We start from the raw sequence: 288358 nt of genomic DNA, 5'->3' as shown, positions 1-288358 counted from the left end.
TTTTACGTTCTTACTTGCGCGGGCTCATTTAGCGCGTTTCTACGCCACGCACAGTTAGCGCATTACGGTTCCCCAACTCTAGCACTGGAACTAGGCCGCACTGTAGAGGTTCAGATGTTCGTTTTTGCATTCTCTTGCTGCCCAAGCACATAGACAACGCTCAAAGATGGGTGAGCTCGATGCAGCACCACACTGTTGAAGTTAATTATTTTTATGGGGAGGGCCACGCAGGGTGCGTGTGAACGCAGAGACAATGTTTTGGTGGACACAGGGTCTGCATAGATCTTCTATAGGACACGATTTTTCCAGATAGTTGCGAAGTGTATTTACCGACTAGTTCTATCGCAGAGTGCTCCAATTTGTCTTATACTGGTGTCACACGGTCACTTTTGATAGCAATCGAAACCGATCTGGATCGGAATGTTCGACCACGGTTGGCTCCCTTCCGCAGATTGAGCAAAGAAGCCATCGCGACCAAGAAATTCGACCCAGATCGGGCTCGATCACGATCAGAAGTGCGCCGTGTGACCCCCGTATTAGGCACTCAAATGAAGTCGTGTTTGAAAGAATAACAAATGTAGCCTCTGCCACTACATACGAGAAAATATTGCATCGAAGAGCTGACAATTCTCGCAACCTATTGGGAATGTGCCGAAAAGAGTTTACCAAAATACGTTATTTTACTGATGTGTGCATTGGTTCACATTAGACTGAAATGCCAAGTCCTCAGGTGATGCAGGAAACCGGCGAAGCGTCAACATACCACATCGCGGCAGTGGTCTCGCGGAGTGCTGTGTTGTGGACACACTTAGTCCCCAAAATCGGTATTTTCCGCTGGTTGTTTGTGCACCCATAAACTGCACAGTGCTGGCCTGTAGCCTTTTGATGAGTATATATGCCGCTATTTACGAGCATAAGTCATTCGTGACAAAAATGAACGGAAACATCGAAGGAAAGCTACCACTCCGCAATGCAAGCGCAAGGCAAGCTCACGGTCCAGACCGAACAGGCAACACTGACACATACCTCCACGCCAGACCGTCGGAAGCGCCCTCGTGAAAATGTCTATACTGCGTATACGCGGTGAACGAGTTAACGTGCACCATATTTAATATAAGCAGCAGTGTCTGGGCCAAGCTTGCATACAGAACAGCGTAAAATGGGCGCCTGAAACCCTGACGAAGCATTGGCTGCTCTTTAAATGATCTGCATCATGTTAACATACATTTGAAAAGGCCATCAATATATAGTCCTTCTCTAAGTAATTAAGAAAAGCCGCAGTTTCGCCCGAAAAGCGTAAGGACAGTAGTTTTATTGGACGTATAAACTTGTAAACATTTCCTTACTAAATTAACAAGCCTGTTGTCACGCGCGCACAGGCAAACACAAACACATCTCACTCGACGAGCGCGCACACTCGCTGTAATAACAACACCGTGGTAATAACGCTGGCGTCAGGAAGATCGGCAGCAGCAGCCAGCGAATCGACCTTCTCCTCTCGCGGCCGCAACATATATATACATAGCGCACACGACGCTATCGGCACTCTGCCCCCATCGCAGATCGCTTTCAAGATAGGACCCAGGCGGCTGCGCCGTACGCAGCCACCCCCAGAGTAGAAGCCCCTCCACGGTGCCTTGAGCTCGATGGAAGACAGCGCGCTACCTCGTCGCTTCGTTGCCCTTGCGCGAGCCATCATTGTCGGCACACCCTCGCAAGCCTTCACTCGCAACTACAGCACACGGCGTGCGGGCCTGAAGTCTACACGGAACATCGCGGCGACGCCGATGGTGGAAATGCGCCTGGAGTGTCTATATAACTGCTATGGGAATAAAATGAGCTCTATCTAGCCTTGTAGTCATGAACTCTATGGCCAATGCGTGAGTACTAAGCTTTAATACCATGTACACCCTTACAAAAATGGGTTTGACCTTTCAGTCACCCGCGAGTCACCAACCAGTCACCCCAGTCACCTCCCTGTGGACTCGTCCTTCCTGTATACCTAGTCTGCAGATTTTCTGCAGACTCCGTGTAGACAGCCTGCGGACTTGTCTGTGTAATGTGCGTGCACGCCCAGTGCGCGCGCGTGTGTGTATACGTATACGAATATATATATTCTGAACCATGAAAGGTTTTATCATTAAAAAAACGGTTAGTTTTGCCATTCTTACATTACGAAAACTTTGCCACTGATTGCTATAAGCACAGTCTGACAATGGCAGTAACCAAAGGCAATTAATTAATATTAATTGAAATGAGGTAATGGCTACATAACCTGCATTAAATACAGCAGTGGAACTATGGGTCGATTCACAGCATGGATGTGCGCATACATATATACAGGGTGCCACACAACGCCATGCGATCACCGTAAACATGGTCGCTTCTGTTGCCGGCCAACAGATGGCGCCACCGGGAGCGCGGGAGTGCCGGCAAAATATACAGGTGCTACTATTTTCCCGTCTTCAGCTGTCGGCATGTCGGTACATGTGCGTGCGCGCTGCATTCACGCCGGCCGATGTGTAGTTTATTGGTGTGTACGCCGTGCCGACAGAAAGTGTGGTGCTTTTTCTGTGTATTAATGATCCAAAACGCCTGGGACCGCGTAATGTAGCGTGCAGTATCTTTCGTGTGCTACGCCGATGATTATCGTAGTTAGGCCCGTTCGCACTTTCTTTGTTCCTGGCTCGTAAAAAGCCTCAGGTACTCTCGCCGCGCTCGCACCGGATCACAGCGCACGGAAGAACTTGTTGAAAGTGGTGCTATCACGTGCTATTAGTTCATCTACAATTGTACAGTGCTTACGCTGGATGGGCCGTGCACCGACGGTTCTTGCCGCGGTACCTGTACGATGCCGCGGAACCTGTGACACGAAGGAGTGGTTGCCGAGTACGCCTAACAGGTAAGTCCGGCGCTTGCGCGAATTCTTGTAGTCTGTGAAGTGTACATTGTTGTATAGATCGCAAGATGACTAGTAAAGCGACAGAGATGATAGATGTGCTTTCCGAATCTTCGTTGTTTTGTGGCAGTGCAGATATTGCATACAGTTTCATGAAAATTGCCCTGAAACGTGTTGATGTTGGCTGAAGCTTTATCGATTAATTGATTTCTTCCATGAGGTGTCCTAGCACCGGGGATTATTTGATCTGAATGGGCACAAAAATTCAAGCAGGAAAAGTTACCGTTTGGGTCCCTAATTTCTCAGCGAGAAATATCGTACATATTTCTAGAAGTACGTCGATGTGTGTCTTCACGGCTAACGACTGCGTGAGATGGCACCAGATTGCTGTGTCTGACGCATTGCCAAATTTTAGCTTATATACAAATTGTTCTATTTATAGAATGTCGTCAGACAGCCTGCATTTCTTGTGTTGGATGTCCTGTGTGTTCTCGTGTATTTGTAAAGGTTTCTGATTTTACTAAGATGCCGAGATTTCGACAGCAATGTTTCTTTTTAAACGAAATATCTTTTTTGTTCTCTCTCCTGAAAAGGGGGGGAGGGGGTCTGTTCTTTTTCCGCGCATCGTCCTTTGGGACAGTGCTTTGTTGCGCCGCATAAATTAGGTTTTCGAACGCTTTTCATGTGCTAAAGGATTTTCTTCATAGTACAATTCACATTTCACTTACTACAGATCTGCGTTTGAGTGAAGCTTTTGATAGTATATTCATGTTTGCTGCAGTGCCATTTACATGTTAAATAACCGCCTGTGATGTAATAATCGGACATTTGTACAGCCAGATGCAGCTTCCTGGAGCTGGTTGTACGAGACTTTTCATAATATAACATGATCTTGTTAAATCGCAAGTTTGAAGTTAAAACAGCGATTACAGTAAACTGAATTTTTTTATTGTTTAGGAAAGTCACGATTTTGGTGAGCCAGAGGCATCTCTACACCCCATACGAACCTCCGGCACTTCTGCAACCTGACAACACGGCAAAGCGTCTGATCTGCATGCTGCGACAAGGTGTGTACAAAACGGTCACTGTTGGTATAATTCATACCGACAAAAGCAGGAGGGCTTTAGTTACCTCTATTGTTACAATTTTTTGTAGAATTCTAACATCCGTGCCTACACAGATTCTGTGTTCTTAATCATATTTCCCTAAGTAGTCAAAATTGTGTAATACATTTTTTTTGGTGGTGCGGTGGGTATTGATTCCTATAATACTACAGAGAAAGGGACCTCAGAACAAAAAGCCACAAAAGGTGGTTTAAAAGTGTTCGAAGCCCGGAATTCAACATTCCGTAATACAGCACTCTGGATTCCAATTCATCTCTATTCCGCGTCGTCATTGTTGACTTACCAAAATTCAGGAAATTGCTCAAGCTGCGTAACCATTGTATTTTGCCAATATACGGCAAGATATTGTTTCTGATATTGTTTCAGGGTTGTACTTCCCAAGATATGTCCCTAAATTATGTCTCTAAAATTCACTCTCCTTCTTTTACAGAATATACATGCAGCAAGTTCAAGTGCGCAGACCTCAAATTGAAGAGGGCATAGGCTCCATGCTGCAGAAAATGGGGTCCAAGAGCGACTCCTCTTCCAAGGAATCAAGTGGCGAGTAGATATTCTGACTCACTACTTCATCGTTCGTTGTGCTGGGGCATGCACTGTGACACACAAAGGTAGTGGAGACAAAAACACATGACAAGTGAAGCGCAAACTGTCAACTGAGTTTGGTGAACAAGAAGGAAGAACCTATACCCGAAGCCACTATAATCAGCTGGCTGCGGGTTATATGTGCTAAAAAGGTGGAGATAAGATAATCATAATGAATCAGAACTTACAAGGCGACCCACTTGAATCATATCGAGCCGATAATATGTTGGAAATTGAGTGACTATAAGTCAGAGCCACAGACGGCTCGCTCACGCAGGCTTCAGCACCAGCCACAACTGTGCAAAATGATTCCCATATCTCTCGTCACTTTCGCTTGCTTCTGACGAGGATTTCCGCACTGTGAAAAAATGGTGTGCAACCGCATCTCGTGCAGTACACAGCCAAGTTGCCTGTGCATTTACTAGGCTGGGAGCATATCTGTGATCCCAGTGCTTCAGATTACAGCACCAGTGCACAACGTAAGCGCAGTTGCATGTGAGCGGTACTTTGTAAATGACTCCCGCTTCGCACGCAACATGTCCCCAATTTTTCATGTGCGAAGAGGCAGTTGTTTATAAGATACCGCTCACATGCAACCATGCTTACGTAGGATAAAAGTGCTGGTGCTTAAATCAGTCTCTAGGGGAGCACAGATATACTTTCAGCCTAGTAAATGCCCCAGTCAACTTAGCTGCGCACTGCACGAGATGCGGTTACACACCGTTTTTTGAAAGTACGAAAATCCTCCTCAGAAGCAAGCGCGCAAAGTGATGAGTGAGGTGGGAGAAGCATTTTGCATGGTTGCGGCTGCTGCTACAGCCTGCGTGAGTGAGCCATCTGTGTCTCTATCTCATCACCTAACTCAATTTCTAACTTATCACCTCTACATAATTCGAGTGGATCACCTGGTCGGTTCTGATTCGTTGTTAATATCTTTTTTCTGCCAGTGTGCATGTAACATCCAGCTGAAACTAGCGGCTATGAGTATAAATCCTTATTCACTAAACTAGGCTGACATTTTGCGCTTTAGTTGTGTGTTTAGCTTCCACTAACTTTGTGTGTCACAGCACACAAACGATGAAGCTAAACTAGAGCCTTTTTAAGCATTGCTTACCTCACTCACTACTTCATTCCTTGGATGACATATTTTGGTTCGAACCTGGCCGCCATGAAAAAATTACAGACGAATAAAGAGTGCAAAAAATACTATTGCGTCTGTTATTTCATTGCATGTGTGCATGCATGCCAGTTCCCGATAGGTGGGCTACAGAGGTTCTGACAAGTGTCTGCTCATTTTCTGCATCCTGTGACCACAGTCTCGACAGACTTTCTGCAGACATTCTGCATTCTGCGGCTACACAGGCTCTGCAGACTTTCTGCAGAAAGGGTGTACCAATTGCCCGCTGGGAGGTGACAGGAAGTGACAGAAAGTCTGTCACCTGTCTGCACGTATTCTGCATCCCGGGTGACTCAGAGTCTGTAAGATTTCTCCAGCAATACTGCAACTTTTTTGTAAGGGTGCACCCCTGAGAAAAAGTATATGGACCACAGGGTCGCCGACAAAACAGAATTATTCGTAATTTACACGCGTAAAGTGAAACTGACAAGTGCACTAGAAAATTGGCAGTGCCAAGTTTGGACTGCCGTGTTTGATTTCAAGTTGAATTCACAGGCACATGAGAAAATGAGTTTTTCGGGCACTCCCTAGTCCGTATACTTTTGCTCCCGGTGTACATTTAACTCCACAGCGTTAAGGGCCCCGTGTCGCAGGTTTCCGGCGTCGGTATGAATGTCGGCGTCCGTGGGGGGAAAATCAACCCGAACCACGCCGACAGCGCAGGCCCTCCGCATGGCGCAAGGTGTTAATGAACAAAAATTGATTTTTCACAGGGAATCCGTCAGAAAAATGGTAAAGTATGACTTAATCACAACCTACAGACATAGTGGCGTCGGACTGTTATTTTAATGTACGAAAAACATATTTCTGTTCCGAGGAAACTCAAACACAAACCCTTTTTACCAGCATTTCTACCATACCAACAGCGGCGGGTTCAGGTCGGCTACTTGAGAAAATATTATCCAGATGGCGCTCGCGTCCTCGGCAGGTGGAATAAGTGACCCGTAAAACAGCAAGGGATTCTGGGATGCGCCGTCTGCTCGCAGTTTCCGGTTCGAGGAACTGCAGCCACCGCCACCTCAACGCCGTTGAAGCCTATTGATGCGCTTGCAGTCCAGCTTTGTTACACACGAAGATTACCCGGTTGCAGGCGCCTAGCAAAACCATGGTGGGCTCTTTAGCCGTTGGCTGCTCAAATCCAAGCGTTAAAGGTAAACTCATATAACAACTGCCTTGCAGTGTCCCTTGCTGAGTCAGCTGTGCACAAGCATCTGAGGCATGGCTGCCACTTCCAAAACTGAACCATCAGTGAACAAAAAGCAAATGAACGTACAGTGGCACCTATGAGGCGGCAGTGAGCGGTGTAAGGACCGATACGGAATGATTCCCCAAGAGATTTCTTTCTCTGACATTGACTCAAGCAACAACAGCTATTTCAGTACTCGCTTGCACATATAGAGAGAGGTATTATGAAACATGGTTTTACGGCGCCAATTTAAACGGGACACAGCGAGATACATAATACTCGTAACCAATTAGCCAACCTGAGTTCCTTGAACAGAGATAGAGATAATGCGCAGCCGTAATATGTCGGCGACACGACCATCTTGTTGACAAAAAAGCAAAAACTTCTAACGTACGTACCATTTCAAATGAACCTTGAGTTTCGACCAAGAAATGCCGTTGACATCGCGCAGTAATTTTCCTAATTACGTAGTTGCACCATCACTACGATATCGGCGGCAGCGACGATCACAAGGCAGGATTTACCAGGCTGCTATAGCAATCGCCCTCATCCCCAGATATTCAAGTTGCTTCTAAAACAAAAAGGCTGCCGAAACAAAAACCAGAGTTCGCTAATGAATAAAAGCGTATCCTTGCCTTTCTTGGCTCATCATCGTCGCGCCCAGATGAACAGAAACCTAGAAATCAGCTGCATGAATGGTACGACATTGCTGGTCGACAAAGCGGACGGAAAGCTTCCCACGACTGACAGTTGAAACCGCGTAGAAACGTGCGCCGGCGTGCCGCCGATGCCACCGCGTCGTCCGTCGAATCGGAAGCTGCGAGCAGATGGCGCGCCCCACAATTCCATGCGCTTGCTCGTTTTACAGGTCACCTATTGGGACTTGGCCGGCCTAATGCAATATTTTGGACACGCGCGCGCGTCGGGGCAATAGCAAACAATTAATAAAATCATGAAAAAAGGGTCCTAGGGCCTTCACATTTTAATGTAAAACGACTTATATTGTCCCTGGAAAAACGTCTTTTCAGCAATGCATTTCTGTTTAAAGGTGAAGCCGACTTTAAGGGGATCGGTGTAAGCTTGGTCTCTGTAAGCTGGCTTTCCCACGTTCAATGTTGCAGTGAAACCTACTCAAAGAAAAATGTGATGCGAGCGGGTCCCGATACGTTATCGTGTTCCACTCTTAAAGGCGATGCTTAAGCATCATCGAATTTTTGTGACGCTTTGTTTTTACTTGTAGATATTCTACTTTAAACTTTTAAAGCAAGGCCCATTAACTTCGAAGTAAACAAGAAATAAGAAATAGCTGGGGTGACCTTCGTATGCGCGTATACAACTCTTGCTTTGTGTGGATTAACTTTTAGAGTGTGGGGTTTTACGTGCCAAAACCCGGTCTGATTATGAGGCAGGCCGTAGTGGAAGGCTCCGGATTAATTTTGTCCACCTGGGGTTCTTTAACGTGCACTACAACGCAAGCAAACGGCCGTTTTTGCATTTCGCCTCCATCGAAATGCGGCCGCCGCGGCCGGATCCGATACCACGACCTCGTGCTCAGCTGTGGATAAACTATTCGTACCTGGCAATGGCCAGGCACGATATCCTGTCAATGTTCACCTAGTGGACTGTGCAGTGTGCCGCTGCTGATAGTAGAGCACTGCAGGGGCCGATTTTTGCAGCCCGGGTGCGGCCCGCAGTAGCGCACCCAGGATCTCTGCCAGGGGGGGGGGGGGGTTTACAGTTTGCCAATACCATCTAACAACACTAATTTCGATTTCTTCACGGGAAATTGTCAAGAAAATGCGCTTCTTGCGAGTGTGCAGACGATTGCGCGTCTTGCATCTTAGTGCAGCACTAAAATGCGTAAGGAAAGAAAAGGGGTTAAACAAAAGGGGGGGTTAAGTCGGCCTCAGGGGGGGTTACAACCCCCGAATCCCCCCCCGTCGGTGCGCCACTGGCGGCCCGGGTCCGTTTTTACATTGGGCGGCCCGCCCGAGCCGATCAAAACTTTTATGGTGAGACCCATGTGTCCTGCCGGGCCCGGAAATAATCTACATTACCGCCCGGCCAGGCCCTCCACCCTTTACCTTAGGCCTGAGCCCGGCCCGAGCCCGGCTCGAAATCGGCCTGAACCTGGCCCGAGACCGAAAAATACAGTTTTTCAGAGTTGAGAGCCCGAGAATAACTCGCTGCACGTACATGCGCACCACCAGAAAGCCCTAGCTCGGCCCGGGCCCGCGTCAAAAAACCCGAGCCGGCCCAGGCCCGGGTCAAAAAGCACACGCCGTGCCCGAGCCCGGGCCCGAGCCCGTGAAAAACTGCTCTATCCGGCCCCTACCCGGGCCCGGGCTTTCGGGTAAGCCCGAGCCCGTGAAGTGCTCTAGCTGATAGACTGGAGCTGCAGCAGAAAGAAGCAGACAGGATAGGGTACCTGTGCATCATAGGCGGACGTTTTCATTTTTCCGGGTGGGGGGAGGGGGGGGCAGGGCCCGACCAGCTTTCCGAAACGTACCCATAAATATGTATATATATATAAACCAGTGAAGTAAAGAGTACCGGAGCCGGCACAGAAGTAGTTCAAATATAGAAGCTCTTAGAAAAACATAACAAGACTTTACTGACGTTTACGGCCGTGGTCTGGCCTTCACAAGAGGCCGGCCCGGGTCCGTTTTTACATTGGGCGGCCGCCCGAGCCCGATCAAAACATTTAGGCGAGATGGTCACGGAATGGCATTCTAATTTTGAAGAATTATGCCATGAACGTTGTTTTTTCAATATTCTAAGTTAACAGTTCCGTGTGGATTTAGGGTTTCATGTACTGTCAGAGAGACCGATCTCATATATGCGAGCTGGACTCTGATGAGGCCGGAACCGGCCGAAAACGTCAGTAAAGTCTTATGTTTTGCCTACGTGCCTCTATTTTTGAACTATATTATATAATATATACATTACCTATATATATATATACATCCATATATATATATATAATATATATATATATATATTATATATATATATTCCCTCTGCTAACATATGTCTATTTCTACACTGTAAACGAAAATACCCCCACATGGGAATTATAACAAGGTGATGTGCCCTATATACTCCTATCCTTGAATATTTATTCCGATGTATGGGAGCAATACGGCGGCATCCCTCGTTTCACTCCGCTCGCTACCTGCCGGAGGATAAGGGTGGACATGACGTATTTTATTCCGCCTTCAAAATTTTGTTCTCCCCGAGAACTCCGCACAGGCAGTTTTAAAAAAACACCTCCGCCGGAACAGGTTGGTCACGTGGTGCTTCCCATAAGGCTGTGCGCCGCGCCAGCGACCGCCGCGTTCGGCGGAGTGTCAGCGGTGCTCATGGCTGACGGTTTGTTTACATCTATGAAGTGTCGTTCCGTGCCAGCGTTTCGCCGATTTTCTTTCCTATACTACTCCCAGAAGTGTTATAGGCGTTGCCTGAAGCTCACTGTATCTCATCTTCATGTGCGTTAGCTGTGATTACTCTGCTGACACGACAAATGCAAGAGCAACGATTTCATGTGCGGAAAAAGGCTTAGTTGTGACCACGAAGCTGCCGGTTGACTCGTGTGTCGGCTCGGGTTTCTGGCTGTGCTTACGTGTTACGTGACCTTGACTTGTGTTCCTCAGTGTTCAATACCACTTTTATGTCCTTTTGAGTATATTCTGACAACGTCCGGTGTAAAGTGCCGCGTAGCAATGGCAACAGCAGCCACTGTCGAGCGACAACGTCCGTGATAGCCACATGAATGCCATATTCCGACTTCGTCACGGTGCTGTGTTGCCAGTAAGTTAGACCGTGGTGCAAGCAACTCTCTTATGAATCTGTGTACGGATATCCTCGGCCAAGAAATACGGTAGGACGTAAGTACGTACTGTGAATAAAGCTTCTTACTGAGCGATGTGAATTGAATTGTTATCGCGTAGTTCTGTTTTGATCACGTCGTTGCTTCAGATATTGCATTAACATCATGCTCCATCCAACATACTGATTTAGGAGCATACCTCCTGGCTCCGAGCGTGAGGATTCGCTTGCCAGATCAGCGATATAGCTCCGTTTCACAGCCGAGACACATTGCTTGGACGCGCAGCAAGTAGTGCGGTCAAAAAATTTATGACTACGCAATTTTCGGTGTTACGTAGGCTGCTACGGGGTCATCCTCACATGTAATAAATTGTTGTCCCGCCACAATGCTTTCGCACGAAGCTAATTTTGTCATTAAGCACGCGCACGTACATTTTTCTTGCGTACTGTAACTAACGCACTACTTTTTGGCCGCGGACGCCGGCAGTGTGCGAAGTCGCTTCAGCGCTCACGTAATGGCATTCTAATTTTGAAGAATTATGCCATGAACGTTGTTTTTTTCAATATTCTAAGTTAACAGTTCCGTGTCGATTTAGGTTTCATGTTCCTTTCAGAGAGACAGATCTCATATGCGAGCCTGTGAGTCGTAATTCTGAAAACAGTACAGCAGCTCGCTAGGCCGTTTCGAGGCCCACATTATGGTGGCTATATATACTGGCAGGGTTGCTTCTTGTTGTGTGTAGAGTGTCCGTTGGATGTCTTTCACAGCTCTTCATCGGGTGTTTCTCAAATGTTTATGTGTTTATGTATTGCTTGGTCTGTCTGGTCTCGTTCACTAGTTTCGCAGAATATGGCTTATTGTTGTGCGTGTATTTCGGAATTTGACCCGAAGCCTCTATACATAAAAATTGTCCACGCAAATTGACGTCTTTTTTTTTTTAAACTCCCGGTGCACCTCGAAAAAACTCCGTCCAGCTCGATGTAAAAATTGCAGTGGCTTAGCTCGGCTTTGCCAGGATATACGTAGCGTTAGCAAAGGTTCAGCTGATTATTCTTAGCTTTCCTGGTTGTCTAGATTGTCAAGGATTAGCTTGATTGTCATGCTTACTGCTGCTCCAATGACACACACGCGGTATACGTATTATGTGGCACATGTATTCATTCCTCCTACGCTCAACCGCTAATTGCCAGGCAACTACTTCGGGATCCGATGAGTCAAGCTTCTCCGTTCTTCTGCGCTATTGAGCAGCATTTGCGCTCTCCTTCTCCATGGCTATACCACACTGGCAAACGCCAGTCAGAAGCGCAGCGGCTCCAGCGCAGTGTCAGACGGCGACTGCACAGCGAGCGCGCGCCGGCGCCAGTGCGTCTACCACGGCTACGACGTCACTCCTCTGGAATGCGCAGAACGGCGGCGGTGAGTCGCGCGCGGCGGCGGCGGACTGCGCGAGAGGTGCCGGCTCCGGTGGCTCCGGTGCGCAAGCTGTGTGACATCACTGATCCTTGCGCATGCGCAGCACGGCTCTTGATGTGCCGCGCGAAACGGGCTTGGCTAGGCCAGTGTAGCTAACGCTACAAAATAAAATGACAGCGCAAAAAAACTCCAAAGGCACCACGCAAAAATTCCGCCCGCACGGAGTAAAAATTATACTCCGATGATTCGGAGCATAATAAACTCCCAACCGGGGGGTCGCTAGAGGACAAGATTATACTCCCATCTAAGAGTTATTTCCGTTTACAGTGTAGCTTTATGGCGAAAGCAATTATATCGACACTTCAGGCAAATTGTCGCGGTTGTCGTCGCCGTGGTGTTCCGCATTAAATCCAAAAGTCATATACATGAGTGACCCATACCCTGTGGGTGCAGGAAAAAGCACGTCAGCGTGAGCCGAAAAGGATGGCAGCATGATATTATTTCCCACGCTCTCAATAGTCGGGTAGTTGTAGGTCAAGTAATGAAACGCGAATGGGAAGGAGCAAGCGTCTTCTCCTCTAGCCCTACCGTAGCTGTGAATGACTTTGCGCGGCTGACGCTTATGGGGTCCGCGTGCCATATAGAATTGTTGGTAATCATTGATGGGTGCAATGATAAAGGGCGACCAGGGATGCGCGCTGTCTTCCTTGCCGCGCTGTCTTTCTGCGCCCCTGGTGTTGCAGAGTTAAGAGACAGAGGTCATCGCAGATCACTCACAGAGGCCGTCAGTAGTGAACATAAACATAGGCAGATAATGATGATGAATCTAATTTTCACAGTTGCGGTGAATCGCGCGGCTTTACGAACCGTTCGCCTCCGCTGCCGGCGTTCCTCACAATGCTTCCATTGTGAAAGCGAGTGCTCGAGGTCATCCAGTGAGTTATTTACAGGTTTACGTGGTCCGTGCTTACTACGTCCCTATGTCCACTATGCTTACTATTTTAATTTTTATTTGAATTTTACTATAATTTATCTGGCCACTATAACTAACGTATAGACGCGTGTAAGGGCCACACTTTTCTGTCGTGATTTTGACGAGCCTTCCATGGGACCGGGCCATTTGACCTCATTTTTCCAACTACGAGTTGAACTCCGCCGTAAACCTCCGCGATCGCCTCCTCTCGACATCCAGTAGCGACGTGCGAAAGTACGCTGCGCGCGACAATTCGCTGTTGAGCCCAATCAGAATCAGCGCACCGAACGCAATTGCTTCTCGGTTGATTGTCTTTTTTTATTAATACTGGCTGTAAAGTTGGGGTGTGGCCCTTACACGGGTGCGATCCTCACACGAATTTACACGGTAAGAATCTTCCTTCGTGTAATACTTCGCTATCACTAATACTGCTTCGCCTTCCCGGCCAAACTGCACTCTTTTTTTATTTTTTAGTACTTGAGTCCGAGTATAAGCCCTACTGCGCATGACTCCTAGACTTCTATTTATTCTCATTTGAGTGAATCCGGCTTGGCATCATTTCGGTTGCTGAGTGAATTCTATATACAAGGTGTTTCAGCGAACAGTTTCCAAAATTTTTAGAGTGGCCTGTGGCAGATAGTACAATTCTAGTTCATGAGCTCGTCTACTCGAAGAGGCGGGCATTACTTGCAAAAAATGTCAATGCATAATCGCTAATTAACAAAATTAAACAATTAAGTTTTTAGCTAATTACCTTATGGCCCATGTTGCAATTTACAAATTCTAGCCATGGAGTGCGGGTCCACTTCGAACTAAACCTCAGGCTGACACCAGTGTCGAGATATTAATTCTCTAACCGACCAACATTGGCGTGCCAGTCACTTTCTCAACAAAACGTCCTTTTATGCATCAAAGCATAAAAGAATGAAAAAGAAAAAATATGGGATTTTACGTGTCAAAACCACGATCTATTATGAGGCACGCCATAGTGGAGGACTCTGGAATATTACCACTTGGGTTCTTTAACGTGCACCTAAATCTAAGTATACTGGTGTTCTAGCATTTTGCCCCATCGAAATGCAGCGCCGTGGCCTCAATTTGATCCCGCGACCTCATGCTTAGCAGTCCAACACTCATAGCCACTAAACAACCACGGCGGGTAAGCGCAAAAGTAACTGGAACGCCATGCATTTCTCGCAATGTTCAGGAATTAATATCTGGAAACTGGTGTCATCCTGAGAATTAGTTCCTAGTGCATCCGCCTTGCGAATTCCACGGCTAGAATTTGTAAATTTCAAAACGGGCCATAAGTTATTATGTTAAAAACCTAATTGATTTTTTATTGGTTGATTAGCATTTCGATTTTTTGTGCAGTAATGTCCACCTCTTCGAGTAGACCAGCTCATGAACTAGGATTGTGCTATCTGCCACAGGCAACCTTAAAATTTTTGGAAGTGTTTGCTGAAACACCCCGTATTCATGGCCTCTGCATGCAAGAGGCGATGTTTCCATCCCTAATACGTAAATGTTGTAAATATTAGAAGAGATTTTTTTCTTTTATTTTGTCGCTAGTCGTTAGCATTAATTACACGAAAGAGAATCAATATTGAGACACATACCACTCACGTGCTTTCACACGCCGTTGATAGAAGACTCTGCCAAACGGGTCACTGAAGTCTACATGTTTTTTTTTTTTTCAGGGTCAAAAAAGCACGCAAAGTAATTGAAGTGAAGAGAACATACATCATATATTCATTCTCTAGGTATAGGCTATCCACTTTGGTTGGCTAACCTCCTTCTCTTTAAAAAATATCATAACTTGGCCCTTTTATATATTTAAATGTATTGTTATGTGCGTGGTGTTTTGCGCGGAAATGAAAAAAAATGTTAAAGTGAGGAAACACGGATGAGGTTGCCACCGCTGCTGCTTCTTATGCGCTTGTCCTCCTACTGTCAAGATTTGCCGAAATAAAGCGAAAGATAAATTAAAGCCGTGCACGTCCGCGCCAACAATGATTCCGTAAGCTTTTAGCCACAACAAAAGTGAGAATGTGGAGCCAACGCAAGAGAATCCTCAAATTATGTGGGTAGCAGAACTCCGGTAATGAAATTTTAGAAGGGGGGAGTCTCAGCCCCCCCCCCCCCGGGAAAATTCCGGAGGTACTCGAGCCCCGGAGCCCCCCCCCCCCCCCCCCTTAATCGGCGCCTATGCCGTGCCTCCTCCTCACTGGCACCGTAGCCAGCCAATGAGCACCTGAGCAGCAGCCGTAATTCACTAGGTGGACAGTTACAAAATACGCTTTCAACTCATTGTCACTGCCGAGAATTATAGACCACACCACACTGCGTCTACGCGACAACAATTTAATGTAGCATCGAAAGTATTATTAATCAAATGCGATGTACGGTTATCATTAGCATACTCGAAAAAAATTTTCTTTCACCAACGATGTTACGCAGTAAAGATTTGCTTGCCAACTTTTATAGTGTTTCTTCGTAAGGCGAAACTAACTTTCTAACCAGTGCATGCATATATCACAAAACTGAACACCTACAGCAGACCCCATGCAGGCTTTAGTGAGTGGGCAAGATGAAACAGCCTTTCATGATCAAATTTGCGCACTTGATTTTGACGACGAACGCGTCCCGAAACTATCCCCAGATATTGTGGGCAAAACGCTACACAGTGCCTCCACCGACGAAGGCAACTAAACTAGGGCTGTGCGGCTATTCAAATATTTTGATTAACGAATCGAGTACTGTCCTAGTCATTCCGTCCTAGAATCAAATAGTCACCATTCCAAAGCCCGAATGCGTTTCGAGTAGCTTCAGAACACTTTTCGTGGTCGATTGTGCAATATAGAATATTAAATAAAGATAAATGGGCTGAGGTTTAACTCTTGTAAACCTACTTATCACGAGTGAGAGGTGTGCTTGGCTTGGTTTTGCAAAGACTATGCACACAATGTTTCATTATTGCACGCTTCCGTGCGTGGTAAGCTTCTTGATACGTGCTAATCTGGCTTCCCTTTGCTCCGGCGTTTCAGTAGCCAGCTTTGCCATTGCTTGAGATTTCGCAGCCTGCCGTCTAGCTTATATCCGGCGGCTCAAGGTCATCGCGAGACGTGGCGTAGTAGAGCTTTCGCTTTAAAAGGCGGTAACTAGCATCCCGTCCATCGTTCACATCACGTGCTAGAGCCCATTAAATCGGTCACGGAGCCAGACTTTTCCGACTAAATCGCGGTGACTCGCAAAACAAGTTTGTTTTAAATACGGAATTCGGCAGTGGGTCTGAGGTCTGATTTTAATTACAGATGCAGCACCGAAGTGCTCCCATCAGATTATATTTCAGAATGTTTATTGCAACGTAATTGATGCCATAGTAGCCAAAGAAAATTCTACTTTAATTGTCATGGTCAACTTTCGTGAATCGAAAATATTTTCGCAGCTCTCAGTAAACAGAACCGCAGAAGCAGCTCTAATGTATTTGTAGAACAAGCATAAAATTGTGTGCCTGTGTGTGTGTGTGTGTGTGTGTGTGTGTGTGGTGTGTGTGTGTGTGTGTGTGTGTGTGTGTGTGTGGTGTGTGTGTGTGTGCGTGCGTGTGCGTGTGCGCGCGCGTGCGCGTGCGTGTGTGAGAGAGAGAGAGGACACCTACCTTCGAAGCAGAAAGCTACCCTTAGACGGTGGTGGCAAATACTCACACTATGAAGAAGACGCGCCTCCGTCCAGCGGCATCGCCAACGCTCGGCCCACTCTGCTCGTGCTGCTTGTCGCTGATGTCTTTGGAGACGGTGCTCCACGCTGCCTCGCCGTTCCTTGAACTCGTAGCGTCCTTGACGGACACCGCCAATAAACCTCTTCTCAATTGGTGGAGGTGCTGGAAATCCCCCGTGGCTTGCGCCCTGGAGCTTCGAACCCGAATGCTTCCGCCCATCATGACCGACATCACAGACCCACCGGCGCCTGCGCCCCAGTCCGCCATCTGCACCGGTGTTCCTCGGCAACTTTATCCGAAAGTCTTCAGCGGTACAGATAACACCGACGTGGAGGACTGGTTTACGTCGTATGAACGGGTCAGCGCGCATAATAAGTGGGATGACGGTGCGAAATTGACCAACGTCATATTTTATCTTACTGGCGTTTGCCCAACTGTGGTTCCATAACCACGAAGTCGACATCCCGACATGGTCAACTTTCAAGACGTCTTTCACTCAAGTGTTTGGTCGACCTGCTGTCCGCAAACTACGCGCTGAACAGCGCTTACGACCCCGTGCAAAGCAGACTGGTGAAACTTTCACGAGTTACATTGAAGAAGTCGCCGACCTTTGTAAACGTGTCAACGCCGCTATGCCCGAAGCTGATAAACTTCAGCACATCCTCAAAGGCATCGACAGTGGTGCATTCCAACTGCTTTGGCCAGGAATCCGCGCACCGTTTCTGAAGTGGCCATGCTATGTCAGAGCTACGATGAGTTGAAGAAGCAACGCACCCTGACTCGGCAGTGTTGCGTCCCGAATCGGCCGGGCGCATTCTTTGATTATTTCCCATCGAGGCAGGCCCTTTCATCAGCGTCGCCCAGACGGCGACAGTGCCCGACACCGACGAGACGCGCAAACAAGCGCCCCAACTTGGCAGTGCCCATTCTTTGGGTGCTTACCCCGATGCCACCCCCTTCATCAGCGGCCGCCTACCTGGCGACGCGGCCCGACAGCGGCAGTGGCACGATGACAAAGAAGCTCATTTAGAAGCGACCGACCACAACCGCCACGCTTCGTTAGAAGCGGGGATTAGCGCGAAGGCCATTCTCCCGACCCTGGTAAGATGATCGTCGGAGGGCAAAAAACTAAGCCTCCGACTTTCGTGGAAGGAGTGTGAACCCCCTGTTTCCGGATTGCCTCGCCCTTGCTTAGAAGATGCAACATTAGAGGCGGAGTTCAGTGAACAATACGACCTCTCTGATTGGCCGCATCAAGGTCATCTGATTCTCTAGTCGGGTCAACTAGGGAAGACGAATGCTTTATAAGGAGACACCTTGCGTGCAGTGGGGTGTCTTGACGTGTTCTGATGTGTGCTCAGACATGTAGTGAGCTCAGACTTTTAAAGTGTCCCCTTGGAGTGGGCTTCCATATTAGTAGCCATTGTAAATATGTAAAATAAATCCTTTTTTCTATCGCTCTTGCTCCCGGACGTACTCATCCCTCTGGCTAAATGATCACCGGCTTCAACGCTACCTGAGTCGCAACAAACTGGATGGCAGCGGTGGTATGAATTCTAAGCCCGAGCGGCGAGCAACTGGATGGCCGAGGTGAGATCGACCCTTCAGCCAACGCCAGTCGCCGGCATCGCGTTCACCACCAACTGGATGGACGCGGTGAGATCGACCCTGCAGCCAACGCCAGTCCCCAACAACTGATTCACGAGCGAGTGGATGATAGCAGCAAGATGGAACCTGCAGCCAACGCCAACTGGTTCGCGAGCGGCTGGATGAGTGCAGTGCATCATGACTGCACGGTACATGGTGAGTGCCTGGCTTTTCGCTTGAGTCATAGGATCTTATAGCCTATACTTTCTAAAACCAATGGAGCGTGTTCAACTGCCCATTTTGATACTGTGGTTGTTGCGCATCTCAACAGAAAGCATGCAGCTTTCAGCATAGATCTGAACCAGCTACTAAAGCCAGACCTCATACTTGTGTGGGAGTAATTGGGACGTAGAGACCTACCGGAATTGTAATCAGTTAAAAGGCGACCCAGGATTTACGTCTTCTTGCAATTGATTCGATGCGGTGGAGCAGTACTTGGGGACTTGGTACTACTTCTGTGTGTAGGCACTTGGTTTTGATATATTTTCCAGGCTTCAAGTTCTCTTGGGAAAACGGAATTGAACCACTGATAGTTTTCTGACTTGCATTGCAATTTTTGCGGGTTTTGCAACAAGTATTGTGGAATAGCTGAGCCAAAGCCTAAAGTAGTGATCACGGACCTCATGGGTTTAACGAGAGCTAGCTTGTTGCGGTCGTGTGAAGAGCTCGACGTAAAAATAGACGATGATAAATCAGAAGCCGAAATTTGAGCAAGTTTAGAAAGCAACAGGGATCAGGAATACTTTGAATATTTCGGCAACTTAATTCTAAAAGAACAGGAACAGGAAGCATTGAGCATGAGCAGGAATTGAAAAGACAGGAATGGATTAAGTAACAAAACGAAAGGATGGAAGCCCTAAGACAAGAGATTTAAATAATGGAACAGGATTTGAAGTGGAGCAACAGAAATGTCAGGCACCCGTAGAAGTAGCGGACGGAAAGTGCGAACAAGTAGCACGCACGGTTCTACCGATGGTAGAAAGCAAGGCTGATCCCCAAGAGCCTAATGGTACGTTCACAGGTGAGGCCAGATCCGTAGACCGGGACGTATTTCTTGAGGAGCCCGTTAATGGGGACCGTATTGAGCGCGACGAGATACTGTGCCAATGGAATACTAGAGAAGCAGCTAGGCCAGCTGTGGACGATTTGGCACTGTTATACAGGGAGTACGTCGCGAAGATAGCTTTTGCAGAAGTCCAAAGCGGCCCCGATTCGTCCGACAAGAGTACCAGTGCAGATTCCAATCGGTCAGGAAAGTGCGCTAAAGCAAAATTTAGGCACGGCAGTGCAGTTGTGGACAGCTCCCACCAATACGAGCTACTTTTCGCAAATGAAAATAGCTGCATTGTCCCTGAGTGTTTGAAGCTCTCCGCCAGTCGAGATAGCATTGAGAGGAATGATTTACCCACAAATCATTCATACTTTGCGGTTGAGATGGAAATAGTGACCGATGAAATTCGCAATGCACACGGACTATAGGGGGCGCGCGAGGCGATCCATGATGGCGGACCGAGAGAGTATCAGAATTGTCGACAGTGCGTACCTGCCGTAGCACGCCGACTGTATTCTTATATTTCGCAGTTTGTCTCATCGGCTGCGGAATGCCGCTGCCTTTTACCAAGCAGCTATCTCTAGGAGAGATTATGAGACACCTTGAAACCTACGAAAGAGGATCCGGTGTCTAATCGAAGGCGAAGAAGCTTTGAAGGCTGGTCATTTAATTTGCTGCGGCGTCAAGACATGCAGTGCAAACTCTGTTACGATTCAAGGACTGTGTGTGTGCAGACGTCCCACGTTCGAGGGAAGCCTCATGAACTGGAGTTTATTTTTGACGGAAGCAGTCGTATCAAGGTACGTACTACGTCAGCCTTTGAACTGTTCTATGTTGCAGCCGCAGTGACCGCACATGTGCGCTGCGGCGTGCGCGGCTACATTACTACGGCGTGCGCATAAATGATTCTTGAATGTAATAATTCCGGCCCCGCGAGGTGACTAGCATGCGTACCAGAAGTGCGTGCGTGCTTGTTACGAATGCCGTGCTTAACTTTACTAATGGATGTACGCGACGCGAAGCGTATGTAAATGTCTGGAGTGTAGCGCCTTCGGTTTAAGCCAGAACAAGTACGCCGATCTTGCTTTCAAATTTGGTTTTAATCGAAATGGGTCAGTGGAAGAAAATATGCCACATAGCTGGCGATCGGCGCGCAACTGCGAACCTAGTTACGCTCCGATGCAACCAGCCTGGCGAGGTCAAGGATGCGCTTCAGCGTGCAACCCAAATTGTTTGTTTGCGTCTGTTTTGCCTGCCATTGAGACAAAATCGAAGATTAGTGTTGGTGGGGGGGGCTTACATCAAGTACTTGCAGTCATCGCAGTGCGCTGAACTGGGCAACATGGCTGATTTGAACGATCTACCTTAGTTAGAAAACAGCGTTGCAGACTAGCCAAACAGCGCTGCATCTACCTTCATTTTTTTCTGCATTAAAAAAAAAAAGCCTCAAGGCAAGCCTCATTCAGTTTATCTACCTTGATTTTCATCTGCATTGTGTGTTGAAGCTCTGTACGCACCAATTTTATTTATGCCAGGGTATTCAAAACACTTTCAATTACTGCATAGTCCTGCTGTAGTATGCATGACGCAAGTGCAGTGTTGAAGAGCAGGTCATGCAGCGTGTATCTGTAGGCTCACAAAAAAACTATTCACCAAAAATGAAAAGGTGATCTTTCGTCTAAAAAAGTCTACCATGAGCAACCGAATTTTTGGTTGGAAACGAAACCACACTAGTTTGGAATATGTTAATGCAGTTGTTTGCAAATTTTCTAATTGCAGACCTATGTTGCAGCGTCTTTAGCGAAACATCGGGCAGTCAAAGTGCATGCATGCATGCATGCATGGTAACACTGTGGGCCCATTTTCAGCAAATAACAGCCGATGTAAAGTGGCATATTCAACAGTGCAAGATCTTTTCGAGTTGAGTGTTACCGTTTCTCGAGAGGTAGTGCTCGGTGTATAACCCATTTTCGTTTGCAGGGCCACTGCTCCTGCAAGGCTGGAAACTCTCAGCGCTGTAAGCATATGATTGCAATGCTGCTATTTGTGAACAGGCAAGGAAACAGTTTTTGTCTATTTATTTAGTCAGATAAAACACCAACGAAGCAAACAGATTGCAAAACAAGCTCATATGTATTTCCTTCAGCATTTTCCTACAGCAGCCAGCCCTGTTGCACACTTAGACATAGCATACACACAATTCGAAGCTGTGATGCGCTGAACACTGCAACAATCAAGCATCAGAGGCAGTTGTGATTTTGCCTTTGCAGCTTATATCACATGGCTTCCAATGCTACAGAAGCCAACGATACACTAATACAATATATCTACTGATGCCCATGATATAGTTTGACGTGGCTTCTGTCTCAAGAAACGTTGCCAGCTGACACCTGTTTATGCCACAAGCTACACTGTGAAAAAAAAAAACATTTCTTATGAAACACCCAACTTCTTGCAGCTTTTTTTGCAATTTGCCTCACTTCAACAAGGCAGCTGAAGTCGCAGGTCATTGCACATGAATGTTCTGTGTGAAAGATAAAATAAGAGAAAGTGAAGTTGTTTTATTTTTCACAATGGTTTCTCGATGCTGTATGGCTCACGGCAGAGGCACTGCCTAATTTTTAAGAGTTCCATGAGAATATGGCAGCGCAATTAGAATTGACGACATAACACAGAATGAAAAAACACGAGCGCTGTGTGACACGCAAACAGTGCTTGTGTTTGTTCATTCTGTGTTACAAGTGCGCAACACATACAGCACTCGTATTTGTTCATTGTTTGTTGCGTTGTCGTTTCGAAGTGTTCTGCCATATGTATGCATGATAGTTACCTTATGGAGAGGTGCTTATCAGATGTTTTCAAGAGCAACATGATTGCACAAAAACAAATATTAATTCGTAAATAAGCCCAATAATCCATCCATGCCAAAGTATGCTTTCAAAGTAACAGAAATAGTAACATTAGTGTTTGAATTGAACGTATGTAACTCGATGCGACAACCTAAAACCACACCACTAAATCGTGCGATTAATTCGGGGGCACATACGAGAGCCAGACATTTGCTGAACAGACATAACGTGAGCATTTGCAGGTGCACTCAGCGTGCGGACACTAAAGAGAGAGCTGCAGAACATGTACAAAATTATTTTTTTTGGTTCGGTAGAACATAGGAAAATACATTTACGCATTGGAACAGTATACTAGATGGTGCTTTGCTGTCGGCATTTCTTGGTGCAGTGCTAAAAAGACTTTATTATCACAACCAGTAACACTGATGTGTGTTATCTCTGGAAATATCTCTGGAACAGAATAGGCATCTAGCATGTCTAAGCAATGAGCCACAAGCAGCATCAAAGGTTACTTAGCAGTAAACCTTTTTCATGTGACTTTGCAGAATGTGAACTTGCAGAATGTGTATATGCAACACTGCAAAGGGTATCATGAGTGATTGTGTGGTTTGTTTCATTCTATTAATAGGACTGGCATCCAGAATTTGGATCTACTGACCTCAACAGATATGGCACAGGCCTGGGGCAAACTGAAGATGACACCCATGTATGAAGCATGCAAATTGCAGGAATTGTGCCATGTACAGTCACAACCACGGCCAATTCTAGACGAGAAAACCAAAGAAGAAGTACGTCAACGGCTGATTGCAGCCTCACAGCAGAGTGCATTGGCGCTACACTATCGCGGCAGACTGCACCGAAATGAGAACGGTTCACTCGACGTCATTGCAACCATGGAGGAGCGCATCTTAATGAGCCATGTCATGAAGCACCAAATGGAGCCATATAGGGAGATAATGTTCCATGATGTGGCATTCCACGATGCAACAGCAATGCGAATTTACAGGTTTTCGAAGAATGACCTCACAAAAGAGGAGCTGCAGTTTTACGAGTCGCATGTTCAACACACTGAAAAGGAGGCTCTTCAAATCTGTGCAGATACAAGAGGTCAAAACAACACAAAATGGAGAAGAGAAAGAAAACTTAGAATAACAGGGAGCAGATGCCACACATATTTTACTTATGTGCCAAAAGACGCCATCTCGTGGGAGAACAAAGTGTCGAAAATGCTTGCAGATAACTTTACTGGAAATCACGCCACGCGATATGGTAAAGAGTGCGAACAATCAGCCATTAATAAGTACAGTAGTATTACAAGAAATGTTGTCACAAAGATTGGCTTCATTATACATCCAAAAGTCCCTTGGCTTGGGTATAGTCCAGACGGCATTGTGTTCAAGAATTCGAGCCCGGCAATTTTGTTGGAAGTGAAAAGCCCACTTCTAGGAAAAACAATAACTGCTGCCCAACTTGCCAAAGAAAAGAAGCTAGCCTACATAAAGAATGATGGCGAAAATTTCATTTTAAACCCGACGCATGCGTACTTTTCACAAGTCCAACTTGGCATGTTCCTGCTAAACTTAACCATCACCCACTTTGTAGTCTATTCACAAGTGGAGCCACTGATATTAACTGTTCACAAAAATGACAAGCACATAGACAAACTTGTCCGAAAGTTGCAGTTTGTCTATTTTAAACACCTGTTGCCCAAACTTGCAGGGCTTGCTTGAGGGGAGTTCATGTACAGCGGGATCCATTGTTAAATTGAACACCGGAGCACGTGGCGTCTGCTCGGCGGCCGCAACGAGTGTCGTGCAGGTGCAGTGAGCGCTGTGGGCGGTGCTTTTTCGTCGTCAGCTATGGTCAGCTGCCGTGCTTCGGATCGTCGCGAAGTAAGCTCGCATAATGCGTGTTTGAACGCAGCCACTTCCCTTGTGACTGAATTGGTGTATAATCAGATAAATGCCCTTAACATCAGCAGCAATGACCGTGCAGTCTTTTGTTCGCCTTCTCGTTTCATAAAGATTTGCCCGCCTCAAAAAATGTTTACTGTGCACGTCGATTCCCATGATTCAACGATAACTCGTGTGATAGCTCTTTATAAATTAATATGCTCGTTAAAGGCGTGTGTGGATTCTTTGTGCAGCCTACGCACTGCAGCGACTCGAATATGCAGTAGTACAAATGAGATGGGCAATACACACGGAGAAGTATTCTCTAATACAGCTGTGCCACAAAGAGACATCCGTAAAAAAATTATCATGTTTGTCTTGTAAGCTGAAACGGCAAAAATACCTGCTTGTTGATATTTTGCCTCGTCTAATTTTCCTTCAGCTTTGCAATGGTTGGCTTTCAGTGTGTGACCATGCACTCACTGGCCAACATTAAAAAGGCGTGATCGGCTTGCTTCTCTACTATCCGAAGCACGGGAGCGGACGACAGAAGAGCCTCGACCACAGCGCTCACTGCACCTGCGCGAAACTTGTTGCAACCAGCGGCTGGTGGTGGCGCCGAGCAGACGCCATGCGCTCCAGTGTTCCCTTTAATAGTGGACCCCTCTGTATATTTCGATCCAAAAGCATTTTTATATTTAGGAGGTATGAGCCATTCATTGTCTTATGTGAGGGACGCATATTTAATAACAGGCAATACGAGAATGTGTGTGTATCATCACGATGACCATCGATCAGGACAAAAAGTTGTCACAGTTTCACCTGAAAGGCGAAGCATCAATTGCGATAGCAAAATTGTAGAGAGCCATACGGAGTAATGATATTAGCTTTATCAGCTGTATAAACTTGGACATGCAGCAGCACCGGCAACACGCAGAACTGTTGTCGACGCCGTCGGCGTTTTGCCCGCGTTCGCTCAAAATGCGTGCGGCGTTGGCGACTGTTGCCGGAGCCTCTGATATAAATAGGCACTTGGTGCCGCAGCTAAACGTCGCCTCCCTTCCCTCCCCCCCCATGACTTTTTGTGCGTCAGAAGAAGGCGCGTTTGCTCTACATATATGGTGATTGTAAAGGAGGAAAGAGACGCCTACTTCTGCAGCCCTTAAGGGAGCACGGCGCAGAACGCGCGTTTGTTCTTCGCCGTGCGTTCACTCCCCGTGAAAGCACGCGCCCCTTCACTCGCACACACAGCGTTCGGCGCGCGGCGACGATTTCATCTCCATTGACATCATACGGAACCTCACGGCGACGGCAGTTATCTGCTTTTGAGTGTCCATATAATTGCTATCGCAATAATAAACATGTTCGTACTTTTGTTCAGAATTCTGTGTCGTCTGCTAAACAGCTTTGCTGGTTATCCACCTTCACAGAGTGGAATGGCTGATGATTTTTGAGTATTTGGGAGCTCATCTTTTTGCATGAGCACTGCCTTGCAAGCCAAAATCACCTGCAAAAACATCACCAGCAGCCCATGCTATGTCCACTGTAGGACAAAGGCCTACAGAGATCTTGGATTACCAGTCTTGTGTAAGCTGGCCCCTTCCAATTACCACAAATATCTCTATACACTCCACTTGATCCTCTTCTATCCCTTAGCACCAAGTCTGTTACCCTAATAGGCCACCGGTTATGGCCCGCCCAATTTCATTCCTTCCTTTTAATATTCACAAGAACATGTTTGCTTTCTAATCAATACCGCAATTGTTTTACCTCAAAAGCATGCAAGTTTCGGCATTCGGTTTAGCCTTCTAGCACTCTTCGTGTGTTAAACGCCGAAACTTTGTCTCTTGATCAATGTTACGCCTGTCATTTTGCATTTCATCACTCGTTATGTGGCCTTCAGCTTCTTTGTCCCCCAAGTTCTGACTCGCAGATCAAATAGAATACAGTGGTTCCGACTACCTGCGTACTGACAATGTATTTCATTTTGTTGCATGCACAAGTTCTCTGCTTTCACTCAAACCTTTTCTCGGAGAGGATAGGAGTGGAAAGATTCACAACGCCGGCAATCACAATAAATATTTGGTCGAGAGCACCAACCATTTCCCAGGGCACAGGTTCCTTCAAAACTTTAAATACTTTCATTCTTTGAATTGCACGCTCAACATGCACACGTGCCCTGGCTATTTTCAAAGTCTTTTCTGAGTCTTCTGTCGTGAACTGCAGCTGACCACGAAGAAATGGTGGCTGCACAACCCCCAGTCCACGGTTTTCACATAACGTGTCTAAGTTGAAACCTTTATCAACCATTACGTCGTCTTGAAAACTGTTGAGCTTTTCCAAAACTTCAGATTTTTCGACGCATGCTCTATCTGATGCGCGGCCTCCAAAGCCACAGCTCACAAAAGTGATTAAACCTGCAGGTGAGACACCAACAAGAAGCTTTGCTGTGTGCGTTCCCTTATAATGCGAGTAAGTTAGAATTCGACAGGATGCACAGTGCGACTTTTCTACTGTAACCTCAGTGCAGTCTAGCACAACACGAACCTCTTTGTAATCTTCAAAGCACTGTGGCAAATTACTTGCAATCTGCTGTTTGTCTGGCCATGGAATAGCGGCTTCCAGAACTGCTGCAAGATAACGAAGTGTGCCATAAAAGTGGCGAGCGACAGTTGTTCTGCTCACACAAAATAGGGGGGCCAGACACACAAACGGTAAACAAGTTTTTAGGCGGACAAGAACGAGAATAACACGTTCAAGTGTAGACATTTCAGTGGCTACATGTTCAATTTTGCCCACTTCATTACTAATTGTTATTAGCAGATTCATTGATGTCACACCAGTAAAGGCAAGGACAATGCTGTCCGATGTGAGTAGGTCAATAAGCCTAAGCCTTTTCCCCACAAGAGATTCCGCATCGACCTGGATGCCCTTGTCTTCTGTACACAAGTCTGGTACGTCTTGCGAAAGCTGAACAAGGGCTTCTGCCACCTCCTGGTCTAATGTGCAAACGGCTGTACCAGTTGCACCACTAGGGCAAGGCTGCGATGCAGTTTCCTGGCCATGCTCTTGCACCTACATGCAAGGAGAAAGTTTGCACATTAGGATATATTTAAGTCAATGCAATGGAACAGGAAAACTTCTAATATACAGGTCTATTTGGAGCTATTTGTGCACTCTGAAAGAAATTATAATACACTGATGTAACTTATTTTGGATTCATTGCAATAAAAAATCCAAAAACGGTTAGGCATTTCAGTTAGTGTTCAGCCCATTTGTCATTGTAATTCTGTTTTTCAATAATTGATATGGTCATATGCCCCACAGCCACATATTGGGCTATGAGGCGTGCCATAGTGGGAGGCTAATATTTTGACCAGATAAGATTTCTTAATGTTTATGTGAATCAATGTACACCAGCGTTCTGGCTTTTCACTGTTTACTTTTCATATCAGCTGCTCCACTCATCGTCTTCGAAATAGCACAATATGTTGGGATTTCTCCTACACATCAAAACATTATGAAAAAATTGCAGGCCCATGCTGTGGCAGCGCAGCTATTTTAAAACACGAGTTTGACGGCTTGCATGAAATGAAATGCGACACTTATTTTCCTGCAGCTTCTTTTGTCAGCAAGCAAGCAAAATGTAATGGAGACCTTTGCTTAAGGTTAGACGGTATTCCACAAGTGCATACCATGTGTTGATTTCTATAGTTCTTCTGCCTATATACCTTGCAATATAAGAACTGTCCTTTCAGAGTAAGGCAATTGACGGTCAAACTGATGCCATAGGGCCTAACAAAACCTTGAGCAATATGTGCTATAAGCTATTAATATGAAATCGTCCTCACTGGCTAGTAGAAATAAATACCTAGGTTAGCAAGCTTTCTCCCTGGGTGCATCTAACTATAATGGTAATACACATTAGACCATGGGATTGAGCCTTTACATCACATAGGGCACTGTTGGGGCTTTCTTCACGAGGCAGTGCATGCACAGCTCGGGCAGGTTCCCCGCATGTTCCTTGAGAGGCTGATCCTGCACAAATGGAAAATGAAAGAACTAAATGTACATAAAAATTCTACATAGCGATAAAGTACACAAGAACAATTGCTGCTCAGAGTGCATTAACTTGATAGTAAACATAAGTGCTTGTGCCAGTTTAACAAATTGATCTTGTACACCTTCTGCACATTTGCCCACTTTCTGTAAGTTTCCTTGGTGTCTTATTACTTGTAATTCTTGTGAGATACCCGAATGCCATCGAAAACCCTGCGCGATGGTTCTCTACTTTTCCTCTTCGTCAACTACAGAGTTTTGCAAAAGCAGTTGCGTACAGCCCTTAAGAGAACATCTTCAGCGACTAAACTTTCATCCAGGTTGAGGGGCTGGAGGCATGAAAGAGTTAAACGGTGCATTTCTGAAAACTTAGAAATTTTTTAACATGCACTAGCTAGGCGAAGCGTATTACACATTGTTGTGCCTGGTGGACAACATGCAAGGGAGTACATTGTTGCTCTCAAAAAGCACTGCACATTAATATTTGAGCTTGACATTCCGAAGTACGATGCCTGGTGTTATTGTGTACATATTTCAGCAGTGCCTCAACCACGGAAGTAACCTGTGTGCCTACTGCAATACATGCGCTGAAATTTTCTTGGTGTTTATTTGCCTGGAGCAACATATTTATAAAATGGCTATTGGTCCTTTCCAAGCACTCTGATATTTGTGTGAAACAACAAAGCTACGTTACAGCGTTTTCGTTATGACATGCTTGTTGACTCAATAAAGCTTAGTCAATTCGTTAAACAACCACAAATGTGTGCAAGAAGGCTATGAAATGACCAGTCAACTGTCAAATTTAGTGGAATGTCAGATTTGCATGCATGCTCCAACCATGCAAGGCATTTGTTATGCTTTTCTTCCTTACTTTATTTTTGCCTGCCCAAAGGGTGGAAATGCTGAAGTGAACTAATTGTTTTGTTGCTCATTAATATACTTGTGTGAAGTTGTTCATTATTGGGTATGTCAGGGCACTTGCAATTTGTTTATGCCACACGACGTGCTTGCTAACACGCACCCACGGCGCACAAACCAATTACAGAATTCTAAGAGAACGGCCTTATCTCGGCCATAAGACCACATGAGTATATTTTATATGGTTGGAGATATGGCTTGCAGTATCGAGCACCAGATTAGTGCAGGCAGCTGCACTGAGCAACACGAGTTCATTTCAATATTAATGCTCGTGTAGCTTGAATGTCTGAATATTATGAAGTATTGCTTCATTGTGTGACCACCTGACTTCAATACACACAAGTCAATTCATTCAGAGCAGTAGGTGCTTATCTTGAAGCTCTCCTTTCTGTCGTGTCCTTTCTTAATTTCTTTTCGCGATTGAAGCAGAACATTCACTGCAGCACAAATGCCACATTCTACGCCTTTTACTTTTGCAAAATTTTTTACAATATGCACTCGGAGGTGCACAGCAGCTCTTTCAAGTCAAATAAAGCTACAAAGCAATAATTTCTTGCTGGCCTTTCACTCCGGCTCATTTACGATTCTTTAACCATTCATTCCTCCAGCCAGCTGTTGTCTTCTTGAAAGGCAAACACTGAAAACTTCACATTTTTTTGCAGCACACAGGCACACAAGTTTATTCCGTCATTATGCAACAATGAAAAAAAAAAGCACATAATCAGAACGGCTTGATGCATTCTTTAAGCTGTTTGGCTGTGCACACTAATGCAGCTGGGCATAACTCACAGTGAGATCGGTCTATTGCTGTAAGAAATTGAAATGCATTCCAAAGACGTAGTGAACACTAGTGGTGTCATGCACATAAGACACTCTCCATGAGGCTGGTAGTCTGCAGTCCTGACAGTTTGCTAATGAAAACCACAATGTCGTTACAGTCATTACAGCTGGTAGCACTGTTTTGTACAGCACCAGCAAGCACAATGGTGACTGTAGAAGAAATCAAAACTCCAGGAAACCTAGAAGATGAATTGTGAGCCAGTTGATACAGTAGAGATGACCGACAGCCAAAAGTGCTTGAATGGCACAGCTTCCTGAATACAACTTACTTGGGTTGATATTGCACCTCTGACTTTCTACGGGCTTATCCACAAAGCTCCTAATGTAGTGAACCTAATGCCAACTTTTGGCGCGTTTATATGAACCTGTCTACTACTGTACCATCTGGCTGTGACTGTTTCCATAGCCTTCCAGGGTTTCATGTCTGTGTCTGCTAAGTAGCATATCACAACATATATTAACAATAACACCGCATGAATATAATAAATTCTGACGACACTTGAGAAGCATGTGTGCTGTAAGCTATCGAATAACATACCATGACTATGTCTAGCAGAAGCACGGGCACTTCGCTCTGCTGCTTCCTGTATCCTTGACAAGTCCTTTTTGTCATGACTTCTTGTGGGCAAGCTCTGTGAAGGCACAGCATTCTTCTTCAGCCGTCTTCGAGTAGGCGTCCACACGTTGGGGTCTATGCAAATTGATAATTAAAATTAAATCCTGGAATTTTAGGTGCCACAACAACAATCTTATAAACAATCAGAGTAATAGATGGCTCCACATTTCGACCACCTGGGTGTCTTTAACGAGCCCCCAATGCGCGGCACACAAGCGTTTTTGAATTCCACCCTCACAAACACGCAGCCGCCATGGACGGGGTCGAAAAAAAAAAAAGATTAATTGCTTCACATGTTCTAACAAGGAGTGGTAATGCATAGTTATTCAAGCACAACAGATTATATATATAATGTTTAAATCCTGTCATAAAACTACCGCACTAGAAATTAAGACAGGAAAAATACTTCAAAGCACAGGCGTGCGAACGTACTGTACACAGCATCGCGCATTATGGCCTGTCAAAACAATCGACCGCCTCGTAATTAAAGCGCCGTTCATTTTCTGCTGGCGCTCGAAAACCAGACACCAGCTGCTTAACGGCTCTAAAAATAATCAACTGCTGAGGGAGCGTTCGGACGTCCTATCGCATAAGCGCGAACTTGTTAGCTTTTCGTTCCGCAGTGAACGGCACGTTCGCGTAAGCTACAACCACACAACATCGTAGAAGCGTAATGTTTGCTTTCGTAAACGATGTCAACAATTTGCATTTTACTTACCGATGCTGCTCCAGAAGAAGTCTGCGGTGACGAAGTGTGCGCTGCAAACCTTCATTGGCGGCGTCACAGGCTTGCCGATCCGGAGCTTCACCACCCAGGTCTTTTTAAGGCGCGCGTCCAGCGGAAACGAATGAAGGCTTATCGCATCCTTCGCCGCTCGGTTGGTGCACTGAGGCACGCAACACATTCTGTTGCTTTTAATTTGTTTACCCATGGCGTGCGTAGATAGCAGCTGTTAACAAATCAGAAACGCGTCTGCACAAGCATAGCCACACGGTAACACTGCGCCGATACTCTTTGAGATATTGCTCTCGCTGGCCGCTACGCGGCGCGACCGTCTGTGTGCATTGCGAATAAGTGCCGGTCAGCACGATATTCAAGCGGAAGGCTTGAAAATGACCACTAGTAAACGTGCTAGGATGAAACGGCGTCGCAAAGTCGGGAATGCGGCAGACAGGGCAACGCGGGCGAACAAAGGCGCTAAACCCAGTGGGGAGCGCAGTCAAAGAGCTCGAACGGCGCGTTCGTTCCTTGGAATGTTTCCAGACAGGGCGCGTCCGAACTGCAGGACGAGAATGAAAACAAAGGCCCGATCGGCGCGCAAGTGGACAAAAGCGAAGGTGGCGCGGAGTGGGCAATTATGTTCCCCTTCTTTGGGTTCTTTTCGAGGCATGCTAGGCGTGACACAGGACAGCGAGTCGGTAAGCCGACGCGAATTGGCCATACGCTGCAGTAAAATCGCAGTCCGATGTCCAGAAGGCATGGTGTCTGCTTGTACAGTGTCGGGGGTGGGCAGCGAGGAGAATAACCTACGTGCCCTTTGTATTCCCTCGTTGACAAGACAAGTTTCAGACCGCGCCCACCCTGAGTACGGATTAAAATTAGGTCGCCGCCGTAGGCTATTCGGAACAAAAAGCGGCGATACAGGGTTTGTGAAAACATCACTTTGTTTGTTTCTTTCTTTATTTTTTGTGTTTGGTTAATTGTTTTAAGATCTCCGAGACTAGAGATCTTATCGATATGCCCGTTTCGAGCTGTGTTTAAATTTGTTTGCTTGAGAAGCTCATCGATATTTTGAAAGAGATGGTTCGCGCGCGTTTAAATTTTCGAAACTTTTTTTCGACGTGTTGTTCCTTTTTAGACAAATAGGCTTCTTTTTTGTAAGTTTTCCGCAAAGCTAAAGCGACTCTGACAGTACATCGATGATGCAAATGTAGCTCTCAATGACACTATAACACGTTCGATACTAGCGGATGTAAAACTGTTCATCGCGTTTGTGCTGTGTATGATATTTCATTTATAATTGATATAGAGCATTTTAGAGTATCTTATTTTAGTATCTATTTTAGAGTATAGCGTACCTTTGCTCCCTGCACCACGACGATCTGGTTTTGGTGAACTCAGAGGTTCATGAGAGCTCGCTTTGGCGGCACAAAATTTTGGGGTCCGAATTATTGGGACAAGCGAGGCCTGGTGGATTTATATGGATTTCGGGCGCTTGCACACCGTGCGGCACTTGGTCACTGGGAATGACTCTTCCATGTCGGATATTGCGAGAACGTTGCACCATCCTGATCTAATTTCAAAATTGTGGGCTTCAGCGAAGGTTTCGTGATTTGATGGCTGCTTTGGCGGTATTATTAGATAAGGGCAGGTGCGTTGATTTGTTCGCTAGACCAGATGACTCTCGGTGCGAGCCAGGCTCTTTCCTGTGCCCCGTGGTTCTTGTGTGTGCTTGTGTATTACCAGGGAGAAGGCTACAACGAGGTTAATGGTGGGACCTCATGCTCGATTGTGTCATCGGCCATCATTTCAAGAAGGAACCCTGAGTTCACGACTGACCACTGACGCTTTGGGCAGCCTGACAGCTGGTCACCCTCAGGTCGGATCTTCCGGCAGGGGAGGAGTCTGTAGCGTCCCGAATCGGCCGGGCGCATTCTTTGATTGTTTCCCATCGAGGCAGGCCCTTTCATCAGCGTCGCCCAGACGGCGACAGTGCCCGACACCGACGAGACGCGCAAACAAGCGCCCCAACTCGGCAGTGCCCATTCTTTGGGTGCTTCCCCCAATGGCACCCCCTTCATCAGCGGCCGCCTACCTGGCGACGCGGCCCGACACCGGCAGTGGCACGATAAACAAATAAGCTATATTAAAAGCGACCGACCACAACCGCCACGCTTCGTTAGAAGCAGGGATTAGCGCGAAGGCCATTCTCCCGTCCCTGGCAAGATGATCGTCGGAGGGCAAAAAACTAAGCCTCCGACTTTCGTGGAAGGAGTGTGAACCCCCTGTTTCCGGATTGCCTCGCCCATGCTTAGAAAATGCATCATTAGAGGCGGAGTTCAGTGAACAATACGACCCCTCTGATTTGCCGCATCAAGGTCATCTGATGGTCATCTGGTCAACTAGGGAAGACGAATGTTTTATAAGCAGACACCTTGCGTGCAGGGGGTTGTCTTGACGTGTTCTGATGTGTGCTCAGACATGTAGTGAGCTCAGACTCTTAAAGTGCTCCCCCTTGGAGTGGGCTTCCATATTAGGAGCCACTGTCAATATGTAAAATAAACCTTTTTTTCTGTCGCTCTTACTCCCGGACGTACTCATCCCTTTGGCTGAAGGATCACCGGCCTAAACGCTATCCGAGTCTCAACAGTAGCCTCTGTCGACCGCCGACTCGCTATCGAGTCTCGTTGCTGTTTCCGACCACTCTCCACTGCTTCAACAGATTCAAGACTTCTTGCGCGAGGAGGTTGCCATCAACTTTCCTTGGTCCCCTTCACTCAGAAGCCGTCCTGTCGTCTGCCTCCAACGCTCCGCACTGTCATTGCCGAAGAGGTCGCTCAAGCTGCTCCCATCGCTCACCACGAGCCACCTGTGGCCACGCTTTTTCCCTATGCGCAGGCAGTGCAGCCTGTTGCCGCGCCTCATACCTATGCACAGGTAGTGCGTCGACGTCCCCAGCCGCCTTTTTCGATCCTGCCACAGTCTGCATCACCCGCCGCTCCTACTGCTTCTTGGGCCGGGCCGAGAGTCAGCAACCCATGGCGGACGCCTGACAATCGTCCCGTTTATTACGCCTGCTGCAAGCCAGGACATATGACTCGTTATTGCCGCCATCGCGTTCAAACTTCCGACGACGCTGCCCGGCCGTTCCAGTATGGCAGTCCGCCTATGCGCCAATTAGCGCCGGGTCCCTCCAAGCGGTATGTTTCTTCTGACTTCCCTGAATTTCCATCGCGCCGCTCCCCATCTCCTCGTCGACGCTCACTCTACCCTATGCGGCGCCGAGCCGCACCCTCCGACCAGGAAAACTAAGCGCCGCAGTTCACGGGGCAAGAACTGCGACATCTTCGAACTGCCCAAGGCCTCGCTCTTCTCCTGCTAAGAAGGTCGCAATATCTGTCGACGGTAATAATACTTTTGCGCTTGTGGACACTGGCCCGCCGTTCCTGTTATAGCTGCCAAACTCTACTGTTCGCTGCGCAAGTTGACCACGCCACTCTCTGGACTGTCGCTTCACACGGCAATCGCGCAGCACGTTATACCTGTCGCAGCCTGTACGGGCCGTGTGCTTTTACAAGGCGTTTTTTACATCGTTGAGTTTCTTGTTCTTCCTGCCTACTCCCGTGACGTCATCCTTGGCTGGGAGTTTTTGTCCCGTCATCATGCCGTCATCGACTGTGCACGAGCTGAAGTTGAATTTTCGCCGCTGTGTGACGCACCATCCCACGACGCTCTTTGTCAGTCGCCTAAACTGGTCGTGTGTGAGGACACCGACATTCCGCCTGGCTCTTTGGCCTTCCCCTAGTCGGCTGCAATGCCGTCATCGATGCTAATGTCTTCTTTAGACCATCTGACATCTTTATGAGTCGCAAAGGCGTTCCACTGCCTTTTGCAACGCTTGACATCGCCGCCGGCATCAGCAATATTTTTGTGTACAGTCCTCTTTCTGCGTCGGTTACGTTGCTTTTCGGCGAATGTCTCGGCCGCGTGTAACAGCTTGACTCTTCGTTCTTTGTTACTGTGCCAGACAAATCTTTCCATCTTGACTGGAATGAACTCCTCGCCCTTTCAACGCTTGAAGAGTCGTCCAGTGACATGTTTTCCAGTTCCATCGCCACTACAGTAACCCCTGCTGTTGTGCCATAGCACCTGCCTTCATCGCCACCCGTCCCTCTCGGTCCTGCCGACTAGTCGCCAACGGGACGCGGCGACACAATGCGACGCGGGTGCCTCAGCAACCGCCCCGTCTGGATCCTGTCAACGAGTCGCCAAGGGGATGCGACGACAGAATACGGCGCGGGGGGACCTCGGCAACTGCCCCGTCTGTGTCCTGCCGACGTGCAAGCAGCCCCGGCCATCATCGCCACCCGTCCCTCGGGGTCCTGTCGACGAGTCGCCAGGGGGACGCGACGACACAATGCGACGCGAGTGACGTCAGCAACCGTCCCCTCTTCCTCCTGTCAACGAGGAGCCGCCGCCAAGGTGATTTAAGGAGGAACCGGCCCATTGTTAAGCCAGAGAGTCGCCACCGGCCGCCCCGTCGGTCTGGTGCGCTCTTACTGCTTTGACCAGCTATCACCAGCTAAGGGCAGCTATTACCAGCTATTACCTGCTATTCCTGCTCTATCTGTACATATTTGTACATATTGTATAAAGCTTTCGTCTCATCTTCGCCTGCTTCAAGACTCAGTCTCTCGTCCCGGACCCCGATTCACAATAGTGGATGGCAGCTATGGGATTGGCGAACCAGTATCTGAACAGCGGATGGCAAGCTGCGAGATACGAGGACCGAAGACGCCTGCTACACCGCTCGATGGCAGCTACCAGATCGACCGGCGTCAACCACTTTGGCTGGGTGAGTGCCCGATGTTTGCTTTTCATGTCGCCAGACCTCTCTAGCACAGGCAGATGTTAGTAGAGTGCTTTGTTTGTTGGTAGGCTATGTATTACGAATTTACCTTCCTTAAACAGTCGATTCTAGTTTAAGGTAAGGGTAAATTTTGTGGGCAAGCAACACGAGATCGCGATGGAGGAATTCCAAGTTCAGGACGTCATTCAAATTTGCGAGGAGTTGGGCATTTCCGCCGGCTCCGAAAAAGCAAGGAAAGCGATTCTCGACGTGATGCGAGCGGAGGACGTGACGACCGAGGAAGCCGAAGAGGCTTGGGAGATGATTGTTGAGCGAAAGCTGGAGGCAAAGGAAGGCGAGCGACGTGAGAGGCGCGAGCTTGAAGCGAAAGAGCACGTAAGTCCCGAGGAAAGGGCAAGACGAGAGAGCCGTCGACAGAATCAAACATGGATATGGCGCACAGCGCGATGCCATCTTTGTAGTTTCAAGGCGGGCGATAGCATTGTTACTTTTCTTGCGGACTTTGAAAAGGTTTGCGAGAAAGAAGGTGTCAACCGGCACCTCTGGTCCGAGCGGTTGATCCTGTTGCTTCCTCGTAGACTCTCGTGTGTTCTGGAACGCCTGCTTGATGAGGAGAGGCGGGACTACGATGAGGCAAAGATGGCTCTGTTGAGGCATTTTGAAGCTATAAGTCAGGCCGACTGCGAAGGCCAAGGCTATAGCGACAAGGCCGAGCTTGTCGAGGACAGGCCGCCTATTATGATGGCTACAAGCTCAGGAGGCGCAGCAAATGATGTGATGCCATTGGTGCACACGCTATGCGACGAGCGCCAACACGATGTTATTTCGCCGTCTAGAGAGGCCGCTTTGGGAAAAGTGGCCGACAGTGGCTCTTTTGATTTAGATAGTAGCGACAAGGTGAAGCCTGTCGATGAGAGACCGCAGGGCGAACCGGCTAGCTCAGATGGCGTCGGATGCAGTTATGTTGTGTTAAAGGTACAGACATCTAACGACGACCACGAGGCTAGCTTGGTTTTGCCGCCCGGAGCTATGTCGTTGCGACGAGAAGGCAGGGCACCTGCGAGTACGAGTGCCGAGACCGCAAGCTTTGCGAGCCGCGCCGAGGGCAAACGACGAAGGCGCAAGCCGAGAAAGTCGAACTCGGGCGGCGATACGAGCCAGGTCAAGCGCGCCAACCGGCAACACGTTGAGAAAAAGCGGAATAGGCTAAATCCGAAAGTTAGGCGGCTGCTCAGATCTGTAATAGGCGTGACGCGCGTTTGTAAAGAAAGGATTTCGCGGAAATTCAGACGCCGCAAATGCCGCCGGTTCTCAGTGATATGCTCGAAAGTCTGCTTCAATGGCCTCTCCCTTCCTGGGGGAAGGAAAGGCGACGGCTTAGCGGACAAAGGGACCGCGCGCACGTGGGTCCGTGGATGCGCCGCTCCCCGAGTGTTTAGAGGCAGCAGTTTGAAAGTCACGGCTACGGGCAAATCAGCCTTGTTCTGGTGTCGCGAGGGGACAACGCGTGCACCCGAGAATGGGCGACCCGCTCGAGAGCGTCTGAAAGGGTGTGGTTGTGAGCACCAAGTGATTGTAAACGTGCCATTGTAGTTTGAAAGCCCATTCTATTAATTGTCCTTTTAGTAATCATTTTATTTTCTGTGTTTTCTTGGGATAAAGTTGAGCCGCGTGTTGAGCGTAGGAAAGGGTGGATATGCCAAGAGCACATTTTATGCTCTGGTCCCTTTTGTTCGCGACACACCGACATTTTTTTAGTTTGTTAATCATTAATTTACTGAGGCCTGATTCCTGAATTCTCGAGTAGAGAAAGCGTCAGTGTTTTCATTTGTTTGGTATTTTTACGTATTTCTAGGCTAGGCAAAGCCTAAATGCTTAATTTAGATTATGACTTGTTTTTGTATTGTACGCGTTAGTTCTAAGTGTCAGTTCAGAATTTTGACTCACCTTTGCTTTCATGTCGTTCGTGCGAGTTTTAGTATTTTTTTTTTGTTTTTTTTTTTGTTAGGACCGCTTCTGTGCTTTAAAAATGTGGTGCTCGTTTTGCCGAGCGCATTTATACAGCACTAAGGGGGGGGGGGGGCTATTTCTTTATGCGGTGACAGTTGTCGGGTTTAATTCCGTACTTTTGCAAGGTGGCGCCCAGGCGCAAAGATTAGCGGCGCTCAGCCTTTGCGTCACGGCTTTCGGGGGCAAAATTAAGTCATCTTCGGCAACCTTGTTATTTGCCAACCTGCTTGCATTACGGTTAAGAATCGCTTACAAAGCAATTCTGATTTGATCATAACCCTCACGCATTGACAATTAAAGATAAAAAAAAGAAAAGGTCCGTATTTCGAATTCACTCTCCGATACGTGTCTCGTGTTGTTCGGGAATTTTTTTGTTGTTGTTTTGTTTTGTTTTTGTTTAGCGTAGCCAGATCTCGGAAAATGCTTTGTTCGATGATTTTGGTCTGGCGGTTTGAAGAGCATTCGGAGGGTGCTTGCTTTGGCCGGAGTGGTTTGGCGTTGTTAATTCTCGGTCGTTCCAGTGGACATTATCAGGACCGAGCAGCATAAAAGACCACCGGCGGGAAAAGCGGCAGAGCCGATACCTCCAAACCATCCTAGACGTCGCTCAACCGGCGCATCCAATCTTCCGAGCTGCGTCGGACAGCTCGACCTCTGGATGCATTGTCTGGCGGCGGGGGTGCTGTTGTGCCATAGCACCTGCCTTCATCGCCACCCGTCCCTCTCGGTCCTGCCGACTAGTCGCCAACGGGACGCGGCGACACAATGCGACGCGGGTGCCTCAGCAACCGCCCCGTCTGGATCCTGTCAACGAGTCGCCAAGGGGATGCGACGACAGAATACGGCGCGGGGGGACCTCGGCAACTGCCCCGTCTGTGTCCTGCCGACGTGCAAGCAGCCCCGGCCATCATCGCCACCCGTCCCTCGGGGTCCTGTCGACGAGTCGCCAGGGGGACGCGACGACACAATGCGACGCGAGTGACGTCAGCAACCGTCCCCTCTTCCTCCTGTCGACGAGGAGCCGCCGCCAAGGGGATTTAAGTTGGAACCGGCCCATTGTTAAGCCAGAGAGTCACCACCGGCCGCCCCGTCGGTCTGGTGCGCTCTTACTGCTTTGACCAGCTATCACCAGCTAAGGGCAGCTATTACCAGCTATTACCTGCCATTCCTGCTCTATCTGTACATATTTGTACATATTGTATAAAGCTTTCGTCTCATCTTCGCCTGCTTCAAGACTCAGTCTCTCGTCCCGGACCCCGAGTCACAATACTGCCGAACGCTCCGAGCTTCTTCAGCTTCTACGCAAATTCAGAGATTCCTTCGATGTGTCTCAGCCGCAATTGGGCCGAACGTCGGAAGTGCAGCAATACATTTACACCGGCTTGCACCAGCCGTTGCGTCAACGACCGTACCGCGTCTCCGCCGACGAGCGTCGCGTCATCAACGACCAAGTCGATGATATGCTACGCCGTGGCGTTATCCAACCATCTCAGAGTCCCTGGGCATCTCCTGTCGTTCTCGTTCGCAAGAAGGACGGGTCTATTTGCTTTTTAGCTGAATACCGTCGATTAAATAAGGTCACGCGCAAGGACGTCTACCATTTGCCGCGCATCGACGTCACCTTTGGCAGCCTTCAGGGCACAGAATTCTTTTCGTCCCTAGATTTGCGTCGTGGCTACTGGCAGGTTCCCATGGCTGAAGCCGATCGCCAGAAAAGGGTATTTATTACACCTGACGGCCTATACGAATTTAATGTGATGCCTTTTGGACCTGCAACGTTTGAACGACTCATGGACAATACGCTGCTGTGGCCTCAAGTGGTGTATCTGTCGTTGATACCTCGACAATGTCGTGGTTTTCTCGCCCGAATTTCCGACCCACCTACTTCACCTTAGCCATGTCTTAACGTGTCTCACCAACGCTGGCCTGGAACTCAACCTTAAAAAGTGCCGCTTCGCCGCGCGGGAGCTGACCATTTTAGGCCACACCATGTCCAAGCACGGCATTCTACCGGCCCCTGCGAAACTTCGTGCAGTCGCTGAGTTCCAGAAGGCTGCTAACGTCAAAGAACTTCGCAGTTTTAGGGGCCTGTGCTCATATTTTCTGCGCTTTGTACGGAATTTCGCATCGATCATGTTGCCCTTGACCCAGCTCCTACGCGGTGGCGCGGACCTCTCCTCCTGGTCCCCTGCATTCGACGTCGCGTTTGCCACACTGCGTCGTCTTCTTACCTCTCCACTTATTCTTTGCCATTTCGACCCGACAGCTTCAACTGAAGTACATACAGACGCCAGCGGGGTTGGTCTTGGCGCCGTCCTCGCACAACGAAAGCCCGGCTACTCCGAATACGTGGTCGCCTATGCGAGTCGTACGCTGACAGAAGCAGAGGCCAATCACAGCTTCACTAAAAAGGAGTGTTTGGATCTAGTATGGGCGCTTGGCAAGTTCCGCCCATACTTATACGGCCACCCATTTGACCTAGTCATGGATCACCATGCGCTTTGTTGGCTTGCCTCGTTGAAAGATCCATCTGGCCGCTTAGCACGCTGGGCACTCCGAATCCAGGAGTACGATATTCGCGTCGTCTACCACTGCGGACGCAAGCTCACTGCCGTAGAGGCCCTGTCCCGTTCACCTCTACCTCCAGACTCGGCCTGCGGAACCACTTGCGCACATCCCCTGTCATCTCTTAACTTTGACTCGATTGGCTCCGAACAACGCCGTGACCCGTGGATCGTTTCTCTTTTCCCCTATTTCTCTGGATCATCGACCACCTCTGTATCCTGATCCTTCCGACGCCAAGCTGTTCATTTTGCCATTCGTGATCAGCTGCTTCACCGACGTAACTACGCTCCTGAAGGCCGTAGATGGCTACTGGTAATTCCCCGCAGCTTAAGATGCCAAATCTGCGCCTCTTTTCACGACGATCTGCAATGTGGCCACGCCGGGTTATTTAAGACTTACGAACATTTTCGCCATCGCCACTACTGGCTGGGAATGTCCACTTTCTTACGAAAATTTGTTAAGTGCTGCCCTGACTGTCACCGTCGCTAATTAGCACCTGTACGCGCGTCTGGCGCCTTGCAGCCGCTTCCGTGCCCTGCCAAACCGCATTGACCGCGTCGGCATTGACCTCTTCAGCCCACTTCTCATGACACAGGATGGCAATCGGTGGATCATAGTTGCTGTGGACCATTTGACACGCTACGCCGAAACTGCTGCTCTACCGACTGCTACTGCGCGGGATATAGACTCTTTCGTCCTACATCACTTCATCCTTCCACATGGTGCACCTCGAGAACTCCTCAGTGACAGAGGTCGCGCCTTCCTCTCCGAAGTCGTTAAAGCTCTGCTTTCGGAATGTCACATTACTCATCGAACGAGCATGGCATACCATCCGCAAACTAAAGGGCACAGAACGGTTTAACCGCACTCCAGTGTTGCCAGGTTTGGCTAATATAGCCAAATTGGGCGACAGAAAAAAAATTTTGGCGTCGACTTCGACAAATTGGTTTTGTGGCTATATTTGGGCTACTGAAAATCTGCGACTTGGCTTTGTTTGGGCTATAAGGGACGCCCTAATTAACGCTCCAGAGGGGCTCTGATCGAGTAGAAACATATCTCGAAGGCTATGTCTTAGCTCATTGAGCAGGCGGCGCGCCTGTGCGTGTGTGCGTGCGCAAAATGCCCTCCGCCCCCTCTCTCCCTCCATTCTCTGCGCCGTTGCCCGAGCCGGTGGCTTTGATCTGTGATGTACTAAAGCTTACATCGCGCTGCACCGTGAGACACCCGATCCCCGGGCATCGGGATGAGCCTGGGAGCAGAGGGTTTTTCACAGTACACTGTACCAACATCGCTATGCTCGGAGAGCGAAAAAAAATCGGTCGGGCGATCGTGGCGCCGACATGAAAGAAGCACGGGTAGGTGACACGCTCCAGTGTGTTCACGGCCATGGCTTCTTGGTGAACTATCGCTCCGGACACAGCTTTCGACCTGCTTCATGTTTCTCACGGTAAGCTTTACTGCCTGCGAGATGAGTTTTTGTTTGCGCTTACATTGGAGGTTCATTTCCATAGGTGAGACTTAAGACCGAATCCTCATCGGAGAGGAGAATCGAACCATGCGAAAGTGGGCCAAGTATGCAATAAAGTATAAAAAGCAATGGGAGCAAGACCCGAGCCCAAAGTAGGTCCTGGTGCGTTTACTTATACATGGTTTGTCTGTAACGTGACAGATGCAGGTACTTATTGTGCTAATATCGAAACAAGTTTGCCGCGATGCCATCAGTGCGCCACGTCACATGAACATCACCCAGCGTGTTAGCTTAGCAGGTGAGGTGTCGCGCTGCTGGCTCGAGGATGGGGGTTGAAGCCCCGGCCACGGCGGCTGCATTTCGATCGAGGCTAAAGGATGAAACACCCGTGGACTTAGATTTACGTGCACAACAAAGAACACCAGGTGGTCAAAATTAATCCGGACTCGCCCACTGCTTCATGCCTCCCAATTATATCGTGGTTTTGGCACGTAAAACTCCAGTAATTATTATTAATAGTATATATCAACATGGTTTGCTTTTTGACAGTAACCGGTTTTCACAGGATTACCACTGTTATCAATTTGTCGTTTGCCTTTGCTTTTTGCCATTTCGAGCGAGTTACGTTCAGAACGTGGTCGTCGCCGCAAACGACTGCGCGCTTCTTATACTTGTGTGCCGTTTTGCGCAGCAACCGTTTAAAGTTTCGCTTACACCGATTGAGTCAGCGAGTGGCATCTGTTGTCTCTCACTTCTTTTTAACGCTTGTTCTTGGTGTGCTGGAGACCTAAGACGGCGGGCAGGTTGATGTAAATCGAAACTGCATAGAGTGTGTCCCAGGTAACCCGGGCCAATCTAATTAACGAGAAAACAAGATAGGACGATGAGACGAATAACGCGAGATATCACAGCGCATACACTGGTTTTAGCTCATAAAAAAGAAGCCGTGGGCGCGTCACCGTCGCAGATCTCTGGACAGCTGAAGTTTTTCTACGCCGTAGGCGGATGTCGTATGTGAGAGCTCAATAATGCTGAACATTATTTTGCGTTCACGTCAGCTAAAAGGCAGAGTTCCTAGTTAGTAATACTGTATATAACTAGGAATAATAACTTAGTACTATCATAAAAGCACTATGATTTCGCCTTCTGCAGCGATTCGCTGCAAGCGTGATGTAGACCGTCACAGCGGCAAGGACATTTGATTACCACGGGTTGTACAAAAAAGGATTGCGTTGTTGAATGTGAAAATTTATGTAAAAATAAAACTGCAAAAAATGGCTATATTTGGCTACGAAACGTTTCGCTCTCTTTTTCTGTTTGGCTACATTTGGGCGACAATTTCTCCAACTTTGGGCTACGCCCCCTCGTCCAACCTGGCAACACTGCCGCACTCTCGCTGATATGCTCGCGATGTACGTGGCATCTGATCATAGTAACTGGGACCGCGTACTTCCTTTTGTAACGTTCGCATACAACACCGCGATACAAGATACTACGGAATTTCACCTTTCTTCCTCCTATATGGACGGGATTCTTTGCATACCATCGACACTCTCCTTCCATACCATCCTGACGCTTCCGAGTGCCCACCTGTGTACGAAGCTGCCCGACAGGCCGAAGAGTGCCGCCAGCTCGCGCGCACCTTTACATCACAAGAACAACAGCGCCAGAAGGAAGACCGCGCCGACTCACTTCCAAATCCCACGTGTGCCCCAGGGTCTCTTGTATGGCTGGCTGTTCCTTGCCAAACTACTCGGCTTTCCTCGAAAGCAGTGGTCGTGGGCCACGACTCGATGATTGTGAAAAATTACTTGGGACTCCCAATGCCTCACGACGCGGAATTACTGGCAGTAATGCTTGCCATAACGGAAATGACACATACATCTAACACGATCACAATCCGAACAGTCAGTCAAGGCGCTTGCAGAGACATTCAAAATGATGACCTCCCTTACCACATACGCACAAAGCTCCACGTGTACATGCATGCTCACCCCCATCTACGCGTACGTATACAATGGGTTCCAGACCATCAAGGATTGCGAGGAAATGTAAGAGCACACCAGCTCGCCCGCGCAGAAAATCGGGAACCTCCTATCCTTTGGCCTGTTGAAGATACTTACAACCCCGGAAAAGAGCAGAAGATGCAGGGGAAAGAAATGGCACATATTTTGAAGTCTCGCAGGAAAGCATCGACAATTATCAACACACCATCCTACACGCATTCGAGAGAGGACGCCTCAATCATACGAAAAGCACAAATACACACATTGCTCACACCACACTATACGCATTATATTAACAGGGACCCAGGCTTCTCCACTTGTAAACAGTGCGGAGCCTATCCATCAAATAAACACATCTTGTGGGAGTGCCCTGCAATCGCCATGTGCAAAAACACCATACTTTCCAAATTACCACACAACCAGCGTCCTGGCAGCTGGGAGGAGTGGGCCACTACCCCACGAAGATTTCAAAAACTTTGGTGGCCGCTTCTGGTGCAGCGCGTCAAGAACGTGCCTGCCCAGGAGGCATGAGCCTACCAGGAGGCCCGGACATGGGTTCCTGCTAATAATAGTTCGGTGCTAATAAATGTTATTGCTGTCTGGAAACTCATCCCGAAGTACGAAGGGCCTTACCGTGTTTTGGAGCGAACGTCCCCGGTGAATTTTCTCATCAAGCCACTTTCTCTATCTGACGACATGCGCCGGCGTGGATGTGACCTCGTCCACGTGGCGCGTCTCAAGTTCTACCTTGACCCTCTGCCTCCAACCTCCTAGGTCGCCAGGATGGCTCTTTTTCTGCGGGGGCGCGCTTCCGTCCAGCGGCATCGCCAACGCTCGGCCCACTCTGCTCGCGCTGCTTGTCGCTGGTGTCTTTGGAGACGGTGCCCACGCTGCCTCGCCGTTCCTTGTACTCGTAGCGTCCTTGACGGACACCACCATAAACCTCTTCTCAACACAAATTAAATGTGGTAGAATTTTAATACATAGTATATGCAGACCGGACGGCTTGGTGCCACCGCCACTCGCCCCGAGACGGCCGACATAACAACAACTGAAATTTCGGACCCCTTACATCCCGCTGTTTGATTATATGGACCTCACCAGCAAGACGCCGTGCTAAATCATTGCCGCGTCGAGCAGACAGAACTATGTTTGTGCTATGATACTTCGCCGGCTCTTCCTCGAAAGCAAAACTAGTGAAGCCAAGTCAATGGAGAAGTCGGCGATCGCGCCTAAAATGCGGTACAATCTAGATGCTACATTCCGTTCTTAGTGCTTAGCATAAATAACAGTGTTAAGAAGGCGTGTAACATACAGGGCATTTTTTTAGCTGCGTTATTGTTTGTAAAAATGCATATGACAAATAACACAATTCTAACCCTTGAGTTAAAAATCTCGATGAGGCGGTCATTACTCGTACAAGAAATCTTTAATTACCGCGGTTAGACTCATAATATTTTAACCAAGTACTTAACGGCGCATATTTCAATCTACGAATTGTGGCTAGTGAGTTTGTTGCAAGAGATATCGACTTAGAACAAATTCTGAGGTTGGTACCAGTTTCAAGATATGAGCCGTCAAGCAATTCGTAGCTCGAAATATGTGCCGTAAAATAATTAATTAAAAAAATGTTGTCGCAGTTTCCCTAAAAGGCAAAGCATCAATTGCGATAGCAAATTTGTAGAGAGCTATACAGAGTAATGATATTATCTTTATCAGCTGTATAAACTTGGACATGCAGCAGCACCGGCAACACGCAGAACTGTTGTCGACGCCGTCGGCGTTTTGCACGCGTTCGCTCAAAATGCGTGCGGCGTTGGTGACTGTTGCCGGAGCCTCTGATATAAATAGGCACTTGGTGCCGCAGCTAAACGTCGCCTCCCTTCCCTACCCCTCCCCCACGGCCTCTCGCGCGTCGGAAGAAGGTGCGTTTGCTCTACATATATGGTGATTGTAAAGGAGGAAAGAGACGCCTACTTCTGCAGCCCTTAAGAGAGCACGGCGCAGAACGCACGTTTGTTCTCCGCCGTGCGTTCACTCCCCGTGAAAGCGCGCGCCCCTCGCGCCCTTTCACTCGCACATGCAGCGTTCGGCGGCGCGCGGCGACGATTTCATCTACATTGACGTCATACGGAACCTCACGGCGACGGCGACGGCGACGCCGAAGGCAGAAATCTGCTTTAGAGTGTCCATATAATTGCTATCGCAATAAAATAGAATTAGTGTAAATATTACCGGGAAAAGAAGTAGCAAATATATTTACACTGTCCTTACAAGAATAGCACTGGCTGACAAGATCATAGTTAGCTCGCGAAGTGCAGAACGTCGTCTTCTTCAGGTGATCTCAAAACATCTTCTTCGTCGGTCTGTCACATGACCACCAGCGGCTGAAGCACCGACCCGGTGTTGGCTAGGAGGCGGTCGAATGATACGGCTTAAGACGCGCGACGCGGACTACGTCGGCACGAGATTGAGCCACGGTGGAGTCAAGAGGGGCGATTTCGTAATTAACGTCGGTTACTTGACACAAGACGCGGTAAGGGCCAGAGTAGCGTGAAAGCAACTTCTCCGAGAGGCCGACGCGTCGCAACGGTGACCAAAGGAGAACCAGGGCGCCCGGTGTGTAGTGGGCGTCACGATGGCGGGTGTCATATAAGCGCCGCTGATTTTCCTGCGAGTCCACCAGTCGACGTCGGGCAATCTGGCGTGCCTTTTGTGCCTTGAGTATGGCTTCGAGGGCGTATACTGATGCGAAATTCAGGCTATTAGGTAGAAGGTTGTCGAAAGGTAGCGTTAGAGTCGCGGCCAAACAAGAGGTAGAATGGAGAGAAGCCTGCGTTATCGTGGCGAGACGAATTATGGGCAGAAGTTACGAACGCTAATGCAACGTCCCAGTCGCGATGGTCAGCGACATACATGGGCAGAATGTCAGTGTAGGTTTGGTTGAGACGCTCGGTTAGACCATTTGTGTCTGGATGGTAAGCAGTAGTAAGTTTGCGTTTAGTCGCGCACGAGTGTAGAATGTCATTAACAACTTTAGAAAGAAAGTAGCGGCCTCGGTCGGTGAGGAGCTGTCGAGGGGCACCGTGGTGAAGGATAACGTTTTCTAGTAGGAAATCGGCGACATCGGTTGCACAGCATGTCGGAAGAGGCCGTGTGATTGCGCATCGGGTGGCGTAGTATGTTACTATAGCAGTCCAATTATTTCCCTAAACAGCCGTAGGAAAAGGGTCTAAAAGATCAATGCCTACACGGAAGAATGGTTCGGATCGTACGTCAAGTGACTGAAGGCGGCCAACAGGGAGTTTGGTCGGCTTTTTTCGTCGTTGACTTAGGTCACACGCAGTGATATAACGGCAGACGTCACGGTGAAGACCAGGCCAAAAGAAGCGCCGACGAACGCGGTCACAAGTCCGTGAAACGCCAAGGTGACCGGCAGTCGGCACATTATGAAGCTGCACGAGAACAGTCCGGCGCAGATGCGTAGGGACAACTAAGAGTCGATCAGGGCCGTCAGGGTGTATGTTGGAGCGGTACAATATGCCATCGTGAAGTTCAAACATACGAAGGATAGGGTCGGGCGTCGTTGAAGTCAGTCGGTGAATAAGGTCATTTAAGAAGTCGTCCAGGTGTTGTTGAGCTCCGATATCGTGAAAAGCACTCAACGAGAACGGTGACAGTAATGCCGGCCATAGAAACGTCAGGTGGGTAGACAGGTTGGCGCAACAAGCAGTCCGCACCTTGATGTAACCGGCCGGTCTTGTATACAAATGGTAGTTGTATTCTTTAAGGCGCAGAGCCCAGCGGCCAAGGCGCCCAGAAGGATCTTTCAAGGAAGAAAGCCAACACAGAGCGTGGTGGTCAGTGATGACTGTGAATTGCCGGCCGTACAAACAGGGGCGGAATTTTCCCACTGCCCAAACGAGAGCCAGACACTCGCGCTCAGTGATAGAATATTTGCGCTCAGCAGAGGAAAGAAGGCGGCTGGCGTAACCAATAACACGTTCTTGTCCTTGTTCTTTCTCGGCCAGGATAGCTCCAATACCGTGGCCGCTGGCATCGGTACGGACTTCTGTTGGAGCTGATGCATCAAAGTGAGCGAGAATTGGAGGGGAAGTAAGCAGCCGGATCAGCTCAGTCAAAGCACCAGCTTGCTCACGGCCCCAAATGAAGGCAGCGTCTTTCTTGAAGAGCTGAGTAAGAGGGCGTGCAACGACCGTAAAACTGCGAACAAACCGGCGAAAGTAGGAGCAGAGGCCCAAGAAGCTGCGAACGACCTGGCCGCACGTTGGCACGAGAAAGTCCTTTACTGCCCAGATTTTATCTTGATCAGGGCACAGACCAGAAGAATCGAGATGTCCGAGCACGGAAATTTCATGACGACCGAAGTGGCATTTGGATGAATTGAGTTGTAACCCCGCCCGACGAAAAACAGATAGGACCGTCGATAGGCGTTCGAGGTGCGTCGCAAAAGTCGGAGAAAAAACGATCACATCGTCCAAGTAACAGAGGCAGATGGACCACTTTAAACCATGTACGAGGGCGTCCATCATTCGTTCAAATGTGGTCGGGGCTTTACATAACCCGAAAGGCATCATTTTGAACTGATAAAGGCCATAGGAATAATAAAAGCCGTTTTCTCATGGTCCATGTCATCGACGGCAATTTGCCAGAACCCAGAGCGTAGGTCTATGGACGAAAAATACTGTGCTCCATGGAGGCAATGAGTGGTAGCGGATAGACGTCCTTCTAGGTTACCTTGTTTAGGTGCCGATAATCTACGCAAAATTGTCAACTATTGTCCTTTTTCTTAACTAGTACAACAGGGGGTGCCCATGGACTGCAAGAAGGTTCAATGATGTTACGAGAAATCACCTTATCAACTTCGTGTTGGATGACGTCTCGCTCAGTATGAGAGACGCGGTAGGGTCGCCGATGGATTGGGCTCACATCCATGGTGTTAATGCGATGTTTGGCAACAGATGTTTGTCCTAGAAGACGGTCTCCAACATCCAACATCCCAGTACGAGGCCAGGAGGCAACGTAGTTCATGGGTACACTGGGGCGGAAGGTCGGGCGCAATCATTTTCGTTAAAGCATTCAAGTCTGAAGGGGCACGAGGCACAACTCAAGAGTTGCACAAGAGGAGTTGTCAGCACTTAAAGCCGAAATGTGGTAGTCTCGGGCAGGCGTGATTTGCGCAAGTGATATGCCGCGCGGGAGAACTTGTGCACAAGGTCCAAAGTTCACTAGCGGAAGACAGGACGTGTTGTCCGTAATGGTAATGAGGGTGTGAGGAAACTCGACGTTATGCGAGAGAAAAACATCCGGATTAGGGGATACGATGTAGTCACCGTCTAGAATGGGCGGAACGGGTGAAATACCCATGTAGGTAACGGCAAGGTGAGTGAGGCGAATATGCTCTGTGGAACATAGCCGGATCGGAGCACTATCGTGGTATCGGGGGGAGGGGGGGGGTCATTAGCAACAATATGCTACTTGTTCAGTTTCATTTCATTTTATTTATTTACTCTGAGGGCCGTTTGGCGTTACAGAGAGGAGTAGATAATATGCATATTAATGAAGCTGATCGTATACAGCAGACTTGAAGGCTTCGGGTACTGCGATGAACACGACGGAGGCAGGAAGGTGGTTCCTGTATCGTATCTTGCGCAGCGTGCGCCTCGTGTCAAACCCGACCCCTCAAGATATGGTTGTGCGGCGAGGGTACGCACCCTTTCTCGTTCTGCTCGGCATATAAAGGCCGCACAATAAAGATACGAGTTTCTTCACATCACACTCCCGTGTCATGCATGAAGCGTTCGCCAAACCGATACATGGTGTCAGAAGTGGCTAGCCAAACCCACGACCTCACCGGAGGAACGCGACGACAGAACAGCCATGGACTTCCTCAAGCCACCAGACCCGCTGCGTCTGTCGGGAGACACCAACAAGAACTGGAAGCTGTTCATTCAGAGGCTTGAGATTTTCTTGACCGTATCCGACCCCCCTGCAAAACCCCGATCGAGCAAAACGAAGGCAGCTTTACTCCTGAGTGTTGCCGGCGAAGAAGCACTCGAAGTCTTCAACACCTTCACGTTTGCAGAGGACGAGAGCAAGGAAGACTATGCTACGATTGTGAAGAAGTTCGAGGAATACTGCGCTACACAGTACAGTGAAGTACATGAGCGCTACGTCTTTCGGAACATGAGTCAAGCCCCCGGTGAGCCATTTGAACACTTCCTACGGGATTTGAAACCGCAGGCACGTGAGTGCAACTTTGGCGCACCAACAGATTCCATGATCCGGGATCAACTCGTTTTTGGGCTAAGCGATGATAAAACCCGCGAAAAGCTGCTCATTGACAACAAATTAACCTTAGATAAGGCAGAGCAAGCTTGCAAGGCAGCGGAGGCAACGGCGGCTCACCGAGGAATATGGCAAAACCAGAAAAATCAAGTAAACACTGTGCGCAAGACTAGGCAGGGTCAAGGCAACTGTACATGCCTCAAGTGCGGACGCACGCACGCTAAAAGAAATTGCCCTGCATACGGCCAGACATGCCGACGGTGCCAACGAAAAAATCACTTTGTCGTATGTTGCAGAAGCGCAGCGCAAGTTGACGAGGTAGAAGACCATGGAGACGACTTTGAAGTGCTGAATGTGTCCGTAAGAAGGTGGACTAGTCAACGTGACTGGGTGGTTCAGGTGCAAGTCGAAAACGTCGCAGTTACACTGAAGATTGACACGGGATCGCAAGCAAATTTGTTGCCTTTTGGAGTGTTCAGCAGGATGCATCCGAAGCCAGCACTGAAGCCCAGCCGCGCAGTACTTCGCTCGTATGGAGGTGGAGTAATCAAACACGCAGGGCTGACTCGCCTAGAAGTGACAGTGGACGACCACACCACTGCACTCGACTTCTTCGTGGTGCACAAAGGACAGGCCATCCTGGGCTTAAACGCAAGTGAGCAACTCGGGCTGATGCCTCGCATACACGCAGTGTCTCGTTCAAGCTAGGAAGAAATTGTCAACGAATTCCGTCACCTCTTCACCGGTACGGGTTGCGTCAAACGCGCCTACAAGATGGTCCTCAACAAGGGAACCGTACCAGTGGTCAAACCAACTCGACGTGTACCCCTGACTCTCCAGAAACCACTTAAGGAAGAACTAGAGCGCATGGAACGGGCCCACATCATCACAAAAGTCAATGAACCGACAGACTGGGTGAGTCCACTTGTAATTGCTCGTAAAAAAGACTGGAAGCTACGCATTTTCATAGACCCAAGAAAACTAAATCAATGCCTGAAACGAGAGCACTACGAGATGCCTAGGAGTGAGGACATAGAAGCTGAGTTGTCTGGCGCGATGCTGTTCTCCCGCTTAGATGTCAACTAGGGATTCCATCAAATACCGCTCGATGAGGAGACTTCTAAAACTTGCACGTTCTCAACGCCGTTCGGCCGGTACCGCTTCCTGAGATTACCATTCGGTATAGCATCCGCATCAGAGGTGTTTCAGAAAACTTTAACAGAGATTTTTGATGGTCTTCTGGGCGTTCGAGTCTACGTCGACGACGTTCTTATCTGGGGCCCAACTCGGCAAGAACATGACGCGCGCCTAAGATCTGCGCTACAAGCAGCCGAACAAGCGGGCTTAACTTTTAACCAGGCCAAATGCACCATCAGCGTAGAAGAGATAGAGTATCTTGGCGATGTGATCAGCAAGGACGGCATCAGACCAAGCCCCTCGCTGATAAAATGCATGCTGGAGACACCCGCGCCGGAGGAGAAATCGGCAGTACAGAGAATGCTAGGAGTCGCCAATTATTTCGGCAAGTACCTCCCGTCACTAGCAGAACGTACAACGCTCTTGCGAAGCCTCCTGAAGCGAGACACAATGTTTGAATGGACTGTAAACCACGCGACTGAGTGGCAGCAACTATGCACCGACCTCAGCAGGCAGCCCGTACTTTCCGTTTTTGACGCCACTAAGGTGACAAAAGTATCGTGCGATGCATCGCAGAATGGAATCGGAGCGGCGCTGCTCCAGTGCAACAATGAGATATGGAAGCCGGTTGCGTATGCCTCACGAGTGCTAACTGAAGCCGAGCAGCGCTATTCGCAAATTGAGAAAGAAGCGTTGGCTATCGTTTATGGCTGCGAACGCTCTCACCACTTTGTGTATGGCCGAAAAGTCATTGTAGAGACTGATCATCACCCTTTGCTGGCTATCGCTCAGAAACCAATTGGTGAAATGCCGCCCCGGCTGCAAAGATTCTTTTTGAGAATGATGCGCTATGACACGGAAATGCGGTTCGTTCCAGGAAAACAGCTGCTACTGGCCGACATGCTGTCACGGGCTCCCACCTCAAGTCGTGCCGGTGACGTCAGCAGCGATGACGTGGAAGTGCACGCGGTGAGTGTCGTTTCATCCCTCGTCAGCAATGAAACATGGGAACAGCTGGCCTCAGAAACGAGTCGAGATGCATACCTGAAAGGGGTGCTGAACAATTTAGAACACGGGCTACCCATTGAGGGTCCGCTGAGGCCGTTCTCTTCGGAGCTGGCGCAGGTACGAGGTGTGCTGTTGAAAGGCTGCAAAGCAATCATTCCCAGTAGTTTGAGAAGGGACACCTTCGACAAACTTCACCAAGGGCACATGGGCATCAACAAATGCAAAGAAAGGGCAAGACGGATTGTCTTCTGGCCTGGCATTAACGCTGACATTGCAGCATTCGTGCAGAAATGTGTTACTTGCAGGAAGTATGCATACATGCAACCACAAGAATCTTTGCTGATGCGCCCTGTGCCTAAACAGCCGTGGCATAAAGTTGGCATCGATAACTTTGAGTACGGCGGACGGTCGTACCTCAGCGTATACGATGCCCTGTCAAATTTTCCAGAGGTGCAAGAGCTACGAGACACATCGGCGAGCACGGTTATTCAGGCAACCAGCGCCATATTTTCTAGGTATGGCATACCATTGGAAGTCCAGACAGATAATGGCCCTCAATTCTCATGTCTTGACTTCAGGTCCGTTGCAAAGGCATAAGACTTTCGGCACGTCACATCTAATGCAGGATTTCCGCAATCGAATCGTTTGGCCGAAAAAGGCGTTCAGGTTATCAAGAGAATTCTAAAAAAACGCATGATGCAAAGCAAGACTTCTGGCTTGGTCTCCTTGCTTACAGGACAACACCACTAGAGTGCGGACAGGGCCCAGCGGAGATATTACAAGGCAGAAGATTACGCAACACCTTGCCGGACGTGGGGACTGGACCGGACCACGCCATCATGAAGCGCTCCCAGACCAATCGCCCCGGAGGACTGCTGCCGCCGCTCGAAACAGGGGCCACGGTTCGTCTGCGTTCAAAAGGGGCCTGGACAAGCAAAGCTAAAGTTCTCAGATCGTCCGGACACCCCAGGTCCTACGACGTCACGACAGAGCAGGGGCGGCTCCTGCGACGGAATCGTAGACACCTGCTGCTAACCAGCGAGACCTTCAGCCCTGACCTTCCTGAAGGCAACGAGGATGAAGCGCAGTCTACAACGGCAAAAGAGGGGCCAATGACCTTGCCCTTGCCGGGGTCCAGTGATGCGGCGCCTAGCACGGGCATAGACGCATCACCAATTCTATGAAGATCACAGCGACAGCGCAAGGCACCTAAACGCCTAGCTTATAACGAAAACTTTGTTCAGTGCCGTGAATGAAACCTTAACACCTTTTGAATGTATGCTCTTGGATTTTTTATTATTTATTTATTTATTCCATAGTGCTAGCCTGAGTACCAGGCCTTAAGCAGAAGTGGGCATACATAATTTTTGATGACAAAAAGTTGCAACATAAAACATCACAAAGACATAGCGAAGTAAAAAAAATGAAAAGTAACTGCACACAGAGAAAAACCTTGCATTTTCTACAATGAAATGCATCACTATACAATTTTTACTACAGGAACAAACGATCAAGATCGGTTCCTCAGTGCATCTATAAATAAATCAACTGTTTAACATTCTACAACATCAGCTGGTAAACAATTCCATTCACGGGTTGTTCTTGGAAAAAAAGAATTTTTGAACGTATCAGTGCGATTGATAAAATCTATGGCTTTCTTAGAGTGACAAAAGCGCACTGCACATTCAGATGCGGGTTTTATATATAATATCTTGTCAAGTCCAATCGTTCCATGAAAAACCAAATAAAAGAATTTCAACCTTTCCGTATTTCTTCTTTGTAGTTGTTCAAGTTCCGCCCTTTGCAAGAGGAGTGAGGGTGACGTCTGCCAGCTATAACTATTAAATACATATCGGATAGATTTTCTTTGAACCCTTTCTAGTTTTTCTATGTTGAACGCAGTAAAGGGATCCCATACTACTGCTGCGTATTCTACGATGGTCTAATAAACGTCTTGTATGCTAGAAGTTTTATGTCCGGCGTGGCATTTCCAAGCCTCCTCCTTAGATAACCAAGCTTTTTCATGGCCCTTTTTTCGATGTACTCGACATGGTCATTCCATTTTAAGTCAGATGTGAGTATTATTCCCAAGTATTTATGTGCAGAGACCTCCGATAGAGCATGACCGTCAATGTGGTAAGTAAACAAAAACAGTTGTTTTTTTTCGCGTCACTCTCATTGCGACTGTTCTTTTGTAATTAATTGTCATTTGCCAATTTATACACCATGTGTTCAGTGTGGCTAATGCTGTGTTTAAAGATTCATGATCACTCGGACTGCGAATTTCTTGATATAGTATGCAGTCGTCTGCAAAAAGTTTTATTTTTACAGATTGTCATTAATGAATAACAGGAAAAACAGTGGCCCTAAAATAGAACCCTGTGGAACACCTGATTTCACGCGCGCTGAGTTTGAGTTAACACCATCCACTGTTACACATTGACTTCTCATGGAAAGGTATGCTGCTATCCACGCAAGTGAAGAATCGTTTTTCAAGATTGGTTTGAGTTTAAGCAGTAATTTCCATTGTTTTATGCAACAAGGATGATGTATCGTATCTTGCGCAGCGTGCGTCAAACCCGCCCCCTGAAGATATGGTTGTGCGGCGAGGGTTCTCGTTCTGCTCGGCATATAAAGGCCGCCCAATACGCGCTTGTTCACATCACACTCCCGTGTCATGCATCGCGCGTTCGCCAAACCGATACAGTTCCAGTCCGCGCTAGTCTTGGGAACAAACGAATCACAATAAAGATTAGTCCTGCAGCTTGGCACGCCTACTTTGAATCGGTGGTTCATGCGGGATGAAAAGTATAGTGGGAGTAATGAAAAGTGATTGCTTTAGAGTTTCGTTGGTGACATATATTTTGGGAAAGAGGCATAAACGAGAAATACGACGGCGTAAGGAAAGGTCAGGGAGATCTAATGTTTTCTTCATAAGCGTTACACTGGCAGGACGAGAATAAGTAGAAAGTATAAAACGAACACAGCGATTTTGAATCGATTCGAGGGCTTGTATGAATGATTTGGTGTGTGGATCCCAAACGGAAGAGGCATACTCTAGTTTCGGGCGTACAAGAGTATTACATAGAAGTAGTTTTAGGGACACTGGAGCCAGGAAGAAATTACGGTGAAGGAAAGCAAATGTTCGGTTAGCACTATTAGTGATATGTTCAACGTGCGTTTTCCGTGATAGGTTGTCAGTAATGTATACGCCAAGTTTATTTATAATCAGAGAAGGAAGTTAAAGGTGAGTTATTAAGGAAGTATGTGCATGAAGACTGGTTAGGCGTCCGCGGTATTCTCATTGGTTTGCACTCACCAATATTTAGTTTGATAGACCAGGTGTGACACCAAGTGGAGATGTTATTCAGATCATATTCAAGAGTGGCTGCATCAGAAGGCTTAGATATTTGTCTATATAATACACAATCATCTGCGCAGAGTCTAATTTGTGAATCAATGGAATCAGGAAGGTCGTTAATATAAATTAGGTAAAAGCAAATGTCCTAGTTTGGAGCCTTGGGGAACTCCGGGTGTTACGGGGCATACAGGTGAGTCACAGTCAATAATTGTAACCTACTGGGCACCGCCTTGCAAAAAGCACTGAATCCACTTTATGAGATTAGTATAAAGATTTAGTTTATTAAGCTGAAAAAGTAGTAGTTGATGTGACACAGTATCAAATGCCTTCGCAAAATTCAAGAAAAAAAACAATCCACAAATGTTGAACAATCCAAAATGGAAAACAAATCGTTGGTAAAAACGAGCAGTTGAGCTTCGCAGGCGTGGTGTTTGCGAAAACCATGCTGATTGGTGTGAACAAACACTTCGATTCGTGATGCGACATTCGGCTAGAATATATTATGTGTTCAAGCAGCTTGCATAGAACTGACGTTAATGAAACAGGTCTGTAGATGTGCCGGCTATGCACGTCACCAGATTTATGGACCGGAATCCCCTTTCCCACCTTCCAGTCGTCTGGCAACGTGGTACTCTGTAATGACTACGAAAAGATGTACGACAGTATAATGGATGAATACGCCTGTGTGCTTTTAAAGAACTTGCAGTCATTACCATCGGTACCAGCTGACGATGAAATTTTTGCAACTTGACTAAGTTTAGAAATTCCTACCCAGTCGATAGCAATAGGGTCCATTTGTAAGAGGTAAGGTGCAGAAATAGGAAAGGTTATTGGTGCAACTTGTGAAAAAGATGATGAAAATGTGTTATTGAGTAGGATACAGCACTGTTTATTTGGGACAAATAATCTTCGATCGTTCTTCAAGCGAACTTCATCGGATTCGCGCATGGCGATAACATTACAAAACTTGCGTGCATTTGAAGTAATTAAAGAAGGAAGGGTGGAATGAAAATAATGGTGTTTGGCACCGATGAGGGCACGCTTATACACCGCAGCGGTATGTTGATAATCCAACCTTGCATTGTCAGTGAAAAGCTTCTTGCAGCGGCAGAACATGCGATTTTTCTTGTTTAATAGGCGTTTTAAGGATAGGTTGAACCAGGGCGAACGTCCCTTGTTAGATATTTGTCTCAGCGGAATATATTTATCGATGAGCGCTTTCACTTGCGTCTGAAATAACCGGCAGTTCTCATGCACTGTGCGTTCCCAGAACTGCGGAAAGAACTCAACAAACTTTTCCAAAGCAGTAATAATGGCTTGAAATGGCTTGCGGATTATTTTAGACTGTTTCGAAGTGCGGCGTGAGCGTGATGGCGTAGTAAAGTGCATTGTAAGGTGATCACATAGACCTGGCAGTGGGGTTAGGGAAGAGAGGGAATCGGGATAGTTCGTGAGCACGAGGTCGAGCACATTTGCTCATGAGGGGGTGACGCGAGTTGGTTCTTTTATGAGCTGAGAAAGGTTAAATGTAGAACAGAGATCAGTGAAAGCTAAACACTCGGATGAATTAGTAGTTACAACGGAGTTGGAATCATTCCGCTGAATACAAGTAAAATTGAAATCACCCATAAGAAAAGTTGGCGCTTTAGTGTGTCTAGACAGAACTTTGTTCAGACAATAGTAGAGTTCATGACAGAATGTGGTGGCAGAAAGTGGAAAACAATGACATCGTAATGGTTTAAGGTGATGCATGTACAAAGAAATTCAAGGTCTCATTGGATCGGGACAACGTAAGAATTTATGCCTTGAGAAACGAGAATCTAAATAACGCCCCCTGGTCGGTCACTTCGGTCATGTCTGTACACTGTATAGTTCTTTTCACAAGAAAATAGTTCACATCTCTTGGTTTTACTTGACAACCAAGTCTCGGTTGAAACATTGATATTGTCACCTGTAGTAGTGGGAATAGGGCAAGCGCAGAGGCGCACGAAGAAAGAAGTGCGCGTGCTAACCGCCCCGCTCGATGGTTAGCTCTCGCCGCCATTTTCTCCAGAGCCCAGCTGCTCATAAATAAACGTCGTTAGCCCCCTTTGAAGGCGCGTGGCAAAGTGTTGATGTGCTGGGTACTTCTCACTCATGCCGCAGACTCCTCCTGGGAGCGGAAGCACCAGCCCTGTGTTAGTCGATACTCCCGTCCATCGGACCAGCCGCAGGATCCGGGGACTGCCTCCTGAAGATACTGAAGACACCGCAGTGCTTCAGACTACCCCAACCGGTATGGAACGTTCAGTGACGAATCGGTATACGCTTCAAAATCCACTGGTGCCGAAGTCGTTCCATGGCGACGTCTTCGAAGACGTTGAAGACTGGATGGCCGACTTCGAGCGCGTGGCCGAATGCAACGAATGGGATGACGCGACTAAACGTAAGAATGTCTACTTTTGCCTGGAGGACGGCGCGCGTACATGGTTTCAAAACCGTGAGGAGCAACTGACGTCGTGGCGCGACTTCCGTCGTCAGCTACTAGACACCTACGCCAGTCCCGATCGCCGCGAACGAGCCGAACGAGCAATCCAGGCCCGAGTCCAGCTTCCCAACGAAAGCGTTACTGCGTTCGTCGAAGATATGACGCGCCTCTTCAGACGAGCAGACCCTGGAATGACCGAGGACAAGAAGCTGCGTCACCTGATGCGAGGGGTGAAGGAGCAACTCTTCGCTGGTCTGGTGCGCAATCCTCCCAAGACTGTCGCCGAATTTTTAGCCGAGGCTGTAAGTATGGAAAAGATGCTTCAGCATCGCTCGAACTTTTATGATCGGCAAGTGAATGCGAGTACTGACATTTTGACGGCCATTGGAAACAATAATGACAACCTTCGCGAACTCATCCGCACCGTTGTGCGCGAAGAACTAATGAAGGTTTATGGCACGCCACAAGCCACGGTGAGCTCCATTGCGAGTGTTGTAAAAGATGAAGTGAACCAAGCGCTCCGGTCCAACTTTCCTTTTGCTAACACCGCGCCTGTACCTTCTGTACACCACCGTGCGACCTACGCAGAAGTGTTGAGACAGCCTGCTTCGTCCCCGCCGCTGTTTGTCCAGGCCGCTCATCCGGTTGCACTTCCACCAGCCCCACCGGTGCCGTACATCGAGGAACGACGCACGCCTCCACCGTTTCACCATGCCGCTCCTCCGATTGTGCTTCCGCAGGAGCAACCAGTACATTACGCCGACGATCGACGCATGTCCCCTCGGAAGTCAGATGTTTGGCGCACTCCGGATCGCCGTCCTCTGTGCTTCCACTGTGGTGAGGCAGATCATTTGTACCGCCAGTGCCCATACCGACGCCTTGGGTTGCGGGGCTTTTCCGCCTACTCGCCACCACCCCGACTGGGCCAACGACCTCGGGACATTGAAGATTATCTCGCTCAGCAACGCATGCCACCGCCTACCGGGCGGCAGTCGCGCTCGCCGTCGCCAAGGCGATTTTCTCCATCGCCTCAGCGGTATTCGAGCAGACGGTCGCCAAGTCCCCGCCGGGAAAACTAACTCCAGCGACCTTTGGGGGCGAGGCCGCTGGCAGTCGACGCGCTGAAGACCTCCGATCGACGCGAGTAACGAAGGGTACCGGACCGACATCAACTGCAGCTGAACGGAATGACCGGCTTTCGCTCGACATACCTGTGGTGATTGACGGTTATGCGGTTAGCGCTTTAGTGGATACCGGAGCGGACTATTCTATATTAAGCGGGAAGATGGCGACGTTTCTGAAAAAAGTAATTACACCTTGGCATGGTTCGCAGATTCGTACGGCTGGTGGTCACGTCGTTACTCCACTGGGAACCTGCACGACAAGAGTTCGGATTCGAGGATCGACATTCGTGGCGAGTTGCCTTGTCTTACGAGAATGCTCCCGCGACGTCATTCTCGGAGTTGACTTCCTGCAGGAATACGGCGCTGTTATTGACTTACGGGGAGGTGTAGTCACGTTCTCAGCCGACCAAGCAATCGACACAAACGCCGACAAACGACGTGACGACGCGCTACGTGTTTCCGCCGAAAGTGTTACGCTTCCTCCACGAGCCAGTGTTCTAGTCGAAGTGATGTGCGGTGGATTGCGCGAAGGTGGAGTGGTCGCAGAAAGTAACTTAGCGTATCTACTGACGCAAGGTGTTTGTGCGGCCAGAAGTGTGCTACAGCTTCGTGATGGCCGATCTAAGTTGCTAGTCACCAACTTTAGTAACGAGCATCGACACCTTTTCCGCGGTACTTCCATAGCGTTTGCCGAAGAAATAGAACACGTTGCTGAATGTTTTGCCCCTGAACCAGTGAGGATGGCTGACAAGGCACTGGGCAACGTCGACATTAATTCAGAGTTGTCTCAAGACAAACAGGCAGCACTGCACGCGCTCTTGCTTGAATTCAGGGCATGCTTCGCAAGCTCGTCTAAGGTGCGCCAGACTTCAGTTACAAGGCACAGGATCATCACATGCGACGACGCACGCCCGATACGCCAGCAGCCCTACCGCGTGTCGGCAAAGGAACGCGAAGCGATTCGTACGCAAGTGCAAGAGATGCTTGAAGACGGCGTGATCGAACCTTCCAACAGCTCATGGTCGTCTCCGGTCGTTCTTGTCAAAAAGAAAGACGGAACGCTACGCTTTTGCGTCGACTACCGGAAGCTCAACAACGTAACTAAAAAGGACGTGTACCCACTGCCACGTATCGACGACTCGTTAGATCGACTGCGGCGTGCCCAGTACTCTTCGTCACTCGACTTGAAAAGTGGATACTGGCAGATCGAGGTAGACGAACGAGACCGCGAGAAAACTGCCTTTGTGACTCCCGACGGCCTTTACGAATTTCGAGTGCTCCCTTTCGGTTTGTGTTCAGCCCCAGCTACTTTCCAGCGAATGATGGATACTGTCCTCACTGGATTGAAGTGGCAGACTTGCCTTGTGTATCTTGACGACGTAGTTGTCTTTTCTGAAACATTTGAGCAACATCTTCATCGCCTGCGGCATGTGCTAGAAGCGCTCCGATCGGCTGATCTCACGCTTAAACCAGAAAAGTGCCACTTCGGTTATGAAGAGCTCAAGTTTCTTGGACACGTCGTCAGCGCCAAAGGAGTTCAACCCGATCCCGAAAAACTTGCCGCTGTAGCAGCTTTTCCTCCTCCTGCCGACAAGAAGGCCGTCCGACGCTTCCTGGGCTTGTGTGCGTATTATCGCCGCTTCATTGACAACTTCTCAAAGATTGCGGAACCCCTGACTCGCCTTACCAGGGATGACACGCCATTTACCTGGACGCATGAGCAACAGACGGCCTTCGCTGACCTACGACAACGCATGCAGTCAGCACCCGTCCTGGCACATTTCGACGAAGAGGCTGACACCGAGGTGCATACTGACGCCAGTAACATCGGCCTTGGCGCAGTACTCGTCCAACGTCAAGACGGCATTGAAAGAGTAATTGCTTATGCTAGCCGCTCGCTGTCCCGTGCCGAGGCGAACTACTCTACTACAGAAAAAGAGTGTCTCGCGGTCGTCTGGGCGATCACGAAGTTTCGCCCTTATCTCTACGGCCGCCCCTTCAAAGTGGTGACAGACCACCATGCTCTATGTTGGTTGGCGAACATACGCGATCCTTCAGGACGACTGGCACGGTGGAGCTTGCGGCTACAGGAATTTGACGTCACTATAGTTTATAAGTCTGGCCGCAAGCACGAAGACGCTGACACGTTGTCGCGTGCTCCCGCCGAATCTGTCAGTCGACAGTCAGCGGACGACGACGGCTTCCTGGGCGCCCTCACTACGTCGGACTTGGTCAGATGGCAGCGTGACGACGCTGAAATTCGACCTTTAATCGACCACTTAGAGGGCCGCCAAACAACCATACCACGCCATCTACGTCGCGTCTTGACGTCCTTCTGTCTACGAGACCATGTGCTGTACAAGAAGAACGCCCGCCCGAATGACCGAGCCTACCTCCTAGTAGTCCCCAAAGACTTGCGGGACGATATTCTTTTCGGTTGCCACGACGAGCCTACATCTGGCCACCTCGGCTCCTCACGAACGCTTGCTAGAGTGCGCGAGATGTATTACTGGCCCGGGCTGTCGGCAAGCGTCAAACAGTATGTTAAAGGCTGTCGTGAATGTCAGCGGCGAAAGTCACCACCCCTGAAGCCCGCCGGGTTACTGCAACCCATCGAACCACCTCATAAGCCATTCAACCAAGTCGGCTTGGACATTCTCGGGCCGTTTCCTCTATCAACCGACGGCAACAAGTGGGTGATTGTCGCCACTGACTATTTAACCCGCTATGCTGAGACAGAGGCGCTCCCACGAGCCACGGCTTCTGAGGTAGCGCAGTTCTTCATGTGTCACATTGTCTTGCGCCATGGTGCCCCATCCATTGTTATCACAGACAGAGGAACGGCGTTCACGGCACAGCTCATGGACGAAATTTTTCAACTAAGCAACACCAGGCATCGAAAGACGACCGCTTACCATCCGCAGTCCAACGGCCTTACGGAGCGACTAAACAGGACCATCACAGACATGATCTCTATGTACATCGACGTCCAGCACAAAACATGGGATCGTATCCTGCCTTATGTGACCTTCGCGTATAATACCGCCGTACAAGAAACAACGCGCTTCACACCATTTCGCCTCGTCTACGGCCGCGAAGTACAGACGATGCTGGACGCTATGCTTCCGTGCCACGACTCCGAGCACCTAACTACTGACGCCGAAGAGTTTGCTCAGCGCGCTGAGGAGGCTCGCCAGCTCGCGCGGCTGCACATCGGTGAGCAGCAAGTCTCAGATGCACGGCGCTATAACATCCGTCACCGGCAAGTGCGCTACAGTCCCGGAGACCAAGTGTTGGTGTGGACCCCTGTTCGCCGCCGTGGCCTTTGTGAAAAGTTGCTCAGCCGGTATTTTGGCCCATACAAAGTGCTGCGCCGCATTAGTGACGTGAACTATGAAGTCGTTCCAGACAGTGCGGCGCAAACACGGCGTAGACAACCACCTAGCCCTGACGTCGTTCACGTCGTACGCATGAAGCCCTACGTTGCGCGTTCGTGATTTTTTTACGCTCCCATTTGCACCTCATGCGCTTACCTCTCTCTTTCTAGAGACGTAGAGAACTGTTTCTAGCTACGCTGCTGTAGCTATCACTGTGTTCTGTGCTCGAGCATTTTCATTGAGCGTGTTTTCTTTTTCTGTTTTTTTTTGTTGTTTTTTTCCCTTTCCCACACCACTTCTTGAGCATCGAGGCGATGCTCTTTCCGAGGAAGGGGGGAAATGTCACCTGTAGTAGTGGGAATAGGGCAAGCGCAGAGGCGCACGAAGAAAGAAGTGCGCGTGCTAACCGCCCCGCTCGATGGTTAGCTCTCGCCGCCATTTTCTCCAGAGCCCAGCTGCTCATAAATAAACGTCGTTAGCCCCCTTTGAAGGCGCGTGGCAATATCAGCTACGCGCGTGTCCATTAAACATGATAAAGTATCACGCTTCTTTAATATGCTTCTGATGTTCGCAAGAAGGAATGAATAGTCGCCGATGGGCTTCGCCTGAACGGCCGCTGATTTCTATGTCAGAGTGCTATGAAGGTGTGACACAGAGGTAGTTGTAGCATTATCGCAGGCATGTGCCTGAGGAAAACCAGCAACGCTTTCCGGATATGAAGAAGATACGTGGTTACCGGATGCAAATGTGCTAGGGGAATCTATATCACAGACGTTATCAGTTTCTTTGCAGCAGACGTATTTATATATAATCAATTATATCTTAGGTTGTAGGTTTGAGCCTTGGCGAAATCTATAAGCTTTTTACGTATCTGCCTCTGTGCTTTACAAAAGTCATCCTGTAGAGTGACTCCCGTATTTTTAAATGCGAAGCATTTCTTGGCGAACATTCCCTACTTTGACCGTATCTATCTATCTACTGCTTACGACTTTGTTCTATCATGGTCGTTTCGTTAACTTGGTATGTACCAAAGTTGGCATACTATGACAATATATGCCGAACATAAATGATATGTCATGACATGAATATCATGACATGCGTGTAATGTAGGTCATGAAACAGCCGACTACGTCTGCTCTCATGGTCGTTTCGTTAACTTGGTAGGTACCAAAATTGATATATTATGGCAGGAGTGTATGACGAACATAAGTCATAGGTCATGAAAAACATGTCATGACATGCGTGTCACGTAGGTCATGACAATGACCCAGCGAAAAAGTTTAACATTTAAAAACCACTCAAATGGGTTTGGACGTGGTACTAAGTGAAGGAAGCACTACAGGATGCTGGTAGAAGTAATAGTCATGAGCATGACTCAGCAAAAATGAGTGACTCAGCGAAAAAAGTATAGCACTCAGAAACCACTGAAATAGGTTCGGACGTGGGTACTAAGTGAAGGAACCACTGCAGCATGCTGGTAGAGGTAATAGTCATGAGCATGGCTCAGCAAAAATGACAATGACTCAGCGAAGAAATATTAACACTCAAAAATCAATGAAATGGGTTCGGACGTGGGCACTAAGCGAAGGGAACACTAAAGGACGATGGTAGAACTCATAGTCATGAGCATTACTCAGCAAAAATAACAATGACTCAGCGAAAAAAATATTAACACTCAAAAGCCACTGAAATGGGTTCGGACGTGGGCACTAAGTGAAGGGAACACTAAAGGACGATGGTAGAAGTAATAGTCAATGGCATGACTCAGAAAAATGACAATGACTTAGCGAAAAAATATTAACACTCAAAAAACCACTGGAATGGGTTCAGACATGGGCACTAAGTGAAGGAAACACTAAAGGATGGTGGTAGAATTCGTAGTCATGAGCATGACTCAGCGGAAAGAGATTAACAGCTAAAAACGACTGGAATGGGTTCGGACGTCGGTACAAGTGAAGGAAACACTAAAGGATGATGGTAGAAGTCATAGTCATGAGCATGACTAAAAAAACGTCAATGACTCAGCGAAAAATCATTAACACTGAAAAACACTGAAATAGGTTCGGACGTGGGTACTAAGTGAAGTAAACACTACAGGATGTTGGTAGAAGTCATAGTCACGAGTATGACTAAGACTTTCACCTTAAGGTCTCTTAGGTGTAGCTAAAGGGACTCCTGAGGACTCATGACATGAATGTCGTGACATGCGTGTCATGTAGGTCATGAAAGAGCCGCCTCTGTCTTGCTGCTCTCATGGTCGTTTCGTTAAATTGGTAGACTTCCCGCACACTGTTTCGCATAACATCGATTCCCACAGGGCGTGGGATCTGCCGGCATTTTTTTAGTTTAGACCAGTGTTCTAAAACACTCTTGTGTTAAACGAAGCAAACTTCACAACTATAGGACGATTTCTGCCGGTGACAACAGAGACAAGTCTTGTGCTCGTAAAATTACGTCCACAGGAAGTTCTAAAGATAGATAATCTGCAAGAACGGTGCCCACGGCTTCTTCAGTCTGAGCCCATGATTCTGAAGAATTGTTTTTCCGTCCATACATAAATAAGTTTTCACGGCGCGAACAATCCTCAAAGTCGTCAAGCCGTGCTTGCAGTGCAGCGTTTTCACTTCGCACTATATTAGCAGCAACGCGGTGAACTGAGGTCCCATCCACATTCCGAGTGCTTTTTAAAGCGCTTACTTTCCCTTAGACAGTTGTTATCTCGTAGTCATGTCAGACACTTGTTCTTCCAACAGTTTCTGACTAGCAATTTACATCGTGAAGTAAAAACATCACTTCAGCGTGTCGCGCTTCCATCGTACTCGTGAGAGCATTTATGGCAGCCAGTACTTCAGCGTTGCCTTTGTTTACTCCATCTGGACCAGGGTCTTGCTCCACGCCACCGGGCAATAGCAACATCTTCAATACATGAAAGCAATCAGCAACCCAATGTTGCAAAACATGTGGGCGTGGGACGAGCAGCAAGCAGCTAATATTGGAGCGTTTAGAATGCAAGGAATATCAAGTACCAACCTGGGTAAAGAAGGCAGTATTTCAGCGCTTAGAAAGCATGAAATTGGTTCGATGTGTGTGTGTTAGTACCTCTCCTTTGTACCTTTCCTTCGTACCTGTGTGTTCGTACCTCTCCTTCATTGTCCTCGTCCTTACTAAGCGCTGAAATACTGCCGTCATGATGAACCAACAAGCCCATTTTGCCACTGGGTAAAGAAGCAAGATGTCTTATTTTTGGTATAAGCGCGAAGGAGACACGGACGGTAGCAGAAGAAGACAGGCCAAGCGCTAACTCACAAATAAATATTTATTGGCGAGAACAAACCTTTATAAGTGCTTGTTTGCTACGGTTATTGCGATCACTTATATATGTTTGTTCTCTCCAACACCACTCCTTCTGCTCTCGCCCTAACGAGTGCACCACGGTACGCCGCGTACGCATGCACACACAGATAGAATAGCACCAACCACACTTCGTACAATAAAGTTTATTCTCTCTCTCTCTCTCTCCAACAAAGATTTAGTTGTGATTTAACGCTTGTCCGGTCTTCTTCTGCTACCGTGCGTGTCTTCTTCGTGCTTATACCAAGAATATGTTACCGTGCCATCTCGCCCAACTATCCATCCTTTTGAAGCAACATGTCTTTAGCATCGTCTGCATTCTTGCTAGTCGCCAACGCCCACTGAAAGGCGCGTACGATGACCGGTCGCATAAATACAGCACGTCCGGTGATGTCCTCGGTGATGTGGTTGACCAGGGCAGACTTTCACTGGTGCTGTTTCCAGGCGGAACATAGTAAGAAGAACTGGATACCTTCTTGAAATCGCGCGCAGCGGGACCGCACAACAGAAAGGAAGACGAACACAGGCGCAATGTTTGTCTTCCTTTCGTGTTCGTTCTGTTGTGCCGTCCCGTTGCGTGCTATTTTAAGATGGTTCTCATGCCAAAATATCAACTGGCCCAACATTCAACTCTTTTAAATAACTGCTGAGTCATCTGCTGCCGTCAGCAGAACGATGCGGGCGATAGCATTCATCTGATGTGCCACGATAGCAGGTTTATCACTCAAGGCAGCGGGCCAGGTCCAGGTGAAAGCCAGAAACTGGGTAAAGAAGAAACATGTCTTTAGCAGCCTCTGCATTCTTGCTGCCCGCCAACGCCCACTTCGCATTTTGATTTCACCTAGAAGTAATCGCCGCCTCACCGAGAAAGTTAGCTCAAGGTTTAGAACTGTGATATCTGCCCCAGGCTATGTTTAATCATTTTGTGCAGCTAGTAAACAACTAGCATCACGAGGCATATATGCACATGTCTCTTGGTAAACGGAGCTCTTGGTAATCGGAACAGATTTCTTCGTTTTCTTGAGGTTCGGTTTCACGAGATTATACTGTAAATCGTTGCTGGGCGGCAAGACTCACTCGCCAAGCATCTCAAAGCACTAACTTGCACGAGGGAAGCTGGTGCTATTCTATCTGTGTGTGCATGCGTACGCGGCGTACCGTGGTGCACTCGTTAGGGCGAGAGCAGAAGGAGTGGCCCCAGGAGAACGGCTAATTTGCAGAGTATTTCAGCTAACTTGTACCAAGTTTAAACAATCCATGCATACGCTATACGAGAATGTAACCGAGCTAATATTGTGTGCGGTCTTTTTGAGCAACTCGAAGTAGTTTTTGATTATTATGAGCTCAGATAATTATTGACAATAATTACTGAACCAACATTTAAAGTGCTGATTTAAACGCGAGATTATCAATACAGAAGTTGTAGAGCTTATTGATAAATATACAGGTAATTTCTTTCATAGCTGCTGTAGCCTCAGTCTTTCTGTGCTGCAATGAAACCGCGAGAGATAAGAAAATGTACCACGTGACCAGGCGCTTGCACTCAGCGACATTAGTACCCACAAACATTTTACCAACGAATGATCGCTGCTGCATGCAGACGGAATGCGCGAATATACCGCAAGAAAACGCGAGACGCGATGACCACAAATAATGAAATTCTGGCGTTTTGCCTGCCAAAATCTCGATTTGGTTGAGGCAAGTCGTAGCGACCGACTCCGGAATTACTTTTCATCACCTCGGCCTTCGTAACGCACCCTATGCCTATGTGCTTCTCTGAAGCCCCCCCCCCCCCCCCCCCCATCTCCATACGCCATCAAAATTTCCTCGCCCTTTACGCGATCGGTCAACCGCGAAAAGGCTGACAGATTCACGCATTTGCATGTTCTATATGCCGCATATGTCAAGGCTTCATTTGCTTCACGGCTTCAAGAGACAAGATCTCTGCGCATAAGCGGAAGCCTAGACCATTATGTTGAAGCTATCTTCGTTGCTTAAACGGACCGACAACCGATTTGCAAGCACCGCACTTTTCTTGACGTTGTGAAATGCCTACTGTCAGAATTGGCTAAAACTTAGATGAGCCCATGGCAATGTTTTAATCCGATTTTTGATCTTCGAAATCTCTGCTTCATGCTATGTATGGACGGCGACAACAGTGATTACTGATATCGATGGCGACAGCCCTAAACAAAACTGAGCAAATCAAAGCAAGTGCACATCACGCTGCAGAATGCCCATTTTACAGTCGAAGTCACTGCGACAAAAGGACGACAACGGAATGACCACGACGCCCGAGGACGATAGATGAAGACGATGCAATCATGCCAATGATATGACGACGGAATGACATTGGATTGGATTGGAGCAAACTTTATTTGCGCCTGCAGTTGGGCGCACGTGCGCCCCGACGAGGGGCCTACGTCGTCTACGAGGTTGCCGTTACTCGGCGCGGGTCTCCGCTCGCCATTGCCGGCTTGCTGGGTCCCTGCCTTTCGATCACCCCGTGGACCTGCAGGACAGCCCAGAGCTGTTGGTCTTGGTCGAAGCTCTTCGCGGCTGTCTCGAGCCGCGGCGGGATCATTCTTGATCTTGGTTCCTCTGGATTTTTGATGCAGTCATACAAGATGTGCGTGTCATCTGCCGTCTCCCTCCGGCAGACACTACACATATTGGTCGGGTATGTCTCGGGTGGGGTACATGTGATGCATCAGTCTCGGGCTCGGTAGCGATCCGGTCTGGAGCTGTCTCAGTAGTACCGGTTCCGCTCGACTCAGCCTCGGGTGCGGGGGTGCTATAGTCCTGCGAGCCAGGCGGTAGGCCTTCCTGATGGCGTTGTAGTTCGTCATGCGGTCCTTGGCTCCGAAATGCGTCGGACGGTCTGTCGCCGGGGCGCGGTTGGTTAGCGCTCGCGCCGCGGCGTGTGCCGTCTCGTAGTGGTTCTCATTGCGCTCCGACGCGTCGCTCGCGTGCGCCGAGAACTACTTGATTCTTACTTTTCTGTCTTGCAGTATGGCCGCTCGCAGTACGCGCTCGCCCTCCCTACAGATTTGGCCTTTGGCGAAGTTTCGCACCGCCTGTCTCGAATCACTCAGCACCGTGTGGCAGTCGCCGATGGCCAAGGCGATGGCCACATCCTCCGCTTGTTCCGCTACGGTGCTTCTCACCCTCGCTGCCGTCCTCGTGGCGCCGGTCGACGCCTCCATGTCGACCGCTGTGAAGGCGTTCTGTTGGTATTCTGCCGCGTCCACGTACCGCACGTACTATTCGTTGGCGTGCAGGTCGATGAGAGCCTTGGCCCTCGCCGCTCGTCTTCCCTTGTTGATCTCAGGATTCATGTTCTTGGGTATGGGGTCGATTCTGGTTCAGAATGTTCCTCCTGGCTTTGGTCGGGGATGGAATGGCAGCGATAGTATAACAGGCAAGGCCGTGCAAAGGCCGTGCGCTAAAAAGCGTTGATAAATATGATGGCTCTAACCTGTGCTTGAATTCAATATTCTGGTGGCTGCGCTTTCGCTATCGATATTTAATAGCAAATTCAGCTTCCGCTTCCTCCTAGCTTGCTTGATTCTAAATTGTTATTATTGATCGTCCACCCAATGTCGGAGCTTGTTCGGCAATTCTGGCGTTCGCAGGCTTGAAAAGAAGCATCTGCCTAAAAACGACACTATTGTCCTGTCTGATGCAGATAAGACGTCAGGCGCCAGATAGCACAACTCCGGCTTGTTCGTAATCATTCGAAACCATTAAATGTCCCATTACGCGAGAATCTGTCGGCGTCCGCGTGACCAAAAAAAGTCGCAGTTTAGGCCGAAAAGCGAAGAATCGATTGCTATAGGAAACTAGTGCACATCTATACAAAGTAAGGATAGTAGTTTTTTCAGCCGTATAAACTTGTAAACATAGGCACACTGACTAAATTCATAAGCATGGTGCCACGCACAAACGCACAAGCGCGGAAAATCGATAAGCGCGGAAACTCGATGTCAAAAAAAATGTCACAGTTTCGCCCTAAGGGCGAAGCAATGAATGCGATAGCAACACAGCAATGTCATACGAAGTAAGGTGAGCGGCTTTGGTAACAATATGAATTGTAGTAAACATGAGCTGATTAAGTAAGCAGGTGTGCTGCGGCGTAAGTAGACCGACATGAAGAGAGACTCGATGACCACGAGAAGGCGCGTGTGAAACGGTGGTGTTGATGAGAAGCGCTTCCCGTGGGCAGCGCGCGTGCGAAGGGACACACCTGTAGCGCTGCACTGCCGATCCGGGCAGCATTACATGTGTAGCGTGCGTTGGAAAATGTGACCCGACTATTACTAACTGAAGCAACAAGCGTGGTGTGAGCGCGCACAAACAAACATGAAGAGATCACACTGAATGACTGCAGACAACGACTGTCAAAACGCTGGCAGGAAGCATACGCCGGTGCGGGCGAAGGTACGTGCGGTCTATCGCTTCAACAGGAACTGAGCCGCGAATGCACGGCTCATAAAGGTCAGAGCCGTGTGGAGATAAGAGACGGTGCGGCGAGCGACGAGCGCGGTTGTTGGCAGAAGAAAAGTGCGCCCCCCCCCCCCCCCCCCCCGCTTCCTCCGGCGCTGGCTTCCCGCTTCCTTGCTTGCGCGCGGGAGAGATAAGAGACCGTGCGGCCGAGCGACGAGCGCGGTTGTTGGCACAGTAGAAGTGCCCCCCCCTCCCTCCGGCGCTGGCTTCCCGCTTCGTTGCTTGCGCGTGGGGGATTAAGTGCGTTCGCTCTCCGTGATAGCGTGCGTCCCAGCACGCTTGCGCTCGGGCATACGGCGCGCGGTGAAGATTTTATCTATACGGAACCTCACGGCGACGGCGACGGCGACGGCGACGGCTACGGCGACGGCGACGGCGACGGCGACGCCGACGGCAGAAATCCGGTTGAAGTGTCCATATAATTGCTATCGCAATAAAATTGTAGGACGCTTAAGCTTTGCCATTAAAAGTAGAACACGACAGCGTTATCGGGACCCGTTCGAATCGCATCGTTCGCATCCGGCAAGTAGGCTTCATTCACTGCAACACAGAGTATGGGAAAGCCAGCTTACAAAGACCAAGCTTACACCGATGCTTTTAAAGTCGGCTTCACTTTTAAACAGAAATGCATTGTTGGGAAGGCGTTTTCCAGGGGCAATATAAGTTGTCTTATATTAAAATGTGAAGGCCCTAGGACCTTTTTTATTATTTTATTAATTGTTTGCTATTGCCCCGACGCGCGCGCGTGTCCAAAACGTATTTGCAGGTCAAGTCCCAATTTGACTTGCCGAGGATGCCAGCAACATCTGGATAAGTTTTTCGCAAGTAGGCTCTCCGAGTGAGCCGGTGTTGTTATGGTAGAAACGCTGGCAAAACAGGTTTGTATTTGAGTTCCTCGTAACAGAATTGTTTTTTCGCACATTCAAATAGCAGTCCGACGCCACCATGTCTGTAGGTTGTGCTTAAGTTATACTTTACCATTTTTCTGACGAATTTCACGATGAGAAATTCAATTTTTTTCACTAACACCTTTCACCACCACGAAGGGCCTGCGCGGTCATGGTGGTTCGGAATGATTTTCTCCGACACTAAAACCTTGCGTCACGCGGAGGGCCTGCGCCGTCGGGGTGGTTGCGGATGATTTTCTCCGCCACAGACGCTGACATACATGCCGACGCCGGATTTTAAGCGACACGGGGCCCTTAGCGCTATCGCGTTAAAACGCTGGAGTTAGTCAGTGCGGCGGCACCAGAGAGCGAGATGAGCCTCCTGCTGGGGCTCGCATCAACCCGATCTTAGCCGCCGCGAAAACGCAGGGAGGGCCGACTTTGCCCTCGCCGCAGGTGGCTTTCAAGATACTGACGCCCGGGCGGGCGCTCGCGGCGCAGAACGCCCCCCTCCTCTCTTCCCCTCTATTGCACTGTTGTCGCTATATATGCACCAGCTCTCGCATTTTTCTTTGCCTCGTGGAGACACAAATCTCTTGCTGTTTCTGATAAGCAGAATCGATTGAAAAACACATTAGTTCATCATCATCAGCCTATTTTATGTCCCCTGCAGGACGAAGGTCTCTCCCTGCGATCTCCAATTACCCCTGTCTTGCGCAAGCGTATTCCAATTTGCGCCTGCAAATGTCCTTACGTCATCATCCCATCTGGTTTTCTGCCGACCTCGACTGCGCTTTCCTTGGTATCCATTCTGTAACCCTAATGGTCCACCGGTTATCCATCCTACGCATTACATGGCCTGCCCAGCTCCATTTCTTCCGCTAAATGTCAACTAGAATATCGGCTATCCCCGTTTGTTCCCTGATCCACACCGCTCTCTTCCTGTCTCTTAACGTTAGTCCTAAGATTTTTCGTTCCATCGCTCTTTGTGCGGTCCTTAACTTGTTCTCGAGCTTCTTTGTTAACCTCCAAGTTTCTGCCCCATATGTTAGCACCGGTAGAATGCAATGATTGTACACTTTTCTTTTCAACGACAGTGGTAAGCTCCCAGTCAGGATTTGGCAATGCCTGCCGTATGCAATCCAACTGAATTTTATTCTTCTGTAAATTTATTTCTCGTGATCAGGGTCCCCTGTGAGTAATCGACCTAGATAAACATACTCCTTTACAGACTCTAGACTGGCGATCCTGAATTCTTGTTCCCTTGCCAGGCTATTGAACATTATCTTTGTGTTCTGCATATTAATCTTCAACCCCACTCCTACACTTTCTCGGTTAAGGTCCTCAGTCATTTGCGGTAATTCTTCTTCAATGTTGCTGAATAGGACAATGTCATCTGCAAATCGGCGGTTGCTGAGATATTCGCCGTTGATCCTCACTCCTAAGCTTTGCCAGTCTACAGACTTGAATACTTCTAGGCATGCAGTGAATATCATTGTAGAGATTCTGTCTCCTTGCCTGACCCCTATCTTGATAGGTAACTTTCTACTTTTCTTGTGGTGAACCAAGGTAGCTGTCGAATCCATGTTTGATAAGATATTCACGTATGTCTCCTGTACTCCTTGATTACGCAATGCCTCTATGACTGCTGGTATCTCTCCCGAATCAAATGCCTTTTCATAATCTATGAAAGCCATATAGAGAGGTTGATTGTACTCTTCATATTTCTCGATTACCTGATTGATGACCTGATTGATTACCTGATTGAGGAAACAGGCCAACCTAGAGGCAGTAGGGGTAAAAGCAGTCCAATTAGGGCTGGTGCTCGCAAACAAATATGCAGCTTTAGAACAGGAAGATAAAGATAACATAGTGGTAATGAATGAAACCGTAACTAGGTTGATCTCAGGAGCAGCAATTGAAGTGGGAGGTAAGGCACCAAGGCAACCAGTAGGTAAGCTCTCCCAAGAAACAAAGGACCAAATAAAGAAACGACAAAACATGACAATGTCCGACTCAAGAGATCAGATAGAATTCGCAGAACTGTCAAAACTGATCAACAAGAAGAAAGTAAGAGATATTCGAAATTATAGCGTGGGGAAGATTGAGGAAGCCGTAAAATATGGACGCAGCAATAAATGAGAAGAAAGCTTGGCATAGGACAAGGCAAGATGCATGCACTGAAAGATAAGCATGGTAATATCACCAGCAATTTCGATGACATAGTAAAAGCAGCGGAAGAATTCTATACTGACCGGTACAGTGCCCAAAACAGCCAAGCTACTTTCATTCGAAATAGTGATGAACCGGATAGAGACGCTCCTTCTATAACTAGCGATGAAGTTAGAAGGGCCTTGAAAGACATGACCAGGGGAAAAACACATTAGTTACTTGGCAGTAAAATTCTAACAACGTAACGTACCCATCGTTATTGATTTGTCAAGCAGTGCAGTACTCATTGCCTTAAATTAACACTTCATTCTCTTGCCGTTCTTTCGCAGGACCACGAGCAGTTCTCTCGTAAGATGCTCGCTCGTACTGATGTCCTCGTTTGCATTGGAATCGGTTGCCTGCTGCTGTTGCTGCTCTGCTTCGGAGCCGTCGCTTTCACCTGGATCAGGCGCGGCTCACCTTTCGGTTACAACGTAGTCGAGCTTCCTACCGTCTGCGCGTCAGACGGCTGCAGCCGCCACGCCCGCCTCATCGCGGCCAAGGTGAACGCGAGCATGGATCCGTGCGAAGATTTCGAAGCTTTCGCCTGCTCACGGTGGACTGCGGCAACGGAACACTACGACTACGCCTCGGCCGTCACTTCGGCGCTCGCAGGAGACTGGTTTGATGACTTCCGTGCGTCCATGATGGCTGGTGCACTGCAGATTCCCACAGGTCGGAGGGTTATTGCAGCCTTGGACTCGTGCACCACTGAAAGCACTTCCAAAGGCTTCGCCGAAGGCCTTACGGTTCTCAAGGGCTTCATGAGCAGGCTAAGAATATCCTGGCCGGAAGAATCGTTTTCGGAGGCGAATCCTTTGGGCGTGCTTCTCGACATGGCATACAACTGGCGTTTGGGGCTCTGGTTCGATGCTGCATCCCTCCACAAGAGCATGAACAATGGAGAATGCCGACACGTTATACTGCTTTCACCGGGAACTTTCGTGATATTCTGGTACCCATACCAGAGAAGTGTCAGTGCCCTAGACTACGAGGACTACTGGAACCATTTCTACAGAACAATGGAGCCTGATAGACCTCAACTGACTGCCGAGGAAATAGCCCGAATCGCGTCCGTGGAGACTGGCGTCTTTACTGAACTGACTGCGGTTACGAATTCAACCCTGCAGGAACCGGCAGAAGTTTCCCTCGCTGACATGGAACGATTTACAAACACCGTGTCATCGAATCAGTGGATCGTGGAATTGAACAAGGCAATAAGGCCGGACGATCCATTCACAGCAGCAAGCACGCTAGTTGTCTCCGACGTGGGGCTGCTGCGTACAATTGGTAACCTCTTTTCGCGGTACACCAGGAGAGAAATTCTGCGGCACATCTCATGGTTTTTTATTCAAGTGTTCGCCGGCCTCGCCGACCGACGCCTGCTAGTTTCTAAGGTTGGGCACGAAGGAAGGGCCTGGCTGTACAGGCACATATTCTGCGCCACGGAAGTGGAGGCGGCTTTCAAAGCACTGGTCGTAGCGCTTTACGTCGTGCCTCGTTTTTCCAAACCCCTTCGGCAAGAAATCAGTGACCAGCTCTCCGAAGTCGTCACCAGCGCTATTCGCCTACTTTCCAATGTGTCCTGGGCTGACGAATTGTCGAAGCGGGCAGCCGTCCGTAAATTGCAGTCTGTCAAGACGCTTTTGTGGCTGCCGGACAGCTTGCTGACAGAGGCCGCTCTCTCTAAGATGTACAGCAACTTTTCCCTGAACGAGAGCTCCTTCATTTCGTACTTTTTAAACGCGTACGAGAACTCGCGCATACTGATAAAGCGGGACACGTACGCCGAGGCACTCTCGCTGCCACTGAACTTCGTGCTGCCTTTCGTGAACTACGACTACATAGCAAACACTGTGTCAATCGCCATGGCTGCGCTGTCCGCGCCTCTATACTCGGCGAACGCTACTGCCGCCATGTTTTACGGGGGCCTGGGCTTCTCCTACGCCATGGCCGTTGTGCGTGCCCTCGACGACACCGGCATCAGGGTAGATCCGGAGGGCCGTGTCCTCAACTCCGAAGTTCCGTGGGTCTCCGTCCAGTGGAAAGATGCCGTGGCTAACAAGACTTCTTGCCTGGGAGAGCAATCACCGACTCTCTTTCCGGAAATTCCCGCCGTAGAAGTAGCGTACGCGGCGTTCCAATCCGCCCTGGCCCAAATGGATCGTCCTCTGCGCCTCGCAACCGAGTTCACGGAAGAGCAGGTACGGTGCGATGTAAAACCCTTCATTTCGGGCTTGACTTCATAGTGTTACATGCAAAAGCTTTTCGAGGTGACCTGACGGCAACTTAGATTACCAAATTTATTACCAATATATTTGTAAAAGCATCAACGCTATAGCAGTAGGTAATATAACGGTATCTTAGTGGTGTGTGTACGGTTACAATTTGAAAGGAAGAGTCTTGACGTCTCAGCCACGGTACAAAGAAATAACAATGCAGTAGTTTGGTGCAACAAGGGTGGCGTCTTTAGCAGCGAAACGACACTTTAATTCCCATTGGCTACGACGCAAAGTCACGTGTGCGCCTCGACTGAGCAGAGCTGGCCAAAGGAACACCGGCAGGTTTAGCATGACGGGTGAGGGCATCACCGCGACTCCAGGTCACCCTCGTTCCCTTTCGCCTGTGTTATCCGCGCAAGTTCTCTTGCATTGTACATTCGCCTCGGTAATCGGTATATATACGTATTGTATTAAAAACAAAGCAAATTTGGAAAAGAAGCTACGACCCCACGATCCGAAGCCTAATGTCTTACCCACAGCAATAAACCAGCGCCACAAGATCTTAGGCCATTACACACTGCTTTATGACACCATGTTACTTGACACGAAATTTCCATTGCCAAGCCCGGTGTGACGAAATCGGTAATGCCAAAATTTACTGCGGCTTATTCGGGAGCGTATCCATTAGATTATTTATCAGTCGGGCAAGGTAGCATGACGCCACGGATCGAAGTGCAGAGACCTTGTGCTATCTAGGAGGCGTTGGCCAAGCGTCTCAGCACACGCGCTTGCCCGCGAGGAGTTCATTACCCAAAGGAACACTCAGCGGCGTTCAAATTTACATTTATGCTTTTGCATTCAAAACTCATAATAACAGCTTAGGTGTCCTCGAATTGTTTGGCACCACTTGCAGTAAGCCAGCAGCCTTGCCTTTTGCACTGCACGTCCAGCGTTGTCGAACAGTATGCAAGCTTTATTTCTTTTTTTTGTTTCTCTAGCGGTAATTATATTATATAGCCAACGACAAGCAGGGCAGCAATGTCTTCTTACGATCTTTTTTGTACCATTGCCCTGTAAACTCACTTACGTTCGTGTACGCCATGCGTGTTTGATCTGCTGATCAATAACGATAACCGACCGTTCAGCTACTTACTTTTTTATTACAGCCTTGGAAATAGTAAAATATCCTAAATGGCCCTATCCAGGCTTCAGCATTCAAAGAAACCTGAGTGCGTTTATCAAGTAAAGACAATCGCGTCTACAACCTGTTGCATTTCATTATTGCGACAACAGATAGTCTCCTCGATCGCAATACCTGTATACGTGTATCAGGCATAAGACGCCACACGTCCTGCCTGCACCTCGCTAATTCTCAGCAGTAGCTCGAACGGCACGAGGGTTTAGGGGAAGCACACAGCACCAGAAACCGCGGCAGTCTGTATTTCGAGCACCCCCAACGAAAAATCAAGAGCAAGAATGAGAAGGCAGGGCTCGTGAAATGTTACATGGGCTGTTGTCTCTGCTGTGGGGAGGAATGACACTAACGCCAATGGTCGAGACAGTGTGAGAGAGTCCGTGATGCGGGGAAAGTATGTCGAGCTTTCGCACCTTCTGCTCGCTATAAGTTTTATCCTTCTACATATAAAATATTACTGAACAAGAACGTGGCAGAGCAGTAGTTCTTCGGAAGCCCGCAAGCTGGAGCAAGGTTCATGAAAGAGTAAATTTACGACCACCTGACTAGATTCGTGCTGCAAGTAGGGTGGAGGTTAATTGCCCTTTCATGAACCTTGCTCAAACTTGTCGGCTTGCAAGTAGACCTGTGTGTTGCCGCGCGCTTCAACGCGAACTAAGCGGCGAGAACATGGCGCACACGAATCTAGACTCTGTGCCCATCGCATATCGAGTTCTAGATAGCAGCCGGAATGGAGGCCTCCACCGTCCCCTCCCCGGTGCCTTGAGCGCGATAAAAGACGGTGCGCTTCCTCCTCGCCTTCCGCCCTTGTAGGCGCGTGATCTAGCCACCACGCTCCGCTAACCATGGCAAGCTTTCACTCGCATCCACAGCATACGGCGCGCGACCCCGATGTTATCGCACTTGGAACTTATATGTAACATTACGGTGACGCCGATGGCGGAAATGCATCTGGAGTGCACCTGTAATTGCCATCGCAATAAAAATGGCGTCGTGTGCCACTGCGGTGGTATCGTGCCAAAGGGCATCGAGCTGGCTGACTCTCATCCACAGAGATCGGCGGAGAGCTATTTGACGGGCGCGTTGAGTGCGAGAAACGTTCACGCGGCGTGCGCATATCGCGTCCCGCACATGACAACCCAACTATAGGGTTGTTTCACCCCTCTACAGCTGTCGGTATCATCCCTATCACTTGTAACGGCGGTTAACAGTAAAAAACCACTCGCAAATCGTCGGTTCATTGTAGAAATGGAACAGACAGAATTTCACAAAAAATTATTAAGGCACATGTCCATGTTGTCGGTGTCCTTGGCGGCGACCTTGGCGAAACTGCGCCGTGATGAAAAATGGTCCAGCCGCAAAGAGTATAAAACACGTAAATAAATGTTCGGATTGACATCACATTTCTCAGGGAGGTTTCTGTAAATAATTTAGCTTAATTTTGGTCTGGATGGGAATTGAAGCCGGGCATCCGGGGTGCTAGACGAGCATGCTTCCCTGAAGCCATGGCTGCTCTAAGGTTCTGGCTTAATTAAGGTGTGCCTATGCGTGCCTGATTGCACACGTCGCGTCGCAGCCATCTCGCTGACTATTGCGTGCGTCATTAGGCGGCGCACGTGACGGATGCCCTAAAAAAACGCGTAGATGCTTCTGTTCGTAAAAAAAAATCACGTGGCCACAGAGACGCGCTCGTGCCACTGCTCGCGCGTTCGTCGTCGTCTTCCACAGCTGGCTACGGTGCCGCTCATCATGCCAGCGTTCAGATAATGCACCTCCCTCTGCGAAGGCGCCGACGGCACTGGCCCACTACCAGTAGGCACGACGTAGTAGTAGTAGTAGTAGTAGTAGTAGTAGTAGTAGTAGTAGTAGTAGTAGTAGAAGTAGTAGTAGAAGTAGTAGTAGTGATAGTGGTAAGGGTGTTGGTGGTGGCGGCGGCAGCGGCAGCGGCAACAGGAGGAGGAGGATGGCCGCCCAGATTCGCCACTGCGGTTGAAGCGCGTACCTCTGGGTCTGCGCGAGGAGGATGTCGAAGGCAGGGGGATCCCGAATTGCGGAAAGGAGAAGCGGAAAAACGACGGGTACGACGAGCGGAAGAAGCCGAGCGACGACGCATGCAACGAGCAGGAGAGGCCGAGACAAGAAAGCAAGAAAACAGGGCTGGGGAAGCATGCAGGCCGAGCTATGTGTCTTGATATGTTCGCGTCCTTTACGAACCGATACCGCAAGGCCTTCGTGGAGAGTGCGTTCGGTAGTGCGTGTAGTGTGTCTGGCCGATTGTGGTTGCCGAACGATTTGACTCTAGTGCAAGTACGGTGCTGTATGCTGCTCAGTGAACATTTGCCGTTGGCAAACGTGGCAGCGTTTTGCGTTTGACGTGCGTGTGCAGCCCCGCTCAGACAGCAAGTTCCCCAATTACTCGAAGACCAACGGATATGTGTACCCACCCATGCCGGCTGACTTGCCGCCGCTTAATGTGGTCAGCGAGCTCTTGATTTCACCGCATGTTCCGTTTATGCATATTCGGCGCTGGCTTCACACGTCCGGCCAATTCTCCATCACCGGACCTATAATAAACGTGCCAATCGAAGTGCCATAAACCGTCGCGAAGCTGCCGAATACGCTCGCAAGCGACAAAGCGATCCACGTGCATTTCAAGTGTACAATGTTATATAAGACGAGCTACCTGCAAGGTATCATTAAAAAATTGCCCGCCAATCCACCCGTGAAGGTGGTTGGAAAGCGAAGCTTTTTACGCCACCCTCACGGTGACTGCGGCGCAGTTGATATTTCACACACTACAACGTAACTTTAACCATGGCCTTTATTATTATTTACTTCACAACAATGTTCACTACTGCTTTATGATCGGTGTGATATACACTACTAGACTACCCCATAGTGGGGTAGTCTAGAAAATGAACCGAAGCAGTTACTAGGCTGGAAGGGTTTCGAATGACGTCAACCCTCTTTCAAGCAGCTGCATAAGCTTTGCAACAGTTGCAATCTAATCTTACGGACCGCGCCGAGCCTGTTTCCGTTGTTTGCCCGCAGCCCTTATCATCCATCATGTTGGCTCATCACTTTGAAGCTTGTTTTTGTGGTTTTTCTTGAGAAAACGAGTGCTTAGTTGTACGCTGAATGCCTGAATTCAAGTAAGCTATACTGCTATACCTGCAATTGTTAGCGGTTCGTCGGGATCGTTTTTTGATTACAATGACGGACACGACAGAACCCTTGGCTGGTAGAGGTACAAAGCTTCGCTTTAAAAAGAGCGCCTTATCTCCTCCTGCAGTACTTGCAAGACACGCCGTTGTATCGGTACTATGGAATTAACGTGGACTTTGGTGCATTTGATACAATTTGTGACGGTTCAATGCCTCCGACTGAAGACAACGTCGAGGTTACCACGGATCTTCTCGATGACATCGACGATCCGATGAAGGAGACGATGGCTATGTATTGAGGTCAGCAGACGTTCATTGTAGACGAGGACCAAAGTTTACTTATAGCGCCGGGGGAAATGGAACGCCCCTAAAAATTTTTTGCGATGAACACGCCGAAGAGCTGTCGTTCCCTAAAATATACGTGTATCTCGGTCATCCGCGACACATCGATCCGGAGGCAAAGCCCACACCCCTGACGCTTGCTTCGAGTGAATGCCGAAGAAGCTACAGACGTGGAGTTACGCCTCGACATGTGCTGTGAAGATTATGCGGAATGGAGTCGCATCTTCCATGGTTATGATGTTTGGATGCATTGGAACTACCAAGACCATCACGAGAGCTCAACTCGAACACAAAGCCTTCACCGAACATACCGTGTATAACTATATGACATACTTTGATGGTATTTTCAATACTGCTACCTACTGGCACGCCCGAAAACAAGAGGCGTTCGCTATGGTTCGGCAACTGGGTAAGCCGTCGGGCTTCCTGGCACATTCTGCTTCAGAAATTCACTGGGAAGATTTGCTCCAATTGCTGCAGCAATTGATGCTACGTCCACAAGAATGAAGATGTCATCCGGTCGATAGACGAACTGACCGTTACAGCCATATATGAACTGGTCAGTGACGACCCCGTGACATGCGCTCTTTACTTCGACCATAAACTTAGAGTGATCATGTCCATTCTGTGCAATAAGCAGATATTGCCGGTTGGGAACTACTACGTCAAATACTACGTCTAGAGGATCGAGTTTCGACACCGTAGCAGCACGCACGCATTCTCCTGTGGTTGAACGATTCCCCCGACGAACCATTGGGGGATCGTATGCCAGAAACCATCAAGATCCAGAGGGCGACGAGTTCGGGCGCGTTGCTTGCGCAATTCGTCGAAACTCTGGCGCAAGCTGACCATATCGGCGACGTTTTTTGTGTCTTTTGCCAATAGCATTTGAAATGCGTCATCAGCTATTCCTTTTAGGATTTGATTGATCTTGTCCGACTCGTGCATCGACGGGTTTATGCACGGACACAAATTGACGATGTCTTCAATATAGCTGATGAAGTTCTCACCGGGTTGTTGAGCGCGTTCGCGAAGTCGCTGTTCTTCGCGGAGTTTGCGTACCGCGGGGTGGCCGAAGATTTCCGAAAACGTTGTCTTTAACGACGGCCAGTTATTAATCTCCGCTTCATGGTTCCGGAACCGGAGACTGGCGACGCCGGTCAAGTAAAAGATTACATTGGTCAGCTTAGTCGCATTGTCCCATTTGTTGACTGTGCTTACCCTAGTATGCGATAAGTTGTCAACCAGTCCTCGCCGTCTTGATCATTAGTCCCGCTGAATATCGGTGGGTGACGCTGATGCAGCACGCCGGGACAGACGGTCGCTTGAGTCGGGGAGGAGCCTTGCGTGGGGGTTATCTTCTGGCATCGCTGACGCTGGAGGTAAGATACGGCTTCGTAGTTCCAGGTTGGGAGACTGGGAGAATACCCGGCACCTATCCACTAATCTGTGAGGGGATTTATTTATAAAGCAGTTAGGGCTACGCAATAGCCTTGGCCCAAGAGCGTCGGTCGCTGTCTCGCGCTCTCCGGGCTGCTGGACTTCGTCATCCTCTCTCAACGGCTGCGGATCTCTTCCCCACTACAGAGCGAATAATATCGTGCGACTATAGCCTTGTACGACGGCCACGCTGCCAGAGGCGTCACCATGCGTTTACTTGATACACAAACGGCAGAATCAATTGCTTGTTCAACGCACCGTTCTGGCCCATGGTTTAAACTACTGTGTAACTGTCCTTTCCTCCCGCACAAACACAAGCGGAAACTGCTGCGCGTGTCCTGCTCAAGCAAAAGTACGCAACGATACAAGACACCTTCGAATACACGACGTACGCCACCATCGATGGCATGTGGAATCGCCATGGCATAAAGGACATCGAATCCTAACCTCACGCTCACGAGAAAGCCAAGCGAGACAAAAGTAACCTGCTTTAATCCATGGATAGCGTCGGTCCTAGATTCTACAATGGATATAAAGGGCATTCTTGACGCATATGCGTGCGCCACGTACATTGTTAATTATGTAAACAAGGCCAATAGAGTCATCTCGAAATTACACCGAAGCGCATATCACGTACGAGAAGGCTTTCAAGCAACTAAACCTGAAAATGCTGAAGGGAGTTGAAACGTCGTCGCAAGACGCAGCTTGGTTACTGCTGAAGCTCAATGTACCAACCAAGTCAAGAGATGTACTGTCAGTGAACACGGAGTGGCCGGAAAATCACTTGAGTGTCAAAAGACCAAGGAAACCATGGATGAAGAGGGATTGGATGGTTCAAGATAGGATGTGTGGAAAAAGACGTTGATAGAGCGATATGAAGATCGAAGAGAAGATTTCAAAGACTTGAGCTCGGCGGAATATGCTACTTTGTATCGTTATGATACCCGTAGACAACAGCATGCAGTGTTGCGATACCATAAATACCCAGAGACCGACGTCCTCAACTTTAAAAGAGTGCATGTGCTGGTGTTCTGCCCATTCTCAAGAGAGGTTGACATCTTAGACTGTAACCGCTTTGTCGGTATATTAAATAACAGCATACAAGACATCATGAGCCGCAAAAGAATGTTCTCGTTTGGCGCCCAGTCCCACAATTTGAATGCCATATGCGAGCTGCTATTGAACAAGCAAAAATGCAACGTCAAGTGCAAGATAAATACGATGCCCTACAACCCGTACCGAGAATGATAGGCACTGCGGATGACTCCGATATCTTCAATGTGGGTGTTGAACATAAAGTTGTTAGAGGCTCCATGCGTTTCCCTGTAGTTCAAGCACGCACTGACGTACTACCGAATGATGTGTTCTTCGAGAAGATGCGCATGACAAACCGTACCCAATTTGACATTCTGCGTGAAATGATACACCGTCTCACCGCTCGCAACGTCTACAAATCTTCTTCACAGAAGCTGCCGGCTGCGGCAAGATGTTTGTCTTATGCCTCTTGATGGACATATACAATCGCTACTGTAACGTGGGAGACGCAGGCAGGACTATGAATGCACATATGTAAGGGTCTTCAGGGACTCAGTCAAGCTGCCTAGAGCAGCTTTTAGCCCTGAAGACCGTCCAGAATTTTCTGCTAAAATAAACTTTGATTGATTGATTGATTGATGTATATATAGCATGTGCAAACACCGGTAAAGCTGCCGTCGCATTGGGTGGCGTTACCGTGCATTCTGCGTTCAGACTGAAGGTGTCCAATTAGTATCCTACTCGCGATTTCAGCAGCAGTGAATTGAACGCGTTTTTGAACGCGTTTTGGAACGCGCGGTGTCATCATCGATGAAGTGAGCATGATGTCGGCTGACTCGCTCGTGTTGGTATAACGTCTACAGAGCATTTAAAGACGCTTGAATGAGCCGTTTGGAGGATATGACATGATACTGTGCAGAGACTTACGACAGTTACACCCCGTAAGACCCATGGAGGTGTGTAAGCGTTCGAGACTCGTCATGTCGGCGGTCGACACGCAACGGGTACCGTGGCATAGCTTGTCCTACTACATCCTACAGCTAGTCGTGAGACAAAATGGTGGCCGGTTCTCGGCTCTGCTCACAAAAATTAGTAATGGGACATTACCAATGGGACTCTAGTAGGATGAAACTGACCTCATCGAAAGCCGCTTCGTCACAACCGAACAAGCTGAAGCAATGTGTCCGCATGGAGTTCGACTCTACTACTCGAATCAAGATGCAGACGCATACAACCAAAACATTGCAGACCGATACATAGGTACTGCCGTTATTCGGAGAGCGCAGGACGACATTCTTGGGCATCGAAACGACGCGGAATACCAAACTGCCAAAAAGAAGATACAGCCGCTCTCGAAAGCAGAGACTGGGTCCTTGCCCTCTAATGTTGCGTTCTGCATTGCGACGCCTTATATGCTTGTCAAGAACATTGATGCTGCCGATGGCCTCGTAAATGGAGCAGTTGTAACGTTGAAGTACTTGCAATATAATGTTGAATGGGAGCTCGTGGGGCTTTGGTTAGGATTTCCATCCGGCGTTGGTATAATGGATCGCTCAAAGGGAAAAGCATATAGAGTGAATGAACGTGACATTTCATCCAAGTGGGTACCTATTGAATATGCAAGCTTTCGTGCCAACTAAAAGCGAAAGATCTCATGCACGTTCACTTGCGACGTCGGCAGTTTCCAGTCGTGCAGGCTAGTGCAATTACCGTTCAGAAACCGCAATGTGGTAAATCCAATTCAGCTGTGATCGAGCACTCTAGGACGCATCCGCGGAAGCTCGTCTACGTTGCACTCAGTCGTGTTACTGACATCTACACATTGTTCATCACCAGCAATAGTGCTCACTTCCATTTCTACCACGACAAACAGAATGTTGACAAGGCACTGTAGGATGAGTTCAGGCGTCCGAATGACCATCGCCTTGACACTATCACCAATACTTGTGACCACTTAGTTGGAAATGCGCATTTCGTTTGGGCGTTCGTGAACGTGCAGTCCATGCCTAAACATCGTATGGATATTGTTCATGACAACGTCCTAATGCAAAAACATGTCATTTGTCTTACAGAAATATGGGCGAATCCTGTTGACGTGAGGCAAATACCCGGATACATTATACGTTTCTGGAGCGCAACGACGTGACAACGTTGCTGGGGTTTGCCTCTACGTCAAGGAGAACGTGCAATCTGTCCCTGTGCAGCTAATTAAAGAAACACAGGACGACATTGCAGAAATCTGTGCTTTGAAATTGCACACGGGGTTTTATAAAATCTGTGCATAAATCGCGCCTAACATTCCACAAAATACTGCAAGCCGCTTCACAACAACAAGCATTCCACCTGCAGTGAAACATAAGCCTATTATCTTGGTTGGTGATTTTCGTCCACGATGTTATCCCTAAGCTGGGGTTCCATCTAGTCACGAGCAGAACTGTCGCTACTTCAAATAGAGGCACTGACATCGATTTGGCATTCTCCATTGAAGATGTAATTACGGACATGCAGTATATAGCAATATTTTACAGTGACCACAAGGCAATGGTCATGTCTGTTAATGTTACACCACCATCCAGGTGCCCAAGCAATGGCATCTGGTCGGATAATCTTGCTTCCGTCCGACGATGAACCAATGAATGATAATGGGAATGGATGAAAAAGAGTCGGTACATAAAGCGATCAAATGTCTTTAATTGTGCTTTACTTGGGTTGGCGACTCACATGGTGCGCCTTAAGTACTCCTCATGTGTCGTACAAAAGGGACGACCTAATGCCATGGCTCGTTAGTCTCGCAAGTCTGACCCCGATTCCATATCTTAATGCCTTAAAAATACTCGTCTGGCGTTAGACATTTGTAACAGTTTTGGCGACTAAAATGCTGCACTTTAGGTACTACATCAAGTGTCACGTAGTAGCGACGGTGAAGAAAAGTCGCAAAATTGCGATTCACGAAACGGACTTTTTATTGAGCGAATCTGTGCCCACAAAAGCAAGTTGCACTCGAAGCACAACGATAGCGCTGTACAACGTCGGCGATCGTCGAAATCCGATCTGCGGCGAAACGCGTCGGCTTTTATACACGAGTTCCAGAAAATACGAGACAATTCGCGTCGCTAATACAATCAGATTACATTAGCGTCGGGGACGACAGACAACGGATAGAAACATCGCTAACGTTCGAGAAACTTCCGATACATGCAGGCGCGTCCTGCGCCGAGCGATAACGTTTAACATTTGTTAGCCGGTGGAAAGCGGCCACCGGTGAAAGATAACATGTATACGTGTCAATACCCTCCCCTTAAAGAGCATCGTCCCAATGCTACAAAGAAACGCGAAAGCGAAAACAAAACGACGCGTAATAAAGAAAAAAATAACAAAGTAACAAAGTAGCTAAGCTCGTCAGCGGGCGTAGAAAGGCTTAAGACTCACCACGTGGATGACTTTTGCTCTGGCCCGGCGTCACTGTGATTGCGAAATGCCGTCTGGCACCACCTCATAGTCCAGTGCACCAATACGTCGGATGATCTTGTAGGGTCCGAAATAGCGACGTAAGAGTTTCTCGCTAAGTCCTCGTCGGCGTATCGGAGTCCAGACCCAAACACAGTCGGCGGGCTGGTACTCAACCTACCGTCGTCGAAGATTGTAGTGTCGGCTATCGGTCCTTTGCTGGTTCTTGATACACAAGCGGGCGAGCTGTCGGCCTTTTTCGGCACGCTGCAAATAGGTGGCAACGCCGAGATTGTCTTCGTCGGTGACGTCCGGTAGCGGTGACGTCCGATGCCGCCGGTGACTTCCGGCGGCATAGGTCATCGCTTCCGGTTGTGGTTGAGGCAATGCCGGAACTTCTGGCACCTCTTCTTTAACTATGTCAGCGATTGAGGCCACCTGAGATGGCCCCTTGGACATAAATTCGGTGACTATTCCCGTACGACCGCTCTGATCGTCTCTGGCAGGTCGTCGTCGCCTAGCGCTTGAGCTTCGGCGTAGTTGGTCAGGGCACGGCGGTTGTATTGCCTGGCGCGCATTTCAAGCGTCTACTCGATCGTCGTGGCCTCCGAAGCAAATTCTGCGACAGTCTTGGGCGGGTGGGGTATCACTCCAGCGAATTGTTGCTCCTTGACACCCCGCATCAAGAACCGAACTTTCTTTTCTTCAGACATGTCGGGGTCGGCATGGCGGAAGAGGCGAGTCATCTCCTCCGTGAAGATCGCGATGTTCTCGTTCGGCAATTTAACTCTGGTTTCTAAGAGAACTTCAGCCCTTTCCTTTCGTACCACACTCGTGAAGGTTCTCACGAAGTTCTCACGAAATAGGTCCCATGTCACCAGGGGACATGGGATCTCTGTTCTCAAACCAGGTCCGAGCAGCGTCACCCAACGAAAAATAGACATGGCGCAGCTTGTCGTCGTCGCTCCATTTGTTGAACGTCGCGGTCCTCTCGTATGTCTCCAGCCAGGTTTCTGGGTCTTCAGCCGATGATCCACGGAAGGTAGTTGGCTCCCGAGGTTGTTGCAGCAGGATTTGGGACGCTGGGGCTGCCATTGGGGTCGTTGACTTGAACTTGATTGCTGTTGTCTTCTCGGGAAGAAGTCCGTACTCCGGTAGAAGTCCTTGCTGCCTACGGCTAGCTCGCTGGTCCTTGGCGACGTTGGCGTTGTCCTCTGGTTTCGGACTTCGATCGCGGCTTTGCGGGGGCGTTCGGTGCATGAACGAACTAGCATCTCCACCAGATGTCACGTAGTAGTGACAGTGAAGAAAACAGCCGTAACACTGTGTATGACGAAAGTGGTTGTTTATTGGGCGAACCTGTGCCCACAAAAGCAAGTTGCACTCGAAGCAGAAGGGTAGCGGTGAACATTGTCGGCGATCATTGAAATCCGATCTGCGGCGAAACGCGTCGGCATTTATACACGAGTCATCGAAGGTTCCGGAGTAATCACTGGGGCCCACGTGCCTTCCAGAAAGCACTAAACAATTCGAGTCGCTCCTACAATCAGAATACATATCATGCATATTCTAATAACAATCTTATTGATGATGCAGCATCAAAAATGTCACCACAAATGCTTGAAAGCTATCTTTAATTCCCTAACATCGTTTGTACTACATTATATATTTGTGTTGCATTTGTGTCTTATATTTTTGCATTTCTTTTCCTTGATCTTGACTTATGATTTATTAATGAATTTATTTATGATTTTTTGGAATTATGTTTGCTGTTTCTATTGCTCTTTACTTTTATACTGTATGCCCACCCTGCCAAGGCATTGTATAGGATCACAGTATCAATAAATAAAAAACATAAGCGTCGGTGACAACAGACAATGGATATAAGCATTGATAACGTTCGAGAAACTTCCGATACATACAGGCGCGCCCTGCGCCGAGCGATAACGTTTAACATTTGTTAGCCTGTGAAAAGCGGTCATCGGTGAAAGATAAACAAGTACACGTGTCAATATGCGGCGTTCAGGAGGTCGCTTTAGTGCCACACGTGTACTTCCCATTGCGGCTCGTTATGTTTTGCAAGAAGTCTAGCCCCGATTGTATAACATCATGTATTACCAAATGTACAGCAGGCTTTCGCCTTCTGTTACGAGAGTGTAACACCTGCACAACTATTTTTTTTCTTCGGAATAAAATACGAGATTCCATGGCTCATTGACACAAACCAGTAAATACAATGGCCAATTATAAACGTGGCAGAAAGCAAAAATAACGACCTTCATTACACTCATCACCAACGAAGGTTATCAGAACAAACAGAACAAGAACGGAAGAAATCACACATACAAAAGAACCATCTTTATGCAAGTTTACCAGCTCTGGGTAATTATGAATCTTTATTGCTGGTGAACTAACTAGGATATTCCAAGAATGCTTTGCACTAGTAACCGTTCAGCTTAAATGTGATGCTAGGAAAGATTATCAACTCAATCATGCATTCTTCACCCACCTACAGTACTATATTTTCGGTACCACACGACGTTGTCATACCCATGAGGTAATTACTGTGACAAGTTGTAGCAGAGATACATTGCGAGTAGCCTTAGCGTTATAGACAGCTCATTGCGGTTACGAAAGACATTGAAGACCTGCCTCCTACTCACTCTCGTCTGATTTATCTATTTTACTTTATTTTATACGTACTGCGTGCAGGTGGAGCCTTCAATCGTGCAAAAGATACAACACGAACAAAAGGGCAACCACACTTTCAAACGATATGCAGGAAGAGAAATAAAATGTGCAGGAGGGTACAGGCAGCCCCAAAAGTGACACTCAACTTCGTCCGCAAATTAATTAACAATAAACATACTTGCAAGAAATTAGTGCAATTCAGGGGAAATTTTAGGGAGAAAACTGTACCTAGATGCGTTATTCTTGGCGAAATTCGACTCAGTATAGTGAAATAAATTGAAAATAAAAATATGAAGGAAAATAAAATCGAATGGAAAATGGCATGGAAAGTGAAAGTAGGTATGTCATGACTATACCTACTTTCACTTGTTTCGTATTTGCTGGAATGTTAGGTTTAAGATTTCCAATCAGACAGTTGTACAAAAAAGGCAACTAATTTTTATGAGCTATTCCAGAGATGGAATGCAATGCTGCAGCATTAATTAAATTGACGAATCATCGCTTTCGTACTTGTAGAATTTGCACCGCACTGCCCTTCTCGGAAGATGGTCGTGCCTTCATTGTGGGGTATCCGTGTAATGGTGGTGTATCAAGCTTTGCTCTAATACAAGCGTTGTACGCGATAAGTTTAGCACTAGGTGGCGCATTTGTGAGTGTTCTCCTTAGGACAAAAAAACACCGCATATCCACGGGGTGAATGATGATGAGTGGGCGAAGCTCTGGAGGGAATCATCGGTAAACCTTGAATCTTCCGTGTAATTCGCCCAGTCTCGCCGCACTAAATCGAAGGATTGACTTCCACCAATGACACGCGCCATATGTGACGTCATTCCTATTTTATAACAGCGCCCTTCATTATAATTGCACCATCTCCCGCTTAAGGGGACGCTAGCACAAACGCGTTAGAAACGTGCAGTACTCTAAGGGGAAGAGGCCACAGCGTCTTACGCAGCCGTTTACACATGCCGGAACGTGCACCGCGTTTGCCGACGCCATCAGCGTTTATGAATACGGGGGTAAGGCGGAGAGGCCACAGTGTCTTACACCAGCTTCTTACACGGGGCGTAACGCGCTAGCACAAACATATAGTATGCCATTTACACATGCCGGAGCGTGCACCGCGTTTGCCGACGTCATCACATGACTGCTGAGAGAGTATACCCCCCGTATTCATAAACGCTCCTCGACTTGAACTTGACTTGCCACCGCTTTGGGCAGCGCGTTCGAAACGCGTTGAAGGTAAGGCGGAGAGGCCACAGCGTCTTACACCAGCTTCTTACACGGGCCGTAACGCGCTAGCAGAAATGCGTTAGAAACGCGCTAGAAACGCGGCCTTTCGTTAATGTTGGGTATTTATTGCCATCGTGGTGCGTGTGTCCGTGTCCGCTTCGTGGCTTAGTGGGCTAACGCCGCGCGTTCGGAAGCGAGGGGTCCCTGGTTCGATTCCGCGCTACGGACACAACTTCGGAATTTTTTTTCTCATTTTTCTCAGACTGGTTACACACTACTACTACTACGACGACGACGGGGACGAACGGGTGCCGCTATAAGGAGCTTCGCCCCTAAAAAGTAGACGTGGCTACCTACTACGACGACGACGACTACTACTACTACATACTACAGAGGAGGGACAGACCCACACCCTAAGGAGCTTCGCCCCTAAAACATGCCGGCAGAATTACTCGCAAATAGATGAGGCATGTGTAGGGTGCAACGAAAATCCACAGACGACTCAGCACATCCTAATGGAATGCGAAGGGATTCACCCAGAGAGACCCGTAAGTAATATACACCTTCCAAAACCGCTTAGATTTAGGGGACGGAAGCATCAACCAGTCATAGGTCGAGATAAGCGGGAGACCTTTAGGGTATTGTTGGGGAAAAAAGCAGGGAAGAAATGATACGACCGGATCCGGTGCAGAATTAGGTAGTGGTGCAAGATGGACAAGTTTTAAGGGAGAGAAAAAATTAAGGAGAGGCAAATGCAACAACAAAAATACATGTACAGCATACCTGATTAATTCAAGAAGGATAGGTGACTATGACAGCACCCCGTTTCAAAGGGGATGCCAATAAATGGTCATCTCCATCCTAACTCTATTGACCCTTTTCGCGGCGATCCCGTGGGCGCTGCCATATTTGATCACGTGGTGACGCGTCCATTGCTTGCCTCAACTGCCTCCGTTGCCTCCTTGTTTACAATGGAAGTGTATGACGCCGGCGCAGCTTAGAAAACCTCTGTTTTCGGAGATATCGTAGACGGTGACTAGGTGGACGACACGAAGCTTTGATCACAGCTTCAGAGAACATGCAAAAGTGCCTTCGGAGCTGATTAAGCTATAGGTACAAACGGCGCAAGCAGTGTATATGGTGCTTGTTCTAAAAGCGGGGCTAAATATGTATGCCAAGCGATCCAAACATTCCGCTCATGAATTCTGTCAGGATTAGTGTGTTTTGCTCTTTGGTTTTTATTTGGCAAGTATTTTGAAGCTGTGGCTCGTCAGTTTCTGACTCAGTGAAGTTCCTTTGTGCGGCCACTATCTGATTTTTTTCTGCGTAATCGCTCGCGGGTGTGCTCAGTTCCGATAGATTTGTTCTTGCTGCGCACAAGGCTTGAAACGTAGCTGTTTGTAGCAAATCTTGTAGCAAATATATATTACAGCTAGTAACTCGCTTACTCTTGTGGATCGTTACGAAACATTCAGCTTCAACCATTCGTGCGCCATCGGTGTAGTCCGTCATTTATTGTGCGGATACAGTGCGCATATATTCAAGTGTGCGCCCATTATTCTTGATACGTTGGCGATAGAGTGGGCGTAAGTTTTCCTGCCATTTGGGATCTCTATGTGTATAGATAACGTGCGCGTCATGACAGGAAGCGGGGATACTCCCTTTGTCATTGTTTAACAAGTGGTACTCACTCTTGCCGACGTTCTGGGGATGAAGCCCTTTCTTTGAAGGTTAGCGATACGAGGCTGGCGGATGAGAAAATTTCTGTATCCTCGAGGAAAGCCGTACATCTCAAAGTGCCGGTAACACGTTCGGACAGTTGCATCAGCGGTCCGCGAACTTGGCCACACAGATTGTCATGCCAGTCACGATTTTGGCAGCCAACTACTGCACACGTCTTCAATCCACTTGATTCAATATAGCATGATTGGAGCACAGTATTAGCGAAAACTCAGTGGCATTTCCGACAGCTGATCGCACAGAAGCAAGGTAGAAGTGGTAGCGGTCGCTGAGGAGACGTATGGCACACCGCCGTGAGCGCTATCTCGTTTCTCTAAAACAAACTGCTCCGCGAAAAGGGTCAATAGTAAGAGAATTCGCGTAGGTAGATAATATTTCAGTGTTTCCGCCGCGAACTAAAAACGGCCTCTTATCCCTCCAAATTATTTGTTACATCAATTATTCTTCAAGGTAAACACTTTCTTATTCTGGTTCAATAGATCACAAGAATTTGTCATTGTATATTTTATGCATATGACCACTTCTATACATTGTACCTCGTGTCACTAATTTCGATCGTACATCAGCAGGCGAAGGCGAAGACAAATTCTTAGGCATCCCATATAGAAAACCGGCACTTCTGTATTTATTTAGAAACGTTTACCGCTATTTGAAGAAAGTTTATCGATTCTTTTAGTTTTTTTCTCTTTTTAACTTCTAAGTTGCGCAAAATACAACTTTTATATATAGGGACACAACCTTTTACAACCTTTTTTTGTCTGCGCCTAAATCATTAGCACGCTCCATAAACTTAGATTTGATTGGGTTTCTTATTTTAATAAAAAGGAATGCAGCAGATTAAGTTAAGTAATAAAAAGAAACAACATTAACAGTATAATAAACAAATAATAAAGGAAAAACTAGATAATAATGGAAGCACATTAGAGGTTCGAGAATTGGGGTACTATTAACAGAAAATAAAATACTTTTCAGTAGGTAATAATATTGGCAGTACTGAAATATACTGCAGCAGAACTGATAGTTGGGCCAGTTGGTACATATTCATAGTGAAATATTTAGCGCGCACAATAGACAAGGAGACAGTGAAGGTGGGCACACGAGCACTAACTCACAGCAGTTTATTTTTTCGAAAGAGACAGAACATAAATGCACCAGCTATCTGCAGTGAGTAGGTGCAAAAAGAGTCCTCAGTATATACAGAAACAGATTACAAAGGTTCAACCAGTATTCAAGAATGCAAATGATTTGTCAGTGATTGCAACCGATCGTTGATTGTTTCGTTTTTCAGCACACCTTTGATATGGAACGCTTGTGTTATTTCACGTGTTCGTGTTTATATGAAAAGAAAATATCACAGTCAAAAATATCGGATCACAAAGACATAGATTGCAGTGGTTAGATAAATGCGAATTATTTTCTTTACCGAGAGAAAGTTTATGTTCTTTTAGACGGCTGTTTATGCACCAACCGGTTTGTCCTACGTACATGTCTGTTGCCACAGGTTAACGGAAGCCGGTACACAACGTCTATTCTGCATTTTGTGAATTTTTGATCTTCTTTAAGACAGTAGCTACATTTTCTTCCCCTATTCTCAAACTTTTTTAATAGCTTGGCACAATGTTTGCACCTTGTTAGTAGTGCTGAAAACCACTTCAACGCCATACTGGCTGGCAACATGCTTAAGCCCATGCGAGAAATAATGGACGTAAGACACAACCGCAAGGCGCTTCCTCTTCGTGCTAAGCCTCTTTCTTGAAACGTAAAATCAAAAAAGGTGGCTGACTAATAGAGTAGCACACGAGGAATAAGGATTATAAACAGGGATAAGGTGCCTCAGAAAGGCTGGAAACGGTGAGTTGTACAGTCTTTACTATCTTATTTACTTTTTCTACCGCTCTGCCAATAATGTGTTCAGGGAATCTCACTGAAGCTAGCCTTAGTACCTGATTGGCAAAGCGTTCTTTTATTCGGTGGCAACAAGAATTAACCAAAGCCCCCCTATGGCAAGACACTGCAATTCCGCCTTTTACAATCTTTGAATGTCCTGATTTTTATTGCATTATGGGCTTTTCTGATCTAGGGCTGTACATCCAACATGTGTGGTCGGTAGCAATCGCAAAGACAAATCTAGAAACTGTAGTTAGTTTTCTTTGGCAATATCATGGGTAAACTTAAGGCCTAGGCCACATTCACGCAGCACCTTTAGTACATTAACCACATTGCAGCCATGTTCATCCCAGCTTGGGCCAAAGTTCGCACTGGAACCGGTGCTTTGTCCACGTGCGAAGCTGGCAGCATAGAGAGCCGTCTTCCAACTGGTTCCTGAAGAACGTGCAAGGTGTGTTTTTGAATGTGCAGAAGCTATCGGAAAGGCAAAAACTGCATGTGCGAGTCCCAACCGGCTCAAGCTAGTGGCAGGAGACTTGGTTCTAGAGGGTTACGTGTTCTTCCCGCCGATAAAGAAGAATTTTTTGTTGTCCTACCTGATGGTATATTTGGTCAAAAAGCTTGTGAAGCTATCAATAATAATTTCTAGAAAAGAGATGTTATGCCTGCCAAATAAAAACAACGTGTTATTCTGTTACTTAGTTCCCTCAATTTAGAAAGCCTATGCACCTCAGTCAATAAAGCAAAGGGCCTGCATCTTGAAGTGTTTTTTTTCATGAAAGACGCACAAACCTGGAGAGCCGTTCAGAGCCATTGTTACTGAAAGAAGCAAGTGGTAGCAGCAGGTAGCATCAATTTTCGAAAAAGAACTTTCCTGGTTAACAATCCCCGATCCGTTAGCAATCTAATTCTGAGGCGGTTGTACAGTATATAAGGGAAGATAAAACAAAGGAATATAGCGCCTTTAGCGTTGACGTACAAGATTTGTTTTACTCGATTCCCCACACATAGTTGTTAAAAATATAAAACTGTGTATTTGCGAAGATAATGATGAACTTAAATTTAGGAATGACAGCGGAGTACCTGTGGAAAGTTATGTGGAAGTACACTTGTTTTATCTTAGCTCTACTTTTGTCGGTTGAAATGAAGCAATTTATCTGCAAAAATCTGGTATATGTATAGGTTTCAAGGTACCCTCTATACTAAGCGACATTTTCTTAGCTTGTGTGGACCAAAGTATTCACAGTGCTTTAGGGAGCTTGAAGCTAAACATTTGGACAGAATTACCTGTCTGGTTGGAAAAATTGATTAAGACTTCGAGAGTGACTTCAACCAAATAAGGGAATTTATTAGCCCGACGTTTCGAAGCCAATTCGGCTCCTTCTTCAGGGGGTATTGTTCGAAGGTGGCGCTGTGCCGCTTTTAAAAGCTACATCGTAAGAAAGGACGAAGGGGGAGGGAGCGGAAGGTGGGTCACCTTCGGAGGCAGCTACTACAAGGAGGTGAAAGAAACTCCCATGGGCGCCTCAATTTCTGTCACCATGGCTAACCTAACTATGGAGACTATCGAAGATATAGCTCTGAGTACTTTTTCCCCGAAGCCAAAAGTTTTCCTCAGGTACATGGATGATTGCTTCTGCATCCTGAAGGACTCGCAAGTCGAAGACCTGCAGAGCCATTTAAATTCCATAGACCCTGATATACAATTCACGTCTGAGCGCGAACAAAACGGATTGCTATCATTCCTAGATGTACAAGTTACACGAGCCGACGGCAGTCTAAAAAAATTTTCAGTATACCGAAAACCAACCCACACGGGCCGCTACCTTCACCTCGCATCGAACCATCCGGCAAACCACAAGGCATCTGTTGTAAATTCTTTATTGAAAAGAGCCGAAACTCATTGCACATTGGAATCAAATCAAAACAAGAAAGGAGAAAGGTTCTCAGTGAACTTAAAAGGAATGTCTGTACAACAGAATTCATTTAAAAAACCACCCAACACCAAAAAAAAAAAAGAAGAAACTACGACACCTCCAACCGTTGACTTGCCCTGGACCAGAGAAACGAATGTCCATCCCATACGTCAAAGGTACCAGCGAAGCTCTCAGCCGAATATTAAAAAACAAGGCCTCAAAGTCGCGCACAAACCGATGAACACTTTGAATATCCTCATTTCTAAACGAAAAGAGCTTCCACCGAAAGAAAAGGCTGAAGGCGTCGTCTATAAAATCAGTTGTACCGACTCTCCGGCGTCGTACATCGGGGAATCCAAAAATCTAAAAGAAAGAATCAGACAACATGAAACTGTCGTCAGAAGATTCAACCGAATACGCAGCGCCGTAGCCGAACAGTCCGAAGACGCCGACCACAAAATTTCTTTCCAAGACGCCCAAGTCCTTCAAACAGAGACAAACTGGGGGAAAAGGCTGCAACTGGAGTCATGGCACATTCAGAATACGGCGGGTAATATAAACCGCGTGAAGGGTATCCTTCTTTGTGTGTCCATGGCCTTACAGACACGACGAAAGGAAGAAAGGACCCCCCGCTCTACATCACAAACACCAAAACATCTCGTCCCTCTACTCCCCTCCACGCCCCTCGTCAAGGGCATTCCCGCTAGTAAAGCGCCCCCAGCATCGGTAAAACCAGCCGACCAGCAGCGCCGAAGCCCCCCCACCTACCACCTCTTTCGTCTGTCAAGAACAGGTGCCCTGTCAAGTGTTTCCCCACCTTACTCTCTCTCCCGCTTCCTCTCCTATCTTACGATGAACCTTTTAAAAGCGGCACACCGCCACCTCCGAAGAATACCCACTGAAGAAGGAGCCGAATTGGCTCCGAAAGGTCGGGCTAATACATTCCCTTATTTGGTTGGAGTCACTCTCTAAGCCTTCGGAGTCTGGCAAAAATTTTCCGATTTGTTGATGATTTTTTGGTTATTTTAGATAGGGATGAACATGGCTGCAATGTGGTGAATGCACTAAAAGTGTTTTGTGTATGTGGCCGAGGCCTTGTGTTTACGCATAAGATTCCCAAAGAAAACTAACTACAGTTTCTAGATTTGTGTTTGAGATTGCTACCCGGCCACACACGCTGTGTGTACAACCCTAGATCAGAAAAGCCCATAATACAGTACGAATCCGGACTTTAAAACATTGTAAAAAGCGGAATTGCAGGGTCTTGCCTTCTGGCGGCTTTGGTTAAACCTTGTTGCCACCAAATAGAAGAAAGTTGTGCCAATCAGGTAACAAGGCAAGCTTCAGTGAGATTCCCGGAACACATTATTGGCAGAGCAGTAGAAAAAACAATCAAGATAGTAAAGGGTGTACAACTCACAGATTCAAAGAACAGGCTTGGCACGAAGAGGGAGCGCCCTGCGATTGTGGCTTACGTCCATTATTTTTACCATGGGCTAAAGAATGTTGCCAGCCGGTGTGGCATTGAAGTAGTTTTCAGCGCTGCTAAGAAGGTAGAAAAACTGTGCCAAGATAGTTTTTAAAAATTTGACAATAGGGTAAGAAAATGAAGCTGCGGTTTTAAAAGAGATAAAAAATTCACAAAATGCTGAATAGGTGTTGTGCACCGGCTTCCGTTAACCTGTGGCAACATGTAGATAGGATAAACCGGTCGGTGCATAAACAGCCGTCTAAAAGAACATCAACTTTCTCTCGGTAAAGAAAATGATTCCCATTTGTCTAACCACTGCAATCTGTGTCTTTGTGATCCGATATTTTTGACCCTTATATTTTCTTTTCAGATATAAACAAACACGTGAAATAACAGGAATGTTCCACATCAAAGGTGTGCTGAAAAACGAATCAATCAACCGCCGGTTGCAATCACTGACAAAGAATTTGCATTCTTGAATACTGGTTGAACCTTTGTAATCTGTTTCTGTAATACTGATGACTCTTTTTGCACCTACTCAGTGCAGATAGCTGGTGCATTGATGTTCTGTCTCTTTCGAAAAAATAAACAACTGTGAGTAAGTGCTCGTGTGCCCACCTTCACTGTCTCCTTGTATATTGTGCGCGCTAAATATTTCACTATGACTTCTGAAATAAATACAAATGCTGCCAAAAATGTCGACTCCAAGTAGGACTACAGAGGATCGTGCTGAGGTATCAAAGGGATGACAAATTATGTATGCTTACTATCGCTTTGAGTAAAGGATCAATAACAGAGAATCATAAACTTCGCGTAGAACGCATCTACGATGAATATCGAAGTAAGCACATAGCAGTGTTCTGAATGAAAAATAATTCAGATAAATTTTAATTAAACAATTTTGTTTCATTGAAGAGCGCCGTGAACGAGGTTAGGTGAGATGTTTTAGACCACACCACCTTTATAATCGGCCCACGTAAGCCGTTAAATAAATATCCGGATAGAAAACTCATCTGGCGGTGTTGTCATCTGGCAATGTCAAGAATGGCGTTAAAAGAAAACCAGATTTAATAGTAATACCCTTTCAGGCTTTGGAAAAGTTTTGACAGCAGATTATTCCAGCCAATATTAGTGTTAGGAGAATTGGGAAACCTGTAGGTACGGTTGTTGGGCTGCTTTTGGGGGGAGGGAGGTGAAACGAACGCGTCTAGCGGCGGGTGATAGGTTGAGCGCCACTATATACTTTTTTAAAAACACGAAACTGTTTCATGCCGTGATCCACCATCAACTTTGGGTAGCGGATGTGCCGGTGGTGAGAAAGCGTAAAATATGCTTTGGATGGATGGATGGATGGATGGATGGATGGATGGATGGATGGATGGATGGATGATATGAGCGTCCCCTTTGGAACGGGGTGGTGGGTTTCGCAACCAAGCTCTTGTTATTATTTTGCGTAATGTCACCATACCTTTATTTTTCAGAAACAAACAAATACAAAGAATTCCAGGCATCAACCTTTTTGAACCATTACTGGGAACATTGTTTATGTACGTCTCCGTTTGTTGTCTCCTTACTTTTCTGCCACCAAACATCTAAACGCCCCTTACTAATTTCTACAGCGGACATGTTTACTTTGCCCGTGCTATCCCTGAACCCAAGGACTTCAAGGAGGTCAGAGGAGCCTACACTTGCAGCTGAGTAGATTTCTTCACATTCCAATAAAACATTCTAGATAGACAGGGATGGCACCGCCCTCTAGAGCTGTGAAGCGAAGTACTACATCACGGAACTGACGAGCGCCGACAGTGAGGGCTTCGGTAATGTCAGGGCAGCGGGGGCTCCAACGCGGTGTAGCTTGGTGTAGGCGGTGTAGGCTTGCAGTGCACTGCTATGAGGTGACGACGTAGTTTCCGCACATGATTTGTCCTACGTGTGCAATTAGCCTGTGACGCCTCGTCGCCTATGGACTGCAGCTTCAACATGCATCAGGAGTGCTTAGACGCCGCCTAGTGTTTCGCTTGCGATGGCGCCAACTAAGAAACCTGCTGTGCTAAGCGGCGCAGAAAGACGATGACGTCGAAGAGCGAATCTCGCTTCCATCCAGCGGGAGGCATGCCAGTGTGAACCAGAACGCATTGGCGCGTTCACGGCGCACGCTGCGATCTCTGCCACTCGCAATCCTGAAGCTGAGCGCGGTTCAACACGACCGACTGCGCAAGACACTGTGGAGCCGGACCAAAATGCTCGTAACTTCGCCAAAGCCACTCGCCAACAGGCCTCCGCGCGCCAAGCAAACCTGTAATGCGGTCACCGACCCGCAAATCGTGTGTCTTTCGCTTCAGCGGACCGTGAGTTCACGAAGCAAGCACGCAGCAGTTTCTGTGAAGACACGTTTCACTTTCGTGTTCTACCGATTTCTATGAAAGCAGGGGTCAACTGCATCTTTTTGTATTTCCAACTTATGCTTTTATATCAGATTGGCAATACCGCCTAGTTTATTACATCGAAGCTGTTAAGGGCTCACTTTTCGATGGTCGTGCTCGCGTGTAGAAAAAAAACTCTCATTGGCAGTATGCTGCATGCGCGAGTGAAAGCGCGCGTGCGCGAGGGACGCGCGCTTTCACGGAGAGCGAAGGCACGGCGCAGAGCAAACGCGACTTCTTCCGTCGCGCGAAAGGCTGTGGGGGAACGGGAGAGAGGGAGGGGAGGCGACGTTTAGCTGCGGTACCAAATGCGTATCTGACGAATGGGCGCAAGGGGAACTGGCGATTCAATCAGTCTGAGAAGATTTAACATAAATGGCATGTGCTGCCGGTGTTTTGTTTCATGACATTTGTTTATGGGCTGTCATTCTCTAAATTCCGAGGAGCTGTATGAACTTGGACATCTAGGAGCACCAGCAACGCGCAGAACTGTTGTCGACGGCGGCGGCGTTTTGCCCGCGTTCGCACCGAACGCGCACGTTGTTCGTGACGTGTTTATGAAGAACGTGCCCATCTTTGCCGTACACCCTATGGCAGTGTACCCTAATGACCATAAGGCCATGCTCCCTGTGGTCACTAAATAAATGAGAACCACCGGATCATATATATTTCTCATTCTTTATTAGTTCAAATGACCAATTACACTATCACATCTTAATAGTCATAATCAGATATACAGAATTTCCACCATATATCTACAGCTCCGCTGGTCTTCCAGCTCCACCCCAGTGGAAAAGCTGACAGTTCTTTTTCTGCCTCTTTTCTCGCTGTGCAAAGTGCGCCTCTCATCTCCACCTTATTTACAATTACCCCTGCGGCCCTGACTCAGCTACTTAACCTCATAAAGCCTACAGGTAAACGCCACAAAATCAACTTGATGTCCAAGCTTGCTGGACAGTTTTTACATTTTCGGTTTACTTCTTTTGAAAGTGCGTCTCAAAAGGATGCAGAATTCAGTTCAATTTTATTATGCAGACATATAATATACGGAGTTTCCAAGACTGGTTGGACCCATAGCGAAAGGCTAAGTGAAAAGTTCACCGAATTTTAGTTGATATACGTAATCTCCCTTAGCAAAGGCTAAGTGAAAAGTTCACCGAAGTTTGGCCGCTATACGTTATCTATCATAGAATAATTACCACAATACACAATCACGTATGGAATCGATAATGACAAAGCGCAACGAGCAAATTGGTTCATTGCAATTTATTAGTAAATCGGTAATAAGCACAGAAGTTTAGGAGGAAGCTACAAGTGAAACCCGTACGGTTTCGTCAGATTTAAAGCTTTGTGTTTGAAAAATATTTATGCTTGAGCTGGGTTGCAAATTTTCTTTAACTGTGGGGGTTTCCTTCGAGGAGCCCGTTTGCGTCTCTTTTTTATGTTCACGCCGCATTCTGATGGATAACATGTGTGGCTTTTCACGAAACTTCAGCACAACGTAATTGCCTCTTATTTATTGGCTAGAATTATCACACGTTTTAGCATATAATTCTTCATAAAGTACTTTTATAACCATAGGACTCACTTTTCATTGACATTATTTTAATAGATACATGTCTTACACCATGTACAGCTAATATTTTAGGCCAATATACAGCCACTCGATTTCCACCATATTCAACTTTTATCATTGCCATTATTCACCAAGTGTCATGGTGTCCTTTGGTCGTGTCTGGCCCTTGCGCCAAAAACAATATCTATCAATCAATTCGAATTACCGGAATATATAGGTAGTATATATAAATGCATGATAGTTTTGTATGGGCACATTGAGCAGGGAAAAGACGCCAACCCAAAACTGCCAGCGCTATAACGGTCATAAGGTAGCAGATAATAGTACCTTTAGACATCACCGACAGCTATGGCTGTCGATGTTACTCGTGTACGTATATATGGCCACATAAATGAACAGAGTGAGTCTTTGAGGTTTTAATTTTCAAACTATTTCGCCTCATTGCAGGTGTTTTTTATCACCGCCTGCTTCAGCCTTTGTCGTCTGCCCCAAACAGTTTTTGGATCGCTGGCTGGGAACTGCAACAAGGCCGTAATGCACTCCGACGCGTTCTCCGAAGCATTCGGATGCAAGAATGAAAGAAAGAGCTATGCAGCGCAGAAGTGCTTGTATTTTGACTGACATTTGGAAAGTGTGTTCGTGTTTAAGAACTTTTTTCGGAGATATTGTTTAGCATGCATGCTTGATTTGCGATTTTCCTCCTATAGGATAACATTCCTTTCGACGAATTTTATTTTTCTTATGAAACTCATCACATAACATTTCTTCTCATAAAGTGGTAAACAGACTGTCATTTAATGAAGTAGTAAACAAACAGCCCGCCTGTGAAAAAAAATGTGGCAGCTTGTTTCTCTTTGCCTACTCAGCCTACATTTACACATGAGGGACATCCAAGTTACTGCGTAATCAGAATCACTCCACGCGAGGAGCATAAAATATTCATGTTTGTATTTCCATAGAGATTTCTTATGCATTTTCGTTTAAGCGATTTCATGGATTGTAGCGAGAGTCAAAACATTAGCTGGATGTTATGACTACCTGTTCACATGGGTAATTCGAGAATGTGCAGTACGCATATCTCTCCGAAGCATAAGATAAGTACGCAAAAATGCCACTGAATCGACTGTGTTCCCGTGTTCTTCGTGCAGGGCAAAACATTATTGCACATTCAGCGACTTCCTCTGTAGGTTTTGTGAGTCGCAGCCTGCTGAAGAACGTTCTCAGAGATAAATGATTTAGCAGCAGAAAAGATGTTAATGACACTGCAGGAACGAACGAACCAGTTACTTCAAACTCTTATGGCACACTATGTTCTATTTTCGTCAAACTACCTGACCATGCTCAGCATAAATTGTGACCACAGAAAGCGCGCACAAACACTTGCTTCAGCAACGCATCTCTGGGCACACGGGTGATGTAAAATGTCGGCCGCCTCAATGGCACTGAAGCTACTGCTGCCAAAAATAGATTTAGAAAGCACAATAGCAGGAAATCTGCGAGTTTGTGTACGTACAAAGTTTACAAAAATAAGCTAAAAACCCCCCCTACTGGGAACAGGGGTGCACGCGAAGCCAATCCAACCCTAGGGGCGGTTGGTAGGTTGTTTTAGCGTTTGAGACGTTCGCGGGCCCGCTATCGCTGCCGTTCCTTCAACGCAGCCTGCTCTTCGGCAGAAGGAACCAAACGCGGCCTCCCCATCTTACTGCCGTGCCTGAACTAGCGGGAAACGGCGGGCGTGAGGCCAGGGAACACGCGGTCACACCTTTTTCCTCCTCCGGATGGAGGGGACGCAAGTGTTAAGCGGGGGGATCGCGTGATCGCGCGCGCCAGCTGCGTGCGCCCCGTCTACTGCTTCATGCACATAAAACCCCGTATTAAAGGGCGCGTATGATGAACAGAGAGAGGTTCAATAAATAAAAAAACGACAGAAGTTGAATCGGTGAGCGTGGCGGTCTCGCAACCAGTGGTTCGGTGGTTCGATTCCCCGGCCCGACGAGCAACTTTTGTTGGCGCGCGGCTTGGGTTGTTTCGTAGACCAAAACCAACAGCGAAGCCGACACGAGTAAGGCAATATAAGCTTCGTTTGGGGGGAAACGCTGCGCTAACAATGACAAGGGCGAAAAATTAGGGCAGGCTGACTAACACACAGCACTTGCGTACCTACCTTATTTCTTCGGCTTTATCTTTGATAGCGCTGTTATTTTATCAAATGCATTCTTCAGCCTCGGGACAAGTGCTCGGTCATATGAAAAGATTTCCTATTGTCTCATGAAATGGGAACACATGTCATTGTATTGCAGAATTTGTATGCACTTCTATACCAGTGAAAAGCAATGGATCAATCTACATCTGCAAAGCGTTCACACGTTAGCACACTGTCGAGCATGACTTCATGAATTCTGGTCCTTGATTTGCGCGGTTTCTGTAATGTCGCGGTTCTCGTGGCTGAGTCGCGAGAGGATGTGTTGAGGTCCATGCGCGCTAAGTAGCACATATATTGCTGGTTGTCATTGCAATACATATTTGTATTTCAAGTACTTATCTCTTAGTAGGGCTCGTCATTGTCTCGTGTACATTTTTCTTCTAAGTTCCCCTTGTTAGAATGCTGATCATATGTGACTGCTACCGTTTTCTCTAAACCTCTGGAAAGCTCACATATCAAGAAAGTAAAGAAATTGAAAATGGTGTTTTTACTAGAGAAAATGTTGCAAATAAGATGCATAGCAGCTTCTGATCGCGGGAAGTTTTTAGACACAACAAATGCAGTTTGATGTGACAGAGCAGAATGTGTCAACGGGAAAGTTAGGAAATGATGGTGTAATGACTGTTACATACTTACTGAAAATTACTTGCGTGATCCCAAGCAGTTCCCTGAAATACAGAGAAATCGTCCTAACTTGCGTATTATTAGACGTGGAGTTCCCGAGGGCTAAATGAACCCATGAGCTACGAAACCCTAAATGCTGCTTGCTACGTGTTGTGCTTTTATGTGCACACACCTGTAATCAAGAAATTGTACGCATGGGCTTTAGCCATAAAGAATTTATTTACCGCTTTACTTAAAGTTTGCTTCGCATAGATTCTAACGTTCATGTGCCTCAGATCTACATGCCATCTTTATAGGGCCAACTTATTTGCACTGTACATCACCGAGTTCACTAACATCACTCTTACGCACAATGCAGTCTTCTGCATGCAGACAACACAAGCATCTCCGCGTTTTTCTTTTTTCAGGCCGCTAGAGGTCACAGGCTACAGAACCTAAGTCACAGGATTCATGCCAATCAACGTTAGCCTAGGCAAATTATGTCATATTTACGACACGTTATTTAAAACTGAGATATCACTGAGGTTTAGGTATGAAACAGGCGAATTAAAACACGTGAAATTACAATAATATACTGGCGCAATTTAAGGTGAACATATATGCGTGAGCTCACAAATGGTTTCTGAGATATCCTATTATTGCGTAAGCACTGTAGGGTACTTTGCCGGGGCTATGTGTGTATGTATCTACGTTTGTATTTAATCGTTTTACCAACTATCTCGGTCGCTCGGTAGTCCGTGGTTGACTAGTTAGCACATCGGGTAGTTGTGCTTAGGTAACAGTTCAAAACCAACCATCGGATCAACTTGGGTCACTCAGTATGCGGCAATGCGTACATACTTGCCGCTCTTCGATTAACCTCTTTCACGCCGACATGGGTCACTGTAGATGGAGGACTGGGCAGGGGCCGCTGTTCTAAGAAACTTTTCGACCCCGATTAGGAGCACTGGGTATGTGCCACTCGCTCTGTGCTAGTCTTGAATGAACCTCTTGCATGTCGATTTGGGTCACTGCGTGTGTGTTAGTAGGTGTATGCCGCTCTTCAATGAACGTCGTTGACGCTAATTTCGGTAACTTGGTATGTGGTAACCGAGAATGTGCCGCTCTAGAATGACAAAAAAATCCCTTTAATTTCTCCGATGCTGAGTGCAGTCCAACCAATGTCAAAAGGTCTCCTCCACGACAGCAGCCCGACGCTTTAACAGGATGCGCCACCGATACCCTAGGTATGTATCGCTTTTCAATGAACGTCTTTCACTCCAACGCTTTAGCGAGCTGCGCCGTGAATCACTGGGCATGTGCCGCTCCTCAATGAACTTCTCGCCAACTTTGGTCGCTGTGTATGTGCCACTGAGTGTGCGGCAAGCGAGGGAACAATTCGCAGCGTTCGCAGGTACCGACGCACCACGTTTCTCGTTTCGGAGGCCACGCGCGGACCTCTCGACAGTGCCACTAGATGGCGCATCGTGTCCAGAAAGAAGCGCGAGCGAAGGATCCCGGTTGCCGCATGACGCGTTTATCGGGGTTCGGATGCACAGGCGCACCACGCATTTCAGAGTCCCCGCGTAGACTTCGCGGTGGCGGCGCTGGATGGTGCCGAGTGTTCTTAGGGAATTGCGAAAGAGGAGTCCTGCTGCCGTACACGCCTCATACATAAATCGTTTCGACGGTGCCAATCCTTTCTGTGGCTATATTGATTCAATGCTAGCGCATTAGGCGAAATTCATCATGAGATGGGTTCTGCAGCAATTTTTATTCGCATGAGTGGAAATCAACAGCAAACACAACCATTTACTTTGTGTGTGGCCTAAAATATTGCGCTACCACAGTCTTATATAGCCGGGACTTCAATATTGTCTTCTAGAGAGGTCATGTTCGCAACACGGCGTTTATGCATGCAGATTGAGCTATTGGAGCACTATTGGGCGAACGTCTGAAAGGAGAGGAAGCTCGAGGCACAGCGTACCGGTGGAACAGTCGATGAGGGCAGAATGCGTCGTCAGAAAGTCGAGCCCGAAGATTAGGTCATTAGGGCAACTGGTCAGCACGGTGAACAGGACTGGAACTTGACGGCGAGCAATTCCTATGCGAGCAGTGCACATACCCCTGACGGCAACAGTGGCGCTGTAAAGGATGTTGGCAAACGCGGGAGGCCCTCAAAAGTAATTTCGCCCCAAAAGCGTGGAAGATCGCCATTTCGATCCTCACAGAATGCAAAACCAACGGGGGGCTTTGTTAGTGGGTCAGGAGGCACTCTTCGGCCGCAGAGAACCCGCGTCCCCAGCCCAGTGCATCGCAAAAGGGTGCACGCGCGGTCTGAAGACGCGGGGGAGGGGGTGGCGTTGGGAGCCGTTTGGCCCTCGAAGCGCGAATGGGTGCTCTCGCGCGCTGCATAAGCCGGACCACCTGCAAGACGTCATTAGGGTGTCAATGGGCATGCCTCGGTTGCAAGGAAGCCACTTCCGGTGGGGTCCTGTCACCGGACGCGCGGGCTTGGGAGCGACGGGCCGGCATCAGAGGCGTAGTCCGTCTTTGAGATGACAGTTCTATGGGCCCGCCGGAGACGGACCGCGCGCGGGACGGCATTGTGCATCGATGGGAGCGCTTCGGCGCGGTGCCCTTTACGGCATGCCGTGTGTAACTTCCAATTAAGGAACGAGAACGGAGCGACTCGGGTGCTTCTTTCACCGACAGTGTTCTGTGGGAAACGCCGGGATATTTTAACATGTCCCAGAGTGGAAGTGTTTATGCGTTATTTGTTTATTTCTTGTTTCTTGTTTTCTTTCTCTTCCTCTCTCTCTGAATGTTTCGAGAAACACAGGGAGAGAGAGAAAAGTGGTGACGAGTGAGTGACAGCCAAGTTGACCCAATCAGGTCACTGTGGGGTCGTGATTTGCCGTGAGGGGATTTGGGAGGAGCAACCGAAAGGTTGAAACCCGGCTCCCGAACCCTCACGAGGGTTCCGGACGCAGGAAGGGTGCTCTGCACTGTCGGCTCTGCCGAGTTAAGGCGCCGGTTCCAGTGTAAACTAAAGGTCTGGACGTACGAGCGGTGTTATGCACTATCGGCTATGCCGAGTGTTACGTCAGACTGCCTGTAAATAGCTGCCGATGTATATATTTTGTACATAAAGTCTTATCTCCATGTGCAAACGTCTATGGCGTCCCATCTCTGATGGAAGAGGAGAAACGACGACGGCGGCAGCAGAAGTGTCCGATTCAAGTAAGCTGGTCACGCCAGCTTGGAGCACTCTGTGCAAAAACGAACAAACGAGGGGGGAAGGAATCTTTAGTGGCGCCATTGGCGACGCGTACGGCTGGAGTGATGGCGGGCGTAAGAACTTTTTATTGCGATAGCAATTATATGGACACTTCAACCGGATTTCTGCCGTCGCCGTCGCCGTGAGGTTCCGTATAGATAAAATCTTCACCGCGCGCCGTATGCCCGAGCGCAAGCGTGCTGGGACGCGCGCTATCACGGAGAGCGAACGCACTCAATCCCCCACGCGCAAGCAACGAAGCGGGAAGCCAGCGCCGGAGGAAGCGGGGGGGGGGGGGGGGGGGGCACTTCTACTGTGCCAACAACCGCGCTCGTCGCTCGACCGCACGGTCTCTTATCTCTCCCACGCGCAAGCAAGGAAGCGGGAAGCCAGCGCCGGAGGAAGCGCGGGGGGGGGGGGGGGGGCGCACTTTTCTTCTGCCAACAACCGCGCTCGTCGCTCGCCGCACCGTCTCTTATCTCCACACGGCTCTGACCTCTATGCGCCGCGTGCATTCGCGGCTCAGTTTCTGTTGAAGCGATAGACCACACGTACCTTCGCCCGCAGCGGCGTATGCTTGCTGCCAGCGTTTTGACAGTCGTTGTCTGCAGTCATTCAGTGTGATCTCTTCATGTTTGTTTGTGCGCGCTCACACCACGCTTGTTCATTCAGTTAGTAATAGTCGGGTCACATTTTCCAACGCACGCTACACATGTAATGCTGCCCGGATCGGCAGTGCAGCGCTACAGGTGTGTCCCTTCGCACGCGCGCTGCCCACGGGAAGCGCTTCTCATCAACACCACCGTTTCACACGCGCCTTCTCGTGGTCATCGAGTCTCTCTTCATGTCGGTCTACTTACGCCGCAGCACACCTGCTTACTTAATCAGCTCATGTTTACTACAATTCATATTGCTACCAAAGCCGCTCACCTTACTTCGTATGACATTGCTGTGTTGCTATCGCATTCATTGCTTCGCCCTTAGGGCGAAACTGTGACATTTTTTGAGGTGACGACATAGGTTAGCGCTCATTATGGACACACTTGGGCTCCAGTATCAATCAATGCCGTCAACGGAACACCATCTCCGTCTACTTGAATTAGCTTCCTGTTCGTTAAGAAAGTCAACGGAGGATTTGGACAGGACGAACGTGATCCAGCACTACTTCAAAGAGCTGCATGACTTAGTTTTCCGTCCGGCGGGTTGGCGACGAAAAGCGGCGAGGTTGGGGTGGCGGAGAGCGACGGCGTTGAGGCGACGGCGATCGCACGGAGGAGCGGCTGTCAGGGCCATCAGAAGTAGGGTACAGACGGCGAGGTGAATAACGGCGTCCGTCGGAGTATGGGCGAGGAACAGGGAATGAGCTCCAGTATGGCGGCATCCAGGGGGTGCGGCAGTGGCGGGATACATGACCAACTCAGTGGCCGCGGAAGCAGACCGGTTTGACGTCTGGGGTTCTCCATTTTGCAGGAGTGCGTGGTCTGGTAGCGAAATACTCGTCATGCATTGCAGCTTGTCGAAATGAGAATGGGTGCCCAATCAGGTCGAGAGACAGAGAAGGCGATAGGGATGCCAAGGTTGGCAATTTCTTGCCGCACAACTGCTTGAATAACGGAAATAGTGGGGCCGCTTGGTCAAAGGTACCATCAAGGGGTCGTGGATAAAGGGGTGCTGGACTCGCCGCTTCAATCTCTCGGCGAACGATACGCATGACGTTCTCTTGAAATGGTCGCGTGACATTAAGATGGGAGCAAGAGTACGTGGCAGGTGTGATTCGGAGCCGGAAAAACTGTGGGACGACGCGGCCGCTTTTGGCTACCTCGAAGCGGTGGCATTCTTTGACGATTGCGTCGACAGCAGGAACGTCGTTATAAACGAGCAAACTGAAGGCGTCGTCCGCGATGCCTTTAAGGATATTACCCACCTTGTCAACCTCGGTCATGTGCTCATCGACTTTCCGGCAGCGCGCGAGCACTTCCTGTATGTAGGAGACATACGATTCGGTCGATTACTGGACGCGGGTGGCAAACTGTTTTCGCGCAGCCTGTTGGCGACCGGACGGGTTGCCAAATAGGTCGCGAAGCCTTTCTTTGAAAATGTCCCAGCTGGAGAGCTCGGCCTCATGGGTGTGAAACCAGACACGCGGTGTCCCGTCCAGATAAAAGATCACATTGGGAAGCATGATGGTAGGGTCCCAGCGCTGGCTTTGGCTAACACGCTCATACATGGTGAGCCAGCCGTCGACGTCAACGCTATCTTGGGTGGAGAATGTTCCAGGATCACCGAGACTAGTAACCGTAACGTACGCTGTGCTTAGCGCCGCAGGTGTAGGTGGCGATGGGGTGGTTCCATCGGAAGCCATGGCCGATAAGACGATGGTGCTGCCGCTTCGGAGCTCTGTTGCGAGGACGGGGAACGTTCCACCTCCACCACAATGTTACGCGAAGGGCGAGTCAATTAGACGAGCAACTACTTACGGATTATATTTACAACAGCGGTTGCAGCGCTGCCCTGTTAGATTCACAACGCGAGCCCAGTTCGTTGTTCCTCCTCTTTTCTCGAGTGATGGCGCCCGCGCGCCTTGCGTTTGCCGCGCCGCGAGAGTAATGGCGGTTTCAACCTACAAGACGCGCGCCAGCAATTGCCCACTTGGCTCACATTTTCGCCTTGCTGTACATCGTTACGCTATGAGAATCTCCGCATGCACTGGCACAGAAATCTTGACGTCGTAATTAGCGAAGGATTCATTCGCAGCTTGTTGCTCTGATCTCTCCGAGGGTTTGCGGTCATGATCAAGTTGTGTGATCACAGTTCCAAATGATGTTCACTCTTATTTTATTGGGCATAATACTATAGATTATAGCGGAAGCAGCATATTATTGCGTCTTTGGTAAACTTTACTTCGTCGACAACGTGGATCAAATCGCGCCTGACGAACTGTTCCTAAAAGCGTCCTTCCCCTACCAGCGGTGTGTCGGTACGTGGGTCGGCAAACCTACTCCTCTAGCCATCATAATCCTGTTGTTGCTATGCGGACGCTTCTTGTTAGGCCTACGGGCGCCGGAATCGCAGAGCGATCTCAGAAAGCGGACGGGCTATAAGCTCATAACTAATGTTTCAGGTGAGCTTAGAGAAAGTGAAAGCTAATTGCAATAGTTACTTGCGATTAACGCGAGTGAGGACGTAGCCATCACGAAAATTCACGCTGAAGCAGGAGTCATGGGTCAATGCCGCCATGTTGGACAATGCTATTTCTTAGCGTGCGTAAACATTAGATATCTCTGCTTGCGCCGCGCTTGGATGCGTGGTATCTGTCCTGCACTATCTGTACATGTGTGAGGCGCGTGGGCGCGAGCTTTGGCGCGCCGGAACGCGTACGTGTCATCATCATCATCGTCATCAGCCTATATTTATGTCCACTGCAGGACGAATGCCTCTCCGTGCGACCTCCAATTCGCTAGCTGTTTCCAAATTGCGCCTGCAAATTTCCTAACTTCATCGCCCCGCCTAGTTTTCTGCCGTCCTCGACTGCGCTTCCCTTCTCGTGTATCCATTCTGTAACTCTAATAGTCTACCGGTTATCCATCCTACGCATCACATGGTCTGCTCAGCTCCATTGTTTCCTCTTAATGTCAACTTGAATATCGCCTAGACCCGTTTGCTCTCTGATCCACACCGCTCTCTTCCTGTCTCCTAACGTTAGGCCTAACATTTTTCGTTCCATCGCTCTTTGTGCGGTCCTTAACTTGTTCTCGAGCTTCTTTGTTAACCTCCAAGTTTCCGCCCCATATGTTAGCACCAGTAGAATGCAATGATTGTACACTTTGCTTTTCAACGAGAGTGGTAAGCTGCCAGTCAGGATTTGGTAATGCCCACCATATGCACTCCAACTGAATTTTATTCTTCTGTAAATTTCTTTCTCATGATCAGGGTCCCCTGGGGAGTGATTGACCTAGATAAACGTACTCCTTTACAGACTATAAAAGGTGACTGGCCATCCTGAATTCTTGCTCCCTTGCCAGGCTATTGAACATTGCCTTTGTCTGTTGCGTATTCCTCTAAGCATGTAGTGAATAGAATTGGAGAGATTGTGCCTCCTTGCCTAGCTGACCCCTTTCTTGATAGGGAACTTTCTGCTATTCTTGTGAAGAACCAAGATAGCTGTGGAATCCTTGTATATAGTGGCCAAGATATTCACGTATGAATACGTGGATTTTACACTTCTTGAACCACATATATAGCTTTTCCACTACAAAACATGAATGTCCCATTGAAAGCCGCTCAGCGGTCCTTCGAGTTGTGATTTCCTTGCTGGCGAGCGAGCGCATTGGGACGCTTGGCACGTTTTCATTTGGTCTTACCGAGGCGCATTAAGTAAGCAGTGGAGGGCTTGTGTGGACAAGATACGCACGGAAAAAGACATTTCCCCAAAAGGACTGTAATGCTTTCGCATTCCCACACGTAAGCGGTCTTAAGTGTCTCTGCCGAATTTTATATGCGTAAGCATTTTTATGCTTACCGAAGGAGAAAACTAGTCTGTCGGTCCATCCGTCCGTCCTTCACGTAAGACGATCGCTTTCAAGATAGGGTTAGTAGCAGTGAGCGAATTCGCCGCTTCGACACGAACTAAGCTGCGAGAACATAGCAAACACAAAGCGATCAGTATTCGGCGCACTACGTCCACATCGCTGATCACTTTCAAGATAGGGGTGGCGCGGCCGCGACATAGGCAGCCGTCGCCAGAGTACGGCTGATCACGGTTGATAACGGTTCGACGGGGATGGGCAAGGCAATAAAGAGCACTAACGGCTTACACTAATCGGAACGTCATAAGAGCACCTGGTGCCGCCACCTGGAGTAGTTTGCTCAGGGGGGTGAATCTTCCTATACCTCCCATTGGTTCATTTATAGCAGACGCTCAGTTGACGCTAGCGCCAAGGCACACTTCAGTTAGGCCCTAGCGGATGGATGACGGTACTACGGTGGCGAAAAAAATAAAAAAATAAAGAAAAGCGGCCCGATTTTTTTTACCCCCCCCCCTTTCGCTATAGCACTTTTTTTTCTTCCTTTTTTATGATAACGTTGTTCCGCTCTTTTCTCCTTTCCCTCTTGACTTTCCTATTCCTCCTCGCAAGCCTCGCCTCACCCTCCCCTCATGCAACGCGGAATGCTCTTTTAACACGAAAGTGTTTTATGCCGGGGTCCACCAAGACTTCACTGACGTATTTCCGTCACGGAAATACGTCATAGAACGTAATACAAAGAAAGAAACCAGAAGAAAAAGTTCCACAAACATGCAAAATTTGGAAATCGAACCCACGACCTCTCGGTCCACGACGATAGATCGCCGAGCGTTTAACCCATTGCGCCACAAACGCATTTGCAGAGAGCTACACAGACGCGCCTTATCTATCTAAGGGCTCTGTTATACTCCGACGTTCACAACGCGCGCGCGCGCCGGCGTTCGTTTCGTCGCGTCACGTCGGCGAGGCCACGCCAGGCGCAAATCCGCCTGCCCTATAGTCCAACGCGACGCGGCCCGACGCAGCGGCCGGAGCCAAAGCAGCGCATGCTCAGTAGAGCAGAGCAGAGCGCGGAAAGCGATCGCCGCGCGGAAAGAAACGCGGACGCGGTGCAGTCTGGGTAACGTCGTCGGCGCGAAATGCAGCATGTTGCATTTCGCGCCGGCTGCCGCCGGGCCGCGCCGATGGACGCTGGCCGCGTCAGTCGCGCCGCGCGTCAGAGTATAGAGTGCTCGCGTTTTGCTGGCGTAGCGTCGCTGTGCCCAGCGTGCGCGCGCGTCGACGTTACGTCGGAGTATAACAGAGCCTTAACACTCCTCCGTGTACCCGCGCTCTTGCTCGGGGCGGTGCCGCCGCCTACGAGCAGAAAAGAGAAGTACTGCATTATGACACTAACGCGCACCGACAGTGAACGCTTCGGTGGTCTCAGCACTACGACGCCTCGATGCCAGCATTCGAAGGGACGCTGGCATCAAGAAGCACTACCAACGCCACCTAGGTGGCGTTGGTAGTGCTCAGCACTCAGCACAGCGGAGCGTGGCCTCCGCAATTAGCTCTGAAAATGTTTCTGAAGTTGATCGCGGAGGCTGCAATTACGACGCGCTGTACGCGCTGATTTGACTCGGTGACGATTCAGTTACGTGCTTTGTCTTGCGCGTTGTATTAGTGTGTCAGTTACGTGCTTCGTCTTTCGCGTTGTGCTAGCGTGTGCAGCGTAGTGCAGCTTCCATATGCACGACGGTTGCTCATGCATGGTCATCGACGTTGGTAGTCGTGATGGAGGAGACGTGCCACCAGGCGTCAGCGTGGGTGCATCAACGCCTAAGGGCGCTTTAGCCACAAAACACCAATAGACATTATATATCAATGTGCAATAAACATTACACTACTTCTGTGAAGACACGTTTCACTTTCGTGTTCTATACCGATTCCTATATAAGAGGGATCAACCACATTTTTTTTTTATTTCTTTAGCTGTCCACGGCGCGCTTTTTTTTTTTTTTTTGTCGCGGGCGTTATCAGACGCACTGCCGGACCAAAGCGCGCGCTCCGCGCTCCTCTCCTGACCGGCCGTGCCATTCGTGCATTCGTGCTGCGTGCATGTGAGCAGTGGATTCTTTTTACGTTTTCATGCACGCAGTGCCGTTCATTATTAGTATCAAGCAAGCATGCGCCCAAATTATATTTAAAAAATAATTGCACTTACAACACAACAGTTCTTTGGACTCACTTTATTGAGTTCGTTTGCGAAAACCAGAATTGGAAAGGACAGTGCAACACACTATAGAATGCAACAAAACGCGGATGGTGTTCCATGTACGCACATGTAAAAAACATTTATTGTAATTGATCTAATGGCCAATGCGCAGAATAGCTTCTCACGGGCTGCTTTTCGCTCGGTCCATAAAGTCCACCTTCGTGAAGTGCCCCGAGCATATTCTGCGGTTGTTGACCTTGTCTCTGGGCAAACCCATTAGGTCCATCCTTCCTGCGTAGGTTAAAAACGCTTCCATCATGAAGAACAGTGAAGATCATAAATTATAACATCGCAGTTGGAACATACAAAACAGAACTCGTTTCCCATCACGGCAGAGTACTAGTTGTGATATGTCAACCTTAATTCCCAGAAGCGCATTTTTAAACGATCGCGAGCAATTAGATAGAAATAAGTGCAAAGCGCACACCTACACACGTGTTCCTTGCGATACGCACAGGTGGTACTATATTTATCAGGAGCTTTATGTTCGCTGCTTGTTGGCATAAAGATTTACTGCATCGTTGTGGTGTTTTCAAATCAGCCAACTTATGGTGTTGGGCTGCTTAGCACGACGTCGCGGGCTCGAATCCCGGCCACGGCGGCCGCATTTCGATGGGGGCAAAATGCGAAAACACCAGTGTACTTAGATTTAGGTGCACGTTAAAGAACCCCAGGTGGTCCAAATTTCCAGAGTCCCCCACTACGGCGTGCCTCATAATCAGATCGTGGTTTTGGCACGTAAAACCCCATAATTTAATTTAAATCAGCCAACTGCTGCCTCACCATCGGACAGTCATGTACGACTGCGCACAATTACTATCACAAATAAAAACCGGGAAGTAAACAGCACGGTGCTCACCTGTTTTTTTTTTAGGAATACGGTAGAATTTCACGTCGCATGGCTCACTTCGTCTTGATGTGTTCGTACACCACGGAACCACACACGAACAGCGACAGCTGCGAGGCATGGCGGAAAAAAAGCAGACAAACGTGCAACGGTAGGTTACCACACGGACCACACTGCTAGCACGGAAGGCGAAAAACTGACCGTATAATGCATGAAAAAAATTTCTGCCGTTTTGGCCGTTTCAGCACGGCCGACGACGAGCGCGGGCCGCGCCGCCGATAGTTGAAGGCGAGAGAGAAACGACAAAGTTGAGAGAGGGTTCACAAGAAAAAAAAGGAAAAGCGATTTTGGTTCCGCATCCATCTCATGGATGGCGCTGCAATTCGCGTGGACAAAAAACCAGCGGAGTTTCCGGGGCCTGGTTTGCTCGCGTCATCAATGCGCTCTGCGCCGCCGCCCACAGCACTTCGCGTCGCCGCCGCGCTGTCGTTTATACTGGTCGGATGAAGTTTTAAATGGCCTGCTTTAGCACATACTTCATCACTAAATATCATGTTAACTACATGTTTCGAAACGTTGATCAAGCAGCACTTCATAGTATTTAAATATTGTTGAGTGAATAATTATGTATGTGCCAAAACCGCAATCTGATACGAGGCACGCCATAGTGAGAGACTCCTGATAATTTTGACCATCTGGCCATAGCCACCTATACTTTGTAATGCCCGCGCAGTGGAGCAGCGGAGGCCGTCCGCTGCCCTCCCCCTTCCTCCTCGATTTACGCCTGCCTTCTCCTCAAGAGGCGCTCGCACCCCACACCCCATACGTACCCCATACGACAGGAACGCGAGCGCCGCCTCGCGTTCCTGCCGACGCGAGCGGCGTCGCTTGGCGCGTTTCGATCTTGGACGCAAGAGGGTATAAATACGGGTCCACCGCTCGTGCTGCCAGAGTCCGACGAACGCCGTAGGCGCGCTTGCTGTTTTCGCTGTTGCCGAGTTCGCTTGCTTTAGGCGCACAAGTTCGCCCAATAAATTCAATTTTAAGTTCATAGTCGACGCAGTGTTACTTCCTGTCTACCTGCGTGCCAGGCAGCTCACCGTCACCTACTTGAGAATATTTTATGCTGCATTACTTTCGACATACCGATTTGGTTTTCTATCCGCAGTGTGGAGTCAGTTGGGGTGCCCTGCGCCCGACAAGATGCCGTACTGCTGCGTACCACGCTGCAAGTCTTCGAGCAAACAACGGACGCCGGGCATATCGTTCCACGAGATACCAAGCGATCCGGAACTGCGAGCGAAATGGCTAAAGGTCATTTCTCAAGACTACTGGACACCGAATACGACGTCGTGTTACTCGACTGTATGCAGCCGACACTTCGGTTCCTCCGACTTCAAGGGGGGCTGCAAAATTCGCACTCAAGAAAGACGCTGTTCCCAGCATTTCCGAAGGGTATCCTGCGTACCTGCAGCCTCCGAAAAATAGAGAGAGAAGCGACGCGTCTTTGAGAAAACGTGAGGCAGCTGCGCCAGTGGACACACCACCGCCGAAACGAAGAGCAGTTGAGAGCCAACTGGAGTCTCCTTCGCTTCCTCTCAATGACTTGCCGTCCGTGGACGTCGCCTCTCAAGAGAGATCACTGATGGATTGCTCCGCAACCGAACTGCCGCTACCTCTGGAAAGCGGCGCAAGCGAGCGCTGCATCACTACGACCGTGCAGGTGGACAGAGCTGTGCAGGTGTCGTTATTATTCTCGGTTTCGGCAATGGACAAACGAAAGTGGAGACGTAAGGAGCGAGACTCGAACGCGCGAATTGAGCGACTCAAGAACACCGTCGACAAGTACAAACAGGAACTGCAAAAGCTCAAGGAAGAATGCTACGTGTCTGCATTCCTGCAAGTTGTGGAGAAAGCGAAAGAGAAAGACCTGGCTGCTTCAATATTAGTGGAACAAGTTCAGAATTTCGCGAAGAAGAAACCAACGTGGTCTGAGGTGACAGTGCGCCATGCTGTGGTTTTGCGTAACCTCTCGACTCGTGAATACGGATACGTAAGGAGCACAGGTATTCTTCGGCTTCCCTGTCGAAGTGCCCTCGAGCGCTTTATGGGCTCATCACGTGGAGAATTGGCATGACCGAACTCGGGAAGCAAAGGCTGTCTGCAGAACTCGCTTCTCATCCCTCGTTGCAAGCGAGGAAATGCTCTTTAATTGTAGACGAAATGCGCGTCAAAGAACGGCTACTGTATTACAAGCAAACAGATGCCTTCTTCGGCGAAGTGGACTATGGTGTGAACTTCCCCAAAGAAACAACAAATGAGCCTGTGCTGGTGAACTCGCTCTTGTGTTTCGTCCTTAACGGCCTTTCAGTTTCGTTCAAAATACCCGTGGCGTACTTTTTCGAGAGAAACTGCACTGGCCGGGAGCTGCACATGCTCATGAGACACGCTCTGAAGGAAGTTGAAGAAATAGGATTTTTCGTCGTGCGCATTGTCACAGACAACCACAAGATGCAACTTCTGTGCAACGGAAGCCTCAAGCATTGCATTGACCACCCTGGAAAACCGAATCGAAAGCTCTTTCTTGCATTCGATCAGTGCCACCTGATAAAAAAAGTGCGATCACAGTTTTTGTCCCGTGACATCGGAAAAGGCGGCGAAATGTCAGCGAACCACTTGAAGAGCCTCTACAGAATGCAGCAAGGCAGCCTTGTAAAGCCAGTACGATTTTTGACGAGAAAGCACGTATTCCCTACGAATATGGAAAAAATGAACGTGCAGAGAGCAGTGCAAGTTCTTTCTCCTCCCGTGACAGTTGCAATGAAGCTCTTGCAAGAGCAGGCGGGCCACACGTGCGACGCAAGCTTCGCGGGTGTTGGACCGACGGTGCAATTTATGGACACCGTGCACCACTGGTTCGTGCTCATGGACGTGAGTAATTGTACCCAGCACATACATCAGAAGAATGCAGACTGCAAGCAGTTTGAATCTGCAGGCGATGAACGGCTAATCTGGCTGGAGACAAGCTTCCTCGACTACCTGGACGATCTCAAAAGTCAGTGCTTGGCAAATAACTTCCTAACCAAAGAGACTTATGAGTGTGTTGTGCTCACAACTCGTTCGAACGTTGAGTGCATTAGATATCTTCTTGAAGAGATGTCTTTTGACTTCGTTTTGACGAGGAAAATGTCATCGGACCCAATCGAGTCGTTCTTTGGCTGGCTGAGGAAATCAGCAGGATCAAATGATCAAACGGACGTCCACGCCGTGCTCACAGGCATTGAGAAAACCCTCAAGACCGGTATCGCATCGGCGTAGAGTACAAGCAACATAATGGCAGCAGAAGAGATTGATTGCTTGTCAACGCTGCCGCAACAGAAAAACACAAGCGAGCAAACTAGCGAGGAATTCCCTGCAGATCCACGTAGAGAGCTCATAGAGCGACTAAACCGAGATAAGCCTCTACTTCCCACTCCAGATGTGGCCGCAGTGGCTATGGTTGGTGGCTACGTCGCAAGAGCCGTACGAGAAAACTTCGAATGTGAGGAGTGCTTCGCGCTCTTACCGAAGCCAAACGCCTCGACACCATCGGACTCGCTCATTAAACACCAAGACCGCGGTGTACTTCTTTACCCGTCCGCACAACTTCTAGATGTTTTCTACGCATTACAGAAGTTCGTCGAAGTTCTTCTAGCAAGAAGAAGGCGTATGCATCACCCTTTAAAGGAGGCTGTGAACAATACTACCGAAATCGTCCGCGAGCACAAAGCTTTGTTTGATGTGTTCGAAGCCAGGGCACCAAGAGAATTTGCTCAAATTGTTGCTTACGAAGTTCTTTCGCCCAATATTCACCAATTTCGCTCTGAAAGCGACAGACAAACAAGATGTCGCCAAAGTCTTCGCAATAAAGCCACTGTCACGAAAGACCCTGAAACTGTGAGCTTGATTTCACAGCTGGGAGCCTAAATGAAAGGTCCAGTTTTCACAATATGGGTCGTGTTGCTTCCTTTCAATGTACTGTGGGGATGGAAAGAAACGCGAACAGTGCGGCACCTACATTCTCTGATATTTCGCATTTCTTTTCGAGTGGTTGTAGCCTGCATGATAACTAGAAGGCACTAGAATAAAACTATTCTAGCATCTTTTTATTCCCACCAGGGTCACAGCAGGATGAAAACATCGCGCCGCACTGTTTGCCTTTCATCCCATCACCCCTGTACATCATGAACAAACACCAGTGCAACCTGCTCATTTATTTCACAGCTCCATCTCTAATACGAGCGCAAGTTTCTCTCCACAAGCACGCGCGCAACAGCGTAGTCGCGTCGTCTGCTCTGGGACTGGGTATGGGGTGGTAGCGCGGCGTGGTGGCGAGCGCATGAACTATAAGGAACGGGTGGAGCGCCTTGCTCCACTCGCCACTCGGCGGGCATGCAAAAATATAGGAGGCTATGATCTGGCGTTCTTTAACGACACGCGAAGCGTAAAACTCGAGCCTTTTCTCATTCCGCCCCCATTTAAATGTGGCCCCCACTGCCGCCGTCAAACCTACTTCTTTGTGCTCAGCAGCGCAGCGGCATAGCCACTGAGCAACTGCAGCGTGTGTTAGTAGCATGACTGCAAGCATTCACATCTACTTGCTCTTGTAAGTGTACCAAAACAACGCTCGATCAAAATTTTTGCCTAGGCTATGGTTGTTTCAATGCTTCAAGGGATTGAATGACGCCAGAATTTCCATCCAGAAGAAACGAAAGAAACAAATAAGCAGTAGGCCGTGGGAGCTTCCCCAGTTTCTTCCGCTCTGTTCACTTATCCGTTAACGCTCATTCACACTAGACCATCACGATGACGACCATCGGCAGACTATAGTCGACACTGTGTCACTGAGACGCACTCTTTCACACTAGGCCGACAACGCCGCCTCCGCGAATGAGGACAGCGAGTTGTCGTAGCGTGACAGCCTTTCGTGATGCCGATGACGACAAAACCAGCTGCCGACCGTCGTCTGCGGCAAGTCGCCGCGAAATCGGTTGTAGAGCGAAAACATCGCACTGACATAGTGCATAGTGCAGAGATAGTGCACTACCGCGCCAAAGAAATTACATAATTTTCAGGTTTCGGTATTTGTTTCGCACTTTTATTATTTCATTATGAGGAGATTTAACATAAAAGGCATGCTTTGTGGGTATTTTGTTTCATGTCATTTTTTTTGTGGATTGTCATTCTCAAAATTCCGAGGAATAGCTTTGCCAAGAATGCAAGACAAGGTATGAGCAACGTTAATGATAGAATGGTGTGGCTTACCTAAACGTGGTTGGGGATGATTTTCTCGGCTGCGGGCGCCAATGCCGACGCCGGTGCCGGATTTTCGGCGACATGGGGCCCTATACGGTATCGCGTTAAAATGAACTAAAACGAACGGAAACATGCTTTAGCTGAAATGCACTATCGCCAGTAGTGTCAGCTGGCTGTGGCAAGGACACTGCGCGCTTTCAGGCTGAACGCGGGGAAACGCGTCCGCACTAGCTCTGTCTCTTCTTTCAGTGCGTTGCCTCGATGGTGCTGCTACAATTTCTTGCAGTGAATGTGCAAAATGATCCGAACATGTAGACACAAAGCGTATTCGTATCCACCTTCTGTAGGCTTAAGCGTCTTCGAGAGCTAACTCCTACATGAGGTTTTCGTACGCTCCTTGCGTCTTCTTTTATTGCAGCCACGGAGACACCCAGCAGCACATTGGCTTCTTTCTTGGCGGTTCTTCAAGGGCCTTTAAACACACTAACTCTGCCGTCGTGACGGCTGCAATTTGAACTTAGTCCACTTTCGTTGCCAACAAGGTACAACGTTGCGAAAAAGGTACAACTAAGGCACCGCACGTAACCAACAGTCTGCATAGGTGAACGTCGCGCAAGTGAGACAAGATAAGTCGCAGACTTCGTCCCGACTCGACCTCTCCGCCGACGCGCCGCCAGCACGGCTGTCGGTGGACCATCGGCAGACTGTCGGCATCGGTACAGTGTGACAGAGGCGCCGACACGAAGGAAAAACGCCGTCGCCGAAAGTGGGCAGACCGAAAGCTGCGGCGTCGTGTCGGCCTAGTGTGAATTAGTCTTTAGAGGCCTACGGAGTATGTTTCGCGGGTGTTCGGAGTATGTTACGCAGGCAGACCCTCTTAGTGCCTGGCCTGCCTCTTGCTGTGCTTCAATTTCAGTAACCTGTTTTGTTTTGTACCAAGCCATGCTGAGTTCACCACAGGGGCCTAGGACCAAGTTATTCTTGTTCTTGACGAAGACATTCTTGTTTGCCTTTAAATCAAGACTCCATGGACATCCCCCCAAAGTACTAATAAAATCCAAAGTGAACTTAGACAAAACTTGTTAGACTTTCATTTTCTAATTACTAGCTATTCATATCTTGCTAGTGTGCACATACTTTGATGAGCACCAGAAAACGCATTATTAGTCTCACACAAGGCACACTGACATGGTTATGTTTAAGAAAATAAGTTAGTATCGAAATGAATACGAAGGACCTCATATTCTATGAATCATAATGCCCAGGAATCAATCGTACAAATTAAGCATATAATACTCATGTAGCGCAGTGATAAAATGCATAGCTTAATATACGTCGTGCAAAACTAAGATTTAACTGCAAAGAGACAGAAGAAAAATAATGGAAGTAACACCTTTAGCTTGCTGAGCAGTTGATGAACAAAGTTTTTCGAGACAGTTGGAGGCATGGTCCTCAAGATCGCACCCAAAAAGAAATATTATTCGCCTTGAGCGCAGTATAGAAAATGCCGCAGAACCAACCAGTTCTAATCTATATACAGCGATGCTTTGTGTGAGTGCATGAAGAGCCGAAATACGAGCACATGCACGCACGCATGCACGCACGCACGGAAAGGTGGAGGCGAACGCGAAAGCTATGCGTTCGCATCGCTCCCAACGCTTCACGCTCGCCTGCGAGGGTGCCTATGCTTCCCTTGCAAACTCCCTCCATCCTGTCCCGACGGCGCGCAGAGAGAGATTGTGGTTGTGAAGAGGCGCTATTTCCTCTTCACAACCACAATCTCTCTCTCTCTCTCTCTCTCCACGAAGCGAAAAAAAAAATGTCACAGTTTCGCCCTAAGGGCGAAGCAATGAATGCGATAGCAACACAGCAATGTCATACGAAGTAAGGTGAGCGGCTTTGGTAGCAATATGAATTGTAGTAAACATGAGCTGATTAAGTAAGCAGGTGTGCTGCGGCGTAAGTAGACCGACATGAAGAGAGACTCGATGACCACGAGAAGGCGCGTGTGAAACGGTTGTGTTGATGAGAAGCGCTTCCCGTGGGCAGCGCGCGTGCGAAGGGACACACCTGTAGCGCTGCACTGCCGATCCGGGCAGCATTACATGTGTAGCGTGCGTTGGAAAATGTGACCCGACTATTACTAACTGAATGAACAAGCGTGGTGTGAGCGCGCACAAACAAACATGAAGAGATCACACTGAATGACTGCAGACAACGACTGTCAAAACGCTGGCAGCAAGCATACGCCGCTGCGGGCGAAGGTACGTGTGGTCTATCGCTTCAACAGAAACTGAGCCGCGAATGCACGCGGCGCATAGAGGTCAGAGCCGTGTGGAGATAAGAGACGGTGCGGCGAGCGACGAGCGCGGTTGTTGGCAGAAGAAAAGTGCGCCCCCCCCCCCCCCCCCCCGCGCTTCCTCCGGCGCTGGCTTCCCGCTTCCTTGCTTGCGCGTGGGAGAGATAAGAGACCGTGCGGTCGAGCGACGAGCGCGGTTGTTGGCACAGTAGAAGTACAGTGGCTAGAATGGGGAAGTGTGACGAGCGCGCCCGCTCGGTCGTGCCGCTTTGCAGGGAACAAGGTAGATGGCGCTGCGGCCCGTATTCACGTCACGCGCTTGAAGCAGAAGCGTTGCCAAGGCGTCGGATCGCCGCGTTTCATTATTCTAATTCGCGTTTTTTTAGCTAGTGTGGTTACACATTTTGCATTTTGTAGCTCAATGATATGATATGCTAATATGGCGTGAACAGATGGCAGAAGCTTGCACGGATGCGGAATGCCCTCAACTAAACGCGATCAACACGCTGTTGGATTCTTGCGATTGCACTATTTTAGTTCACCCTTGGATTTATGAAACAACTCCTAATGAAAGGAAAGTCTGGACCACAACAATACATTTTATTGTATACTTGCCGAAACACAACTTAGAAACACACAAATACGTCGCACGGGTTGGAAAGCAGTCAAGCGTTGGACCTAATGTTTACGTCAGACGGCTAAGTTTCAGATGTTTCTTTCTCTCGCGGGAAGATGCATGCTCCTTGTTCAGGGACTTCGTGTAAAAGTGGAGGCGCGTTATGAAAAAAAACTTTATGATCTGGTTGGTTAGGCTGTCACCGTGCTGTGCACATCCAAGCACGACAGAATTCCTCTTCAGGCACGAGGTCAACTCAGCCAAGCTGTCATGATGTAGCTCATTATAGCTGAACCATGTCGTGAAAGTCATCTCAAGGGCTTCGACGAACGCGAAGAGCTGCTCCGACGGATAGAGTAGCCCACCATTGTCGCAAAAATGTGTCAGCGTAGCGAGGTCTTTGCTTGCATCCTGCGGAGCTACCAGAAGCTCATCGAAGCAGTCGCGGCAGCCGCTTTTCAGAACATTTTTCCTAGCGACATACCCGGCTATGTAATAAACAAGTCTGGCATCGCTATTCTTCGCAGCATACACATGATCAGGATCAAGCGCCGACTTTTCCAATACTCCAGAAGCTTCTTCGAGCTTGCCATTGTTAATCAGCGAGTCCACTGGCTTGGCACTACTGCCATCTCCAAGGAGAGAGGTCAGTGAACCTCCTGAACAGTTTCCACTGTTTGGGGCCTTCACCAAATCATAAAAGCTTAGGCAGTTGACCGTTATCAAAAACTGCGTTGCCGTAGGGTGATCGTTGCACCCTGAAAACTGGCGAATGACACCAAATAACTTTTCAATGCAGTCTTGGCTTAGACGGCTTGTGAGGATGAACTTGAAGTTCAGCTTTTCACTCGCATACCTCAGTAGGCCAAGGGTAGCATGCAGAGTAACTCTCAGTCCCTCGGCGGTGCTTCCTGAAATGAATCCAATTTTGGATGGCTCTAGGGAAGTTTCCCACTTGTTGAGGTATTCTAGGAACTCTTTTATGTTCGTTTCTTGAGGAGAATCTATCTTCAGTCCTTGCGATGGAATACGTGCCGTCATTGCTTCGATTAGCTTTACCATCCTGTGCACAAACGCCTGTGTTGGAGCTGGGTTGCCCCAACGCCTAGACACTTCATTCTTATAAAAAAATAGGCCACGTAGTACTTCAGCACTGAACAAATGGAAGGCTAAGTTTACCTTCATCTTCTCGAAGTTGTTTGGGTTCACATGGGAAGCGGTGATTTTAGGCATCACTTTTAGTGTCACGGCGCATTTATCTTCATCATACGCCCCTTTGATATGCTCCATGTACACAGCACCATCTGGGGTTTTGTAAGGGGCTTTTATAAAGCCATTCCTAACACACTTCATTAAATGTGGGAAGTCTGATATAAAGAAAAGGCGCCGGCCTTCCTCGACAGGATGCGGCACAGAAGACTTTATGGCTGTTGAAGACCCCGATATACCAAACCTACGCCACATGGACCGATTCCATGATGCTCCATCCGACGTTATAAAATCCACTTTGAGGCCTGCTTTCTCTGTAAGCAGCACGGCTTCCACAACAATCCTTGAAAGCAGTGCAGCTTTTACATTTCCTCTGGAAGCAAAAACTCCCAGTATTTGATGCCAGGAGCCTGTCAACGGTTGAAACAAAATGACCATGCCATGATCACATGGAATGTGCTTTTCGCTGTCAGGTGTGAACGCTCCCAAATCTACAAATCCTTCTACCTTTCCTGCGGTACCAACACTCAAGCACTCTGACAACTTCATTTCGTCTATTATGAGCCCACCGTGTCGTTTGAATTCATCCATTGATTTCGTTTTCTCGGCAATCCCTGCTAACACCATGGAATTAAAGCCAAAGCCGCTCTTATACTTGCGCATGTATACTTTCAGGCACGAGCGACTCGGCAGCAGCAGTATGCCCTCCCGTCTCACGTGTTCATACAGCCTAGGGCTCTTCATTCGCATTATCATGCATTCCAATAGCCACTCTGGGTTGTACTTCATTCCCTTTGCCGACTTACGTCGTGCACCCTGAAAACATTGCATGATAGCAAGCCTTTGCTTGGGCCTGAGATCTTTTAGTCGGTTTTCAAGGACGTTTTCTTCGAGCTCCTCACTTTGCTGCTTCAGTTTCTGCATATTATCTTCATACCGCGAAAGCTTAGCCCTTAATCGTTTAAGAGCTTGTGTTTGTGTCCTCCTCCTTAATGATAGACGAACAGCTTGAGTCCGACTGCGTTGTTTCCGCGAAGATCTTTGATTGAGGAGGCCTTTCCTGAGAAGTTTACAAGAAACGCATTGTTTTTTCTCTTGTGCGGTTCCATGACATTTTGAACTGGATATTTCGGTACCAGTGACAAGGTACCTCTTGTTTCCGATAGCAAACGGAAATTCTTCAACAGTTCCAGCCCCTGAGCACACGCTTAGAGCGTCTACCTGCCCTAACAGTGAGGCAGGGTCGTCACACACATCGTGCAGTATCTGTATTCCTTTCACAAACACTTCTTGCTTCACTCCGTTTTCTTCTTGTGTGAAAACAACCAACTTCCTGGCGAACAAGATGCTCTTGTCTTTTCCCGGTTCACACACGCTGTAACCAACAATCAGAGGAGATACACTGAACGTATGTTTCCCCCACGAGGGCGACGGTAAGGCGAAGTTCTCAAACGGCATGCATGAATCGCTGTTGATGTCAACACTGTCGATCGCGTTCTCAGCACTTACTGATGTGGTTGTCTCTTGTGCACGCTTCTTCCTCGGTGGGGCATGCTGTTCAGTCCTTGTGGGGCGCTTTCTCTCCGGTGGCAGCCTCTTTGAGCAATAGGCAGGTAGGTTCGGGAACCGAGTAGGAACCGCTCCCGGAAGCAGCACAGGCCTGGTTCTGTCAATGCGGATGAGCTCACCATTCACTGTGTGCTCAAAATATCTAGAAATGAACCTATCGTCGAAGTGGAGTTCGCACACTGCACAATTTTCTTCCAGTTTCTTGTCGGCGCGAGGAACAGCGCGTTGCCACTGTGCGAGCAAGGTTTGGTCCTTCGGTACACCAAACAAGGCCAGTTTATTCTTGTTAGACTTATAGCCTGTCGTACACCCAGGCACAAAACAATCACTCTGCCTCCTTGGCATGACTACAGCATGACTACACACGACGGGGGTCAAACTTGCGCGCAGAACCGTAAAAAGAACTGTACGCACGTGGCATTCACCAAAAAGAAACGGCGAGCTTTTCGGCGCGGCGGAGCTTCAGCGACGTGAATGCGGGAGCGAGCGCCCCCACGCGGTTCCCTCTTCTCCGGCTTCAGCGCCTCCCATATGAGCCGCTCGCCGGTCGTCACACTTCCCCATTCTAGTCACTGTAGTAGAAGTGCCCCCCCCCCCCCCCGCTTCCTCCGGCGCTGGCTTCCCGCTTCGTTGCTTGCGCGTGGGGGATTGAGTGCGTTCGCTCTCCGTGATAGCGCGCGTCCCAGCACGCTTGCGCTCGGGCATACGGCGCGCGGTGAAGATTTTATCTATACGGAACCTCACGGCGACGGCGACGGCTACGGCGACGGCGACGGCGACGGCAGAAATCCGGTTGAAGTGTCCATATAATTGCTATCGCAATAAAATGCGCCTTCCGGCGTTATCATTCCATGTTACCAAAACCCACGTGACCAGGTGATGACGTCACGTTGCCGGTGCTGGACCTACTGCGGCTTCGTGGAGCAAATACCCAAAATCACCTGGCAGAAAGGGAGTGTGGAAGCAGGCGCCGTGCGTCTTGACTGAGCGTCAACGGCGCTGCGATGGCTTCAGACTGATGCTACAGGCGCGTACGTAAAGCTTGTGTGAGGGGGTGCGTGCGTGTGTGTGTCGAGGGAATGAGGTAGGGCAGCGAGGAGCGAGTGTTGTGCTGCCGATAATGCGTCGGTCGCCCGGTTCGCGCTGGGTCGCTTTATTGCGATATCAATTATATGGAAACTCCAAGCACATTCCTGCCGTCGCCGTCACTGTGAGGTTCCGTATAAAGTTCAACGGCGATAAACTCGTCGTCGCGCGCCGTATGCTGTGTGTGCGAGTGAAAGCGCGCGAGGAACGCGCGCTTTCATGGAGAGCAAATACGACGTCTCCGTTCGCGCAAAAGGCCATGGGGGATGGGAGAGAGGGAGGGAGGGAGGGAAGGCGATCTTTAGCTGCGGCACTAAATGCGTATCTTGCGACCAGGCGCAAGGGGAACTGGCGGCTCAATCTCCCTCAAGAAAGGAGGAAAGCGGGAAGGCAGCCCGGGAGGGAGGGTCCGCGGCTTCTACTCTGCCTGGAATTGCGTACTTGTACTATGCGCGGCTGAGGACTGTCGTGCGCACCGTATCTTGAAAGCGATCTCCACATGGCTCTGACCTTTGTATGCGCTGTGCTTTTGCCGCTCAGTTTCCGTTGAAGCGATAGACCACACGAACCTTCAGTCACTGCTCTTCCCGTGCTTGCTCACGCCAGCGTTTTCACAGTGCTTGTCTGCGGTCATCGAGTGTGATCTATTCGCGTTTACTTGAGTGCGCTGACACCATGCTAGTTAATTCACTTAGTAAGTGAATGTGTACAAGCTTATGCAGCCCAAAAAACTACTATCCTTACTCCGTATAGCTCTCTACTAATTTGCTATCGCAATTGATGCTTCGCCTTTCGGGCGAAACTGCGACTTTTTTAACAGCGGAACTGTTCTTAGTCGAGCGTGCACCGTCGATGACGATGCCGTCACGCAGGAGTAGAGCCGGAGGGGTCACGTGACCCGCTCGCAAGGAAGAGAGGAGCCGACCAATCGGAGCGCGCGCCGGAGAGGAGGAGCGGAGGCGCCGGGGTATTAAAAATGGCTGCGGCTTAGTTCAGCTAATCCTGGATATGCAAAGCGAAAGCTTGGTTTAGCTTGGTTTAGTCTCGTATTCACTTGGTTAACCTTTGTTTAGCTTAACCAACGTTTGGTCCCCTCTCCGACGTTTTATTTGCCGAACAGCTCGCTCTTCCTCAGTCTCCGAGGCCAGCTTCACGCGCTTGGCATTCCGGACCCTCTCCAATGAAGCAGTTCTCCCGGCGATATCCGCGTGTTGGTCAGACGCCACTTGCAGATGATGGCTAAAAAACTCCCGCTCCCGCGCAACGCTCAGAGAAGGCCCGCCCTCGCTCTCATCCATGACAACGATCGCACTGACAAGGCGAGCCCGGCGCTCCTCTTAGCCAGGCGCGCGGCGAGTCACGTGGTTTCATTCATTGGTCAGCCCAACGCTTTTGAGCATTACAATTTCTCCCAGTATTTCTGAACGTGTTCCTTACTTTTTTTAATTGAACTAAGTGGACTTTGTAGTTATTCGGCATGCTTTTTTTGTGTCATTTAACAAGAAAAGGGTGTGAAAAAAGCGAAGATATATTTACGTATGCTGAACACTTAGGTCCGAGAGCCCAACAGGGTTGCGATGCGGATACCAATCACTCAGTGGCTAAAATCGTTTAACAGCACATTGACTGAACTGAAGGCCTGAACAAGACAGTGAGAATAAGCTACTCCAGCAACGCAGTAAGATATAAACTACAATCTTGCATATTTACCCAGCCATGCTTCTGATAAGAAAATGTAAATTTATATAGTACATGGAACAGCACATACATATAAAACGGTATTAAATAAAGAAAAAAATACAGGTACCCAGCAGCAATAAAACAACATCAGGTAACTAGATCACAATATAGCTTCAAAAGGGTAATTTCACAGCAGGAGAAGGAACTAACACAACTAAGCAATGTGCATATCAATTCCAACTTTGATAAAGGTGCACTAGATTACAAAAAATAATAACAAAACACCCTTGAGGCGCGGGTTGGTCATTCAAACGTTGGAAATGGGAAAAGAACAACAAACCATTTGTCGCAGTTTCACCCGAAAGGCGAAGCACCAATTACGATAGCAAATTAGTAGAGTGCTATACGGAGTAAGGACAGTATACAGTTTTATCAGCTGTATGGACTTGTACATGCAGCAGAACCAGCAACGCGCAGAACTGTTGTCGACGCCGTCGGCGTTTTCACGCGTTCGCACCGAACGCGCGCGGAGTTTTTATAAACGTATTTGGTGCCGCAGCTAAACGTCGCCTCTCCTCCCTCCCTCCCTCCCGTCCCCCCACACTCTTTCGCGCGACGGAAAAAGTTGCGTTTGCTCTCTATATATGGAAAGGAGGAAAGAGACGCTTAATTCTGCAGCCCTTCAGGGTGGTGGTAGAAACTTTTATTGCCATTGATGGTGGGGGCGAAGACCCCTACATGGCACTTGGGTGCTCCCTTACTGTGAGGACGCACCCTTACAAAGCGAAGGAGAGCCCTTGGAGCGCAATCCTTCTCATAGCACTGGGGATGATCCAGCACTGGTCTTGAGGGGAAGTGCATGTCAAAAGAGTCTCCCAGTAAGACTCCGCCACGGTCTGTGATGGGGGATGAGGGAAGGTGGGGCATGTGAGGAGGGTGTGTAGGAAGTCTCCTGGTTTACCGCAAAGTTTGCATGAGGAGGGGAATTGGTCTGGGTATCGTGCATGTAGCAGTAAGGGGTATGTGGCCGTCCGAGTTTGTAGTAGTCGCCAGTGTGCGGCCTGCGCTATGGTGAGGGATGGGGCTGGGGGTGTGTACTCCCTTCGTTCCTCCCGGTAGTACGAAAGGATATCACTGAAAGAAAGCAGGCGCTCTCCGGCCCGTAGAGGGGGCTCGACTCCTCCTGCCCGGAATGTGAGACCTCGGGCTAGGGAATGAGCTTCTTCATTGCCAGGGAGGCCGGCATGTGCTGGCGTCCAGATGAGGGCTATGGGGCGCCGGGGCTGCCAGAAGCGTAGTAAGCGAGCAGCGGTGCGGGATATGTAGCCGCTGGCATATTTGAGAATGGCAGATTTGGAGTCAGCGATAATCTTGGTGGCAGATGTAGAGATGAGACCAAGCGCGATGGCTGCCTCTGTGGTGGAATTGGTGATGATTGAGCTGGAGGTTAGAAGCTTTGCCTTATTGTCGGCTGCCGCCAGGGCCATACGGGAGCCTGACGTATATTCTGCTGCATCCACGTAGACCACATCATGGTCCTCGCTGTACTGTTTGTGGAGGGCCTGAGCCCTTGCTATTCTGCGGTTCCCATCTCGCTTAGGGTGCATGTTCTTGGAGATCGGAGGTATGTTGAGGTTAGAGCGGAGGATAGAAGAAAGGGGGACCCCCTCGGTAGTGTGTGTAATTGCGGTTGGGCCTCATTGGGATAATAGAGCGCGGCCAGCGGCTGTGTTAGATAGACGGGATGTTTGTACCGTAAATGTGGCTTCTGTGAGTTCCCCAAAGGTGCTGTGGACCCCGAGTTTGAGGAGTCGGTCGTTGGATGTGCTGGGGGGAAGGCGTAGAGCCATTTTCGTGCAACTCCGTAGGAGGACGTTTACCTGGTCTCTCTCCATCTGTCGGAGGGGTAGGTATGGAAGGGAATATGTGGTGCGGCTTATGATGTAAGCCTGGGTAAGGCGAAGTGCGTTTCGCTCATGTAGGCGATCCCGGCGGTTCGCTATGCGGCGAATAAGTCGGGTGGTCTGTTGAGCGTGTGTTTGGAGAGTCTTTATGGCTTCTCCGTGCGCACCGTGGGAGTGTAGAACTAGTCCTAGCACGCGGATTTTGGATACTAGTGGGATAGGATGGGTACCTAGCGTAAGGGAGATGGAAGGAATGACTGAATCGTGTGGCTTGGGGCGGTAGAGAAAGAGCTCCGATTTGGAAGGGGAGCAGGTCAGGCCGCGCTCCTGTACATATGTGTCGATGGTGTTTAGTGCCAATTGTAGATGTTGTTCCATTTCGGCGTCACTGCCGCGGTTTGCCCAGAGAGTGATGTCGTTGGCGTAAAGGCTGAAATGGATGTCGGGGATTTGAGCTAGTTGTTGGGGTAAGTGAAGAAGTGCTATATTGAATAAAATAGGGGAGAGGACGGCTCCCTGGGGGCGTACCTCGTGCTTCCAGTGTTATGCCTGGAAGGCGGTGGTCGCCGAAGGTAAGTGTAGCTGTGCGGTCGCTGAGGAAGTCTCGGATGTAGTTGTACATCCTGGCGCCTACTGCCAGGGTTGTAAGGTTCTGTAGGGTAGCTGAGTGTGTAACGTTATCGAATGCCTTCGTGAGATCCACACCTAGGATAGCTTTGGTGTCGTGGGTTTGGGTATCTAGAATTTGTTGTTTTAGCTGTAGGAAGACGTCCTGTGTGGAAAGCCCAGGACGAAATTCAAACATATAGGTGGGCATGAGATTGTTGCCTTCTAGGTACTTGCAGAGCCTGGTTGGAGTAGATGCTCCATGAGTTTGCCGACAGAAGAAGTGAGGGAGATTGGTCAGAGGTTAGAGGTGAGCAGAGGTTTCCCAGGTTTGGGTAAGAACACGACTTTGGCCTGTTTCCATTGCGGTGGAAGGGTGCCCTTTTGCCAGCACCCGTTAAAGTATTCGGTAAGGGCGGCATTGGATTGAGCGTCGAGATTCCGGAGGGCCTTGTTATGTACGCCGTCTGGGCCGGGGGCTGAGGACGTGTTAAGTCTCTGAAGTTCAGCCTGAACTTCTGCTTCTGTAATGGGTTCGTCAAGGAGGTGGTTAGCGGGGCCTGCGTAGTCGGGGTGTGTTACAGGAGGGTATGTGGGGAAGTACTGATTTCGAAGTTCTTGGAGGAATTCCACTTGAGGTGTATCGGAAGTATGTATGAGTTTGCCGAGGTTGTGTCTTTGGGTTGTCTTAGATGGAGTGGATTCTATCAAGTGCCTAAAGAGGTTCCAGGTCTGAGGTAGACTCATATTGCCATCTAGCTTGTTGCATAGTGATTCCCAGTTTTGTCGTGAAAGAGTCACCGCGTGCGTCTCTATCTCTATGTTGAGACGGGCGAGGCGGCGTCTAAGTGTTCGGTTCCAGCGCTGCCTTTGCCAACGTCGTTCTAGGCCTGCTTTAGCTTCCCATAAATGCAGGAGGCGGGAGTCAACTGCGTCGCTTGGGCAGTCCTCTCGTAGGGGACGAGTTACGGATCGGACATCACTTTCTAATTGTTTGGACCAGTCGGTGATGTCCGTAATGGGGACGACGGTGCGGGTTGCTCTACATGATCGGAAAGAGTCCCACTTCGTGAAAGTGGAGCCTCTGGGAGGTCTGCGGGGTAGTTGAGCATTTAAGAGAATTTCGATGATGCTATGATCACTACCTAGATTCTCTTGTGTGTTGCACCATGTGGCTTGAGGGAGGCGATGTGCGAATGTAAGGTCTGGTGTAGTGTCTTTAGAGGCACTGTTTCCCGTGCGTGTAGGAGAGGTAGCGTCGGTAAGAAGGGAGAGACCGGTCTGTTGCGCTGCTAACCACACCCGACGTCCTTTCGGTGTGCCGTGCTGGCAACCCCAGGCCGTACGCGGGGCGTTAAAGTCTCCTACGACGAGTAAGGAGCACTTGTTTGCTATGCGCTTCGCAAGAGTAAAAATGCGTTGGAAGTTGCTTTGTAGGCATTTAGGGTGCCTATATACATTTAGGACGAAGAGGCTATTCGCTCGAGCGTGTTGTGGCACAAGCTTAATTAGAAGGTGTTCAATGTCTCTAATCGCTAGGGAATGGGAGATGGTGGTGATTGAGCGGCTAACTAGAAATGCTACCCGAGTGGGCGGGGGGGATGTGGGCTGAATAGGAGTATAGCAGGGGAGGGTGAGTGGGTTGGAGGGCTCATGCAGGGCAATGATGTCGGGTCCCGTAGCACAGGATAGCAGTTGGTGGACCACATGACGCTTCTGGCCAAAGCCCCGGCAGTTCCCCTGCCAGAGTGTAAGATTACGGTTTGGAGCTGCCATCATGACAGTCGATTGGGGGGTTGGGAGTCGTGATAACGGGGAGGGGTGGAAGTCATGATAACGGGGGGGGGGGGTTGTGAACTGTTGTAGGGATAGAGTTGTCCTGTCCTTCAGCTGCTTTAGGCTTCTTACGTCTACTTGGGGGGAGTCCAGCTTTGTGAGGCGGGTTGCGTAAGAATTAAGCCGGCACTCAAGATCGCTATAGCGGTCAGAAAACCCTTGGGGTAGCACGTCGAATCGGTGATTAAGAGCAGCATTGTCTTGTGTTATGTGAATAACCGCGTCTTTGAGTGTTATGTGAATAACCGCGTCTTTGAGTGTTGCAAATTCCTGGTTGATGCGAGTGATGGCGTCCTGCAATTTTGCCTCAAAGCGAACAGCAAATGACTCAAACAGGGTTGGAATGTCGTCTAGGGAGATGGGGGTGGAGGGAGGTGGCGTTGTGCATGGAGTTGAATTTGTAGAGGGTTCCGTGTCAGCCTCCATTCCTAGCGAACCAGGAGACGAAGTAGTGTTGGAGTGGCTGGGCAAGGTATGGTCGTTGGGTGGGTTAAGGGGAGGAGGTTGAGGTGCGGTTGGAGCGGGGATGGGTGAAATGGGAGATCCAGTGGCAAGAGCACTTATCTGGGCTTCCAGTTTGGCGATGCATTGCCGAAGAGCGGCGGCTTCTGCTCGGGCTGCTGTAGCTTCTGCTTTGGCCGCCGCTGCCTCCTCCTGGGATTTCGTTAGGGCGTGTTGTAAACTGGGATTCACTGTCATGGATGTGTGCTTGTGAGAAGAAAGGGGCGCGCTCCAGGCTTGTTTCAATTTCTCTGTTCAGGCTTGCTTGTGTTGGTTGGGCTGGGTGGGTCCGCATGACAATTGGGGAAAACTGTCTCTGGGTGGGACCGATTCCTGCTGCTGCGTTTCTGGGTGGCTTGGCTGTTTCCGTGGCTGGTGAAGGTTTCGTCCCTTGCACGATCCCGTGCCGGTAAGGTGAGGGCCCTCACACAGAATGCCCTTGGGCGTACAAGGGGGGTCTTGTTGCGAATGCTGTGTTCCACAGCGGGGGCAAAGATTGGTCTTGGGGCTTGGGCATACGTCGTGACGGTGACCCGGCTGTCTGCAATTGGTACAGGCATCCGGACTGTCGCGGATAGGGTGCAGCGGTGGATGGCTCCCATGTACTTGATGGAGTGCGGGACTGCGTTTGCGTCGAAGGTGATTTGGATGGAGTGCGTCTTTCCCATGCGTCGGGCTGCTAGTATGGTGTACTCCGGATTTCTTCTGACCAAGTCTTGGTAGAGTTGCGTTGGGGTCTCGTCATCATAGGCGTTTGTGATGACTCCACCGGTAGCCCCCGGTGGGGGTGCCACGTAAGCCGTGCAAGGGTAGGTTTGGTCTCCAATTTCGAGGGAGGTTAGCGTCTTGAGAGTCTCGGCTGTTGGGAAGTGTGTTGTTGTCATGGTGAAAGTATTGTTGGCTGGGTGGGTGCGCAGGCAGAAGTCGTCCGGTAGAGTGATTCGGAGCTGGGTCTGCACTGCCTTCGTAAGTCGAGGTGTTGGGACGTCTAGAAGTCGTAGTTCACCTCGCGGGCGAACGACCACTCGAATAGCCTTGGGTGGGAGTGGTGGCAGCTGCTTGCTACGCTGCACTGTGAGGCGCGTCTCCTTGGTCGCAGGTGGTAGGCGGGCCGGCGTCTTGCCGCTGCGGGTGGCGGCTGCTGCGTCGTGCGCCGTGTTCCTGGCGCTCGGGTTAGCTGCCTCGGAGGTAGCATTGCCGCAATGGTGAGGTGGTTTCGGCGAACTGGCTGGTCGGGAGGCGTAGGCTTTATACAGCACTGGTGTCCAATAGTCTCACTGGAGCTCTTGTGCAGTTATGGTGTGGCCTTCAACCGTTACTTCCATCATAATGGCTGGCATCACCGGCGGTGTCAGCGGAGAGGTAGAGTCCGGGTGAGGCTTAACTGGGCAGCTGAGCGTCTCGGTCCGATAATCGTTCTCAGCACAAAAAAGGTCGGATTTCGCCCGGAATGGGCGGTTTCCCTGTCTTCCTTAGGCACTTATGTCGCTTCTCGAGCAGATTAGTGGCCGTAGGAGAGGAGGAGGAGGAATAAACATTTTATTAAAATAGCAGACTGAGGTTCTTGCGGGTGAAGCCCCTACTCCAGGGCCCCACTGGCTCTAGCGGCTCGTTCGGCTTGGTCCAAGGTTGTCTGCTGGCTTCCCAGGTCCTGCCGCGCGAGTCGCGCCTCCCACGACCTTTCAAGTTCGTTGCGTGTAACGAGCGGTGAGTTTCCCTCCGCTGGTCTTTGTTTGCAATGCCAAGTGATATGTATGAGGGTTGGTGTATCGCTGCACCAAGGACAGCAGTCATCGTATTGGGACGGGTGTATTTTGCTGAGTGTGTGTATATTGGGATATATATTCGTTTGTAGGCGTCTCCAGTCCTGGGATTGCCAGCGTGTGAGCTTAGGGTGGGGTGGCGCCATTGTCTGCCTTGCGCGTCTTTGGCTGTCGAGGATATGTCGCGGCAGCGTAGGTGTGAGGTATTCCTCCCGGGTCGATGTGTCCGCGGCTCGGAAAATTAGTCCTCGAGCCAGGCGGTCCGCCCGTTCGTTTCCCTGTATACCTTCGTGAGCGGGGCACCATGTGATGATGTGATCTTCTCGAAGGTTGTTTCCTAGAATGCCTAGGACGCTCCGAGGGAGGACGCCCCTGAGAAACAGTCGGCAAGCTTCTTGCGAATCCGTGAGAACGTGTGCAGATTGCCTCTTGCCCTCTGCCGCTCGTATGGCTAGTGCTATGGCCGCCGCTTCGGCCACGGCCGTGCTCTTGGTACGGATCGTAGCCGACGTGATTGCTTCGTTACCTCTAGTGACGACCGCAGCAAATGCTCTCAGCCTCGAGGGGTAGGGAGTTGCGTCTGTGTAGTGAGTGTTTGGGTCGTTGCGTAACCGTTCGAGTGCCACCGCTCTCGCTCGTCTGCGGCCGGCGTTAAACATGGGGTGCATGTTCTTGGGTATTGGGTGCACGTGTATGCGTTCCCTGTCTTGTCTGGGTATTTCGTGCATCTCCTCCCCGCAGAATTGGGGTGCCAAGGGGTAGTGAAGTCTCTTTAGTAAAGATCTACCTTGGGTTGTCGAGTTGAGTCTCTCTCTCTGCGCGATCAAGACTCCCGCGGCGTCTTCATCGTACGTATTGCAAATGCCCAGACTCCCCAGACGCTCTGTGTCAGTGCAGTCAGGGAGGCCCAGTGCAGCTTTGTAGGCAGTGCGTATGAGTACGTTGGCCTGCTCTGCTTCACATCTGCGTGAAAGCTGGTATGGCAGAGCGTACGTAATGCGGCCGATGACGAAGGCTTCTACCAGTCTCCTGGTGTCGTCCTCCCTCATGCTGTCCTTACTGCGGGCGATTCTTCTTATGAGTCTCGATACGCTCCTGGATGTGTGTTTGAGTTTGTTTAGCGTCGACGATACACTGCCCGTCTCCTGAATTAGCATGCCTAGCACCCGGAGCTCCTGCAATTGTTTGACCTGGCTTCCGTTGATCTCCAGATTCAGGATGGGGGAGCGTGTCTGCTGGGTGTTTTTAGGTCTTATTTGTATAAATTCTGATTTTTCTGGTGCACATCTCATGCTTGCCCTTCTCGTGTGGTCGTCAATTGTGTTGATCGCTCTTTGTAGAGTGTCTTGTCTGTGCCCGTAGGACCCCTTAGTTGCCCAAAGGCTGACGTCGTCCGCGTAGATAGCTACTCCAAGTTCCCGGTCTTCCTCCAACGCTAGAGCCAATTTCCTCATCCCTATGTTGAAAAGTAGTGGGGAGAGTATAGAGCCTTGTGGAGTGCCCTTGTTGGCCATGTTAATCGTGTCGGATCGTAGGTGGCCCAGCCCTATGGTCGCCGTTCTGTCTTTGAGAAAACTGTGCACGTAACTGTAGTTCCTCTCCCAACAGCCTACTTCTTGTAGGCCGGTGAGTATCGCGTCATGTGATATGTTGTCAAAGGACTTCTGCAGGTCCAAGGCAAGCAGGATTCTGTTCATGCTTCTGGGTGGTGGGTTGAGAACCTCGTCCCGAAGTAGGAGGAAGACGTCCTGCGTGGAAACCCCATGTCGGAAACCGTACATCGAATTTGGTAGGAGTTCGTTGCCCTCCAAGTATCTCCCGAGCCGTGTTTGGATGACCTTTTCGAAAAGTTTGCCAAGGCAAGAGGTTAACGAGATTGGTCGGAGGTTCTGTAGCGATTTTGGTTTCCCCGGATTAGGTATTAAAATGATTTCAGCTTCTTTCCATTCAGGTGGTATGGACCCTCCTATCTTCCAAACCGTGTCGTTGAAGAGCTGCGTTAGTTTCTCTAAAGCTTCGGTGCCCAGGTTTCTGATTATGGCGGTTGTGATACGATCCGGTCCGGGCGCCGTGTTCCTCTTAAAGGACAGCGCTGCAGCGTATACTTCTGCAGACGATATCGGTTCGTCAAGGGTGGGGTTAGCCGGTCCCGTATAACTTGGTGTGGTGGTTGGGGTCACCCTTTCTCCCACGTACGTGTTTTGGAGCTCTTTCAGTAGCTCCTTGTCTGAGCCTGCGTAGTTGTTAGCTATGCGCCTGAGGGCGAGCGTCGTTTCTCTCCGCGTGGTTGCAGGGGTGAGCATACTGCGAAGGATTGCCCACGTTTTCTTCGTGCTTAGAGTGCCGCGGAGAGAGTCACAGAAATTCCTCCAGTTAGTAGTGCACAGCTCTTGCGAGTACGCATTGGCTGCCTCCGTGAATTGTGCTACGCGCTCTCTAAGCTTTCGGTTGTGCCGCTGTTTCTTCCATCTTTTGGGGAGGCTTCTTCTTGCTTCCCAAAGATGGCTTAAGTGGTTGTCGACCACTGGGTTTTTCTGTGTGGTTGGAAATTGTCTGGTGGTTTTTTCCGCCGCGTCCCGTAAGTACCCCGTCAAATCTCGTATCCTGTTGAAGTTCGGGGCTTCAGTTTGGCATTCCCTAAATTTCTTCCAGTCTGTCAGACGTGCCGTGCCGATCGGATGTCTTATTTTTGCCGTTTGAATGGAGACATTGAGAATGTAATGGTCACTCCCGAATGTCTCGTCTAGGTTAGTCCAAGTGACTCCTCGTTCATCGCTTACGAAAGTGAGGTCAGGGGCCGTATCTCTTGACACGCTATTTCCCAGTCTGGTAGGCGAGTCAGGCTCCGTGACGAGGATCAGATCGTGAGTCTGAGTTGCCTTCAGTAGGCTGGTACCTTTGGGCGTGTCCCTTCTGTAACCCCACTCCGTGTGCCAGGCGTTGAAATCTCCTAGCAATACTACTCTATCGCCTCGTTTCGCGGTGTTCATGATGTGTAAGATAATTGGTGTGAAGTCCGACTTGTGATCTCGTGGCGAGCTGTATACATTTGCTACGATGTTCTTCGGGCGACCTCGCTTTACCGGCCATACCGTGGCTATTTGATGTGGTATTTCAATGCCCGGTATAGTTTCGACGCTCACCTCGAGATCCTTCCTAACCAATATTGCCGTCTCCGTGTGATCGGTGTTCTTGTGGAGTGTGTATCCTCATATTGAGCGTTTCGGTTTGCCTGCTTCTTGCAAGCATATAAGATCTGGTGCAATTGCCGCTGCTTCCACGAATTGTGTCAGTGCTGCTTCTTTGTTGTGCAGGGAACGGCAGTTTCACTGCCACAACTCGAGATTCTCTTGACTGCGTGTGTTTTGTTTATCCATCATAGGAGCTCTCAAAATTTGTCTCCGTGTCAGTCGTTATCAAGACCTTGGGATCGCGGCCTCCGGGGCTTGGGTTTCCCCGTTTCCGTGTTTTTTTGACCCCTTTGATGGAGTCGTCGACATATTGCTTGAGATTTACTATCTCCACAAAGAGAAGTTTGAGCTGGGTTTCTATGTTGCGTAGCTGTCCCTACCCGTGTTGGGCCGCGGGGGTAGCGTATTGTGTCGTGTCCGTGTGCATTTGTGCTGCTTGGTTTTGTGTGTTCAGGCTTTGGGTCGTAGTTGCTAGATGTTGTTTGAGTGCTGCGAGTTCGGCCTGTAGTTCAGCAAGACTGGATTTAAGTTGCTTATTTTCTGTGATTATTCTCTGATATTCCTCACTTTGTATTATTGGGGTGGTCTTGGGAGCCGCGACCCTTGCCCAGCTTACCTGCGTGTTCGTAGGTGGCGTCGACTTCTGTCCCACCGGTACCGTGGTGGGTCGAGTGGGTAGCTGCGATCCGCCTGCTTGATGTTTCGGGCTGTTGTTTGTCGGTGAAGGCCTGGACGTTGAGCTCGATCCGCGTCGGGGTGGAGGCGGTGTCTTGTAGCGTGCTCGGACTCTACTTCGATCGTTGGGTGACGGAGTCCTGTGTCGGCTTGGCGATCGCGACTTCACTTGGTTGCAAAGTTCCGATTCCTCTTCCTCAGATGTAAACCATCGGATCGCCCTACCCTTTGGGCTGGGCGAGCGCTTTCTTGGTTGCCTGGCGGGTGTTCTCGGCTGTCTGAGTCGCTGTGTACAGCTGCGGTCACCTGTGACGTGTTCCCCCCCGCACGAGGCACACTTTGGCGCGCACATATGTCCGTCAAACAGGTCCTTCGTACCACATATGCGGCAGACGTGAGTGTCCGGTTGGGGGCACACATCTCTACGGTGCCCCTTGCTGTAGCAGGTCTTGCACACCTGCACCGTTGCTCTATACGGGTGGCAGGCTAGTTTTCCTCCGCAGTGATACACAAAGCGCGGGAGAGTCGGGCCACAGAAGGTGATCGCTGCACTCTTCGTTTCCCCCATCATGCGTGCATGTATTATTTCCACCCCTTTTGTTCTCACCCGCAAGTTGGCCATGAGCGTTTCAGTAGGTGTGCTGGCTGGTATCCCGTGCACCACTCCCCTGAGGGCTTCTTCGCCAGTCGCCGCGTACACGTTTACGGCATGTTTCCGACCATTTAGTGTGAGCGTGGTTATGCGACGAATTCACTCTGCCACTTCTTGTTCCGAGGTTGATATGAAAACTATGTTCGATCCCGGCTTTATCTGTAACAGAAAGTGCTCACCTGTTACGGTGTGTTGGCAGGCGGATGAGACTGCCGCAGCCATCTTCGGGGTGGTGATTGTTCGTAGTGGTAAGCCCTGGTGGGGTCGAATCACTATCTTGAAGTCGTCTTTCGGAAACAGCGGGTATTTGATCCCCTTCCTTTTCCTTTGGGTTCGCAGTGGGTTTTCCTCTGGTTTTCGTTCTTCGGGTCTTCTTAGTCCCTGTTTCTTCTCTCTCGCTTGTTGTTTTCTTTGCCGCAAAGTGAGGACGGTGTGCGAGTCGTCCTCGGTGGTGGTTCTTTGAATAGTTTCACAGTGAGTTGTCGTTGGCTTGATGCCGTCGGTCTTGCTCGTCGAAGGTCCGGTAAGGTCCATGTCCTCTTCCGTCGTAGCAGAGGAACGCCCGTCGGCGTTCTTTGTGTCGAGCGCAGACGCCTCGGCCATCGTCAGCGTCTGCGTTGCCGGCACGACCGGCGCAGCTGCCAGCGTCTCCTACCTATCGGTAGGCTTGGCGCGGCTGCCACGTAGTGGAGGGCTTCTTCTGACGTGGCGGTGTAAATAACGGCTCCCGGGTCACAAAACTGGTGTCCACGGATTCCGGGTGACTTCACAAGTCAAATGGAGTCGAACTTTCCTGGGTGTTTAGGGCCGAACACACCAAAAAAATGTCACAGTTTCGCCCTAAAGGCGAAGCAATGAATGCGATAGCAACACAGCAATGTCATACGAAGTAAGCTGAGCGGCTTTGGTAGCCATATGAATTGTACTAAACATGAGCTGATTAAGTAAGCAGGTGTGCTGCGGCGTAAGTAGACCGACAAGAAGAGAGACTCGATGACCACGAGAAGGCGCGTGTGAAACGGTGGTGTTGATGAGAAGCGCTTCCCGTGGGCAGCGCGTGCTAAGAGACACACCTGTAGCGCTGCACTGCCGATCCGGGCAGCATTGCATGTGTTGCGTGCGTTGGAAAATGTCGCCCGACTATTACTAACTGTGGTGTGAGCGTGCACAAACAAACATGAATAGAACACACTGAATGACTGCAGACAACGACTGTCAAAACGCTGGCAGCAAGCGCATATATACGCCGCAGCGGGCGAAGGTACGTGCGGTCTATCGCTTCAACGGAAACTGAGCGGCGAATGCACAGCGCATATAGGTCAGAGCCGTGTGGAGATAAGAGACGGTGGGAGCGAGCGACGAGCGCGGTTGTTGGCAGCGTAGAAATGCCCCCCCCCCCCCCCCGCTCCCTCCGGCGCTCGCTTCCCGCTGCCCTACTTGGGCATGGAAGATTGAGTGCGTTCGCTCGCCGTGACAGCGTGCGTCCGCGCACGCTTCCGCTCGGGCATACGGCGCGCGGCGAAGATTTATCTATACGGAACCTCACGGCCACGGCGACGCCGACGGCAGAAATCCGGTGGAAGAGTCCATATAATTGCTATCGCAATAAAAACATGGAACTGCGAAGCGCGATGTGAGTGCTTCCGCACTCCTCTACGCCACCTAGCGTCCTCCTGGCCGTAGGAGAGATTGGGTAGGAGCTGCACGTACCGTTTGGCGGAGCCGACGTTGCAGGCATCCGCTCGCGCTGGCGCCTACGCGGCGTCCCCCGCCCTTCAGGGAGCACGGCGCTGAACGCGCGTTTGCTCTCCGACGTGCGTTCGCTCCCCGTGAAAGTGCGCGTCCCTCGCGCCCTTTCACTCGCACATACAGCGTCCGGAGCGCGGCGACGATTTCATCGTCGTTGACGTCATACGGAACGTCACGGCGACGGCGACGGCAGAAATCTGCCTTGGAGTGCCCATATAATTGCTATCGCAATAAAAGATATATGCAGGAAAATAATAACAAAAACAAATAGAAGAGAGGAAAGAACTCGAAAAGTAGAGCATGCAAAAGGCATGCCAGTCAGCGTCACATTTGGCCATACATTAAGTACACCAGGTTTCACAAACGCACAATAACAGCTCTACGACTATACACTCTTCACTTCACAAGCTAGGCCACCGACGTGCCCTCGGACAGCACCCTATGGAGTGTCTCTCAAAGCCGTGGCAGGTAGAGGGGAAGTGCTTAAAGGTTTCGGCGCAACCACAGACGCCTATCCCTGCGCTGTGACAGTACAAGACAAAACAAAGCCAGGACTTATTCGACGGGGAAGTGGGCGTTCTGATACCGGTTTAGATATCGGTCCTACGCCCGTGCCCGCAGAATTTTTTTCCCGCTAAAGCACCGCACAGATGAGATAAGGTATCACTATACCGGCATACCAGTGCAGATGTATACGTCGATTACTGTGCACAGCATCAAACATTTATTTATTTATTTATTTATTTATTTATTTAGTACTGCCAGCGGCCTTTTGACTGCCAAGGTACGAGTGGTACCCGATGAAATACGATAACAAATACAAGAATAACGAAAAATCGTCGGAACATAAGAGCAACACAGGCGCCGAGGGTAATATCAATACAAAAGCAAACAAAAAGGACACTAAGTCACAGCACGTAGCGGGAACAAACAGAAGTGGGTGAAAAAAAAATCCCCGGCTCCCAATTATTTACATACAAAGATAGCAAGAAAGCTCTTCATTGCCGCTGTGCAAGCCGCTATCTTGCAGGCCCATCGTGTATCCCTGAGACGCTGTAGCTCAATCACTGATAAAGACAACCTTTTCTGCACATCTACGTACAGAGAGTGAATTGCAGAGCCACTCAGCAAGACATAGAGGTATTCTAAAAGAGAGCATAAAATCACTCACCGGTTTTATCACCTTCCAGACATCCACAATTGAGGCGGCGGTTCATGTAGTGCACGTACACTGCCTGAACGGCGCCTGGACGCCCCCTGAGGTCATCACATTCGCACCACCGTATGTTTGAGCAATGCACGACTGAGCATCAATGCCGCAGCGATTCAACGTTTCCCTTCCATAGCCCAGTAGCGACCTTGCATCCAAGTGCTCAGCGTTGCGGAATCCAAGAAACCGCTCAGACACTGATGTAGTACTTTACTACGTCCGATAATTTTTCCGCCTTGCTTAGGTCCTTGGTTTCATCGAAAATTAGTCTAACGCACTTGGAGATTTCCATCTCTTCCTTTATACTTGTTAATGTGATGTGGCTGAGAATTTCGAGGATCTGGTCTTGTATCAAATGATGAACGCATTTCGCGTTCGCTGCTATCGTCATATCATCACATTTGCCAAACAAGTTCAAGAGCTCAACGAAGTTCCCACGGTTTTCACTTGTGGAACTTTTGCCGTGGTCCCTCTGGGCGATTCCCTGAACGGCAGTGAATCGCAAAATATCTGCCACTCTTGCTATATCGAGACGATTTTACTGCACCTCCCTGAAGTACGCGTAGCAGATATGTGTTGCAACTGACTTGCTCTGTCCTCCCGACTTCATCTGCCTGTAGGAAACTCACGATGTCTGGCAAGACCTATGCGCAAGTGAGTTTTCGTGCTTTCTGAAACCAGCATCTTTTTCTATGGCTTTTTTCCAGTTACTGTATCTACCATTGACAAATGCAGATTTCTCATTGCCACCAGCAGAAAACATTCTGCAAGGGTAACAGAAAGCTGCATCAGCCTGCGCACTGTATTCCAACCAAGCAAATAGGCGGTACCAGTCCGAGTGGAAGCTTCTGCTCAATTTACCATAGTTCTTAGATGGAAATGGGTTCAGTATTGGCTGTGAGGGTGATTCTGTCTTACATTTCGAAATGTCCAGCTGGCCTGCATGGTCGACATCCACATCCGAAGAAGTGAATTCGGTCACAGAAACAGGTTCATCCGTTGCTGCACACGATGTGGAAAGCTCGTCATGCTCACGGTCCATTTGCATTGACGACGACGGACAAGTGTCGTCAGAAGTGACGCTGTACGCAGTCTCTTCAAGCGGAATCAAAACGGAGCGCCGAGAGGGATTTTCTTCTTCCTGGCACGCCTCCGAATCTCACATTGTTGAAGCAGAAAGCTGGGTAGGAACGCATTGTTGCTTGGCCCGCTTGCTTGGAGTCGAAAAAAAGTCGACAATGAACCTTTTCTGAGACATCCTGAGGCAACCCAAACGTCTTGTGGCGGCGACCACACGTTGGATCCTCTTCCAGAAGCCAGATGGGCTGGTGTTTCCTCCCGCGACACGAGCACTGCTTGCGAGCGAGCAAACGAAACGGCTGAAGTGGTTGGCGCCACCGCTACAGTGAAATAGAAGATAAACGCGGTCAGTGCAATGAGCGAAACAGCTGTGCCGCATCGCGCATGGTGCGCCCTATAGGCGATCGTAGCTGCGGCGCTGTCGTCGTGAGCGACGGTCGTTCACCACTGAGGAGCTCCCAAGTGCATCGGCAGTCGGAGGGGGCTGGCGAAATTTTTTGTTGTTTTAGAGGGGGGGGGGGGTGGCGCCCCCCGCCCTTGCCTCCTCCCCTGGCGTGACAGCGTGTAAGGTAATTTAATTGGTAATCAAATGTTTAGAGCAGTTCATGCAACTGATAAAACTAATAACCTTACTTCTTATAGCTGTCAACCAATGCTTCGCAATCAACGCTTCGCCTTTCCGGCGAAACTGACATTTTCAAGCGGGGCTTCTATACGCTAGCCTGCGAAGGCGATGTAACCCTGAAAAAGAATCAAATTTATCGCAGTTTCACCCGAAAGGCGAAGAACCAATTGCGATAGCAAATTAGTAGAGAGCTATACGGAGTAAGGATAGTAGTTTTATCAGCTGTATAAACTTGGACATGCAGCACCACCAGCAACGCGCAGAACTGTTGTCGACGCCGTCGGCGTTTTCCCGCGTTCGCACCGAACGCGCGCGGCGTTTTTATATAAAGACACATTTGGTGCCGCAGCTAAACGTCGCCTCCCCTCCCTCCCGTCCCCGCACAGCCGTTCGCGCGACGGAAAAAGTTGCGTTTGCTCTCTATATACGGAAAGGAGGAAAGAGACGCTTAATTCTGCAGCCCTTCAGGGAACACGGCGCTGAACGCGCGTTTGCTCTCCGACGTGCGCTCGCTCCCCGTGAAAGCGCGCGTCCCTCGCTCCCTTTCACTCGCACATACAGCGTCCGGAGCGCAGCGACCATTTCATCGCCGTTGACGTCATACGGAACCTCACGGCGACGGCGACGGCAGAAATCTGCTTTGGACTGTCCGTATATAATTGCTATCGCAATAAAAATCCAGCTGCTCTCAGTTCTGCACAGGTGGTCAGCACGCGCTCGTGCTCGTGCCACTCACTGCTCCAGGGTCCGTCGTCGTCGTCTTCTTCCACAGCTGGCTGCGTTGCCGCTAATCATTCCAACGTAGAACTTCACTTCTGTTTTGTTATCGTAATGGGAAGGCTGCGTTTAAGGGGATATGAGCCATTCATTGTCTTACGTAAGGGACAGATCTAATTTTGAAGAAATTTGATGGAAATTCATCCAGAATGAACGCGCTCGGGAAAGGGCTCGTCGTCCACGCGCCGATTATAGCTTCCAAGCGTGAGGGCTTCCGAAGCCCAGGGGAAACGTCTTCTTCTTTTGGGGGTTTTACGTTTTACGTGCCAAAACCAGTTATGATTATGAGGCACGCCGCTGCGGAGGGCTCCGGATTAATTTTGACCACCTGAGGCTCTTTACCGTGCACTACAACGCAAGCAGACGGGCGTTTTCTTTTTTTTTTCATTTCGCCTCCATCGACATGCGGCCGCCGCGGCCGGGATTCGATCTCGCGACCTCTGTGCTCAGCAGCGCAACGCTTTAGTCACTGAGCCTCCGCGGCGACACGTCAGCGAAGAGACGCGGACCCCGAGTTGCGGGAGCGCAACGTTGAGGCCAAACGTCAGCGTCGTCTTGCGCTCCAGGAGCCCGAAAACGGTGGTGTGCACCTCGGTAACGCTAGCGGCAACTTTCTCGCTGCGACGGCCAGGTTTCAACGCGAGTTTCTCAACCGGAACTTCGGATCCAGCTGCAGTGCGTATGACCTGTTGTGCTTCGAGCACAACGAGATACTCGTCAGTGTAATTCGTTCGGAAGAACACCGAATAAATACACGACAAGCTTCGCGTACCCCCATTTCCTCGACAGGGGAAAGAATACCAATTTGTTTTTTCGCTTAGTACAGGCGTTCGACGTATGGTGCGCGCCGCTTCGATGAGCTTTTCACGTTGCCGCCATCGGCACGATTTTATGGATGGCTTTCTTTTAAATTGATCGTAGGCTGGCAGACTAATCAGAACTCACCGGGACTTGCTCACAAAATAATTGGTTTAAGGCTCACTCCGACTGAGACTCACCAAATTTCTCCTCAATGGACTCACGCGGCCTCAGAGTCATGGAAATTCTACAAAGCAGGGCTTGCTCCGACTGAATCTCACCAAAATTCTGCTTAGCTGGGCTTGCTCGACCGCACCATTCTACTTAGAACGCAACTTAGGTTTCGCAAAAGGCAACTTTTAAACATACGAAAGAAGCAGAAGCTTGAAGAAAGTTCGAGTTAAGCGACCGAAACTCCACTTAAGGTCTACTAATGAAAGCATGACTTCCTCATGTTAAGCAAGTGCCATGGGAACAAGGCTAGAATAAGAAAGGTTAGAAATGTTTTAATATTTCTGTCACAAATTAAGGCACAAATAAATGATCGCAGCCTCGGCGCAGCATTGAAACTACACCTTGCCGCATTTAGAAAGAAATAACTGCATAACATAGTGCAGTCATGTTGGCTAATTTTGTCTATTCATGGTTTTTCGTCGTTGTCTGTGTCGTGTGTGCCTCCCTAAGCTCGTGTGCTTCGCGCGTGTGTTTGGCTGCGTCTCGTTATTTGTCTATCTGAGGTAGTCTCGTGTGCATCGAGTGCGCTTTGTTTCATTTTATTTTCTTTTTTTCGAGTGCCTATTGCTCATGAATGCGTTTTGCAACTTGTTCTTTTTATTTTTATTTTTTACTGCCGTGTGTGTGGCGTTTCCTGGCACACGTGAGTCGCTTGTTTAAACAGCGGAGCGGTTTAAGGTTAATGCCTACGGAGCGATCGTGTTCGCAGTTTCAAGCGAAGTGGAGAGAGTGTGAAATGAGAGGAGGCGCAGACAGAGAAAGAAAGAGAGACAGACAGAGAGCGATAGAAATATGCGAATAGATCAAACAAACTTTCATGGCGAGACGGGATTCGAGCCCGGTTACCCACGGTCTGAAAGCGAGCGTCATAACGACTAGGCTATGCACCCACGCTTGCAGAACACGCATTTATGCGACCCCATATGATTGCATTGTATCGACAATTGTAACACAACTTGCTATGGGCGAGAGAAAGACAAAATGAGAGCGAGCGAGAGAGAGACTCAGAGAAAGAAAGAGAAACAGAGATATAAAGAGAGAGAGGCGAGATTTAAACCCGCGCACTCACGGTCCGAAGGCGAGCGTGATACCTATGCACTAGGCACCCACGCTTGCAGAGCTCCGCTATGTCATCAGATTTCACAAGCGTGAAACTGGCTTAAATTTTCTGCATGCCATGCGTGCGCGGTTCGTCTCGTCGACGATACAAATAAGTAAACTTTTCCGAAGAGGATCGTGTTCAGCGCATGGAACTGGTGTAGAAATACCAGGACGTTCTGGTATAAACAGAAACTGGCGCGGTGTCAGTTGCCAGAAGAAAAAGTAAGAAAAAATGGTGACCGAGTTGAACAGCTAAGACAACATGCGATGGAAGGCGTGGCAGCTAATAAAAATTGCTGTAAGAATTTGAAGGGACGTGAGGGAAACGCAATGCTGAAGACATGCGGGAAATCGTCTTGACAGGTGAGTGACGAGTAGCTGCAGCAACAGCGGTACGGACAGGCCACGTTCGTCGTTGTTGGGACGCAGGGTGAGCGTTTGGAGCCATAGTCTCCGAGCGTGTAACTTGGCCACTGTGTGTGGCTTCTTGCCAGGAGACGTCTTTAGGTGTTTTTCCCATAGAATATCCGAGCCCGAACGGTGTTTCCGAATACTTTCCCACTGAGTGCCCGAAATACGTGGGCGCTCGGTTGACGTGATAGACCTATTTTCTTCTTTGCCAAACAACGTCGTTTTTGATGAAGTTAGTGAATGTATTGATATACATGGGGGACCACAATATTTCTGAGTGCGTATAAAATAATACATGTAGACAAGTTTTCAGCAATTCTCAGATTTTACCTTCAATCGACTTTCGTAAGTTACAATGATGTCATCTTCATCCCGTGGAATGGCGTCTGCATAGATAGGTTACAGTATCGCTCCAGTTCTTAGCAAACTCTTATTAGCAATATTTGACAGAAACCTAATGGTTAGCCTCCTATACCAACCACTGTTGTCAAAGTTTTCCGCTTTGTTGACGAATTTGTTCTGTTTCACAGAAGCGACGAATTCGTTCCATTTTTACGTGCAGAAGAAATTTTGGGCATCTCTCAGGCTGAAATGAAACCTTTAGCACTGACAGTCTAGCACAGCTCCGACAGCAATGTAATATTTTTCTACCTTGAGTTACAGTTTTTACCGGACCACGTGTGTCGGCGAAACATTATGCACTCGAAGAAATGTATCCTCCGCTTCAGGTCTGCACACTCTAAACTGTTAAATAGGAACACAGCAGTCTGAAAGGCGCTGTGACTCGCTCGAGCCACGACCAGGTGGCTAGTAGTTTCAAGCACCACGTGCACCGGCTCATGCAAGCTGGGTTTCGCACGCCCTTGCTGACGTCTGTTTCAGAAAGGCTTTTGGGCAGGGGAAGGGAGGGACACGACAAAGATAAAAAAGGGCCTCATTCTAACACAGCCGTTATATCCCGTGTCCATGAGGTCTCGCATAGATTAAAGAAGCCTGCAGGTTAGATGTGAGCTATCTGTACAAATTTGTACCTGGGAGGCTTGAGAAGTGCACTTCCAGTTTTATACATTCTATTCCTCACGAAAGTTCCGTAAAATACGTTTTCCTTCTCGCGGAATATGTTTGTGCTCGAGGTGTTTTGCAGGTTTAGATATCAATTAAGATGTGTTTACAGGCTCTTGAGGTGATAACGCCGTCGCCTTTGCCGTCGGCGTTATCGCTGTCCTGCTATCGACAGCACTTGCGCAGCCCCCTGGAGGAGGAGGCCTCCAGAGACTGCGAATTCCTTCAGGCTTCAAACCCAATGAAGCCAAGTGGACGCACCGCCACGCTACGCTAAATAAGCTCTGCCGTGGCCAGAGAAGCGTCGTGGCTTCCACTTCAGTGAACTCTACTTCCACTGCTGGCATACGTGTTGCGCGCAGACACATTAGCCTTCCCGCTGAGCAGCTGCGCGCATAGCACACCGCGGCGAATGTCAAGTGAAAGTTACGTGTTCCTTTTTCTTGGATGCTGACCAACGCCGTCGGTCTGCCATGGGTGTCATCTCGGGCACCCACCGAGCTGCGATGCCTGCAATGCCGCCTGCACGATCCTCATCACCTCGGTGTTCTGAGAAGCCTGCAGTGGAAATCTAGACCGTTCTTGTGCGTTCAGTGCTTCACCTTCACGCGGAAGTGAAAATTTCAATGCGTGAGCATGAATAGTGTCAAAATGAAAAACAGTGTGGGATGAATGGGAAGCCGGTCTCGTTCTAGAGATAGAGATGGAACGAAAGAGCTTATAATAGCTGGAATATATATATATATATATATATATATATATATATAATATTGGGCGGCGTCTGCTCCACGTCTCCTCCACAACGGGCGATGTCTGCTCCATGACTATGTAGGGCCCGATGAATCACGGCTGGAACTTGTCCCACAAGCCAGGCATGCGAAGCGGCGTCAATAAAAGTATTTCGTCACCAGGTCGGAAGGACACAACGTGATGGAAGGTGTAAATGATCTTCCGGTCTTGTTGTCTGGCCGCTGTATTTACGCGTTGTTGTCTGGCCGCTGTGTCACTGGGCGAGTCATGAAGCGAATTCTTCGCTAGACGATGCAGATGGGCTGACAGGAGAATCGAAGAAAGAAACGTCGAGAAGGGAAGTAGGCGACCGTTCATAAACTAGGTAAAATGGCGAGTAGGCGGTGGTACACTGAACGGTCGTGTTGTAGGCGAAAGTGACGACTGGTAGAAGCTTGTCCCAATTCTTGTGATCAGGCTGAATATATACGGCGATCATGTGGGCAAGCGTGCGATGAAATCGCTCTGTCTGTTAGTCTGTGGATGGTAACTCGAAGCTGTTTTGTGGGTGGTACCAGAGGCGCGCAGGACTTCGTTTAAAAGTTGCGAGAGAAAGGCCTTTCCACGGTTGCTTAGCAGCACCCGAGGAGCACCATGGCGCAGAATTATAGCTTGAAGGACGAAGTCGGCAACCTCCGACGCTGAGCCAGTGATCACTGACGTTGCCTCAGCATAGCGCGTCAGGTGGTCGATGGCGGTCACTATCCACCGATTGTCAGCTGCAATAATAGGAAGGGGCCCGTATAGGTCAATACCAACAACCTCAAATGGTGCGGTGGGACACGGAATAAGCAATAATTCGCCGGCAGGACGTGATGGACGCCATGGCGGGTGGTACAGGGGGCTAGGTCCTCCGGGAGTCAGTGCAGTGAAATTGGCCGATGAAAGCTCGGGCGGCATTGACGAGATGCTGACCGTTCAAGCTGCTTTGCATATTTCAAGCTCTTCCACGCACAAACTGCTGGCATTGCAGAAGCATTCAGGGCACCAGTTATTGAACATTGCCAACTAACAGAAGTGTCCTCTCAACAGGACCGCACATGGATGGCAGCCTTAGAAGTGGCTTCTAAAGAACGTCAAAGATTGACCTCGCCATCAGAAAAGTCACACGAAAGCAAGCAGTTTATCAGTTGCACGCCGCTAGCAACACAAATTTGCCAAATAGACACCAGGCTTATTCCTGAATAAGGGCTACATCATGTGCTATCGCAGTCACGTCAGAAATATATAACTCAGTCACTCCAAGATCAACTTCAACTACCTCGACGATGACTTCGACACAGACGACAACGGAGAGCGTAGCCGAAAGCAGAGTTGCAACAAGGAAAACGTCAGTGCGCAGGCCTACTACACCCAAGGTGAACTCAACGAAGACGACGTTTTGCAAGAAAGAAACGGCACCGAGTACACCTTCAGCACAGCCTATTAGGACTGCTCCCACCCCAAGGACTCCAGCGACAACGCTGTGTACAACGACGAAAATGACAGGGGCAGTTTCCTGGCATATACCAATAGAGATGTCTAACCAATAGAGATGTCAATTCAACGACTCAGTCCACCGAACGTTCGAACAGGAGACAACGCGTGTATACAATTCGCGACGAGTAAGCTGGCACCCACTACATCCGAGTTCCCACTGCTGCAACGTGTCGGAACATTCCTGCATTGGGGCATGCATATGTCGCCCGGAGTGCAACAGCCAGCCTGGGCAACCTGAGCTCTGCTGGACGTCAATGAACTGCTGCACATTTCTCGGAAGTTGTAATGAGTTTAAAGCCAGAAAGTTGTGGTACCGGCACCTTCTCGTATTTTAGGGGCGAAGCTCCTTATAGCGGCACTCGTTGCGTCCCCGTCGTAGTAGTAGTAGTGTGTAACCAGTCTGAGAAAAATGAGAAAAAAAATTCCCAAGTTGTGTCCGTAGCGCGGAATCGAACCAGGGACCCCTCGCTCCCGAGCGCGCGGCGTTAGCCCACTACGCCACGAAGCGCTCATAGACACACGCACCACGATGGCAATAAATACCCAACATTAAAGAAAGGCCGCGTTTCTAGCGCGTTTCTAACGCGTTTGTGCTAGCGCGTTACGGCCCGTGTAAGAAGCTGGTGTAAGACGCTGTGGCCTCTCCGCCTTACCTTCAACGCGTTTCGAACGCGCTGCCCAAGGCGGTGGCAAGTCAAGTTCAAGTTGAGGAGCGTTTATGAATACGGGGGATATACTCTCTCAGCAGTCATGTGATGGCGTCGGCAAACGCGGTGCACGTTCCGGCATGTGTAAACGGCTGCGTAAGACGCTGTGGCCGCTCCCCCTTACTAGAGAGTACTGCACGTTTCTAACGCGTTTGTGCTAGCGTCCCCTTAAGCGGGAGATCCGATGATTCCCTCCGGAGCTTCGCCCACTCATCATGATTCACCCCCTGGATATGCTGTGATTTTTTTTTCTCATCTCCTTGCTCCCTCTCATGTTGCTTGTTGCGGGCGCTCTCCTTGGGGAAGGGGGAATGTGTAAGGGTGGACATTCACCGTTACACATTCCTTCATTTTTCTGACACACTTGATTTTTTTGACGGATGTCACTGTGAGAAATTCAATTTTTGTTCATTAACACCTTGCACCACGCGGAGGGCCAGCGCGGTCGGGGTGGTTCGGGATGATTTCTCTCCTGCACTAACACCTTGCGCCACGCTTAGGGCCGGCGCGGTCAGGGCAAGGTAAGTATACCTGGTAGCGAAGTTTCCATAGGGGCCATTGAAAACATGGCGGTTCATCATTGGTTCATGCGGATTAGTGCCATCTGTGTGAGGAGAGAACACTTCCGGTGGAAGAAAAAATAATTTGACGTCATATCCGTTAAAAACACGTGACATCATTTTGCTCTCAAAGACGCTAAATTTGTTTTCGGAGGCCTGTCATTAGAGCTGTATAATAAAATTCCCCGCCATTCGCCTTCATTGGCGTTTCGAGCTTTCAGCGCGGAAAGCAATGCAAGAAAAGTTCAGCCGTACGGGTGTCAAAATCGCATCGCTGCACAGAACATACTTTCTTTGGAGGTCGACGAACGCTTCGGGCGCAGAGCGCTCGTCCTTTCGTCGGACGCCAAGCATGTCGGCCAGCGCTGTACCACGAAAACAAGTAACGTAAACAATTATCTGGTGGCCGCGACTCACTACTTTTGACTGAACAGGTTAAGAAACAATGAAACTACCCGCGTCACCAAATTCAGACGAACGTTGACAAGCAAACAACACAACATGTGAGGCGGGCGTATTGTAACAGGTGAACTTTACGAGCGCGCCTATCTGCCCACTTCAAGAGCTGCACTGCATTGCAAGTGATAGTGGCGTCAACGCCCGCCGCTACCAGTGGGCGCTCTTATGGTGGGCGCTACAGTAAGGTATTTATTGATAATGATCAAGTAAAATAGAGTTGTTCTTAACTCGTCATGAATTTTATTTTCGTTGAATGAATCTAACTGTTTCACATAAATGAAAAAAAAAAACGCTTTTTCCCTTCACAATGTTTGTTCCCTCCAAACATAGTCGCGCTTCAATCGCGGTCCCCATAGCCACCGTTGCTGATGTCGGTGACAATTTGTTTTGAACCACTTTTCGCCAGAAGCTTCGCGACCTATTTGGATCAACCTTGGTCGGGGTGGTTCGGGATGATTTTCTTCGTCATGGACGCCGACATCAACGCCGACATCGACGACAACACCAACGCCGACACCGACACCAACGGTAGATTTTCTGCGACATGGGGCCCTTAACACTATCGCGTTAAAAGGCTATGTTTGGTCGACCATGTTTGTCTCCGTGCTCAACCTCCTGCTTGCGTCACATTTATTTATTTATTTAATTATTTATTTATTTATTTATTTATTTATTTATTTATTTATTTACGTTCTCTCAAGTCCCGAGGGAATTACAGAGAGAAATGGTTAAGAATTGTTTTAGTGCCTTTGAAGGCGGCGCACTCATGGGTCCCAGTGACGGAGGCGGGAAAGTAGCTCCAGTAATTGCTTGTATGTCGCACCAAAGGAGCATGACATATGTTAGTTCTCAATGACGGAACTTTCACCTTGAATTGGTGATCGTTCCATGAAGATACATAGAATTAGGCGAGAGAAAGAATATCCCTTTTAAGGGCGGGGTTAGCGTAATGTATTTTATGAAAAAGGCCTCAGGGCGGGATCATTGGCGGTGGGATTGAAACGTCGGCAGACCTAAGTTAATTTTCATTGATGAAATACTTGCCTCGCAAGAATAGCTACAGAGAATGTAACAAGCGCCACGGTTGAGGGGCTAGAAGGAGCCCAGATTTAGGATGGAGATTGTTATATTGATTTGACTAAAGGTTAACACAAAATGAGCTTCAGGAGGCAGGGAACAGTGCGACGACGACGACTCCAGCGCGTTCGCAAGCAACGCATGCGCTCAAGGAGCGCTCAGTGCTTTCCCGCGGGCACGGCTGCTTTGAGCGAGAGTTCCGAACTACATGTATGCAAAACGTATATGCCCGACTATGTGCAGACGCAACAGGAAACGGCCGTTGTTTGCGGAGCTCGAGGTAACAGACTCACCCAACCCCATCCCGTGCGCAGAAGAGCCGCTCGGTCACAGTCGTCTTTCTCACAATCACGTGTGGCTTAGCCTTGACGAGTGACGAACGTAAGAGTCCACTTGAACTTTGCTGAACTCGAACTTGATTTATGTTTAGCCGCCTATAAAAAACGGTCTTGCCCAAACATGAACATTGCAATATGCGAGAACACTGCACAAACGATCACCTATTTGTTATCAGCTTTATGCATTACGTATTACTTGGCCAACTTCATTTGTTTCTTTTATTTTCATCTAGAGTATCAGTAAACCACCTTTGCTCTCTGAGCCATATCGTTGTCTCCAAATCTCACGCCTACCGTTTTTCGTTCCTTCTCTCGTTGCGCAGTCCTTCCGTTTGTTCTCGTGTGTAGCTACTCTAGAGAAGAAAGGAAAATGTGTCTGCATTTACACGGTTAGTCGCATGAACGCATAAAACTTGAAAATGGATTATTTGTTTATAAACGTCTAATGTAACAGCTGATTTCACCGTTTGCAGAGCTGGTTTCGGTAGTGTTCATTTGGTTCGTGTCATTGGAGGACATACTTGCAAAAGCTCACTGGAAACAAACAGCTTCATAAGAGATCGCAGTCACACACAAAAAGCAATACATGGACCTGAAGGTAATGCTGTAAGGCATACGTTCGTTTCCATGTTGTGGCATCGCATCTGTGTTCATAAATGTAATTTACGCCACTGAAGAGGCTTTTGCCGATACGGCCAGTACTGTGCCTTGTGCTCTCCAAGCGATATTTTTATCCATAGGACGCGTAATGGGACTTCCTTGGGCTAAAAGAATTTTCCCATATGTGTCAGCAAGCAAGTGTTTCACCGCTCAACGTCGATCGATTTATCGCGGTGCTCCTGTCAGCCTTTTGTGCTTCATGTTATTTAATGCACTACATTATGCGTTGGTTTCTCAATATTTCGCCGCGGAACGTGAGAAGGCTCAGCCAAACGTGAAACGTAATGACAGCGGCATGCAGCGGCCCACTCAGTGTGCATTGCAATGTGACCGGCATACCACGTCAGCTGCTAAGTAACGGTGACTCGTCCTGTGATCGCAGTGTAATTTGTAACGCAAATATTCGCAAAATATGTTCGGCTAGAAACCATCAGTAAGCATCAACACACACGCTGTTAGGTTAATTAGGATGCGACGAAATTTCATTTGCGGCTTCGGCACGCAACTTTCTTTCTAAACTATGTCCTTCCATGCCCCTTAATCCCATTCCGGCCCCCTCAATCTTTGCTGAAAACTACGCTTCGACGGAGTGCATTGTAACACTTTTTTATGCAAGATAGTACTAATATCTAGTATTTATTGAAGTCGTGAAATGCACTTTGATTGCAAGTGCATTTCACGACTTCAATAAAAAGTGTCGGAAAATTAAGCCGGCACTGTGGCTAATCACTGGGAGTTCTGATCGTCTTTATTTCTTGGCCACACCTGTACCGGTGAACCATGTAACAGTGGCATAACATTACATTCTTATTGTGTTTGAAAAAAATTATTTTGAAAGCTTCCTTTTTTATGCAATTGTTTTTCACGTCTCTTTCATTGTGACATTGCTGTAGAATGCTCGTTACGGCCACATAGTATATCACTGCATTGACTTTCGTTGCTCACGTGACTCAAAGAACGCGTCGCGAGAGTTCACAAGCGCACGCCTCGTAATGTTGTTCAAAAACGAAGTTTCTTTATGTGTGTTGAAGACGCACGTGCGTCCTCTCTAGTTTGGACTTTACAAGAGCAGCTGAAGTTTCCAACCCGGAAGTTGGAGCCTTCGTCGCCACTGGCTCTCCGGCACAGCGAGCTACGTCAGCGTGACCAAAGTGCAGCCCTGCGTCATCGAGGGCACCGTACACGCCTTATCCGGAGTCGGGATTGCACAACGGCACTCGAGCTCCCTCTTATGGCGCCGCGTGAGGAGCGTGCCTGCGCGGTCTCTCTGTTATCCTTACGACCGCGTAGACCTACAACACGGTGTTAAATTGATAACGCAACTGACAGGTGTATCAAGCATTTCGCGCCGCCAAAGGGAAGAGGTTGGCGCACAGTCGACTCGCTTCGGGCACTGTAGCAGCTGGATGCACGGAACAGCCATGAAAAATCTCGAAGCTTTTGCTATGCTGCTTTCTTCAGTTATCTGTTCATCAGGTAAGTACATTGAAATCTCCCCCAGAGTTTGATGCAGTGATTATCACCTCCACACGCTGTATCGTAAAATGTCAGTTTATACGTACAAATAACTGAAACCTATTTCTTTAATATATAAGGGACTGCTACTCAGCACGAATTCAGTGTTTAAAACATGAGTGTAGTATTCAGTATAGATTCAGTGTGACAGGCCTTTGCCCGGCAGTAGACGCAGATTAAATACATGACAATGTTCCGCATCCTCGCTGTTTATTGCTGTAAAGTACGTGTTTTATTCCGATTGGCAAATTTGCTGTTTCTTGTGAATATATTTTTTCAGCATAAACATTCACCGGCTTTTTTAAAATCGGCAAATTGTCGTGTCGAGCTCACACGTTGTTATTTGGGTGAACATCTGATTCAATAATGTGTTTTGTTCTCAACCCTATAGTTGCTCCCAATACTCGCAATAAGTAATTTTTGGAGAATCATTCAGGCAAAGGTAGCACGCCGTAAGGCAATGCCACTATGCAGATATTACGGATTGGTGAATTTCATACTCGAATGCAAATACAACACGGCATTATTTGTAACATTATGCGGGTGCTCGGCCGTATGATAAAGATAGCATGATTGGGCAGGTGCGACTCAGCGTCAGAATCGGAGCATGTCCCAAGTTCATTCACTGCAACTCCAACTGCCGCAGAATGCTCGGCGTACTCGCTGCGCCGCAAGCACCGTGCTCCTCTTTTCTGTCTGAGCGGGAAATAAGCAAAAAAAGAAGAAAGAGGCTACTTGGGCAGACTGGCTGACGCGCGATTCCTCGCCAGGCTCATTGTGCTGCAGAGCATGTAAAGGCTCGAAACAACGCACCGACAGCCATTTTTGTTCTCTGGTAAACTTGTTTTCAATTGAATTCAGTTAAAACTTAATTCCGGGAACGAAAGCTCGGCGCATTTTTTCTATCTTTTAGGATTTAATCAAAGCTGCTGCACGCCTCATACAAATTTCAAAAATGATCGAACTTTGCATGCTTCGGAAAGGCGCACGACATTCAATTGCAGCTACAGACCGCAACTATAAAGGCATCCATTTTGAGCCTATCTGAAACAAGATAAGGCTCTCTCCTAATTAACGTCACCCTTAATGCGATCACTATTGGATCAATGTAGTGACTCAACTTATAACCGAATTCTTCACTAACGTGTAGCCGACTTCTTCAATTTTCGATTACCGCCTTCTTCATTTCTCAGTAGGGCAGGTCTCCTCGCTTAATGCACTCTCTGGTCCCATTCTGTTCTCTTCACTTTCATTCTCCACACTCGGCTGCTTGTGATGGCCACTTTTCACTTCTTGCTCTGTTCAGCTTGGCCACCTACCTAGTGGCACATACTCATTTTAGAGGATCGGGCAAAAATGCTCACACACCTTCTGTCACATGCTAAGGCTTAGTTTATCCTATTGTTGTAATTGTATAGACGTCAATTGTTCCTGACCCAGCAACTCTGTAGCACGAATGCACGCGCCCTTTCCACCGCCGTCTTTGTATCGGGGCTGAAAGTACAACGTGCAAACACAATCGCCGGCCAATTAGATGTTTGAAAGAGCCAAAATAGGATGATGAGAAAGGATGCTTGGGCCTTGGGCATGTTGGTATGGCATTGCTATTGAGCGCTGTGTGGTTGATCTCTATCTCTGTGACTGTATATTTAACACGATAGCGTTAAGGGCCCCGTGGGGCCGAAAATGCGGTGTCGGCGTCGGTGACGGCATCGGCATCCACGGCTGAGAAAATCATCCCGAACCACTCTGACCACGCAGGTCCTCTGCGTGGCGCATATGCGTTAGTGAACTAATTGAATTTACCAAAGTAAATGAAATGAAATTATGGGGTTTTACGTGCCAAAACCACGATCTGATTATGAGGCACGCCGTAGTGGGGGACTCCGGAAATTTGGACCACCTGGGGTTCTTTAACGTGCACCTAAATCTAAGTACACGGGTGTTTTCGCATTTCGCCCCCATAATTTACCAAAGTAAAATACGTCAGTAAAATTGCTAGGTACGACTTAACCACAACCTACAGACATGATAGCGTCATGTTGTAATTTGATTATATTAGAAAACATAATTCTGTTACGAGGAAACTTATGCACAAACCCCTTTTCCAGTATTTCTACCATTCATGCGGTGGCGCACGCAACGTATTAAATCCCAATACAGCTAATCAAGAACCTCGGTCCAAAGAGCAAGGCACTGCTGACTAATGCCATAGAGCATGTAATTAAAACAAAGAAAATTCCCGTTGGAAGGCGTGAAAGCAAGCTGAGCCTCATCTACAAAGGCAAAAGAGGTAGGGATAGGACTAGCTCATGCAGGCCCGTTACAGTAACGTCAGTGATATATAGAATGGCAATGCAAGCCATACTATTATAACTGACGAAGCAGGTGGAGAAAATTATGTACTGGGAGAAATACAGAATGGGTTCAGGCCAGACAGACGCTAAGAATATAGTGTGTTTGTAATAACTCAGTGCATGGATATTTCAGTAGCTCAGAATAGACCATTATCTATAGCATTTCTAGATATTATTAAAGAAGCATATGACAACGTAGATAGGGATTTGTTTCGGCATATTCTTAAGCACGAAGGCATAGGTGACGATTTCGTGGAGCTGCTGAAGGAGATATATAGAGACAACCGAGTACAAGTTGTATGGGAAGGTCAAAACGGTAATGAAGTGGTGGGAATTGACCAAGTACTGAAGCAAGGATGTCCTCTGTCTCCATTCTTGTTCACGCTTTATGTTAAGGGCATAGAGAGACGACTGGAACACAAGGAATTAGGGTTTGATTTATCCTACCTGCGTAATGGACAAATGTTATACCAGTGGACCCCTGGACTGATGTAGGCGGACGACATAGTACTACAAGCGGACAATACAAGAGATATACAGACACTTGCGAATATCTGTGGCAACCGGTGTGTGGGAACGGAACGAAAACAATAATGAAACAGAACGATATTTTTCATCGGAACGCAAACGTAAGCGACAGGTTATTTATTATTTTGTTTCGTAGTGAAACGGAAATATTTTTGATCGGTTTTCTGTTCAAGGTGAAAGTCGGCAATCCGAAACAACCGACGTCAGGCAACGTGATAATTAGCGCGTATCTCAGGCAGGGATAGTGTGAGCGATAGCCGGTCGAGCGCTCCACTAATGTAAGGTTGCCGCTCGGTGCACTAGCAGATCGTCATCGTAGCAGAAAACCCAGAACTTATCGTTTAGTTTTCTACGGGTACAACGCTTTCTCACCGAAAATTTATCACTCGTTTAATGTTCCTTTAAGTTTGTTTTATCGGAACAGCAGTCTCAGATATCGGTGAGTACACTCAATGACGTGCAAGGTGTTTTGGGTTTTCCCTCTTTTGAAGCCAGGGAATCAGAGAGCAAAATTAGTTTTGAAGAAAGACTCAGGAACATGTTAGAAAAGAAATGGGCACTGCCTTGACTGAGGCTCAGAGCATGATTTCAGAATTCATAATTCATATTAACGCGAATAGCGTGGAGCAAGCACGGCTTCACTGAGGACGAGACTAGTGCAAGCCCTCGTCGTCAGCTGCATCACATTGACGCTACTGGATCAAACCATGCGCAAAACGGTTACAGCGCGCAAAGACAAATAAATTGAGAGACAAATGTTGGAGAAATATATTGAGACGCATAAATATTAGGAAAGCTATTCTCAAATTAGTAACAAAAATAAATACTACGTTTTCATTATTACTTTGCTTGAAAATGTTTGCATGCGAACCAAAACTGTTATTAACCGTTACGGGTCATGTTTTTTCTTTTTCGTTCCGGAGCAGAACCGGAACGGAACCTATTTCAGTGGAACAAACTAAAACCAGAACACAAAGCATTTCGTTTCGTCACCCTGGTGAAACAAATCTGAAACAAATCTAGGTCTTAAGTTTAGCACAGAGAAATCAGGAATTATGATCTTTAATGAAGAGACGAGTACTTACGAGTACTCAATTCAACAACAAGTCATGCCCATAGTGAATCAATATAAGTACCTCGGTGTATACATAAACGAAGATTTACTCTAGCACCCACCAAGATAATCTGAAAATTAAGGGCAACCAGAATGCAGCAGCACTGAAACCGAACACTTTGTAGCCAAAAAAAGTATGAGAAGGTGCGTGGAATCTTGAAAGGAGTAATGGTGCCAGAGCAAACGTTGAGAAATGCCGTTCTATGCTTAAAATCGGATATCTTGTCGAGGTTCGAAGTTAACCAAAGATCACTAGGCCGGTTGGGTCTGAGAGCCCACTTTAAAACCACAAATGAGGCAGTGCAAGGTGACATGGGTTGGGCCTCTTTTGAAGTCAGGGAAGCGGAGATCAAAATTAGTTTTGAAGACGCAGGAACATGGAAGAAAATAAATGGGTGGCTAAAGTGCACAAGTATCTGTATTTGAAAAGCGTGGACACAAAGTGGAGGGAGAGGTCAAGAAAGTTCACAACCTAGTGCAGGATAATTCAAACTGCAAATTGAAAACCAAGGGTTCTAAGAAAGATAGTGAGAGAAATAGAGACAGTGAATTGGATGCAAAGAATGAAAACAAGAAGGACAACGGATATTTACAAGAATGAAAAGAAAGAAATTAGAAGGGAAAACCTGTACGATAGCCCAAAGGGCAGTGACTTGCTATTTGAGGCTCGAGCTGGTTGCCTGAGGACCAATACATTCCGGAGCAAATATTTGGAACTGAATGAGGCATGTGTATGCTGCAGCAAAGATCCGGAGGCCACTCAACACATCCTAATGGAATATAAGGGGATTTGCCCATTGAGAATAGCAGGTAACGTACACCTTCCAGAAGCGCTTGGGTTTAAAGTGGACGGAAGCATCAACCGGTCCGCAGTGGAGATAAGCAAGAGACGTTTAAAGTATTGGTGGAAAATAAGCCGGGAAGAGATTGATAGGACGTGATTTGATCTGTCAGTCATAGGTAGAGGTACAAGGTGGATATTGAGAAAAAAATGTCATGAAATATATCCAAAAATGCTGGATAAAAACATATAAAGCATACCTGATTGAATCACGTAGGCGAGGTGACTGTCACCACCACGTTTCAAAGTGGAGGTCACTAAATCATCATCAGAGTAGGGCCTTTACGGCAGCGTAAAACGCCAGCGGCGCGCAGAGGCGGAGGTGTAGAAAAATTCAGAAACCTTCGCCTGTCGAAAAAATGGAGGTAGGTGAATCTTGTGGCAAGACGACGCTGTCGTGGGGGTTCCGCTTCTTTTGCACTAAACTCAGGGTCGGCGGCTCTTCGCTGACGTTTCGCCTGGGCTTCGGAAGGCCTCAAGCTAGAATCGGCACTTCGACGAGGACTCCTTTCCTGAGTGAGTTCGCGGCGCCGTTGCTTAAACACAGCCTGCTCCTCAGCAGAACGCACCACGCTGGGCCTTCCCCTCCGGACGCCGAAACTGATCTAAGGTGAGGGAATCCCGGTGGAGCGCGCGCCAACCCCCTTTCCTTCCCTTCCCCTCTCTGCGACACACCAAACGACCCTGATTCGTCACACGCGTCACGTGATCCGGCGCCGGCTCGCTTTCCCCGCACGTTCTTTATTATGGGAGCAGCTGGGTTTTCTTTCTTTCCTTCTGTATTTCTTTCTTTCTTTCCGCCTTCCTTTCTTTCCTTCGCGTACCCCTTCCATGCTAATTTTGGTATGTACCAAGGGAACGAGACGCAATTTTTCGACAGGTTTTAGGGTTCTAGCGTGACACCACCACCGACACGTGTGAGGCCATAGGAGCTTCCCTTGAAAAAAGCTGCAGTGGCCGGGAAGCCTGACGAGCATCCAGGGATCTTTTTATGTTACCGTGTCGCATTCGCAAAGTCAAAGCTTAATTTTTTTCAAATGTTTTTTTCGCTCTTGGCCTTATGAAAAAAAAATCCGAGGACAATAAAGTAAGTCTTTTGAGTTGTGAATTCGAAAGCATTAATGTCCAATTGAATGCCGCTGAGCGGTCCTTCGAGTTATGAACTCCTAGTGGACAAGCGAGTGCGTTGAGAGGCTTGGGGCGTTTTGATTTGGTCTTACCGAGGCGTAGTTAGAACACATGCGAGAGCTTGCGCGGGCAAGGAACTCGCGGATAACATAGGCTTGCAAGAGTGACGGTGAGGTGGTGTCGCTGCAATTCCCTCTCCCCTCACGCAACACCTGGCGCGTTTCCAGCCTGCAGGTTTACTCTTTCGCCCGTTCTGCTCCATCGAGGCACGCTCGTGACGTGACGTCACTGCCAATGGGAATTTACCTGCCCTTTTGCTGCTGCAGACGACAGACGCCAGCTTTTTCGCTCCATTGCCCGTTTGACGCTTTCGCATAAAAATGTTCGTAAAAAAATTATGCAGAACCCCCGCACTGAGGGAATCTATATAAGCGAAGCTTTCAATGCTGTTTACGTCGATTAACGATATTTGGCAGTGACGTTGATGACGTACGGCCGTCGTGAGGTAATGTCCACTGTTACCTTGTGTGCACGACTTGCGTTTGACTACGTGGTGCACAGAACACACAGTGAGACGTGTTTTCTCAAAGCGTTATTATGCGTCACTGTTCCTAGCCTGCGGGAAGGTTAGCACTGTCATTGCCTCACATGCCACATCGCATAGTTGTTGAAGCGTTGGTTTGCTTGCGTATTATCGTGTTCGAGCTACAGTGCACCTTTGCGCCTGCAGGCCCTGGGTCAGTTGTCCATGTTTACGGTGCTTATATTTAAGAAATAGCAGTAACGTACCGTACCTTCAATTAAACTTTTTTCCACTTTGTCTGCAACTTTAGCCGTGTCCAACTGTTGCATTTCCTTTATAATAATACTGCAAGCTTGCCAAGTGTTTTCTGACGACGCCTTGCTCCTCTTTCGCGATCCACCCAGGTGTAAGCTTCATCAATCTTTTATCGAGTCCAAGGACTTATCAAAGTGGAAAGAAAATAAACAGTTGAGAAATAAATTGAACAGAGAAAAAGAAAACGCCGGAAATGACCACTACAGTCGTATATTTCACAATAATTATTGCGCAGAAGTGAGAAAGTACGGAAAAAATAAAGAAGACACTAAATCGCAAAAGTCAATGCAGAAATAGATGCGTTGAACATTGACAGCACTTTTGTAGGTGGTACAGAACTTGCGAACCCCTTTAACAATTTCATTGTCTAAGTAGGATGCGTAGATTCAAGATACAATGCATGCAGATTATTAGGAGACTCTTTATCCCTAAAGCCTACAAGCATCCCTGAGGTGATTACAACATTTTCATCGTTGAGAAATAGCCATAGCCGAGTCGTGGATGATTTATAAATTAGGCGAATTAAGTAGGTCAATACCTGCACCTGCAGTAATGCATATTTTTAATACTTCCCTGTTAACTGGAGTCTTTCCGCGCAATATGCAGGTAGCGAGACTAATAGTTAGTCATAAAAGAGGCAACAAAAATAATATTGGCTATTATCGACCAGTTTCTATACTTCCTGTTCTATCGAAGTGCCTGGAAAAAATTGTTAACTTTCGTACTGATAACTTTTCCCCAAAACATAGCTTGCTAACCGAGTGTCAATCAATCAATCAATCAATCAATCTGTTTATTTCCGAATTTCGTGTACACGATACAACAAAAATAGGTGGCAAGAGAAAAAAGCTGCTTTGTCGCAGCTTGACTGAGCTCTTGCCACCCGTACAGCAGCAAATATGCATGCAGGAAATGAGCATACAGAGACGTTTTTCATTTTCTTTTTGCAGCTTCAAATGAAGATCACTTCTTACAGAACGTACGAGCAGCATAAAAGAAGTATTGAAAACAAAATACACACAAAATACAAACAGAAACTACATGAGGACACGTATAAGATATCACCATAAGCATTATTTAAACGTTTTAGAATAAGTAAATCAATATACTAGATACAAAGATCAAATATTTCCTTTTTCGTTAGTGTTAGTATGTCTATATCTCGGGCATAGTATTCGTTCAATGTAAGTGGCATTCTGTGTCGAATCCTTTCTGTGCCATAATGTGTACGGGAGAAAGGAATTTCAAAAGGTGGATTGTACCTAAAAGGGTACAGCGGTATGTTTTCCTTTAAATTGGCTAGGTCTAAAAACTTTTCAATTTTGCCAAGTTGAGCATTTTTGTACATTAGTAGTAATTTGTGGAGGTAGATATTGTCCGCTTTTATAATTCTATGCTTACGAAATAGTGGATCTCTGTGTTCTAGAAACGGGGCGTTATAAATGCACCGCACTGCCTTTTTCTGCATTGTCGTAAGTTTGTGTAGGTTTGTAAGTATGGTGTTACCCCAGACTGATGCGCAGTAATACAAGTGGGAATTCAACAAGACGCAATATAAAGCCCTTTTCACATTTGCTGGAAGTATGTAACGACAACGACTTAGCACACCAGCAGCTTTGCTTAACTTCATTAGTAGGTTTTTTATGTGCTCATTCCAAGACATGTGCTCCGTGAAAACGACTCCGAGTAATTTTACCGACTTTTCAATTTTGATTGAAAAGACCTAGGGTTATGAATCCCGTTGCTATTTCCGCAGTTCCCAGTGGACGAAACAGGATGCACTTCGTTTTTGATTCATTTAGCTTAAGCCGATTTCTTTTACACCACAGGTAAAGTAGCTGACAGAAGGTTGTAGCCTTAGGTATTATTTCTTTCATATTTATGCCATCTATAAGGACTGAGCAATCGTCTGCATATATAAGGTACTGGCATTTATTGTAAATTTCTACGATATCATTTATGTAAAAAAGGAAGAATATTGGTCCCAGTATACTTCCCTGAGGAACTCCCGACTCAATGGGCATCAGCCTGGATTTATGTTTGTTTAGTTCGACGTATTGTAGGCGAGAGTTTAAATAGCTTTGGATTAGTTGCAAAGCCGTTCCTCTAAAGCCATAGCGTTCTAATTTATCCAGTAGTATTTGATGGTTGACTCGATCACAGGCCTTGCTGAAGTCTAAGAAGATACCTAATGTCATGGTCTTATTTTCGAAATGTTCCAGAATAGTTTCCTTTTGGACGAGAAGTGCAGTTTCAGTACTTCGTCCTTTTCTGAAACCATGTTGACCGTCAGTAAGAAGGTTGTGTTTTTTGGAGAAATTTTCTATCCGAGCGTTTATAATTTTTTCTAGTCCTTTTGAGAAAATGGGCAACACAGACACAGGTCGATAATTGCCTACGTTGTTTTTATCGCCGTTTTTGTAGATCACTGTTACCTTCGCTACTTGCATTCTACTAGGAAAAACGCCCGTCGTGAGGGACAAATTATATATGTGCGTTAATATCGGTGCAAGTAAATCAATCACATACTTAATTGGCTTAATTTGAAGTTCATCAGTGTCTTGACTGCGACTGTTTCTGAGTCCCTGAAAAATGCTGGTTACTTCGTGCACATTTGTTGGGTGGAAAATGCTTAATGTTGTAATCTAGCAATATGATTTGTTGCTTCAGGACAATATGTGCTACTGCCGATTCCGACAAAAAAGTCATTGAAAGAATTTGCAAGGTCCGTTCCAGTTACCGTCATGTTTCCAATCGTCAGGTTTTCAACTGTTATTTTACTTCTTTTTCCGTTCAATACTTCGTTAAGGTTCTTCCATAAGATGTCACTATTTCGAAGGCAATTTTCATCAAACATACGACTGTAATATTCATCTTTAGATTTCTTTAACATTTTATTAAGCTTCTTTCGAAATATTTTATATTCTATAAATTTTTCGATCCTTCGGGATGAAAGGAACGACTCGAAAAGTTTATTTTTTTGTTTTATTAGCTCGATGTGGTCATACGTTATCCACGTATGACCACAGGTAATGCTTTTTCAGGATGCTCAAAAAGGTATCATAGCTCTTGTCGGTATCCTCGATTGCGTATGTTTGACTCCAATCAACCTGGGCAATCTTGCGCCTAAATATATCGAATGTCTGTGGCGATATTTTACGATAAGTTGTCTCAGGCCATGCATGTTTTTGTAAATCATTGTTCCGCTTAAGCATGCAAAATATTGGCAAATGATCACTAATGTCTGAAGTTAGAACGCCAGATGCAACTTTTTCGGTAATAGCGTTAGTAATAAAAAGGTCTAGCAGAGATGCCGTTTATTTAGTTACGCGTGTTGGAGTTTAAATAATGTTCTCAAAGCCATTTCCTTCTAGCAAGAGCAAAAGTTCCATGGTGCGGCCCGAGTTCGCTAGAATATCAATGTTCAGGTCACCCCCAATTGTAAGCAACCACTTGCACTCGTTGGCACGCGAAAGCAGAGAGTCGAGAAAACTTAAGAACGTGGCAACATTACCAGTTGGCGGTCTGTACAATACGGCAAACGCACAATTACCTCGTTTGATACAGATGATTTCAAAGTCTCTAGTGACAATGCTAAAATCACTTATGACGTCAAAGCCTGGTACTGCTACCTGTACCCCAGCTCCTCTGCTATCTTGGCGATTTAAAAAGAAATGACTGTAGCGAGGTAAAACAAAGGAATCAGAGTTGTCATTGTACCAAGTTTCGGTGAACATGATTACATCGAAAGAAATTTTGAATGACTCTAACAGAACAGCGATGTTATCGTGCTTTCGTTGAATGGATCTTGTGTTCAGTTGAAACATCTTAAACAGTTTGTGTGGTTCACAGGGTAAAGCAATTGATACAGGCTCCGGGAGAATACAATCGACTGCCATCCTGGTATTGGCACGGAAATCAGACTGCGCAAAAAATACGCATTTCTAGTCGCCCGCACAAATCTTACCAAGATCGCTTTCACGCTTTATCGCTGCAACGTGAGATTTTTCGTCGCGACGTGTGAAAATCTTGCCGTTTTTCACCCAAACAAATTTCCATCCCGCTTCGCGTTTGCGGGCTACAGCCATGCCTAAAAGTCTCTTCATAAATTGGCAGAGGTGCTCATTTATGCAAATTGGCTCGTCTGTCGAGGAATCCAAAGATGATTCAGTCGGCAGGCCCAACTTTGTGTTTGTGAGCTTTGTTTTGCGTGCTTTTTCAAGAACCTTGTCGCGCTTATCTCGCCTCACGAACTGGACCACGATGTTCCTTTTAGTTTTATCTTTTGTTGAAACCTTGTGACATACGTCTAAATCAGCGACTGAAATTGGTTCATCGATTTCCTTGCCAATTTCGCTAAGGATATCCGAAAGGCACTCATTTGGTTTTTCTTTGACGTTTTTGATTTCTAGGTTCCGGTTTCTAGTATTTACATTTTCTAGTATTCAGCAATACTAGATTTCTAGTATTGCTCTGACTTCACAAGGTCAGCTTGGCAAGCAGTAAGGTCTCTTTCAATAGAGATTACCTTCAGTCGGAGGGTTTCATTTTCATTCTTCAGCAGCTTATTTTCAATCAGGGAGGCTTCGAGCCTCTTGTTAGCTTCATCAAGGCCATTGCTGACAAACGTCATGCTGCGTTTCATCTCTTCTATATCTGCCCGAATATTTCTTTCTTCTAGAAGGATACTTCTTTCCAGAGATTCTCGGAGACCTTTGAATTCATTTCGGAGCTCCTCCTTGAATTCATGGAAACACTTTTGCATTTCCTTCGACATTACTGATAAAAAAAAAACTGACATTAATGTCATTATCATTAATGACATTATTATTATTATCATTATCATTATCATTATTATTATCATTAATGACATTTCCTTCGACATTACTGATAACAACCGGGACAAAGTGCATATAAGTTTCACAACACACTGTGGCAGCAGTGACAGCAACACTTATATAAGTGACCTAATGAGGCGAAAATGGAAAGTATGCTAACCTGCAAAGTGAAGCAGGGTCCGATTAGTGGTTGTGGTCGATGCTGTCACTGCTGCCAAATGATTTGTCCACAGAGCACCGCTGGTTATATGGGCTGTGTGATGGTCACGCGGTCCCGCTGTCTTGCGCTGTCAGGACTGGAATGCTCCAGGCTTTGCGCAGCGGCCTTGCTTTGTCACTTGTCACCCCTCACACAGGCCCGTTCGCCAGCGATTCGGATGCAGTTATGCTAGTTTTGTCGACGGCAGATCTGCCATGTGAAGCAGGGTCCCATTAGTGGTTGTGGTCGATGCTGTCACTGCTGCCAAAATATACTTCCTATACTTCCTGTTCTATCCAAGTGCCTGGAAAAATTTTTTAACTTTCGTACTGATAATTGTTCGCAGAAACATAGCTTGCTAACCGAGTGTCAACACTCGTTTAAGAAAAAGCGGTCTACAGAAACTGCTTTACGGGTACAGAAGGACCTTATTATAGAGAACATGGAAAAAAAAACTTGTGACTTCAAGGTTATAATTAGATTTCAGCAAAGCATTTCATAGAGCCAACCATAAATTGCTGCTTATAAAGCTGGGAAAATACGGCTTCCAAGCAATAACACGTCAACTTATTCGATATTAATTAGAAAGCCGACATCAATTTGTTAAAATTAACGAGAACAGATCGCAGATAAAGCCATCGACAGCGGGTGCTGTATATAAGTTAAAAACAATACTAAGCTATAGAAATGCTATGCTGGGAAAATTCGATTCATTTCGAACCCTCGCAACTTTACATGAAAATTTAAGTGCATATTCATATCGTCGCCAGGCACCAAGACAGATCCTTTTTTCGCGTAGTAATTATGGCTGTCAACGCGTTAATTAGAGAAGGTAGTGTCAACACTACCTTCTCTACTTAACTAGTTCAACAAACTAAATGTTGATGTGTTAGCTTTAAAAAAACTAAAATGTTGGATTTGTTCTTATCGACGTCTATTCATAACGTACCTAACAGTTTCGCAGAACTTATGATTTATTGTTGTTGTGTTTATACGTTCACACTTGTACCTATGATCCCTAGAATCCAGGTTTCTGCTCCAGCAATTGTGTCCGTCTCGTGCGGCAGGGTTTGCTGCAGAAGGACTTGTTGGGCAAGTTGGTGTTTGCTTAACGGCATATTACAGCACGAAGAAACACAGACACACGTCTGTGTATCTTCTGTGCAATGAAATAACTACTGCCTTACGACTCTAAGCTTGTGAAAAGAGCTATTGCTTCACTCTGTCTGGGGTCAGCAATCAAGAGGTATTGTGAACGCAAGATGCAGGAAAGTTTTGACAAACAGTTAATTAGGCTTTCAAAAGCCGGCTACCCCCGTTTGGTCCTCACGTCAGTGGCCGAATCCCTACAACAGAAACCAAAAACGGGCACACTAGCGAATGAGGCCAGAGCAGTTGAGCGGAGTGGCCAAAGGCCGTCAGTCGTGCCGTATGCGCATAAGTTGAGCCGCAACTTAAAGAAAGTGGCGAATAGGTACGGAGTGCATGTAGTGCTCTCCGCTCCCAACAAGCCGGCCCAAGTGTGTCCCCGCATAATGGCAGATCTAAGGTAGGCTGCCAAGCACAACACGTCACACCTTACGGGCGGTGCCTCACCTGAGTGGTTTATGAAATTCCACTGTCTTGTGGAAAGTGCTGTGTAGAACAAACTGGCCACTGCGTGAATGATCGATTGAGGGAGCATGCTAATAACATGACGAAAATCTTGAATGCGTACTTTTCAGCGCACTGTAAAACCTGCCCTTGTCGTCCGAGATTTCATGATGTGAAGATACTCGGCAGATGCAGACATAAAACCGCGCCTGAGCTATTGGAAGCGTTTCATATAAAAGGAAAAAGTAGTGCTCGTGTAAGCCAGAGCTGTGTTATTGTGTACAATGCGGAGGTTACTTTCTTTAGGTCTTCCAAGTGAACGTGTTAGCCCTGATAATCTCCCTCTGTAGTCTGCCCCGAGTGGCTGGTGCGCCGGCGCGTTGGAAAAACTGTATATACTGTATCTCGCTGTGTTTCGAACAAAGTTGTTACCAAAAGCAGCGCCTGTGACGTATGTCTGTGTATCTTCTGTGCAATTCTGTCTGCGGACTACAATATCTCGTTAAGCAGTTAAGTTTTGATGCACATCTATTCTGGAAGGTATGTAAAATAATTTCTAGAAAAAAATGGAAATCGTTTCTTGATTGTAACTTGCGTTTATTTTATCTTTTCGTGAAATTTGTAATATATATATATATATATATATATATATATATATTGTTACGCAAAAGCTACGGAAGGACAGAACAGGAGAATGAAGTGCGCTTGTCTTTGGAGCGGCTCGGTGTTGATCCTGCGGCGAGCCCGCGTAGTTGGAACTTGAACTTTGTTAGCGTTCTGCGCGAAATCAAACAATGACGCATGCTTTCGAAGGACGCTGACCAGGGCTTGACGCTTCTCGGACGACAATGACTTGTTGATCATTTTTAGAAACGGCAATGAGTCTTCACCACCGTGCTCTTGGGATTCATGGGCCGTGTCATCAGTTAAAGCGCCTATGCTGAGACTGGTATCCACTTCAAAAGAGGCAAGTCGGATACCGCTGGGTAGCACAACAGACTGGGAGTCTAAATTTTACACCCATAGTGTAGTTGTTCCGCAGGCCACAGAGAGGACGCATCGAGGTACGAGCACACTTTTCTTCACAACCATCGAAGGCACAGGCTCAACAATTGCATCAAATGTATCGGCGTCTACACCGCAAGCAGCAACTCGTACTCTGGATAAGGAACGTGCCGGTAAGACAGTATCTTCAATGACGGCGAGAGTTCGTGAACATGTAGCAGGTTGGTCAGCAAGAAGAGAGAGGAAAAGCTCGCCGGTACCGCAGTCAACAATGGCACCGCACTGTTGTAGGAAATCGAGGCCAAGAATTACGTCGTGAGTGGATTTAGCAATCGCTGCGAATTAGGCTTGATACACGTTATCGGAGAAGTAAACGTTCGCGGTGCACACACCAATAGGTCGGAGCAACTCGCCACTCACAGCACGAAATGTATTAGAGGTGTCCCAGCGAAACATCACTTTATCGGGTTTTGAAATGTTGGCTGATAACAGAGACACTCACTCCTGTGCCTACTAAGGCCAAAGTAATAACATTGTCCACTAAAACACGAATCTTATTATGAAACATGGCGACTGGCGGACTCCCGCAGGGGCGTCTGCGCAAGCAGGCGTTTGGTGTGTTACGACACCACGGACCCGAGCAAACGAGGGTCGGACCCTCCCGCGTCTAACCGTGCGCGGCTTAGCCGTGTCCGGGGAAAAGAGGATCCTGGGGGTTGAGCCAATGCTGAGTGCTTGGACCTTTATGGCCCCTCGACGGAGGCAACACACCCCTTTGGCCTCGGCTTCACGTAGACGGCACCCCCGGACTGACCCACCCGGGGGAAATCGGTAGTTGCCTTTTCCTGTCCTCCTCTTCAATCTTCGTCTTTTTTCTTACTTTCAATCTTTCCTGTCTCCTTCTCACTTCTTATATTCTGATTTTCCAGGCAGCTAGGATTAACCTTGTGTGAGATAGCCAACCTTGGTTATATCATATTTGGTTATAGTGGTTGTGTACAGCTGGCGTTGGCAGGTCTTGTTCATAACAACCCTGTCGCGTCCCCTTGTTGGTCTCCGCGGTGGGCGGCTGGCACTGCTGCCGAAATCAATTTAATTTGTATGGCATCCTCATACCCCAAACTGCCTGATCGCCCTCTCATAAAAAGAGGGCGCACCGATGAATCATTGAACTTCTTCGCAAAGACCACCGAAATTTTCCCACGTTTCCACGTGATTCACTGTGAAAGCACCGAAAAGAAAGCGACAAACATTTCACCCTTCTTGGCTTCAAAATGTCTCACAGAGACCATTGGAATTGGCTACAAGGCCACCAAGATGGCAAATGGTGACCTTCTGATTGAAGTAAAGGACAAAATGCAGTATGAGAAAGTTACAAACCTGGTGGCTTTTGGCGATAAAACCATATCTGTGACTGCACACCGAACAATGAACACCGTCAAGGGTGTGGTTTCAGACGGCGACCTCATGGATTTGACTGATGAAGAACTCCTGAATGGATGGAAAGAAGAAAACGTTATAAATGTACAACGCATAAAAATCAGGCGTCACAACAAAGAACTACCAACCAAACACATAGTACTCACTTTTGGCTCTAGCACACTCCCGGATGCAATAGAAACAGGCTACCTTAAACTGCGTTAAGACCTTACATTCCAAATCCACGACGCTGCTACAAGTGTCAGAGGTTTGGCCATGCCTCTCAAAGCTGCCGAGGACGACAAACGTGTGCGAAATGCGCTACAAAAGATCACTCTGCTGAAGAATGTACTGCTGAGGCCCATTGCGCGAACTGCGATGGCGACCACCCTGCATATTCCAGATCTTGCGCAGCGTGGAAGAAAGAGAAAGAGATAATTACAATCAAAGTCAAAGAGAATATCAGTTTCCGGGAAGAACGGCAGCGTTTGTCACCTTCACTTTCAATGAAAACTTCTTTTGCCGAAGTGGTGCAACAGGGGGCAGCATCACGACGGACCCCGGCGGTCGCCCAAAGCACGCGCAGCGTACTGAGGCGGCTGCCACCCGCCCCCATGGTGGGAGCAGCTAAGGCTGCCCTGCCCTTCTCGAAATCGGCCACACCAGAGGCTTCCACTAGCGCTGGCAGCAGCCATCGCAGCTCAGAGGCTAAGGAGGACCCATCGGCTTCCGGGCTGGTGAGGCCACAGCCTTCGTCCCTCGAGGCGAAGGCTACACGACGTACACATCGCTCGTTAGAGCGAATGTCCAGCGCTTCGCAAGAGACTATGGCCACTACTCCAAGCAAGGTGGTCCAGCCAGCACCTAAAGAGCGGCCAAATTCTTTGGATCGCTCTAGAAAAGACAAAACCAAAATTACAGGGCCGCAAACGGCTCTGTAATCTAAGGCAACACTTCCTTTTTATACACACAGCACCAATTTACTTTCATTATGGATACACAAATCATTCAATGGAACGTCAGAGGCCTTATTAGGAAACTCGACGATGTCCAAGAACTTCTTTACCAACACAATCCAAAAGTGCTGTGTGTACAGGAAACGCACTTAAAATCGAAACATACAAATTTTCTCCGACAGTATGTTACGTTTCGTAAAGATCGCGATGATGCTCTCGCATCATCAGGCGGTGTTGTCATTGTAATACACAAAAGCATAGCATGTCAACGTTTGCAGCTACAAACGCCCCTTGAAGCAGTGGCAGTTCGACTTGTCCTTCTGAACAAACTCATCACCATTTGCTCGCTTTACATACCCCCACATTACCACTTACACAAACATGAATTTCAGTCCTTTATAGACGAATTGCCAGAACCTTATCTTGTTCTTGGCGATTTCAATGCACACAGCAGTCTGTGGGGCGACTCTCGTATCGATGCGCGAGGCCGTCTTGTTGAACAATTTATTTTTCCTCTGGTGCGTGTCTCCTGAATAAGAAGGAACCTACATTTTACTGTATCGCAAATAGAACCTTTTCTTCTATTGATCTTAGCATAGCTTCCCCGTCTTTATTTTCAGAACTTGAATGGGAAGTTATAAAAAACCCTTACGGGAGCGACCATTTCCCAGTACTGCTGAGAGCAACAAGACAATACGAGTCTCCACCACATGCCCCCCGGTGGAAGGTCGATGCAGCGGTCTGGGATAAACTCCAAACTCTTACCAGTAAACTCTCGTGGGCTGACATTTCATCGAGTAGCACTGACAATTGGACGAGTTGGTACGGATGCATGGTTTCAGAACGGCGCAACAAGGAAGACGACAGACGAAAGAACACACGAACACAAGCGCCGTGTTCGGCGCTTCTGTTCGTGTGTTCTTTCGTCTGTCGTCTTCCTTGTTGCGCCGTTCTGAAACCATGACATTTCATCGCTCGGAATTGATGGTGCCGTCGAGTATTTTACTAAATTCATAATTGATGCAGCCTCTAAGTGTATTCCCCAATCAAGTGGACTTTCTAGCAAACGTCGTGTTCCGTGGTGGAATGAACAATGCCGGAATGCACGTAGGCAGCAGAACAAAGCATGGAGGCAGCTTCGCGATTATCCTACTGCTGAAAACCTTGTAAATTTCAAGAAAATCAAGTCCCAAGGTAGGAGAACACGCAGGCAAGCCAGGAGAGACAGCTGGAAAACATTTTTATCAAGTATCAACTCGTACACGGATGAGGCCAAGGTTTGGAGCAGGGTCAATAGAGTAAGAGGACGACAAACACACCCACCTCCCCTGGTACACACGCAGGGAGACAGCCTTGAGGAGCGAACCATCTGGGTGCACATTTTGAACATGTGTCCAGTTCCTCACACTATTCACCAGCATTTATAAGATATAAATCAGCAACAGAAAAACAAAAAAATATACCGAAAGAGCACTGGGAACGAGCCATATAACCTACCTTTGTCCCTACACTGTAAGAAATGTGTGTCAATTAACAGGTATTTTTACTGAAATTTTCTGTTGTCGTACAGAAAATATCTGTTTTACGCCCTTAACAGAAACACGTTCACGAAAAAAACAGTAATTTTCTGTTTCTGGAGCCGCTACCCCGCCAAATCACCGAACGGTTGGTCACGTGGGCACCTCCGCTCAACAAAAAGTAAATTGAAAATCACTTGTCAGCTTTTATTAAGCACTTCGAATATTTTAAGCGCCAAAAAGTTATTGCGCCTAATATTTTTCCTCAGTAATAAAAGCATTATAGATTCCGTGGTCTGTACTTTTTCTGCGGTCCTGCATTCACGCATTGGCGCCAAGAACGTGAACAGCGGCGGTACCAGCGTGCTGCGTCGGGGATTTTCACCGGACAGACTGTTCGCACACAAGGTGAGTAGTGCACATTCTTACCGGCATGAATGATACACTTTATGCTATCTTTTGGAAGTCTTGTTGCGGGCTTGTACTGCTAATGAAAGAGAGCAAAAATGAATCGCTGAGGGACCTTGCAAAATCTTGAGTGGACGGATTGCATTAGTTAGCACTAGAGTCGTTAAGACTAGGGGTCTCCCCAACTTGTTTGGAATGTCGTAATGCGTTTGCGAAGAACCAAAGGCACGCCTATATTTGCGTTCTGCGCGAATGCTAGAATAGCGTGCGCACGACAGTCGCTTCACCACCGATTCGTCACTGCTGCTTTATTGTCTGATAAAGGGTACACAGCGCGCAGAAGAGAGAGGATGCAAGTGAGCAACCCGGTAGAACACTGTAGCTTACGGGAAAATGAAAGATGCAGAAATTTCGCTTTGCTAGCAGGTATCCGCACTACAATATCCGAGTGAGAAAACGCGGGAAGTTTTTAGGGTTGCGGAACTCGCTGTGAAGTACAGCGGTGAGCACTGTTAGGGTGAACACGCGAGCGCGTGGCCGACGGCACTATCAGCGCCGCGTAACAGCCATCGTTGGAAACATTGCACATGCGCAGCATGTGCTTTGCGAAACACTCTTTCCACCGCGCGCATCACGTCATCGATACGCTTGTTCGTCGTCTGCTAGCCGCATTTTTTGTTCGCTGAGCTGATACCTTCTGCATTTCAAGGTCCATCTGGATTGAAGATTGGCGCGTGAAGGAAAAAAGTGAGTGTAAGAGGGATAATTATTAAACTTTTTATTCAAGAAAATTGCACTTTTGCAATTCAAGTTAAACAAGACCATGAGAACAAATATAAAAACATGAGCAAATCTAATAGCGAGTCATGTGACCACTTACAGCAACGACTTCAGCTATTCTGGACGGTAACGAGTCGTAAAGTGATCGAACATATTCCCGATCGGCTTTCAGCCTTTCCCACTCGTTGCTGACTTGCGCCCACAACTGGTCCGAAGTCGCGGAATAAAGGGGCTTCCTTGCCAAAGAAGCTTTCAGACGGCCCCACACGTTTTCTATCACATTCAGGTCCGCTCCTTTCGGAGGCCATTCCAGTAGCTGCATGTGCTGCTCCGCCTGGAACTCCTTGACAGCCCGCGCCGTGTGTATCGGTGACCGGTCCTGTTGGAACAGGTAATCACAGTCTGGGAATAAACTGCTCGCATATGGCAACAGCACATTGTTCAAAATGTTGCAGTATTGTTCCGACGATAAGTGTCCACGTATACGTTGCAGGGGCCCTAAACCATATCTTGAAACAGCACCCCACACGTTCACACTCGATCTCCCACTGGCAGAAACACCTTGCACGTTGTCCGGGTCGTTCCTGCGTGGCATTGTGACGTTAACTAAAACAATTGCTTTTCAAAGCAGGAAGTTTGCCTCACCGTGTGCCTGGTAGTCTCCAAACACGCAATCCTTGGTCTTGTCGCGTCGAAAACGTCGACTCATCCGAAAAGATGACGCGACCCCACTCTTCTGATGTCCATGCTTCGTGCAGCTCAGCGAACTGCCGTCGTGCGTCCTTATTTGCCGCCGTTAGTAGTGGCTTCTGCGCTGCGACGCGACTGCGAAGGCCCGCAGTACGCAGGCGACGTCGAACAGTGGTGTCCGAAACGTCCAAATCCAAGTCCTCGCGTATTGCTGGGGCTGGCAAGAAAGGGTTACGAACAGCAGCTGCAACTATGAGGGCGTCTTCATCGTCTGTGGTAGCTTTAGGGCGGGGCGCGCGGGGTGCATCCTGAATGCGACCTTCATACTTGTAGGCTTGAATTATCCTGTTCAGTCTTCAGGGGCCTATTAACTAAAGCGCCAATATACCGCTGGGAATAACCTTTCAGGGAAAGATCGACAATTGAGCGCCGTTCATCATCGGGAACCCTAGCCATAATACGATCTGGCGACAGAATGAACGGCTGCGAAAGATGTTTGGTTGTTTTATATACGGCGTTGCATGCACAACAACTTTGAAGGGAACGAATAGACACGCCCCCATAGATATACAAGTTTTTTTGTCTTGTTCTGTTCAAGCACAGATGTTTAAAGAAATCTTAAAATGCAGGATGCATGGGCTTAGAAAACAAAAATGCGGCTAGCAGACGACGAACAAGTGCATTCATGACGTCATGCGCGCGGTGGAACAATTATTTCGCGGAAGGCGTGATGCGCATGCGCAACGTTTCCAGTGATGACCGTAACGGGGCGCTGACAGTGCCGTCGGCCACGCGCTCGCGTGTTCACCCTAACAGTGCTCACCGCTGTACGTACGTTAAAAAGCGCGGGGTCTGGAAACTCGTTTCTCGTGCAAGTAAAGGTCGCAAGGATATGTTGTATATCTTTATTTTTTTATTCATGCAGACACTAGTAAAATCCTTGACTATGTTGAGTTCGCGAGATTTAACATTGCGCGTTTTAATTTTTGATCGAAATAGCGTTGCACGGGTCAACGCATTCCGAAGAGTGGAAGGCACTGCCCGTTTATTCCGTTCGCTTGAGAAAAGGAATTAATCATACCCTTGCTACGCGGCCGTTTCAAATGCCGTTCAACCGAATGCCATTCCACTCGACTGCCGACTTTGCGCTGCCATACGACATTTTTCAATGATACTCAGTCGACATTCGAGATTTTGACGTTGCTTTGAAACGCGAGCACCGTCTGCACCGACATAAGCCATCGCGTCGCCCATAACTATTAGGAAGCGCCGATGCGATCGCTCGCCTTAGGAACACTTGATAGCCAAGTTGTTGACATCGCATAGGAGTCGCGCTGGCGAACACTGCGTACTCGTAACTAGCGGAAGTGGGCCGTCGTCGATTAAAATTAAAGCATTTGGCAAGCGTTTATTGTTGGTGACTTACGAAGTATATACATATGAAATGTAGCTGCTCGTTCCACTTATTTATGATACGGGTAATGTATCAAACAAGCACAGCCATCTGAGCCATTGTCGTGGGTTTCGTTGAGCCGCCGATCTGTTGATGATAGGTCAGGCGACCCTCTTGTGACCGGATTTGTCGCTTTGTTAGCCCGACAAACCTGTCGCACTACGATGACATACGTCTTTGGTCATGCTGGTGTCATTGTCGGTCTAGTACTGATGGGTGTGTCAGCGACGGTTTGCGACCGCGTACTGACCGCTGACGACCGCGTTCGTACACGCTGAAAACGAGCGAACAAAAGCGCAACTCGACGGCAGCAGCACCATTGCAATAAAGCAAGGGAATGTTGAAGCTTTTGAATGCGTTTAGAAGTCCTCGTGAAACACTACGGGAGCCTGTAAAGGCAGAATGCCATTTGAACATATCCCTGTAGCACGGGTATAAAACTGTCATATTCACGTTTACTGCGAGTATATAGGGACGTTCGCAGGGCATATATTAATGAAGTTTTTGGAAGTTCCATCAGTAGGGCTATCTCTCCCACAATTTGTCTTGGTTCATTCAGCTGTCAGTGATTTCACTTCCCAACTAGTTTTTGGTATATCAGTATAAACCCTCACTGAAGCATTTCAAAAGAAAATCTTGCCTTCAAATATGTCACTGCAAAATTATTTTGAAATTAAACGTACAAGACAGCAAATTTAGCTTGGAAAGGCATTCTTGGACGCCCGTTGAACAAAGCAGCAGTAGGATACGCTGTGGCCTGTGTGCGCTGAGAAACACACTGTGGCCATACTGAGGAATTTCGACCACCCATGCTTTGAATCCAGTGCTTATAGTTTGTGAGGTCGGTTTTTCTAATACATAAGAAGGTGGTAATTCATAAGATGTCATTTGGGGGAGCAACATCTAAATAAACTGAGCACGAGGTCGCGGGATTGAATCCCGGCCACGGCGGCCGCATTTCGATGGGGGCGAAATGCGAAAACACCCGTGTACTTAGATTTAGGTGCACGTTAAAGAACCCCAGGCGGTCCAAATTTCCGGAGTCCCCCACTACGGCGTGCCTCATAATCAGAACTGGTTTTGGCACGTAAAACCCCATAATTTTTTTTAACATCTAAATAAATTAAAATTAAGTCTAAAAAAGAAGGCTGATCAGAATTTCTAAAAATACAATGCTGATCAAAAATCTGCTTCACTTGTGTCTCGGAAATTCCAACTGGTCATGATTCATTGGAAAGGAATTTTAACATGGTGGTATCACTATAATGATGGATTTTAAGAGCCTGCATTAAACCCACTTGTATGATACTGCTGTTGCATTTTTGCTACCCAATATTTAAAAACATGTTCCAAAGTGGGAAACGAATGTGAGATCAGTGCAGTGTGTACCGTAAGGATTATTACTTTTAAATTGCACCTCATGCAGTGTGGTCACTCGCCAATAATGTTTCGTTTGAGTAATACTGTTCATTGCTGTTGTGTTAATTTCAGATGTACCCCTGCAGTATATGTGGCTGTGTCAGCTCTGCACTTTCCGCATTTCTCAGGCATGTGCCCTTGCACAAAAATGTGAACAATTTTTGTGTCAAATGCCCCTTTCAAGACTGCTACAAAAAATTTTGCAAAGTTGGCTCACTCTACAGTCACTTCAGTCGTGAACACAGACGAGTTAGACATGCTGAACAAGAAAGCTGTGTTGCCGTCAGGGTGCAGCCTTGTGACTTAGTCTGCACTTTGGACAGCTGCATACAAGTCTGTAAAGATTATAAAGCTCTAATTGCACACCTGAAACTTCACATTGTTCAAGGAACAAACGTCACGTGCCCATTATGTACGAAAGCATACAATAAGAAGGCATCCTTTTCTTCCCATCTTTCACGTTACCACGGGAAGTACCTTTGCACAGTACCAGATGTGGAAGTTCAAGAGGCTATGCCTGTTCCAGCAATTGTTACCCCTCCACATGACGCTGAACAAACTGAGAGCAATGTATCTGAAGAGGAAGAGCTACGTAATACACTGGCACCGCATCAAGGTAGCATGCAAGAAACCTGTAAGAACCACGTTAGCACTGCTTTTGCCCATCTGTACTTGCGACTCTTATCTGAGCGCCATGTGCCTTCATCTACAGTTCAAGTTATTTGTGAGGCTATATATGACATACAGAATGCAAATGCTTCAGCAATGGTTTCCTGTCTCAAAGAAAAGCTCAGGGAAAAAGGTGTTGGCAGTGATGACATAGGTAAGCTGATAGATGAAACATTTGAAAGTGACTATGTTTTGGCACTGCATCGAGCACCAGATGGTGTGTTCAGGACAGAACATAGCCGTTCCTCTTTCTTCAAGAAAGAGTTTCTGTATGTATCGCCTGTCGAAATATTATTGGGAAAAAACAAGAAGAACAGGAATGCTACCTTTCATTACGTTCCAATTCTAAGTACACTTGAAGCCATGCTGGAGAATGAAGATGTGATATCACAGTGCGATAGGATGCTGCCTGAGACCCCTGGTGTCCTGAAAGATTTCACTGATGGAAACGTGTTCAAGTCTATTCCACTTTTCAAGGAGCATCCTGAAGCACTGAAGCTTATACTATTTCAAGATGCATTTGAGGTCGTGAATCCAATTGGTTCCGCAAAGAAGAAACACAAACTTCTTACTGTTTATTTAATCCTTGGTAATCTCTATCCATGGTTCAGATGTGCACCTCATTCTCTCAAGCTGTGCTTGCTCTGCAATGAAAATGATTTTGCACATTTTGGGCAGGCCAAAGTGTTTAAGCCTTTGCTCGATGATTTGAAGAAGTTGGAAGCTGGCCAATTTGTAACTTCAAGCGGAATGCGCTTGTTTGGCACTGTGACTGCCATCCTTGGAGACAACCTTGGAAGCCATGGAATTGGAGGCTTTGTAGAAAACTTTAGCTCTGCAAGTCACATCTGTAGGTTTTGCATGTCTGAAAGAGCTGACCTTTTTTCTCCAAATGCACTGTCAGGTGTTTCACAAATCAGAACACCGGCCAATTATAATAGTGCTTTATTAGCCCTGCAAGCCAATGGTTCAAGTATAGAAAAAGGAGTGAAGTTCAATTCCTTATTCAATGAGCTGAAGTATTTCCATGTATGTGCACCAGGTCTCCCTCCTTGTTTGGCACATGATTTATTTGAGGGTATTGTTTCATTTGACCTTTCTTTGTACATGAAACATTTTGTAACGGTTCTCAAGTGGATTTCTTTACAAGACCTTAATCAGCGCATAGCTTGTTTTCATTTTAAACATGGTGATTTGGCTGACAGACCGTGTGAAGTTCACCTCAAAAAAACACTAGGAGGACATGCTGTGCAAAATTGGAACATGTTGCGCTTTCTTCCATTGTTCCTGCTTGGTTCAATTCAGTCCACTGAAAATGAAATCTGGCAACAGGTTCTTTTGCTGTCTGAAATTGTCCAGCTTGTTACTGCACATACGCTAACACTCCCCATGGTTATGAGGCTGCAAGACATTATAGAGGACTACATGACAGGCAGAGCAAATCTCTTCCCTGACGTTGCCATGAAACCTAAGCATCATTACCTGCTTCATTACCCTTTTCTGATTACGCAGTTTGGCCCGCTGATAAAAATGTGGACAATGAGGTGTGAAAGCAAGCACAGCTATTTCCGTAAGTGTGCAAGAAATTGCCAGAATTTCAAGAACTTGACGCACACACTTGCTGAGCGCCATCAGCTTTATCAGGCATATAAAAACACGGGAAACGGTATTCATGGCTTATTAGTCAATAGTTCCTCATTCTCTATTGAGCTTTGCACACCAGAAATACAAAAAGAAGTACGCGAGGTGATCCTTGACGAAGATAATATAATCTCGGCTTGTCAAGCTACTATCCACGGTCTTTTTTACAAGCAAGACATGCTTGTCGTTATGAGGCGGGTGGACAGTGTGCCTGTTTTTGGTGAGATTAGGCTTATTCTTGCCACTAATGACAACTACTTTTTCTTATTAAGAACTGTCCACACAAGATATGAGTCTGCTATGCACTTCTACAACATCATCAGTAGTGATGGTCCTTTCAAATGCATGAAGCTTGAAAGCCTCCTTGATTGGACTCCGTTGGTGCAGTACAAACTTGCCCGCAACAAGTACCCTGTTGTTGTGTTGAAGCATGCTATATTAGATTTTGCTTGATTTCATGCTTTTCACAGGAAGAATGGACTTGGAAAAGCATATTTCCAGCTGGCTGCCACACTTGGACAATGAAGTGATGCAACTTACTGTACAGAAACTGCTGGACTGTGGTGTTCAGTCGCTTGAGCACCTCAAGTATGTAGTGGAAGCCGACCTAATGTTCCTGAATGTGGTCAGTAGACGCATCCTGCTCGAAAAGTTCCAGACAGCTGCCTCACCAGCCGTGCAAGTGTCCATACCAAAAGGAAGTGAAGCTTCTGTGAGCCTGTTGGGCCAGGCTTTTGATATTCCATGGGACGCATTTCCACCCGAACTCGTAAAAGCATGTCAAGAGGGCAGGCGTCCACTGAAAAGTGATCTGAATGAAATGGTTAGGACACTAAGTGACAGGGTGCTTGCCTGCCATCAGAAGCCTGGGCGCAAAGTGCTGCGAGCCATTGCGAGTGAAATCGTCAGCAAGTTTCCAAGAACTTTTGAGGACACCCTCAACGGCACCGTCATTGCTACAGGATTAGAAACGCTTCTATGGAAGCTGGAGAATTGCATTAACAACAAGAGAAGGCGCAGTTCTGAGTGTTTGAAGCGGTGTGTTTCAGAAGATGAAGAAGAGTTCACCACAAAAAAGCCACAACTCCAAAAAGATTCTTATGGCTGTGTAGCCTGGCAGCCTGATCTTCCGTCCATGGAAACAGCTGAAACTCAAGAGAAGAAAAGAGAAGAGTTGCAAGCCCAATTTAGGCTAGCTTCCCCAAACAGTTCTCGAGTCACACAACTAATGGCTGAAACATATTCGTCACAGAGGCAGTTGATCAATGCCAGCAGAAGCGTGCTGTACGTGAAGGAAAACTGGCCTTTCCTCTTTGAAGAAATGCACATGTGTTCACATATCAATGTACTGCTGGGGTTCAGTGCCTCTCAAACATTTGACGATCAAATCAAGACTGTTGGGCGACAGGTTTTTAGGTATGCTCACAGCTTAATAAAAAAGGCGAACGTGAGGACATGCCTAGAGCAAATCGAAAAGGCCAGAATTGAACTAAAGACAATGGCTGTAGAGTACGAAGCCACTCCCCTCCTCCTGCTCGCCATCTTCGATGAAGACTGCGAGCTCTTCTGTAAGGTAGTCGAGGTAAGCATTGCAATCTTAGATCAAATCAGTGCCTGTCCGCCATGGCATCTCACAGCTCTTGCGTCAGTTTTGTACATATAACCCTACATAGGATACCATATTGTAGTATTATTTATTGTCTAAATTACTATTACTATTTGAAGCTAACATTGTCAAATACGATTAGAGAATGCAGCATTGTGTAAAGCCGGGTGCAATTTACGAATGAAGCAGTAAATGCCCCTCAGGAGCTAGTCAATCATGACAGATTTTCATGACGTGGTTATTTCTCTTTGACCTGTTAGCATTACATTCCAGGGGACTGGCAAGTACAAAGCGATTAATTGCTGGTTAACCAGATCAGCTGCAACGCCATGAGTCTCTTGACATTACTGGACGGAGGGCCTCTTTTGAGGGGCATTTGCCACTTCGTTCTTGAGCTGTATTTGACTATAATGTAACGTGCGTCCTGATACGGGCGGCCTGCTCAGAACCGGTGGTGTCTTACTGTGGATGTAGCCCTTGGCTGCAGCGATAGCCGCGCTTAACGCTTCTTTCCCTTTTTTATTGCTCTTCACATTCATTCTTTTTCTGTACTTTTACCATTTCCACATCCCTTGTTTCTGAGTTTGTCTTGTACTGCCACAACCGCTGCGAGAACCGTTGTGCAGAGAAATGCATTGGCATTCCAGTTACTTTCTTAACAAGCCCTTGTTTCATGCATTGAAGCACAAAATTAACTGGAATGCCAATGTATTTCTCTGCAAAGTTCGGGAATGAATATTTCGAAACTGGTGTCATCCTGAGAATTCGTTCCAAGTGGATCCGCCTTGCGAATGCCACAGCTACAATTTGTAAATTGCAGTATGGGCCAAAGGTAATCAGTTATAAGCATAATTAGTGAATGTTTGTTAATTAGTCGATTATGCATTTCAATTTTTTGTGCTAGTGATGTCCCCCTCTTCGAGTGGACCAGCTCAAGAACTAGAACTGTGCCATCTGCCACAGGCAACCTTTAAACATTTTTAATGTTCGCTGAAATGCCTGGTATATATATAATATATACATGGTGGCCCATCCATCATGCACAAAAATTTAAGAATATTCAAATGCCACGTAGCTGGACAGAACCGAGGTAATGTTTGCCGTCTTTTTGAGGTACTTAAATTATTTCTTGTTCCGCCTAATTACATAATTAGTATTATTTCATCAACTTCTGAAATATATTTAAATGAAAAGTGTCAATAAGAAAATTGTAGAGCAACATGAAAAACTTTCGATATAGCCTTCTGTTGCTCAATACGTGCTACGTAAAAATTTTTCCGATTGTGAAATTGCCGCACGACTGGCTGCTCAAGGCACTTTGCGTGTATTTTCAGGCTTCTTTCATGCTGGAAAAAAACTTATGTAGGACATATTCAGCAACAGTAAGCTGTAGTTTTCCGTGTTGCTCAACAATTTTCTTGATGACACTTTTATCTAATATTTGTAAAGTTGAATAATTATTTAGACTAAATATGTAATTAGGCGGAATACAAAACTTGAGTATCTTCAAGTGAGGGGACGGCAAACAACATTACCTTGGTTCTGTCCAGCTACGCGGCATGTGCATATTTTAAAATCTTGGTGCATGATAGTTCGTACACCTTGTATTAGTCCCAGTATTGTAAATAATTAAGCCAACATGTGTACATGCCTATGCTGGTTTTCAGGGCTTTAACATGTCGTTGACACCTATTTACATATAAGCCAAAGCATTTAATTCACTATAGACTCTTGGGGAAAACATCACGAGCTTGAGCAAGCACTGAAATGCCTTATTTGTACTTATGCTTGGTCACATGCTTACTTGTAACCTGTGTATACTTTCAGCTTTCCCATGGTGCTGCTCTGGTGGACATTCTTATATGCCTTTAATTTTCTTTTACACCAGGAATGCGCCAGTGATGAAGACCTTGGGGACATGCCATGTTCTCCTTTCATCATTGCAAAAGGTATTTTCTGTGGTACCACACCCGGGCGAGCATTCCTGATTTACTACTTCTTTTGTGCAGGAGGCAGTTTTATTACTGCAAGGAACTTCACCATATGCATTGACACCCTGCCAGTGATACACGCAACAAACCCATGCCAGGCATTCCGGCTCATGTTTTTCGCACACTTTGCATTTAATCTTGCGTACCCTAAGGACACAAGCCTCTGCTTGGAGTTCACACAGCGGTAAGTACCGAGTTCACTTGTTAACTGAGCTGTGATTACCTTTCTTGTTTTGGTTGTTACACTTCTCACATGTGCAGTGATGATAAAGTTATATAGACATATTCATGTATCATAGGACCCTTTTATGATATTGCTGATAAGTACGAAAGCAATCTTGAAGCAGGAAAATGTTTGCTGAACCCAAACAACTAATCAGCTGTGGAATGAAATTTGGAGGCTGCTGCTGCTTGGTTTCTGCCGCTAGTAAAATAGGGCTCAAAGGAAGTTCATGTACATGCATAGAAAGGAAACACTGAGAAAACAATTTTTTTTCTGGAGTTTGTGTTCAACCACTTCTTGACTGATTTGGCTGTACTATCGGCATTGCATGGTGCTCAGTTACTAATATCGATGGCTTGGAGTGGGTGGTACTGTTGCTTCTGAGATTCTGTAGGAGTGTGTGGCTATTTCGGTGAAATTATGGACACTGCTCACAGAGGTCATAGATATTTGGCCAAGGCAGCACAGGACCCAGAGGGGTGATTTTGCTGGAAAGTGTGTGTGTGCATTCAATGCCAGTAATCATTTGGTGGTCAGGTAACCATTAATATTTATGGGTAAATTGGAATGTGTTGTCATGCTGATTTTATGCGTCGTGGATTGTGCATCGCAGAAATTGCCAGCATTCTTTTTCTATTGATGAGTGTGAGGAGTTGTGTGCATAAAATTTGTGATGGTTTGATCGCATTTCCACTACAGTTACTGAGGGCATATTGGTATAATGCTTTGTTTCTGCTGGAGGTCTGGCAGCTGATGTGGTTCTCGCATTATCTGGCATGTATGCTATAGCTAGGGTTTGAACATCCCGGCTTTTATTTTTTGATAATTCAATGGACTGTCTTTGGTGTTTGTTTCAGGAGGCATTTTTTTTATAAACATTATTTCATGCAAACATCTTTCTGTTGTTTATCAGTAACATAATGTGAAGTGTTTCTGCCGTAAAAGATCAGTGTATGTATATCTTGACCCTTTTAGTACAATCAGTCAACTCAGAAGTAATATATGCACATAGTTATATCACCGTCGCAAAAAAAGTGCCAGAAGCTAAATGATGCAGCAATCAAGACTAAAATGCAATTGTACTTCTGAAAACAGTTTTGTAGCATTATCAATCGTGGCAAACAGAACATGACGCTTTTTTGTGATGCTTATGCACATATTCACGTTAGTTTCCTGTGCTCTTACTTGAGTGATCATAGAGGAATCTTGAAGAATGAGAAAAAAACAAGATGCCACGAGCAAAACAAAAAAACGGTGAACTGTAATGGCAGCACATCAAGTGCAATCTGTGATAGAGCCCACACCCTTTTGATAGAGTGGTGACAAATTTCCATTGTTACAACTTAACATGTGTGCTGTCACCAGTATTATTAATGAAAGATAAAGCCATGTTGCTGTGTTCTTTTCCATTGCATGGTGGCGATATGGTGATGGTGATATGGCTGATATGGTGAAGCATTCAAAGCGACATGCTGATTGTTCACATTATTTTCAATGATGTTTCTGCGGTCTTTTTTGAAGTTCTCTGACTCGCCGAAATGTACATTCAGCACATGGGATTTCGCATGCAACATCTGAGAATTAGTCTTTGTTTAGCGTTTTTGCCTTTCACCTGCACTGTAGTTATGTAGTTAGCGGGTTGGCACATGCAAAGCGGGTGTGTCATATTAGCATAATATAGACACTGGCGTTTGACTGATGCCTGGAGCATGTGAGATCGCAGCCTACTTCTGGGTGCTTGCAGTCAGACATAGTGCTGGATGGGCGTGTCTGCATTCCATTCAGCAAGTAAAGCGCCCAGGATAGCCGCACGCGAAAAACATTCCCTAAAATATGTTCAAATTCATCAGCCTCGTCTTGTTTACTACAGATTCTTTTCACTGAGTGGAAGAGTGAGGCAACTATGGAACACTTGTGAAATGGCGCGTAGAGATTTCAAAACAAATGTAGCAGCTGGTGTGCGTTTTCTGAAAATGTTGATTGTCATTCGTGAAGATTCTCGGAAGATGAGCGCATCAAGGAAAGACAGGCGGCTATCATCGCCTTCAAAAGTAAACTGCATTACTTGTTCCAGCTTGTTCAGGTATTTAGCGAAGGGATCCACGGGTTATTTATTTAAGATACAGAAGCGGCTGTTCATGTACCTCATACTGCATGGCACAGGGAGGTAGTTGAATGATTGCATTTTAATTGTAAAAAATGGATTCTTTTACTCGACATCTCATCATCAGCCCAGCTATGCAGCTGCAGGGCAAAGGCCTCTCTTATATTCCTCCAATAAACTGTTCTGTTGAGGCTGCACCGAGCTCATCCCCGCAAACTTCCTCATTTCATCTGCCTACCTAGCTTTCATGACGCCCCCCCTGTTACATTTCCTTTCTCTTGGACTCCATTCCATTGTCCTAACAGACCAAACGGTGATCTTGTCTTGTATTATATGCCCTACCCATGCCCATTTCTTCGTTTCGATTTCAGCTAGGATATCATTAACTTGCGTTGGTTCCCTGACCAAATCAGCTCTCTTCCTGTCTCTTAACGTTACACCGATAATTTTCCTTTCATTGCTCGCTGGGCTGTCCTCAATATTTCAATCCTTTTTGTTAGGTTTCTGCACGACGGGTTAGTACACTCAAGGTACAGCTGTTATATACTTTACTCTTAAGGGATATTGACGAGCTGCTTGTTATGATTTCAGAGGGCCTGCCAAATGTCTTCCGCCCTATTCTTATTCTTTGACGTATGTATTGATGTATTGTGAGGCTGCCACCTTTTTTTTGTATGCGTGCTGCTTTCGTGGACACTCATTCAGTGGAACACCAGCTCGCATGTTGAGCACTGCACTCAACACCAGCTACCCAGAAGTGTATCCTCAAGAAAAAAGTATATAACAGCTGCATCTTACCAGTACTTAACTACGGCGCAGAAACCTGGAGGCTTGAAAAACGGGTTCAACTGTCATTGAGGACGATGCAGTGAGCAATGGAAAGGAAAATGATAGGTGTAACGTTGAGGGATAAGAGAGCAAAGCGAGTCAGGGAACAAACGCGGCTTAATGACATCTTAGTTGAAATCAAGAAAAATGGGCATTAAATAATGAAATCTGCATGGGCATGCCATGTAATGAGAAGGCAAGATAGCCGATAGGCATTAATGGTAACAGACCGGATTCTAAGAGAAGGCAAGTGCAGCAGGAGGCGGCAGAAAGTTAAGTGGGTAGATGAGATTAAGAAGTTTGCGGGGATGACGTGGCTGCAGCTAGCACAGGATCGGGTTATTTGAGGAATATGGGAGAGGGCCTTTGCCCTGCAGTCGGCATAGTCAGGCTGATGATGCTTACCCAGAAGTAGGCTACAAACCTATGCAATGTAGGCATCAGTGATACCAGTGTGATGTGCATACTGCACATGTGCAAACCTGCAAGCTTATTAGTGCTTGTGAAAGACAAGCAAAAAAATATTTCGCAGGTGTACATGCAAAATTTCGTTTCCCAACTGCATACCGACGAGTTGGGGAATGTTAAAAAATTATTGAAGGAAATACGTGAACAATCGGCGTGGGGCTTTCAATTCTCTTAGCAAATGTTTTATTGTGAATGCACTGCTGCTGTCCCTCCCACGGGAATGTGGCGTCAGGGTGAAGCCTCGTGCTCCGTGAGGGTGAAAGGGAATGCCAGGTTGTGTCCATCAGCAGTTGACGTATGGTGGTGCTTGTGTCAGCGATGATGTCAATTGAGAGATGCAGCCACGCCAAGGTCTCTCTCCCGCATGTGCCCTTCCTTGCTTGTTTGCGAAAGTGTGTCTCCGTTCCCGAGAACTGCATGCTTTGTCAATCCCTGTTTAGCATGCTCCCGGCTGTTAGCTCCCGCTTCCCAGGCCGAGCTCCAGGATTCCAGGGAGGAAAGATGTTAGATGCCAGCAAGAACCAAGAGGCGTGTTTGGTGTGCTGACAGCAAAGGCAACGAAAGCGTGAGGCTAGACAGATCAAAGGACCAGCACTAGATGATGTAAGCAAAGTGAGCTCGGCTAGCGGAACAATGTGTTCGTCGCCAGCACCGAGAAGTAGATGCAGGAGCCTGTCATTGCATGCTGGATGCGCATAGGCTTGAGTGTCAGATGCCCAGCGAATAAGAGAAGCAACGCAAGTGAGAAGCAGACACTGTAGCGAAGAAACACCAGCGAGAGGACGAAGCATACCATCATGCAAAAGGCATTCATTGAGTGATCAGTGGAGGTGATTACTTCACGTTACACGGGTGGAAGCGTGCCATCATGATCTTGCACAAACAAGAGCAGCAAGCCTACGGGAGCCTGTCAATGAAAGGCGAATGCATTATTGCGGCAAGTTCTGGTAAACCAGCGGAAGGAAATATGGAATGCTCCGACGCAAGTTTAGATATTTCAATGCTACAAAATCGCAAAAGCAAGAACGTCATTTGGAGAAGCTTTTATCATAAAAGCATTTGGGCAAAATCACCACTGCTTACACAAGTTGCTCGCATCAGATTGTTAGATAGTCTGTCCAACATTTTGTTTCTTCCGGTCACTGTCCTAGTGAGGCACAGGCATGGGTGCTTACAAAAAATGTCAGCATCATGGCTACATCTCGAGCCGTTAAGTATGCAAACAGTCCATACACTGAATCACAAAGGTTGAAATCTGCCACCAGTCTGCAAGATCTTGGGGTTCCTTTGTGCACTGTACTTAAAGCAATACCACTATATTTTCCCCCATTGTGAGCAAGGCTGCTTTCTCAGAACTGAACTGTTAGTTGAGTTGCTTTTTGGTAGAAGCTCTTTTATTTTCCACCATGTACCTTCCTGACAACACTGGCTTCCATGGGACTCCTGATTTTGAGCCTTGAAAAAGAAAACATAATTACTTGTGTGAATGTTAATGATGGTAACTATTTTTCTAATGCCATAACGGCAGCTTGCCAATGACTGCTATAGCAAAGGTATTTTGTCTTTATTATGTGAGGTCTGAGAATAGTTTCAACTAACATGTCACCAAAAGTTTGAGCCCCATAAGAAAAATAAAGCAACAATAGATGTGGAGGTACCACCAAGGCTGGCATTGCTCCCACTTGTCAGATACAGGTTTGCTACTAATGCAAAGTTTTGCTTTTTTGTATTTTGGTTTATTAAGGCTTGAGTGCTTCTTCATATTGCCACTATAGTCAGATACAATTGAACATTGCGGCGGCAAATGCCCCCCCCCCCCCCAAAAAAAAAAAACAATGGCATCGACTGATTGTCATGACTGTGTGGTTAATTCACGTACACTTGCTAATACATCGCACCAGCCAGCAAGGGGAAGGGATTAACCACAAATTAATCAAATGCGCTGCAACATCATGGCCGGTTGATGCCTTCGGCTTGAGAACTTCCTCTTTGTGACATTTGCACCTGCAGTCTTGAGTTGTATCCCACTATAGAAGGTAATTGTGTATTCCAACACTTTTACTGTAGCAGCACACACATCACTTCATGCTGCCTCAATAAATTGGCTCCCAGTCAATTGTGAAAGGATTAGTGATGAGAGGTACAGAATAGTTTATAGCTGCATTTCACGTGAAGCTTTCTTGATGGGTGCATTGTAAGCCGCAGATGGTTCTTTTGAAGTGCATCTGCAGTATAGTGTATATTTGGAAGTTGCAGCGTGTCTGTGCAGCATGTTGCACAGACACGCTGAGGTATGCCGACTTGCTTCGACGGCCACTAAGCATGATAGTGAAAGTGCCTTCCTTGAAGCACACTTTAAGCTCACCGTAAGGCAAGATACTGAAAATAGTTAATACTTGCATTACAAAGGTTTGAATGTGGGCCAAACTAGTAGTGTTTGGAGATAGCATTACACTGAAAATGCATGGCTTCCAAATTAAGATCGCAACACTCAACCAAATGTGTTACTAAAGCTACTTCCTAATTTCAGCATTTTGATTCCATCTGAGCCATCTGCTTGGTTGTTGCTTGAGGTTGTGATTAGAAAAGTTTTTCACTCAGGACAGTGGGCACTGTATTTTTGGACAATGGAAGCTGGGTGCAGAAATGAGTAGCAGTTGTGTGAGATCGGATGATGTTCTCAAATTCACATACCAGCCTTCTCTGCAGCACAGGAGGTCATTTTAGACTTGTGTGTCATTAGTAGAGCATTAGTCATATTGTCACGTAGTAGTGACGATGAAGCAAACAGTCGTAAAACTGGGAATGACGAAACTGATTCTTTATTGGGCGAACCTGTGCCCACAAAAGCAAGTTACACTTGAAGCACAACGATAGCGGCGAACACAGTCGGCGATCGTCGGAATCTGATCAGCGGCGAAACGCGTCGGCTTTTATACCTGAGTCATCGAAGGTTCTAGATTAATCCCTGATGCCCGCGTGTCTTCCAGAAAGCTCTAGACAATTCGCCTCAGTCATGCAATCAGATAACAGAAGCGTCGGTGAAAACAGGCAACGGAAAGAAGCATCGATAACGTTCTAGAAACCTCCGACACAGGCGCGTCCTGCGCCGAGCGATAACGTTTAACATTTGTTAGCCGGTGGAAAGCGGCCACCGGTGAAAGATAAAGATGTATACGTGTCAATATAATAAGAAGCCAACAAGGACAGCACAGGGGAAATCACATATACCTAATAATTGAAATAAAGAAATGGCAAACTAATGCAAATGAAAGTGGTTGAAAAAACAACTGGCCGCAGGTGGGGAACCAGCCCATGTCTTCGCATTACGCGTGTGATGCTCTTACCAATTGAGCTACCGCAGCGCCTTTTTCCCATCCACTTTAGGGGCACTTATGTTTATCTACTGGAACTAAACCTGGGAGTGTTAGCCAGTCCCACACCTCACGGCCTTGACAGTGGATGTGGAACATCCTTTTTTTGTCGCAGGTGTCACATGTACGTGATCTTTTTGGGTGAAGGTAACTGGTTAATAAACTCGCACATGCTACCTGAAGGCATCAACGCTGCCGGACTCGAAGTCTCAAAAAGATCACGTACACGCGACGACTGCGACAAAAAAAAAAACGTCCCACATCCGCCGTCAATGTCGTGAGGTGTAGCGCTGGCTAACACTCCCATGTTTAGTTCTAGTAGATAAAAATAAATCGCCCAGAAAGTGGATGGGAAAACGAGCCGTGGTAGCTGAGTTGGTAAGAATATTGCATGCGTAATGCGAAGACGTGAGCTCGTGCCCCACCTGCAGCCAGTTCTTTTTTCATTCACTTTCATTTCCAATAATTTATCATTTCTTGAATTCTTTTAATAAGTACATGTAATATCCCCTATGCTGTCCTTGATGTCTTTGTTGGCTTCTTACGATATGACTAATAAAAATGGAGCCCGCGGTCCCCTTTCTCCTCAGTTCTGTTAATTCCTGCTTCACTAAACTGCACATTTCTGTCACCCATCCAGATTAATGGCAATTTGTAGGACGAAGCACTTAAATATGAGCTGCAAACTTATTACCTGCAAATAAATTTTTTGCTCAGAGCTGTACTTTTGGGTGGCCCAAAATGGGTATGCTGATGATTCAGCCTACTTAGTCATAGAAACCGACATATTGTTAGTGTGGTGGCAGATAGTTCTAGAAAGGGACGTTGAAGACAAATTGAAGTTGGCCTTTTTTTGGCAGATTACTGTGGTCTAATTGCACACAGGCTAAAATGGTGCTTTTAAAGGCTAGAAAAGACCTGGAAACAAAGTACGTGTGTTGTCATCACTGGCTTAATTGTTTTGTAAGCAGTCTGCAGTGCATTTTCACCTCAAGTTTATCGCCGTGGTTAACAGGGGCCGCTACGCCTCAAGTCACTTCAAAATCTTTGTCATGGAGTCCTTTTCGGTGTATGAATCACAAGCTAGACATAACGGCCAGGCAAATATTTAAATTTGCCTGTCCTTTTGCTGCCACACAAACGACAACAAATTGGGAAAGTGCCACAAATGGATTTTTCCTGAGAACTACAATTTGCATGGAGTTGTTTAGTTTCCTTTAGCAGCCAGTGATGGTGTTCGGTGAAGTTTTCATCCAGGTAATAAAACACTAGGCTCGTTAAAACCTGATTCAAGTGATCATTTAGGAAACATTCATTTTGGGTTAAAAGTTGCTAGTTTTGTACTGAACACTAAAGATTCCTGAAATAAGGGCTTTAAAGGAATCTAACTTTGGGGTGGATGGAAGGATAGCAGTCTTGTGAGCTTCGTTATTTCTTCGAAGGAAATACAGATATTTTCACTGTACGAAGTGTAACGACATTCTATCCTTGCTTCAGGACCATTGCAGGTGTCAATCCTGGCAGGGGAACGAAGATAGAGCGCACAAAGAAAAAACAACACTGCCTCTCCCCAAAAGTTGCTTCCCTCATCACATCGTTGCAAGACTTCGATGTTTAACTGTTCTGAAACTTCAAAACTTTTTCATTACACACAGTTGGGCAACTGACCGACTATATTTCTACTACATCGGGCTCTTCTGTAAGTGTTTCAATATATACACCATTGTCATTTCTTTTCATGCACTGTGATAATGCAAATACTCTGTTTAATGCCTTATGCCTTCTTACTTTTATCTGACTGCTTCATGCAGTAGTGGTGTCAAGCAAGGCACAATTTTCCTTATTTGTATTTTTGGAATTAGTTTCATGACCGGTTGTATGCATTTTATTGTAATACTATTTTGATATGTATATTATAGTTTCAAGATTGGAACGTATAAGCAGAGTGAATTAATATTTTATGGTTACACTGTGATAATACAACAGCTTGTCACATGCCTTATGTTTTGTTTGTATCTCGGTGCTTAATGCAATACTAGTGTCAAGCAAGGCGTAGTTTGCCCAAGACACCTTCCTTATGTATAAACTTGTCATTACAGTTTAGTGACTGGTTGGACTTATTGTAATACTACTTTCTCCATTGTATTAAATATATTTTTATATTGTAGTTGTAAGGTTGAACGTACTAAGTAGAATGAACCAATATTTTATGGTTACACTGCGAAAATGCGAACGCTGTTTTATTCATGCCTTGTGTCTTGTTGCTTGTATCTCACTGCTTAGTTGTAAGGTTGAACGTACTAAGTAGAATGAACCAATATTTTATGGTTACACTGCGAAAATGCGAACGCTGTTTTATTCATGCCTTGTCTTGTTGCTTGTATCTCACTGCTTAGTTGTAAGGTTGAACGTAGTAAGTAGAATGAACCAATATTTTATGGTTACACTGCGAAAATGCGAACGCTGTTTTATTCATGCCTTGTGTCTTGTTGCTTGTATCTCACTGCTTAGTTGTAAGGTTGAACATACTAAGTAGAATGAACCAATATTTTATGGTTACACTGCGAAAATGCGAACGCTGTTTTATTCATGCCTTGTGTCTTGTTGCTTGTATCTCACTGCTTCATGCAGTACTAGTGTTATGCAGAATTGATGCTTGTTAGGCGAGTTGGTGGTGCGTAAGTGCTAAAACAGAGTGAAGCAAGCCGGGACAAGAAAGAGCACACAACACGAGCGCTGACTTTCAACTGTTTATTTCTTTCTGTTGTCATGTATAAATACGCACAAGAACCACCAGCATCAAATTGAAAGCATAGCCGATACAACTCAGCCTTTTGCCGATTGCCAACGATCTAAAAACATGAGTTCTTTTCTGATAGTTCCAGCGATGCCACGCTCACACACCTGTTAACTGCACATGTAATATTCATTGCCTCGATAAGCTCCCTAACCCGCTAGTCCTTGTGACAGTCGGTAATCTGACTCTGTTCAAACAAAGGCACGCATGGCCTAGAACGGCACCTTCACCTAGATTGAGTGCTGCATTGACGGTAGTGCAGGCTACAATGGTTACAATGTTAATTAGAGCAACCAGGGCCACCTCAGCCCGCACTGGCATCAGTGCGGCACGCAATCGGTGACGGAGCCATTCAATGCCATGTGTGCCTTTCTTTGAACAGTCATATCAACCGTCGCAAAGACGAGCGGGTTAGGAAGACTATCGAGCCAATGAATTTTTGCATGTGCAGGTAACAGGTGTGAGCGTGTCATCGCTGGCACTATTAAGAAAAGAGCTGGGGTGTACTGGTGTGTGTCAGTCACCCTGATTCTTTTCAGTTTCAAGCTGGCGGTCTACGTGTGTATTTAAATGGGGCTACACCAAGGAATAAACAGTTGAAAGTCCTGTCTTGTTTCGCTTTGTTTTAGCAATTGCCGTCAAGCAAGACACATTCTGCCAATATTCATAATTTTCCTTATGCGTATAATTGCCATTAGTTTCGTAACCGGTTGGATTTGGATTTTTATATTTATTGTAGTAGCAATATTAGCAGTACCAAGTAGAGTGAACCAATTGGTTGCTTTATGGTTACACTGTGATAATGCAAACAACCTGTTTCATGCCTTATGACTTGTTGCTCGTATCTCACTGCTTCATGCAGTACTAGTTTCAAGCAAGGCACAATGTGACAATATGCACTATTTCTCTAATGCATATACTTGCCGTTACAGTTTAGTGACCGGTTGTATACTCATTGTGTTGAACTACTATTTTAATAATTATTTTATTTTGCAAGATTGGTTCACCCTACTTAGTACGTCCAATGTTTTCGTTATACTGTAAGAATGCAAAAAGCCTTGGGCATGCCTTATGTTCTGTTGCTTGTATCTCAATAGCTGCTTCATCCTGTACTAGTGTCGAGCAAGGCGCAATTTGTCCAAGACACTCTCCTTATGTGTATACTTGCCATCACACTTTAATGACTGGCTTTCTTCATTGTACAGGTATTACTATGTTCTTTGTTGCAATCATTGTATTTTATTACCATTTTAAAATAGATCATATGTTCTCCTGCATACTTGCCATTACTGCATATTGCGTGTCTTTTTGCTGTATACTTTATTTAGCAGCTGTGCTACATAGGCAGTGCAGGGAGGGCAATTTTATTGTCATTTTACTTGGGTCACCAGTCTACCATTTACTTTAATCACATGATGCTGGAAAGCATAGTCAAAAACTAGTCATAATGACATTGTTTACTATTGCACTTGCATTTACCAACGTTGTTGAATACTAACTTGCCATTTCTAGTAACATAAAAGTAGTGAAATATTTCATTGTGTTTAAACGTGGCAGCAGTTGCAATGTTTTGTATATGCCTTTATGTCAGTCATTAAAGGTGGTGTGAAAGAAATAAAGTCTCTGAAATGACAGAAAATAGAGCTTCGCAGAAAATGTCGTCATGAAAAAAAAAAGCTGTGAAAGAATAGAATATTTCGTGACGGAAAATGGAGCTTCACAGCATTGTTCTGTTAGTTGCCGACTGAAAAAAGAACAGTGAAATAACAGAAAAACAAACAGGAAACTGAATTTCACAGGCATTTTCTATAAGTTGCAAGCAGAATACCTGTGAAATGACAGAAAAGGTAAAAACAGAAAACATGACATAACAGAAGCTTTCTGTCAATTTCACAGGAATTCTGTTAGTCGCAAATAGAAAAAAGCTGTGAATTGACAGAAAAAAGTAAAAACAGAAAACATAGTGTAACAGAAACTTTCTGTCAATTTCACAGAAATTCTGTTAGTTGCAAACAGAAAAAACCTGTGAATTGACAGAAAAAAGTAAAAACAGAAAACATAGTGTAACAGAAACTTTCTGTCAATTTCACAGAAATTCTCTGTTAGTTGCAAACAGAAAGAACCTGTGAATTGACAGAAAGAATAAAAACAGAAAACATACCGAAACAGACATTTTCTGGCAGGCCAGCTGCCAGAAAATTTGTTTTTTTCAATAAAAATTTTTTACAGTGTAGCAGAGCTGCATGCATCACTCACCTGTTGCAAGCAATCTGCCCCAGGCCCTGACCGTATACTATATGACATGTTGAAAAACCTACCCTCTGAAACGAAGAAAACCCTTCTCTGTCTCTATAATTCTATATGGACCTCCGGCGAGATCCCCTCTGCCTGGAAAGAGGCCATAGTGATCCCCATCCTGAAGCAGGGCAAGGATCCATCGTCCGTATCGAGTTACAGGCCCATAGCTCTAACAAGCTGCCTCTGCAAAGTCTTTGAGAAGATGATAAACCGCCGTCTGATACATTTCCTAGAATCAAACAAGCTCCTTGACCCATACCAGTGCGGTTTTCGCGAAGGTCGATCCACCACTGACCATCTGATACGTATTGAGGCACAGATACGTGAATATTTTGTTCACAAACAATTCCTTTTATCTGTGTTCCTAGACATGGAAAAGGCCTACGACACCACATGGCGGTTTGGTATATTGAGAGACCTTTCCCACTTTGGTATACGTGGTAATATGTTAAATGTCATTGAAAGTTACCTGCTGAATCGCACATTCCGTGTTCGGGTTGGCAGCGCTTTATCACGACTTTTTGTGCAGGAAACTGGAGTCCCACAGGGTGGGGTGCTGAGTTGCACTCTCTTCATTAGAAAAATGAATTCCTTGCGTCTATACATCCCACGCAACATGTTTTATTCAACGTATGTCGATGATGTACAGATTGGATTTAAATCATGCAACCTTGCAATCTGTGAGCGGCAGGTTCAGCTTGGTCTGAACAGGGTGGCTAAATGGGCAGACGAGAATGGGTTCTGCCTAAATCCACAAAAGAGCACCTGCGTCCTTTTTTCTCGAAAAAGAGGACTCTACCCTGACCCCGACATTGACCTGCAAGGACAGAGTCTACCTGTAAAAAGGGAACACAAATTCTTAGGCATAATTCTTGACACAAAGCTAACATTCATACCACACCTAAAACGTCTAAAAACAAATGCATGAAAACAATGAATATTTTAAAAGTGTTGTCACGCACTACATGGGGTAGTGACAAAAAGTGTCTGTTAAACTTGTATAAAAGCCTCATACGAACACGCCTAGACTACGGGGCCATAATTTATCAGTCAGCCACCCCAACCGCGTTGAAGATGCTGGACCCCGTCCACCATCTAGGTATTCGCTTGTCTACAGGTGCCTTTAGGACAAGCCCTGTAGAAAGCCTTTACGTGGAATCCAATGAGTGATGACTCCACTTGCAGAGGACCTACACAGCTTTTATGTATTTCCTTAGAGTGAATACAAACAGTGAACATCCCTCATATTCCACCGTAAATGATTTGTCCAGCTCCCACCTCTTTCATAACCGACCTGCAGTAAGAGAGCCCTTCTCGGTGCGTGTGAGAAGTCTGGCTGAGGAAATGGATGTCCCACTCTTTGAACATCGTCTAATGACACCCAGTATAGAGGTCTCACGGTGGCAGTGGCAGATTGTAGACTGTGATTTGTCTTTTTTACATGTTACGAAGCACGCCCCGGTTACACACATTCGAATGCACTTCCTTGAACTGCAGCATAAATACTGTTGTCCGGAATTCTACACCGATGCATCAAAGTCTCATGCTGGCGTCTCTTATGCAGCGGTTGGTCCATCATCTTCAGATGCCGACGCCCTGCACCCCCTAACGAGCATTTTCACAGCAGAGGCTTATGCAATACTGTCGGCTCTTAAATACATCAAAGAATCGAAAATACCAAAAGCAATCATCTACACAGACTCGCTGAGTGTAGTAAAAGCCTTAAAATCTCTTAAGAGGCACAAAAATCCTGTAATAGTATCGCTTTATTCATTCATATGTAGTATTTATGCATCTGGGCAGCATGTTGTGGTGTGCTGGGTGCCAGGACACCCAGCACACCACTGGCAGACCAGCTTGCCACATCCATGGAAATGTACTGGCAGACCAGCTTGCCACATCCATCAAGGCAAAAGCTGGCAACACATCTATGCTCGTCCCTGTTCTCGATATGAAGCCATATCTACGCAAGAGACTTCGAGTCCACTGGCAACGTTTGTGGGACGGCCAGACTCATAACAAGCTTCATTTAATTAAGCCCCGTTTAGGGAACTGGCCATCGACCACGAAATCTAGAAGAAATTATGTCCTATTCTGTAGGCTCATAATAGGACACACTTACGGCACACATAATTACCTGTTGTCTGGAGGCGAACCCCCGACCTGTACTAGATGTGGGGAAGCACTTACTGTACTTCACATCCTAGTACAGTGTCCAATAATAGAACCTGAAAGAAAAAAGCACTTTGTTCAAGCCTATAAAGAGAATATACCCCTTCATCCAGTGACGTTTTTACATAACGACCCGATATTTCAGAACGATTCAGTTTTAGCCTTTTTAAACGACATAGACATTTTGCAAGTTCTTCGCCCGAGAGATTCGTAGCGGCATCCTCTTTCAGAGGACGCTGCTGCGACCGCATATTTGAAATGCACTCTCCTCCAGGCCCTTGCTCCTAAGGGTCTCTGTGAGGCAGTAGTGCCTTGTATCGCTTACAAATTTTTATGCTATATTCATTGTGCCCCTATCATGTCATTTTCATGATTTTATTAATTTTGTCTGTTTTACGCACATTTAGTGCGCAGGATTTTAGGCCCCTTTACAGCCACCCTACACCTACCCACTGTCATTCATTGATCATACCATGGCTCACTCAGTACAATACGTCTTGGCGCTCTTTGGCCATAGCTGGCCCTTGCGCCACAAAACATATATCATCATCAGCAGCAGCGACTGGCGGAGGCATAGGGGCATGTAGCTGAAGATTACTAGCCACCGCACCTCCATTGGTCGCGCCGCCTACTTTCCCGGCGGCGGTGACGTGAGACGCCGTCTAGGAGATGGAGACCTGCGCTGGCGTGAAGGCGGCGGCGTCAAGCTCCGCACAGAAGCTGGTGAGTCGCTACGGTAATTCGCCTGGGAGAGCGTCCTGCTATCAGAATCAGAGGGCCAACGTGTCTCGTCGCCTTGTCGGTTGCCCCGCCGATAAAAAGTACGCGGTCGTTCATAGGACGGTAGTGACGTGCGACGGCGGTGAGGACAAAATCACAAAATCGGGCGACGTGACCGCGAATGCCGCATCGGAAGCAGATGGGGCGTTCACGGGACGCGCTGAAATTGTCAGTAGGAGGATAACTGCCACCGCCGTCCCACACATGAGGAACTGCAGGCGGTCTGCGTGAGTAACCATTGTGAAACTGGTAACTGGGAGGCGCGTTCGTAGTATGGTTTGACACTCCTGGACGAGGCGCGAAGTTGTAGGCATCTACGGAGGTGGCGTTAATAGACGTCTTACCAAAGTCGCCGAAAGAGAAAGGCTCTCGAACCCGAAGAGTCGAGAGGGAAACCGCCTGGCCTCGGTCAAGCTCTTCGCGCACCACTTGCCGAATCATTGAGGTGAGGTCGGATAGAGCTGGGACCACGTCAACACTGGCGACGTTAGTCAGGTTGGCCAGGCGACCGAACTTCGGTGTGATACGCCAAGCTTTGAGCGCTTCAAATGTGCGGCAGTGCAGAACGACGTCGGTTACGGATTCCAGACGGTCTTTTCCTGTGAGGAACTGGTACACGTCCTCAGCGATCCCCTTCAGCAGATAGCCAAATTTATCCTCTTCTGACATCTGAGGGTCCAGGGCCTTGCACAACTTAAGCACTTCCTCGATGTACGTAGTGCAAGGTTCGCCGGGGACTTGAGCTCGCTGCATTAGCGTTTGCACTGCACGCTTCTTTTTAGCTGTCGGATCTCCGAAACACTTCTTAATTTCGTCTACGAACTTCTCCCAAGTTGTCAAGCTTTCTTCATGGTTTCCAAGCCACACAGACGCTGTTCCCTTGAGGAAGAAGGCGACGTTGTTAAGCTGGGCGGTGGCATTCCAGCCGTTGAACCGACTTGCTCGTTGGTAGAAGCTGAGCCATCCGTCCATGTCTTCTCCATCTTTTCCAGCGAAGGTGCGTGGCTCGATGTAGGGCTGCCATGGAACGCTGGTAGAAGGTGGTGGATTGTCGCCGTCAGAAGCCATCTCTGGTGGCAGACCGGCAATTCGGCGTCTTCGTCGAAGCTCCACGGATTGCGCCTCAGCGGTCGTTTCGTTGTCGTTCTTCGGGGGCACCGTTGTTTTACCCAGCACCATCCACCAAAACTGTTACGATGGGGTGCTTTTATTTAAAGATGAATCGATGAAAAGGGGCAAAGGGTTGCCGCGCCGACACCGAGCCGCTCCAAAGACAAGCGCACTTCGTTCTCCTCTTCTGTGCTTCCATAGCTTTTGCGTAACAATATATATATATATATATATATATATATATATATATATTTGGCGTGTTCTTTCTCTACCTGCCGATATAAAAAGACTGTTGCGAGAATTTCCTGTATCCCCTGAAAAAGGTCGGTCCACCGACCTAAACTGTTGGGTAATTAAACCTAAGGTAACCCCAAAGTTGTCCTCCCCTTTTTGCTTTATAAATATTATAAAGGAGTTTTATTGGGGTTCGTAGCGACAGCCATTCGTAGGATGCACCGAGCCCAGTCCTCTCGCTCGATCTTCTGCTGCGCGCTTGATGCTGCCGATGCTGCTGACTCTGCGCAGACGTTCGTCATCTTCCTTACAAGGGCCCCGCGGAAATAAAGGAGCCATCCTGGCGACTTAGTTGTCCGGAAGGACGATAAAACGGTAATACGGCTTCAGGCGCTGAACGTAAACGACTTCACGGTTCCGACGTCGCATGTCGGACGGCGGCGTGAGCGGCTCAACCAGGTAATTAACGGGTGATGTTCTCTCGAGGACGCGGTATGGCCCGTCGTACTTCGGAAGGAGTTTTGAAGCGAGCCCTGGCGTGTGGTGTGGCACTAACAACCAGACGAGGGCGCCCGGGAGAAAATTCGGAGTCGAGTTCCGGGCGTCGTGAACGGCTTTTTGACGGTTCTGGTCGTCTGAGGTGAATTGGCGGGCCAGCTGGCGACATTCTTCGGCGTGTCTGCCTGCTTCCGAGATCGGCAGGCATTCGGATGGGTCCGGCCGGTAGGGCAGAATGGTGTCGATTGTGTGCGAAGGATGACGGCCGTAAAGAAGCTAAAAGGGTGAGAATCCGGTAGTGGCCTGAGTCGCGGTGTTGTAGGCCTAGGTGACAAACGGAAGAACTAGGTCCCAATTAGAGTGATCAGGTGAGACGCACATGGCGAGCATGTCACCAAGAGTTCGTTTGAAGCGTTCCGCGGTACCGTTAGTCTGTGGGTGATAGGCGGTGCATTTACGATGAACAATAGCGCATGCAGCAAGCAGTTCTTCGATGACTTCAGATAAGAAGGTGCGGCCTCTGTCGCTTAAAAGTTCACGTGGACCTCTATGACGAAGGAGAAAACGGCGTAGTATGAAATTGGCGACCTCCTGCGCTGTAGCATTTGGTAGATCAGCAGTCTCCGCATAACGTGTTAAGTGGACTACCGCAACGATGATCCACCTGTTGCCGGTAGCAGTCAACTGAAGTGGGCCGTAGAGATCTATGCCCACGCGATCAAAGGGTCGGGATGGGCATTGTAAAGGCTGGAGTTCACCGGCGGAGTTGTGCGGTGGCGCTTTGCGGCGTTGGCACTCATGACAAGAGCGGGCGAAGTTGCGCACGAAATTGTACATTCCCCGCCAGTAATAGCGGTGTCGAAGTCTTTCGTAGGTCTTGATGAAGACTCCGCGTGGCCACACTGAGGGTCGACGTGGAACGAGGAGCAAATCTCTGATCGCAAGGTTCGCGGAATGACGAGTAACCATGTGCGTCCCTCTGGGGCATAGTTGCGGCGATACAGTAGCTGGTCTCGAAACGCAAAATGAGGAACTTGGCGCCGTAGCGTTCGTGACGCTGGAACTTTCGACGTATCCGAGAGAAGGCCGAACAAAGATGCAGTCGAGGGATCATCACGCTGTGCAGCAGTGATTGTGTCAAAGTCCAGAGATGACAATGTGCACTCGCAGGAGGAGTCGTGGCTGGCCTTCGGGGGAAGCGGTGATTGGGAAAGCGCGTCAGCGTCGGAGTGCTTTCGCCCGGAACGGTAAACCACGCGGATGTCATGTTCCTGAATTCGCAATTCCCAGCGGGCAAGGTGGCCTGATAGCTCTTTTAGCGTCGACAGCCAACATAGTGCGTGGTGGTCGGTAACTACGTCAAAAGATCGGCCGTATAAATATGGGCGTCACTTGCCAAGTGCCCACACAATGGCCAAACACTCCTTTTCTGTTGCGCTGTAATTGGCCTCCGCCTTGGTTAACGTGCGACTCCCGTATGCGACGAAGTATTCTGTGTGGCCGGGTTGACGTTGTGCCAACACAGCACCAAGGCCTACACCACTTGCGTCACTATGAAGTTCGCTTGGCGCTTGAGGGTCAAAACGGCGAATAATGGGTGGCGTCGTGAGAAGATGGTGCAAGGTTGTGAAGGCGTCGTCACACTCTGGAGACCATGATGAGAGATCTCTAGAGCCACCAAGGAGCTGCGTGAGAGGTGATATAATTGACGCAAAGTTTCGAATGAATCGCCGAAAGTAAGAACAGAGGCCGATGACACTGCGTAGCTCTTTGATAGTGGTAGGTTTTGGGAAGGCAGTAACAGCACGTAGCTTCTCGAGATCTGGGCGAACGCCCTCCTTTGACACGACATGGCCTAAAATGGTGAGCTGACGAACAGCAAATCGACATTTCTTCAGGATAAGTTGCAACCGGGCGTTGGTCAAGCAAGTGAGTACGTGCTGGAGGCGGAGCAGGTTCGTTGAAAAATCAGGGGCGAACACCACAATGTCGTCAAGATAGCAAAGACAGATTTTCCATTTGAGGCCACGCAGAACATTATCCATCATTCTTTCGAACGTAGCGGGTGCGTTGCAAAGTCCGAAAGGCATGAAGGTGAATTCATACAAGCCGTCTGGTGTAACAAAGGCAGTTTTCGGGCGATCGGCCTCTGCCATCGGAACCTGCCAGAAGCCTGACCGCAAATCCAGCGAAGAAAAGAACTCGGGTCCCTGCAAACAGTCCAGTGCAACATCGATGCGTGGTAATGGGTAGACGTCCTTCAGTGTGATCTTGTTCAACCGTCGAAAATCAACAGAGAAGCGGATGAAACCGTCTTTCTTCGTGACGAGTACCACGGGAGAGGCCCATGGGCTCTGTGAAGGTTGAATGACGCCCCGACGAAGCATCTCATCGACCTGTTCTGCAATGACGCCACGTTCCGGCCGTAGCGGACACGCGATATGGTCTTTGTCGCAGCGGTGAGTGAGAGCCAGTGTCGATGTGATGCTCGACTGTCGATGCACAGCCAAGAGATGTTTGCGCAACGTCGAAAGGACGGTGGAAGTGCTGAAGTATTGCGAGAAGTTGAGATCGCTGCGAATGTGTCAGATCTTCGGCGATGAATGGGCTGAACACATCTGTCCACGCTGAGTCGGCTACGGAGAGGGCACTCAGTTCATGAACGGCAGTAGAAGGCACTTCGTCGAGGACGGAGACAATTCGTGTTGAATCAACCGACTCGACGTAACCAAGGCATTAGCGGCGGAGCAGTGATAGCGGCGACGAAAGATGATCGTAAATGGGCATCGTGCTGACACCGGCGGCGAGGTCAAGAGCTGCAAAGGGCAAAGGAAGCGCTTTTCGGGTAACGAAGTGATGAGAGGGCATGAATAAGACCGTCCCGTCGGATATAGCACTACACGAGACTGGTACGAATGCTGAAGAGCACGGGGGAATACAGGTGTCTTCTTTCACGAGAAGTTTAGCGGCAGGGTGAACATCGACCGAGGCCAGGTCACCAAGGTGGGAAAGTTAAATATCAGCCCGAGCGCAATTGATGATGGCATTGTGGCGTGAGAGAGAATCCCATCCTAGAATAACGGCGTGGGAGCACGATGAAAGAACTATGAACTCAATCGTGTATAAAACGTCCTGTATGGTTACATGGGCTGTACAAAGAGCGGTAGGGCGAATAGGTTGAGCACTTGCCGTTCGAAGCGACAATCCAGACAGAGACGTCGTCACTTTACCAAGCAAGCGGCAAAACCTGGCTTCCATAACTGAAATAGCGGCACCGGTATCGACGAGGGCGACTGTAGCGATATCTTCGACAAACACATCAATGACTTTCACAGGTAAAGGAGGAGGACTTCGGCATGTGGACACTTGCGCAGTTCTTGCCTCAGGAACTGTGTCGTCTAGTTTCCCTCTTCGTTAGAGACGGGTCGCTGACGCATAGGGGAAAGCGATAGGCGACGTGGGGAGGGTGACGGGAAGCGTTCGAAGCGAGGACGGCGATCAGTCTGGGAGCGAGGTGGTGATGGATCGAAGGGTCCGTAAGGCGCATTTGGATCGGGCGGCACATAGGACGCTCGTCGATCGTCATTGAACGCCTGCGATCGGCGGCGGCAGAATGACATGTGATGGTAGCGGCATTGAAGGGTAGGTCGTTCCAGTCTCTGGCAGCCCGAGGAAAAAATGAAGTCTGAAATGTGACAGTTCGTGTGCGAGGACGAGCAACTTGCAGTCGATGGCTGGTGCGCTGTGACATGCGTGAGGATGATGGCGTGATGTAAGGTGGGCGGCTTAGCGAGCTGTAAAAGAATTTGTGATAAAGAGAGAGCGTGGCGATACGACGACGAAAAGCAAGAGATGTCAAACTAGATTCTGTCTTTAAGCGTGAAATGCTGATGTTATATGAATATGAAGAATGGATGAATCTAGTCGCACGATTCTGAACTGATTCGAGTGCATTGATGATATATGTTTGGTGAGGGTTCCAGATGGCAGCGGCATATTCCAGTTGTGGTCTGACAAATGATTTGTATGCGAGTAGTTTGACGTGCTGCGGGGCTTGACGAAGGTGACGTTTCATGAACCCCAGTGTCCTGTTAGCTGACGAGATTACGTTAGTCGCATGCGCATTCCAGGAAAGGTTGTGGGACAGGGTTATACCTAAGTATTTATACGCTAGAACTGATTCCACTGGGACGTTTGCGATTGTGTAAGTAGAGAGGTAGGGATTACGACGGCGGGAAATTGACATAAGTTTGCATTTGTTAGGGTTCAAGGACATTTGCCAATGGTTGCACCAATTTTGCACGTTATTAAGGTCATTCTGCAGAGATGCTTGGTCAGAGCGGTTAGTCACAGTTCGATAAATCACACAGTCGTCAGCGAACATACGAATAGAACAAGATACATGCAGCGGAAGATCGTTAATGTATATTAGGAAAAGAAGCGGTCCCAAGACTGAACCTTGAGGAACGCCTGAAGTGACAGGGAGGATTTTGGAGGAGTAGTTATTAACAAGGACGAATTGGGAACGATTTGTTAGGAATTCTTTTATCCACTGTACTACGTGAGGATCTAAGTTCAATCGGGATAACTTTATTAGTAAGCGGTTATGAGGCACTGTGTCAAAAGCTTTAGAGTAGTCCAGAAAGATTCGGTTTGAACGTTGTTATCAAGGTTAACGTGTAGATCATGAAGGAAGATAGCTAGTTGTGTTTCGCATGAAAGCCCCTTACGAAAACCACGTTGAGAAGGATGAAAGAAGTTTACTGCGTCTAAAAAGTTTATGATATGCGAGTATATGACATGTTCCATGATTTTGCAAGGGACACTAGTTAATGAAATGGGGCGGTAGCTTAAGGGAGAGTCTTTGTTACCTGCTTTGAAGACTGGAACGACCTTCCCCACTTTCCAATCACATGGTAAGGCACCTGTAGACAATGACTGTGAGAATAATAGACTGAAACATGCCGCGGATATATGCTTAGTATTCTTCAGAATCTTTGAGTTAATTTCGTCTACACCAGAAGAACTACTTAATTTGTTTTTTTTTTTTTGATGATTGACAGTATGCCATCTGTCGAAAACACAATGGGCGGCATATGCGATGATATGTTAGTAGATAGCGGAAAGTCTGGGGGGGTTGTTTCTTTTGTAAACACTGAAAAAAATGCTTCATTGAAAATATCAGCGCACTCGGCATCTGTGGCTGTTTCGCCTGCTGCATTCGTCACGCTGATAGTGCGAGCTTCTTGAGGATTTAAAACGCGCCAGAATTGCCGAGGATTTCGAGTAAGTAGTTGTGGTAGGTCGATGTTAAAAAAAGATTTTTTAGCAGTGCGAACGGCACTCAGGTAGGCGTTCTCTGCGATGTGGTAGTTTGACCATGCCTCGGTGCTTCCAAGACGCGTGGCTAGTCGGAAGCGACGTTTCTTCTTGTTTTCAAGCGTTCTTAGTGCTTTGGTGAACCATGGCTTATTTTGATTCGTGTGCATAGTTATTCGTGGTATATATTTGTTAACGAGTTCATTAATTTTGTTTCTAAATAGCGTCCAGTTTTCTTGAAGTGAGTGCATAGGGAATAATGTCTCGAAAGTTGAAAAGAAGTCGCCTAACTCATTATTAATAGCTTCGTAGTTTCCTTTATCATATAAGCATATAGTTTTGTTGGATTTTTGTTTTGGTATGGCTTGAAAGGTGAAGGTGGCATGGATTACTTTATGATCGCTTACCTCACGCAGGTAAGTTATCGATGATAGACTGTCGGGATGGCTGGTTAGTATAAGGTCGAGTATATTAGAGGTGTCTTCTGTAACCCGCGTGGGCTCTAGTACAAGTTGAGTTAGACTGAAATTAAGGCACACATTAACAAATTCTTTAGCAGCATCATTCCCTATGATTAGAGCATTATTGTTAGTCCAGTTGATTTGCGGAAAATTAAAATCACCAAAAAGCAGGATCTCTGCGTTAGGGTGTTTTTCACTAATTTCGCTCAGGATGTTATTAAGTTTATGCGAAAAATCGGGAATGTTATGTGGTGGTCTGTAGCAAACGCCCAAAAGAACAGTCTGCGGTGAAGCGCGGCAGATTATCCATATCATTTCCAAGTCAGTCTCGATGGTTGCTAGCGAGCACGATAAATGATGATGCGCGGCTATGAGCACACCACCGCCTCGTGAGATTTTGCGGTCTTTCCGGTAAAGGCAGAAGTTCGGCAGATCAGCAAGAACCTCGCTATCAGTAATATCGTCAGTTAGCCAGGATTCAGTTATTATCAGCTAATTACTGTTAGACGATAACACGAGGTTAGACAGAATATCGCGTTTAGGAAGGAAGCTGCGTGCGTTGGTGAAGATAACGGAAAAGCAAAGGTTAGCTCGTGTCGGTACTGTAGGGCAGGGGGGTTTCCCGCGGCGAGGTGGCTGCTATTGCAATTCTTTCACACTCTGTGTGCGTCGAACCTTGCGACGTGAGATTGTCCGGCATACGCCACGGGTTAGCGAGGGCAGTGCTGGCCCAGGGAATGGTAGGAGGAGGGCGGCGCACAGGCTGCTGGAAACGTGGTACAGGCGCACTGCGAGGGGCCATTGCAGCAACTGCAGCATAAGTTAACGGTGTAGCCACGGCATTCTGCTGGTGAACAGCTGGCAGCGCTTCCGTGACCTGTTCACGGATCGCATTAAGGAGAGGAGACGGCAAAGTGCTGGCAGACTCCGGAGTGATGGACACCAGAGATAGCTGTCGTGCAACTTCTTCGCGGACGAAATCTTTGATTTGGGCTATCAGGGAGGCTTGTTCGGGGCCGGTGGTCAGGCTGCAGAGTGACGCCGCATTAGGTGTGGGATGTCGCCTTGTCAGAGCTCGCTGCTTACGCAATTCATCATAGCTCTGGCACAAGCTGATAACGCTGCCAACAGTGCGCGGGTCCTTGGCCAGAAGCATCTGGAACGCGTCATCATCGATTCCCTTCATGACGTGCTTAATCTTTTCCGCTTCCGTCATGGCAGCATTCACACGCCTGCACAAATCGAGGACGTCTTCTATATAGCTGGTGAACGTCTCAACCGTGTCCTGTGCACGTGTACGCAAACGCTGCTCGGCTCGGAGTATCCTGACGGCGGGTCGGTCGAATACTTGGGTAATCGACGTCTTGAACGCCGACCACGTTCCGATATCCCTCTCATGATTCCTGAACCAGAGACTGGCGACGCCTGCAATATAGAATGATACGTAAGCCAGCTTGTCCGAGTCATTTCATTTGTTGTGAACGCTCACCCGTTCATAAGATCACAGCCACTCTTCAACGTCGTTGTCGTCGGTTCCGCTGAAGATGGGAGGTTCCCGCTGGCGAACGGTGCCAGAGCAAGAGACGGGTGGCGATGGAAGAGTCTGCTGGTCGGCGTCCGGCATGGCAGAGGGTAGCGTCCGCGAACGAAGTTCCAGGATGGTAGAGTGGAACGTTACCCAGCACCTCCACCACTTATAAAGGAGATTTATTAGGGTTCGTAGCGACAGCCGGTCGTAGGATGCACCGAGCCCAGTCTTCTCGCTCGAGCTTCTGCTGCGCGCTTGATGCTGCCGATGCTGCTGACTCTGCGCCGACGTTAGTCATCTGCCTTACAATATATATATATATATATATATATATATATATATATATATATTGTACTGGAGATTATCGGTGCAGGCACGGTGAAGTGTGAAAGAGGCAGTCGACGAACTAGGAGTGCGCGCTCGATCGGTGTGCAGCTGAGACTGCTCCGTCTTCTTGTACTTCAGTCAGACGCCCTGTGGACTTGCAAGAATATCCCGTGACATTTGATGGAGGTGCTGGGTAACTCTTCCCCGACCTGGAGCTCCGCAGCCGTACGTTGCCATCTGCAGCCACAATGACTAACGACGCCGGCCCTTTGCAATCCGCTCCCCCCCGGCTGTTGTGTGTTCTGGTGCGGTACGTCAGCGCGACCCTGCCATCTTCAGCGTCACCGAAGATCACGACGTGGAGGACTGGCTTGCGGAGTATGACCGCGTTAGCGCGCATAACAAGTGGGCTGATCGCGACAAGCTCACCAACGCCATCTTTTTTCTGACTGATGTGGCAAATCTGTGGTTTAGAAACCATGAATCCGAATTTACAACCTGGTCAGCTTTTAACGAGACCCTCACTTTGGTCTTCGGCCGTCCTGCAGTACGCAGACTCCGTGCTGAACACCGTTTGCGTGGTCGCGCTCAACAAAGCGGTGAAACCTTCACGAGCAACATTGAAGACGTCATCGACCTCTGTAAGCGCGTGAATGCGTCTATGACTGAAGCCGATAAGATAAGGCATATTATGAAAGGCATAAACGACGATGCCTTCAATATGCTCGTGGCCAAGAACCCTACGACAGTTGCACAAGTAATTGAGCTCTGTGAAAGCTTCGACGAGCTGCGCAAGCAGCGCCTTTCCACCCGTCGCACCAGTGTGCAATCCGCGGACCTCTCGGCCTTGGAGCCTGGATGCCTTAGCGCTCATCACTTCGGCTTGCTGCCGCAGATTCAACAATACATTCGGGAAGAAGTGGCTCGCCAGCTATCTCTTGAGGCGTGTGTTGCTGAGCCTGCTTCCACGCTAGAACCATCGCTCCGTCGTGTGATCCAAGCACAAGTTTCTGAGGCGCTCCCACCTCCCTTGCAAGAACATTCGTTACAAATATATATATATATATATATATATATATATATATATATAGGAAAATCAGAAGCAAAATTTCGCGATTATCTTAGGTTTATTATTTACCCAACAGTTTCAGTCGGTGGACCGACCTTTTTCGAGGGATACAGGAAATTCTCGCAATAGTCTTTTTATATCTTCAGCTAGAGAAAGAAGGCGGCAAAAAAAGTGGTGAAAGGAGAGATAGAGAGAGCAAACCACAAAAAATACATAAATAAATAAATAAAAAAATCCCAGGGAGAGAGCCAATGGCAGGGAGATTCCTTGTTGGTAGCGGGGTTCTTCACGACGCCTGCTTGTCATTATTGGCAGTGGACAAGTGCTTGATACGGTCCCCATTATGGGTCGCTGTTAAGCTTGTTTGACATGCACATTTGTCGGACACGCCTGTCATGTTAAGTTGAACATGCAAAAAAAAAAAAGAAGAGAGACGGAGAGAGGTAAAGGAAAGACACCAAGACCTGGTCGTGCCAGACAAAGCAAAGGGCAAAACACGAGAAACACGAAAGAAGAGGAAATAACCTGCAAATATAGTAGTAACAGCGTGGCGAAATCACCATGAAATTGAAAAGCAAGGGAAAAACACGAGAAACACAAAAGAAGGAGAAGTAGCCTGCAAATATGACAGTAACAGCGTGGCGAAGTAAGCATGAAATTAAAAAGCAAGGGCAAAACACGAGAAACACGAAAGAAGAAGAAATAGCCTTCAAATATGACAGTAACAGCGTGGCGAAATAAGCATGAAATTAAAAAAGCAAGGGCAAAACCCGAGAAACACGAAAGAAGGAGAAGTAGCCTGCAAATATGACAGTAACAGCGTGGCGAAATAAGCATGAAATTAAAAAGCAAGGCACAATAATGTGGGTGGTTCGGTCCGCTCCCCCACTGGGGTAGTGGGCATTCTTTCGACATCACACACGTGTTCGGCTTGCCTATGTGGGGATTAAGTTCTGATTTTAGCTAATTTAATTTATTGACAAAGAAACGAGAGGTTTCCCATGTGTTCATTTATGCCGTGCGTGATTGTTCTAAATTTGTGGATAAAATATGACTCTCTTTGTTCCCATTCACGAGAAGAGCGGAAGCCTGACTGGAGAAGAGTGACACGTATTTTATCAAATGAATGCTCAGGCAGACTGATATGTTTTGAGAATGAGAGATGTGGTAGTGCGCGGGTGTGAGCTCTGTGGTTATTTAGACGGAGTCTGAACACGGTTCCAGTCTGGCCTATATACTGTTGGTCGCAGACTTCACAATGGAGCATGCAGATCACATTGCTGCTATCACAATTTAGAGGTTCCTTAATTTTGAATGTGAAATCAGAGGAAGTAGCCTTAGCAAGACATGTTCAAGTCATGTGCTTACAGACCTTGCAGCGGGGTTTGCCACAAGGTCTGCAGCCTGATTCTATGTTTTGAACCGTGGTTGTTCTAGCTCTGACGAGGATATCTCTTAGATTCCTTCCCCGGCGATAGACAACTCGGGGTGGCTCTGTGAAAATTGAAGACAAACGTGTGCTCTGCTGAATGATATTAAAGTGTTTGGCTAGGATGTTGTTCACGTGCGGTAATGTAGAGTAGGTGAGGAAAAGGTTGGTTTGGTTTTTCGGATGGCGGGGCTTTGAGCCCGTCAAAATTTCATTTCTGTCTAAGGCTTGTGCTCGGCTTATAGCATCATCAAGAATACGTTCCGGGTAGTGCTTCGCCACCAGGGCCGTTCTGAGTTCCTTTGCATGACATTCGAAGTCTTTCTCGTCAGAGCAGATGCGGTGGTATCGGTGGGCCTGTGAATACGGGATGGCTTTCTTGCAATGTTGTGGATGGCTTCTTTTGAAATGAAGATATTGGTGGCGGTCTGTTGGCTTTTTATATAAGGTTGTGAATATGCGATTATCTTTAATTTGTACTATGACATTAAGAAAGTTTACAGCTGACTTAGAATAGCTGTAAGTGAAAGCGATTGACGGATGAACTGAATTAAAATCTGCTACAAATTTAAGGAGACTTTCTTCGTCGTGGTGCCAAATAAGGAATATGTCGTCTAAGAATCTTTTGTAGATGAGCGGCTTCAAAGGTCTGGCCGCAAGAAAGGGTTCTTCAAGTGATGCCATAAAAATATTCGCATAATTAGGAGCCATCTTCGTGCCCATTGCCGTTCCGCTTATCTGGAGGAAGTGTTTCCCGTCAAATTCAAAGTTATTGTATCCTAGTACTAACCGCAGTAGCGTTGACAGCGTGTCCTCGTCTAGACTTACAGGCGTGTTTGCGTTCATGTAAGCGTTACCTGTCGCGTCAATGCCCTCTGCTTGTGGTATGTTTGTGTATAGGGATACTACATTCATTGTCACCAGGAAGCTTTCTTTGGGGATCTCTAGTCCAGTTATTGTGCGAAGAAATTGGTTGGTGTCCTGAATGTAAGATGGAATGGTCGGGACTATGTCCTTAATTATGAAGTCTAAGACACTTGAAATTCTTTCTTTTACCGTGCCGTTGCTTGAGACAATAGGGCGACCGGGGTGGTTAGTTTTGTGTATTTTGGGTAGCAAATAAAAACGACCAGGGGCTGGCTGAATCGGCAGCATTGGTTTAAGCATATCTTTAGATATTTTACCCTCCTTGTGCAGTGAACTTAATTATCACGGTATATTTCTGATTCGAACAATTTAGTGGGGTCCTCTGTGAGTTCCGTATAGAAGTCCTTATTTTCTAATTGTCGATATCCTTCTTTCAGGTAGTCAACCTTATCCAATATTACTATTGCGCCACCCTTATCCGCAGGTTTAATTACCACATCTGATCGACGGCTCAGCGAGTCCAACGATTTGCGCTCTTCGTACGACATGTTTTGTCGAAAGGGTTTCACTTTTGAGCATGCCGTCATGATATCTTTTTGGACGGCGGATATATACATTTCCAAATATCTGTCCCTCTGATCTGGTGGCGACCAATTCGTTCCTGATGCTCCGGGGAATGCTGTTCGAGTGGGTTTATCATGAAAATATTTTCGCAAGCGAAGATTTCCGGCAAAATTATCCAAATCCTGATAAAATTGAAACTCATTAAATTTACCGCTTGCCGGACAGAATGTAAGGCCTTTAGCAAGAAGACTAATTTCGGAGGCCGTTAACCGGGCAGATGAAAGGTTAACTACCGTTGTTTCTACGCCATTGTTAATACTTGTGGTGGTCGCAGGGACGTTCGCGGTGATGGAAATCGTCTGAGGTACGCCATCCCGCTCTACCTTCCGACGCTTACGCTCTTTTGTCTCCCATATTTTTCTATTTTCATACTCAACTAGGTCGTTGCCCTCTATTTCGCTGAGATCTGATTGGCATTTTAATGAGTGTTCAGCTTGTTCAAGTTCGTGAGATTTGCGTTCACTGTGGTCAATAATTATTTTCATGAGATTAAGCGACGCTTCATGGAGTGTTTTGTCCCACTGTGCCTGCTCATGCCGATCTAGGGTTCTCATTGCCGGATTTAGCTTTAGACACAAGCCTTTTGGTACCAAATTAGAAGCTGCATATGACTTAAGCGTTGTGCTGTGAAGATTGTACTTTACGCGTTTCTCAATCGTTTTCCTGATTCGCTGAAATGCGCGTGACCATGGTTTAGGGGAGCGGACCATACCTGAACCCTGAAATTGTCAGTTCAGCCGCGGCTGCGTCGGTCGCCGAGTGACGTCCGCAAAGCTGCGCAGGTTGTAGGCTATCTGAGGCGGTCCTGGAGGGGTGGTGGACTTCTGGGCCTGGGGTGGTGGCGTGCGCGATGAGTCGGCATTTGTGGCACGCTGTGGAGTGCCGGAACCCGCGGTGGTTGCCATGCCGGCTGGCGGTAGAGTCTGCAGGCGTGGATGCCAGCGGCTTGTCTTGGTGGTCAGCAGGCGACTGTAGTGAAGCGCCAGCATCGCCACGCTTTCAAAGCTGGGATGGAGACCGTCTGCGGCCAGGACCCTCCAAGGTGGCATCTCTTGGAAGACGTGGTCTAGATAAAAGACCCCGCGTCCCAGTTCTCTTCGGTGGCAGAGGCGGCGCACCTGGTTCACATATCGGGACGCTTCTCTGTTGAACCAGTGGACGAACCGCTTGTTCACTCCGAACAATCTGCAATTTTCACAGAGCCACCCCGAGTTGTCTATCGCCGGGGAAGGAATCTAAGAGATATCCTCGTCAGAGCTAGAACAACCACGGTTCAAAACATAGAATCAGGCTCCAGACCGCGTGGCAAACCCCGCTGCAAGGTCTGTAAGCACATGATTTCAACATGTCTTGCTAAGGCTACTTCCTCTGATTTCACATTCAAAATTAAGGAACCTCTAAATTGTGATAGCAGCAATGTGATCTACATGCTCCATTGTGAAGTCTGCGACCAACAGTATATAGGCCAGACTGGAACCGCGTTCAGACTCCGTCTAAATAACCACAGAGCTCACACCCGCGCACTGCCACATCTCCCATTCTCAAAACATATCAGTCTGCCTGAGCATTCATTTGATAAAATACGTGTCACTCTTCTCCAGTCAGGCTTCCGCTCTTCTCGTGAACAGGAACAAAGAGAGTCATATTTTATCCACAAATTTAGAACAATCACGCACGGCATAAATGAACACATGGGAAACCTCTCGTTTCTTTGTCAATAAGTTAAATTAGCTAAAATCAGAACTTAATCCCCACATAGGCAAGCCGAACACGTGTGTGATGTCGAAAGAATGCCCACTACCCCAGTGGGGGAGCGGACCGAACCACCCACATTATTGTGCCTTGCTTTTTAATTTCATGCTTATTTCGCCACGCTGTTAGTGTCATATTTGCAGGCTACTTCTCCTTCTTTAGTGTTTCTTGTGTTTTGCCCTTGCTTTTTTAATTTCATGCTTATTTCGCCACGCTTTTACTGTCATATTTGCAGGCTACTTCTCCTTCTTTCGTGTTTCTCGTGTTTTGCACTTTGCTTTGTCTGGCACGACCAGGTCTTGGTGTCTTTCCTTTAACTCTCTCCGTCTCTCTTCTTTTTTTTTGCATGTTCAACTTAACATGACAGGCATGTCCGACAAATGTGCATATCAAACAAGCTTAACAGCGACCCATAATGGGGACCGTATCAAGCACTTGTCCACGGCCACTAATGACAAGCACGCGTCGTGAAGAACCCCGCTAACAACAAGGAATCTCCCTGCTATTGGCTCTCTCCCTGGGATTTTTTTTTATTTATTTATGTATTTTTTGTGGTTTGCTTTCTCTATCTCTCCTTTCTCACTTTTTTTTGCCGCCTTCTTTCTCTACCTGAAGATATAAAAAGACTATTGCGAGAATTTCCTGTATCCCTTGAAAAAGGTCGGTCCACCGACCGAAACTGTTGGGTGAATAATAAACCTAAGATAACCGCGAAGTTGTGCTTCTGATTTTCCTAAATACGCTTGGCCCATTGAAAAATCCAGTTACTACTATATATATATATATATATATATATATATATATATATATAGCATTCTTATGTTACACGCAGTTGAAGTTGTTGCAAATAACAACATGCAAAACAAGAAATTGTAATTGTATTTTCAGCGTTATTTTATACACCTGCATTATAACCAACTTCTATGTAATATGACATGCAAGTATCTACATGTACTTGTGTTTACAATACTCGTATATCAACACGTTATGCGTTATTGCATTGGTATACCGGCCACTCCCGTGTCTGTCTAGGAGACCGGAGCTTTGTCAAGTCGAACAAATTTCGGCTTTTTTTTTCTGGTTTTTCCCTTTTTCACCTTGTGCATGCTGTGGTGAAAAAAAACCAACATGATGACGATGAAAACAAATCATGATACAGACTGCACGATTAAAAAGTGGCAACGTTGTTAGTATCCCATTTTGTCGAGGTGTTGTCTTTACCCATCCTCTGCCTCCTCTCTATTTCCTCTCTACAAATCTAGCTGTCTTTTCACTGGGCAGTTGCGTGGGAGTGAAAAGGCAAGCGCTGGGGATTTTGAAATGTTTTATGGGGGACTCAACGCAATTACAGCCGTCCAAAGTGCAGAATAAGGACAACACTTGACTTCAGTCAACCAAGAGAACAGGCTGGCTTCAGTAAAGGATATTCTACGATGGACCATATCCATGCCATCAATCAGGTAATCGAGAAATCTGTGGAGTACAATCAACCTCTCTATATGGCTTTCATAGATTATGAAAAGGCATTCGATTCAGTAGAGATACCAGCAGTCATAGAGGCATTGCGTAATCAAGGAGTAGAGGAGGCATACGTGAATATCTTATCAAATATCTACAAGGATTCCACAGCTACCTTGGTTCTCCACAAGAAAAGTAGAAAGATACCTATCACGAAAGGGGTCAGACAAGGAGACACAATCTCTCCAATGCTATTCACTGCATGCTTAGAAGAAGTATTCAAGCTCTTAGACTGGGAGGGATTAGGAGTGAGGATCGACGGCGAATATCTCAGCAACCTTCGGTTTGCAGATGACATTGTCCTATTGAGCAACAATGGAGAGGAATTACAACAAATGATTGAGGACCTTCATCGAGAAAGTGCAAGAATTGGGTTGAAGATGAATATGCAGAAGACAAAGATAATGTTCAATAGCCTGGCAAGGGAACAAGAATTCAGGATCGCCAGTCAGCCTCTAGAGTCTGTAAAGGAATATGTTTATCTAGGTCAACTACTCACAGGGGACCCTGATCATGAGAAAGAAATTTACAGAAGAATAAAATTGGGTTGGAGTGCATACGGCAGGCATTGCCAAATCCTGACTGGGAGCTTACCACTGTCGTTGAAAAGAAAAGTGTACAATCATTGCATTCTACCGGTGCTAACATATGGGGCAGAAACTTGGAGGTTAACAAAGAATCTCGAGAACAAGTTAAGGACCACACAAAGAGCAATGGAACGAAAAATCTTAGGAGTAACGTTAAGAGACAGGAAGAGAGCGGTGTGGATCAGAGAACAAACGAGGGTAGACGATATTCTTGTTGACATTGAGCGGAAGAAATGGAGCTGGGCAGGCCATGTAATGCGTAGGATGGATAACCGGTGGACCATTAGGGTTACAGAATGGATACCAAGAGAAGGGAAGCGCAGTCGAGGACGGCAGAAAGTCAGGTGGGATGATGAGGTTAGGAAATTCGCAGGCGCAAGTTGGAATACGCTAGCGCAAGACAGGGGTAATTGGAGATCGCAGGGAGAGGCCTTCCTCCTGCAGTGGACATAAATATAGGCTGATGATGATGATGATGATGATGATGAAGGTGCATTGTGTCGACAGCCGGGGAGGTTCAGGAGGCGTTGTGGCAACGGCCAGAGAGTTCTAGAGGGCAGTGTGGCGACGCCGATAGAGCTCTCGGTGGATCGTTGGACAGGTCTCGTAGACCCTTCCCCCGCGCTTCTGTCAGGTACGTTATACACGCTCTCAATCACACACCGACGCGGACTGCCAGAGAGCAGCAGCAGCAGCTGTGGGAAAGTCGAAAAAAGAGGCAGTAAAAGCTTTGCTTTACAATGGTTCCTTATGTACGTAGTACAACGTCACCGAAACACTTTGCGTATGCATATGGCAAATTGCATTCATTTCGGTTGACAGAGTCTGTCATAGTCTGGATGACTCAATATAAAGACGCATGGTTAGATTTGTTTCCTTCGAATTCACACGTGCCTTGTCGTGGCATCATGAGACGCAATGTTCAGGAATTTTATGTTTTTTGTCACCGATCTCGGGGGCGTGCGGGTGTTAGGAGAGATGGAGAAGGAAGACGGATGGCGACACAGCAAACAGATTTTTTAATAACACGCAAAATCAAAACTAAAACTAAAAATCAAGCACACCCAAGCACACTGCGGGAAAAAATACTAATAAAGATACAAACTAAAGCCTAATATACAAAACAAGTTGTACTTTGCGCCTACGCTCGTCCGTGGCGGCTAATTCTTCAAAGTCAGGCAACCCTGTCCTATCCCTGAGCAATGCCTCCTATAAAGTCTTTATAGGAGGCGTTGCCCTGAGACACTACGAATAAGAGCCACCTTGCTGCGCTCGTCGTTACACGTTTGTCCGAGTCTGAAGCTCGTCGGCCCTTTTTCTCCAGCAGTTGGTGTTCTCGTTGATGCTGTGGTCGCCTTTGCCTTGCCGTCGGCGCGTCGTCTCTTTATCGGTGGGAAGCTCGCCGGAACTTCGTCGGTGATGAGCTCGTCAGTAAGTCTTCAGTGACGGCGCTCGGCGTTGCTCAGGCCCACCTGGATAGGCCTAGCGTCGGGATGCGTCGCAACTTCATGAGTGCCGACGTAGCGTCCCGCGGAGAATCGAACGTGCCGGTCTGCCGCAGAAGGGGGATCCTCTCTAGGGTGCCCGGTCCTGCCGTGAGAGGCTGCAGCCAGTCCAGGAGCCTCGCTCGAACTTGCCGAGGTCGACGGCCACACCTTGAACGGCCAACGTCACGGACTCAGCCAGACCCCCAAGTCTCCCGTCGCCAGAGCGGAGCTGGCGCTGCGACCTTCCTGGCCCGGAGCCACGTCGATAATCCACCGACAGCGCCGTTCATCCCCCGATCACGCCTCGGCTCACGCGCCTCGAAAGCTCGTGCCGTTCCGAACACTGTGCTTCACGTGCTCTTCTTCTTTTTCGCGTCGCGACCCATGTCTTACATATGACATGGGTCCCCTTTTAAGAGTTTTATTGCGATAGCAATTATATGGACACTTCAACCGGATTTCTGCCGTCGGCGTCGCCGTCGCAGTCGGCGTCGCCGTGAGGTTCCGTATAAATAAAATCTTCGCCGCGCGCCGTATGCCCCAGCGGAAGCGTGCGGGGACGCGTGCTATCACGGAGAGCGAACGCACTCAATCTCCCACGCGCAAGCAAGGAAGCGGAAAGCCAGCGCCGGAGGGAGCAGGGGGGGGGGGGGCACTTCTCTGCCAACAACCGCGCTCGTCGCGCGTCCGCACAGTCTCTTATCTCTCCCACGCGCAAGCAAGGAAGCGGTAAGCCAGCGCCGGAGGGAGCGGGGGGGGGGGGGGCGCACTTCTACGCTGCCAACAACCGCGATCGTCGCTCGCTCGCACCGTCTCTTATCTCCACACGGCTCTGACCTTTATGCGCTCAGTTTCCATTGAAGCGATAGACCGCACGTACGTTCGCCGCTGCGGCGTATCCGCTTGCTGCCAGAGTTTTGACGGTCGTTGTCTGCAGTCATTCAGTGTGAGCTATTCATGTTTGTTTGTGCGCGCTCACACCACACTTGTTCATTCAGTTAGTAATAGTCGGGCCACATTTTCCAACGCACGCTACACATGCAATGCTGCCCGGATCGGCAGTGCAGCGCTACAGATGTGTCCCTTCGCACGCGCTGCCCACGGGAAGCGCTTCTCATCAACACCACCGTTTCACACGCGCCTTCTCGTGGTCATCGAGTCTCTCGTCATGTCGGTCTACTTACGCCGCAGCACACCTGCTTACGTAATCAGCTCACGTTTACTACAATTCATATTGCTACCAAAGCCGCTCACCTTACTTCGTATGACATTGCTGTGTTGCTATCGCATTCATTGCTTCGCCCTTAGGGCGAAACTGTGACATTTTTTTTCTCAGAAAACTGCCTTCTGTCCGTCTTCTTTTTTGGTGGTGGACTTGACTCTTGTGACTTGTGTGCTTCTCTGTGCTTCGTCGCCGCTTACCACTTATCACCACACTTCACTGCACTGTCGCGCACATTTCACCACTTGCACTGTTCACAACACTCACGAGTTCATTGTTCGCACCACTTCACATATGTACACTTATTTTGTCTGCGTTATGTTCTCACTGCTTGGTCAGTCTATCGCCCTACTCATGTAATCTGCGCCCACATTCTGTCGTCCCTTAATGTACTCTATGTGGAAAGTAAGGCTCCCTCTCATTATATCTGTTATACGTCGCCTTAGCTTTATATACGCAGCTCCTCTGTTAAGCACTGCATCTCGCTCCGCCCAACTTCTAATCGCTCGGGTAGATCTGAAGATCCTTCCTCTACCTTGTTTCTCTGCTGGGGCCTGTCCACTGCTTGTTTCTTATCTCGTGTATCCTCCTTGGGCTCGACTCGTCCCATTCCCAATTTGTGCCCTACAAATTCCCTAATCTTGTAGCCTATCTCACACATGGTTGGCTCTATCGTGAACCCTATGTGCTTGTCATCGGCAATCGCCAAACAAACACCAGTCTTCTCCTCGTTTTCCCCCTTAGCCATCGTCTTTGGGCATACGTCACATGATTTCACATATCGTTTCACGTCGCTCTGCACTCCCATCCAAGAGAACTCTTCTATTATTTTTTGTAACGTGTCTTTGATTCCCTGGTGATCTGCAGTTACACTATCATGCCCTAGCTTCAGTACTTTATTCCTCAGTTCCTTCGGGACCATCAACTGTAATACTTCCCTACCTGAACTAAATAAACATTTCCGGTACAATAAATTAGTCTTCTTTATAAACTCCGCTACTGTCCGACTCCTTTTCTTTTGCACCCGTTCTCCTATCTTCTGTTCACACTTTCTTATCGACTCATCCTTGCTCTGCAATTCTCTAAATTCTTCTACAGTTAAATTTAACCCCTTCACGGCCGTAACCTGCAATGCTGGCAAAGGTTTGATGCCCTTACTACTTGCTCGTGTTTGTACTGCAGCTGCTACGTCTGTGTCTTGCATTTCCTCCTTTTGCGCTTCTGAGCGTTCCTTCTCTTCCACGTCCTTCTCGGTCCTCTTCCAACTTAGGTAGGGGTCATCTGCCTTCCTCACTCCCAGTACATTTCCCACAATCAAATCATAGAGGGGATCGTCTACGCATCTAGCTGTGACTAGTCCTGTATAGAAGGGTGCTGATATTTGTATCTGTGCCTCTTGCAGATACATGACTGACTTGTCTAACATGATTACTGGTTTAAAGTATCCGGTCATGCTGTAATGTGGCACTAAACTTTTCCTCACTAAAATTGTATTTGCTCCTGTGTCTCTCAACACTGTAACCTTGTGCCCTTCTACCTCGCCTTCCGCTACAGGCATGTCCTGCTCTCTCTTTCCATCTTCTCTTGAGCTCATAATGCATGTAGTCTTATCCATGTAACTAGTCCTGCATTCGTCTGCTATGTGACCTTTCTTTTGGCCCAACTGACAAACTACCGGTGCTTCGTGACAATTACGTCTCACTCGACAGCTCATCGCTACATGGCCCAACCGATTACACAGGAAACACCTCTGCGGTCCCCTTGGTCTGTTCATTTCTCCTTGATTCCTCCCCTCTTCTACCGCTGCTGCGTGCGTATCTTTATCACTCTTGCCCAAATTCTTCAATACTTGTGCCTCTACGAACTGTTCTGCTTGTTCGGCCATCTGCTTTACCGTTTCCAACTTTCTTTCTTTGAGGAATATTGCCAAACTGTTACTATACCTGGCCAGAAATTGTTCACCTACGACTTTGTCACGAACTGCTTCATACGTTTTGTCAGTATCCGACAACTCTATCCACGTCTCAAAGTAATTAGTTAGTCGGCATGCGAACTGTTTGCCTGTCTCAGAGTCTTCTGGCTTACACGACCGAAACTTCTCCCGAAACCCTTCTGCCGTCAACCTAAATCTCTGTAATAAAGTCTTCTTCACCTTGTCGTAGTCTAGTGATTCTTCAGCTGACATACGCCCATATACACTCAACGCTTCACCCACTAAAGATAGGCTTTAGGCGTTAGCCCACTCGCTCTTCTCCCAGCCTTGCCCGACCGCTATTCTCTCGAACCGATGCAAATATGCATCCAAGTCGTCTCTTCGCTCGTCAAAAGGAGCCATTAATTTTCTAGGGCAAATCCGCTTTGGTCTGGAAGAAGCTGAGTCGGATGACGCCGATCCGGGTGAACTCGTTCCGTCGCGAGAACCCGCGCCCATCTCCGCTAGTCTTATCTTTAGCTCTAGAATTTCTTTCTCGATTTTATGCTGTTGTTCACGCTCTACGCGTGCTCGTTCGTGCTCCTTCTCTTTCTCTTGTCGAGTGTACTCAAAAAATGTCATGGTCTCGTCCTTTGACAGGTTTAAATCCTTTGCTATCGCCGCCAAACGTTCCCACGCCATCTTTGCTACTCCCGAGTATCGGTGACTGGGCAAAGATATAATCCTGGAACGGATCCTGGCAAGCTCGCCAATTGTGATGTTTTTCGTCACCGATCTCGGGGGCGTGCGAGTGTTAGGCTTGGCCTTACAAAATAATTTGAACAATGTGTCACACACAATATAGCTCGCCGACTGCCTGTCAGTGATGTCGTCGTGTCAATTCACTACTGCACCGGTCGCTACACTTTTGCATTTCACCTCATGTTAGAGAAATTCCGTTGTTGTGGATACCTGGACAGTTTGGACTAACATTTAATGGACTAATACTTATGTCGTTTTCCTAAGATTTTTTTACCAACCTTTTTCTGAAGCACATCCTCTCTGCTAGATTTTACCTCCTGTCAGCCATCGTATAAAAAAGGTTCGAGTGTCGTTCTGACAGACCAACATGTACTTGCATTTGCTCATCCCGAATAGTACGTATAAATGGAATCACCTCCCCGTCCCCTAGATCATACTTTCATAAAGACATTATATTCTGAACCTATACATTGTGATCAAAATATTTGACTTCCGTCTTGCCATCTGCACAGATCATCATCAGCATGCGTGACGACTTCGTAGTCACCGCTTGAGCTCGGGAAGAATAATTCGGTTACTCATACTACATAAACACCGGGGCGTTCTCGTCGGATATGATGGAGGGGCGGCCTTTTCTGCGCTGCTGGTGCGCTCGGTTTCAATATTGCCTGGACCCAGCGCTGATATTTGGTCAAGAATATTTTAAATGAGTTGTGATTTGCAAGCTTTTTAAAAAATGTAGGTGCATTGAAATATGGCTGTCTCCAAGTCTGCCGTGTACAAAAAACATCCCTCAGTGTTTAAATAAACAAGTTGATCAACGAATTTAAAGTATTTAAGATTTTGAAATTAACGCTATTAGCGGCAAAGTATGTACACCTCGCTTATAGGAACCCCTGTAGCCTTTTTTACAGATACATGACCTTTCCAAAAAAATGTAAGTTCTGAAAAAGCACGATATCTAATTTGAAATATGCGTGCTGTAAGGCTGTAATGGTATTGACAGTATTTTATTAAACAAAATGAAATACTCCAATTGTTCTTGCATTAGAAGAGTATGCTAGCTTGAAGAACAACTTGCTTCATCACCTGAAGTTATCGTGTTGGATGTGTTTTCCTGTATGCTTTGTCTCTGCAGTGTTTGCCTACAGAGACCAGAATGGTTGCGAAGTGCAAGACATCCTCAGTTGTTACAGTGGTCTCCGCAAGAAGATTACTGACGAGGTGGGCTTTCTGCCATTGCCACAACACGACGACGCTCAGATTTCCTACACACGGTTTTGCAAGTAAGTCTTCGAAACTTCTTACAACGAGGGTACGTGGCCTAAAAGAAATTTCGGTTTCCGCAGGTGGATTTACAAGGGCGATGGGGACACACGCTGTTCCCTTTCACCAATCTCCAAAACTCTATTGGAGTTCCCGAACCTTTGCCCGACAGAAGTAGAGACGCTATACTAAATTAGTATTCGTAGTTTCCGTGGTACGTTTATTATTTCAAAAATAATCTAACTCAAACCATTAGCCAATTTCCCCTCTCATACATTAAGATATCTTCTTTTTATTATTGTGAGAAAACCTGTCATAATTGTCCATTTAGTATGCCATGTATAGGATTATCCTGCAATGGCTAGTCTAAAATTAATTTATGCACAGGTTATGTATGATATATCAAGTGATCAGATATCCCGCTGGTCACGTAATTGTCTCGCTCATAAGGTGCTCGTTTTTAAATGTTAGGAAAATACTAAATGAAAGGATAAGTTCAGTAGACTGCCTATAAATCCTCGTAAGAACGCAAGTACCCTTTCTTTTTTCACATCCTTTTTTAGAGAGTGCTTGTATACGCGCATTTTAAGATTATTCATGACGCCTTTTATCGGTACATGATCGTTAGGTGCAATAAATCATCTCAAAATTTTGTCTAGTTACAGCAGGCCGTCACTTTTGCTCTAAAACGTGCTTACCTACTGACCTACACTAGTGTCATCCGTCGTATTGTCGAGTGTGCACATCAATGCAGATCAAAAAGGTCACACAAATACCATGCAAACCGCATATCAGCGCCATCAAATAAAGTGAAAACACAGAAACACACACAAATTTGCGGTTGTGAGGCCCGTCGCATCACCACTCTGAATCACACTTGTTTGAGCCACGAGACACCTATGAAAATGACGATTGGGAGACTGTATAGTATCCGCTGTTACTATTTATTTACCATTCTTACTGTTTTCAAGCATATAATTCGTGCTTTCAATTACGTAAGCTTAAGTTAAGAATTTGCGCATACTAAGCATGCGTAGTTTTAAAGGGGAACGCGGAGGCCAGTATATGTACTGAAATTGTTGGCAGGTTAACTAGGGGTTTTCTTGCAATGGTGTGCACCTTTTTTACGCTACACTGATTTTTCAATTGCTTGTACGAGATATCGCTATTTTGACCCTTGATCTATATTACTCGATGCGGCGGCCATTACTTCAACGAGAGATCAAAATACTTAATTAAATGACTAACCTAATGAGGCTAATTACCTTTTTAAAGAATTACTTCATGGCACATATTTAAAACTAGGAATTGTAGCTAGTGAGTATGCATGGGAAGTTCATCTGGAACGAACTCTCAAAACTATATAACTTTCGAGATATAAATTAAATTTTCAGAGTCCGACAAAATGCATTGGTGTTCCAGTTACTTAAGCACTGCAAAGAATAAAACGTCGTTTTCTTTTTAAAAAAGTAGGCGTAACAAGAGTAAATTTTTGCCGCAAGTTTCATGGCGCATATCGCGCAATTCGTACTGTCATCATAATTCAATTCGTAGACTGTAATGTGTGTCGTAAATTGATCATTAAAAAGTCAATTAGCGTAATTCGGTTACTTATTCAATTAAGCATTTTGATTTCTCGGAGAAGTAATGGCCACCTCATCGTGTATAATCTATATCAGAGCACTGCACGGGCCGATTTTTTCAGCCGGGGCCCGGCCAGGGCCCGTTTTTACGTTGGGCTGCCCGCCCGAGCCCGATCAAAACCTTTATGGCGAGACCCGGGCCCGGGCCGAGCCCGGAAATAATCTACGTTACCCGCCCGGCCCAACCCGCCACCCCTTTACCTTAGGCCCGGCCCGAGCCCGACTCGAAACCGGCACGAACCCGGCCCGAGACCGAAAGATATATGTTTTTCAGAGTTGAGACGCCCGAGAATAACTCATTGCACGTTACATGCACACCACCAGAAAGCCCGAGCTCGGCCCGGGCCCACGTCAAAAAACCCGAGCCTGGCCCGGGCCCGGGTCAAAAAGCACACGCCATGCCCGAGCCCGGCCTGAGCCCGAGAAAAAACTGCTCTACCAGGCCCGGCCAGGCCCACGGGCCGGGCCGGGCCCGGGATTTCGGGTAAGTTCGAGCCCGTGCAGTGCTCTAATCTATAAAGATGCTCAGTTTTCTGAAACATGAACAGTGGACAGTTGCGCTCGGTGCCGGCTCCAGTCTGGTCCATTCGTTGTTCTTGCGCAAGAACTGCAGTAAGCAAATTACGGGGTAAATAACTCATGGAACAGACGACAGGGCCGGTGCTGACTACCAAGTAAAGTATCTTGCACAATGGTAAAATATATAGGGCTCGATAAACGTTGCCAAAAAACAACACAAAACATCACACCATCACTTTCATCAGCCTATTTTTATGTCCACTGCAAGACGAAGGCCTCTCCCTGCGATCTCCAATTACTCCTGTCTTGCGCTAGCTGATTCGATTTTCTCCCTGCAAATTTCCTAATTTCATCACCCCACTTAGTTTTCTGCCCAAAACATACACATAGATAGAAAGTGACTGCATCTGTGACTACGGTATGCGGGCTATTTGCAATGAAGGAGCTCCTGGAAATGCAAGAGAGAGAGAAACAACATTTATTCATGGTTCAGTTATGGTGGTCGGAGCCCTTATTCCAGGGCCTCCAATGGCCACCGCCACGTGGTGGGCCCGCGGGATGAGCTCCAGCCGGGCCCGAGGGTCGCCATGGCACAAGACCCACTGCAGATGGGTTGGGGTGGGGGTGTTTGGAGGAGTGATGACACTAGGTGGGTGTTGGCACTCCACCGTGACGTGAAAAATCGTTGGTGGGGCTCCGCAGCCTGGACATCTATTAGCATAGGAGGTAGGGGTGAAGCGGTGCAGAGTCAGTAGATTTGGGAACGAATTACTTTGAAGGCGTTTCAAGGAAACAGCTTCTTCACGGATAACGGATCTGGGAGGTGGCTTGTATCTGAAACGGCTCCATCTATAATAATCCAGAGGGTCTCTGGTCATGTCTGGAATGTTGTGCGATTTAATGTTTGGGTTGACCGTCTCACTGCACGCCTGGCAAGTAAATACTCGGGCAGCCGCATGAGCGCGATCATAGCCCGGCAGTGAGGCGTGGACAGGAGCCAAGATCAGCCCGATCCTGTGTGGCGGGGTGGTAACGGAGATTTCCGTCAAGATTCGTCGTGTGGCACCTTTACGACTTCTGTAAGCCCCAGCGAATTCATTTCCATGCTGTAGCGCATGATTTTGTTTCATTACACTAACACATGACGTACGACGAATAAAAGATTTCGCAAGAAGGTTATTAATAGATTGATCATATTATTTTTATGATTGATTATGTGGCTAGAAAACGTTTTCATTACACCAAAGCGACACAGTTGCTATGAGAAACGTTACCATGGAAGGCTCTGGACTATACAAGAGTCTAGCTCTACTTTAGCTTTACCTAAATGTGAGCACTGAAATGTATTTCCCTTTTTTTCCATTTCAATACAGCCGAAGAACACCTTATGCACTAAAAGCCTGTGACGACTTTGCCTTGTAAAATGAGCCCCTGTGTTCCGTATACAGAGCTGCAAGTTGCTAATTTAGTTCATGGAACGAACGGAAACTACACTGGCATTGGCGCGGCGCTATGCGACGTTGTTAATCAGAAGCGGCCGACTGAAGAAATTCGTAGCCTAGACATCACTATTATTCGTTTTATTTTTTAACAATGCAAAATGTTTTGAATACAAGCGTGAATCGATGACAGGAGATCATCCCCCAGAAAAATTTTTGCGAAATCGATTGTTTTTAATATTCCTCCGCGAAAACAGCTAAAGGTTTGCGAATTTTCAAATGTTGCCGCCAACATTAAAGATAACGGTACATAAGAAAAAAAGCACTATCAACCTTGTCATCATCATCATCATCAGTTAATTATGCCGTAATACCGAAATACATATGTACAGGATGATCGTGAAATAGGAGGTCCCAAAGTGAAAACTGTCAGGGGGACCTCCTAACAAAAAGTAGTTAGGGTACAAGCACAACAGTCGATCAGCAGGCAACGGCGGGTTGCGGGTTAAAATATATATATAACATATAGATGAAAATTATGGCAACCAATAACAATAATTTCATGTTGCCTAATACAAAGAAAGCATAAGTAGGAACACGAAGATATGAAACTGATAATTTATCTAATTAGTGAATTTTAAAATGTCGACAAAATGAGTACAATGTATATGACTTCTCAGAAGGTAAAATGTTCCAAAGCGATATAAATGAACTATATGATATATATGTCATAAACATATACAATTTAGTCAAGGGTTCGACGAAAGTTTGTCTGGTCAGGTAACATGATGATGAAGAAATTGCGGTCACTGACCAAGTCAAGGTGAAAAATAATACAGAGACGTTTCAGGAACCGTACGGGTCCCGAAACGTCGCTTTGTTATTTTCACCTTGACTTCGTCAGTGACCGCAATTTCTTCATCACGTATACAATTTACACTTGTTCTGTGCTAAATCAGGTTTGCCACAAAGGTCTGTTTTGAGACCACGTTTGTTTATTATTTATACCAACAATCTTGCTTGCCTACCACTAAAAATCGAATACTTAAAAACATGCTTATGACTAGGCGTTGCTTGTATCTCATAAATTCTTGAACGAAGCCGCTCGAGTACTATTGTAAGGTGCGTCCAAACTACTTGACTGATTCATTGAAAACAAAATTTTCAATAGTAAATCAAAGACTAACATGATAAGTTTTAAAGCCCATATAAAATAGTTGCGGATGTTTCACCTGCATATCTCCTTACCAGTGAATCTGATGCATTATCATGTCCTCTAGTAAGTCTGGTAAAAAACACAAAGTACCTAGGTCTACACTTTGACGACAGGCTGTCATGGTTTGTCCACATTGCATGAAGAGCTCTCAAAGTGTTTACGTGCAGTGTGTGCTGATTTGTATGCCCTAAAATATTTGTCCGATCCAACTGTTCGTAAAATGGTTTACAAATCTCTTGGAGAATCAGTATTAAGGTACGGAATAACAATTTAGGGCTTCGCATCTTTAGTAGACCTAACATAATTACCAACATCCTAAAAAACCCCTGTAGCCTCTCTTATGCCACACCTGTTCATGGAGAGGATGTCTTGTCGAGCATGTACCGGTGTGACATGTATGTCCAGCAACAAGTTCTGTTTGACGCCATGTATAAGAATCATTTTTCTGATAATTGGAAGAAATTCCACGTGAAATCTGCCAGCTTACGCCGTATACGAACAAAATTGTGCATCCTATGCATACAAACTGTAGCAAGATGGTCGTGATTTGCACATACCAGCTACTTTTAATGATTTGAAGGATGCTGATATCTTAGGATCCCTTAAACAAATAAGGTCATGGGTGCAATGTAATGCCGAGATTCGTTAAACATTTTCTTAAGGAATTTATAAGCATGTTTGCAGATGAGGGGTACTTTCAGAACGCGACTACATGATATGTACATTTTACGCACTTTGATACTTTGTAGACATATTATGTTCATGTATATCCAATATCCCAATAAGCGATCATTTAAAATGCTCCAGTATTATTTTATATTGCTTTTATTAGTTTATGTGTAATATTATTCCGTTGCTTACACGTATTAGTAGTGCCTGTCGACTGCCCAGCCTCGCACACAAGCAATGTTGCTTATACGGGCTGGATATGTTACTGTGCCGGGCATGTAATGAACATTATTTATGCGAAAGGATCAAATAGCCCATTGAGCAAAAAATCCGGCGTCTGTAGCAGCGAAGGGGCACCTAAACGCCCATTAGCTGTGACGTCTCGTCACGTGTGCGACTCGATGGAGTAGAGCGGGCGAAAGGGCATACCTGCTGCCGCGCTGGCGCTCCAGGTGCTGCGTGAGGGGGGAGAGCATCGCCGCGCCACCACGTCACCTTCGCTCTCAGAAGCCTGTGTTACCTCCGCGTTCCTTGTCTGCACAAGCTCCCGCCCGCGTTCTAACTTCGCCTCGGTAATCGCTATAAATAAAATTATAATATATATAAAACAGAAAATAAATTGTAAATGAGAAACGTTGGCCCCAGTGAGTTTCGAACCTTGTGCCCCGCGCTGTGAAGCCGAGTGTCTTACCCACTGGGCTAAAACGCGTGCCCATTAGATTCTATGGCAGTTGGGTAAGGTAGCATGACGTCGTCGATCGATGAGCACCGGCCTTGTGCTATCTAGAAGGCGCCAAGCGCCTCAACGCGCTCGCTTTCCCTCGAGGAGTTCATAACCTGAAGGACCATTCAGCGGCGTTGAATTATACGTTATTGCTTTCGCTTCACAACTCATAAGGAGCACTTAGGTGTCCTCGCAATTTTTATAATTATATATTTACAAATATATTTCTGTTATTCCGCCGTACTTAGTACGTGCTTTAAGTGAGAGCAGATTATGCTTTGTGGTTAATGGTGTATGCAACGAGTTAAGCACGTAGCGAAGTAAAAACAGAAAAAAAATGACGAGAGAAAGTAACTCTTAAAAGACGCGTCAAATGGTTGTGAGAAACCAGCCGTTTTTTCATGTTATGTTCAAAAGCCAAATCTGCCTTTATTAGTGGCTAGTTGGTGCGAACTATTAGGTTTATTTTATTTCTATTGCCAAAGCTGTGTGTGTGAGATATAAAAAGCACGAAGGCATATAGAACTTTAATTGTTATAGAAGTTACACCACGCAATTCCCTAAGCCGTTTTTCCCACCTTGCCTTCGTCAAGATTTTTATGCAGAAAAAAAGGAGTGCGCTCAAAAATTACACTCGGTTTCAGTGCATTTTCAAACTTAGCTATGTAATAACAAAATTTCGATGAAATAACAAAGCATTCGGAAACCACTTGTGGTTGTGCTTACCTGAACACACCTAACCCTCTGCTGAACAATTTTCTGCGTTCTTTGAAAAAAATTCTGTGAATGTAGAAGGCAGTTTATGCGATAAGTTTGGATCACGCCGTCAAAATAGAAATCCATAAAAATGATTTTGCGATCTCTTGATTACACTCGCGGCCTCTTAAGTACATGTCCTTGTGTACTTTTCATTTTCTAACAGGAGGATCTTTCTAGAAAAGTCTTTATGCTATGGTGGTTCCTTGACAAGCTGTAGAATGCACCCGGAAATGACAGCCAGAGAATCCATGTATCACTTCTTCTGGCACACCGTGTGTGGTAAAGAGCTGCAAAGTTGGAGGCGTGAGTAAACCAGTTTTGTCGCACTTTCCTGCACATTTCAATTGCTGAACTTTTTATTGTGCTTCTTCTGTTTTCCCGGAGGCCCAACTGTTTGACCTTCCTGCTATTCCTTTCTTGTCCTCTCTTCTGTACTGCCCATTTCAGTCCAAGGGGAACTCTCCCCACTGCACAGTCATCGGCTCATTTTGAAAGAATATTAACAGCGCCGCACGCAAAACTGACAAAGCAGGTTCATTTTTTTGGAGCTGATCATACTTGTCGAAGATATTTAGAAACCTGCGAAGCTAGCTATTATTTAGTTCCTCTGTACGGCCAACGCCCACTGCAGGCGAGAGATTAACGCATCATTACCTTTATAGCCAATATTCACGGCGTACGTGTATTGCCCCTATTCGGGGAACAGTCCGGTCGTTATTATTGTTGTCATCGGGAGTATCTGATCCCTATTGTGCTTTTTTTAAATCCCTTTGTCATGTTCACCCCTGCCCTCCCGAATTCAATCAAATAATTATTTTGTCTTTGCTAGTGGGCACAATGTGGAGGAACCTGGTATCGATGTTATTCTTCACGCCGCATTCCACATTCACGGTGCTACACAAATATTCATCCGGCACCATGAGGATGGATTCGACATCATAGCTTGTTTGTTCATGCTTCTTCGAAAGTACAAGCATACAGCTGTCGCAGTATTCTTGCGTCGGTAATTAACGCACATTTTTGTGAATCCCCGCGCCCCTCCTACTAATCTGTGGAAGCACGCCAGCTGAGAACTGTCACGCGGCGTACAGCGAATGATCAAATATAAATATGCTTGTTAGTATTCTTCTTGGTGCACAGTGCCTTTTTTATTTACTCAGAATTTCAAGAGATAATGGGGAACACCGAAGACGGCAGATGCGACAGGGCCCTCACACTCTTGAATGAAACAGCAAACCATGATGACTGCAGGTATGTCTTCCTTCTTGTTCTGTTTGGGGTGCAAAGCGCTGGAGCAGGTATGCGTAGCTGTAAGGGACTTTAAAGCGAAACTTTCTTTACCGATCCACTGCCACCAGCCTGCTGCGAGCTGCTGCTGTGCCGGTCGTTATCGCAATGCATGTTCTGGCTTATATATTGACAAAAATTAGTAGATCTCTGTTATTCCTAATCAAAAGCATATGTCGTAGCAAAGTCTTGTACACATGGCATTTGGTTTATATAACTAGCTGTAAAACATACCGACTTTTTCTGGAATAGCTCATGATTTTTAACGGCTTCTTTGATGTTCTTGTATAATTATTCTTAGGCTACGACATCCTTGGTTTACTAAGGTATGTCTATATCCTTGGCAAATTCCTCAAAATGGGCATGCGCCAGTGACGCCGGGGTGCCGAAGCCCTAAATGTGCAATGCATCGTACTTTCTCCTGCGTAGCGGTCTGCTCATCTTTCGTTGCTCGACAAGCCCCGTACGTCACCTACGACCTCGTGAAATCGCTGCGTCAACGTCTCGCGGTGTGCATTTGACTTAACTGGTGTTGCCAATTTGGCATAGCCTATGTAGTGCAGTGCATCAAATATGGGTTGCGTAGAAGGAACACAAAAAATGTCACAGTTTCGCCCTAATGGCGAAGCAATGAATGCGATAGCAACACAGCAATGTCATACGAAGTAAGGTGAGCGGCTTTGGTAGCAATATGAATTGTAGTAAACATGAGCTGATTAAGTAAGCAGGTGTGCTGCGGCGTAAGTAGACCGACATGAAGAGAGACTCGATGACCACGAGAAGACGCGTGTGAAACGGTGGTGTTGATGAGAAGCGCTTCCCGTGGGCAGCGCGTGCGAAGGGACACACCTGTAGCGCTGCACTGCCGATCCGGGCAGCATTGCATGTGTAGCGTGCGTCGTAAAATGTCGCCCGACTAGTAGTAACTGAATGAACAAGCGTGGTGTGAGCGCGCACAAACAAACATGAATAGATCACACTGAATGACTGGGGACAACGACTGTCAAAACGCTGGCAGCAAGCATACGCCGCAGTGGGCGAAGGTACGTGCGGTCTATCGCTTCAACGGAAACTGAGAGGCGAATGCACGGCGCATAAAGGTCAGAGCCGTGTGGAGATAAGAGACGGTGCGGACGAGCGACGAGCGCGATTGTTGGCAGAGTAGTAGTGCGCCCCCCCCCCCCCCTCGCTCCCTCCAGCGCTGGCTTCCGGCTGCTTCCTTGCTTGCGCGTGGGAGATGAGTGAGTTCGCTCTCCGTGATAGCGCGCGTCCCCGCACGCTTCCGCTCGGGCATACGGCGCGCGGCGAAGATTTTATCTATACGGAACCTCACGGCGACGGCGACGACGGCGACGGCGACAACGACGGCGACGGCGACGCCGACGGCAGGAATCCGGTTGAAGTGTCCATATAATTGCTATCGCAATAAAACATTGTGGGTGTCTTAATAATGTGTATAACATTTATTAACCGCTTAACAAAAGCTCCGCGTCAGAGAGGTTGCAACATGTTAGTTGAACCTCCCTTAATGTTTCCATAAATTTAAAATACATGCATGAATAGTTGTTTGGTCCTACAAATATATGTACAGCCTACTCAGTTTACATGTGCCAAGTCCTTGGAAGAGCAATAATGCCCTTCTGGGGGCGTGCGCAGACTTAAATATATTCTTCAGTGTCGTAGTCAGTACAATTTAAATTATTTCTCGCCATGAGCTTCACTCACGGCAGTTGTGTCCTGTTGGAAAAAATACAAGTCTCAAACAATGCGCATAAATTTTTTTATCTATATTAGTTTCTTGCTATGAGCAGACAGTCCCGCTAGCACATCATTTTATTGATAGTCTGGAAATAAAGAAGCCGTGGATAACGAGTGTTCTTATTAGAAAAATAACGACAGGGAAAAATATATGCCATGCCTTTGTTAAATCAAGGTGCGGGAAAGAATTTGTTGCAGTTAAAAAGTGTAGAAAAGAGGTGACGTCTGAACTGAGGTGTGCTGGGACAAGTTTTTACGACTAGCTATTCTCATTTACTAGACATGACCCTAGAAAAGTATGGAACGACGTTCAAAACCTCAATCGTAACAAGAAATCTTGTTCGACGCTAGAAATAGCCACTGACAATGGCACCTTATGTGGCATGGAAGCCATGGCAGATATGAATGCCTATTTTGTTAGAAGTGTGGACGACTGCCCTGAAAATGATGTACCCGAACACTTTAATCACTACTAATGACAATGTTTTGATTACTATAATATAATACCCGATCGCACCCTGTGAAGTAGAAACGTTAATGAATAAAATTAAAAATAATGTTGCATCTTGTCATGATCACATTTAAATAGCGCATACAAATGTCGCGTCTCTATTATTGCCGATTTTAGCTTACATAGTAAATTCTGTGCTTGAGGCAGGTGTTCTTCCTTACCGTCTAATTTGTGCAGCGCAATAAGCAGAATATCCACGTGCACTTACGGATTATCAACCAATTTCTGTGCTATAAGTTTTGCGGAAAGTATTTGAAGGAGGTGGAGGAGCAGAGAAAGAGAGAAGGCCGGGATGTTAACAAGAAATGCGTCTGGTTGGCTACCCTACTCTGGGGGGCGGGAAAGAGGGAATAGAAAGATGAGATTGAGGAGAGGGGGGTAGGAAGGACACGGTGAGATCGCGCACGCACGCGGAGGGCCTGAGCAATTCAAAGGCGTTCAGATCGGCCAGTTGTCCTCAAGAAAGACAACATTGCCTTTACAGCTTTGTCAAGGTGATTGGAAGTACCCTAAATAGTACATTACAAGTTTTTACAGCGAAGCTGTATATGACTAGGTTCTGAAAATTTTTGCGTCCATTTAACGAGCAGCATTGACAAAGAAATTTTACCCGTACCCTACACCACCTGTACGCCGTCGTTGCTCCTTCGCTCCCTATCGGAGAGGCTGAAAAATAAAATAAAATGTCCTGGTCTACCGACCAGTCGCTGTGCCTCGTTTTTTTTTTCTCCTGTCATCTCCCTAGCCACGTCAGCATTAGTTGCACAACTGACTTACTATGGGCTGGACGCGCGTAGTTCGCTCTGAAGAACGTACCCTGAAACAGCGCCTACGTGAACAACCGCGCGAAAGCGACGGGAAGCCGCTGCCGCAGAACGCTTATAGGCCGACGGGTCGGGAAAACCATCGAGTAGCTGCTCTGTTACCGACGAAGAAGTACAGAGCCTGGAGCGGCAGCGAGAATCTGCAGGCAACGGCGGGCGAATACCTCAATGTGCCGACGGCGTGTCACTGGTCGTGTATAGATTTAACCTTCGGCAAGAACGTGTCTATCATCGCAGTACAACCGATCGCGGTGTACCACAACGACCACAAAGCTATGGCCACTGTGGTTACGAGTGAGAGAAAATAAAAGACGTTAAGAACCACGAATTTCGTGTATGTGTCTTATTCAATCAATATAGCAATAACTATACGCATCAGTATAATTATCACAAGAGTCATCCCAATACAGCATCGCTGGTTATCCTCGATGACAGAGTGGAAAGGCACTCAGTTCTTGTTTTCTTTTGTTTTATAAGTAAGCGCAATGTTATTATTGATATGACAGACTGTTTTCAGAAAGTCCTGAGAAGTACCATTTGCTTAGAATAAATTATCATTTAATTAATAACTTTAAGCGAATGCTGAACGCTTTAGGTTTGTTTCTCGACTGGAGAAAAGCATTTGACTTGGTCTCGCATAAAATTCTCTTGTCAAAATTAAATTATTAGGATACACGTAGTATTGCTCTAGAACTATTACGATATTATTTAACAAACCGGCATCAATACGGAAGCAGTAGCGACATGAAGTCTCCTTACAAGGAGGTTAAGAAAGGCGCGCCACAAGGATCCATATTGGAACCTTTGTTTTTTTTTTTTTTTTGCTATCTTTTTCACTGGCCGAAGTAAAATTCCGCATTCACAAAAAACTAATTATGTATGCTGATGATACTAATACTTTCTTGACTGGCACTATTAGATCCTTAAAGTTCAAAATGCTACCAATGCTTATTTTCTCTGCCCTTCTTGCTAACCAAGAACCAGGTCATGCTAAACACTAACAAAACTAAGTATGTGATATTCGCTCCACCTAACAATCCAATATGAAATAACTTCAACATACGCTGCCAGGGCGCAGTATTAGAACGCGTTGTATGCCAGCAATTCTTAAACATATGGTTCCGAAAAAATCTATCATGTAATGTTCTCATAGCTAGACTGGCAAGTGAATTGAATAATATAGTCGGGTTCTTCTACAAGCTGAGCAGACTTATTCCCCTGAGGTGGAACAATGCGGTTTAGGATACACTATTTTATTCAAAACTATTATACGGCATAATAGTGCGGGAAATGACCACGATCTCTAATTAGCATATAATAATTGTTCTGCTAAAAAATTGCGCATATATAAAAGCCATATTTGGCTTCCACAACACGTGCGTACAGCTCGCCTATCCACAAAGCATCTGATGCTTAAAGCCAATCAAATCTATTATTACAATCTATACATCACATTCAAAAGCACCACATTTGTGCCACCGATTAGCCCCAAACAAAAACAGAGCTAGCATTTCGAACTCACATTAGGGCAGTCCCTAGAATAAAACAAACTATGTTTGACAACACATTATCAAGTGCCTGCACTATTCAAAGCAGTGTTTGGTTTCACTCATAATTTCCTAAAATGCTAAGAAATGTTTTATTTCACAATATCATTGTATTTATTTAGCCTAAAAATACATGATGCGCGTTTTCTTCCTTTGTGTTTCTCGCGCATATTTTCACGATTTGTAAACGCGTGTCGTGGAAAGCGCCTTATGCTAATTCAAGTTTTCCTTGTGTGTCGATTTTTACAATGTAACTTTATTATGGTTCCCCTTTATGAACCGTCGGTGAAGCCCTGAACTTCACACTGGCCAACTGTATTCGGGGCAACGAAACTCGCAGGAATGGCCTTTTGTTCTTGGTGCATTGTCTGGTTGAGAAAAATGTCTTACTCTGAATTCAAATAATTGCCTAATGTAGTGAATCATACGGGCGCCAGCAGAAGACGAAGCAGATGGTTGTTGTTGGTGGTGGTGCTCACGCTAACTCCGCTTGGCCGTTGCCTGTTTCTCTGCATTCATATTTATACATGCATATTGCGTGTTTCTTGTCGATGATGCACACGGGCGCCCCGATGAAGAAGACGAACTGCTCGTTGTTCGCGAGCTGTCGACTGAACTGGCCGGCGTTGTACTTGCTTTTGTAAATATACATTGTAAATAGTCTCCAGTGCTTAATTCTTCGTTCACGTAACATTTTGGTGGAGAGTACCGTTCCCCGTCCTCGCCACGGAGCTCCGCAGCGGCCGCATCTTCCTGCTTTCCGCCATGGCTCCCGGTGACGACACCTCCTCTGCGTCGATTCCTGTGACCCCGACAACAACGTACGTCACTTTTACCAATCCCCGCGATCCTGGCATATTCTTCGGCCAAGATCATGTCGATGTTGAGGACTGGCTCAGCCTGTGTGAGCGTGTTAAATGAAACAACCGCTGGGACCCTACCATAATGTCCTCTTTCATTTGAGCGGAACACCTCATGTCTGGTTCCGGACACACGAGGACGAGATCTTCAGCTGGGATGCTTTCCAGAAGAAGCTCAGCAACCTCTTTGGAAATCCGACTGGTAGGAAGCTGGCTGCAAGAAAAGAGCTTGCTACCCGAGTTAAGTCTTCTATTGAATCGTATATCTCGTACGTACTAGACCTGCTCGCTCTTTGCCGGAAAGTCGACAAGAACATGGCTGAGGTTGACAAAGTAGGCCACGTTCTCAAAGGGATCGCGGACAACGCGTTGAAATTGGCCTTCAACAATCTTTCCACTCTCGACGTGATTGCCAAAGAATCCCGCATCCTTGAGCTCGCCAAGAGCCACAGCGTCCTTCCACGTTATCCCGCCTTCCTAACACGGCTGCGACGTCGTCCTGCGCCGACCTTACCGCTCCCCCCCCCCCTTCAATGAGCAAGTCACACGTATTGTTCGCCGCGAGCTCGAGGCTACAAGTCCTGCCCAGTTCCATCCACGCCCACTTGACCTCACCATTGACCACTCAGCCCCAGCGATCTATCTCTCACTCAGGCAGTTGCGCAACAAGAACTTGCCAACTTCTGTTTTCCTGCTGCCTGCTCTGTCTCCCGACCTGACGCCAGACCAGTGCCGACAACTGCACCTCGCAGCGATCTGTATTCCCCTCCCAGATACCGCAGCCCTACTGAGTGGAGAACTCCGGACGACAAGCCAATTTGCTTCGGTTGCCTTCCAATTCGCCATGTAGGTCACCACTGCCGCTCCCCCTGGAAGTCCCCGTATTCGAGCTACTTTTCCCCGTCTCCTCGCCCATATGCCCACCCTCGCCGCTACTCGCCTCGCCTTATGCCTCCTACCACTGACGTATCCGTCGATGACAGTCGTCCCGCTCGCTCGCCGTCACTTCAGCGCTGTCTGTCCCCTTCGCAATAGCCACGCCGCTATTCGTCGCCGATCAATTATGGACCTTCCCGGTCGGAAAAATAGACCGTGCAGCTCCTGGGGGCAGTGCTGAATTATCTTCGTCGTGTCGAAACCAGAACTTACTTGATGTTCACGTCGACAGTGTCCCTATGACGGCGTTTATACATACTGGAGCCCAGGTGTCCATAATCAGTCATAACAACCGTCGTCTTCTGAAGAAGGTTCTCACGCCTGCTACTACCCAAGCCGTAGGCGTCACCGAAAGCAGCACTGTTGCCGTCATTGGAATGTGAACTTCTCGTATAAGTATCGCCGACCGCCACGTTCCAGTTCTTTTTAGAGTACTGACCAATTGTTCCCATGACCTAATCCTCGGACTCGACCTTCTTACCGCGCATTCAGCTTTGATCTACTATTCTGCCCGTACCCTTTGCCTCGAACTTCTTCTACTCGCGCATATTCGTGCTGCACTGCCCAACAACTTTCGTACGACCGCCTTCGTCCGCCTGCCGCCTAAGGCCTTGACTTTCGTCGATTAGCTACCATCTTTCCCTGTGCCCGATAGTGATTACGTCGACGCAGCTGTCCCTGATGTCCTTATGATGCGCAATATCACTGTGCCCTACTCCGCCGTAGCCATCGCCGATAACCGGACATGCCTCCCCGCCGTCAAATTCGGCCTGACAAAGCAAGTTCGACCCGAAGGCATATCGGTTGCAACACTGCGTGCTATAGGAGATGACCACGACACGACGATTTCAGTAGACGTCTGCTCCGATTCTTCACCATTTCCACAGGTTCTTATTTGCCCTGATGCAACATTTAGTCCCATGATTGCTGCGGACCTATTGCCTGAACAAGCAGCAGCTGTGTGTGTCTATTGGTTTCCTACCACGATATCTTCGACCTCAACAATCGACAATTGGGCCATACTTCAATTGTTAAGCATCACACAAATACTGGTGATGCCAGTCCTATTCATCGCCGGTAATATCGAGTTTCTGCTTCAGAGCGTAAGGTTATTCACGATGAAGAGAGCAAGATGCTTGCCAAAGGCATTGTTGAATCCTGGCCGAGCCCTAGGGCGTCGCCCGTTGTGCTTGTTAAAAAGAAACATGACTCATGGCGTTACTGCGTAGATTATCGTCATCTAAACCGAATTACCAAAAAAGTCGTCTACCCATTGCCTTGCCTTGACCACGCCCTCGATTGTCTCCACGTTGCCAACTACTTTTCATCAATAGACCTTCGGTCTGGTTATTGGCAAATTTCTGTGGACGAAAAAGGCCGAAGAGAAAACCGCGTTCGTCACCCCTGATGGTATATATCAATTAAAAGTTATGTCATTCGGTCTATGCAACGCTCCAGCAACGTTCGAACGGACGATGGGCTCTTTGCTTCAAGGGTTCAAATGGTCAACATGCCTCTGCTACCTAGACGACGTTCTCGTCGAGCACGACGTAGAAGACTGGCTCACTTCGTATGAGCGGGTAAGCACCCACAATAAGTGGATGACTGCGCCAAATTCACCAACGTCAACTTTTACCTGGCGGGCGTAGCGAAGCTGTGGCTCTACAACCACGAAGCTGATATTACCAACTGGTCATCCTTTAAAACAAGCTTCGCGGTAGTCTTCGGCGGACCTGCTGTTCGCAAGCTCCGCGCAAACCAGCGCTTACGCGGTCGCGCCCAGCAATCCGGCGAGAACTTCACGTCCTACATTGAGGATATTGTCGACCTCTGCCGTCGCATCAATCCCATATGTCGGAAGCTGATAAAATCAGACACAGCTTGAAGGGGTGGAGGAAGGCACCTTCCAAATTGTCGTTGCCAAAAATCTCCAAACCGTCACGGCCGTGATTTAGTACTGGCAGAGCTATGACGAAAACAGCGTGTTTCTACACGACTCCTGAGCGCTTACACGGCTAACATGTCAGCATTAACTGTAGGTGCCGTTTCTGCTGACACCGCAATATTAATGCAGCAGATACAGAAGTTTGTTCCAGAAGAAGTGGCACAACCATTGTCCCTTGTTTACTGCTCGCGCTAACTTTCACTAACACTATCAGTACAGTAAGAATATCCGTGGTAAAAAAGTATTAGCAAAGAACTTGAAACGCGTTTTTCATAGGCCTCATGAAACGTTCCGAACACAGAACGTCAGTCTGTTGAACCAGGTGCGTTTCCATAAAAGAAATTATACATAAAACCTTTTAAATTATATCCAAAGATAATCTATCAAGTAGGAAAGACTTGCAAATCATAAAATGATTCGTATCAATAGATCTTGACATGTTACCGCCCGAAATAACGTACTATGGCATCAGATGGCAACGGGGTTAAAACGGAACAGAATAAAATGAAAAGCTTTAAACTTTATATAGGACAAGTACCCTTGACGAAACGTAGGCTTCATTACCAACCTCTGTTAAATCGCTGCTAATCACGTCAAGTCTTCATATTGCTGTGAGGTAATTTATTGGATTTCCTGCTATTTAGCTTCCTGAAGTGTTTAATTATGACAATTTTTGTTCGAACAAAAAAAAACGCACGATAAATGTATGGGTATTATTAGCATGGTTTTCGATGGATTACGATTACAATTTTCGATCGTTTACGATGGATTCTTTCAATTGCTTTCAATTTTATATAAATGCATATATTGAACACATCAACCAACACTTTCTGTGAACTTCTGCGTACTTTCGCTATGATCATACGAGACTCGAAAGATAAATAATTGTGACAGTTTCTATTTTTCAACCCAAAAATATTTCATTGCTGCAAGCACACAGTGCTTTGTATGTTTTCGACTGTTACTTGAAAGTGTTCACCTTTTTCAGTTTTTCTGAAAGTGTCTAATTGACAGTTTCTAATTTCGTAGCTGGTGCACTGCGCTGTTTGCGTGATGACAATCATTCATGCGCGCATGCAGTGGACGGACCGAAACTGGTACGTTCCATGCCAGATGCTGCAAGTGGTGGTCACCATGTCTGTTAACGACAATGCACGTACTCAAACATGTGCCAGTGCCGGTACATGCTACAATAAAAATTAGTCGTAACAATAACGTAAGCGCTGATTTTGCTATGCGGTCAGATACGTGATCACCTAGTGCGATGTGGCAGCAAATGGTGACGCAGTTAATAGTAAATTCGTGGTCCTCACCTCCGAACCAAATATTTCGCTTGCCATATGTACATATACTGCGGCGTACTGGTAGAATAGATTCTTCAAAAGCTGTATGGGGGCACAAATGTGGCTGCTCATAGAATAAGCATAAAGCACAGTTACACTGTAAACTGACTTACACCCTTCAGGATGCGTAAAGGGACAAATATGTCTATAACTCAGACGGTTAGCCTCTGTGCAGGTGTGAGTATGGGAGTTATAGACCGAAAGCACAAGGTGCAAGTCGGTTTGCAGTGTAGGTTAACTTCAGTTTATCTTCAGCTGTATAATTATATTGATGAGGACGAAGGCCGGAATATGCGGTGCACGTTCTTACTAGAGCGAAACAGAAATGAAAGTGGGAGAACGAACCAATTTCCACAGAACTGGAGTCGAATAGTCAATCAGTGCTCTAGTCCAGGGTTCCAGTGAAACCAACGCCAAGATGTTGCATTTTAAGGATATAGCACATCAAGTGCCACTTCGCCCTACATGAATACAGAAGTAAAAAGCAACAAAGTTTTTGATGCACTGCAGAAATCCAGTGTGCGATACAGATGTAATCTGAAGTGTTCAATGAGAAAATTAGAGGCAGAAACAACAACAGAGCTAACTGGACATTGCGTTCTTTTTGCAGAAACTTTGAAGGCGCTTTGAAAGATTGCAGTGACTCTGTCGCAGAGAAAATACATTTTCCACCTGATCTCCTGCCAGAAGCGATGCGCCTTGTAGGATGTCGGGATGGTCCAAGTCAAGTGGCCAGCGACATCAGTGACCATGCGGCGAAAGGTGGCGTCGGTACTTCTGATAACGACACCACACACAGTACGTGTCCGGGCACGAGTAAGCAATCACACGAAGGCAAAAACAAAGAACATTGAAACAGAGAGAGAGACACCTTTTAATGGAAGTGTCGAGCAATTCTCATTTGACATATTTCGTGGGCATTCTTTATTACCCGGAAAAACTAAACACACAATCTGTACTTGGAGGACACACTTCATTTTAACGTATGTCCCCCCCTCCCCGTCACCATTTCGCATTTAAACCATGGAAAGGTTCATTGGAAAGGAAGTTAAGTGTTTTTATTCATTAATAGAATGTCAGTGACTCAACCTGTTGCTGATCTTTCTCGTCCTGCTTAATTCTGTGCGAACAGTAGCATAAAGTCATACGCCTTTTTGTTTTCTCGATCTGGCGTTCTCTGTCTTCTCTAGAATTTATGAAGACCGCGGCGGGTACATTACTTGTGTGCCTGTTTACACTCGTTTTTGCCAATTATCGCGCCCCTACGCGCCCGTTTCAAATTTTACCATGAGTGCATGCTCCTAGGTTTAGATATGTGTTCAGTGGGGCTTGTTAGCGTCTTTTGGAGGGATGAAATCATAGTATTATTCTTTGTTTCTATTATTTTTCAAGCCTTTTCCTAGTCTGCACTTCTTGTGATAGCGTTTGTCAGGTCGTTATCTGTTTTTATTCTTCCCGACATTTTCCTGCGCCTGTATTTCAAGATACCGAAACGTGATGCCCAAACTTTAAATGTTTAGCAACTATAGATGAGATGTGTAACGTTTTAATTAATAGTAATTTATACTGATAAGCGTACTTTTTTTTCGGTGACCATTATTCACTGATAACAACCATTGCAAAGTTATTACTCGAAGCAAGGCGCGCCTTATTATATGCAAATTTTGTCGAATATTGTCGCCTATTCTAAAGCAAAATAATTCTGTCTGATCAGATTGCGTGCGCGAAGCGAATTGTGGTGAGCATACTGAAAGGTACGCGAGCACCAGCGATTGCGCTGTAAGGTGCTATCAATCATGGGGCACTTGACCCGTACGTTCGACATCGACACCGATGACTGCGCTTGTCGCTACCACTGTGCTTTGGGTTCCAGTTGTTTTTCTTGGCCCAATCTCATGCACTAAAAGGTTCTATTTTCGGCTCACATTATTGATATTGTTACGCGAACGAATAATTAAGTACAGGAGACTATTTACAAGTATATTTACAAAAGATAGCTGCAGCGCTGGCCAGATCAGCCGATAGCTCGAGAGCCCAGAGCAGTTCGTCTTCTTCGTCTAGGCGCCCGCGCGCATCGTCCAGAAGAAACGCGTAATATGCATGTAGCATAATCCCCCGGCGACAGAAGCACCGTCTCGGTGAGTCTAAATATCAGTGGGAACAGGAGGGTAGTACGGTTTTAGGCGTGCTACATGCACAACGTCAGTGGAAGGCGGGGCAGACGAGGCACTGGTACTGACTAGAGCGATTTCATACGTAATTGGAGTCACGGCACGCAGCACTCGATATGGGCCTGTGTACCGAGACAGGAGTTTTTCAGACAGGCCAACGTGACGAGTCGGTGACCATAGGAGTACCAGAGATCCAGGCGAAAAGTGAACGTCTCTGTGATGTCGATCGTACAAACGCCGTTGGTTCTCTTGGGAGGTCCGGAGGCGAGCACGGGCAATTTCGCGAGCTTGGGCTGCCCTGGTGATGGCGTCAAGTGCATATTCGCTGGTCTCCGCTGCGGCGGATGGAAGGAATGTGTCCAGTGGCAATGTGGGTTCTCGGCCAAACAACAGCAAGAACGGGGAATAGCCGGAAGTGTCGTGACGTGAAGAGTTATAAGCAAATGTGACATACGGTAGGACAATGTCCCAATCAGTATGGTGAGACGAGACATACTTTGCAAGGATGTCTGTCAGGGTTCGATTGAGACGCTCCGTGAGACCATTCGTCTGTGGATGGTAAGACGTAGTCAGCTTGTGCCTGGTTGAGCAGGACTGCAGGATGTCGGCGATGACTTTAGAAAGGAAAGTCCGGCCACGGTCAGTGAGTAGTTGGCGTGTAGCTCCATGCTGCAGAATCACGTCGCGTAAAAGAAAATCAGCGACATCTGTGGCGCAGCTTCTTGGAAGGGCTCTGGTGATGGCGTAGCGCGTGGCGTAATCTGTCGCCACAGCGACCCACTTGTTTCCAGACGTTGATAGAGTAAAGGGCCAAGTAAGTCCAAGCCAACGCGAAAGAACGGCTCCGAAGGAATGTCGAGCGGTTGAAGGCACCCCGCAGGGAGCGTCGATGGTGTTTTTCGGCGCTGGCATATATCACACGCCGCAACGTATTTCCGCACGGAACGGGCAAGGCCTGGCCAAAAGAAGCGTCGGCGAATCCGGTCGTAGGTGCGGAAGACGCCGAGGTGACCTGCCGTTGGTAAGTCGTGAAGTTCTTGGAGAACAGCTAACCGGAGATGCTGAGGAATGACGAGGAGTAGGGCAGGACCGTCGGGGCGGACGTTGTGGCGGTATAATACACCATCCCGGAGAATAAACAAGTGAAGGGACGAATCAGAAGGCGAAGATTCCAAACGATCAATGATGGCGCGCAAGGTGGCATCACGGCGTTGCTCGTCGGCGACTTGTGGCAGCTGAGAAACCGAGAAAACGCAAGCGTCGGCATCGGTGTCAGAGTCGGCGGGTGGTTCGTCCACTGGATAGCGTGATAAGCAGTCTGCGTCTTGATGTAGGCGGCTCGACTTGTAGACTACCGCATAGGAATACCCTTGCAGCCGCAGAGCCAAGCGACCAAGCCGGCCAATAGGATCCTTGAGTGAGGAAAGCCAGCAGAGCGCGTGGTGGTCCGTGATTACAGAGAAATGCGTGCCATACAAGTACGGGCGGAATTTAGAAACCGCCCAGACGAGGGCCAGACATTCACGGTCTGTAATCGAGTAGTTGCGCTCCGCTGCTGTGAGGAGGCGGCTAGCGTAGGCGATAACACGATCGCATCCCTGTTGGCGTTGGGCTAAGACGGCCCCGATACCGTGACCACTGGCATCGGTACGGACCTCTGTAGGGCAGGGCGGATCAAAGTGGGCCAGAATAGGCGGCGTGGTGAGAATGTTGGTCAGGTGGGCAAACGGGGCAGTTTGAGCGGGACCCCACGTAAACAGCACGTCCTTCTTCAGAAGATCAGTAAGTGGTCGGGCAATCGCTGCGAAGTCTTGAACGAACCGTCGGAAGTAGGAGCAGAGTCCTACAAAACTTCGTACGTCTTTGACAGACTGAGGTACAGGAAAAGACGTGACAGCACGAATTTTCTCCGGGTCTGGTTGAATACCGGATGTGTCGACGAGGTGGCCCAGCACTGTAATCTGCCGGCGACCGAAGTGACACTTCGAGGAATTTAGTTGGAGCCCAGCCTCGCGGAAGACTTGAAGAACAGCTGATAAGCGCTCAAGATGTGTCTCAAACTTAGGCGAAAATACGAGAACATCGTCTTGGTAGCAAAGGCATGTTGACCATTTGAACCCCTGGAGCAAAGAGTCCATCATGCACTCGAATGGGGCTGGGGCGTTGCATAGACCGAATGGCATAACTTTGAATTGATATAGACCATCATGGGTGACAAACGCGGTCTTCTCTCGGCCCCTTTCATCCACAGATATTTGCCAATAACCAGACCGAAGGTCTATTGATGAGAAGTAGTTGGCACCGTGGAGACAATCGAGGGCGTCGTCAATGCGAGGCAAGGGCTAGACATCTTTTTTGGTAATTCGGTTTAGATGACGATAATCGACGCAGAAGCGCCACGTGCCATCTTTCTTTTTAACAAGCACAACGGGTGACGCCCAAGGGCTCAACGAGGGTTCAACAATGCCTTTGGCAAGCATCTTGTGCACTTCATCTTCAATAACTTTACGCTCTGAAACAGAAACTCGATATGGCCGACGATGAATAGGACTGGCATCACCAGTATTTATGTGATGCTTAACAATTGAAGTCTGGCCCAATTGTCGATTGTTGAGGTCGAAGATGTCTTGGTAAGAAACCAAAAGGCGACACAGAGCTGCTGCTTGTTCAGGCAATAGGTCCGCAGCAATCATGGGACTAAAGGTTGCGTGAAGGCAAAAAGCATCTTGCGGAAATGGTGTAGAATCGGAGCAGCCGTCCACTGAAAACACCGTGACGTGTCATCTCCGACAGCACGCAGCGTTGCAACCGATATGCCTTGGGGTAGAACTTGCTTTGTTAGGCCAAAATTGACGACGGGGAGGCATGTCCGGTTATCGGCGACGGTTACAACGGAGTGGGGCACAGGGATATCGCGCATAAAAATGACATCAGGAACAGGTGAAGCGACGTAATCACCATCGGGCACAGGGAAAGATGAAAGCAAATCGATGAAAGTCAAGGTTTTAGGCGGCAGGCGGACGAAGGCGGTCGTACTAAAGTTGTTCGGCTGTTAAGCACGAATATGCGCGAGTAGAGGAAGTTCGAGGCAAAGGGTACCGGTAGAACAGTCGATCAAAGCTAAAAGCGCCGTAAGAAAGTCTAGTCCAAGGATTAGGTCACGCGGACAATTTGTCACCACTGTAAAAAGAACTGGAACGTGGCGGTCGGCGATACTTATCCGGGAAGTACACATTCCAGTGACGGCAACAGTGCTGCCATCGGCGACGCGTACGGCTCGGCTAGTAGCAGGCGTGAGGACCTTCTTCAGTCGACGACGGAGGTTATTGCTCATTATGGACGCCTGGGCTCCAGTATCTATTAACGCCGTCAAAGGGACCCCGTCGACGTGGACATCAAGTAAGTTCTGGTGCGTTGGGAGCGTCAATGGAGAATTTTGACACGACGAAGATAATGCAGCGCTACCCCGAGGAGCTTTATGGTCTAGTTTTCCGTCCGGGAGGGTCCATAATTGGTCGGCGACGAATAGCGGCGTGGCTGGGGCGACGGGGACCGACGGCGCTGAGGTGACGGCGAGCGAGTCGGACGACTGTCATCGTCGGATAAGTGAGAGCTATAAGGCATACGGCGAGGCGAGTAGGGGCGAGGGTCGGCATATGGGCGAGGAGACGGAGAAAAGTAGCTCGAATACGGCGATGTCCAGGAGGTGCGGCAGTGGCGAGCGACGTGGCCAATGCGGTGGCAACGAAAGCAAATGGGCTTGTCGTCCGGAGTTCTCCACTCTGTAGGGTTGCGGTATCTGGGACGGGAATACAGATCGCTGCGAGGCGCAGCTGTCGGCACCAGTCGGGCGTCAGCTCGGGAGAGGGAGCAGGCAGCAGGAAAACCGAGGTTGGCAAACTCTTGCCGCACAACCTCCTGAATGAGGGAGATCGCTGGGGCTGGTTGGTCAATGGTGGGGTCAAGTGGGCGCGGAAGGAACATGGCAGGACTGGCAGCCTCGAGCTCGCAGCGAACAATACGCGTGATGGTCTTGTAGGAGGGACGTGACGGCGGCTGTGCGAGCCGTGCCGTCGTTTCTACTCAGAAGGGCGAAGGCGGCGAGCCGAGCGACGGGGCTGCGACGACCAGCGTGGCTGGCTTTTGGAACCGCACTGCGCGTGCCGAGCTTGCGCCTCGGGCACGCGCTGCGCTTCTTTATTTTTCTCCTTCTTTGATAGCCGGCGCCAAGGCACCGGCTGAAAGCGCCGAACGAAGCGCCCCGCGCTGCGGCGTCGGTGGGCGCTACAGGGCCCCCCGCCCAGAGGGAACGTCGAAAAGACAAGCCGGTTAAATCGCGATTGAAAAGTGTCCGTATCCGAGTTGTGAACTTGAAGGCACCGGGTCGCCACCACTACTCAGGCGGGCGGCACTGGGAGCTCCGCAACGGTAGAGGGACTCGCAGAATGGACGCTGTTGGGAAGGGCGCGTCCAACCGACAATATAATGATCGGCCCATGCGTCTTGGAGGAACGGGTAGGCCGTTGAGGCGAATGGCGCGTCGACGGTACCAGTGCGAGCGTAGCCGGTGGCGTATTATGGACCGCACCGCTGCATGGCATGTAGTGTGCGCGCACGAGCGATGCAGTCGAAGCCCTGGTCGGGCCACGACGCTTGCATTGCATGTGGACGTGACACAACCTGTTGGGAGGCGACAACGATCCGACGCGTCCGGCGATGGGGTGCATCGCGAGGAAGCCACGGACCGGCCGGAAAAAGTGGGGTCAGGGCCTGCATGAGCGTCCGGTGGTTCTTTGAGGACGCCTGACGTGGGATGCAGCGGGGGTCGCAGAAGGTCGTCGTGACCCACGTCCGCGGTGGCGTTAGCCGGCAGAGTCGTAGGCAGTGGGATCGGTGCGGTGCCGAGCTTGCGCACCGCCTCGGAGACTGGCTCAGCGGACCGCGTGGACGGGTCGGGTGTCGTTGTTGGAGGAGCAATGATGTTGGAGACAGACCCGATGGCGTGGGGCACCCTAGCCGGCGTTGGGTCGGCGATGTCTCCACTGTCGCCTGCCATCGTTGGGGGCGAGAAAGGCGATGACGTGGCCGGTGTCATGGTCGTGACGATACCCTCGGCGACAACATTGTGCGCGTACTCGCACGAAAGAGACCCCTGGAGAGAGCCGGAGGCCGGGGACTGTGCGGTAGCGCATCGGGTGGTCGCCGAGACGGTATCGGGGCAAGTCGAGGGAGGAAGGCTGGCCTGATGGTGGCTAACGAGCGCAGGAGCAGACGCGTCTGGTGCTGGCGGTGAGGACGCTGGCAGAGATGACTCGCGCACCGCGCGGTCTACCTCTGGAAGAGGGGGGTAGACAGCACCGAAGAAGTCGAGCACGCGCTGCCGCAGTTCGTCGTACGGGCGCGGGCCAGGCGATGGAACGCCGAGGTGGAGCGGGAGCAAGCGGCAGGACCTCGAGGAGTACCGCGTGCTTGAACTCCTGGATCCAGATGTGGTTAAGCTTCAGAGCCGCCTCGAACTGAGCGAACCATGCGCCGACGTAGCTGGACGAGAACGGCGGCAGTGGTGGGTCGAACTGCGGCTCCGGCCAGTGAGCCATGGCAGCGTGTCGCTCGGTGGAACGCGCGTTCTCCCGGGTCACCAATGTGGAAAGGACGTGACGGCGGCTGTACGAGCCGTGCCGTCGTCCCTGATCAGAAGGGCGAAGGCGGCGAGCCGAGCGACACGCTGCCATGGCTCACTGGCCGGAGCCGCAGTTCGACCCACCACTGCCGCCGTCCGGGTCACCAATGTAGGAGGGACGTGACGGCGGCTGTACGAGCCGTGCCGTCGTTTCTACTCAGAAGGGCGAAGGCGGCGAGCCGAGCGACGGGGCTGCGACGACCAGCGTGGCTGGCTTTTGGAACCGCACTGCGCGTGCCGAGCTTGCGCCTCGGGCACGCGCTGTGCTTCTTTATTTTTCTCCTTCTTTGATAGCCGGCGCCAAGGCACCGGCTGAGTGCGCCGAACGAAGCGCCCCGCGCTGCGGCGTCGGTGGGCGCTACAGTCTCATTGGAGGGAGGTGAAGCGGTAAGAGCGACGCAGGACGACGTCGCAGCCGTGTTAGGGAGCCGGGAGAACTGTGGAATGACGCGGCGGCTTTTGGCGAGCTGAAAGCGGCGGCATTCCTTGACAATGACGTCGATGGTAGACACATTGTTGAAGATCAACAAGTTGAACGCGTCGTCCGCGATCCCCTTGAGAACGTGGCCAACCTTGTCAACTTCGACCATGTTCTCGTCGACTTTCCGGCAAAGAGTTAGCACGTCTTGTATGTACGAGACATACGATTCAGTGGAAGACTGTACTCGTGTAGCAAGCTCTTTTCTTGCGGCCTGCTGCCGACCGGTCGGATTTCCAAAGAGGTCGCGGAGCTTCTCCTTGAAAGCGTCCCAGCTAGAGATCTCCTCCTCGTGTGTCCGGAACCAGACACGAGGTGTTCCGCCCAAGTAGAAGAGGACATTAGCTAGCATTATGGTAGGGTCCCAGTGGTTGTTGCGGCTAACAAGCTCATACATGCGTAGCCAGTCATCAACGTCAACATTATCTTGGCCGGAGAATATGCCAGGATCGCGGGGAGTGGCAACCGTGACGTACGTTGTGGTTGGAGTTGCAGTAGTAGCAGCAGACGAGTTGTCGTCACCGGGAGCCATGGCGGAAAGCTGGACGGTGCGGCCGCTGCGGAGCTCCGTGGTGAGGACGGGTAACGGCACGCTCCACCAAAATGTTACGCGAACGAAGAATTAATTGCAGGAGACTATTTACAAGTATATTTACAAAAGATAGCTGCAGCGCTGGCCAGATCAGCCGATAGCTCGAGAGCCCAGAGCAGTTCGTCTTCTTCGTCTAGGCGCCCGCGCGCATCGTCCAGAAGAAACACGTAATATGCATGTAGCAATATTGTCTAGTTCTTCAACGTCCCTACAACGTGAAATGACTTCCTGTTATTAGCGGGGGACAAAAGAGCGAAAAACGCGGTGGACGAATGTCTGTCACTTCTTTTCAGACCCCACACCGAGCTCATCAGAACCTGAGCGGGAGCTGACCATCCACGTCTGCGAAGCAACACGGGCGGCCCAGTGCCTCAGCCGCCCGTACAAGGCCGTGACCGACGGTGGGCGGTCACTGTTCACCACCAACACTGGGAATTCTATCTTGCTCAACGATGTCGTCACAAAGTTCTGCCGGTGAGAACGCCCTGCGTAGCACAACCTGAAACTTTCACTTGCCTGTAAACATGGTAGCAATGCCACAACCTTGTTTTTTCTGTGAAGTAGCGTTATAATGGCACCGTATTCCTACGCCGCCGACATGGAAGGAGAAAAGCTATGTTACCGCCGTTGACTTTCGGTAGCTCTGTAAACTGTTCTCTGTGATAGTTTTGTATGTCAAAGTCGTGCTTTCAGTGGCCTGCAAACATGATGTCTTGAAAAACCAAAACTAAATAAGTGGCCCGTTCTGCCTGGAAACATGTTATGCAAGGTATTCAACTATTCTAATTCAAGAAAATACAAGCGGCCAACTCGAGAAATCGAAGAGGTAAATTGTGAAATACACGAAAACCAATCAGAAGAGAGAATAATTTCATTCGCGAGTCTGGTCGTGTCATTGAAACTTAGAGAACGCGCTACACCAGCTACCGCAGCATTGGCCTGTGCTGGTGACGTGTATTGTGTATTGGTGCAATGCTTAAGGGATCTCAAATTCGACTGCGTAGTCTTTGATGTTCTCAGCAATGTGTGGCAGAAAATATCTCTGCTAACTAAAACGTATCCCTTAGACAAGTTTTCTCAGCGGCCTACGAAAAGTGCTCCAATGACACGCGGGGCGCTACTATATACCATTGTGCTTGGCATTTCAACTTCGTGCTCTACCACAAGCGCCATTTCATGATGTGCGAGAAATCCGGGAATATTTTGCTAGCCTCTGCCGCGCACCCACTTGGCTCATGCTGTAGGCTTGTAAGTTTAGCGGTATCAAAATCAGGAGCCTAAAGGGTGTACATATGATGGTATACTACATCATCATCATCATCATCATTATGAGCCAATTTTTATGTCCAATGCAGGACGAAGGCCTCCCCCTACGATTTTCAATTGCCCCTGACTTCTGCTAGCTGATTCTAACTTGCGCCTGCTACTTCAGCAACTTCATTACACCATTTACTTTTCTGCCGTCCTCGACTGCGCTTCCCTTCTCTTGGCACCCATTCTGTAATTCTATAATAGTCCACCAGTTATCCTTCCTACGCATTACATGGCCTCGCCAGCTCCATTTTTTTTCTCTTAATGTCATATCGAATATCGGCTATCCCCGTTTGCTCTCAGATCCACACCACTGTCTTCTTGTCTCTTAACGTTAGGACTAAAATTTTTCGCTCCATCGCTCTTTGTGCGGTCCTTAGCTTGTTCTAGAGCTTCTTCGTTAACCTCCAAGTTTCTGCACCATATGTTAGCACCGGTAGAACGCAATGATTCTACAGTTTTCTTTTCGGTGACAGTGAGAACCTCCCAGTCAGGATTTGGCAATGCTTGCTGTATGCACTCCAACCCAATTGTATCCTTCTGTAAATTTCCTTCTCGTGATCAGGGTCCCCTGTGGGTAATTGACCCAGATAAACGTACTCCTTTATAAAGTCTAGATGCTGACTGGCGATCCTGAATTATTGTTCCCTTGCCAGGCTATTGAGCATTGTCTTTGTCTTTGCATCATCATCATCCTAATCATCAGCGTATATTTATGTATACTGCAGGACGAAGGCCTCTCCCTGCGATCTCCAATTACCCCTGTCTGCCTCTAGCTGGTTCCAACTTGAACTTGAAAATTTCCTTACTTCACTCCACCTAGTTTTCTGCCGTCCTCGACTGCGCTTCCTTTCTCTTGGCACCCATTCTGTAACTGTAATGGTACACCGGTTATCTACCCTACGCACAATATGGTCTGCCCAGCTCCATTTCTTTCTCTTAATGTAAGCTAGAATATTGGCTATCCCCGTTTGCTCTCTGATCCACACCGCTCTCTTCCTGTCTCTTAACGTTAGGCCTAACATTTTTCGTTCCATCGCTCTTTGTGCGGTCCTTGTTCTCGAGCTTCTTTGTTAACCGCCAAGTTTCGGCACCATATGTTAGAGCCGGTGGAATGCAATGATTGTACACTATTCTTCTCAACGACAGTGGTAAGCTCCCAGTCAGGATTTGCCAATGCCTGCCACATGCACTCCAATCCAATTTTATTCCTTTGTAAGTTTCCTTATCATGGTCAGAGAGAGAGAGAAAATGATTTAATGAAAGGCAGGGAGGTTACCCAGGACTGAGCCCGGTTGGCTACCCTACACTGGGGGAAGGAGAAAGGGGAGAGAGAGATTAAGAGAAGAATAGAAAGTCCACTGCTGATATCGCCGACGTAGCAACAGATCTCTCTTCTACCACTGATGATCAATCAGTCCGAGTCATAGACGGTCACTCAGTCCTGTAGTTTTTAAAAATCGCAGCAGCGCTTTTGTGGCCTTTTGCAGCTGTGATATTCGAGGCCATGGTCCCAAGATCTTGCTCAAAGTGAACGGTCTTCTATCTAGACTATTGAGAACGTTGCAGAGGTCATGTCTTTCGTTTTGCAAAGATGGACAGTAGCATAGTAGGTGTTCTATAGTCTCATCAACAACGCAGGCATTACACTCGGCGCTATCAGCCATTCCAATTAAACACGTGTAAGCATTGGTGAATGCAACACCCAAGCGTAAGCGGCACAGCATTGTTTCCTCATTTCGCGCAAATCCAGGCAACAGCCGCAGCTGCATAGATGGGTCGAGAGAATGCAACCAATGTTGGGCGAATTCATTTGTATGCCACTTCTCCAATGTCATAGTTCGCGCTAACTTGCTTAGGTGTTGGGCTGCGTCAGTCCTCGATAAAGGTACAGAAACAAGATTTGCTCCTTCGTGTGCTTTCCTAGCAGCTTCGTCGGCGATGTCGTTGCCGGTGATACCGCAATGACTCGGCAGCCACTGAAACACGACGTCGTGTCCTTTTGCGATCGTATGGTGGTGCATTTCTCGTATCTCCGAGACGAGTTGTTCGCAGGACCCGCGACGGAGAGCTGACAAAAGACATTGTAGGGCCGCCTTTGAATCACATAATATTACCCACCGATTAGCCGGTTGGATGTTAATATAAGCAATGGCACCTCGGAGGGCAACAAGCTCCGAAGCGGTCGATGATTTCACGTGAGAAGTCTTGTACGTGATGCTCATTGATCGTGATGGTATAACCACTGCGCCGGTGGAGCTGGTCTGAGTAGAAGAGCCATCCGTATATATGTGGATTCGGTCAGAGTAGAAAGAGTGCAAGCAATCGAGAGCTGCTTGCTTCAAGGCCAAAGTAGGCAGGTCCGTCTTTTTTCTTATTCCTCGAACGTAAAGGCGCACTTCAGGTTGTTTTAAACACCACAGCGCTGACGGTGAACGTGTCGAGGGTGTGAACCCCGATGGTAGGGAGGCACTATGAATGCTGACCACGTTGGAGAATGACGCCTGTGGTCATCGTTCTGGCAGGGAGGCAAGAGAGCTTGATTGCATCCATGAAACGTGGCGAATATGGGCCCTAAGCGTGTCGATGGTTATGTAAGTCGTGATCGGATGGTCTTGAGCCGTGATAACTGTTCCTGCTGTTGAGGCGCTCCGCGGAAGGCCGAGGCAAACACGTAATGTCTGTGCTTGCACGCTCTGAAGGGCTCGAAGATTTGATTTGCATGTTTTAGCAAGCACGGGAGAGCTATAGCGTAGGAAGCCGATAAAAAGTGCTCGGTAAAATTGTAGCATAGAGCTCACTGATGATCCCCACGTTTTACCGGCGATGAATTTGAAAACGTGAACCATAGATGTGAGCTTCTTCTTCAAGCGGGCAACCTGAGGGCTCCAGGAGGGGTCTCGGTCAACAAAGACACCCAAAAACCGATGATTTCTCTTGTAGGAGATACGCTAGCCATTGATGCACACTGGATAACCAGACATCGCTTTTCGCGTAAAAGCGACTAACGCACATTTTTCTGTCGAGATGGTTACGCCTTGTGTGCAAAGATAGCTAGTTGCCTGTGTTGCTGCCTTCTGTAGCCTTGCACGAACCTGCGGGCGAGTCACCGCTAATGCCCAGATGCAGATGTCGACGGCGTAGATCGAGACACTCACTGTTTCCGGTAGGGAATCGGCCAGCCCAAGAAGTGTGAGGTTAAAAAGAATAGGGCTTAGAACACCGCCTTGAGGAACGCCACGGCATGTGTAGTGGTCAGTAGTCGGACCATTTTCTGTGCGTACAAACAAGGACCTTTGTGTCAAGTAGCTTTGGATCCATCGAAATTATCATGATTATCATGGTCAGGGTCCCCTGTGGGTAATTGACCTAGATAAACGTACTCCTTTACAGACTGCAGAGGCTCACTGGCAATCCTGAATTCTTGTTCCCTTGCCAGGCTAATGAACATTATCTTTGTCTTCTCCATGTAAATCTTCAACGCCACTCTTACCCTTTCTCGCTTACGGTCCTCAATCATTAGTTGTAATTCATCTCCATTGTTCCTGAACAGGACAATGTCGTGTGGAAATCGAAGGTTGTTGACATATTCACCGTTGATCCTCACTCCTAAGCCTTTCCATTCTAAGATAACTAGCGATGAAGTTTGAAGGGCCTTGCAAGACATGAGCCCTGGAAAAGCGGCTGAAGAAGATGGAATAACAGTCGATTTAATAAAAGACGAAGGAGATATACTGGAAAAGCTTGCGGCCCTTTATACGGAATGCCTCACGACTTCAAGTGTACCAGAGAACTGTAAGAATGCCAACATTATTCTAATCCATAAGAAGGCAGACGTTATAGAATTGAAACGTTATACGCCCATGAGCTTGCTTTGAGTATTGTATAAAATATTCACCTAGATAATTTCTAATAAAATCAGGGCAACACTTGGTTTCAATCAATCAAGAGAACAGGTGGCTTCAAAAAGAAATATTCTACAATCGATCACATCCATGTCATCAATCATGTAAGCGAGAAATCTGCGGAGTACCATAAACCACTCTATATTATTTTCATAGGTTATGAAAATGCATTACATTCAGTAGAGATACCAGCGGTCATCGAGGCATTGTGTAATCAAGGAGTACAGGAAGCGTACGTGAATATCTTGGGAATATCTACAGATACCACACCTCTATCCGTTCTCCAGAAGAAAAGTAGAATGTCACCTATCAAGAAAGGGGTCAGGCAAGGAGACAGAATCTCTCCAATGCTATTCACTGCATGCTTAGAAGTATTCAAGCTCTTAGACAGGGAAGGCTTAGGAGTGAGGATCAATGGCGAATATCTCAGTAACCTTCGGTTTGCAAATGACAATCTCCTATCCAGCAACAATGGGGACGAATTACAACAAATGGTTGAAGACCTTAACCTAGAAAGTGTAAGAGTGGGGTTGAAGATTAATATGCAGTAGAAAAAGTTAGTGTTCAATAGCATGGCAAGGGAACAATAATTCAGGATCGCCAGTCAGACTATAGAGTCTGCAAAGCAGTACGTTATCTAGGTCAATTACTCACAGGGACCCTGATCATGAGAAATAAATTTACAGAAGAATAAAATTTGGTTGCAGTGTATACAGCAGGCATTACCAAATCCTGACTGGGAACTTACCACTGTCGTTGAAAAGAGAAGTGTTGAATCATTGCATTCTACCGGTGCTAACATATGGGGCAGAAATTTGAAGGTTAGCAAAGGTCGAAAACAAGTTAAGGACCGCAAAAAGAGCGATGGAACGAAAAATGTTAGGACTAGCGTTAAGAGACAGGAAGAGAGCGGTGTGGATCAGAAAGAAAACAGGGATCGCCAATATTCTAGCTGACATTAAGAGGAAAAAATGAAGCTGGACAAGCCATGTAATGCGTAGGATGGAGAAACGGTGGACCATTGAAGTTACAGAACGGATACTATGAGAAGGGATGCGCAGGGGAGGACGACAGAAAACTAGTGTGGGTGATGAAGTTAGAAAATTGGCCGGCGCAAGCTGGAATGAGCAAGCGCAGGGAGAGGCCTTCATCCAGCAGAGGACATAAATATAGGCTGATGATGAGGATGACGATTTCTGAAATAGTCAATTTTAACTTCAAATGTATTTGTTGACTTCGATAAAAAGTGGCTAAGGGCCATTTAATTTCATGATACATGCGTGGATTCCAGTAATATGAAGAAGAAAAGAAAGCGCGTCGTAGGTCAAGGGACCTTAGTCTACACATGTCTGCACACCAGTATTTTTTGCGCACGGCGCTGCGCAGATAAGTCCAGCAAGAAATGTGCTTTTAAAGGAAACAGCGTAGCCGACGATGCTTTGTGCCTTCCACCGCCGATAGCTCAGCTTCTCGACGTTTATAGGCGGTGAGAGAGTGCAGTCTAAAACCCCTGAATCGTCGAAATATAGCGACACCTGCCAGTAGCTCCTGCTGGTTTGCGCCAAAAGAAAAAAAATGTTCTTTTGCGCGAACCCCACGAGCTGTGGTAATTAAGCGGCTGTGGGACATTTGGCGGCCAATACAGGAGTTTGGCGTGTCTTCTAAAGCAGTTCACTACTTTCGCTCTGCTTTTAGTTGAAAGAATGGCGAAGAACCTGGCAATTGCGAAAGCGGTTGTCGTCATATCAAAGGCATATCAATGAAAATGTTACAGTTTCACCCGAAAGGCGAAGCATCAATTGCGATAGCACATTAGTAGGCAGCTTTACGCTGCTCTTTGCCCAAAGCAGAAGGCGTGCTCAAGTTATCTTTCATAACGTTAGCAGGTTAGGTGACTATTTATCACCATGCACCCTATTTTGAAAGGGATACCGGTAAATCATCATCCATCATCATCATCAGCCTATATTTATGTGCGCCTGCAAAATTCCTAACTTCATCACCCCACCTAGTTTTCTGCCGTCCTCCACTGCGCTTCCGTTTTCTTGGTAATAATTCTGTAACTCTAATCGTCCACCATCATCCATAAGTTGCGTCAATTCGCACCTCCTCCACCACTCCATGCAATGTGGCCGCATTCATTAAAGGGGGCGAAGCCGACGATACCCCCTTCAAGGCAATTATCTTACCATGCTCCGCCATTTTCATTACCCCCTCAGACGACCGCCGTACACGTGTGCAGTCAGCAGCCATCGTACGCTTTGCAGGTTTTTCTGTGACTACGGCAAAATGACTGGGTGCTGGGTCCCTCAGTGCTCCAGTTATTCGAGAAACAGCTGACCAATGTTTTCATTTCAGAGAGATAAACTGGGCATCTATGGATGGTGAATATTACATGGCGTAATAGACTGCCACAAGCGCCTCGTGCGTGTACACCTCATGTGCCTTGCAATTACACATTATTGCTACAATTTATCAAACCTATTGGTTCCTTACAGCAAGTGCTTTAGTCTCCGCGCAATCACTACAATATTTAGAATATGTTGTTGCTCCTTCTCTCGCTCTACGACATCCCATTTCTTGGGCACGTGCACGAGGGTATGTTATCCATTTGTCTGAACTACTTGCTTTACAAACCCAACCTAGTAGTTCTCTCGCGGCTCTTCTACATATACAGGCTGTTTCAGCGAACACTTTCGAAAATTCTTAAAGGTTGCCTGTGGCAGATAGCCCAAGTGTAGTTCGTGAGCTGATCTACTCGAAGAGGCGGACATTACTTGCACCAGAAATTGAAATACATAATCGAATATTTAAGACAAAATTCACTAATTAAGTTTTTTACTAATTACGTAATGGTTCATATTGCAAGTTACAAATTATAGCCGTGGAGTTCGCAAGGCGGATCCATTTGGAACGAATTCTGGGGATGACACCTGTTCGAGATAATAATTGCCGAACTTTGCGGAGAAATGCATTGGCGTTCGACTTAGTTTCTTAACAAAACGTCGCTTTATGCATTGAAGCAAAAAATTAACTCGTAAATAATCAGGTAATTAGTTAAAAACTTAATTAGGGAATTTTTGTTGATTAGTCGAATATGCATTTCAATTTTTTTGTGCAAGTAATGTCCGCCTCTGCGAGTAGACTAGCTCATTGGGCTATCGAATTGGGCTATCTGCCACAGGCAACCTTAAATAAATTTTGAAAGTGTTCGCTGAAACACCCTGTATATTCGTCTACGGCATATATTGGCCCCGAAGTGCGCCCTCTAATTTCTCACAACGCAGCTAATTGACCACCACGTTCGTAACTTTGTTTCAACTTTACCCTTATCACCCCCACATTACGCAACTTGCTGCGACGTTTGGTTCTCCAGACAAGTTCGACATTCGTCCTTGTACTTTTTTTGTGTAAGTGTTGGTTCTGACGCGCCTTTCGCTTACTTTTGCACGTGTGAGCTCACTTTTCTTTTTTGAAGCGCTTCTCGTCAGAATGACATGTTCGGTGCGAAATTAACTCAAGCTCAGCCACTGGTGAAATGGGCCGCAGTCATGACCAATTTTACTCTGTAGATCTCCAGACTGTTACTATGGCCATATATGGGTTGTTTCTGCATGCATGAGTGTATCACACAAATAAAGCACCCTAAGCACGCGGTCGTAGCCCGACCCCGCCGAGTACTGTTTCGATTGCACTGCAGATATCAGCTCTTTTGTTGCACGCATTGTTTCGGAAATAAATCGTAAGCAATGGCGGTAGTTGCCCCGCCACGCTTTCACCTTTAAGTTTCAAAATGTGTAGCGATCCAAGGTACCCTATAAGCACGTTTGGTCAATGATTATTTACTTTAAAGAAAACAGGCCTAGTAACCAAAGTCAAATGCGGTCTCTAGATTCAGTGCACACTAATAAACAAAAAGGCGTTTCGAGGCCCGGTGATTTTCGAAGCACCGCCAGAGAACGAGCGCCACAGAGAAAAAGTTGTTTGAGCTGCGTTCTAGCTGCAGAAAAGGAAACAAAGAAAAGAAAGGAGGATAAGCAAATCACCTGAATCGCGATACGTCACGCAGTACACCTTCTGGGAACGCTTACGCGCAGTTATTCCTTGCACGAACCTCTGTATATACAGGAAGACCACCTCAGGTCACCGCTCTAGGCTCTCGGTACTGCCGAGTGGGACTGAACATGGCACGCGCCGTAGCAGACAACGCGGTTGTCGTTACCCGGCATGGAGTGGTGGGTGAGGAGGACTTTGAGGTACCCTAATCTTACACTGGCATAGTTTGGTGGCAAGATCAAAGCATTTTTGATGTTTTTCGAAGATCCACAGGCTTCAGTGCAGTGTAACTCACTACGGAAGCCATACACGGTACTCAATTGCTGTCGAGGGAGCTTAAATGTAAGCATTTGCACGAAGGTGCATGGTCATGTTTGTGCGCTCTGGTTAGGAATGTCCAAGGATGCACACGCGTTCCGTAGTTTCTGTCATTATAGAACCAACTACAACCCTCGTCAATACGATCTTAGTATTTCTTAAGTACTGTTGATAAATATGGCGTTGCAATGAAACCTTGTTTAGGGACGGTGACTGGTCCAAGTATTGTCTAAAGAGCCTCGACGTGAAATTTTGCACTGCGGCAGAAAAGAACGGCTTGGATCGATTGGCTGGAGCGGCTGACGAGGCAGCGTCTGTGTTCTGTAACAACGAAGGAACAATTTTGTCTGGTGAGTTCTACGGTTTTCAAACCCTTTCGTGCAGAAAAAGTTACACAAGAAGCATACAGTTTGCTTTAAACGACGGCAATTAGCCCTTCAATTATGTATTCAAAGTGTGTTTCGGAAAGGTTTGTGTGAACTCTGCTAGCAACGCTACGCATACCAATAAAACCTAGCTGTATTTCTGGCAGCGTTGGAGACGAGAATTAGTAACGAAACATTTTTTTCTCGCCCTCCATACTCCTCTCGCCGCAGTTAAGCACCTACGTGGATATATTTTACTCGGGTAATTTCTCTTCGACATAACACTAGGGCGAACGAAGTAAAAAGTAAACTGAGATGCCAGAGGGACCGACCTATTTTTTGCTAATGACGTAATCTCAACACGCTGCTTTACTTTACGGCTGTATATTTCTTTTATCGTTTTATTCACGCAGTAAAGTCTCACTTGGCTTGGAAAAGGATGGGCGTAAAAGATTATGCATGGTTAAAGGTGCGACCACGTTAGGCGGCAAAAGCAGTGTCGGTAATTTTCTCTTTCCACAAGTTTAACTGGTCCGATTGGATCCTAAAGAATACATTTTTTATGAAAGTCATCAAGTCATGTTGATATCAATTTGCTAGGAATTTTATTATTATCTTTGAATTGTTCCTGCACGTCTTCTTTAATAATGTTATGGGGATGTTGAGAGTGTAGACAATGTATTTACGATATCCATATAAGCAGAGGTAATGTGGTCAAGATAGCTGAACAGCAACAACACGCAGCAGCCAGCGTCTCTCGATCTTCTTCTCATTTTCTCTTCTCTTATCCTTCCGCAACACTATTTTTAACTATATCCCGGCCACGGCGGCCGCATTTCGATGGGGGCGAAATGCGAAAACACCCGTGTACTTAGATTTAGGTGCACGTTAAAGAACCCCAGGTGGTCTAAATTTCCGGAGTCCCCCACTACGGCGTGCCTCATAATCAGAACTGGTTTGGCATGTAAAACCCCATAATTTAATTTTAACTATAGCTTTAAGTTACCTTCCGCGGGGTATGATTTCCGGTCGGAATGTGAAAGATGTAATACCACCGCATTTTCTCAAACGGTGGGAGATCTGAAGATCTTGCTTTTCCCAGAAGAAAGGCTTTGATGTACTCTTCGACACAACAAATGAAGGATGGCTCACTTGTGAGCTCTGTGTTTTGAATTTATATCCAATGACAAATGCTGAAGTATCTATATCCAACGTGAGATAAAATGGGAGTAAGATGCCCAAGAAAGCAGAGGTCGATTTAATAATTTTAACAGGAAAGGGTACTGGTCATATAGGCCTCTCAAAAAGCTACTAAAAAGTCTCTAAGACACAAAAAAAAACTATTTCGTTTAGGTGAATAATCTACGTTCTTGCTCGTGCACCGATTCGTGCACCGACTGACACACACGCCGGAGCAATACCGCGAACGACAAACTGAGTTTATACTGGCAGGCATCTCTGAGACTGGCGATGACGTGTCACATTATCCGGGGCCGAATGCAGCAAGCTTTTGGTTCGTACGCGCTCGCCGCCATTGACCTTCGCTAAAGATATGTCGAGTTGCTGCAATTTTGCCTTTGGACCAATTTTAGTATAAGAGCTTTTTGTAAGTATGGGCCTTGTAAAGTACAACTTCCTGACATGCCATGTATCCACGTAACTTGTGCGAGAATTTAAAAATGTGCAAGTGCCACGTAGCTGGAGAGAACCAAGGTAATGCTTGCTGTCGCTTTGAGCAAGTCAGGCAATTTTTTTGGTTACCCCTAATTTCATAATTAGTTATTATATAGTCAACTTGTAAAATATTATATCCAGGATAAAAGTCTCTGTGAGGAAATTGTAGCCGACCCAAAAATAATTCCCGTTGCTGCTTTCTCTCGCTCACATGTCGCGGCACTTTTTCTACTTCGCGGATTTTATTGAAGCCGCAGAAAAACGTTTATCTAGCCCATATTGAGCAGAAGAAAGCTGAATGTAAAATTTTTCAGGTTAGTCTACAATATTGTCTTGACCACCCTATTGCTCTGAAAATATTATTTGAGAAATTGGTTAAATAATAATAACTCATTATTTCTTCTTCTTTCTGGGGTTTTACATGCCAAAACCAGTACTGATTATGAGGCACGCCGTAGTGGAAGGCTCCGGATTAATTTTGACCGCGTGGGGTTCTTTAACGTGCACTACAACGCTAGCACACGGGCGTTTTTACATTTCGCCTCCATCGAAATGCGGCCGCCGCGGCCGGTATTCGATCCCGCGACCCCGTACTCAGCAGCGCAACGCCTTAGGTGACTGAGCCACCCCGGTGGGTAACTGATTATTTATTCAGGCCAAGCACACAAAAGGCTTACTGAATGCGACGAAAGACAGCAGTACCATGGTTCTGTCCAGCTGCGTGGCATTAGCATATTTTTAAAATTTGGCGCAATTTACGTGGGACACCCAGTATATTAAGTAGTGCGTTGTCTCGTGTTGTGCATTTCCTTCTTTGCGCATTTGTCCTATCAGTTACTCAAGTTGTGCTTATAGACATGCCATTACATCGTCTATAGCTCAATATTGACGAGCCGACAAATCTAAAGCAGTCTTGGTTCGATGACGACCGTTACCTTTATAGTCTTAAAAGCAACGGTGAGTTCCATTCTGTGAAAACTGTTGCAACAGCGGAGCTGTTCTTGGCGTTTTCACGGAGCGACTTTCCTTGCGTTATTGCCACGTGCGCGGTACTTGCGGGCTACGAACGGCACGCCCCATATCAGGTGACATAGCATCCTTGATAGGAAAGTGGCGAGCGCCGAGTTTTCAAGAAGGCAAACGCAAGGAAGCCAGATGACTCAACCGCCCCCTTTCTCGGCGCGGCGCAGATGTCTGCTTCACTGGACCGCAGCGCGTTCACAACAACGCGCAGCGCGTTGTCAACATGAGAAGGTAGACCCGATCTATCTGCAAGCTCGGAATTTGCGCGAGCTTCGAGAAGCTCGGATTTGCGCTCTGTGGCGAGCCGCTCGCTCCCACTCGCGCTGAGCGGAGTCCATCTTGCGAGAGAGCACGCACCGGCGCAACACCTGCTCTATCCTCCCCGTCCCCCGGGGGGAGCTCTGATTGGTCCGCTCCTCTGCCGGCGCGGTCTCTGATTGGTCCCAGCGAGACTGGCGCGCCCTCTGGTGGTGGTTTCCCGAACCTGCCCCTGCGTGGCACCGCCGCACAGACAGACGGCAAAGGGTCGCGTTAGAACAGCTCCGCAGTTTCGCCTGAAAGGCGAAGCATCCATTGCGTTAGCAAATTAGTACATAGCTATACGAAGTAAGGATACTAGTTTTATCGGCCGTATAAACATGGAAATATTCGCTTGACAACTAATTAACAAGCATGGTGCCAGCGCGCACAGGCAAACATGAACACATCACACTCGATGACCGTAGAAAACACGGGCAATGCGGGAGTTGGAAATTCAAGACGATGTGCAACCCGAGAACAAGGTGAAAGCTGGAGCCAACGTTTCGACAAGTCCACTTGTCGAATCCAAGTCCACTTGGAGCTAACGTTTTGAAGAAGACAAGTCCACTTGTCGAAACGTTGGCTCCAGCTCTCACCTTGTTCTCGTGTTGCTCATCGATGACCGCGGAGACTCGCTGTCAAAACGCTGGCGTTAGGAATCCCGGCAGCAGCAGCGAGCGACGTGACCTTCGTGCTGTGTATCGCTTCAACGCAAACTAAGCTACGACAACACCGCACGCGCAAAGGTATGAGCCGCCTGCAGGTTGCTTTCAAGGTAGGGCGCGCGCTGCCGTGCGAAGTACGCAGTTGGTGCCTGAGTCAAATGCCGCCCCACCTCCCACGTGCGCGCGCTTTATTTAGCCGCGATCGACAGTGCCCTATGCGCGCAGTCGCGAAATGCGCAGTTGCTGTCCGAGAACAACCCCAAACCCTCCCTCCCTTCCACCCCCCCCCCCCGGCCTTTCGCACGACGGAAGACAGCGCGATTCCTGTTAGCTTCCCTCTCTTAACGGCTCCCTTCGCGCGCTTTTACTCGTACATACAGCATACGGCGCGTGACGACGATCTTATCGCCCTTAGATTTTATACGCCACTTCACGACGACGGCGTTGGCATAAATGCGCTTAGATTGTCCATAAAATTGCTATCTCAATAAAAGCATGAGCTCTTATTATTTTTTATTTATTTATTTAAAGGCTTTGTGTAAGGGGGGAGAGTACAATCAGAAATTATTAGTTATACAATAGTTACAATACACCTGTGAATACATATACAAAAATACAGGGTTAGAACTGTGCTAATTTAGTAATACAGTGCAGGGCCAAATTACCTGATCTTAAGAAGTGGAATGGAAGGGCACTGGAAGGCCACTCATTTTGGGACAAATTTCTGCTTTCAGATTTGATAAAATCAGCCCACTGCTGGGACACACCCGGATTTGCACAGTGCGCGGAGAGCGCCGACATAATGAATATCAAGAAGAATTTTTTTGCACCCGACTGGTCTCCGGCAAACTGCAGGTTAGTGTGCTTATTGTGCCTTCGTATAGAAAAAGTGTCCGCAAGAGTTATTAGTTAGCGGTACCGTCAATATCACCAGTAATGTAAAGAAACAAATTTTGCGTTAATTTATACGAAAAGCATGGTTCTTTATATTTGCTTTCAACAACAGAATGTCAGTTTCATGGACGCTATGGGGGGGGGGGGGGGGTAAATGAAATAAAGCAGGAAATCTCATGCCTTTTGTATACTGGAGCTCGAGATTGAAGGTTAAATATTCAATAAAATTAAACGTTTTGCATGATATATTCGTCGGACAAAATAAGTAGTGACCTCGCATGTTTAGGGCGATGGTGGTAGTGGTGGTGATGAAAAGCCTTTATTTCAGTAATGAGAGGTGTACGCATGCCATGAATGCGACCATGTCCAATTTAGATCACAATTCCATCTGCGGGGTCAAGACAGATGGATATTCTGCCTATGTAAAGGCAAGTACTTTGGTAAAAGTAGTCGCCTGAGATCTTGCGAGTGGTGCAGATTCTGGTTCCTGCGTAAGTGTTGTTGATGCTCTATATATAGAGGTGTACAGATTGACAGGACATTGCCCTTTTAAGCAATTCTGGTCTCGGGCGTTTCCAGACTTGCCTCAGAGAAATGTACGCTCGCATTCTGCTAATTCGCAGTGTCTTTAACAGTTGACTTATCTGCTGTTAATTTGAATTATCTAGTTACGGGGTGGGACGTCCATTTTACAACAGCCAGATTGTTCCTATCCGGCCTGTCCTAGTATTTTTATGTGCTCTATTCTATCATCTGCAACCAGATCGATATGTTGTCGTAATTGCGAACCGAACTGAAAGAACCTGAACAACAGCGTGTCGTTAAGAAGATGCCCGAAGTCGGCCATACGGCCCATGGCATGCGAATGCCTAATTTACTCTGTAGAGTAGTCGTTCTGTTCTGTATATATATATATATATATATATATATATATATGATAAAGGTCGGACCACCGACCGACACTGTTGTGTTTCTCATTTTTCGAAATACGCTTAGCCCATTCAAACATCCAGCAACTACTATATATATATATATATATATATATATATATATATATATATATATATATATATATATATATATATACATAACGAAGCCAACAAACAAGGGCACCACGGACAACATCGGTAAAATTACTTGTACTCACTAATTGAAATAACGAAATGATAAACTAATGGAAATGAAAATAGATGAAAAAAAAACTGGCCGCAGGTGGTGAATGACCCCACGTCTTCGCATTACGCGTGCGATGCTCTTACCGTTGAGCTACCACGGCACCGTTTCCCATCCACTTTCTGGGGTACGTATGTTTTTCTACTAGAACTAACCCTGGGAGGGTGAGTCAGCGCCACCACTCACAAACACTGGCGGCGGATATAGAACAACCTTTCTGCTGAAGGCGTCACGAGTACGTGTTCTTTTTTGGGTGAAAGCAACTGGTCAATAAACCCACATATGCTACGTGAAGGCATCAATGTTGCCAGATTCGAACCCTCATAATGCAATGAACGAGAAGAAAGGGAATCGAGGGGCCCAATTTTTATTAATCATATCATGAGAAGCCAACAAACAAATGCGCCAAGAACAACATAGGGGAAAATACTACGTACTTGGCACCAGTAGCGCACCCAGGATCTCTGCCAGGGGGGGTTGACAGTTTGCCAATACCATCTAAACAGCGCCAATTTCAATTTCTTTGCCGGAAATTGTCAAAAAATGCGCTTTTTGCGAGTGTGCAGACGATTGCGCGTCTTACATCTTAGTTGCAGTACTCAAATGCGTAAGGAAAGAAAAGGGGTTAAACAAAAGAGGGGGGCTTAAGTCGGCCTCAGGGGGGGTTACAACCCCCGAATCCCCCCCCCCCCCGTCGGTGCGCCACTGCTTGACACTATTTTTTCACACACCAGAACAGACCATCGCAGCACTAAATTTGAGATGCCCCTGTGGTAGAATTCGTCCGGCTGACTGTGAAACCACCGCCAAAATGCTGTCTTGGCTTCACGGCCTGTGCGAACTCACAACACCACCACCTCACACTTCTCGAAGCGAGACACCTTTCCCTATACGTGGGCTGCCTTTCCGTGTGGATTTCAATGGACGCTCATCTTTTGCTCCGTCAAAAATGAGTCACACTTCGTTGCTCGTAGGCCGTGGACTTGTGAAGCACAACCGCCATCTTCAACCGCTGACAGCAGCGCCATGCCGCGGAGGTACCGGCAGATAAGGCCGGGCTGGTCCAAATAAGGCCCACCGCTAGGAACGGATATGTTGACTTCGCTCTTACAGCCGTAATTTGGCTAAAAAAATTAGGGCAAAGACTTTCTGATTCGTCCTCGCAATAGAGCTGTGTAAAATAAATTTGTGTCATATGGTGTCTGTATAGTGACTATGCGTCCAAACCACACAGTAAGATAAAGAGGAGCGCCGACTCCGCCACCGCGCAACGCATTCGTTCGGGACAAACCGTGTAACGTAAATTATACATCGCGTAGCGCCATCTGTCGATGCGCGTGGAAAACACTCAACAGCTTGCTTCCATGTGCGCACGCGCTCAGTGGCGGAGACCGGCGGCGACAGAGGCGACGGCGGCGCAGAACCGGCAGCGCGGCACCCGTAGAGCGTGCACATGTCGTCTGCTACAAACGTGGACCCTCGGCCGTCTGAATTTGACAGCAAACACAAAAAAACACCGCATATCCACGGGGTGAATGATGATGAGTGGGCGAAGCTCTGGAGGGAATCATCGGTAAACCGTGAATCTTCCGTGTAATTCGCCCAGTCTCGCCGCACTAAATCGAACGATGACTTCCACCAATGACACGCGCCATATGTGACGTCATTCCTATTTTATAACAGCGCCCTTCATTATAATTGCACCATCTCCCGCTTAAGGGGACGCTAGCACAAACGCGTTAGAAACGTGCAGTACTCTAAGGGGAAGAGGCCACAGCGTCTTACGCAGCCGTTTACACATGCCGGAACGTGCACCGCGTTTGCCGACGCCATCAGCGTTTATGAATACGGGGTTAAGGCGGAGAGGCCACAGCGTCTTACACCAGCTTCTTGCACGGGCCGTAACGCGCTAGCACAAACGCGTTAGAAACGCGCAGTCTTTCGTTAATGTTGGGTATTTATTGCCATCGTGGTGCGTCTGTCCATGTGCGCTTCGTGGCGTAGTGGTTAGCGCCACGCGTTCAGAAGCGAGGGGTCCCTGGTTCGATTCCGCTACGGCCACAACTCTCGGAATTTTTTTTCTCATAAAAGTAGACGTGGCTACCTACTACGACGACTACTACTACTACTACTACAGAGGAGGGACAGACCCACACCCTAAGGAGCTTCGCCCCTAAAAAATATATGCGGACCAATAATAAAAGCGCAAATAAACACGCAGTAGTGCTTTTAAGCACGCAAACGAAACATTTTTACATTTCTTTATGGGAAACAGGTGATAAATGATGCTGTGCAAAAAGACACAACAGAAGTACTTGTTTTTCACTCCTCTACGTTTTCGCGGAAGCGAAGGTGGGAAATTGCCGTCTTCCTCGCTTTGTTTACCATGTCTGCAGTATGTTTGTTCATGCCTCACGGAACAAGGTATATTGATACTTCTGCGAGAAGAGACTGAGCAACAGGACAGTGTTTTGTTCCCGGCTGTAAATCTGGTTATGGCAAAGGACGCGAGAAGTTTTCGCTCTTCGCTTCACCATCTGATCTTCAACTACTGTACCAGTGGCGTGAAAAAAATCCTGAAGTAAGCGAGCGCTTAAAGCAATGGACAAAATATGTGCGTGACACTTCGAGAAGCAGGCAGCAGCTTATTTTTTATTGTTACTTCAGCAAAGACAAAGGCGAAGTGGCTCGACTTCGAAGCGGAGCCGTTCCTTCAATTTGTTTAGGGAAGCCTGGCGTAGCTCAATGATGCTGAATGCCAGGAGGAACCAGAAAACGCCAATGCGGAAGGACGAGAGGAGCTCAATTTAAATTTCTCTACAACTACACACAGTGCAGGTGCCTTTCCTTGTGCAGAGACATGCCGTGATGTAGAGAGAGAGAAAGAAAGGGAAAGAAAGACAAGGAGGTTAGCCAGTGTAAATACCGGCTGGCTACCCTGTAAATTCTCAGCCTTGCCTTCGAGATGATTACCCCAGTTATGCAAACACATAATCAGAGCTTCTCTTGTGAAATAATAGGCAGGAAACACTGGCAGGAATTCCCAATTATTATGTTTAATGAGAATGTGGCGAGAACCGGGCGACACGAGAAGCACCGCGAGAAACAAAGAAGGAAGCGAAGCATCTTAGCGCTTGATGCGTGCTCAGATAAAAAGCAGTGATAAACGTCAACTTTTGCATGAAAACTTCCTTTCGCTGTCGTCTGTCATTGCTTGAGACCACCCGAACTGCCATTATATTGACGCGAAATAAGTTGGCACGTGGTGACACTGGCCCCTTGAGGCGAGAACGACGAAGTTCGTGGTTGCGCGCGCGCTCTCCGAGGTCCAGCCATTATTAAAGGCTGACGTGTTTTTTTGCCTATCTGTTGCTGGTGAACTATTCTAGCTGTAATAGCTGGGTGACATTTCTGGTGGAAGTGCTGGGTACGGTCGATGTTAAGATCTCCGGAGCGTACCCCATACCTAAGCCCGGCGAGTAGTTCGGACGAGCTTACCCCTGTGCACGTACGTACCAGCCGGCGTCTCCAGGGACTCCAGCCACAGCACGGTCTGCTACCCGAACGAAGTAGAATGACGAACCAACCACCTCCTGCCGCTACTGCAGCATCGCACGTGGTCGTCAATCAGATCCGGACGCCGAATCATTTCCACGGGAGTGCTTCAGAGGACGCCGACGACTGGCTTGACCATTTTGACCGGGTCGCCAACGTCAACGACTGGACCCACGAGCGTAAGCTTCGCTACGTGTACTTCGCTCTTGAAGATTCCGCTAAAATATGGTTTGAGAACCACGAGGCGACACTGACGTCATGGGAAGAATTTCGTCGGCAGTTCCTCAATGCCTTCGCCAGGGCGGACCGCAAGGAGAGGGCGGAGTTAGCACTGGAGTCGAGAATTCAAGGCCCGAATGAGCGAGTGACGGCGTACGTAGAAGACATGAATCGGCTCTTCCGACGTGCGGACCCCTCTATGACTGAAGCAAAGAAGGTGCGCCACCTAATGCGCGGCGTCAAAGAGGAAATCTTTGCTGGCCTCATTCGAAATCCGCCGACGACAGTGGCAGAGTTCCACGACGAAGCCACCACCATGGAAAAGGCCCTTCAACAGCGGGCCAGGCAATACAACCGCGACGCCGTGATTTCAAGGGAGCTCTCTGCCGTTACCCTCGGCAACGACGTCGGCGCCTTGCGAGAACTCATCAGGGCTGTCATCAAGGAGGAACTGCAGAAGATGCAGACGACCGCTGCCTCCGTGGGACAACTTTCCATTGCGGAAATGGTGCGCGCCGAGGTCCGACAGGCCGTCCATGTTCCTGAACAGTCCGAGGCACCACAGCAGAGACCGCGTCCTAAAATGAGTTACGCAGAAGCAGTACGTCGTCCACCACCCTCAAGCGCGTATAGCATGGTACACCCCGCTCAGCAATTGGACGTTAGCTTCAGGCCTCGCAGCACACCGCCCATCGCAGAAGCAAGAACTAGGAAGAGCGACGTCTGGCGCACCGCAGACTACAAGCCCCTTTGTTACCATTGTGGCGAAGCCGGGCACATCTACAGAATGTGTCCTTATCGTCATGTGGGGCTCCGAGGATTCGCACCAAATGCACCTCGTCCACGACCTGGTGAGCGGCCGCCGGAAATAGAGAGTTTCGTCGCGAATCGTCGCAATGGTGATCAACGATGGCACGAGCCCCGTTCGTCGTCTCCTGCTCGTTACAGGTCACCATCACCAAGCCCAGCCTTCTCTCGCGGCGCTCTCAGACGCCGCTCGCCAAGCCCGGCGGCTCGGGAAAACTGAGTTCAGCGACCTCCGGAGGTGAGGCCGCTGACGTCGACTGTGCGCAAGATCCTCCACTACGACGACAACGACGAAAACAGAACGACGCAGACCTACAGACGCAGTCAAACACCGTACGAGAGGTAATAACGTCGAACATTCCCGTCACCGTAGACGACGAAGACATAACAGCATTAATCGACACTGGAGCGGACACCTCAGTTATGAGCATGGACCTTGCCTGCAAGCTGAAGAAAGTTTCTACCGAGTGGACTGGGTCGCAGATTCGCACTGCAGGCGGCCATCTGCTAACCCCGGTAGGAAGATGCACAGCGCGAGTGAGCATTCGTGGGTTTACGTACCTCGGAGATTTCGTTATCCTCCCAAGCTGTTCGAGGGACCTAATTCTGGGAATGGACTTTCTGCAGGCTAATGGAGCCGTGATAAACCTACAAAAGTCGCTGGTAACGTTTTCAACGGCGCAGGCCTTAGCAGGGAGCAGCACTGACGACACGTATGTCAACGCCTTGAGGATTGTCGACGAGAACATCACGGTGCCGCCAAGGAGCAGCGTATTGACCCTCGTAACCTGCGACGCATTCGATGACTATGAGGGTATTGCCGAGGCAAATATCCCGCTGTTGCTCGAAAGACACATCTGCATCGCCCGGGGCCTTGTTCGAATACAGAATAAGTGCTCGCAAGTTTTGCTGACAAATTTCAGCCATGAGTATCAGCACGTCCCTCAAGGTACAGCTGTGGCCTTTCTGAACGGCATTGCTGACTTCTCCGACGTCGGCACGTTACAAGTGACTTCACCGGATGTAACAACTCACGCCAGCCTGAGTACCCGCGTCCACATTAATGCTGACTTAGCAGATGTACAGAAGGATCAGCTACTGGGCCTAGTGACAGAATTCTCTGGCTGTTTTTCCACAGAATCTAGAGTCCAGCGCACCTCCATTACGCAACACCGGATAGTTACAGAGGAGTCGGCGCGGCCTGTTCGTCAGCACCCGTACCGCGTGTCACCTATGGAGCGGGAGGCGATTAAGCGTCAAGTTGAAGAAATGCTCAATGATGACGTCATCCAGCCGTCTACAAGTCCGTGGGCGTCCCCTGTCGTGCTAGTAAAAAAGAAAGACAACACGCTCCGCTTCTGCGTTGACTACAGACGGCTTAACCGAGTCACCAAACGCGACGTTTACCCCCTGCCACGGATCGATGACGCTTTGGACCGTCTGCGCCATGCTGAGTTCTTTACTTCGTTAGACCTAAAGTCAGGGTACTGGCAAATCGAAGTGGACGAGCGTGACCGTGAAAAAACCGCCTTCGTGACTCCCGACGGGCTATTGGAATTTAAAGTCCTGCCTTTCGGTCTCTGTTCCGCTCCTGCTACGTTTCAACGAATGATGGACACTGTACTCGTCGGACTAAAGTGGCAGACGTGTCTAGTGTACCTTGACGACGTTGTTGTGTTTTCCAGCACGTTCGATGAACATCTCACCCGACTACGAAGTGTCCTTACCGCAATACTCAAGGCAAACCTCACCATCAAGCCTGAAAAATGTTACTTTGGCTTCCGGGACCTCAAGTTTTTAGGCCACGTGGTCAGCTCCCAAGGAGTACGACCAGACCCAGAAAAGCTCGCTGCCGTTGCCGAGTTTCCTCACCCTAAAGACAAGAAGGCTGTTCAGCGGTTCCTGGGCCTCTGCGCTTACTACCGCCGTTTCGTTGAAGGCTTCTCGAGGATTTCTGAACCTCTCACGAGACTGACGCGACAAGATGTGCCCTTTGCGTGGACGGAAGACCAAGAGCTGGCCTTCACCGAATTGCGCAAACGCCTTCAATCCGCTCCAGTGCTGGCGCATTTTGATGACACCGCGCCAACTGAAATTCACACAGACGCAAGCAACGTAGGACTCGGGGCTATTCTGGTTCAATGGCAAGACGGCGCAGAACGTGTAATTGCGTACGCGAGCCGTAGTCTCACAAAAGCAGAAGCTAATTATTCGACCACCGAAAAAGAATGTTTAGCAGTCGTGTGGGCCATCAGCAAGTTCCGACCTTACTTATACGGCCGGCCATTTCGAGCGATCAGTGACCACCATTCGCTCTGCTGGCTTGCCAATCTACGAGACCCGTCAGGTCGCCTCGCTCGTTGGAGCCTCCGCCTCCAGGAATACGACATGACTGTTGTCTACAGATCGGGCCGTAAGCATAGCGACGCTGACTGCTTGTCACGTTCTCCTATTCCCTCGACATCCACCGACTTGGAGCTAGATTTGCCGTTTCTTGGTGTCGTCGACGTGGTGCGCATGGCTGACTACCAACGTGCAGACTCTGAACTGCTTCCAGTCATCCGATATCTCGAGGGAGCTGACGTTGTTGTCCCACGCCCACTTTCACGAGGATTGACATCGTACTGCCTGCGGAACGATGTCCTGTACAAGAAAAATTTCGAGAACAGCCAAGAAACGTTCCTTCTCGTCGTTCCGACGGCGCTGCGCGAGGAAGTTTTACAGGCGTGTCACGACGATCCCTGTGCCGGCCACTTAGGCTTCGCGAGGACATTAGCGCGCATACGGCGGAAATACTATTGGCCACACCTATTTTCGTCGGTTCAGCGCTATGTGCGAACGTGCCGTGACTGTCAGAGGCGTAAAGTCCCACCCGTCAAGCCTGCCGGCCTCCTTCAGCCTTTGGATCCGCCTCCGGCGCCGTTCCAGCAAGTGGGAATGGACCTTCTTGGTCCGTTCCCCACGTCTTCCTTGCAAAACAAGTGGATAATCGTGGCAACCGATTATTTAACTCGCTATGCGGAGACAAAAGCTGTGCCTCGGGGAACTGCTGCTGAAGTCGCCAGCTTCTTCGTCCACAACATCGTGCTTCGTCACGGTGCACCCGCTGTGCTCATTACTGATCGCGGTGCAGCGTTTACAGCGGAGTTGTTGCAACAAGTCGTCACGCTGGCGCATACTGACCACCGAAGGACCACAGCCTATCATCCCCAGACTAACGGCTTAACAGAGCGCCTGAACAGAACATTGGCCGACATGCTATCCATGTACATTGATGTGGAACACAAGACATGGGATGAAATTTTGCCATACGTGACGTTTGTTTACAATACCGCTGTGCAGGAAACCACCGAGTTTACACCATTCGAGCTCGTTTACGGACGTCGCGTTACAACCCCCTTAGACGCCATGCTCCCGGTAGACCACGGAGCCACAAGTAATGACACCACTGAGGAGTTCGTCGAGAAAGCGGAGGAAGCTCGCCAGCTTGCTCGGAATCGCATCCGCACCCAGCAGAATACCGACGCCTGCCGTTACAACCGGACCCGACGGAACGTCCAGTACTCACCAGGCGACCGCGTGTGGGTGTGGACACCTATCCGACACCGTGGGCTCTCGGAGAAATTGTTGCGCCGCTATTTCGGCCCCTACGAAGTTGTACGCCGCCTCAGTGATGTGAACTATGAGGTGGTGCCTCAAAGCTCTGATCCTAGTTCGAACCGACGCCGTCCCCGTGCTGAAGTCGTCCACGTAGTACGGATGAAGCCGTACTACGCACGCGAGGGATAAGCAACCCTCACAAACCGCTTCAGCACTGTGCACATTCCTGTATGTTTTTTTTTTCTTTCCATGTTGGCACTCTTGCCCATATTGCTCGCCCCATGCCCTTGGAGCGACCGGGTCGGTCGCTTTTGAGAGGGGAGCAATGACGCGAAATAAGTTGGCACGTGGTGACACTGGCCCCTTGAGGCGAGAACGACGAAGTTCGTGGTTGCGCGCGCGCTCTCCGAGGTCCAGCCATTATTAAAGGCTGACGTGTTTTTTTGCCTATCTGTTGCTGGTGAACTATTCTAGCTGTAATAGCTGGGTGACAATATCGCCTTACCATTTGCTATAGTTTTTCTTTCCGTCTAGTTTCCGTAATTTGTTTATTTTCTGTTCCTGTGCCTTGTGAAGTTCCATGCAGGCCACCTGACAAATGCCCTACATTTGGCCTGTATAAAATAAATCAAATAAAATGATACATGACTTGTTTCTCCTGCTAACGTCACTCCGTGAACTGCAAGAGCTATGTGCGCTACAGGCGTCAGGGCGTGCGCGGAGCAGACGACAAAACGGATAGGCAAGCAGGCGCCGCGAGAGTCCCCGCGGCTTTGCTCCTTCGGTTTGTTGGGCCCGCCTCTCCAGTGCAGAGTTTTACTTCATTCGTAGCGCCATCTGGCGAACATGCTGTGAAGCAGGAACCGGCGTGTCAGAATGTGTCCCTTCCAGACAAGCGGAGTCGGCGCTCCTGTCTTATCTTACTCCGTGGTCCAAACAGGGTCGCGTAAACCGCCAATCATAATATGTTTGTGGGAAGAGGGAAGCTCTCGGACAGCTTCATTTTACGCCCAACTCCTACACCACGAAAGTGTTGGACTAAGTACCACGCTTCGCGGTGCCGCGGGCGTAATAAGGTAAACTGAACAAATAATTGGAATCCACTTAAGTCACTCTACATGACCATATTGAAGCACAGTAACGTGGCACTAGACTTTGATGACCATCCCCTCCAACATTCTTCTGTAAACGTGCGTTGCAGTGACTAAGATGCTAAATATTGTAGATAGATTGACTACTGAATAACACGCATGCATGCACTATACCTCAACAACAGTGAAGTAGGAGAATGGATTTGCACATCCTTTGGAAGTCCATCGGTAGGTCATTTATTCTTTCTGCACACGTACTCATAATACATTCATGTGGGTAGGTCGAAGCGCAATGTCTGCAAAAGTTAATGTTCGGGAAACGCACTATACTTCGAAATTTATGATCAGCATTTTGTGAGCTGGTCTCGAAGCTTCGAACGAGTGACCTTCTGATAATGGCGCTACTCTTCCTCGGCGCATTTCGCCGGCGAGATAGGGTACGTGTGAAGCAAGGCGTAGCATGATCCACCTACAAGAACATGCGGCAATCGATCGAGTACTGAGATTTAGTTACGCGTTAGAGAACTCCAGGTGACAGAAATGATTCCGGAGTTTCCGCTACAGCACGCCTCATAGTCATATTGTGTTTTTGGCACGTACACTCAGAAATTTGTTTTCCCACAATCGCCACCCTAATGCATCGTCCTCCCAAGTCACCAACAATAATGAAGCTTTCAATTTTGAACTATCTGTGCTGACAGGATCCCCAGTGTTGGGCATATTGGCATGCATGAGATTACAGGCGAAAGCACTAAAAATTATGATACAAGACTACAGAAACACAAGTTTTATGTGTTTCAGCGTATCTAGTGCTGGCTTCGGCTTTGCTAGCAAACGAAGCTAACTCGCAAGAGTAAGTATGCCATTTGAAAAACCAATAACCACACGAGTGTCACTGAAACGTGCAAACGCACAAAGAATGTTTTAACTTTAACTTTGAAACAGGCTTTTTATAATATAGAAAGTAACCCTGGTTGAGTTTGTCCACCTCATCAATATATGTGTGGGATCAAATCATAAGATGTGTCACGGGGAGAAGACCACACATTTTACTCACCACAATTAGCCGGAGTACCATCCACAGATTCCTCCAGTAAAGAAGGACGCCAAAAGAACTCCCCTATTCTTTGCCACATCAGGATACTTACGCTGCGAAGAAGCGCACCAGAATAGAATGACGTAATATTACCACAGATGCAAAACTCACCAGGTGCCGTGCTTTCCGTCCTAAATTAGGCCAACATACATGCAATAAAAATTACCTTCAGTGGGTTTGGAAGGTCTGGGCGCTAACGCGTGAAAAGAGAGACCATGCGCACCTGATGATCTCGCGCGGTATGCCTTCCACCGCCACCTCGGTATGCTCTGGATGGTGATGAGGATTTATTGGCATCCCCTTTCAAACGGGCGGCGAGAAATACTCACCTAACTTGCGTGATGTAATCAGCTATGCGGTACATGTTTTTCATTCCAGATTTTTATATACATCCTCTAATCTTTTTATTCTTTTGTTCTTCCTGAAAACATCGCTCTTTACCTCCTTGTGCCGCTACCTATTGCAAGTAACGCATCCTATCGTATGAACCTCTTCCCTTCTTTCTTTCCACCAATACTCTAAACGTCCCTTGCTTATCTCGACTGCTGACCGGTCGATGCTTCCGTCCACTTTAATTGCTAGCGCTTCTAGAAGGTGTACATTACCTACGGGTCTCACTGGGTGAATCCCTTCGTATTCCATTAGGATGTGCTGAGTGGTCTCCGGATTTTGGCTGCAGTATACACATGCCTCATCTAGTTCCGAATACTCGCTCCGGTATATTCTTGTCCTTAGGCAACCAAATCGAGCCTCAAATAGCACTGCAATACCCATGGTTCTTTACTCGTTTCCATTATTTGCATCCAGTTCACTGTTTCTGTTTCTCTCAGTTTCTTTCTCATGACTCCCGGTTGTGTATTTACACTTTCAATTACCCTGTACGTGGTTGCCAACTTTCTTGCCCTCTTCCTCCATTCTCTGTCCACGAATTTCAGGTACAGGTACTTCTGCACTTCAGCCACACATTTAGCTTTATCCATCTTCATGAGTATTTCTATCAAACTAATTCTGCTCTGTGCTTCTGTGACTTCAAAATAGGCCCAAACGAGCTCCTCATGCACTGGCTCATTTGTAATTTTACCGAGGGCTTCCAAACCCAGCCGGCCTACCGATAATTTGTTAAATTCCAGCCCCAACAAGATATCCAATTTTAAGCACAGAATGACATTTTCGAACGTTCACGCTGGCATCATTACTCTTTTCCAGATTCCACGCACCGCCTCATATTTATTGTAGACCTGAAGAGCTCGTTTGTTTCTTTGTTGCTGCATTCCGCTTCCCCATTGAGTTTCAGATTATCTTGGTGGGAGCTTGAGTAAGTCTTTTTTATCTACGCCGAGGTATTTATATTGCTTGACTTTAGTATGACTTGCTGTTGAATTCACACCACGTAATTTCTCGTCCTTTCAATAAGGATCCTAATTCCCGATGTTTTTTTTTTGTGCGGAACTGAATGCCTAAATTTGTCGCTTCGTTGCCACATATATTCGCAAACGTCCGTGAATTTCTTGAATTGTCCGCTAGTAGCACTACGTCGTCCGCATACATCAGTCCAGGGCCTGCTGTTGTACCATTTATAAGTTGCGCCTATAGTATAAATCAAACTCTAAATCACTGTTTTCCAGACGTCTTTCTATGCCCTTAACATTACGCGTAAACAACAATGCATACAGAGACCTCCTTGCCTCAGCCCTAGGCAAATTTCCACCACTCCAATACATTGCAATAATTTGTACTCAGTTACCTCTTTATGTGTTCCTCGGCAGCTCCTTGAAGTCATAATCTATGCCTTCGTGCTTAAGCATATGCCATAACAATTCCCTGTTGCCGTAAGCTTCCCTAATATCTAGAATTACTATACACAAATGTCTGTTTTGAGCACCTGAAATCTCTATGCACTGAGTTGGTAAAAAACATATTGTAAGGAAGATGACGAACGTCGGCGCAGAGTCAGCAGCATCGGCAGCATCAAGCGCGCAGCAGAAGCTCAAGCGAGAGGACTGTGCTCGGTTCATCCTACTACCGGCGCTCACTTCGAACCTCAATAAATCTCCTTTATAGGTGGTGGAGCCGTGCTGGGTAACGTTCCACTCTACCATCCTGGAACTTCATTCGCGGACGCTACCCTCTGCCATGCCGGACGCCGACCAGCAGACTCTTCCATCGCCACCCGTCCCTTGCGCTGGCACCGTTCGCCAGCGGAACCGACGACAACGACGTCGAAGAGTGGCTGTCATCCTATGAACGGGTGCGCGTTCATAACAAATGCAATGACTCGGACAAGCTGGCTTACGTCTCGTTCTATCTTGCGGGCGTCGCCAGTCTCTGGTTCCGAAATCATGAGAGGGATATCCGAACGTGGTCGGCGTTGAAGACGTCGATTACCGAAGTATTTGACCGACCTGGCATCAGGAAACTCCGAGCCGAGCAGTGTTTGCGTACACGCGCACAGGACACGGGTGAGACGTTCACCAGCTATATAGAAGACATTCTCGATTTGTGCCGGCGCGTGAACGCTGCCATGACGGAAGCGGAAAAGATCAAGCACGTCATGAAGGGAATCGATGATGACGCGTTCCAGATGCTTCTGGCCAAGGACCCGTGCACTGCTGGCGACGTCATCAGCTTTTGCCAGAGCTATGATGAATTGCGTAAGCAGCGAGCTTTGACAAGGCGACATCCCACCCCTAATGCGGCGTCACTCTGCAGCCTGACCACCGGCCCCGAACAAGCCTCCCGATAGCCCAAATCAACGATTTCGTCCGCGAAGAAGTTGCACGACAGATATCTCTGGTGTCCATCATTCCGGAGTCTCCAAGCACATTGCCGTCTCCTCTCCGTAATGTGATCCATGAAGAGGTCGCGAAAGCACTGCCAGCTGTTCCCCAGCAGGATGCCGTAGCAACACCGGTCACTTATGCTGCGGTTTCTGCAATAGCCCCACGCAGTGCGCCCGTACCACGCTTCCAGCAGCCGTTCCCTGGGCCAGCACTGCCGTTGCTAACCAGTGGCGTACGCCGGACAATCGCCCTATATGCTTTGCATGTAGGTATCCCGGTCACGTCGCAAGGTTCTGCCGTCGCCGATCGCAGGCGTTCGATGACGATCGACGAACGTCCTATGTGCCGCCCGATCCAAATGCGCCTTATGGACCCTTCGATCCATCACCAGCTCGCACCCAGACTGAGCGCCGTCCTCGCTTCGAAGGCTTCCGATCACCCTCCCCACGTCGCCGATCGCTTTCCTCTATGCGTCAGCGACCCATCTCTAACGAAAAGGCAAATAAACGACGCAGTTCCTGAGACAAGAACTGCGCAAGTGTTGACATGCCGAAGTCCTCCTCCTTTACCTGCCAATATCATTGATCTGCTTGTTGAAGATGTCGCTACAGTCGCCCTCGTCATTAGCGGTGCCGCTATTTCAGTTATGGATGCCACGTTTTGCCGCTTGCTTGGTAAAGTGACGACGTCTCTGTCTGGATTGTCGCTTCGAACGGTAAGTGCTCAACCCATTCGCCCTACGGCTGCTTGCACAGCTCGTGTAACCATACAGGACGTTTTATACACGATTGAGTTCATCGTTCTGTCATCGTGCTCCTACGCCATTATTCTAGGCTGGGATTTTCTCTAATGCCACAATGCCATCATCAATTGCGTTCGGGCTGAGATTGAACTTTCCCACCTTGGTGACCTGGCCTCGGTCGATCCTCATCCTGCCGCTAAACTTCTCGAGAAAGAATGCACCTGTATTCCCCCGTGCTCTTCAGCAATCGTACCAGTCTCGTGTAGTGCTATATCCGACGGGACGGTCTTATTCATGCCTTCTCATCACTTCGTTACCCGAAAAGCGCTTCCTTTGCCCTTTGCAGCTCTTGACCTCGCCGCCGGTGTCAGCACGATGCCCATTTACAATCATCTTTCATCGCCGCTATCACTGCTCCGCCGCTAATGCCTTGGTTACGTCGAGTCGGTTGATTCAACACGAATTGTCTCCGTCCTCGACGAAGTGCCTTCTACTGCCGTTCATGAACTGAGTGCCCTCTCCGTAGCCGACTCAGCGTGGACCGATGTGTTCAGCCCATTCATCGCCGAAGATCTCACACATTAGCAGCGATCTCAACTTCTCGCAATCCTTCAGCACTTCCGCCTTTCTTTCGACGTTGCGCAAACATTTCTTGGCCGTGCATCGACAGTCGAGCATCACATTGACACTGGTACTCACTCACCGCTGCGACAAAGACCATATCGCGTGTCAGCTACGGAACGTCGCGTCATTGCCGAACAGGTCGATGACATGCTTCGTCGAGGCGTCATTCAACCTTCTCAGAGCCCATGGGCCTCTCCTGTGGTACTCGTCACGAAGAAAGACGGTTCGATCCGCTTCTGTGTTGATTTTAGACGGTTGAACAAGATCCTACTGAAGGACGTCTACCCATTACCACGCATTGACGGTGTTCTGGACTGTTTGCAGGGAGCCGAGTTCTTGTCTTCGCTAGATTTGCGGTCAGGCTACTGGCAGGTTCTGATGGCAGAGGCCGATCGCCCGAAAACTGCCTTTGTTACACCAGACGGCTTGTATGAATTCACCGTCATGCCTTTCGGACTTTGTAGCGCACCTGCTACGTTCGAAAGAATGATGGATAATGTTCTGCTTGGCCTCAAATGGAAAATCGGTTGCTATCTTGACGATATTGTGGTATTCGCCTCTGATTTCGCGACGCACCTGCTCCACCACCAGCTCGTACTCACTTGCTTGACCAACGCCAGGTTGCAATTAAACCTGAAGAAATGTCGATTTTCTGTTCGTCAGCTCACAATTTTAGGCCATGTCCTGTCAAAGGAGGGCATTCGCCCGGATCCCGAGAAGCTACGTCTGTTACTGCGTTCCCAAAACCTACCACTATCAAAGAGCTACGCAGTTTCATCGGCCTCTGTTCTTACTTTTGCCGATTCATTCGAAACATCGCGTCAATTATATCACCTCTCACGCAGCTCCTTGGTTGCTCTAGAGATCTCTCATTATGGTCTCCAGAATGTGACGACGCCTTCACAACCTTGCGCCGTCTTCTCACGACGCCACCCATTCTTAGCCATTTTGACGCTCACGCGCCAACCGAAATTCATACTGACGCAAGTGGTGTAGGCCTTGACGCTGTGTTGGCACAACGTTAACCTGGCCACACAGAATACGTGGTCGCATACGCGAGTCGCACGTTAACCAAGGCGGAGATCAATTACAGCGTAACCGAAAAGGAGTGTTTGGCCATTGTGTGGGCACTTGGCAAGTTTCGCCCATATTTATACGGCCGATCTTTTGACGTAGTGACCGACCACCACGCACTATGTTGGCTGTCGACGCTAAAAGACCCATCGGGCCGCCTTGCCCGCTGGGCATTGCGAATTCAGGAATACGACATCCGCGTGGTTTACCGTTCCGGGCGAAAGCACTCCGACGCTGACGCGCTATCCCGATCACCGCTTCCCCCGAAGGCCAGTCACGACTCCTCCTGCGAGAGCACATTGTCATCTCTGGACTTTGACACTATCGCTGCTGCACAGCGTAATGTTCCCTGGACTGCATCTCTGTTCGACCTTCTCTCGGATACGTCGAAAGTTCCAGCGTCACGAACGCTTCGGCACCAAGTTCCTCATTTTGCGATTCGAGACCAGCTACTGTATCGACGCAACTATGCCCCAGAGGGACGCACATGGTTACTCGTCATTCCGCGAACCTTGCGGTCATAGATCTGCTCCTCCTTCCACGTCGACCCTCCGTGTGGCCACGCGGGAGTCTTCAAGACCTACGAAAGACTTCGACACCGCTATCACTGGCGGGGAATGGACAATTTCGTTCGCAACTTCGTCAGCTCTTGTCATGAGTGCCAACGCCACAAAGCGGCACCGCACAACTCCGCCGGTGAACTCCAGCCTTTACAATGCCCATCCCGACCCTTTGATCGCGTGGGCATAGATCTCTACGGGCCACTTCCGTTGACTCCTACCGGCAACAGGTGGATCATCGTTCCGGTAGACCACTTAACACGTTATGCGGAGACTGCTGCTCTACCAAATGCTACAGCGCAGGAGGTCGCCAATTTCATGCTACGCCGTTTTCTCCTTCGTCATGGAGGTCCACGTGAACTTTTAAGCGACAGAGGCCGCGCCTTCTTATCTGAAGTCATCAAACAACTTCTTGCTGCATGCGCTATTCATCGTAAATACACTGCCTATCACCCACAGACTAACGGTACCACGGAACGCTTCAATCGAACTCTTTGTGAGATGCTCGCCATGTACGTATCAACCGATCTCACTAATTGGGACCTAGTTCTTCCGTTTATCACCTACGCCTATAACACCGCGACTCAGGCCACTACCGGATTCTCACCCTTTTACCTTCTTTACGGCCGTCATCCTTCGCACACAATCGACACCATTCCGCCCTACCGGCCCGACCCATCCGAATGCCTGCCGATCTTGGAAGCAGCCAGACACGCCGAAGAATGTCGCCAGCTGGCCCGCCAATTCACCTCAGACGACCAGAACCGTCAAAAAGCCGTTAACGATGCCCAGGACTCGATTCCTACTTTTCTCCCGGGCGCCCTCGTCTGGTTGTTAGTGCCACACCGCACGCCTGGGCTCGCTTCAAAACTCCTTCCAAAGTACGACGGGTCATACCACGTTCTCGAGAGAACATCACCCATTAATTATCTGGTTAAGCCGCTCACGCCGCCGTCCGACATGCGACATCGAAACCGCGAAGTCGTTCACGTTCAGCGTCTCAACCCGTATCACCATTCTATCGTCCTTCCGGACAACTAAGTCGCCATGATGGCTCCTTTATTTCCGGGGGGCCCTTGTAAGGAAGATGACGAACGTCTGCGCAGAGTCAGCAGCATCGGCAGCATCAAGCACGCAGCAGAAGCTTGAGCGAGAGGACTGGGCTCGGTTCATCCTACGACTGGCTCTCACTTCGAACCTCAATAAATCTCCTTTATAATATTATCTTTTAAGCATCTGCCTGGTCTGAACCCATTCTGTAGTTCTCCCAGTACAGAATTTTTTCCACCCACTTCGACAGTTCTAATTTTATGGCTTGTACTGCCATTCTATTTATCACTGCTCTAACTGGTCTGTACGAGCTCCACTTATTCGAATCACCTTTGCCTTTGTAGATGAGGTTCACCTTGCTTTCACCCCATCTAGGCGGAATGTTTCTTCGTTTTAATCACTTGCTCTATGGAATTTGTCAGCAATGCCTTGCTCTTTGGACCGAAGTTTTTGATTAGCTGCTCTGAGATTTCATCGGGTCCTGCGGCCGCGTTATTAGGGACATTTCCTTCGGTTTTTTTCCAGTATAATCTTTCTATACTAAATTTTGATCTCTGTTGTTGCTGGATATGTTTGAGTTTGAACTACGCTGTCTTTCGTGATGAAGTTATCCCTGATAACGTTTCTGATGTACCGCCGCGCATCGTCTTTTTCGAAGACGCTACCGTCTTGATCCCTTAAAACCACTTGCGAATTTTTAGTTATACCTGCGAGTGCTCTTACTTGAACCCAGGATCTATTTCGCCTCCCTGTGCACCTATAAACCCTCAGCTAACAGTGCCATCGAGGGCAGCCGGGTGCGCGCGCCGCATTACACCTTTTTGCTGGGGAACGCATCAAACGGGACGGCCGAAGGAAAACCTGCCAACGCGCGCAATGTCGGAGCCCATGCGCTGTTCTCATGATAAGTGATAATCGCAGCTGCATCTAGCTGCGCGTTGCTTAGCGATGCCTTGGTCATACAGCTGCTTCGGGGCTCCGACGCCGGCCGCAGTTGCCATGGACATTGATTCTCTACCATGGACATTGATTATCTTTGTATGTCAGATCAAGAACAGTGGCACAATAAGGCGTGCACGTTCTCCTTTAAAACCGCAGATATCACACGCAGGACTGTCAGTCATTTCGATTAGTGCTGTCATGGAGGACTGTCGGCTATACTCGTTAGTTCTGAATAAGTTCCCGTGAAAACAACTTCCAACCACATCCGACATGGAAGGAACGCCTCGCATTAATAAAATATACGGTTGGTTGCATCATATTTTCCAAGCGAAGCTCCTACATTGTGTATCGCATTATTACTTAAGCATCAGTGGTCGTCTTGCAGCAAGTTTTGTTTGTTACTTGCATGCAAGATTTTTAATTTCAATTTATAACAGCTGATAAACCACTTGTCCAGTGATTTTTCCAAATGAGACTTAGCTTTTTCCAAGTTGCTTCTATCGCTCCGTGGGTGATTTTTTGTCTGCCTTCGGTTCAGTTTAATTCTGCTTTTCTAAAGGTATAAAAATGATTAGCGAGAGTGTCTTTTCCGCGCTCTGTTAACCGCCAACGACTTCATGTTTCCGTCATTTTCTTTCTTTCTTCTTTCAGAAACTTGGAAAACTCGGCGACTGCCTGTATCCAAAGAAGTGTGATAAGCGGAAAAAACTGTTCTTCTCCATATGCTTCCGGGGCTAAGAAGATAATCTCAGCCTACCTTAGCAAGTTGAACTGTGATTCAAGTACGAACGCTTTCAGTGCTACGACGCCAACCAGTATTTTTGTTATGTTCTTGATCTTGCTTGTTGTTTCTTTCAATAAAATATGTTGTTTATAGAAGTTTCTGTTTTTACAACTTACCAGATATAAAATAAATATAACATTACACAATGTAAGACACCATACTCTATATGCTTCAGCGATATTTATTTATTTATTTATTTTTATTTATTTCAATACCCTAATGGCCCTAGTGGGCCTTTAGGGACACGCATAGGGGGGATTTCCGGTGAGTACATAAATGTAATGTATAAACAATGTAAATAGAAGAAAACAATACTTACAACAAAACAAGAAAAAAGAAACGGCAAGTTAATTTGAACCAAGGTGTTCACCGGGCTTCCGCCTATCACGGCCTACTTGCGTGAGCGCACAGTGAACAGTTGCGAGCGCACAGTATTCCTGGTGCCCAAACATGATTTCTATTAACTACACGGTGCTTCCAACGTAGCTAGCCTTGTATGGAAAGAGAAACCGTAGTAGCGACACGTTGAGGGACCAAGTTTCTGCATGAACACTGAAAAAGCACCAGTACACAGAGAGGGATACAGTACACATATGATTTGTTCCTATTTTATGGCATCGGCCATTTTGAATCGCTATTTCACTTCAACAATTTTCCAAGACCAACTAGCCCTGTTGTTTCTTCTGGCATCCCACTTTTCCAGAGCACCGTAGCTGCGTTTCCTCTTTTTGTTTGAGCTTATCTGCCTAAATAATAAAGCCTAAACATAGCCTAACAATGTTCAACTGAAAACCCTTTCTACTTCCATGGAGGTCCTCTATAAGTGAACACTTATAGAGGAACTGTAAGTCGTCTCACAGCATAATCAAAGTAATTTTCAGAAACATAATAATTGTCTACAATAGCAGCTCCTGCATAGCAACAAATATACGTTAACACTCCCGAATACCGAATGAAACCAAGGTCTGGATAAGGTAACTGTGTTGGGCATCTATGCTAAGCTAGTGAGTGTGTTGGACACATGCTCAAGTGTCGCTTTTGTTTCTTATCAGCCTACCCAGTGTGCCAGTGATTGCCGGGTAACTCTGTGCTTGCAGAGCTTCTCGCTAGCTGTGACCTTTTTTGGGTCTTGGACAGGCACTGCACGCCGGCCACGTCATTAGATATGACTAAGACAAATTCCTGTTGTCCGCGATGAATTGAGATGCATTCCCGCAAAAATTGGCTGATTTAGGTACAAGTGATATTACTATTTAAACTTTTCTCAGCCGAAAATGATGACAAAAATAATTACGGCGGAACTCGTCTCACGATGACCATGTACGGTAATGCGGATATCAAGTTAGCAACGTAGCGACAGACCATATTCCTGAAGTCGCGTTTATTTAACGCATGTAGTGACAATTCTATGGCTTTCGTTGTTTCGATTATATGCATTATACTTCGACATCGTCCAACTTTATGACGCCGACGCATTCACGAAAGAATGACGACAATGAGATATCGTTTCCGAAATGAGGACGATGGTATAACGACGACTTGTGCCGACATTAACATGACGACAATTGATGTTATGACGACGATGGCCTTATGACGACGGTATGATGACAACCAGATGAAGACGGCAATGGCACAACCAATACGGCATGACATTGAAGGTACGAGAACGGATGCATGATAACGTCTA

The 288358-nt window shown here is 47.8% G+C and overlaps 4 protein-coding genes and 1 pseudogene across 6 annotated transcripts in view; all 5 read left to right on the top strand.

Annotated features, from left to right (window-relative positions):
* LOC125942923 (uncharacterized) overlaps nucleotides 1-54097 on the top strand; it is a 56606-nt gene extending 2509 nt beyond the window's left edge. The window contains exons 2-3 of one of the 2 annotated variants that reach the window (XM_049661177.1): nucleotides 52737-52828; nucleotides 53604-54097. In XM_049661177.1, coding sequence (XP_049517134.1) covers nucleotides 52737-52828; nucleotides 53604-53810 — 299 coding nt within the window. In that variant the 3' untranslated portion in view covers nucleotides 53811-54097. Of the gene's footprint in view, nucleotides 1-52629; nucleotides 52829-53603 lie in introns of those variants that run through there. The other variant, XM_049661176.1, reaches the window with a different exon arrangement.
* An 891-nt stretch (nucleotides 54098-54988) lies between these two features.
* LOC125943380 (endothelin-converting enzyme 2-like) lies at nucleotides 54989-81031 on the top strand. Its single transcript, XM_049662668.1, has 4 exons — nucleotides 54989-55003; nucleotides 74442-76355; nucleotides 79955-80044; nucleotides 80861-81031. Exons 1-4 carry the CDS (start codon nucleotides 54989-54991, stop codon nucleotides 81029-81031), a joined length of 2190 nt encoding a protein of 729 aa, XP_049518625.1.
* A 37121-nt stretch (nucleotides 81032-118152) lies between these two features.
* On the top strand, nucleotides 118153-119583 carry LOC125943612 (uncharacterized; annotated as a pseudogene).
* Nucleotides 119584-156855: 37272 nt separating this feature from the next.
* LOC119439920 (uncharacterized) lies at nucleotides 156856-286764 on the top strand. Its single transcript, XM_037704887.2, has 9 exons — nucleotides 156856-157117; nucleotides 225035-225182; nucleotides 232295-232434; nucleotides 233292-233382; nucleotides 243753-243940; nucleotides 252357-252537; nucleotides 261858-262003; nucleotides 266415-266535; nucleotides 286539-286764. The coding sequence occupies exons 1-9, from the start codon at nucleotides 157048-157050 to the stop codon at nucleotides 286762-286764; spliced, it is 1311 nt and encodes a 436-aa protein (XP_037560815.2). The 5' UTR covers nucleotides 156856-157047.
* On the top strand, nucleotides 175486-198122 carry LOC125942922 (uncharacterized). 2 transcript variants are annotated; one of them, XM_049661175.1, is made up of 5 exons: nucleotides 175486-175897; nucleotides 183020-184131; nucleotides 186044-186104; nucleotides 186165-186330; nucleotides 194641-198122. In XM_049661175.1, the coding sequence occupies exons 2-5, from the start codon at nucleotides 183025-183027 to the stop codon at nucleotides 194759-194761; spliced, it is 1455 nt and encodes a 484-aa protein (XP_049517132.1). In that variant the 5' UTR covers nucleotides 175486-175897; nucleotides 183020-183024; the 3' UTR covers nucleotides 194762-198122. The 2 variants fall into 2 exon arrangements, with proteins under 2 accessions (XP_049517132.1, XP_049517131.1); XM_049661174.1 differs by lacking the exon at nucleotides 175486-175897 and having other exon boundaries at nucleotides 181523-184131.
* Nucleotides 286765-288358: the final 1594 nt, after the last annotated feature.

This window comes from Dermacentor silvarum, chromosome 2 (genome assembly GCF_013339745.2).
Source record: "Dermacentor silvarum isolate Dsil-2018 chromosome 2, BIME_Dsil_1.4, whole genome shotgun sequence".
Lineage (NCBI taxonomy): Eukaryota > Metazoa > Arthropoda > Arachnida > Ixodida > Ixodidae > Dermacentor > Dermacentor silvarum.
The sequence above is the reverse complement of the archived record's forward strand: the minus strand, read 5'-3'. Positions and strand labels throughout refer to the sequence as shown.

Excerpts from the sequence above, each read along its gene's own strand:
- LOC119439920 (XM_037704887.2), top strand. The coding sequence starts at position 157,048 with ATGCACGGAACAGCCATGAAAAATCTCGAAGCTTTTGCTATGCTGCTT. Across the intron at positions 243,941-252,356 it reads TGATAACGACACCACACACA|ACCCCACACCGAGCTCATCA; the intron begins GTACGTGTCCGG and ends ACTTCTTTTCAG. Across the intron at positions 262,004-266,414 it reads CGAAGGAACAATTTTGTCTG|ATTTGATAAAATCAGCCCAC; the intron begins GTGAGTTCTACG and ends TTCTGCTTTCAG.
- LOC125943380 (XM_049662668.1), top strand. Across the intron at positions 76,356-79,954 it reads CCGAGTTCACGGAAGAGCAG|CCCCGCTCAGACAGCAAGTT; the intron begins GTACGGTGCGAT and ends GTGCGTGTGCAG. Across the intron at positions 80,045-80,860 it reads ACTTGCCGCCGCTTAATGTG|TACTTGCAAGACACGCCGTT; the intron begins GTCAGCGAGCTC and ends CTCCTCCTGCAG.
- LOC125942922 (XM_049661174.1), top strand. The coding sequence starts at position 183,007 with ATGCTTTTCACAGGAAGAATGGACTTGGAAAAGCATATTTCCAGCTGG. Across the intron at positions 184,132-186,043 it reads TCTTCTGTAAGGTAGTCGAG|GAATGCGCCAGTGATGAAGA; the intron begins GTAAGCATTGCA and ends CTTTTACACCAG. Across the intron at positions 186,105-186,164 it reads TCCTTTCATCATTGCAAAAG|GAGGCAGTTTTATTACTGCA; the intron begins GTATTTTCTGTG and ends TCTTTTGTGCAG.